The 244,597-nt window shown below is 42.6% G+C and overlaps 1 protein-coding gene across 3 annotated transcripts; it reads right to left on the reverse strand.

Moving 5' to 3' along the window:
* Positions 1-9,323: 9,323 nt before the first annotated feature.
* On the reverse strand, positions 9,324-208,927 carry LOC119646583 (ras-like protein). Of its 3 annotated transcripts, none has more exons than XM_038047076.1 (9): positions 208,372-208,927; positions 159,702-159,721; positions 140,964-140,994; positions 66,886-67,355; positions 37,666-37,802; positions 37,392-37,550; positions 23,212-23,364; positions 22,960-23,140; positions 9,324-10,530 (listed from the first exon to the last, which is right to left on the reverse strand). In XM_038047076.1, exons 4-9 carry the CDS (start codon positions 67,088-67,090, stop codon positions 10,289-10,291), a joined length of 1,077 nt encoding a protein of 358 aa, XP_037903004.1. In that variant the 5' UTR covers positions 67,091-67,355; positions 140,964-140,994; positions 159,702-159,721; positions 208,372-208,927; the 3' UTR covers positions 9,324-10,288. The 3 variants fall into 3 exon arrangements, with proteins under 3 accessions (XP_037903004.1, XP_037903003.1, XP_037903005.1); XM_038047075.1 differs by having other exon boundaries at positions 159,698-159,721; XM_038047077.1 differs by lacking the exon at positions 159,702-159,721.
* Between the last annotated feature and the right edge of the window lie 35,670 nt (positions 208,928-244,597).

The following is a 244,597-nucleotide window of genomic DNA, read 5'->3' on the forward strand; positions in this document are numbered from 1 at the left end:
CAGGGAAGATCTAAACTCCGCGCGCTGTTCCAAACTGATCCGTAGGGCGTTGACGTGGTCAAAGCAGGAGGATCCGGAACGGCAACTGAAGCGATCAAGTTTTCGAAATGTTATTGAATGCTTTCCAGGGTTATTTTAGCTATTACCTTTGCAACGATAACGAGCACGCAGACGCCCCTCGAATTGTCACAATCAAGACGAGTGCCGTTTTTTGGAATCTTAACGATCATCTCCTTCTTCCACTCTCTGGGAAAGATCTTTATACAGAGGAGCGAAATTTCCTATGTTTGAAAATGTTTTATTGTTTCCCCACCTCAATAAACTAAATTCCACTTGTGAAGGCTATCTTTTGAGAATCTAGACATGATTTCATCTACATAGACAGTTAATCTGCGCGTCTGCAAAATGTTTCGCACTGTCACAGCGGGCATTTAACTTAACCTAGTTGCACGCTCAAAATTGTTGGAGCTGAATAAAAGACTGGTACAAGTCAGTGTTCTCAAAACAAATTGTTAGTGAAGAGCTTTTGAGCACAATTTGAATTTGCTGGGAGCTTTCCCAATTATAATTATAGCAAACGCTTTTGAAAATGAAGAGAGCTTAATAGACTTTTATTGACTGAAATTGAAACTTGCATACGGCGATGAAGAAAAATACTTTTCGCTTTTCCTCATCATACTGATGGCTTAACAGAAGACATTTAAATTAATAATGAATTGTGAGATTGGCTTCACATTGTGTTTGTTCGCCTTCTCATCTGCCGGCCTGTCGTAGCCGAAGGTTGCGGTTCAATTCTCACTGGTGGCAAGTGTTAGACTAGAGTCCTATAGTATCGATCGCTTCGCCTGAGTACAACTCAGCATCTTCGAGATGCTTTGCGGCCACAATTAGTGCTATACCGTCGGCTTAACCCACCACCGTGGTTTACAATGGGTCGCAGGAAGAAGAAAAAAGCCTAAGGAAAAGTGGAACATCCCAGCCCCAACAGTGTCACAGGCGACCCACCTCATCGCTATTATCGATAGCTACTTGCAAGAGCGGACGCTCTAATATAATACCGATGATGGACTCAAGGAGTGCATTATCTCCGCGGGTGTCCGGCTCTGTATTGGGCCCAATACTGTGGAACATCATGTATAATGATGTACTTAACCTTCTGGTTCCGGAGGAGGCCACGGTGGTGGGTTACGCCGATGACATGATTGTGGTCACAAAACATCTCGAGGATGTTGAGTTGTACTCAAGCGAAGCAATCAGTGCTGTTACGGCTTGGTTAGAGAGTGCTGGACTGGCACTCGCGGAGAGTAAGACGGGAGCGGTCCTCATCACTAAGCGCCGGAAGAGAAATTACCCCTGCATTAGAATCAAGAATCGTATCATCACTTCCAAGTCGGCCATCAAATACTTGGGGGCGATGATAGACAAAACATTCAATATTAAGCAGCACATGGAGCATACTTCCGAAAAAACATCCACTACCAGTATGGCTCGGCCAAGGATGATGCCGAACGTAGGAGGACCGCGGCATACTTGCAGGCTTCTCATGGCCAGGGTGGTGGGTTATATTTTATTGTATGCAGTCCCAGTTTGAGGAAAGCGCTGCATGTTTTAGGCAATGTACATAAACTGAGTGTGGTCTATAGAAGAACAGCCTTAAGGGTGTGTTCTGCCTTCAGGACCGTCTCAGATGATGCAGCGTTCGTCATCTGGGGAATGATGCCGATTGATGTCCTAGCAACCGAGATGATGAACATTTATAACACCAGGTCCATTTCTCCCTTATCGCTGATGAAAAAAGTCAAAAGGGAGAGATCCATAAGCAGATGGCGACAGCAATGGGACTAGTCAGAAAAGGGTCGTTGGATTTACAGGTTGATCCCTTCCATCGGGGAGTGGCTGGAGAGAAAGCAGGGGAGATCAATTATAATCTCACCCAGTTTTTCACAGGCCATGGAAGATACCGTCAATGCCTGCACAGGTTTAAATTGGAGAATACTAACTTGCGAGGAGGAGTGAGATGCGTTCAATTCCATGATCGCAATAATCCAGGATAAACTGCGAAAAGTAGAAGAAGTGAGGAAGGCGCGGTTACGAACACCGCGGGGGGTTCTAGTGGCTAAAAATCCCACATTCTGGCGTGACCAGGCCGGAGGTTTTTGAAGATTTCCACTTCCTTATAAAAAAAAGAAAGCAGACAGACAGACAGTAAACCGATTTTAATAAAGTTTTGTTTTATAGAAAACCTTAAAAAGGCAGACAGGTTGACGGAAAGACAGACATCGGCCCGATTCTAATACGGTTTACAAAAAAACACCTTAAAAGGGAGACAAACTACCTATAACAAATACAGACACATGTTATTGTTGTACACGTCCTGCAAAATCGTGACAGAAATCATGCGAGCTAAGTTAGAGCCATAGACAGACATATTAACTGGTCAATACCAATGTGGCTTTTAAAGAGGATCCACGATGGACCAAATTTTCACGGTCAAACACCTACTGCTATGAGTTTGATGTGCATCAGCTCTTCGTCATGCGCTGGTTCCGCCTACCAGGAAAACTGGTACGAATGACCGAACTGACGATGACTAAATCTGAATTCCTTGTAAAGGTGGTGGAGAGGCTAACGCAGTGCTTCGAAATGAACCGTGGATTGAAGTAAGGAAAATATGTTGTCCGCAAACTTGAGTTAGGTAGCACGGGAACTGCTCTATAAATCTTCGCAAATAGTGCGACTCGCTGACGACATAAACATCGTGGTTCCTTTAATTCTAGACGCCAAGCTTGAATTCCTACAACTATATGACGCAGCCCAAGGAAGGAGTCGGTCTAAGAATTAATGGAGAGAGGAGTCGGTCTAAGAATTAATGGAGAGAATTCATGATTCAGTCAAGAAGACTAGCGCCAAAGGGTAGAACAGGGGGTGGTCAAAGGGTAGTGTAAGTCCCAGGGCGAAACATGGATTGGTATCCACGATGGAGCATAAAACCTGGCAAACGCCTGCTGAACCATCACCAATAGCTTTACTACCAAACCCTATCTCTACCTCCAAGTGGTGACCGCTGGGAGCTTTTTCTTACCGAGCTACAGCTTCTCAGAGTCTTCCGCGCCTAAAAACGGGACAAATTGTACAAACTGGTCCTTCAGGTTGGAGGTTGGGTAGGGCTGACACGGCATACACGGAAAACCAAAGTTACGAACCCGCAACAGGAACCTCGGACTGGAAGGATAACACAACGACGAACCCGTCAACGACAACGGAATAACGATTTGGGCATTTTCTCATGGAACGTGCGTTCCCTGTGCCCAGATGGAGCTGCCAAGCAGCTAGCCGATACCTAGTCCCAATATAGGGCTGATGTAACAGCGTTACAGGAGATGCGTTGGACAGAGACCGGTTTCCTGGAGAAGAGCCGTTACACCATACATTATAGCGGCCATTCAGTAAACCATGCACTCGGAGTAGGTTTCTTAGTCGGCAAAAAAATGAAACCTGCTATTACAGGCTTTGAAAACATAACGAGAGTGCATAGCCACTCTCCGCTTGCGAGGCAAATTTAGAAACATAAACCTCATTAACGTTTACGCCCCTACAGAGGAGACTGCAAAGTTGGAGAAGGATACCTTCTACGAGGTAGTAGAACCCTCAAAGACTGTCGTATATATGATACCGAAATCATACTTGGGGATTTTAACAGCCAAGTAGGGACGGAACTCTTATTCAGGCGATACGTTGGCTCCCATAGCTTAGATCCAAATAGAAATGATAACGGATTGCGGATTATTCAATCAGCATTTCACACGAAATGGCGGTTGGAAGTACCTGGTTTGCGCGGAACGCGGTCCACAAACATACGTGGACCTCTCCAGACGGGACCACTTTCAACCAAATTGACCACGTTCGAACGCCGCCACCTCTCAGCCTTGATGAATGCTAGAACATATAAGGGGGGCAATATTGACTCAGATCACCACCTTGTTGGTATGACAATCTGAGAGACAATCAGGTGAGAGTTAACACTGAAGCCATCCGCAACACAGCCCTCCGCGACACCTATAAGAGGGAAATGGATGCCGGAGTAGCTGCAGTCAACGGAGAACCTGGAGATGAAGCATCCACAAATGATCTTCACAATCACCTGAAGAACGTTATCATAAATACAGTCACAAACATACTTCGCCCCAGTCACAAAAAGAGTCGAAACGGCTGGTTTGACAATGAATGTAAGCTAGCAACGGAAGGGAAGAATGCCGCATAGCCGAGTAATGTTGTATTCTTAAAGGACACGGCTTTTCACGAACTCCGTCGAGCAGAGAAGCGATTTCACAGATGGAAAAAGGAAGCGTGGGAGAACCAACTAGAAAAGTACAAGGAGCAACCGCACCAGACGCGGAAGTTTCACCAACAAGTCAGCAGGATGAAGCCTTACACACTTCGATGTTCATCCTGGCGAGACAAAGAGGGATATCTGATTTTCGATAGAATGGGCATATTGGAGCAATGGATTGATTATTTTGATGAACTACTGAACAATCAGAACATCGGCGAGTTGGAGGTCCCGCCAACTGAAGACGACGGACAGCGAATCAATGCCTGACGACTGACAAAGAGGCTCTTACATCAAAAGGGAGATATCACGGAGTCCAGCGATTATAGAGGTATCACGTAGCTGAGTACCATTTATAAGATATTCTCTACTATCTCGCTAGGTCGGATAGCCCCATACGCTCAGAACATCATTGGGCTATACCAAAGAGGCTTCACTCCAGCCAACCAGGCAAATCAGCAACAGATCAGATTTTCTCTGTGCGGCAAGCAATGGAAAAACTGTTGGAATACGAATATCAGCTGCACGATCTTTTCATTGACTTTAAGACCGTCTATGATAGCATAATAATCGTTGGCGCAACAATCCATATTGGATCACGAGCTTGAAGTGTGTTAGAGCACTTCATTCAAGACCGTCACGGTACACTACAGGATTACATTACCCTATAGGAGGCAATGTGATTAGCATTGCACTTGCCCGAGATTATTACCCTGATTTGACCCATTTACAGCTCGACTGGTATCCGACGTCAAGCCATGACACAAATTCCACTGTCGCCAGTGAGATCTGAACAGCGACCTTCCGTACGACAGTCTAGTGTTCTAACCACTGAGCTATGATAGCATAGCCAGGGTAAAACTGTACACGGCCATGAGAGAATTCGGTATCCCGACGAAATTGATGAGACTGACTAGGCTGACCCTGATCAATGTGCGACGCCAGATAAAAGCAGCAGGATCACTTTCAAGACCATTCGACATCAACAACGGTCTGCGACAAAGGGATGCGCTATCATGTGTCCTCTTTATCCTGGCTCTGGAGAAAGTGATCCGTGATGCTGAGGTAAATACGAAAGGTATGATCCTCTTTGAGTCCACCCAACACAACTACAAATTTGAGACCGTTGAAAATTTCTCCTATCTAGGGTCGAAAATCACAACCGATAACAGGTACGATGATGAAATCCGCGCACGGTTGTTAGCCAACAGAGCCTATTTGAGCTTACAAAAACTGGTTCGCTCGAAACGTCTCACCATAGGGTCAAAGCTCTTGCTGTAAAAGACTATGATCTTGCCAGTCCTCATGTACTCCTCAGAGACTTGGGTTCTTAGCAAAAGAAGTTGCAAACCCCTGGCTGCGTTTGAGAGAAAAATCCTCCGAAGAATTTTTCGTCCCCTACATGAGGATGGACGACGAAATCTATGAGCGATATCATGACCGTCCGGTTGTGGATAAAATCCGGCTCAATAGGTCGCGGACGATCCAGCCCGGAAAGTCTATGAGGGCAATATCTATAGTAGAAAAAGAAGACGAGGCAGACTCTGCCTGAAATGGAGCGATGGCGTAGGTCAGGACGCCAGACAGCTTCTGGGGATATCGAATTGGTGGACCTGGGCGCAAAACCGGGATGTCTGGAGTTCCTTATTAAGGCTGGCCTAGACCGAATACCGGCTGTTGCGCCATAGATGATGATGAATGATGGCCAATAAATCATACTACTAAGTCCTACGGATAATGAAAAGTAAAAGGATGTACAGACCATAATACAACATGTGCTACTGTACGGCTGTGAAGCGTCGACTCTAACTAGGCAGGTGAGAGATTCATCGACACTTTCGAACGTAAAGTTCTACGTCGAATACTTGGCCCTGTAAAAAATGGAACTGACTACCGAATTGAGTCCATGAGTTGTTCCAGCACCATGACGATGTAGCAGCATCGGTGATGGTAAAACTACGAAAATTACCGTGGGTGTGTTACATAGAACCGATGGACGATAAGAGGATATCAAACAGGGTATTCAAAGGCACACCTGAAGGAAGCCGCCCAATGGAGAAAACCACGGAGGATTCAGGGGACGAGGCCAGTAAAAACTGCTGAAATTTTCCAATTGAAGGACGCGATCGAATGGTCTATATGGCTGGAGGAAATCTATTCTGGAGGCCAAGTGCTGATTTGACCCATTGCGCTATTGAAGAAGAAGAATCCTGCCGCTTGATTTGGGATTTCCTGGAGTGTAACTTCAGTTTACATTTTTGAATCGACGCCTGCCAATTTTTCAAATATCAAGTTTTAAATTACGGGTTACTTGCATACTGGACGTGTTAACAAATACTGGAATACAAGTCCAGGGTTACGCGGACGACATTGTTTAAATCTGTAGGGGCAAATATGAAGATACCCTATGTGATAGAATCCAAACTGGACTAAGGGTTACTAGTGCCTGGTGCAGGAAGATGGGACTATGGATCAGCCCAGCCAAAACCACCAGAGACCAACAGAGGTCAAATATTTGGGAATTTCGCTAGACCAAAAATTACTCTGGAAGACACATGTCGGAAAAACTTGTCGGAAAGCCACGAGGGCTCTGATGACTTGTGGATCCATAACAGGAAAGAAATGGCGTTGCAGCCTGAAGACACTACTTTGAATATACACAGCAATCGTAAGACCAATGATTACCTATGGAGCGGCAATCTGGGCAGAAAGAACCGAACTCAGCACACAATCCAGGGAATTACATAAGCTCCAAATGCTGGCTTGCGTGTGTATCAGTGGGGCAATGAGGACATGCCCAACGGCATCCCTGGAGGTCCTTCTGGGATTAACCCCTCTCCATCTGCACATACAAATGCAGGCAAGGAGATCAATATTCAGGATGGCCGGTAGTATGAGTGAGGCGGGGAGCTACCTAATTCGAAGGAAGATTGATATTCTTTCTAGGTGGTATCCCGAATTACTGATACCAAGGGATAACATGACAACGAGGTTTCACTTCGATAAGAAGTTTGAAACACGTTGGAGTGACAAGGCAAACTGGGAGAGTGTGGCTGTGACATACGGCTTAAACCAGCAACTGATTGATTGGTACACTGATCCCTCTCAGCAGCGGGTACCGGTGTCATTGCCCCAAGGAAAATATACTTTGAGCTAATGGGCAGGTACACTAGCATATTCCAGCCGGAAATATACGCCATAGACAAATGTGCCTCCTTTAATCTGCAAAGGAACTATAGGGGGCAGAACTTAGCTATTCTCACCGATAGCCAAGCAACGATCAAGGCACTTAGGTTTAACCAGGTGAACTCTATACTGGTATGGGAATGCCTTGAGAGACTGAATACACTCAGCTCGTCCAACAAGGTTTGGATACTTTGGGTTCCAGGCCATGCTGGGTTGGAAGGCAACGAGGCAGCGGATGAACTAGCCAAGAAGGGATCAGGGACGCCTTCACATGGGCCAGAACCCTTCCGTGGAATCGAAAACGGTTTGTTGGCTATGAATTTAAGACATGAAGAGGAACAGTTGAGGGAACTATACTGGGCGGGCCTACCAGGGATGGAGCAGTCCAGGGTACTTATTGGGGGATACGAACCCATACGCACAAGGGATTGCTTAAACCTCACCAAAAAGAACCTCCGAATCATAGTGGGAATTCTCACTGGTCATTGTCGGCTGAACTATCACCTAGGGAAGCTAGGGATATCTACGGACACTGCCTGCAGGTTTTGTGAGGAGGAGGACGAAACCTCTATACACATCCTGGGACAGTGTTCGGCACTTGTGCAAAGTAGGTCGAGGCATCTGGGAGAACACTTAATACTATATGCAAAGCTGAAAGATCGGGAATTAGGGAACTTACTAAAGTTCCTAACGGTTATAGGTCTGCTTGAGATACTATCAATAGGTACACTGTAACCAGTAAAAGAGGCGCAATAGTTCTTCAAGGACTCGGTGCGACTTTCCCTTAACAGAATAATAATAATAATACTTGCATACTGAATTACTTTACTTGTTTGTATTTGCTCCTTTTAAAAATTTTCAGGGACTTCTGGGGACAACTTTTCAAATTTTAAACTCATCTTTCTTCCATTTATTCATAATTTAAAGTTCAAATCTCAAGCTTCAAGTGTCAAAGATATTTGGCCAGTACATGAATAATAAACTCTTTTAGCTATCAAATATAATTTTTCTCGATTTACACTTCTCCTTATTATAGATGTGATTACCAGCTTCACGCTTTGTTTACTTTTTGAACATTACCTGGGATCTAAAGTATTTTTATCGGGTCCGGAATATAGCTGCAAACATTTTGTTAGCATTTAAAAAGTACACACCCTAAATTCCTGATCTTCCGCCTTCAGATACACAAGTCGAAATGAAAAACTATTCGTAATGCGTGATACATAAAAATGTCTAGGTCATTATAACGCAGATAAACTTTGTCCAAGGACGATAACATTTTATAGATGTATACAAAGATATTTTCGCCTTTTAGAAGCAAATGGAAGATTATATCGGATTGACATCTTTGTTGGTAGAACTTTTTATGCTTTCTGAGAACGAAAAATGAAGAATTATGTTATGTGTGAGCTTATGGAGCTGTAATCCTTACTTAACTTCCTTCAATTTCTTTAGATTTTTCATGTGAAGAATTTGACTTCACTTCCGTAATCTTCGATTTCAACCAGAAGTAGCTGACAAAGAGCCTGACAGCCGAATCCCTCGAATTTTCTTCCAATCACCGACATGAAGAGAGGATATCTAAATCGGGTTGACGTTAATCGAGTTCTTATCTGAAGGTAACTTTTCGAAGATACTTTTCTTTCCTTCACTGATATAAGGTGGGAAGTCAAGGATAGATTCGAAGAATTCAGTGAAAACGCCATCCGTGTTTATTTGAATGCTATCTATATTTTCATACACTTTAACGTCAATTTGTTATTATGTTTCATATTCTCCAGAATATTTACATCTTCTTATGTCCTTAGATTTTACTTAATCGTAGCAGTAGAATATATAAGCGATTTCTTTTCCCTTGAATAAATATTTTTTATTTTTGAAGATTTCCACTTATCGAATTGATAAATTTTTCTTATTGAATATACATTTATTCCGAATATGATAAATTATGGAAGTATTATAGTAAAATACTACGATACATTTAAACGAGACTCCGAATTATGATATACTACATTGTAATTTGCCTAACGTAAATAAATTTTCAACTTCTATTACCACAATTTGTAAACAAATATAAATTGATATCACATCATTTTTTTTAAAAAAGATTTTAATGAACACCAGAGTTGCTTTTATATGATCTTTTTGAATTTTTTTTGCCTATGCTAGGGATCCAATTTTTTTTTCGATAAAACACAAACTAGGCGAAATCCAAACCAACGGAGGAAGTGTGATTCTATGAAAACAGGACGAAAGTCCAGTCAACGCTTATGAGACTTTGAGAAAACCAAGCTGAAATTCTGGGAATCCATGAAGTCTTGTGATTATCCCCATTTTGAAAAGGATGAAAGGCTACTTACCTGTTGAATAACTATAGTATATGGATGGAAAAATAAAGTAAAATAATAGAATATGATATAAATTTTATTCGAAGACATGAAAAAAATCAAAGTTCACAGTCTAACTAAATAAGAGCTTTGGATTATATATTTCCAAAGCCCATATTATAAATTTACGTACTAAAAATTTCGATTCGACTTGTACAACGTCCTCTTATATAATATTATCATGAAACCGTCATATGTGAGATCATCATTTTTATACAAATATTTACTTCTTATAATTTTTCGCTTTCATTCTAGATACTCTCTCAAATCGCCAATTTATTATCTGGTTCGCAAACATATAAATAATTTATATTATCGTTTTTTATCACAATCTTTTTTCTTTCTAAAACTCCCATTCAGATACCTAAGCAATTCCTAATTTCAGTCAGTAGCTGGCATTGCTGCCTCTGGTCGAAATACTCATTCGTCGCTCTACCCTATTTGAATGTGTAACCGCACAGCCGGGCGGAGGGTAGCGCCATCGTCTAGGTCTGGAGAGTAGGGTACCATCCGTTGAGGCTCGGTTCCGGAAAGGATGCTCTATATCGTCCTTCGAATCAGATGTATGGTTCGGGCCGGTGATATCGCCTGACTCGGTGTTTGAATCCTCCTCACGCCATGAGTGTCCTATGGAGTAAGAAATACAAATTAGTTGAAAATCTCAGATTGATAAAATGGTTTTCAAAAAAAAAAAGGGAAAAATGAAGAAAATTCGGAAGAAAATAAATTAACTATAAAAAGGAATGCTAGAAGCGAAGGTTATTGTGAACAATTGTCGGAACTTCACATACACAGATATACATACATTTGATTTGGAATGTTCGAAATTCTTCTGCTGAACAGTCCTGGTCCTGAATATATTAATAATCCTGTAAACGTCAGTGAATTTCTCCAATATGCCCAGATGGAAACCTGAATTATAATAAATAGGCTTGACTCCCCGATGGGGAAGAAGTCAAATTTATCTACACTTTACTCCGGTCTTGCGTTAGGCTAAGTTAAGAATTTGAAATGGTGCTCTTCTTTTTCATCAGCCTAGCCACTGCATTTTTATCAGCACCAATAACATGTTCATATCATCGAAGACGTCTCTTTTGCAATTTTTTCGCGATCGGTTTTATTATGGTATGTTATTAGTCCAATATAACATCTGTTTCTCCTTTCCCGCGAGGCGCCGTTCATTGCCGCTGATAGTCGGCTAGCACTGAGAAGCGTAGAGATCGATAAGGCTGATGGAACTGGGATTTTTTACCCTAAAACTGTAGACTATCGTAGAGTATTGCTGTTGAACTATTTCGGCATTGCATCTCTTCTGCTATTATTGACACTGTTTCTTTTAATGTTCATTGAACTATCAATTCCCGTACATAGCCTTGAACATATAATCTCCAATTCTCAAAGTAAAACCGATTCTAAGCTAGGCATCCGGAAAGTTCTGTACATGTAGTCGGACATTGATTCAATTTTTCACATCTCACACCATGAAATTTCATCCCTTTCCTAACGAATTTAGGTCCATTAAATAACCAATAACATCACCCAGTTGAACTTTTGGCGCACCATTTTTAAATCCATAAAATCATATATTGTGATCCCCTACATATCAGCTCCATATGGTGAGTATCTTTGTATGGTTTTTATTGAAAATCCGATATAAGAAGACGACCAATCCATCAATCATCAATTTCTATTATTCAACAGGATTATTGTAAACCATTCCTAAAGTGTTATAATAGCTTTGCACATACCGTTGACTCTGCTAAATATGACGTTACTAGGTAACGTGATATTATACCATTTTTTTTTAAAAAAAGTAGTTTAACAATGTGATAACGCAAACATTACCTTTCATAACCCTAACCGAACAAATAATGTTATATCACGAACATCACATATTACAATCGGTTTCCAGTCTAGGCCTGATTGAATAAGGAACTCCAGACGCCCCGAGTTTGCACCGAGGTCCACCAATTCGATATAGCTATAAGCTATCTGGCGTCCTGACCAACGCCATCGCTCCATTTCAGGCAGGGTTTACATGGTCTTCTTTTTCTACCATAGATATTGCCTTTATACACTTTTGGGCGTGGATCATCCTCATCCATACGGATTAAGTGACCCGCACACCCGTAACCTATTGAGCCGGATTTTATCCACCACCTGACGGTATATAGTTTCGTCGTTATGTAGACTACGGAGTCGTCTATCCTCATGTAGGTTGCCAAAAATTCTTCGGAGGATTCTTCTCTCGAACGCGGCCAAGAGTTCGCAAATTTTTTTTGCTAAGAACCCAAGCCTCCGAGAAATACGTGAGGACTGGCAAGATCATTGTATTGTACAGTAAGAGCTTTTAGCGCTCCGCTTCGAGCGGAACAGTTTTGTCAGCTGAAATAGGCTCTGTTGGCCACTAACGACCGTGCGCGGATTTCATTGTTAAAGCTGTTATCGGTTATAATTTTCGACCCTAGATAGGAGAAATTTTCAATGCTCTCAGAGTTGTATTCGTCTTGCCTTCATTGATGTGCAGCCCAACATCTCGCGTCCATTGCCGCCTGTTCGATCTGGATGAAGGTTGACTGTATATCCCGGGTTGTTCTTCCCATGATGTCGATATCGTCAGCATAGCCCAGTGGTTGGGTGGATTTGAAGTGGATGGTGCCTCTCGCATTCACATCTGTATTACGAATCACTTTCTCCAGGACCAGGTTGTCCTAGACCATTGCTAATGTTGTATGGCCTCGAGAGTGATACCGTCGGTTTTATCTAGCGTCGCACATTGGTCAGGCTTATCGATTTTGTCAGGATATCGAATTCTCTCATGGCTGTATGCAGTTTACCCTGGCTATGCTCCCATAGGCGGCTTTAAGGTCGATGAAAAGATGATGCAACCGAAGTCCCAACAGTTCCAACAGTTTTTCCAGCGCTTGCCCCAGAGAGAAAATCTGATTTGTTGCTGATTTGCCTGGAGTGAAGCCTGTTTGATATTGGCCGATAATGTTTTGAGCATATGGAGGCTATTCGGCCTAGCAAGATAGCGGAGAATATCTTATAGATGGTACTCAGCTACGTGACACCTCCATAATTGGTGCACTGCGTGGTATCCCCCTTTTTATATATGGAACAGACAATACCCCGTTGCCAGTCGTCATACATTGATTTACTATCCCACACCTTGAGCATCAGTTGATGAACCGCTTGGTGAAGTTGGTCGCCTCCTCGACTGTAATTCCATCGGCTCCTGGCGACTTGTGGTTTTTAAGCCGGTGAATTACACGGATTGTTTCTCCTGTATTTGGTGGTGGCAGTATTTGTCCGTCGTTTTCAGTTGGTGGGACCTCCAACTCGCCCATATTTTGATTGTTGAGCAGTTCATCAAAATATTCAACCCATTGCTCGTCGGAACCCAGATTTTCCTCTTTGTCCCGGCAGGATGAAAATCGAGGTATATAAGGCTTCATCCTGCTGACTTGTTGGTAAAACTTCCGCACCTGGTGCGGTTGCTCCCTGTATTTTTCGAGTTCGCGGATCTGTTGTTTCTACCAGGCTTCCTTTTTCCATCTGTGAAGTCGCTTCTTCGCTCGTTGGAGTTCGTCATAAGTCTGCGCGCGGGCTCGCTTTTTTTGAGAATGCAACATTACGCGGTATGCATCATTCTTCTTTTCCGTTGATAGCTTACATTCATCGTCAAACCAGCCGTTCCGACTTTTCTTGCGACTGGGGCCAAGTAAGTTTGTGGCCGTTTCAATGATAACGCTCTTCAGGTGGTGGTGCCTCATCTGCAGGTGATCTATTCATCATCACTATCAAGGGCCAATAACCGGTATCCGGTCTAGGCCTGCCTTAATAAACAACTCCAGACACCCCGGTTTTGCGCCGAGGTCCACCAATTCGATATCCCTAAAAGCTGTCTGGTGTCCTGACCTACGCCATCGCTCCATCTTAGGCAGGGTCTGCCTTCTAGACTTTCCGGGCTGGATCATGCTCATCCATACGGATTAAGTGACCCGCCCACCGTAACCTATTGAGGTGATCTATTAGCTGCGATTATTGCGGCATCCATTCCCCCTTATAGGTGATACGGAGTTCTGTGTTGTGAATGGCTTCAGTATTCACTCTCACTTGATTGTCAGAGGGGATTGTAGGTGGGTGTTGTAACGAGATAGTGATCCAAATCTATATTGGACTATATATGGTATGGGTCAGTGATGTTCTGGGCGTTTGGGGCTATATGACCTAGCAAGATAGCGGAGAATATCTTATAGATAGTACTCAGCAACGTGATACCTCTATAATTGCTGCACTGCGTGATATCTCTCTTTTTATGTATGGGACAGGTAATCGTCAGGTCAGGTCTATTACATGCGTAGTGTTAAACGTACAATAGCGTCAGATATGTTATGGATGAAGAACTATAACTTTCTTGCAAGAGAAAGAGTTTCATACACGGTTGTAAGATGTTTTCACATTGCAGAAACAAGCAAAGAATTCCCAGTAACCAAGTGGTGTGAAAATGTTTGTGTTCGTGATACAAAATTCCTAACTGCCTGCGAACAGTGCTAGAACAAACCGTAAGCGACATAGCTACCGTGCAAATTGGTAATTACGACGCAAATAAACAGTTGGTAGCAATGCAAGCTAAGCTCCTGAAATCCATCCAAAAGGGGCGTTAAGTGTAATCCGAGGAAGATCTGTATTACAGATCTAAACGCACCGTACCAGCCGCAAGCAGAACTATTCGCCAACTCTGTACTTTGTCGGATTCGAGGACTGGAAGAACTTGATAGGCCACAATACGCGCCACATCGTCCAAATAACCTTTACCTTGACGTTACGAAGCTTTGTTGGAGTTGAAGGCAAACTGACGAGGATCCATTTCACCGCTTGCATCGGCCTCTCCACAACATCAACTCAACTTTACAGCAGGTATCCGTGAGGACTAAATGAACTTGAAGTTGCCACTTCCCCCGAATCGAAGCCCAGCTGACCCAAAGTGACGAAATATTCAGGGTGTCCACCAATAGGACGCCGCAATCGTCGGAAGAAGAAAGGTCTGGAGACCATTGGATTAGTTGCGAATGTGTCAGAGGACGGGTCCTACCACAGGCAACTCAAGCGCCTTATAAGCGGGCTGTCAATGAGTGAGGAAGCGAACCAGCCAGCTGCTTCGAGAAATAAGGCAGCTTAATGGGGATAAGTTCAGCTCAGAGCTTTTGAAAACGCTCTGGTTGCAGCCGTACCCAGGGAGAACCCACGCCATCTTGGCCTGCGCGGACTTGGGGTTGCTGGATGCATTGTCCGCCACGGCCATCGACCACGACGATTTCAATGCAACAAAAAACTTTGCTCGCTATGTGCCTCGGCGACGGCTACTCAAAGCGGAGTACCACGTCGCCTTACAATATTCGACCCTCTGAGCAGGTCGGTTTTCCCCGTATCGCGTTCAAACACGTTCATATCGCAGAACTTGCGACTGGCTACTGCGAACTCTCCCCCCCCCCCCCCCCCCCTATTTCTCTCCGTATTTACGGCTACAGGCAGGTAGATGTGAATCTCGGACTGAGACGAGCGTTTTCGTAGCGATTCGTTTTGGCGGATATTAGCACCCCCATTTTAGGTGCAGACTCCTGTGTGACTATGATAGACCCCGAAACCTCTTTAAAGTCGTCAGGAAAAATTTCCAACTGCGCAAACGACACTTTTTCTATTGTTTTCGAGGACATTGCCGACCATCATATTCGCGCACTCCTCCGAAAATAAGGGAACATCACTACTGAAAGCAGTTTCTTCTAGTCGGTTAAGCACATGAGGTGTAACACCAAATCAGCATTACCGGTTCCCCATCTTCTCAAAGATGCGCTTTCTATCACCCCGAAAGCTACCTGTTGCATGGAAAGTTTGACGATGTCATGAAACATGGTATTTGCAGACCTTCCAGTAGCTGTTGTCATCTCTACTCCATTTGGTGATGACTGGTGTGTGAAAGCTCAGACAATTCCCGACCGATACCATATTCTACTCATCAATGACTTTATGCTTTCATTGACAAACTGCCTTGTTTTGACGACCTTGGATCTGGCCAAGACGTATCACCAAATCCCTGTTGCTCCAGAAAACATACCGAAAACTGCTATATGCAAACTTTTCGGACCCTTCGTGTTCACCAGGATGATATTTGGCCTATGCAACGCTGGGCAAACATTCCAGAAATTCATGGGTTAGGGCCTTGAAGTGTGCTAGACTACTCGTACTTCATTCAAGACTGCAACGGCACATTACAGGATAGCTTTGTACTGATGAAGGGCGTAAGTTGCTCCCGAAATATATATATACACTATAAAATAAAATTGCAGTTTGGAGTAAGTTACTGGTCTGTCAATTTTAGACTTAACTACAAATAGAAGACAATATCTAATCTCGTACAGGATAGCCTATAGGAGGCAATGTGGTCAGGATTGCGCACGCCCGAGATTATTACCCTGATTTGACTCAGGTATTCATTCACGGCTGAGTCGACTGGTATCCGACGTCAAATCACGATACAAATCCCATTGCCACCAGTGAGATTTGAACCGCGATCTTCCTTCCGACAGCTTTGTGCTCTAACCACTCAGCTATCCGGGCGCACTCTGTCCTACGAAACTTAAACTTCTGTTTCGTTTACATGGATGATGTTTTGGTCGCCTCTTCTTTCGAATCTGAGCATTTGGACCATATCGAATGCGTTTTGCAATGTCTCCTTGAGGCCGGGCTCATTCTAAACGTTGAAAAATGCAAATTTCTACAGAAGCAGGTGAAATTTCTGGGCCATATGATCACTCCTGACGGAATTACACCAGACCCAGCCAAGGTTGAAGAGATAAAAAACTTTGCGCTGCCAACTACGGTGAAGGATCTGCGAAGGTTTTTGGGCATTTTAAGCTTTCTGCCCGAGGCCGCTCATCGCCAAGCGATCCTGAACGCTTACTTGTCTGGGCCCAAAACGAAAGACCCCCGCGAGGTTGCCTGGTCTACAGAGGTCTTCCAGGCATTTGAAACCATTAAACAATATCTTGTTGATGCTACACTACTGGTATTTTCTCGGCCAGATGCACCCCTAGGCGTGTTTGTCAATGCCTCAGACATATCGGTACGCGCAGTTTAATTCACCCGTTGATGAAGGGGTGAAACTTCTTTTCCAAACAACTCAACCCAGCTTAACATAATTACTGCGCTTACGATCGTGTGCTACTCGCCGCGTACCTCTCCATTAAATACTTCCTTTGAGGGCAGTCCCCGCCGCGGTCGATTATGCGGCAATCAACCGCTTCAGAGCCTGAGGGCAAACGCCGGATATAAATTCAAGGAGTTTCCTATTTTCGACTTCTACTTATTCTGGGAGACCCCAGACTAGGGACCTGGACCATTTATTGCGGCAAATTTTGGCAAGGTGGTATTTCACCCAGTACGATTTTGCGCATCCAGGCTTCAGGACGACGAACTGGATAGAAACTGGAAAATATTTCCCTACTACTACGTCCATGAACAAGGACGTAAACTGTTGAACCAGAGAGTGCATCGCGTGCCAGACGTGTAAGATCGACAAGCAGTAAAACAAGTCGGCATACCGGAAGCTATGCGCTTCGGGTAAAAGGTTTTGTATTTATATATGTGAAGAATTCCCTATGCATGGTTTTCTATTCGACCACACATGAGTATCCTATTGGACACTACCCGCAAACTTAACTAGCACACATATACATACACATATCTGCCTCAAGTAATTGATACTGATGTACAAATAAGTAAAAAAAGCTAAAAAAGGAAAACTACAATGTCCCCATGGACCGCGCCGTTCATACAACTTCACTTTATACACCTCTAAGAGTGCAATAAATTTTCCTGAAATGTAAAAGTTTCAAGGCCAATAACTTTGTTAAGAATAGTTGGATTTCACTCAAACTTCCCAAAGTAGTTTCTTATATTATTCCTTATGTCCATGCCATCTTGTACTTCTAGGATCAACTTAAGGGGGTTTTCCGGTAAATTTATAAAATATAGTTAAATGTTATTATTAAGTTGATTTGAACAGATATCGGAATGAGATGTATTTTGTATTTTGCAGATTTTTCGCTTGGATAGGTTCTGAGAACGAGACCTGTTTCACTTTTTTGGGCATACATTTGGAGCCCTCACTCCCCTATATTTCACCCGATATCAGAAATAAGATCAGTTTCGAAAAGCACTAATCGCCATTTCATCTGATATCCTACATGACCATATTCTGTGAAAAGTCCCCTTTCAAACACAGCGTAAAATGGGGCGACTCGCTGCATGTAAAGGGGCATACAGACTATATGTTCTGACCAAACTTTGTGACAATCGGTTCCGGAATTTCCGAGTAAATCGGGTGTAACAGATAGACAGACGGACAAATGGACAGATGGAAGCCATAAAGGATATGGCTAAAGCTATTAGAGTCCTCTATAATAGATCGCAGATGGAGGAAAAGAATAATAAGGATACGCCGAACCCTGCTGTGCCAACAGTGTCACAAGCGACCCAAGTGACCCCTAAACGTACTACCATCGAATCACGGCGAAATAAACGAGTACGTGAAAAAGAGAGGGGATCATCTAAACAATCAGCAGGCGCCTAAGAGAAAAAAGGCGGACAGGACATTCTGAAAACCAGCACCGACAGCTCAGAAGGAGGAAGGCGTACAGCGAATCTATAATAGAAAACTCGATCAGCGTTGCGAAGCCCAAGACGAACGAAAACGATGGGTGGACTAAAGTTACCAACAAAACAATTAAAGGAAAAGCAAAAGTGCCAGATGCGATTGTTAATTCCAGTAAGGGCAATCTCCCCTACGCGGAGATACTCAAAAAGGTCAAAGCTGATCCCGACCTAAAAGATCTGAGCGGAAATGTGCACAGAATCCAAAGAACCCAGAACCCTTCATGTTCGACCTAGAAAGATCCATCGTGGGCAAAACTGATGACTTTCGCACTCAGGCGAAAAACTCACTTGGGGAGAATGCCGCAATGCGTGCCCAAAAACATGAGATCTATATAGAATGTAAGGATCTCGATGAAGTGACATCGAAAGGAGAAAGTTGTACTGCTCTGAAGGAGCAATTCAAGTCCGGAATCTAGGAAGGCGCTCACTGCAATGAGAAAATGAGGTTTATTCAAATAAACCTGAATCATTGCAGGGTCACTCAGGATTTACTTAAGCAGACCACGTTCGAATCTAAGACGGAAATCGCCATTATAAGTGAGCCGTACAGAAACCGTCGCGGTGGCATATGGGTCACAGATTCGACTGGTGGAGCGGCCATATGGGCTTGTGGTCGACAGGCCATACAATTTACTGCAAGTCAGGCAGCCAGTGGGTTTGTGTGGGCGAAAATAAGTGGTGTATATGTATTCGGCTGCTATGACCCATCAAGTTTGACACTGTCTGAATTCGAGGAAATGCTTGATAATTTTATTCTCGACGCAAGGGGACGAAGTCCAAAGGTAATTGCTGGTGATTTCAACGCTTTGGCCCTTGAGTGGGGTAGCAGAGAATCAAATGCCAGGGGGCGCATTTTATTAGAAGCTTTTGCGCAGATGGACATAGTTTTGGCTAACGAAGGTGCTGTGAAAACCTTTCAGAAAGGGGCGTCCGGACCTTTGTCAGTTCTGTGCTGGTGCGTGGCATATTCTGGTGCGTCGGCGAACGCTACATCCACAGCGATCACCAGGCAATCTTCTTTGAGGTATGTGTCGAGCCACAGGGCAAAGAGCTATCATGCCCGAAACCGAAAAAGATTTCAGGCTGGTCTGCAACAGCTTCGAATGAGATGTGGTTAGATCAACCTGATAAAGCAGGCGCCTCTACGAAAAGAGCCGTCCATATGGGACAATGTATCGCCAAACCATCTAACGCGTCCATACCTAGGAGGTCTTTATTCCCCAGTAGAAGACCAAACTACTGGTGGAATGATGAACTGGCCAGTCTTTGATCAGCCTGCCACCGAATCAGAAGAGCGGTTCAGAGGGCGGTAGGTAGAACCGATCAGAGGTAAAAAGAGTGCGCCTATAAGGCTGGCCGCAAGAACCTCAAGTTCGTCATCCAGCGAAGTAAGGGGGAATATTTTAATGAGCTCTGCTCAGAAGCGGACATAAACCCGTGGGGAATTTCCAATAGAATCGAGATGTGACTATTCAGAGGCCGTTCATCTTCGCAGATTACGTACCCTACCCTCTTGCTGAAAATCATCCAGGGTTTCTACCCCCAGCGAGAGGAAAGCATCGGCACATTCCAACCACCGACCGTCAGAATGTGACGGCAATTCACCCAGTCACTAGAGACGAGTTGCTAGAGATCTGCGGTAGAATAGAAGATAATAAAGCGCCGGGCTTGGATGCAATACCGAATAAAGCCCTTGGGCTTATCGTGAAATTCAGCCCGGAAATGTTTATTGAGTTGCTTCAAGCGTGCATGTCCGAGGCAATATTTCCAGCGGCATGCAAGCGGCAGAAGTTGGTACTTCTGCTTAAGCCTGGTAAACCTCCAGGTGAACCATCCTCATACTGACCCATATGTCTTTTGGACACTGTGGGGAAAATGTTAGAGCGGGTAATCTATAATAGATTACTCCGGTTGATGAGAGCCAAGGCGGCCTTTCAGACCAGCAGTATGGGTTTCGTAAAGCCAGATCAACCATTGATGCCATCAAATCATACTGGCTTGGCCGAAGATGCAATTCACGGAAAGGGTAGTACCAGCAAATATTTCGTGGTAGTAACCCTGGACGTGAAAAATGCATTCAATTCGGTCAATTGGAATCTAATATACAAATCCTTAGCGAAGATTGGTATTCCAGTCCCCCCGCCCGGCAGTAAGGGTTCCGTTCCGGATTAACCATTAATGCCATCAAAATGTTTACTGACTTGGCCGAAGATGCAATCCACGGAAAGGGTCGTACTAGCAAATATTGCATAGTAGTGACCCTGAATGTGAGAAATGCATTCAATTCGGCCAATTGGAACCTAATACGGGAATCTCTGGCGAACATTGGTATTGCCGCTTATCTTGGAGCTATTGTCAACGGCTATTTACAAGAACGGAGGCTTTAGTGTGACACCGATCACGGATCCCAGGAGTATGTTGTCTCCGCGGGTGTTCCACAGGGCTCCGTACTGGGGCCGCTGCTGTGGAACGTTATGTACAACGATGTACTTAATCTTCTCCTTCCGGAGGAAGCCACGGTCGTGTGCTACGCCGACGATATAGCGCTGGTTGTGGGCGCAAAGTACCTCGAAGATGCAGAGTTATACTCTTGCGAAGCGATCAATGCTGTTAAGAGTTGGCTAGAGAGTTCTGGTCTGACACTTGCAGAGGAAAAAATGGAAGCAGTTCTCATAACCAAGCGCCGTAAAAGCAATTTTGCCCGTATTCAAATTGGGGATCATATTATCCCTTCTAAGCCTACTTGGGAGTGATGATAGACGGGAAACTTAGCTATAAGCAACAAGTGCGGTATGTTTATGACAAAGCATACACTGCAAGTGTGACCCTGGCAAGGATGATGTCGAATGTGGGGGGGGGGCATGGCACGCTTCCAGGTTGCTTATAGCTAGGGTAGTGAGTTCAACGCTGCTCAATGCAGCTACAGTTTGGGAAAAGGCATTGCAGGTTGCAATTAACGCTAACAAACTGAGTTCAGTATACAGAAGAACAGCCCTAAGGATGTGCTCGGCATTCAGGACTGTCTCAGAGGATGCAGCATTCGTCATTTCTGGAATGATGCCCATTGACATCTTGGCAGATGAGATGACGAATATATAATATATAATCCGAAGTCTATCTTTCCTTTATCGCAGACGAAGAACGCCGAAAGGGAGAGATCTCTAAATAGATGGCAAGAGCGTTGGGAACGCTCGGGGAAGGGTCGGTGGACACACAGGCTCATCCCTGCCATCAAAGAGTGGTTGGAGAGACGGCACGCTGAGATTAATTATAATCTTACTCAGTTTCTCACGGGGCATGGAGGATATCGCCAGTATCTGTTCAGGTTTAAACTAGATACCTCACCCGATTGTCCAATTGCAATGCAAAGGAAGAAATTAGAGAAGACTCTAGGGCAGGTGCTAGTATCAGAGAATCTGCTGCGAAGAATGTTAACATGTCAGGAAGACTGGGATGCGATCAACTCCATGGTCGTATCTATCCAGAGCAAACTGCGAAAGGCAAACGAGACTAGTAAAGCGCGGTTATGTACGCCGCGTAAAGATGAAAGGAGACCAAGCTAAAATGAGCTGACTCCGCCCCGTGATGCAATACCGTACCCCGTTCCGGGGAGTCCGGAGTGGTTTTAGTGGGTAAGAATCCCACACGCTGGCGTGTCCAGGCCAGTGTCTTTTAAAGATTTCCACCTCCTAAAAAAAAAGACGGACAGAGGACAGACAACTTAAGAGATCGAGAAGATATGCATGTATGTTGTTCCGACCTACAGTTTTCTAACGCTTTTCTTTCGAGTTAACTCACCATTAATGGCTGCCATAATTTTCAGTACAAAGGTTTGGATCACCAAATCTATAAAACCTGTCATAATTAACTTTTTCTAATTATTTTAAGTGTACCATAAAATAACTACATCGCTACCCTCCTATCGATTTATTAATCTCTAACAAATTGCTGTCATGCTAGCTTCAATATTTCCAGCACTTTAAAAACTCACGAAAAAGGCCTACTTTTGGTATAGTCACGGAGAAGTTGATTTAATATCAGGGTACCAAAGAATAAAAATCAATGTTAGCAAGAAAAAACAAAACCTCAAAACATTATTTGAAAGGCTCATTGGAAGGAATATTATATAAAAATAAGGAACAAGCTCTGATAGGAAAAGCTTTGTAAAATCAATAAAAACTGTAGCAGATTTTCAGACCAGATACAGGAAAAATTAGAAGTTTGGACCACACTTTAAAAAAAAAAAATAACGCCAATAAAAAATCATAATAAAAAATAATAAATTTTTATTACAGTACAAAAGTTTTCATTCTTCATAACGTTCGGAAGGCATCTTACCAATAATTAAAAATGATCTCCGAGTCTCACTTTCTGGAGTAGGTTCATAATAGGAGCATGTTGAATCTGGACTCAAGGCAAAGTCACTTCCATTTTGTACATCACTCGTAGACCGTTTTAATTTTGGAAATTTATTAAATACCCGCCAAAATCTGCATACATCTCTAAATACACTCCACACCTGAGATGAATAAATTAAATTAGTGATGGTTTAAAATTTCACCTTATCTTAGGCATTCCAATCTTTCCTACCTGTTCAACACTCTCGCGAACTGAAATTTCATGGAAGCAGGCACAAGATATCTCCCGAAATCGACGTTGTCCCTCCTCGGTCGTTACCATCCTGTCACCCCATTGATCTGTTTTGTTGCCCACCAGAATGACTGGGACGTCTGACATGCCGTCCTGGAAAACGTCAAAATTAAATTAACATGCACTAAAATAGCCTTAAAGACTGAATAAATGAATTTGTGATTGAATGAAATCGAATAAAAACTTGAAGAAGATACTTCCTTTGAAGGTGTGGTTAGCACGTGTTCAGTTTCTTTTTCCCCATCAGATAAGATACGAAATGTTTAGCAAAATTGTTGTCTGTCACGACTGTGGGTCATGGGAGTAAGGCTGAAATCTGAGAAGAATCTTCAAGCTACCATTCTTTGCGATAGGCATTGTCTATTTCTGTTGGCCACGATAAAAATTTATCTTTCTTCCGCATTGAAAGCATGAAATGGATCCTAATTGACAATAGAAATGTAGAAAGCTTCTGAAAATATGTTTTATTTTTACCATTTCTAGTCGAAAATGTATAGGAATTTACAGAGGACATGATAATGAGAGGTAGCGAAATCTTTCTAAGAAAGATATGGTTCTAAACAACTAAGATAACGTACCCGTTTCCACGAGTTACGTTACATGCTCTTTCTAGACTTTAGCCGGAAAATTATATCAAATGATGACAAAACTTTGAGGGTTTCGATTGCTTTATTGACATTTTGTTGTCAATCTCCAAGTGAATGCAAATGAACAGTGAATTGCATGCGAAACGAAGCCTTTCAACCTCCCTTGACGGGTACATGTCGTTTTTCAATGGTGACAATTGCAACCTACCCTGGAAAAGTGGATAAGTTCGAAGGTCTTCCTGAAAATCAACTTTTTCGAAGAACACAGAGTTGAAGACCCCGTCAAGTAACAATCGAAAGTCAGCAGGCCGCTGGGCGGAGGGGTGCTTCCGAGTGACCCGATTTTGGGACTAACCTATATATCAGGTGAAGATATATAACATTTTATTGGAAACAGAAGGGTGCCTGCGACGAAAATGGCAGGGTCGCAGCTTTCAAATCTGATCTGATAGTCAAACAGTGTTATCAGCACCGGATGTCCTTAAAAAATGAAAATGAAAGTTATGGATTTGCATTCTCCAAGTGAAAAGAAGTCATAGACCTCGAAACCACCCGCGATAATGACCAATAATGTCGAGGCTGAGGCGCGGATTTCGGAGGCCTCACCAAATTTACGTCTCCCTACCAAGAAATTTGTAGAAGGCTTGCTTTCCAACTCAATGCAAAGCTTGCATTAATGTAGTGCCTACGCGCAGCCAGCTAGAAAAGAAAGTGCGCTAACTCTCACTTTGGGAGAAACTGGAAATCCGACTACGGCCGCAACGTCGGCCATACTACTGCTTAAATCTTCCCGCAAACGGAAAAGGAAAGTTCGGCACAAGGAAATTTCAGCCACCAAGGGAGGGAAGGGAGAACTGAAGACTGAATCCTGTCTGTGAAAAGCTTCCTTTACTCTTACTAAGAAAAGTGAAAGAAAGGGAAGCTGGTGATGTGGACGTTACTGGTTTAATGTTGGTCTGTCAAAAATGGAGCCAAGCGGCCCAAACACCGTGAACTTGGGAAGAATTCAAGCCGATGGCAGAGGAAGACACTACCGAAGAAGGTGAATGAGGATATGCGCGTAACTGCACTAGGAGTGATGATATTCAGAGAAATCGGACGTAAGCAAACGGAAATTTCTGCGGAAGGCGGGGACAAATCGGTACCACATAGTAAACTCTTCTTTTAACGGTAATCTGCGGAGGGAGCGTAAGAGCAGCAGATCTGTGGTGTGATCCGCACTAAAGACTACATCTATGCTTCGGCGACTGAGACTGGTGTGCCGGAAGGTAATTAAATCAGTGTTTCAAATCCTCTAAGGATAGCAATGTATATCTGATACATAATTCGCCATCCCCGGGGGAGTTTGTGGGAAAGAATACTAGAGCCTTGAACGAAGTCAAGATTTAACAATCAAGGTTTTCGCGATAGGCTTCTCCATTTCGAGAGAACTGATGAGGCTGCCTTAAAGTGGCTCTAGCAGTTAATTTCGGGTTTGAGTTCTGGTGGTTGACCCAAGTTCATTGTTGTGAACTGAGAGAAAGGAAGGCAGGTGACATCATCTACATGTCAGGCGAAAAGAACCCCGGCATGGACTTCAGACACTGGAGGGTAAAGTTCATGAATGGAAGGAAAGCCCAATCTACAAACGTGGCGGGTTTCAGTTTGGTATTGGAACTGGACCAAAAGAGTCTGAAGGTGCTTATGGATTGTCACCATATGGAGCTCGAATTTTTTCTCAATGGATTGAAATTCAATCATATCAGGGAACTGTAGAGCATCATCTCCATTTTGAGAGCGAAGAAGAATGATGGTCTTGGATTCACATAAGAGTAAATTACAGCATTTTTCGAAGCCCTTCTCCACAATGGAACTGCGGCATTTCCGAAGGGACTACAGAGTCAATCCTACCTGCCAATAACTTCTACAACGGCATTTACCGAATAGACGAAGGAGGGGGAATCAGAGACGTGAACGTTACAAATCGTACGGCACATTGGAGGCAAGCACCACCGACTGCATTGCCGGCAGTGAGATTACCTCCACCAGACGCAATCAACTGCCGCCGACCTGGCATGAGGCTGGCGCATGCGTTTTCGCCTTCTTCTTTCCCTGACTTTCGGAGTGTACGGACGCCGGCCACTTTTGTCAAAACACAAAAAAATTATATTTGGAAATTTATCAGTGAATTAAATAACTCCTAAAACAAAACCAAGTCAAAATATATAATATAATAATAATCGTTGGTGTAACAATCTATATTAGATCAGGGCCTTGAGGTGTGTTAGAGTACTTCATTCAAGACCGTGACGGTATACTACAGTACACTGTAGGAGACAATGTGGTCAGCATTGGGCTCGCCCGGGATTATTACCCTGATTCGACTCAGGTACTCATTCACAGCTGAGTCGACTGGTATCCGACATCCAGTAACGATAATAAATCTCGCTGGCACCGATAAGGTTTGAACCGCGACCTTCTGCTACGATAGTCCAATGTTCTAACCACTTAAGCCATCCAAACACATAAACGAAAATATATAAGAAAAATAAACTTTCATAATAAAAGTGACAAACAATTTGCCAGTGAATTAAATAACTCCTAAATAGGCGACCCCGGGAGAAATAAATTATACGCGCCGTCACTAACACACAAAATGCATTCCACACTCGGGGCAAAGACGCCACTCCAAACTGACTTGGGAATGCTGTTTGTGCGTAGTTTTTCGTTTCCTCGACGGGGAGACCATTGGATTAGTCGTGGATGTGTTAGAGGACAGCTCCTACGGCAGGCTAAAGGAGCTGCTTATATGCCGGCTAAATCACTTCCTGGACTAGTTGACGCTGGGCGACCGTAACGCCAACCAGCTGCTTCTTGAAATGAGGCAGCTGCGTGGAGATAAGGTTGGCTCAGAGCTTTTGAAAACGCTCTGGTTGCAGCGGCTGCCGGATAGTACCCACGCTATCTTGGTCTGCGCGGATTCGGGGTCACTGGAGGCGCTGTCCGCCTCGGGCAACAAAGTACACCAGGTGTACGCACGCCCCGTGGTCGCGGAAATCTCTAGAGACACTCGTTTGGAAGTTGGGGATCTGAAGCAAATGGTGACGACACTTGCGGACGCTGTTTACAAACTTTCGGCGATGGGGATAGGGGGGATGGGAGGGAGATTTCGATTGCAGTCACGGTCTGCTTCCCGAAAAGGGCGTACGAGTAGTCTCACGCCGGGATCCTCATCGGCTGGTACCACCATTTGGAGCATAAGCGACTAAATGTACCATCGAATGCAATTTCAGTACACTAAAAAAGGTAGGCTCGCTGGGAGCCACGGCGGCGGCTATCTAAAGCGAAGTACCACGTCGTCTCATAATTTTATGATTACAATTCCACTTATCCATGATTTCGTATATTCACTGACAAACTACCGTGTTTTGACAACCTTGGATCTGGCCAAGACGTATCACCAAATCCCTTTTGCTCCCTTTAAATGGTTACCTACACACCTTTCGGACTCTTCGAATTCACCAAAATGACATTTGGCTTGTGCAATGCTGCGCAGACATTTCAGAGATTCATCTACTCTGTCCTACGAAACTTCAACTTTTGTTTTGTCTACATGGATGATGGTTTGGCCGCCTCTTCTTCCTAATCTGAGAATTTGAACCATCTCGAATCCATTTTTTAACGTGTCCTTGGCCGGGGTCGTTCTAAACGTTGACAAATGCAAATTCTTACAGATGCAAGTGAAATTTCTCGGCCACATGATCACCGCTGACGGAATTCAGACGCAGACAAGACTGGAGCGATCAAAAACTTTTCGCTGTCACCACGGTTAAGGGCATGGTCAACTTCTATCGCCGTTTCCTGCCTAATGCCGATCATCACCAAGCGATCCTCAATGCTTACTTGTCTGGGCTCAAAATTAAAGACTCCTGCGAGCTTGCTTGGTATACTGAGGCCGTCCGGCCGTTTGAAACTGCCAAACAACAGTTTGTTGATGCCACACTGCTGACATTTCCTGGACCAGATACACCCCTAGCCGTGTTTGTCGATGCCTCAGACACAGCAGTAGGCGCCGCTCTTCATCAACTGGTGGACCAAACCTGGCAACTGTTGAGCTTCTTTTCGAAACAACTCAACATAATTCAACGTAACTACAGCGCCTACGATCGTGAGCTACTCGCGTCATAACTCTCCATTAAATACTTCCGCTTCTCCTTTTAGAGCACGCCTTTCACCGTGCTTACGGCCCACAAGCCCCTTACTCTCGCGCTTAAATGAAAGCCCGACAAAGCATCCCCTCGCCAACTAAGCTTCATCAGCCTTCGCAACTAAGCTTCATCAGCCAGTTTACTTCCAACACGTGTTTGGAAAAGACATCGGCGTTGCGCACGCTTCGTCACTAATCGTGGAGGTCACAGTCTCCGCGGTGGTGGATTATACTGCCGATGGCGCAGAAAGACGACGTAAAGCTTCAGAGCCTGAGAGCAAACTCCAAATACAAGCTCGAGGAGTTTCCCATCTACGGTTCATATTCCTACTTACTCTGCGACGCCTCAGACGAGGAACCCAAACTATTTATTCCGGTTACGCGGATTTTCGCAAGAAAGTATTCCACTCAGTACACTATCTTGCGCACTGAACCGCTTAGTCACTGGAAAATATTTCTGGCCGTCCATGAACAAGGACGTAAACTCTTGGGCCAAACAATGCATCGCGTACTAGAAGTGTGAGGTCAACAAGTACGTAAAAAAGGAAGTAGGCATCTTCTGTCGGTCGACCAAGCGCTTCCACACTATCCGCCTCGACATAATTGGCCCTTTGCGATACTCGCATGGATACAAGTATTGCCACACAATCATCGATAGGTTTATGGGGTGGCCAGAAGCAATAGCTCTGACTGAAATTATGGTGCAATCATGTGCCCCCAGGGACTTTGAGACATGTTCGCAGGTTCTCATTAGGGATTCCTCAGACCCCGCTCCACACGAAGGCCTCTTTAAAGTCCTGGAGCGACGGGAGCACTCCTTCAAACTCGACATTTGGGGCGGGCTCAAATGGGTCTCCTCTTCGATGCTGAAAACTGAAACGGGGACACTCCAAACAAGCGCCCGCGAGGCGTCAGGTTCGCCCGGTAACCCAATTGGCGAAATTACGTCCCGGGTTCTTCCGCTGAACATGCGCGGTCTTAACTTTACGTGGAAAACTAGCGGTGTAAATACTGCCCCATTTGTTAGTTTATATTGTGCTAGTCGTAACGATCCTATTATCGGCTATAATTAAGGATGAATGAATTTGTATGAATACATGAAACGCAGAAAAAGCTACTTATCTTAAGGACTGTCATAGTCGACTGCTATTAAATTCGTAAAATAAATCGATAGCATAATCTATGAAAGTAAAGTCTACAACCTCTAGTGAGGCAATTAAGCTTTTTGTAATATTTATGTATCTACGTAATTTCAGCCTAATAACATAAATTCCGCTTGTACGTTTTCTTTTATAATCAATATTTGAATCCATTATCTCGCAAATTCTCATTTATCCGTATTGATCCTATTATTGTGAACCTATCAACATTTTAAAGAGAGAATTTTAATTTCACCCTCATTCATCATTGAGTACAATTTTGCTAGGGACTAAGCGGAAATACAAACTCTTAGGAAGATACATACTTCCAGACGCATAAAAGATTTAACCAATTTCGCTGAATGAGTTTCAATTAAGCTGTACATCGATAATTTGGTGAATAAAGTACGAGCACATTCAAATCTTCTTAAATGGGTTCACGGATAAAAAATTACGACTTACAATATCTACGTACACTAATGGTTGACTCTATGCGTAATATTTGTATCTATGCACGTATAAAAGTGAAATCATATCCATGGGATTACAACAAATGTACCCCCAAATCGATTTTTAACATATTTTTCAGGACTTTTCCATAACCCTCCAGAATGGTATCCTAGGCTCCTCCTAATAATTGAGTATTTGCCCTTCATTATGTTATGGGAAAAATCTGATATCTGATCCAAGATTATATTTATGTGCGTAGTACAAGTTTTAGATAAACTTAATGGGGTTTTCAGTACGTGATTTTTAAACTGTAATCCTCGTTTCATGGGAATCCGTTGGCTTTTGTGACTTGTATGTTATACTATTATATATAAGCCCTACTTGGGGTTCTTATACTTTCAGTAGCTTTCAGATGATTAAAAAAGGTATCAAGTAGCATTTTTTAGAATTATCACAAAAAGCTTTCTTTGGAATTTGGGGAGCACATCAACTGAGTGAGAATATTTTCCAGTAAATACCAACTTTCAATACTTCCTTCCTATCTCAATTATCACCCGTTGCTGAAATCTTTTTGAATGTGCAGATGAAATTCGCAATTCCTTGTACGTATTATGTTATTTTCGTGTATACGCGATTAGGGTATTTATGTACGTCGGCATTCACTCATTTTGAAAATAGGAAATTGTATCGTCCCGACAGCGGTCACGATTGGACGTGGCAAGCAGCAAGGAAATGATTCTTCAATATCTGGAACATCTTGAACCGACTTCGGTCGGCAGGCAGCTGAGACGGACGAGCAGAACAAAAAATTTTCTTTTCAAGATCTATTTTGCCGACCGACGTTAGTCGAGCGGAAAGCATAAATTTTTATATTGTTTTCTTTTCTCCACAGGTGGAAATTACACCCCCAGCCAAGAGGACTGTAGGTAACAGCAGCAGAGGAAAGCAAGGAGATGTCCGCCAAGAGGAGGAAGATCGGGGGCCCCTGACGAAGAGGGGGGCCCGAGCCCCGGAGACGAGACTCGAGCAGACTTGCTCGAAATCATCAATATGTTGAAGGAGGAGATTACGGAACTCCGTGCGGAGTTCCGTGCGGAAAGACAAAAACGGCCGGAAAAGGAAAACCTGCAACAAAAAACCGGACAACCGATTGAAGTGGAGGACATCGTGGGATGTGCATCTGCTTTCGCCGAAGCCTTATTAGTAGAAACAACAACATCGGGGGACGAGGACCAGTTCAACTTTGTCACCAGGTGAAAACCAAGAAAAACTAAGGCTAGTGCAAAAAGTATTAAGGATACTGGAAGCACTCCCCAGGCCAATATCACCCCAATCCCCGCCCAGAAACCCAAAAAACCGAAAATAGCCGTAATTACTGGATACTCATTAAACGTCCCTTTGTTGGTAAGGTCATTTAAGGCAAAAGGGGTAAAAACAACGCTAAAGAATACGAGGGTGGATAAGACCCTCATTTTCACCGACTCCATCGAGGATCACGGCAAAATCTTTGCGCTTATCAAAAAGCAAGGCTTCAGCGCCACAACTAGTACCTCTCTATCCCTGAGAACGCAGTCTCTTATTATTCGAGGACTACATCAGGAAACCGATGCTGCGGAAATTCTTGCTGAGCTCAAGTCACAACAGAGCTCCGGAGCTAAAAATCCGATCAGTGGCTAACTTCCTGACAGAACAGGACAAAGCTATCCATAAGGAGAATCCTACACTCAGAATTAAGTCTCAATCGGGACTTTTCATAGTGGCCTTCGAGCCCTCTTGGTGAAATACATACTGTACCAGAAGGTTACCTTAGAAAAAATAAAGCCATTGGAACAGATACAATGTTTCAACTGTCAGAATTTAGGGCACGTAGCTCAAAATTGTACAATTGTACACCGGTGCGTAAGGTAGACGACCAACTTGCTGGGTTCCGTGAATTGGTTGGAGTTCTTGCTTCAGCCACCATGAACGAGCAACGGCAATTCGCCGCCATCAAACTCATCCTTAGTCTATGGAGTCAAATATCGTTACTTTTAACTCCGCGCCCCTTGTATCACACGTCCGAAGTGTCAGACATTTATTGTGTTTTGGAGACTCATCTTAAAAGCAGGCATAACTTCACCGGATATAATACCATCCGGGACGAGAACAGCATCGGCTAATAATCAAAAAAGATTATGAATTCGAGGAAGTTGTCTATGCTAACTTGTTCCGCTGCGGCGGCGTTCATTAAAACGGCAGATAGTAAACGCATTCTTATAGTCTCCTCATTAGGTGCCAATCTAAAAATAAGGAACTGGGCCATGACTTAAAAGTCTTCAGCGATCTCCAGTTGAAACCTAATTACCTTGTCTTTGGAGGCGACTTCAACTCCAGGCACACTCACTGGGGCGACACGGCCATTAACTGTAATGGGAAAATCCTGCTAAAATGGATCCACGACCCTTTCTCGCCAACCAATCTCGTAATGGTCTTGCCGAATTCTCCGCCAAGGTCCGGTAGTCAATCTATAATAGACTACTTTCTTCTGTCTATCGAAATGAAGCAAAGCTTTCAAGTAATATCATACGCAGGTATGGTATCACACAACAGGTATGCCTGACTATTTCGCGGCCAATCTCAAACTGTCCTGACTATTTTCTCTGAAAAAGAGAGTAATGACGACAATTAGGTCTTTCGCCCACACTGACTGCGATAAATTCAGGGCTGAGTTAGCACCAAAACTCAACTTGAAAAAGCTCACAAATAATCGCAATTTGTCGGACAAAGACATCGACGAGGCTATTTACTTGGCGTCTGACGCTATTGACACTGCTACACGCAGGAACTCTCAGTTGATAAAAGTCGATGAGTTTGAGTTCAATTCTCTTCCACATGAGATAATGCTCCACTTGAAAGTTAGGCAGATTTGGAGGCGCAATCTCAAGCGCAAATTTCACGAACACGGGAAACAAAATCAATTCAGAATATAAAGCATTACTCTCCCGGATTAACTGTCTCAGTACGCTAAACTGTGGTATGGTGGCGACTTTCCGTAGCAAGAAATTGACCCCCAAACTTGCAGACATTAAACCTAGCGCTGATATGTTCCAAAATATCAACAGGTTAACGTACGAGTCTGCAGTGATGCTGGTAAAGCAAAATCATTTACAGAATTATTTGAGTGGCAGCTCAACGCAACACCCTCCTAGCAACAGAACGGCTCTCACTGAAACTGTTGACTTAGTAGTCAGAGAATTCACTTCCAGGAACTGCTATAGAATTACGTGTTTTTCTACCAAGAACCCTTCCCACAAGCCTACTGATTCGAGCGAATTTCTGAGTTTATCACAACTCACAGCTATTATCCATAAGCTTAACGGTAAGAAGTCAGCAGGTCCAGACGGAATTATGAATTTCGTCTTAAAAAACCTTCCGGTAGCCTCCATTGAGTTCATAGTTGCGGTTTTTAATAACTGCATTAATAATGGCTATTTCCCATCCACCTGGAAAATAGCCGAAATTATAGCCATTCGGAAAAGAGGTGCCTCCTGCGGACCCGTTTCATTTTTATCTAACTTTAGGAAACTTTTTGAAAGAGCATGGATCGTTGGGCTAGTCCAACACTGCAATCTCAATAAGATTATTCCAGACCATCAGTTCGGTTTCCGTGCTAAACACGGAACACAGCACACCCTGAGCTACCTCCACGATACTGTGGGTAGCGAACTTAACGTCAAAAATAAACCTACGGTAGCTTGCGCTCTAGTCTTAGAAAAGGCCTTTGATTCCGTGTGGGTAAACGGTTCAATCTACAAACTAATCAATCCCAATCCCGACGATCAGACCTGGAAGATAGACATTTTTACTTCAGCGTTGGAAATGAGATTTCCGATCTCTTGCCGGTAACTTCTGGAATGCCGCGGGGATCCATTTCTGGTCCCACTTTGTACAACATTTTCACTGCTGATGTCCCCTCCCCTGAGGTTGGTACAGAACTTTTGCAATATGCAGACGACACACTCGTCAGCTCCTCCAATTTTCGATCAGACAAGGCAGTTAGCGATATAGAGGATTACTAGGTTGACCTCTGCTACTACTACCATAGCTGGGGTATTAAAATTAATTCAGCCAAGACACAAGTTTGCGTTTTTAGGAGGAAATCTAGATACTTGGGATCTAGATCCATCCACAGGAAGGCTAAACGCCTGAAACTGGAAATCGGGAATACTATAGTAAGAGGGTCGAAATCGATCAAATATCTAGGAATCAATTTCAATGAATTCCTAGGATATAACAATCATGTGAAACTCACTATTCATCATTATCAACGGCGCAACCACCGGTATCCCGTCTAGGCCTGCCTTAATAAGGAACTCCAAACATCCCGGTTTTGAGCCGAGGTCCACCACTTCGATATCTCTAAAAGCTGTATGGCGTCCTGACCTACCCCATCGCTCCATTTCAGGCAGAGTCTGCCTCGTCTTCTTTTCCCTTTGTCCTTATAAACTTTCCGGGCTGGATCATCCTCATCCATACGAATTAAGTGACCCGCCCACCGTAACCTATTGAGCCGAATTTTATCCACAACCAGACGGTCGTGGTATTGCTCATAGGTTTGGTCGTTATGTAAGCTACGGAATCGTCCACCTTCATGTAGAGGGCCAAAAGCTCCTCAGAGGATTCTTCTCTCGAACGCGACCAAGACTTCGCAATTTTTCTTCCTAAGAATCCAAGTCTCCGAGGAATACATGAGGACTGGCAAGATCATTGTCTTGTACAGCAAGAGCTTTGACCCTATGGTGAGATGTTTCGAGCAAAACAGTTCTTGTCAGCTGAAATAGGCTCTGTTGGCTGACAATAACCGTGCGCGGATTTCATCATCGTAGCTGTCATTGGTTCTAATTTTCGACCCTAGATAGGAGATATTATCAACGGTCTCAAAGTTGTAGTCTCCTGCCTTTATTTTTCCCGTTTGACCAGCGTGGTTTGATGTTGCTGGTTGGTTGGTTTTTTTGTCCTGACGTTGCCACCATATATTTTGTCTTCCCTTCATTGATGGCCAGCCCAAGATTTCGCGCCCATTGCCGCCTGCTCGATCTGGATGAAGGCAGTTTGTACGTCTCGGGTGGTTCTTCCCATGATGTCGATATCGTCAGCATAAGCCAGTAGTTGGGTGCACTTAAAGAGGATCGTACCTCTTGCATTTACCTTAGCATCACGAATGACTTTCTCAAGGGCCAGGTTAAAGAGGACGCATGATAGGGCATCCCCTGGTTGTAGACCGTTATTGATGTCGAATGGTCTTAAGAGAGATCCTGCTGCTTTTATCTGGCCTCGCACATTGGTCAGGGTTAGCCTAGTCAGTCTTATCAATTTCGTTGGGATACCGAATTTTCTCATGACCGTGTACAGTTTTACCCTGACTTTGCTACCATAGGCGGCCTTAAAGTGGATGAATAGATGGTGTAACTATTGTCCATATTCCAACAGTTTTTCCATCGCTTGCCGCAGAGAGAAAATCTGATCTGTTACTGATTTTCCTGGAGTGAAGCCTCTTTGGTATGGGCCAATGATGTTCAGGGCGTATGGGGCTATCCGCCGTAGCAAGATAGTGGAAAATATCTTATGGATGGTACTCATATAATTGCTGTACGGTGTGATATCTCCCTTTTTTGGTATGTGACAGATAATGCCTCTTTGCCAGTCGTCAGGCATTGTCCCACACCTTGAGCACAAGTTGATAAACCACTTGGTGTAATTGGTCACCTTCATATTTAACCAATTCGGCTGTGATTCCATCGGGTCCTGGTGACTTATGATTTTTGAACCGATGAATTGCACGGATTGTTTCTTCTATACTTGGTGGTGGCAGTATTTGTCCGTCGTTTTCAGTTGGCGGGACCTCCAACTAGCCGATATTCTGGTTGTTCAGTAGTTCATCAAAGTACTCAATCCATCGCTCCAATATGTCCATTTTGTCGGAAATCAGATTTCCCTCTTTGTCTCGGCAGGATGAACATTGAGGTGTATAAGCATTCATCCTGCTGACTTGTTGGTTAAATTTTCGCACTCGGTGCTGTTGCTCCCCGTACTTTTCGAGTTCACAGACCTGTTGGTTCTCCCAGGCTTCCTTTTTCCGCCTGTGAAGTCGCTGCTCCGCTCGACGGAGTTCGTGATAAGTCTCTGCAACGCCACATTACTCGATATGCGGTATTCTTCCGTTCCGTTGCTAGCTTACATTCATCGTCAAACCAGCCGTTCCGACTCTTTGCGCGGCTGGGGCCACGTATCTTTATGGCCATATTTATGATAACGTTCTTCAGTGATTATGAAGATCGTTTGTTGATGCTTCATCTCCAGGATCTCTGTTGACTGCGGTTATTGCGGCATCCATTTCCCTCTTATAGGTATTGCGGAGGGCTGTGTTGTTGATGGCTTCAGTGTTAACTCTTAGCTGACTGTGAGAGGGGATTCTGGGTGGTGTTGTTATTCGAGTTCGGAGCACCATGCCAACGAGATAGTGATCCGAGTCTATATTGGCCACCCTATATGTTCTGACATTCATCAAGTCTGAGAGGTGGCGACGTTGCATCAGCACGTGGTCAATTTGGTTGAAAGTGGTCCCATCTATTATTTGTATTTTGATGTAAGCTAAAGGAGCCAACGTATAGCCTGAATACGGACTCCATCCCTACTTGACTGTTGAAATCTCCAAGTATGATTTTGATATCATATCTAGGATGGGCTTCGAGGGTTTGTTCTACTGCCTGATAGAAAATATCCTTCCCCGACTATGCAGTCTACGCCGGATGGCTGCTATAATATATGGTGTAACGACTTTTCTCGAGGAAACGGGTCCCTGTCCAACGCATCTCCTTTAACGATTTACATCAACCCTATATGTGGGCGGCGTATCGGATAGCTCCTTGGCAGCTCGATCTCTGTACACGTTCCTTTAGGAAATGCGCAAATCGTTATTCCTTTTTCGTTGCCCGGTTCGTCGTTGTAATATCCATGCAGGACGAGGCTCCTGTTGTGGCTTCGTAACTTCGGTTTTCCGTGTGTCAGCTCTACCCAACCACCAACCTGGGAGGACCAGTTGGTACAATTTGTCCCGTTTTTAGGCGCGGGAGACTCGCCATCATCCTTCTCCGTCTGCAGCTTTTCTTTAAGAAAGAGCTCCCAGCGTTCACCATATGGAGGTGGAGATAGGGTTTGGTAGTAGAGCTGTGGGTGTTGGTTCAGCAGGCGTTTCCCAGGTTTTACGCTCCATCGTGAGTACCAACCCACGTTTCGCCCTTTGACCATGTTTTATAAAAATAAAAAAGACAAGGATCGATGAAAAATTATAGATTTTTTTTACATAATAAAGTTACATATAGGGAAGTCTGGTAGGCCAAAGAATGTATAGCCACTCATTGTGATAACTCTAAGCTGGCTAAGCTAATTCTAAGCAACTTGTAAGTAAAATTAGAAGTAAGACACTATTTTTTGAAAATAAATGAAATGAAAAATGAGAAAATGGAAACTGTACCAGTAATCTCGTGCTATCCACAAACTTCAGTGCAATAAATAACAGTTGATTTACTTATCTAATCGCGTCATGAAAGCCTTCGATCTCTTAGGGAAAATGTGTTTGCTGTTAGTTACCAGTTTCTATCGCCTTGAAAAGCAACCCCTAATAGACGAAAACATCTCGTTCTTCGCAATTTCAAAGAATCGACGACGTAAAATTTTACTCAAAATGAAATGATTACTATATTAGCTCCTACGTCTTACCTTACTATTCGAACCCAATTTACGTCGTCGTTTATTGTAGTTAATTAAAAACTTCAAACGGTTACATTCATCAAAGCTACATTTGTCCGTGACGGAGTACATCAGGATGAAAGCGTCGGCCCAACGAATATTCGCTTCAAGTCCAATGTTTTCGCTCTCCTGGATTTCACGTTGTGAATGCCAATAAAGACAACAAATATACAAAGGGAATATTTTGTTAGGAAATTCTCAAGGATTTAGGGCTTTAAAGTGGGAAGAGCAAGGAAGCACTTACGTTCGGTTGCCCGGCAGCATCCAGGATTTCGAAGGGCACAAGTTCGTTGTCGATGACGGTGTTGAAAGTGTAGACTTTTTCTAGATTCGGGTCGTATTCACCAATAAAACGTCGCGTAATAAATCGGACCACCATCGCTGGAACCAATAAAGGGAAGAAATTTAATTTTGTTGTTAGATACAAACTATAGATACATATGATTTTATTTCAAGAGATAAGGGCTCTTTACCCTGTCAGTAGGAACAGACGTATGTACTTCAACCATCAGAACTAATAAATATCGACTCTGACGAATTAACCTAAAAAATCGAATCATTGGCCATTTTCATGTTAATATCTGCAAATCCATATCCGCAAATATGTATAATATTTATGCCTAAAAGTCATTCATATGTTAAACGAAGGGATCAGGAGTTCCACATGCCATGGCCGTTGGGCCTTTGACTTTCCCTCTTTTGAAGTCACACTCAAATAACCTCTAGTTGCTTTGCTGGGTGGTACATAGGAATAGGATGTATCCTTGGAAATTAAAACTAATCCTATTACATCATATTTGAGTTTACGGACATCTGGATTCGCAAAGAATGAATAGATATTAACAATGAAAGGTAAAAAGTTATGATGTCGTTGCTTTATGGGTTCAACGTACTTCTTGATACCTTCAAAAGGATCTTTAAGCTTTACCTTCATATGTATGTACATATAACTAAATTCATGTGCTACTGAGGAAGCCAAGTTTATCCGAGGAAGACCACTTTGGGTACGTTTCTATTTAGGGATAAATTATGTGAAGATGAGAAATTATTTGATGGAATATTTTGCAAAGCAAGTTGATAGATACATTACTAGGAAGGTGAAGAGAGAGAGCTTACTGCAAAAATTTACACAAAATTGATAATAAGCGATAACGTAAATATGAGGATCATGAAATAAGTCCTTATGTTATAATCAAAATAATAAATCGAAATGGGGCACGTTAGGCGCAACAGACGTGGTGGGCTGTGGGTTCCGTGGGAACTTTACGTTCCACACGTTCGCTCCACACAGGTGACTGTTGACAATAAACAAATAATGAAGGAATATCTCGGCCAAAATCTGAATCTTGATGTCGGCAAAAATAATGTATTTAAGGATGATTTGACGTCGGATACCAGTCGACTCAACTGTGAATGAGTACCTGAGTCAAATCATCATCATCATCATCAACGGCGCAACAACCGGTATCCGGTCTAGGCCTGCCTTAATAAGGAACTCCAAACATCCCGGTTTTGCGCCGAGGTCCACCAATTCGATATCCCTAAAAGCTGTCTGGCGTCCTGACCTACGCCATCGATCCATCTTAAGCAGGGTCTGCCTCGTCTTCTTTTTCTACCATAGGTATTGCCCTTATAGACTTTCCGGGTGGGATCATCCTCATCCATACGGATTAAGTGACCCGCCCACCGTAACCTATTGAGCCGGATTTAGTCCACAACTGGAGGGTTATGGTATCGCTCATAGGTTTCGTCATTGTGTAGGCTACGGAATCGTCCATCCTCATGAGGGTGCCAAAAATTCTTCGGAGGATTCTTCTCTCGAAGACGGCCAAGAGTTCGTAATTTTTCTTGCTAAGAACCCAAGTTTCCAAGGAATACATGGGGACTGGCAAGATCATAGTCTTGTACAGTAAGAGCTTTGACCCTATGGTCAAACAGTCTTTTTAAGCTGAAATAGGCTCTGTTGGCTGACAACAACCGTGCGCGGATTTAATCATCGTAGCTGTTATCAGTTGCGATTTTCAACCCGAGATAGGAGAAATTGTCAACGGTCTCAAAGTTGTATTCTCCTATCCTTATTCTTCTTCGCGTTTGACCAGTGCGGTTTGATGTTGTTGGTTGGCTCGTCTTCAGTGCTGACGTTGCCACCATATATTTTGTCTGGCCTTCATTGATGTGCAGCCTAAGATCTCGCGCCGATTACCACCTGCTCGCTCTGGATGAAGACAGTTTGTACATCTCGGGTGGTTCTTCCCATGATGTCGATATTGTCAGCATAGGCCAGTAGTTGGGTGGACTTGAAGAGGATTCTGCCTCTTGCATTTACCTCAGCATTACGGATCACTTTCTCGAGGGCCAGGTTAAAGAGGACGCATGATAGCGCATCCCCTTGTCGTGGACCGTTGTTGATGTCGGATGGTCTTGAGAGTGATCCTGCTGCTTTTATCTGGCCTCGCACATTGGTCAGGGTCAGCCTAGTCAGTCTTATTAATTTCGTCGGGATACCGAATTCTCTCATGGCCGTGTACAGTTTAACCCTGGCTATGCTATCATAGGCCGCTTTAAAGTCAATGAGGAGATGGTGCAACTGTTGTCCATATTCCAACAGTTTTTCCATCGCTTGCCGCACAGAGAAAATCTGATCTGTTGCTGATTTGCCTGGAGTGAAGCCTCTTTGGTATGGGCCAATGATGTTCTGAGCGTATGGGGCTATCCGGCCTAGCAAGATAATGGAGAATATCTTATAGATGGTACTCAGCAACGTGATACCTCTATAATTGCTGCACTGTGTGATATCTCCCTTTTTATGTATGAGACAGATAATGCCTCGTTGCCAATCGTCAGGCATTGATTCGTTGTCCCATACCTTGAGCACAAGTTGATGAACCACTTGGTGTAACTGGTCGCCTCCATATTTAACCAATTCGGCTGTAATTCCATCGGCTCCTGGCGACTTATGATTTTTTAGCCGATGAATTGCACGGACAGTTTCTCCTAAACTTGGTGGTGGCATTATTTGTCCGTCGTCTTCAGTTGGCGGGACCTCCAACTCGCCGATATTCTCGTTGTTCAGTAGCTCATCAAAGTACTCAACTCATCGCTCTAATATGCCCATTCTGTCGGAAATCAGATTTCCCTTTTTGTCTCGGCAGGATGAGCATCGAGGTGTATAAGGCTTCATCCTGCTGACTTGTTGGTAAAACTTGCGCGCCTATTGCGGTTGCTCCCTGTACTTTTCTAGTTCGCACACTTGTTGGTTCTCCCAGGCTTCCTTTTTCCGTCTGTGGAGTCGCTTCTCCGCTCGACGGAGTTCGTGATAAGTCCCTGCGCGTGCCCGCGTTCTTTGAGAATGCAACATTACTCGGTTTGCGGCATTCTTCCGTTCCGTTGCTAGCTTACATTCATCGTCAAACCAGCCGTTCCGACTCCTTTTGCGGCTGGGGTCAAGTATGTTTGTGGCCGTATCCATGATAACGTTCTTCAGGTGATTGTGAAGATCATTTGTTGATGCTTCATCTCCAGGTCCTCTGTTGACTGCGGTTATTGCAGCATCCATTTCCCTCTTAAAGGTGTCGCGGAGGGTTGTGTTGTGGATGGCTTCAGTGTTCACTCTCACCTGATTGTCAGAGGGGATTCTAGGTGGTATTGTCATTCGAGCTCGGAGCACCATGCCAACGAGATAGTGATCCGAGACTATATTGGCCCCCCTATATGTTCTGACATTCATCAAGGCTGAGAGGTGGCGGCGTTCGATCAACACGTGGTCAATTTGGTTGAAAGTGTCCCTGTCTGGAGAGGCCCACGTATGTTTGTGGACCGCTTTCCGTGCAAACCAGGTACTTCCAACAACCACTTTGTGTGACCCTGCTAATTGAATAATCCGCAGTCCGTTATCATTTGTTTTTTCGTGTAAGCTATGGGAGCCAACGTATCGCCTGAATACGGGCTCCTTCCCTACTTGGCTGATAAAATCCCCAAGTATGATTTTGATATCATATCTGGGACAGGCTTCGGGGGTTCGTTCTACTGCCTCGTAGAAGGTATCCTTCGCCGACTCTGCAGTCTCCTCTGTAGGGGCGTGAACGTTTATGAGGCTTATATTTCTAAACTTGCCTCGCAAGCGCAGAGTGCATAGCCGTTCGCTTATGCTTTCAAAGCCGATAACGGCAGGTTTCATTTTTTGGCTGACTAAGAAACCTACTCCGAGCACATGGTTTACTGGATGACCGCTATAATATATGGTGTAGTGGCTCTTCTCCAGGAAACCGGTCCCTGTCCATCGCATCTCTTGCAACGCTGTTACATCAGCCCTATATTGGGACAGGGTATCGGCTAGCTGCTCATCAGCTTCATCTCTGTAAAGGGAGCGCACATTCCATGAGAAAATGCGCAAATCGTTGATCCGTTGTCGTTGCCGGGTCCGTCGTTTTAAAGTCCGTCCTATCCGAGGCTCCTGTTGTGGTTTCGTAACAAGCTGTTTTCCGTATAGGGTTGTCAGCCCTGCCCAACCCCCAACCTGGAGGACCAGTTGGTACAATTTTTCCCGTTTTTAGGCGCGATGAGTCAAATCATAATATAATAATAATCTCGGGCGTGCGCAATGCTGACCACATTGCCCCCTATTGGGTACTGTAATCCCGTAGTGTACCGTTACGGTCTTGGATGAAGTGCTGTAACACACTTTAAGGCATTGATCCAATTGGATTGTTGCGCCAACGATTATACTTTATGTTTGTCGATCTGCCTCTTGCTTTTTATTTTAGTCGTTGCCATCACTTTGCTTCCTCCTTGCTGGGCGTTTCTTGGATAACAGTGGTGAAGTCTCCATAGTATAAGCTTAATTTTAATTATAAATTAATTAAATTTTGCTTTTCTAGCTTATGAATAAAAGCTATTCCATTTGAAAGATGCAATTTTGATTTTATTTCTCCTCTTATCAAGATGTTTATAACAAAGGTTATTTACCTTAGATAGGAATCGAATTGGCTGGGATCAGTCCCGGGCTATAGAAGCTATAATCAAGCTATAATCTCTCTGTGCTTAAAGGCATTCACATACCAAAGAAATAATCCCCCCTATGGTTTCCCAGAGGGGCCTTAGAAGCCTTTCCGGCTTCCGGGTGCACAGACGGTACGAAAACATCATGCGCTTAGTTGTCGCGGGATGAGTTGAAGGAAGCAGTGGATCAAACCCAGCAAACACCAGCCAGAGAGTAGTCACTCTTAAGCAGTACCAGGACTTTTTCTAAGCATGACCCTTAGCAGCGGAGGTATGTACTACGTACGCTCCCACGACGATCAAGAAAAGAACGGAAAGTTACGAGGCGACTGCAACGGTAGGTACTCTCTCTGGTTCAGGAGAGTGCCTACCGAGAGTGCTTCTTGCCAGTAGCGAGAAGCCCTGGCGGCAGGCGGAAATCGATTTGAAGCATTGAAGGAGTAGCAGAGGGCCAAGGAATCGGAGTACCGGCGTCGAAAAAAGGAAGGAACTGGAAGACTCTTCTTTCATTTCTTCTCCCACAGTTCAACTGCTACTATTTATGAAAATGTTGATGTTGAGTAATCCTCACTATAGCTAGACATCGATATTTGGTTTGGCCCAGGCAAGGAAAACCAAATATTTTAAGTTTTTTTGTTTCTATTTTCTGGAAGGTTCTCAAAATAAGCATTTGGTTTGGTGATGATAACATCGTCATTATCCTTGAACGACTCTTTAAGTTTGAAAATAAAAAAAGTCACTAGAAGTCAAATTGATACGTTTGATTATTGACGCTACACAGCTGTGACCTTATGCATTGTTTTAATGTCAGAGGATTATTTCTCCTTTCAAATAAGAGGCTTTATTTTTTAGATAACTGCTGCAATAGTGACGCATATTATTGTCCAATTATTGTTTTACTGTTTTCCAAGTAATCGAAAATTAAATCTTCTCGCTTGGAATCCGAGAAGGAAGGGACGACCTTTCTTTCGTTTCTTTTTAGGTTTTATGATAGCTCTCCCTTCTTGGCCACCTTCGGTCACTTAGGATGGCCGTTTCATCATAAAAATCACATTTTTGTCATTACAAAATGCCGCGATAAAACTAGCTGTCCTTTGACATAAATAGGTGCTTTGTTCTGTTCTTCTTTCTACGGTTCATTTTTAAGGCAGCTTTCAATTTTTTAGACGCCAGGGTCGACCCGGCCTCTTCTAGCCAGATATTTACCGCTTTCACTGCCTTGGTCGAGTAGATCTCCACATTCTCAGGGTGTTTTGCAGGCAGGTTTTGGGTAAAGCCGACAATCGTGGTTTTCTTTGGGATGGGAAGATCAATCACTCCATTATATATGAGATTCCGCATCAGGGAACCTAGTATCGAGGCCTGTGATACCCCTCCTGTGACGATGTATTCTTTTTAACCCTCATCTATCTCGTACCAGAGAGTTCAGGAAGTTGATTCCGTTTCTGACATCCAGCGCGGACACACCACAGCAGCTACTAGAACTCAGCATGTCTTCCGCCAGTTTCACCGCCGTGCTTATTGCAATCATCGTAGAGCGGGCATGGTGAAATAGATCCTGGCGTTTCGACGGGCCGTTGCCATTTTGAACGATGGGTCTTCCCCATTATTCGATATCCAACCGGCAACCGGGTTGGATTCGATATCCAACCTTTTACTTTTGCAAATAGCCTCTTTTAAGTCGCCTCGCAATTACCTGGGCGTCTATTCTCGTTGTCGCTACCTGGCTTTCCCCTAAGCCTCTGGTAAAGCCTCTTCCCTGGAAATATTCGAGAGAGAGTTACGATTTCGCTGTTCCACCAGGTTGGGTTACTTACTGAGAGGCAGTCACTTTCTGGGTATATGAGAATCGCATTCTTCCGTTACCCATATTTTGTTTTGAGTAATTTTTTCTCTGGCCGTACCATATAGGGATATGTCGGGCTGAAGCTGGTCAATTTACCCGGCATTCTGCGAAGGCTCTTTTTCGACTTCGTTCTCCATTCATATTACCTCGTAGTCACTATGAATATAGCTCTCATTGACTTGCCAAGCAACCTTTTTTGGTAAAGTAGCACTCACGTATGCATAACCCACTGTAGAACCCAAACCTCTTCCCCTGAAACGGTATGAGTTCCCGACATCTGCCCGTAGCATGTCTAGTTTCGCGGATCTTTCGAATAAAACACGTTTTGTCACATTTGTTGTCCGGTTGCCTCGCTCAAAACGTGCCATACGTGAAAGTGCCTTGATTTTCAGCCGATGCCCTCTCGCACCCAGAACCGGAGCACTCATATTCGGGAAGTGGAGTGCTAGCTGGAGGATAACAGCTACATGTATATATTCCTTCCACTTTGGCTCGGGCGAATCCATCCCCTAATACTCCTTTATTATTTTCCGGAAGCCAATGCCCCGCTCGAACTGTTTCGTTCTTTACCCAAATTCTACCAGCATAATTTCGATATGGCTCATTAATTAAGGTGACTTTCTCGAGAACCTTTCCTCACCATGTTCACCGCTGAATTTTCTAGTTGAATAGTTCGAATCTTCTCCTTCATAGTGATCTTATGTATATTCTTGCGGACTAATCTCCATCCTGTTAGCCTTTTGCCGGTTTTCTGTCCTAAGGACTTTCCGATTTGTTTCAAGAATTTGTCTGCGATTAAACCCTTGGATTTCTTGATCTGCAAAATAAGCTCTCTTTTCTAGGACTGTCTAATGCGGCTAACATTATCTTCCAAATTGGTGTATTCGGGGACAGCCTTTTCTTTGTGTGTAGCACGAAATTGCAGCAGTTGTAATATAGGTAGCTTCTGGGAAAGTAGTAAGACGAAACACTGTCCAAATGGGGAAGCGGACAGCAAATAACAGCTCTGGGCGTCAGAAAGAAGGCCGCGACACCTGTCTCCCATACAGGAAGACTGAATACAGGAGAAGGAAATCAAGTGTCTAGTGGGCATGGAATGGCTTTTGTGGTTAATGTATTGGTATGCCGATGGTGCGGAGATGATTTTCTTGTATGTTTCCCTATCCCACGTGACAAGCCATAAACACAGAGCGCTCTGAATTCTCGAAGCGAATAAAGGTCAGCGGAAGCTTGTCGAGCCCTGCTAAGCAAACAATATAAAGAAGTATCTCTTCTGGACAGTGGCACCGATAATAGTTGGACATTGTTTCGCCCAACAAGGTAATTAAAAAAAGGAATCAATTGAAGAAAAAACTACTTTACAACTTCAGATCGGCGTCCAACACCAGGTACGGGCTTCGGGAGAGGATGTCCGTCAAGAGGTGTAAGATGATACTCCCGGGGGAGTTATCATCAGACGAAGAAGAAAACACAAACCCATCGAAACAAAAGGGCATCAGCGCGAGCCTCCTCGAAAGATTCGAGAAATTAAAGCTTGAAAGGACGGCCATGGCTAAGCAATTGGATTGCCAACAGGGAATTATTGAATTGAAACAGCGCTTGGCATTTCTCGAAAGGAGAATGCCGGTAATAATAACGAAGCAGCAGCTGAAGTAGCTCGGAATACTCTTCCTAGAGCTGCAGCCCCTCAAGTTCCACAAGGCAACAAACTGGCCTTCAAAAGCTTGATCGAAACGCTTCTTCCGGCTCAAACTAACGAATAGCCACAATTCGCTGCTGTCCAACTTATAATGAGTCTATGCAATTTAAATTGTCACATTTAACTTCGCGTCCTTGATCTCATACGCCTAACGTGCCACCGCACAAGAGTTGGCAGATTCTCTGAAAGCGGACTTCTACTGTCTTTCAGAGACAGGATTAAAAAGGAGGCACAGTGCCAATTTTACTGAATATAATATTATCCGGAACGACATCAATTGCGGTAGCCATATGTTAGTCAGCAAATTAATATCTGCAGTCCACATCAAATGCAACTCACCACCCTGGGCCAAGACGTACCTAATTTTTGGCGGCAACTTCAACTCTAAGCACACTTCCTGGGGCGATTTGGCAAAAAACGAAATAAGGTTACTCTCGAAAAATGGATCCCCAACCAACTCTTTTGAAACCAGCTTGAAATTATTCTCCCCAAGTGAATTCTTAACTTGAGTTCGGGAGTCATCAAGCTGGATTTTTTCAGCTCAAACATGAGGTCACCCCTCTGGGTCCTTCGAATCTTGCTGACATTTCGGCCTAGATCTTTTAGGTCGGGGTCAGCTTTGACCTTTTTTAGTATCTCTGCGTAAGACAGACTTACATTGCTGGGGCGAATTCGCACTTTTGCCTTTTTCTTCGCCGTTTTCACTTTCCTTGAATTTTGCCGATTCGATTCCCGAAGCTTGCACTTGGGGGAGCTGCTTTCTCTCTTCATTGCATTTAGTTCCGTTTTTTTGGAATTATTTGTATGGTCTTTTTCCTCTTAAACCCCTGCTGATTTCCCAGAGGATTCACATCTTTTTCCCGCACTCTCTTGTTTGGTGGCAGATTGATTGCAATACGATTAGGTATCACGTGGGTCGCCTGTGATACCGTTGGGGCAGCAGATTTCGACTTGCCCTTGAAATTTCGTTCCATCTGCTGCGATTTGTTGTAGAGCATTCTAATAGCTCTCACCATATTTTTTATGGCTTGGTGTACGCAGTGCTTGTCCTTGATAAATTCAGACAGCTCAACTATTTTTGCACCCAGCTTTATAAAGGGTAATTCCACATCAGGGCTTTGTTCTCCATGAGTACTAAGCGGATTACTACCTTTAAATAGTCCTCCACATTTGGTATTCATTCACCTTCACTTTGTTTTATCTTTTTTGATGTTTGGCATTGGTGGAGACTCAAAGTTGACGAACTTCTTCTGAATGGGTTCTTTTCCTGGACCTGGAGTGCCTCCTGCTGTTGCTCCTTTTGTCGTCCAGTGATCTGCTTTCAATTTATACTTCTTCGATTTTGTTACTGGTGTTCTATTTGGCTTGAACACCTCCTCTTCCAAATCTAAAACACTTGTAGTATTAGATGCCACAGTGGTCAAGTTGTCCACCACCGAGGCACTGCGGTTGAGGTATATCGACGACCGGGAGGCCTTTTGATCACTCCCAAAAGCCGCCGGTACTGGGATTCCGAGCCCCTGCACCGTAAGTATCCTCCTTCTCATGTCTTCCATTGTGGTTTTATGTTCTGAGTTTTTTTCCCATTGCCATTTTCGTTCGAGCACCAGAGATGAGCAAACAGTAGCCCATGCACTGTCAGAAAGGAAAAGTGCATGAGCACATAAATAGGTGTGCCTCAATCGCACCTGATGGGAGATCGGGCCATTCCTCACAGGTCTGTCTGTCTGTCGGTCAAGCCCGATTTATTCGCATCTGGACCGATTGCCACGAAAAGGTGATATTTCGGGGCTAATGAAGGGAACAATATTTTTATTATTTCAAATAAGTAATCGCTGGAAACACCGCACAGTTACACGCAGATTGTGATAGGAAGTTCTACACCCAGATAGATATATCATAGTTACTTCACTTAAATAGATGCAATTCTAGCTATAATATTAGGGGTAAGATACAAAAGTAGTGCAACGATATTACGTATTTATATCGAGGGTGGGCAAATTTTAAATATTTAAATTTGTTCAGCCTTTTAGGGCAGAAACCAACTTCAAAAGAGTCCATTTATTCTCTATCGATACTGTTCATTAAAGCAAACAATTTGAATAACTCATTTGCTTTATAATCATAATAAAGATACATAATTTCCCCCATAAGCAGCCACTGTGAGGAAAACGTTCCAAAACTTTACCACATGGAATCCTAATAGCTACATTTAATTGGTCTAACTTCGCGTCGACCTTGAAGTACATACTTGCTAGGGACTTTGGGAAGAAGATTAATTCTAAAGTTTCCTTACAAAGTTTCGGGGAATTCCCGGATTAAATTCAAACCCAGATTTACGATATACATACACCGTACTTATCAAAAGCTTCTCTAGCTTGAATTTCGTATGCAAACACTTATTATATTTATGGAAACTAAAGCCTGCATCACTTTCAGATAAAAGATTTAATTGTGTTTTAAGTGTTTATATGGATGTAAAGTTTAATTTATGGATGAATTTTGTTGAATTAGGGTTAATTTCTTGGAGATATATTTAGAAATCTAACTGAATATCTCATGGTAATGTAAATTTTCCGGCCAGTGGACAGCTTATGGACATACCAATAAGGATTAATGTTGCGGTATCTACTTGCAAACTCAGTTCAGTCTGAGAATTTCCAGGCACCTTGTGGTGGAGCAAACAATTTAATCATTTTGGCTCTGAATAATTGATTACTTGCGTCTAACAGTTCCTGGAAATCTTTTGCTTGATAACTCTTATAAATTCTTATAAAACTTCTTTCCATTCTGTTCGATATCAACAAATCAATATTACGTTCACACCCCAACAAGCGTCTAAACTTCTAACTGAAACTTCATTATAAATAGACCAAGTCAATATTTATTATAAAAATATTTCGAAGTTGCCGTCGAAACTCTGGCCGTCATCATTTATTCATAAGAATTCATTCTTCCGAATACATCTTAGATTCCCCATTTGTCTGGTTGGTATGGTATCCTTACAAGATGTGATCCTTTCGTTTCCGGCTTAGAAGGTGGTAGAAAAATCGCATCTGAGAAGGGTTAGATACTGAAACAGATTTGCGAGGGATTAATCCGGTATTATTAAAAAAGGGGGATTTCATTAAATTCCATTTCGAAATGATAAGGTAATTAGAGGGTTTTTTAAGTAGGCGTTAAGCTTCTTGGTATGAATAATTCATAAAGTTTAGGAAGCAGAGCAAGTGGGTTGTAAAAACGATAAGCGTCATTACTATATTAATTTAAAGTTCATTTCTGGGGGTTCCGCAACAGTAATTATATTTCGTCACTTTGATTATTCCACAAACTTTTGGAAAATTGAATACTTACGGAAGCATGGCGAATTCAAGCAGCTGGATCTAATTATTATTAATTTGGTGACGAGTTGGTGGAATGTTTGGATTTGTTAGAATGGGAATTTCGATAAATGTCAATCTTACTCAAAGGATGGCCTATTTTTGCATTTCGATTATTTAGCCTGGATTTAGGATTCCATGGCAACGATATACGCATAAATCCGCATTAAACAAAGAAGTTTTCTCTAAAGAAAATTACCACTATTACCATACCCACACTACACTGTTTCAGCTGTGGAGGGCATGCATTGGAATTGATATATAGAGGCTGCACACTTGGATTATACCTCCCAAAAGCACACCTAAGTATGACGACAAACAAAGATTTCATCTCGGTTAAATAGAATTGTGTTCGCGGATGTCACTTCATCTCATACTGTCACTTAGTTTCTCTAGCACGAACGCCTATTTCCTGCATCATCATCATCATCATTAACGGCGCAACAACCGGTATCCTGTCTAGGCCTGCCTTAATAAGGAACTCCACACATCCCGGCTTTGCGCCGAGGTCCACCAATTCGATATCCCTAAAAGCTGTCTGGTGTCCTGACCCACGCCATCGCTCCATCTTAGGCAGGGTCTTCTTCGTCTTCTTTTTCTACCCTAGATACTGCCTTTATAGACTTTCCGGGCTGGATCATCCTCATCCATTCGGATTAAGTGACACCCACCGCAATCTATTGAGCCGGATTTTATCCACAACTTGACGGTCATGCTATCGCTCATAGAATTGGTCGTTATGTAGGCTATGGAATCGTCCATTCTCGTGTAGGGGCCAAAAATTCTTCGGAGGATTCTTCTCTCGAACGCGGCCAAGAGTTCGCCATTTTTCTTGCTAAGAACCCAAGTTTCCGAGGAATACATGAGGACTGGCAAGATCATTGTCTTGTACAGTAAGAACTTTGACCCTATGGTCAGACGTTTCGAGCGGAACAGTTTTTTAAGGCGAAATAGGCTCTGTTGGCTGCCAACAACTGTGCGCGGATTTCATCATCGTAGCTGCTGTCGGTTGCGATTTTCGAATTATCAACGGTCTTAAAGTTGTAGTCTCTTATCTTTATTCTTTCTGTTTGACCAGTGCGGTTTGATGTTGTTGGTTGGTTGGTTTTTGGTGCTGACGTTGCCACCATATACTTCGTCTTGCCTTCATTGATGTGCAGCCCAAGATCTCGCGCCAATTGCCGCCTGCTCGATCTGGATGAAGGCAGTTTGTACGTCTCCGATGGTTCTTCCCATGATGTCGATATCGTCAACATAGGCCAGTAGTTGGGTGGACTTGAAGAGGATCGTACCTCTTGCATTTACTTCAGCATCATGGATCACTTTCTCGAGGGCCAGGTGAAAGAGGACGCATGGTAGTGCATTCGCTTGTCATAGACCGTTGTTGATGTTGAATGGTCTTGAGAGTGATCCTGCTGCTTTTATTTGGCCTCGCACATTGGTCAGGGTCAGCTTAGTCAGTGTTATCAATTTCGTCGGGAATTCTCTCACGGCCGTGTACAGTTTTACCCTGGCTATGCTATCTGTAGGGTGCGGGATATAATTTGCGGTTACTTACTCTCGGTTACTACTCTCGGAGTTGACATCGCGACTCCAACATCGGAGGTAAATATGACCTCCGATGTGTCTTTCGTCAATATTGACAGCTTCACTAAAAGTTCGCCGATGGCTAATAACGAAGTACCATTCAAAAGCAGTATGAATATAGTAAGATCACCACCAAGAACCACTAGAGAATCAAACCAAAGAAATAGCTCCACTTCCAGCATAGCAAATGTCACAGAAGAACTAACAGGAGAAACCGACAGCAGAAAAAAGGAAATAACCCTGCCAAAGTGCGACAACATAACTATCACTAGCGCGAACTCAACCAAAATGAATGAGTTCATTAGGCTGGTTCTACTAATTATAGAGTTGATCGATTACATCAGCCCAAGGAACAATGTACACCACGCCATTAAAAAATCCGGTGCGGGCCATACGGACTTCTTATAACGATGCCCGTGAGGAACTCGGTAACGGTTGCCTATCACTGTCTAAGGAGACGATGGCAGATTGAGCAACAAAAGAGCAACACAAACATCTCCAGCGATGCTGCTCTACAGAAACGATCTGGTCGAAGCCCAGCTTCGAAAAATTGTTTCACAGCCTAGACACGAAACAGAAAAGCATGTCAAGGAACCTGTTGACGTCTCAACGATACACAAACAGGTACAAAAGAAGAAAAGGGAGGAGCACCCGGCAAAATACCGGATAATGCTGGAGTAAAAGGAGCCAATAGCCAAAGGAACCCGAGCCCAAGTTGGACTTTGATTAAATCAAGCAAGGGGCGGTTTGAATCAAGGAAAATGATTACAAAACGAAACCGTCAAGAAGCGCTGGTAATAACAGCAAAAGAAGGTATGTCCTATGCTGATATTTTACGAAGTTAACCCTTCTTAAAATATCAGCATGGCTGATCCTACGCTGAGGGAACTTAGCGTTAGTTTAACACGAATTAGGTGAACGCAAACTGCTGTTTGCTGTTTCAACTATCGAAGGAAGAGAAGGATCACGTTGTCCTACAAAGGAATACAGAAGCTCCCTTGGCGAGCAAGCGACCGTCCGCGTAAAGATCTTGATGAGGTCACTACAAAGGAGGAAATTTGTGCAGCGCTCAAACACCAATTGAAAATGGAGGACGTGCAGGAAACAGACATCAAGAGCCTAAGGACAGCGTACGGTGGAACGCAGACGGCGACCCTAACTATGTCAATGACCTTAGCTACAAAAGCATTGTCTGCGGGTAAAATCCGCATCGGTTTGGTCGTGTGCAGGCTACGCAAGTGAAGCACTGCACTAGCACCCCTGATAGATCTAAATTGTGTCGAAGATGTGGAGAGAAAAATCATTGGCGAAGGACTGCACTAAAAGCCCTCGCTGCCTTCTAGCATGGGACTAGGAGGAGAATCGCCGGTGGACACACAGGCTTATCCCAGGCATAAGTATGTTGACTATGCGGAACCACGGTGAAATGAGTTACGATCTGAGTCAGTTCTTAACCGGACACGGTGGATACAGGAATTACCTCTATGGGTTCGATCTAGATGAATCGCCCATAGAAGGGAAGTTACTGCAATTAACGCCACGCAAAGCTGTAGCAGCTCGTTTAGAGCTAAGAACTCAACAGCTCCGCAAAGCAATACCAGAACAGTGGTCCCGTGGGGAGAGTGTGGAGAAAACATGGGAGGTTTTAGTCGGTAAGAGTCCGGCGTACGTGGCCAAGATTCTAGATACGTATCCATGATGAATTTCTCCCAGCAAAAAAAAGGAAGACAGGCAGACAGACATAGTTCTACACAATAGTTTAAAAATGGCTGTGGTGAAAATTTTAAAATTGAGGAATGAAGTTGGGATATTAAAACGGTCGGATAACCGAAATTGGGTCAGAGTACCTTTCAATACAGGTAGCTTCCTAACGTTGTGACCATGATAAGTAATCCAAACGTAAAGTTGGTCTCTGATTCGACTGGCGTCGCTAGTGGGAAAGCTTTCTTGTTGCGCAAACCACGTAAATTGTAAGCAAGGTGTCCAGTAAAATTGATGCGCATTAGACTATCATCAAAAGCGCCTTTATCTCTCCGACAGTTAAAGAGGCCGGCCATGTTCCAAAAGGACGCTACAAGACCTGAACCAATGCGAAGATGTAGAAGCGAATCGATGAGCGTAAGGAATTGAATGCTTTCATAATCGGTACAATCAATTACCATGGCAAACAAAGTGCCAGAAGAGTAAGTAAGTAAGTAAGTAAGTAAGAGTAAGTGTAAGTTGAGACAAGAAGAGCTCGGTAGGCTTTCGATAGTTTTGTGAGGCGTGTTAATTAGAAGTTTTTCATCCAGGTTTCATCTCCTCCCTACCAAAACATGCAGAAGCGAATTGTTTCTTCAAACAGAAGCCAAACTATTTTTAGCAATAACTCTCAAAACAACAAAATACTCAACCGGAATAAAGCTGACTGCTTTGACGGGCTCCCTGCGGAATTTGCAGTCCTTGCACAATTCTTTCACTCATTCCCAAATCCCAGGAATTTAAGATATCTCACAATGAGAGGAAGAAGAGGATGATCGTCAAGATTCCGAAAAGGAACTCCAGTTTTGACGCGCGACACCTGGAGAGGTTCGGGTGCGTGCAATACTGGAATCCATTCCAGAAAACATCCAAAAATTGTCTGAAAGGAGGATGGTTTCCTTTCTGAGCCCTCTTGCACTGACCACATCAAGACCAGAATAATGTGCGAGATTTTGGTTCCCGTCCCACCTCAGCATGGTCAGCAGTATATATATATATATGTTCTACGTACTGGGAAAATTAATAACTGTCATCATAGTGGTATTTGACAATAGAAAGTGTTCCTTCCTGCATTGAGGTTGACTCTCCGAGTAATTTGAAGTCTTCCGTTCGTTATCGATGACGTTCCTCATACTGCTTTGGCTCAAACACCGCAATTCTTTTAGCACTCTGTTGCAATTCTAAGTCCCCTTATTCTTAGAAAATATTTGTATTATTTGTAAACATAGTCTGGCTGACGGCTGACAGTAAATGCTTGAAGTAGCGAGGCTGTCAGGTATCTTAACCATAAAGATTGAACATCGAAAAAGAACGTCTACATCAGATGGGCATATAAGCTGGGATTCAACCTCCTGAATTGCCTCGTTTGTAAGAATCTCAGTCTATTTGATATGACCTGTTACGATAGTCAATCCAATGTGATCGGTAAAATAAATGATGGTCACACTTTTCGGTAGTTTACACATTATTATTATTAAATTGAGGATCGACCTTTGTGATGTGCGATACGTTTGGGTAGATCGTTTGAGCCGTAGATGAATAGCCTCTCAAAGGAGAATTATATAACAATAAACTTCAGGTATTTGGGATCTTCTAATTGGGCTAAAATTTCAATAAATGTTTGGTCGAACCAAGTTCGTGCTGTCTTGGCAGCCAATTATATAGCTTCATTCCGGATGCAGCATAAGGCTTTTCAGCCTTTAGCACTTCCTCCGTAGTTATATCAGGAATTTCATTTGGGTTTGAGTCTGAATCTGAACAGTGGGTAGGGTTTGCCTTACTCGGAACCAATGGGCAGAGATTGCTAATACTATCCTACAACGGCGGTGACTCTTAATTGATCACATAACCGCCTTTTATGCATCACCGTCCTCATTGGGTCACAGGTCTTGAATAATCCCTTGAAGTGTCTATTCTTACTTGTGCATTTCACTCTCAACTTCCTTGAATATTGCTATGTAATTTGGTCTCCCTTCCGTAACTGTGAATTTGCTCTTAGAGCTGTACAACGCTAGTTCACCGGACCCTTCCGCTTTAAAAAGAAATTTCCCCGTCTGCCCTATCTTCATCTCGGCTCGCAATCTTCCTTTTCTGCAACAACACCAAATGGTCCTTAATGTATGTAACGTTTTCAAGCTCTGTAATTGCCTGATGATCCTCGGATATTATCGGCGGAGGACACTTAAGAAGTTTCCTTTGCGCAGTTCCTCTCTACTTTTACGCATGTGTATTGCTGTGGTCAAAGGGTAGTATAGGTCCCAGGGCGAAACGTGGATTGGTACCCATGATGGAGTATAAAACCTGGGAAATGCCTGATGAACCAACACCAACAGCTCTGCTACCAAGCCCTATCTCCACCTTCACATGGTGACCGCTGGGCGCTCTTTCGTAACGAAAAGCTGCAGACGGAGAAGGATGAAGGCGAGTCAATAAATGTGCCTAAAAACGTACCAACTGGTCCTCCAGGTTGGGGGTTGGGTAGGGCTGACAACCCTACACGGAAAACCGATGTTACGGAGCCACGAAAGGAGCCTCGGACAGGATGGACTTTAAAACGACGGACCCGGCAACGACAAAGGATCAACGATTTTTTCATGGAACGTGCGCTCCCTGTACAGAGATGAAGCTGATGAGCAGCTAGCCGACACCCTGTCCCAATATAAGGCTGATGTAACAGCGTTACAGGAGATGCATTGGACAGGGACCGGTTTCCTGGAGAAGAGCTGCTACACCATATATTATAGTGGTCATCCAGTAAACCATGTGCTCGGAGTAGGTTTCTTAGTAAGCCAAAAAATGAAACCTGCTGTTATCGGATTTGAAAACATAAGCGAACGGCTATGCACTATGCGCTTGCGAGGCAAATTTAGGAATACAAGCCTCATTAACGTTCACGCCCCTACAGAGAAGACTGCAGAGTCGGAGAAGGATACCTTCTACGAGGCAGTAGAACGAACCCTCGAAGCCTGTCCCAGATATGATATCAAAATCATACTTGGGGATTTTAGCAGCCAAGTAGGGAAGGAGCCCGTATTCAGGCGATACATTGGCTCCCATAGCTTACACGAAAAAACAAATGATAGCGGACTGCGGATTATTCAATTAGCAGGGTCACACGAAATGGTTGTTGGAAGTACCGGGTTTGCGCGGAAAGCGGTCCACAAACATACCTGGGCCTCTCCAGACAGGGCTACTTTGAACCAAATTGACCACGTGCTGATCGAACGCCGCCACCTCTCAGCCTTGATGAATATCAGAACATATAGGGGGCCAATATAGACTCGGATCACTATCTCGTTGGCATGGTGCTCCGAGCTCGAAAAACAATACCACCTAGAATCCCCTCTGACAATCAGGTGAACACTGAAGCCATCCACAACACAACCCTCCGCGACACCTTTAAGAGGGAAATGGATGCCGCAATAACCGCAGTCAACAGAGTACCTGGAGATGAAGCATCAACAAATGATCTTCACAATCACCTGAAGAACGTTATCATGGATATGGCCACAAACATACTTGGCCCCAGTCGCAAAAAGAGTCGGAACGGCTGGTTAGACGATGAATGTAAGCTAGCAACGGAACGGAAGAATCCCGCATACCGAGTAATGTTGCATTCTCAAAGAACGCAGGCACGCGCGGAGACTTATCACGAACTCCGTCGAGCGGAGAAGCGACTTCACAGCCGGAAAAAGGAAGCCTGGGAGAACCAACAAGTCTGTGAACTAGAAAATTACAGGCAGCAGTCAGCAGGATGAAGCCTTATACACCTCGATGCTCATCTTGCCGAGACAAAGAGGGAAAATTGATTTCCGACAGAATGGGCATATTAGAGCGATGGGTTGAGTGCTTTGATGAGCTACTGAACAACCAGAACATCGGCCAGTTGGAGGTCCCTCCAACTGAAGACGACGGACAAATACTGCCACCACCAAGTTTAGGAGAAACAGTCCGTGCCATTCATCGGCTAAAAAATCATAAGTCGGCAGGAGCCGACGGAATTACAACCGAATTGGTTAAATATGGAGGCGACCAGTTACACCAAGTGGTTCATCAACTTGTGCTCAAGGTATGGGACAGCGAATCAATACCTGACGATTGGCAACGAGGCATTATCTGGCTAATACATAAAAAGGGAGATATCACACAGTGCAGCAATTATAGAGGTATCTCGTTGCTGAGTACCATCTATAAGATATTCTCCACTATCTTGCTAGGCCGGATAGCCCCATACGCTTAGAACATCATTGGCCCATACCAAAGAGGCTTCACTCCAGGCAAATCAGCAACAGATCAGATTTTCTCTCTGCGGCAAGCAATGAAAAAGCTGTTGGAATATGGACAACAGTTGCACCATCTGTTCATCGACTTTAAAGCCACCTATGATAGCATAGCCAGGGTAAAACTGTACACGGCCATGAGAGAATTCGGTATCCCGACGAAATTAATAAGACTGACTAGGCTGACCCTGACCAATGTGCGAGGCCAAGTTAAAGGCAGCAGGGTCACTCTCAAGACCATTCGACATCAACAACGGTCTACGACAAGGGGATGCACTATCATGCGTCCTCTTTAACCTGGTCCTCGAGAAAGTGACCCGTGATGCTGAAGTAAACGCAAGAGGTACGATCCTCTTCAAGTCCACCCAACTACCGGCCTATGCTGACGATATCGACATCATGGGAAGAGCCACCCGAGACGTACAAACTGTCTTCATCCAGAGCGAGCAGGTGGTAATCGGCGCGAGATCTTGGGCTGCATATCAATGAAGGCAAGACAAAATATATGGTGGCAACGTCAGCACTGAAGACGAATCAACCAACAACATCCAACCGCACTGGTCAAACGCGAAGAAGAATAAGGATAGGAGAATACAACTTTGAGACCGTTGACAATTTCTCCTACCTAGGGTCGAAAATCACAACCGATAACAGCTACGATGATTAAATCCGCGCACGGTTGTTGTCAGCCAAGAGAGCCTATTTCGTCTTACAAAGACTGTTCCGCTCGAAACGTCTCACCATAGGGTCAAAGCTCTTACTGTGCAAGACTATGATCTTGCCAGTCCTCATGTATTCCTCCGAGACTTGGGTTCTTAGCAAGAAAAATAGCGAACTCTTGGCCGCGTGCGAGAGAAGAATCCTTCGAAGAATTTTTGGCCCCCTACATGTGGATGGACGTTTCCGTGGCCTACACGATGACGAAATCTATGAGCGATACCATGATCGTCCGGTTGTGGATAAAATCCGGCTCAACAGGTTACGGTGGGTGGGTCACTTAATCCGTATGGATGAGGATGATCCCACCTGCAAAGTGTGTAAGGGCAATATCTACTCTATCTATCTACTCTATCTAGACGAGGCAGACCCTATCTAAGATGGAGCGATGGCGTAGGTCAGGACGCCAGACAGCTTTTGGGGATATCGAATTGTTGGACCACGGCGCAAAACCGGGATGTCTGGAGTTCCTTATTAAGGCAGGCCTAGACCGGATACCGGTTGTCGCGCCGTTGATGATGATGATTGCTGTTTATATAAATGAATAAATAAGTAAATAAGTCAAGCGCTTTGATGAGTACTTTCTGCCAACGGTTGCAGTTTTAAGATAGGTTGGAAGGTACGGAATTGCAGGAATCAACCAAAAAGTCTAGGCCTTAAAATACAACCCATCAAGATATCTGATCAAGTAAAATCACAAATAATATATTTCTATGTTTTGAATATTTAGTGGAAAATTCCTACGCTGACAGCATAAAATGCATACATGCGAGCCATAGTAAAATATTGAGAGGTTTCATGCAAATCTTATTATAATTAATAAAGTTATAATAGGTTAAAGCCCTTCCTTTAAAACATCAAATATGTATGTTTGTGGGCATAACCAATATTCATTTCATGTACACAAAACATAATCATTATATTGCGCAGAATTTCCAGGTTGGTACGTTTTTAGGAAGCCACTGACTCTACTAAAGATGGGTTTCAGGATCAAAGGCAACGTTAAATCTCAAGTATTTAACCTTGAGAGATTACGTGACCTGGAAAACCATCACCCAATTCTTTCAAATTGGGCCAAGTGGATTTCAGGATATCCCTTTCATATCGTTGATTGAAATAATCGGTTGAAGATTTTCTGTTAAGTACCATCCTTTTTCAATTCAACATTATTTTTCACATTAAAGGAGAAGGAATCATCTAAAAGTAGGTCATAAGATATTAAATTCAGGATACCTCCCAGCGAAATAGAGTATCTCAAATTGCTGTGTAGGTTACGTTAATATTTCACTGATCCACATTATCATTATCTCCGCAAGTGATGAAAACTTATCACTGTGTTTTCCTGACACGTTCTGATACGTATAAGCAAATTAAATATCTAATATTCATGCTAGAACTCGACACCCTCAATATACAGCCTGGTAAATGTTACGTGTACGTTCAGCGAAAGGTATATTAGCTTGGGCACGTGTGGCCGTTAATTACCTTCTAAGGTAATTAATGAATGCAACTTTTACTTCCTCAGACGATTTCAGGCAAAATCGTCAGAAATTTCCGGTAAGTGTAATGGGTTGAGGCCACGCGTTCATCGAAGACGTATGTACTTAACAAATGTAATTGGGAAATTGATGGAATCAATCTATCTGGCAAATGATTTATTAAGTGCTTCCGTAAAATTCGATTTTCTAAAATAACGATAAAAATGCCGAAACTCGTTCCAATGTGCATCAGTTACTTTGTTGATATTCTGAGCATCTGGGTTATATTTCAAGGATATGTTTTATCTATGTATTGTAGAGGTATGATTACTTTATAGTGAAAGTTTCTTGCTCATAGAATGAAATATCGAAAAAACACCGTATATATCTCCCCAAACACGGACCTAAGTCGCTGATAAGCTGTGCAATCTATCTGCATCCTGAGTATATGTTGTCGTTCTTATCGAGCAACCACCTCCTTTGAGTCTTTTCCTTTGCACTTGTAAATAGTTTAACGTTCCTTGGGAAGGAAAGTGACAAGAGTCGCTACCGATTTTGAGACAGAGTGGTAGGCAAATACCGTCCCCGTTTAATATTGCGGTGTTTCTAGCGATTACATTATTTGAAATACCACGTCACGTTCCCGAAATACACACGTTTGAAGGATTGATGAAGGGAACAAGTAGTTCCCGAAATATCAGTATACGCGAATGAAGAAAATAATACTAGCGAAAAAAGCAAAAACTGTCTAATCATTTCAAATCAGCCCCATAGCACCCCATCACTGTACTTGCACAAGGCCATTGCGATACACCTTCTTGCCAAGTGCTTCAGCTCAAACCTGCACGCCATGGAACAAAATCGACTGCTTTGCATTCATGATAATGGTATTGGCATCAGTCGATTTAAGGCGGAAACTCCTGTGGCTTTGTTCGCTACTGTTTTGATTTACTCGAAAAAGCTAATCTTTAAGTCAAAGATCATTCCAAGGTGCTCAACCGTTGATTTTGACTCTATAATAGTCTTATTGATAGATACAGGACGCAGGCTTGGGATTTTATTTTAATCAAGATGACTACTTCGATTTTTTCCAGCGCAAGGCTCAAACCATCAGCCTAGGCTCGGACAATCTGCTACTTCCTACATGATTTTAAACCTCCTTTGGCCCTCCAGAGTCTCAGAGAAAGAGCGATCTCAGGTAACTCCTCAATATGTGCAAAAGGTAGCCCGTCATGTGATATAAATTTTCTAGTATGCCTAGCATATCCGTAATCTTATGGAATTGAAAGCATTTCTGACGTCAAGCGTTATGAGGGGTCGATTTCAACGGCAGTGCGCCTCAGCTCGATGAATAGCATCCACAGTATACATGACAGTATCCACGGTGGATTTCCTATCTGGGACTTAGTCCTCGGCAGCACATATCGCTTCGGTGTCTCTATGTGATTGATTGATTCGCGTATAGTGTCCGTATAGGCACACAAGGTTCCACAAGGACTTTGTCTTCTTTTTCTTCGGTTTCTATTCCAATCGGAAGTGGGGTTGGCTTTTCAAAATTCAGTTTGCCTCTTTTATCGGTCAGCTTGGTACGTGAAAGCCACGCAAATCACCAGCTAGCTATAGTTGTTTCGGTTGGCCTTTCGGTCAGTTCCCATCGACTACGTTGATTGAGCTAATTATATCTAGCGAATTTTCGTCAGCAAGAATTACATGGTGTCCGGTCTGAGTGGTCCGAGCGCTGGGCTGTCGCACCGGATGGTTGCTTTACCAATCTCACTGGTGACAGAGGGATTAGGTATCGTAAGAGGATATCGGTACTAGTCGACTCAGCTGTGAATGAGTACCTGAGTCAAATCAGAGTAATAATCTCGAGCGAGCGCAATGCTGACGACATTATCTCCTACAGTATACCACCGTCAGACTAAGAACGTTGGTTTTGTTGGGGTTTATCTTCAGTTCAAGATGACCAGATGCAACCCTAGCGGAATCCGTTTTCCATCTTAAAATCAAGATTTTACCTCGGCGTAGCACGTAACATTTTGTATCATCATATGTCGACCCGATAATAGCTATTAGTTTCTCCGGAATGCCCCTCCTACGTAGACCACTCCAGATATACTCTCTGTTCACGCTATCGAAAGGTTTCTGGAAATCGATGAAGGGCAGGTGCAGTGAAGATCTGAATTCCTCCCACAGCTCCAAAATGATCCTAGGGTGTTGATGTGGTCAATGCGGAAGCGGAAACCAGCCTGCATTCCAGGATTATTTTATCTATTATCTTTGCAACGGCATGGAGTTCGCAGATACTCCTCCGTCACAATCAAAACGTGTGCCATTTTTTCGAATCTTGACAATCATCCCCTCCTTCCCCTTTCTGGGAAAGGTTCTGGAGTCCCAAGATTTCCGCGGGGAGACAGTGACGGCCAGCTGACTAACTCCGTTTGAGTGCATTGATGGTGGCAAATCTAAAATTTATCGCAATATCGTCCACCCTGTCGCTGTGGTGGTGTTGGCCGACTATAAAAGACAATTAATGGCGTCTTGCGGTAATGGAAATGAAGATGTTGCGTTGATTGCGATGGTGTAACACGTTTTCATCACATGCGAACTGAGGATATCCGTGATCAATATGGGGTTGCACCGATTGTGGAAAAGTTGCGAGACAGGTGTTTTCGACGGTGTGGTCACATAATTTGCGCTAACGAAAATTCACTTGCCAAGATTGGTCGAAGTCGATGGTAAACAACCAAAAAGCCAACCGAAACAACGGTGTCTCGATACATTAGACGGGGATTTGAAAGCCTTGCGATTGCATCCAGTTCAGGCTTTTGATAAAACGAAACATCGAAACAGATCACGATGAACAGACCTCGCTTGTGAACGGAAGAAAGGCTAAAGAAAAAGTGCATTGATGGTCGAAATGATTCTCTTTTATTTGAAGGAACAGTTCCTATTGCCCATATTACATTTCATCCATTCATCATGGATGAGAAGTCGACCGTCGACGTGCTTAACACGACCATTGATTTGCGAGCACTTGAAAATTTTTCATGATGCGGTATACATTCCTGCAATCATTGCGATCTGCAGAATTTTCCGCTTCGGTGACCAACACAATAGCAAATTCTCTAGCCAACTTTTAACAGCACTGATTGCCTCGCTTGAGTATAACTCAGCATCTTCGAGATGCTTTGCGACAATAACTAGCGCTATGTCGTCAGCGTAAACCACCACTGTGGCTTCCTCCGGGAGGCGAAGATTATGTACACCGTTGTACATGATGTTCCACAGTAGTGAACCCAATACGGAGCCCTGCGGGACACTCGCGGAAACAACGTACTCCTGGGGTCCGTCATCAGTGTCATACCAAAGCCTCCTTTCAGTTAAATAACTATCGACGATAGCAGCGAGATAAGCGGGAATACTAACCTTCGCTAGCGATTTGTGTCTTAAATTCCAATTGGTCAAATCAAATGCATTTTTGATCTCCAGGGTTACTACCACGCAATATTTGCTGGTACTACCCTTTTCGTGAATTCCATCTTCGGCCAAGCCAGTAACCAATTTGATGGCATCAACGGTTACGGAACCCATACTGCTGGTCTGAAAGACCGGCTTGGCTCTCAACAACAGGGATTAATCTATTATAGATTACCCGCTCTAACATTTTCCCAACAGTGTCCAAAGTCAGTATGAAGATGGTTCACCTGGAGGTTTACCAGGCTTAGGTAGAAGTACCAACTTCCGCCGCTTCCATGCCGCTGGAAATATTCCCTCGGATATGCACGCTTCGAACAACTCAGAATACATGTCCGGCCTGGATTTCACGGCAAGCTTAAGGACCTTATTTGGTAATCCGTCCAGGCTCGGCGCTTCATTGTCTCCTATTATACCGCAGATCTCCAGCAGCTTGTCTCTGGTGACTGGCGAAATTGCGCCACATTCCGAGGTGATTGGAATGTGTCGGTACTTTTCTCTTGCTGAGGGAACAACCCCTGGAAGATTTTCAGCAAGAGGGTGGGACACGTAATCCGCGAAGATAAACGACCTCTGAATCGTCCCATCACGATTCTATAAGCACTCCCCCAAGGGTTTACGTCCGTTTTTGAGCAGAGCTCCTTAAAGTATTTCTTCTTGCTTCGCTGGATAGCCAGTTTGAGGGTTTTGCGGGCTGCCTTAAAGGGGCACTCTTTCTGCCCCGGATCGACTCTAGCTACCGCCCTCTGAGCCGCTCTTCTACCTCGGTGGCGGGCTGATCGAAGGCCGGTAAGTTCATCATTCCACCAGCAGTTTGGTCTTTTACTGGGAAATGAACACCTCCTAGGCATGGACGCGTCACATGCTTTGGGGTTGCATTGGGCGAGATGGACGGCTTGTAGTACAGGCGCCTGCAATATCAGGTTGATCTAACCACACCTTTTTCAAAGTCTGCTCCTTCAAAGATTTTGCAGATCAGCCTGAAATCTTTTTCGGTTTCGGGCATGATAGCTCTTTGCCCTATGGCTTGACACATGTCTGAAAGAATGTTGGTAATCGCTGTGGGTGTAGCGTTCACTGACGAACCAGGACATATCACGCGCCAGAGCAGGGCTGACAAAGGTCAGGTCTACAACTGAGCCTGACCCCCCTTTCTGAAAAGTATTTACAGTACCTTCGTTAGCCGAAACTATTTCAATCTGCGCAAAAGCTTCCGATATACTTCGCTCCTTAGCATTTGATTCTCTGCTACCCCGCTCTAGGGCCCAAGCATTGAAATCACCAGCATTCACCTTTCGACTTCGTCTCCTTGCGTCGAGAACAAGTTTTTCAAACATTTCCTCGAATTCAGACAGTGTCAATCTTGTTGGGGCGTTGCAGCTGTATACATATACACCACTTATTTTCGCCCACACAAAGGCACAGGCTACCTGACTTGCAGCACATTGTATGGCCTGGTGACCACAAGCTCATAATGCCTCTCCACCAGTCAAACCTATGACCCATATGCCACCGTGACGGTGTCCATACGGTTCACTTATGATGGCAATTTCCATCTCAGATTCGAACGTGGTAAGTCAAGTCAAGTAAATCCTGAGCGACTCTGCAATGATTCAGGTTTATTTAAATAAACCTCATTTTCTCATTGCAGTGAGCGCCTTCCTAAATTCCGGACATTTACCACTCCCGGCAATATGCCGGTTATCCTGTCCCTCTTTTACTTCGCACAATAGGCATTTGGGGTCCCTATTGCACTCTCTGGCAATATGGCTTTTCTCTCCATACCTTCCGCATCGATCGGATCGATCAATGCTGCTGGTGAATGCCTTCGCGAAATGCCCAAACATGAGGCATTTAAAGCACCTTTTTAGTGAAGTTCGTTCTCTTAAACGACGGACAACCCATCCAATCCGAACCTTTCCGGCAGCTAACAATATCTGCGCTGCCTCCGCTGGTACTCGAATTGTGGCCATTTGAGTTCCCCCAATAGGCTTTTCATAAGTCCACAACAGACTCCTCGATATATTTTTTCAACTTGAATGTCTGTCTGTCTGTCCATCTGTCTGCCTGTCTGTCCGTCACACGCATTTTTCTCGGAGGCGGTTATAGCGATTGACACCAAATTTGGCAGAAATGTGGGAACTGTGAACGTTCACGCATGCAGTGAGTTACATCCTTTTACGTCGAATTTAAAGAGGGTCCTTATACATGCAAGAGGGGGTACATTTTTTTCATCAAATATAGTCATGGGGAATGCCAAAGGTCTCAGTTAGTACTTTCCGATGTCGGTCTTAGTTTTGTCATTTTTCAGAAAGGTTGGGAGTTGGGGGGGTTGAAAGTGATCATTTCTTTAAAGGGGCCATTCTCAGAAACTATCTAACCGAAAAATCTGAAAAAAAACCAGGAAGCGAAATACCACCCATACCGATATCTGTTCAAATAAAGTTAATAATGGTATATTGCTGTAATTTTTAGTAATTAGCTGCAAAACTCCCCTTATGTTCATCCTGGCACCACGGCAGTGGTGTATTCTGTTATAAAGAGCATGATATTACTAAGTTTGGTGGAAAACGCACTATTACTAACAAAGTTATAATTGTTGCTTTTTTTGCAAATTCAAGACTATGAATGTCAATATTATCCGAAAGTGGATACTCTCACATAATACATATATGCATATATTACGTGCTACGTACTAAGATTTTCTGTTTTCTGTTCTGTTTTCTCTCCGGGTAGCCGATATCATGCATTCTTTGAATTGACCCATCGCATGTCTTCCGCCTTTTAGGTGGTGAGGAAACAGCGTGGCAACAATTTCTTTCGTAAGTCTTACCATTCTATGAACTCACTCCAAAGGTCTATTTAGGCATCTGTTTCAAGCAATTTCTTTGGCTCCTTCGATTGACTCATTTAAAGCGCCCCTGCGAGTGCGTGTATACTTCCTCTCAACCGTCGTAACTGGGTTTTCCTCTAACCCTTTGATAAAGTTTTTTTCCCCGACCCAGAGGAAAGCCAGTTTTCTCTGGCTTCGCCGTTCAAGAATATATTCCGCTCAAGGACTACGGAAAACGTGCCACCCTCAAAGCTTTCACCGCTCTTCTGAGCAACTCATACACAATTTCCCAAGAGATCCCTTTGGGGCCGATTCGTTACTATCCTCCATGTAGATTGTTTGATAGTCACTAAGAGTGTAGTACTCCCTAACATTTCGAGCGTGGCGTCACATACCTAATACGTGGGGCTCACTATAGATCCCGGTCCTCATCCGCTGAAAGCGTATGAGGTTCCAATATTTGCAAGTTGCACATTCGGCTGCGCTTGATATAAGCTAACCTGGGAACCTTAAACTGTAAGCCTCTATCCAAGAGAAGAGAAAATTGATGATGCCGTAAGATTATGGCCAAAAAAAAAACAGCTAAAATATCAAAGTGCCAATGTTATAAATATTATCAAAAAGGAAAATGCTATTACGAAAATGGGGCTATATTTTTCTTACTACTTCTCCAATCGCTCTCCGAGCATTAGTGCTCAAATGCAATCCTAATTTTGGAGAATTAAAGATAATCAAGGATTGTATCTGCGTATTACAGGTGTCTACCTGCTGAAATGAGAATCCGTCGACACTACAGAAAGTTGAAAGCTTGCTAGATCATAAAATCTATTTTAGTTTTTCCAGGCCTACCAGAAAGTAATTAGTTCAACAATTCACGATTTTGTGTATGCCTTAACTGAATTCAATTCCTCCAGTGAAATATTCTCCATTCAAAGAATATGAATCTTGAAAGTAAAACGCAGGTGAGAGTTTGGCTTTTAACCTATTGCGTATACGATTTGTGGGTAACTCATACTAAAAAATCCAACACAAAAAAAATAATTCCGAAAGTATTGTTCCTTTTGGCATAAAATATTCATGTATTAATGGAAAGTACATATAAGCTGTATAATCCAATAAATCTTTGTTTCCATGAAACGTCTTGTCACGTATGGGGAAAGGACACATTTCTACCGAGAATATCTCCAAAGATATGCAAATCTATTTCTGCATATTAGGAAAGGCGTAATATATGCCATCATCGATTTTACATAGTATTTGCAGACGAATATACAATTACATCGCAAAACAATAATTCTATTTTGGGCCTGTGAGTTGGGATCCACCTAATCTGGTGCAAATAATTTATGTTATTTGCATAGAGAGTATCTAGACTGGCCTTCCCATCTAAATGTATAATTAAAAACTATTTTTTAAAAATACGACTCACCTGTCTTTCCAACGCCACTCTGTCCCAAAACCATCACTTTCAGGGGCTTCTGTTTTGAATGTAGACCTAATTTGGCAAGTGACGATTTTGGGGACGTAGTGTTCATTGCTCCTTTACGCGAGAAAACTCCCGAAAATAAATCTGTTGTCGGCGTTGGCAGTGACAGCGTCGACGGTAATGTCAAGGGCGACGCAACAAGTTTCATATATGCACACAATCAATGACAAGCGTAAGTAATCCTTGAAGAATTTTTCTGTGAGTTTCAGGAGCCGCTCTAGGAGCACGGCTCGTTTTCGACATTACTAAAACAGTTCTTTGTATTATTGTAGTATTCTGCGCCTATTATGATGTTTTGGTATTCACAGAATGTTCTTGCTCCTGGACTTGCGAAATTAGGCCAAAAGGACGAGAAGATTTATTTTTCTGCTGTTTTGCAGTTCAGGGCTCTTTTAGCGTATTGTTAGGACTGTCTGTAAAAAAAAGAAAAAAATGCGTTAATGGAGTTAGTTTGTTTGTATGAGATATTTGGAGAAAGATAAGATCGTAGGTAATTCAATACGGTAGTAGAGGAATATGTAAGATGTTTCTTTTCAAAAATTTATTCAATGGCCTTCAGAAAAGACTGACATTAAATGCAAATTCGTTCTCATAAATTAACTTTCACACTTCGTCTAGAATTTTTTAGGGGAGGACAATCTTATTAAAATCGAATCAATGTCCTCTTTTCTGTCTACCTGTCTATCATTGCCAATTTATACTGAAACAGTTGAATTAAACGTCATGAAAATGGAACATGGGAGGATATGGTATTACTTCCCACCGAAGGAGTAGATTCTGACACATATGTAGCGGAATCTTTTCTGAATATCACTTGGGACATCAAATGTCAAATGTCAAATCAATATAAACTGCAAAACTGGAAAGTTTGGTGCCAGTTACACTATTATTAGCGAAGTAGCCGCACATCAAACTTTTTTCTTCCAAAATGTACTGCAATATCATACTCGAAATTAGAGGGCACCTTCGTTATGCGATTGTCGGTAAGTGAGTCAGAAAAACTCAATCACTTACTGACGGAGCTTACCTTAGGGGACACCTCCCCGAGACAACAACTGCGTAAGATGGAGCAGTTGCACGGGATAAGGTCGGGGTTGTGCTTCTGAAGTCATTGTGGTTGTAGCCACTTCCGGAAAGCACCCAGGCCATCTTGGGCTATGCGGACTCCGGATCTTCAGAGGTGTTAGCAAATGCTGCTGACAAAATCCATGGGGCGCATGCGCAATTTGTTATTAACACCACATCTTTGCTTACAAAGCAAAGAAATGTATCAGCCCGTGCACGTTCATGCTTTCAAAAAAACTTAACTCTGCCGGTGGCTACTCAGAACGCAGCTCCATCCTGCCTAACAATATATGATCCCTTCAGAAAGCACCACTACTTGTTCGACACATGCGCAGCGTTCTCAGTTCACCTGGCATCGCGGAATCAATTTCTCACCCATACACACTTACGGCTACAGGCAAGTAGACTGTCTGTTGAAACGGACATCAGCAGTCCATATTAGGCGTATACTTTCTAGACCACCATGGATTGCTAGTGGATCTGCAGAATAGGTCCCTTATTCAGGAAAACTTGCCACCTACTCTACTGTAAGTTTTTCAGTCATTTTTGAGGAAGTATCTTACATTCGCGAGCTCCTTCAAAAATACAGCAACTTAACTATCGAAAGTAGTTTCTCGCCGCTAGCTAAGCATGATGTATAGCATCACATCCGCACTACTGGGTCTCATCTTCTTGAAGGTGCGTCCATTACCACCTCAGAAGCTCGCTATTGCTAAGAAGGAATTCGTCACACTTTTAAAGCAGAGTGTTTGCAGACCACCAAATAGCTGGTGGTCTTCTCCACTACATGTAGTACCAAAGCCCAACGGTGAATGGACACCATATGGCGAATACAGATGTTTGAATGCTCAGACCATTCCAAACCATTATCCCATACCCGTCCATGACTTTGCGCACAACCTCGCTAACTGACATGTTTCCACGACTTTCGACTTAACCAAGCCGTACCATTAAATATCTGTAGCTTTAGAAGGTATTCTGAAAACGGCAACATGCACATCCTTCGGGCTCTTAGAGTTCCAACAGATGCCTGTGCGCCTAAGGCGCAAACTTTTCATAGATAAATCCACTCTTTCCTGGGAAACCTTAACTTTTGTTTCGTGTACTAGGATGATGTTTTGGGCGCCTCTTTTTAAGAGTTTGAGCATTTGGAACATCTCCAATGCATTTTTCAACGTTTGCTTCAGGCCGGTCTTGTACTTAATGTTGAAAAATGCAAATTCCTTCAACAACAGATGAAGAAGGTTTTTGGGTTTGTTAATTTCTATCATTGTTTCTTGCCTAAAGCCACACAACATCAAGCGATCCTTAGCGCCTGTTTGTCTTGCCCCAAAACCAAAGACTCACGCGTGATTGCGTGATCCACAGAGCCCGGCATTTGAGCTAACCAAACGACAGCTGGCACACTTCTGGCATTGCCTCAATCAGGTGCACCCCTAGCCGTATTCGTCGATGCCTCGGACATCGCAGTAGGTGCAACCCTCCAAAAGGTGAACCAAATCTGGCAGTTGTTGAACTTCCTTTCCAAGAAATTGAATTCAGCTCAACAGAACTACAGCACCTAGGATCGCGAGCTATTAGTCGCGTATATGGCAATAAGATACTTCCGGTACTCTTTAGAAGCCAGTCCGTTCACAGCGTTCAGGGACCGTAGGCCTCTTACTTTCCCGACAAAACGTCCCCTCACCAACTTCGGCACCTAAACTTCATAAGCCAACTTACTTCGGATATACAGCACGAGTCCGACAAAGACAATGTAGTTGCGGACGCTTTGTTACTCGTATCAGGAATTAAAATCCCTGCCACGGTCGGTTTTTTTGCAATTGTCGAGGCACAGAAGGATGACTCAGTGCTTTCGAGTGTCAAGGACAACTTCAAATATAAACTTCGGGAGTTTCCCTTTTTTGGCTCAACCTCCGAAATACTCTGCGAGACTGATAAAAGGGATATAGGCCAAAAATTCCGGCTACTTTTCGCAAGGAGGTATTCCATTCAGTGCACGATTTTGTGCACACGGGAATTCGGAGAACGAATCGACTTGTCACTAACAAATATTTCTGGCATTAACTTCTGGGCCAGACAGTGCATCGCGTGCTAAAAGTGTAAAGTCACCAAGTACGTATAGAAAGCAGTAAGCCGGTTCCCTCGGTCTACAAAGCGTTTTCACACGATCCATATTGACATCATTGGCTCCTTGCGAGATTCGCATGGCTTCAAGTGTTACTTCACAAACGTCGATGGGTTCACGCGGTAGTCTGAAGCAATATCTCAGACCGACAGCCCTTTTGTCAGAAATGGATCCCATGTCTTGGGGTCATTACTGACCAGAGAATGCAGTTCGAGTCTACCCTGTTCTCAGAGCTAGGCAAACTCCTGGGCTTCAGACGCCATCGGACGACTGCATACCACCCGCAATCCATGGGATGCTGGAACGCTGGCATAGGAAACTGAAGACCGCTATAAGGGCACACGATGGCTTTTCGTGGACGCAATTCCTGCCTCCAGCGATCTGTTGTTCGATGTCAAGTTAGTCCTTTCCACTACTGGGCTTTTCCGTTTGCTCAGGTACACCGTCGCCATCCCGTCATTGTTCGAAAAAGGCTTACACCTCAAAGAACTTGAACGTCAGCATACACATCTTGGTTCACGTGGATGCTTCCCGGAAGTCCTTACAACTACCATATGGGGGCCCATATGAAGTATTGGAAAGAGAGAAGCACTTCTTTAGGATTGACGTCGATGGCAGACCCAAAAACCTCTCCGTGTCCAGATTAAAGCCTTTTGTCCTGAGGCTGAAATCTCAGGGAACGGCGTGTGAGATTCGAACTGAGGCGAGACAGGAGTCGGGTTCTGTCGCTGAAATCTGTTATCAACTGGGGGTGGGGTAGTGTGCAGTCGATTAGCGGGGATTCGTCGGAACTTCATGCCAAAGTAGCGCAACTCACCACGAATCGAAACTCACCTACCTGAGTGGCTCGCCTACCTGTTGGCAACATGTTGACAGCCACGAGGCCGGCGAAGCAACCAGGCAAAGAGAAGTAAAAAAATAGAAGCGACGAAATTCATTCTTTTGAACTTTAATGTTTTGTAAATTCAACCTAAAGCGACCTCTTCAGTGGAAATTTGTCATCGCACAAATAGAGCGTCTCATCATAGCAGCCGAATCTTTGACTATTCAGGGTTTTCCAATAGATTTACAATGACGACAACTGATCTGTAGCAGAACGGGCTTCACTACCAAAGGAAGAGCAATCTACCAGTTTTTTCGACGACGGTCTCAGAAGGCAACCGTTTCCACCATCTCCTCATCCAATCTCCTGGACTGACAAGACCTGCGTGGCCTATGGAACGATCAAAGCACGCTGTGAAACACATCATAGAAACTACAAACCAGACCGTGGCCGCTTAGGCTGGAGGACTTCTCCCTGCAAAATATCAAGCGGCGAAACAAGAATTCCAGTGAATCATGGATCAGGGAATCTCCCGACCATCCAACAGCCCTTGGTCGAGTCTTCTGCATATCGTGGAAAAGGCGAATAGGCTATTCGCCCCTGCGGCGACAAGCGCCGGCTCAATGCACACACTGTACCTGACGGGTACGGTGTCCCAACATAGCGAACTTCAACGTGGGACTACAAGGCAAGCATATTTTCTTCAAGCTCGACCTGGGATGAGCATACTTCTAGATTCCAATAGCAACTGCTAATATACCCAAAACAGCAATTAACATCACAGCGCGTGTTACCACTACCTAGCAAGGTACAGGAAATTCAGGACTGAACACACCTAGAAACCGTAATGCAGCTACAAAGATTCCTCGGGATACTGAACGTCGATCGAAGATACCTTCCACATGCAGCCACTATATAGAAGCCGCTAAACGCATTTGTGCACATGTTAAAGAAGAACGAAAAGTCTCCGGTCCTCTGGACCTTTGCAGTAGCCGCGTTCGAAAAATACAACGCAGAAGGCGACATTACTAAAACTATGATGCCTCAAATCACGGTACGCGAGCTATAAATCACCAATGGGTCAACGGAACTTGGTAACTGTTTGGGTTCTACTCAAAGGTAATCAACGAGGGTCAGGGCAGGTACTCTACGAGATTTAGATAGCGAAAACCTCGTCATATGTCAGTTTCAACAAAAAAAGTTGGTGTTCGCCTTCAATCAGAAGGTAACTACCGAACCAAAGAGGACCGGGCAACACATCTACATTAGCTAGTTATCCTCCGACATAAGGCACCTGAACGGAATGGACAACATAGCCGACGATGGACTCTCGAGGGTGGAAGAAATAATTCTACCTAAAAATGCAACTAAACTAGTGAGCACACAGAGAGACGATTCATCCCTACGGGAGTTACGAGCTAATCCGAAACTTCGAGTCCAATGAATGGACATCCCTGGAATGGAAACAACTATTCTGGGTGAAGCAACCTCAAAACCACGGCCCAACCCACTAACCGACTTCAGAAGAACCAGCCTTGCTGGGATCAGCCACCCCGCCACCCGAACTACTTGAGAGCTTGTTTCTGAACGCAACTTCTGCCAAAACATGAATCGCGATATTGGAGAATGGTCGCGAGCTTGCATAGCTTGCCAACGATCGAGGATCCACAAGTACACCTTCACACCCAGAGGAGTTTTCCCATCTGCGAGTCCTTTCGACACTATATGACCTTTACCTGCATCCGAGGGCAAAAGGCTCTGCCTGATCATAATTGACAGATGCACACGTGGGGCAAAAGTTATTTTTGTCGAGGGAACTTCTGAGGAAACTATCGCCAGGGCATTCTGCGACCACTCGATACCTAGATTCGGTGTACCTCACCGTATCATATCGGACCAAGGACGTTAATTCAACAGTCTCGCCCAATTCGTAGGCATCGACCGTATTCGGACCACGCCCTACCATCCACAGACAAACGGCTGTGTCGACCGTTGGCACTGATCTCTGAAAAGCGCTACCATGGTCCTCCCAGGGTAGGGTCTCAAATCAAGCTGAACCCAGTGCTGCCCCATGCGAGGGTTCTCATCTGGCCAACTTGGCATTGGCTCAGCTCCTTACAATCTTTGCGCACCTTTCAAATATGACAATGGATAACCAGAGCTTATACTACCCCTAACGAGGATTATCAAGCGTATTCAGCATATCCATTTTAGGCATGATGATGAATATTATTTTTCAACATGTAGTATTTCATATTTATAGAAGACTGTGGAATATGTTGCCTTTAATCGCCTCCATCTTTCTGATAAAGAAGGAATATAAACAATTTAAGTGGCTTTTAATTTCAACTTTCCAGATTTCAACATATCAATTACAGGGATATTATTTGTCTGGGGAAATTCAACTTAATTTAGCTGTCTCTTCCCATAAATTCAGAAGACTTTCAAACCCTCATTGCGACTACTTTGCGACTAAAAACAAAGGAACCTCCTACAATCATTAATAACCTCGCGGCATGACCAGTATTCTGTTTCATAATAATTAACAGAAATATTCTTTGCCTAAAATTAGTTTTTCAGGATATCACTTGCAAATTTAGCTCAGGTAGGCGGCTCAGTTCCACTCCTCCTTCACGCAATTTGCTTGACTGGCAAGTGACAATGAAAAACACGTCACCACTCAGAATGATTGCAGCTCATGTCGTTAGGGTGGTACTTTGATTTCACCCTAACAAGGCGAAGAAAGTGTGATTTATTGTCTCCACAGACAATATTGTCTCATGTCCTTTTTCACGTAAACGCCAGAAGTAGGGATAATAAGCGAAGACAGTGAAAAATGCCGATCCTTACTGTCCATTTGTCTCTCCGGTGTCGAGGTGATATTCCATGGAGACGGCGTTCTTGACTTGACATCTTACGAATTATATAACAAGAAGTAGGCATGACAGGATAATGGGAAATGGAGACATTATAAGGGAAGGGTTGCTGAAATTGGCTGCGGGATGTAGTACGATGAAATTCGGGGAGGTTTCTGGATTGGATGCTAGATTGAGAGCTACTATCTTCGTATGGAATTTAAATGTTTGCAGTTTATTCGTTCGTTATCCTTTTGTTTCAAAATCAAAGTAATCAACCGTAATGTTTGCCATTTACTCTAGGTTCAATTACATTTTTGTTTGTAAATTTTTATAAATTGGAAATCTCAATTTCGAAATAGATAAATCGTAACACTGTAGCGTCTAAATAAAATCGCCTTTTTGAAAGCAAAAAAATCGAATTAGAGGTAGAAATTTAATGAATATTAAATGCTGACACGAATGTAATGTCCTTCCATAGAATTTTCGTTTATACTAAGCGTAGAGTGCCCAGGAGCAATAGCTAAGCAAGTCGGGAAACCGGATGCTGGGCGCTTCAGTTATCAAAGGTTTTGTTTGCTTCTTCTGCCAGTATATTTGAGTGTAGAACCATCCCATTTATATGTAGCCCGTTATGTATATGCATGCGTGTCAGAATTAGTACTTCGGGTTGTAAATTTACACTGTAAAGGCAACTTTGAGCTACTGTAACTTTGTTACTAATGGTATGATTTTGATCAAACTTAGGGATAATGTGCTTCATATTATATTTTATAATACTACCAAGTTGTATAACTCTGGGATAAACCTAAGGTGGGTTTTACTCAATTTTCGCACAAATATGGTAATAGACTATTATTCACTTAATTTTAACAGATATCGATATGGAGAGTATTTTGAGGCCTGGGCACCATATAGAGGCAGCTTGACGATTTTTTTTTCAGATTTTGCGGTTGAATAGTTTCTAAGAATGGGTCCTTTAAAGAAATCATCACTTTCCACCTCTCCCACTCCCGGCCTTTCTAACAAATCTCAAAACTAAGACCGGCTTCGAAAAGTACTAACCAAGACCTTTCATTTGATACCCCACATGACTACATTCGGCAAAAAAAATTTTACACCCCCCTAGAAGGATATCACTCACTGCATGTCTGGGGGTTCCCACTTTCTCACCGAATTTCGTGTCAATCGGTATAGCCGTTTGACAGACAGACAGACAAACAGGCAGTGGTAGAAGAGGAAATTTTTAATGCAGCAAGGAAATCCGCTGAAAATATGACCTCAGGGCCAGATGGAATCCCGAATATCGCCCTGAAAGTAACAGCCAGGTCAGCACCAGGTATTTCTGTCAAAGTTTTTACGCCTTAGAGAAGGAGAATTCCCCGAGCAATGGAAGCTGCAAAAGTTGATACTTATTCCGACGCCAGGTAAACCATTGGGAGACCGATATGTTTGGTCCATACCATTGGTAAACTGTTTGAACGAGTATAACACAACAGGCTGCTCGCTGTTGCGGAAAAGTAAGGAGGCCTATCCGACAAGCGATTCGGGTTTCGTAAGGGGAGATCAACCGTCGATGCAATCAACATGGTGACTGGCCTGGCTCGCACTGCAGTACAAGATGACAAATGCTGCGTAGTGGTGACACTCGATGTAAAAAATGCATTCAACACTGCAAAGTGGACGAAAATCGTAGAGGCTCTAACCAAACTACAGGCTCCTAAGTACATTGTACGCATCGTTGTTGCATTTCTTCTTGGAAGAAGATTATATTGCGACAGAAATTATTCCAAATGATGTGCGGCGTACCACTAGGGTCTGTCTTAGGTTCCTTACTATGGTTAATTATGTACAATGGAGTGCTGGTTGAAAAAGTCCGGTCTATCACTTGCTGAACATAAAACGGAACTATCACTAATCAGCAAAAGAAAGGAAACACAAACGTGAAAATTAAAGTTGGTGAAAAAACAATTTACTCCCAAGAGTCGCTTAAATATTTGGGAGTAATGATTGACAAAAGACTCAACTTTAAAAAACACATTGAGTGCGCTGCAACTAAAGCATCTTCCATTGCTGTTATGATCTCGAGGATTCTACCGAACATTGGTGGACCAAGACAAAGTCGACGTCGTCTTATTTCAAGGGTAGTTAGTTCCGTGCTACTCTACGCAGCTCCAGTTTGGGCAACCGTTCTGGAAAACAAAGAAAACTGCGGAAAACTAGGAATGGCGTATCGACTTAGTGCACTCCGCGCATGCAGTGCTTATCGAACAATATCAAGAGAAGCAGGCAGGGACAGTCACCATAGACATGAAGGTCGGCGTCTCTACGACAAAATGTATGTAATCGGAGAGTCTATTGTACTTCGACGGCAACTAGCACGGCGGGAATCTATCGCAAAATGGCAAAAGAGATGGAACGAGGCACAAACTGGCCGTTGGACCTACCGTATCATTCCACACATTCGAAGATGGATGGAATGGAATCACGGGGAACTAAGCTACGACCTAACACAGTTTTTCAGTGGACATGGAGGTTATCGGGCTTGTCTACATCGATTTGGCCACCACGAGCCACTATGCTGCCCAAGATGTGGTGACGTGGCTAAGAATGCGAAGCATATTTTGTTTGAGTGCCCAAGGTTTACAGCACACCGAACTAGGCTGGAGGCGACAGGTGCTTAACACCTGGAAATATAGTGGAGTTTAAGTCGGAATCAACGGAGGTTTGGAATCAAGTGGCAATTGACCTGAAAATGATTTTTCAACAACTAAGGCATGAAGAACTGCGAAGAAAGCAAGAAAGGGAGCGAACAATAATGCGCCGCAGTTTAGAACTAATCCAGCTCCGCGATGCAATGCTTATAGCAGTCCCGTGGAGAGAGTGGAAGAAGAAGGAGGTGGTTTTAGTGAGTAGGAGTCTCATATAACTGTATGGCAGGAGCCAGCAATAGGTTTTGAACTTTTCCACCTTCCAACGATGAAAAAAAAGACAGACAGACAGACGGATAGATAGACAGGAAAGGGTCGTGATGTAGTACCTAAAGGGGGTTCACGGGGTAGAGGGGGAGTCGGGGGTGGTTTTACTGGGTAAAAATCAAACAAAGCCTTAAAAAATCTGGAAGGGCGTTGTCGCGTATCACATCAAATAGCTTGAAATCAGTACGTATTTCCATCTGATACTCTAAGGACATAATTTGCTTACCATTTTCAAGTGGTCAGCACTTTAAAACGTCTAAAATGTGTGGGATTTCTATTCAACATTAATATATTCATCTATTCCATTATCGAAAAAACTTTACGATTTTCGGTACTGGCAGGATAGGACTATAAATTCCACAATTGCAAAATATCTTCATGACGGATGAATAGATGTTAAGAAACAACAACAGAAGTAAATTAGAATTGTTTCATTGTTTGTTCGCCACACACATCCCACGCAGGAAGAGCCTATCGTCCTAGTCCATGATAATGAGATGTGGGAATATGGAAGCTGTGGAGGACATGCAAAGCGTACAATAATTTTGTATTGTATTCAAGGGGAAAATCTACTCATTTATGCAAAAGATTATTTTTCTTCTCTGGATATAATTTTATAGTAGGAGGAGAAGGATGTTGATATATGACTGGAGGGATAAATACGATTTATCATGCTGCTTCCACACGTTTCGTGGAAACTAAGCAGATAAGTTCCTGGTGATCGATATTTCCATCCACGGAAGATAAACTGTAGATCCCAACCAATGTAATAAGTAATTTGGCGAAGAAGAAATCGACAATTGTCCATGGGAGTAGAAATTTTAAGAAATGGCACAATATCTTGATCTAGATCCGCCTAGGAAGGCGTTTAACATCTCACAGTGTTATTTATCAAATTGTCAAAAAACCGAGGTAACAGGCGGGCTTACTGAATTGAAATAAGAAATAGGCACGATGTCCAGCAGCACGAACAGGGAAAAGGAAGGTTGGAGTAACAAATGGCCAGAGCGGCCATTAGACTTTCGTGAACCACGAAGGTAAAGCTATCCGAAAGCAAAAGCTCCACCAGCAGCTGGACTGACGTGTCTCATTAGTTTTTGTTCTGGCTAGGTTTGGGAGTGTGGGGGGGAGGGCCATTTTGGTCCCTTTAGTCCTTTTCACATCATGCACAAAACTTGACATGTCTTATATATGATGCGTTGGGATCGCATCAGGATTTGAAATATCAAATTGGAAAAATCACAAGAATTCATGGCAAATATACATGAAGCTAAATTGAAAACGTGAGAGTAATGTACTAATGGAATGGGAGCTAGGGCGAAACACCTTTTTCGTTCAAATTAGAAGAGCGTGGGTCTACTTACCAAATTAGGTGCGTTAGTATCTGTGGCTTCATAGCGGATGCGTCATTACGTCCGCCTTTGTTCTGCGACGAACTGATGAGAAGATTCATTTTCTCATAGGCAGCATTTTTCCTTTTTCTGTTTAGCATCCTTAACATCCACATCTCCCATCCCGACATAACCCCTTAGCATAAAATAAACATTTTCATTATTCTCTTTTAAAATTTTCAATCTTTCCGATTGATGACTATTTCTCCTATTAAATTTCCCGACTCTCTAAAAACAATTTCAATTTTAATAAAGAACTTTTCGAATATTAAAAAATAATCATTAACACGTTTTTATTGTTGTTTTCTTCACTCATTGTGTGGGTCAGCCATGTAGCTGCCATGAGTATTAGCAAATGCATTTTTAGCGTTCGTCTCGATCTACTACACAACGAGTTCATGTATGTAAATACCGCTCCAACCAATGGGAAGCTGCTTTTATCGCATTGAGTGGAAGGATCATAAAACTTAAAGAATTCATCAAGAGTCATAATAAGAAGCATTCGGTTAACGTACGGGAAGGTCCAAGATGGAAGAGGAGGGAAGACGTCTAGTGAAAAAGTGGGCCAGGCGACACAAGTACGGTCTGTTCAAAACATGAGACAGGAGAAACCGGGGAAGACGTTGCATGAATGATTGAACGAATCAATAAACCAACTCCGAAAAGAGAAAAGGGCTCCCAAAAAAAGTGTAGCAAGTTCGGAGGACTACTAAGGCTGTTCTCAAAAAGGATCTGGAAGCCTATAGAAAAGGCACGATCGGAAGAAGATAAAAGTGCGCGCCTACTGGGAACGGCACGGTAGATATTGCATATGCAAATGTTACCGACTAGCTCAGACAGCAAATAGCCAAATGTCTGTGCCTGCTTTATACATTAGACACACAAATGCCTTTTTTCAGACTGTATCTATTTCTGTATCAGACAAATGTCTCAGCCGTCAGGCAGGCATTAGTGAGACAAACGTCGGAGTCTGCCTCAGGTATCAGATAGGTACATGTCAGGCAAATGTCTGTCTCAGCTGAGTGTCACGGGGGTGGTGAGCACAATGGGCCAACACGGTCTGAGTGCTCAGAAGCTGTAGCTTCTCCCCCACCATACACACACAACTGAGTGTCTGTTTCGCACAAAGCGTTTTTTTTTTTTTTCATTTCATTTCATTTTTATTTTTAAGAAATAGGTAACAATAGTATATAGATTGGAAAAATGAACAATAAAAAACAATGTTTTAAAATAACAAAAATAACTTAAATCTAATGGCCACTGTGGGCTCTCAAAATTTTTGAATAACGATTTACAGACAGTGAAGAGAAACAGTAAGAAATGAAAATCTAATTTTACAATAAGTTGTCGGGAAATGGTCAAAAACCCGACAGAATTCACTTGGCCTTAGTGGCAAATAAAGAAATATAAAAAGTAATAATAAATATTTGATCGCTTCAAAAGACACTTTTAACTTAAATTATTGTTCTTAAAACTATCATAATTATAGATTTTATATTACACATTTTTTCTTTTTTTTTTAAAATAACATCCATACAAAAAAACAAAGAATAATAACGTATGTATTTATAAGTTACAACTGGAGACAAAATCAGCACCCGTTCAATGTATACATATTTACAAAGCCCCACCAAGAAACAAATGGCAGGACTGAGCACGGCCACCGCTAACCGGCATCCCGCAGCCACCAATACCAAGATTTCTCTTTTTCATCCCGCTTAATGTCAATTGCTCTCGCTCTGGAGTATCTCCAGTCGAATCCCGGAGTCCCCACTGTCAAATTCGGGGGGTATTCTATCCTTTTGTCCGTGGCCCGCCTATGTATATGATACATAACCGGATCACCGGCAGAATCAAGAATTAGACCATTCCTGTCAAGATACACGAACGCTTCGGGAGGAATGAAGCCTGTCGTGAGAGTTTTCTCGAAATACCCATCATTTGGGTAGAACGGCTGCGAAACCCAAGGGTTCTCACCATGCGAAGCAGATCGCACTATATGATTCCGAATCAATCTGACGATAACTGTATCGATTCTTGGCACAGCAGCAGCTGCATACATCACTTCATTAGTTACATAGTGCTCATAGTTTGACGAAGCAGTCCTATTAAGCCCCGTGCAAGCACGCAGACATTTCCTTTCAAAGATCCTTATTTTCTCCATTTGGCTAGCACTCAAATTAAACCAGATAGCACACCCGTAGGTAAGCACCGGTCTAACCAAAGTAAGATAGCAAATAATCTTAACCTTCCGGCTAAGATGTGGAGCATAAAAGAGTCTTCGAAGAGACATGAATGCCTTGCGAGCGCTTTCTAGCGCGACTTTAACGTGCTCGTTAAATTGGAGACGCTCGTCAAGACGCACACCCAGGTATCTAACGCACTTCTTATGAGGAATGCGCTCTGAACTATCCTCGTTCGCGACAATGTGGAAATCTCTCCAATTCCTTTTCAAGTTCCTACTGGCATACGCCAAGGAATTTCGAAACAGAATCGTTTCACACTTTTGCGCATTGATTTTCATCCGCCAACTGTTCGTGAAGAACTTAATATCATTGAACATCTTCTGAAGTTCAACTTGCACCTCAGTTACCTTCTTGTGCGCCGTGTAGGCTATCAGATCGTCAGCAAAGGCAACCAACGACCTTTTAGGAGATTTATTAAAATCGAAAGAATTGAGCAATTCGCCGGCAAATACCGCAAAAAGTGTAGGCGCAGTCACTGTCCCTTGCTGTAATCCATTCAGAACATGAAATTCTCTGTTAGTAGTGAGATTTCCGTCCGTAATAACAAAGCACTTGCCATACAGCATACTACACATCATCGCTACGAGGTGACTGGGAAACTCATTTTTCAAGAGCCTGAAAATCAGTCCATCCAACCAGACGGTATCAAAGGCTTTCTCCATGTCTATAAGGCAAGCGTCTACGCACTCACCATTGTTAATCCGCCAGCAAATATCAGACGTTACCTTCGTTATTGCATGTATTGTCGAATGTCCAGATCGAAATCCGAATTGGGCGTTCGGCAATAATTCCTTCTTCTTGATATGCCCGTTCAAGGCTTTCAATACCAAAACCTCAAACACCTTGCTGATGTTAGGCAGCAAACTGACTGGGCGGTAGCTTTGAGGGCTGGATGAATCCTTCCCTCTCTTTAAAATCGGGAATACTCGGGCTTTCTTCCATTGTCCTGGAAAGAAGGAATTGTTCAATAAATTATTGAACAAAATGCAATAATTACGAATGGCAATGCCTGGTAAATGCCTGAGGACCACGTTGGGAATGCCATCCATACCGGATGATCTCTTATTGTTTACTCTTCTGAATATGGAAGTTAACTCAACACATGAGACAAAGTAATCAAGCAGATTATCACTCGGTATGAGATCAGCCTGCAACGCAGAGCTAAATTGGAGAACTGTGGTGCCGTTCAGGCTATATTTGAAATTGTGGACATCTCGTTCTACAATTTCCGAAAGTCGCGTTGGCTCTAAGTCCGTTCTGGGCCGATGCACCGATTCAAAGTGCTTCCCTATAAGTTCGAGTTTCAGAGCATCATCCATCACGATGTAATTGCCTTGCGCATCAGCAGTTACACTATTCGTGTCTATACCTGAGTCAATAAGGTGTTGTATCTCGCTGCCACCGACTTTAATTCTCGGCACAGTTATTCGTGACTTCTTCCGGAATAACGTATTTATCTTAGTAAACATGGAATCTGGATCGCTTGGTGAAATACCCTTTAACTTCTCCCGCCACTGGGAGTTCACTTCATTTATGTAATGTTGACGGATAAGATCCCGCGCGATCTTTAGAAGTGATTTGAACTCAACCAATATGGGATGATGATAGTCCCCATATCTCCGATAGATTTTGTTGACGCGAGTGAGCAGAAGGCTTTTCACTTTTTTCAACCGTTTTATGGCTGCAGTTTCATATCCTTCCATATTATTGCGAGGTTTAATTTTAGGGACGACTTGTTCAATTGTTTCCAGCGTCAAATTCTCCAGCTTGAGAAGATACTGAAGTATTTCCTCGTTGCTCAAGTTCCTGTCACCTGGTGCAATTGTACTATCGTTTTCCCCATCAAGAGGTGGGCATTCCTCTCGATATCCCTGAATAAACCTCTCTTGGAATTTCTTCCAATTTGTTTGTTTAAAGTTCAGCCTGTGGACGCCACTGTCCATCGGCAGAAGGCGAACTCTTCGTCCATCAAACAGAACTTCAATAAGAATAGCGTTATGATCGCTATCGTAAGGAAGAGTCTGTAGTTTCCGTTGAGGATTCCTAAAATTAAAGTTCAAGCGCGCGTCAGCAATGCACAAATCCAGATAGGAATTTGCCCTGGGCCAGGTTGGACTCTCTGACCCATATAATTCGCATTTATACTCTATCTGGTATTGCTCTATCCAAGATTTGAGGAATACCCCTCTGGGATTGTTTGTGGCGTTTAGCCACGAGGTATGCTTAGCATTCAAGTCGCCAGCTATAATATAGTAATTATGCAGCCTATTCAGTTCGAGTATCGTAAACAGAGAATGGAATTCCTCCCTGAACTTGGCTCGGTTGTTTCCCACTGCATAGACTGACAGAATGTATAAATTCCCTCCTCTAGGCAGTGAAAAAAGAATACATGAGACTTCGATACACTCAAAGGTTTCAAATTCAGGCCTATTAATATGCCTGAAACGATAATGGCGACCCACAAGTATTCCGGTACCACCTCCCCCATCACAATTTCGTCTATCGTTCCTCAAGAATTCAAAATCCTTGAATGTTATCGAATGCCTCGGATTGAGGTGGGTTTCTGAAATCAAGACTATGTCAGGCTGTTGTCTGGCAGCGAAATCAAGGAGCTCCGCTCTTCGATGGATTCCTACGATGGAATTCACATTAATCGCGATGATCCGGAGACCATCCAGTGGTACCGCTGTGACTGCAGACCTAGCTGCGGGCATGCTGTTTGTGTAAATATTCTGTTATGCTATTTACTTTTGTATTGTGTACGTGTAGCGTATGCTGCATGTTTTCACACATGGTTAGTATTTTATTGAGGATAGTGTTCATCCCGCCACTTGCATCTTGTTGGGGCTTCTTAGCTCCCCCTTGTCGAACTACTTCTGCAAATGGGATCCCCGAGACGATCGGTGCCGAAGGGATGGTACCATCCAACGCCCTTGTGACCTTAACATTGCGGTATGCAGGACATCCACGGTACGAAGCCGGATGCCCTCCGCTTCCGCAGTTAACACAGAAAGTTTTTTCCTTGCCATCTGCTTCAGTCAGCGAACATTCAGCTGCGGTATGGTCTTTCCCGCACTTTACACATCGTAAGGTCATTTGACAGTTCACTGCCGAGTGACCATAGCGCTGGCATCTTCGACACTGGACTATTTCGCCCCTTAGCAGGCGCTCAAAACGAATGGCCTGGTAATTAAGCGACCTGATGCCGATCAGATCGCTTCCCCGGCTCTCCGGGCTTATCTGCACGAGGAAGTGCGGCAGGATTTGTTTTTCCAAAACGGACCTCCTCGTACTAAACCGTGACACTGAGAGGAACTTAACCTCAGTTCCCGTCTCCCGGAGCATTTTGAGCACCTCATCGGGCTCTTCCTCCGCATCCAAGCCTTTCAGAAGGAAGGTTTGCACCTTCTCTTCCTTTGGAGTGTAGGTGAAGTGAGGAGCCTTCACTCGCTCGAGGACCTCCCGTGCTTTTTTGTAATCTGCAATTTTATTGCATTTGACTTGGGCTCTCTCGGCCCCCGTCTTTTTAATAACAAAATTTGAGAGCCCCGCGCTCCTATTAAGTAGAGTGGCTAAATCTCTACCACCTAATTTATAAACATTAATGGGGGGCACCCTTTCCCCCTTTTCTTTATTTCGGGTGCTAATTGTATCCACAGTCGGACCATTTTTTAAATTTTCACCCGTACTTGCATTATTTTTAACATTATTTAATATTTTTTCTTGAGTTTTGTTTTTTTTCTTTAATTTTTTGGAAACATAGACCAAAAACTCACCCAATTTTCCATCTTCACTATTGCAACTTGCCTGGTTAGCATCCTCTTCTGGAACATTTCCATCGCCACCGTTGTCGCCGACTCTCGTATCGTCTGCTTTACTGCTCTCTATGTCCTCCATACGGACAGATTCGCTGTCGAGAACTTGTTCGCCCTCAAGGCAGCCCGGTTCCTCCATGATTGCAAAAGTAGTCGAAGATAGCTTAACCTTTTTTCTGGCTACCTTTGGAGACGGCGGGCCCGCCTCCCCAGCCATTAGCTGCTCTGTCAGCTTTTCATTTTTTTTTATCAATGTTGTCATTTGCTTTTTGAAATCTTCGAGTGTCTTCGCCAGCTCGCCATTTCTCCTTTCAAGATTGGCTATCCTCACTTTGGCTATTTTCAAGTCTGGATCCTCCTCGTTGCGGACTCCACGACCGATCCGAGTGCCCCTAGGCCTTATGGTGGGGGGCCGGTCTGGTCCGCCACACGCCGGCGGTTCGCCGCTCATTCCCGCCAAGCCAAAAAAAACGAATTTTTTCTCAAAACTTTTTAAGGAAAAGTAACTTAGATAATAACTCAAAAGTAAATTAGTTTCAATTAAGTTTTAAATTATATATTATTAATTAAGTAATATAAATATCTTTTTATATTCTTGATAAAAGTTAATTTAATTTCAATTTTAAATTATTTTTATTAATAATCTCGCACAAAGCGTGGTTCCGTCTGAATTGGACAATTGACTCAAACGTCCATGAAAACAATGGCAACTTAAGAAATACGCTTGAACAAATATATAAATTTCTGCATTGGGAATAGTTCAGCTCCCTGTACACAGGAATATGTATTTGTGCGCATCTCCATGAGCCATTTTGGGCTGCAACTGCTGCACGATGCAGATTGTTTGATATCTGAGACAGACGTAGACTCTTGTCTGATCCAGATTTTGTCTGGTTCAGATACAGACTTACACAGAAATAGACATTTGTCCGTCTGATGTCCGACACAGGTACAGGCATTTGGCAGACACAAGTACAAATGTTTGTCAGACCAGAGTCAGTTATTTATCCAAGCCAAAAATCTACCACAGACGTAAACATTTGTCTTTTTTGTGTTTGAAACAAGGGCATATATTTGTCTGTTGCGTGAGGTAGCCGGAGACATTTGCCTACGACAAATATACGTTAATAATCGTGTTTTCAATATGTATACCATACAGACTAGGCAATATTCTGTCGTGTTGTTCCCAGTGCGTGTTAGTTAATCTGCGGTGTCGTGTCGTTCCCAGTGGGTGTGGGCAAAACTTTTGTGTCAAATTGTTCCTAGTGGGCCAGCTCCTTAAGACCGGAGGTTATCATCTTCTTCAAACAAGGTAGATGATTCCACGGTGACATTGCCAGGAGAGTGAAGGCAGACCCTGAATACACCAATTTGGGGGAAATTTTACCCGCATTAGATGGCACCAAAAAGGAGACCTTATGTTGGAGGTCAACAAATCTAATGCGGACAAATTCTTGAGCCAAATGGGGAAGTCGTTAGGTTAGGGAGCCGACATAAGAGCTAGCTGGTAGGATATCATTATAGTCTGCAAGTATATACATTACGTGTCGGCTTTTCAAGCAGTGTTTTTGATGCCTTGGTTTCGTTCACACTGCGAAAACATGCGGCAGTCCAAATGATAAACAGCGCTGTGGGCTTGGGAAGCGCCTTTTAGGTATTAACTGGGCGCCCGGGGATGGATAAGTTAAAGCATAAGTGAAAGTAGCTCGATAAAGAGCTAACATAGAATTGGGAAGGGAAGGAGACCTTTTCCGCGTCGCTCAAGCTCAATATATACTCGTACTTGGATGGTACGGCCAGAGATATAGTCACCCAAATCACACGATGGGTGACGAAAGCATGCGATGCTACTTTGCGCAGAAGGTGACTGTTTTTCAGCAGGCAGCCTTACTACTGGTGAAACAAAAGAAAAAAAAAGAAAATCTGCGAGCCATACGTTTCCTGCCAATGAGGCTTCATCAGAGGCGATTGATAGCAGCGATCGAGCGGAGATACACAGACAACTGCGTGACCGCAAATGCCATTTGGAACAATATGGAACAGGAAGAATTACTTCAAATAGTTGTGCGACCGTGGCAATATAAATCCTTGCGTGGCGTCTCATATGACCAGTCGTTGTCTCCTTAAAGAAATTATTGTCCTTCTGTTCCCTCACAACAAAAAGAGCGGAAGCCAAGCGGTGATCCAACTCAACGAGTGTATAATACCTCCAGTAACTGGGAAGCAGTCGCAGGAAATATATGGCAAGATCGACGATAACAAAGTCCCCTACCGGAGCTTTTTGCTGACACCTTCCAGGCCTGCCTAGAAGAAGCAATATTCCCTGCTCAGTGTAAAAAGTAGTACTAAGTGCTGCTTTTCAAACTCAATAAGTCACGTGGAGGTCCAGTATTATATCATCTGTTGAATACCATGGGGTAGATGATGGAGGGAATCATCTACAATAGACTGCTACTAATCGTCGAATGCAGCAAAGGCTTGTCGGAGCGCCAGTATGGTCTTCGGCGCGCCTACTCTACGGCGGATGCAATAAACATAGTTGTGAATCGGCCTCAAAGGATTCAGTTCGGTCGACTGGAACCGCATTGAAAGGACGTTAGCTGACAGAAGTATTCTCGCATATTGAGTGAGATCCCGCCGGTCGTCCTTGCAGAGAGTACTCTCTGGTACCAGATAGATGAGAACCTTGAAGAGGACATCGTCACAGCTCGGTACTGGTCCCCTGCAGAATGGGAGTAAGGTTAGAGTCGAATTGCCTCTTGCAAACATAGATCGGACAAATCTACGAAAGGTTGCTGGATGCACAGGTTTACTCCCAACATTTGGGTGTGTCTTAAGCGTAAAAGTAGAAAAACCAACTATCACATTACCCAGTTTCTCAGGGGATACGGTGGTTTCCTTTCCCTTCTTATAATTTTAATGCAATCCGAAACACTAAAAATAGATAAAGTACGTAATCTGACATGTTAGAGGCATATAGCTATATACATTACATTACAAATATACCTACACAAGAAATATACAAAACCTTTCAGACATAGGGCGGAGAGCTTCCTGTTTTCAATTTGTTTGAATTATCTGGTATTGAATGAATCCAGATAAGTCCAAGATGGCATTATATTCCTTGTGCTAATGTAAACAATGAGATTGTAGGTTATAAGTATATCGGATTGATTGTGCTGGCAATTTTCGGTATATCCACGGTTAAACGAGACAAAGAGTTTGCGAAGAGCACTGAGCCTCGTGGAATTTCAGCTGGGTCGATGTAAGGAGAGGACTTTTGCTGCTGATTTCTCATTCCGATTTTTAGGAAACTAAAGTTTTTAGCAACGTCAGCGCCAAAAACCAAAGACTGTTGAAAATTACTACCGATATAACAGCTATGACGATGAAATCCGCGCACGGTTGTTATCAGCCAACAGAGCCTATTTCAGCTTACAAAAACTGTTCCACTGGAAACGTCCCACCATAGGGTCAAAGCTTACTATACAAGACAATGATCTTGCCAGTCCCTATGTATTCCTCGAAGACCTGGGTTCTTAGCAAGAAGAATTGCGAACTCTTGGCCATGTTCGAGAGAAGAATCCTCTTCTATAACGACGAAATCTATGAGCGATATCACGACCGTCTGGCTGTGGACAAAATCCGGCTCAACAGGTTACAGTGGGCGGGACACTTAATCCATATGGATGAAAATGATGCAGCCCGGAAAGTCTATAAGGGCAAAATCTATGGTAGAAAAAGAAGACGAGGCAGACCCTGCCTGTGATGGAATGATGGCGTAGGTCAGGACGCTAGCCAGCATTTAGTGATATCGAATTGGTGGACCTCGGCGCAAAACCAAGATGTCTGAAGTTCCTTATTAAGCCAGACCTAGATCGGATACCGGTTGTTGGGTCATTGATGATGATGATGAAATAATGTTGACAAAAAGGAACCGGTGTACACAGGAATCTTGTTAAAGTTTTTCGTAGGGATTTTGTCCGATCGACTTTTTGTTCTTACTCGGTTTGATTAACACTGCAGACATTTTGGGTTATACAAAGTTGATTGGTGGATCAGCGCGTTGGCTGGAATGATGTAGTTTGGAGTTATTTTCAATAAGGCAATGGTAACCTCCAGTGATTTAAAGTCATTGGAATTATAGAAGAACAACGAGCTTGTTAGAGCCTTTTGGGTTTGACCGGAGTAGTGTATGTCCATAAGCAGAAGGTGGAAGTTTCAAAAAGTGGTTTGAAATTTGGTTTCAGCCAAGAGCATTATTTAAGGTTCGAGCTTATGCTTACAAGCTGGAATGAATTGGTTAGAAGACGGTTTTCAGCCTGGAGGTCGGCGAAAGACAAGGATGGTCGATTAATTAATGGGACCAAATTGGTCCAGGATGGAAGGCATCGTTTTTGAGCCTTCTATCGCAAAATTTATTGTGCAGAAATTAGCATGCTAGTACGACTGAGATAGGATCTATTCAACGTAAATTAAGAGAGGAGATGGACACCAGGAATACGCACATGAAATCTGCGAAATAGAAGGAAGGAGATCTGTCTAAAGGACCATATATGGACTTTGCAAAATTTTTGTCAACATTTAGTTAGAGCAAGTTGGGTAATTACGTCAATATATGCCATGAAAAGTATCAACCTTTTATCTATATTATGTGTTGGGAGCCTAATTTGAGTATATTTCGTTTGCAAATTGACTTTTTGAAATTCCCCAAGGAGCCTGCTAAATACTGAATATTTTCATCGTTTCCGCAATTCTTGGGAGAATGTCTGAATCAAATAAAACTAGCAAACTAATCGGTGTTTTATTTGTAATTCTAATTTTACAACGTTCATGTAAGAATGAATTCTCCATCATTTGTTTGCTACAGAATCTGTGTTTCGTGATAAACTAAAGTAAAATATCAATTCAAAATGTACTCCTGCACTACCTCATAAATCACGTACAAGGACCATTTATTTATAGTGCTATTTGCACTTCAGAACTTTAACCGAGAAAAGATCTTTTCTGTCTGTTTCAATATTTGAATGTGACTTAACTGCTATAGAATAACAAAGATTTTATCATTTGATAGTGCATTTCTATGTTGACATACCCGTTTCACTGAAATTTTGCTTCGTAATTTTGTGCTTTCTTTGTTATTCTTTAGAAAGCAAATGAACTCTTTTATTTGCTCACTGTCTAATTCAACAAACAGCGGTAAACCACTACACTTCCTTGACAAATGGCAAAATCATGATTCTCACAATTAAATTCCATTGTCTAACGATTTGTTCTATCGTAAAGAAATGCCCTTTTAATTGAAGAGCTATAAAATCTAATGAAAATGGAAAACGCGTGACTCTCTCCAAGTAATGAAACTGATAAAAGTGTCATTGTTTTCGGGCTATAAAATCGCACATAACCCAGGTGTTCACTCAGATAATTACAGATATTTTATGTCTCAAAGTTCAAAAATTCCTGATTCTATCTTCAAGGACGAACAAAACTCAAAACAAGATGCGTAGATTAGCTCGAGCCATGCAGAAAGAAAGAGAAGAAGGTCGTTTGAGGGTGAGACTTCTCCAGAAATGATTTATATTTTGCTATTAGTGTCATATTCATGCCACGTACTGTGAAGGACATGGCTGGTTATCCTTAACAGAAAACAAAATGAAAATTGAGGCTTATCATTGGCAAAGAAGATGTTAAGCTGTGTCAGCGTAAGTAGCAGAGGGGGAAGTAAAATGACGGGAATGCAAGATTAGCTAACAGTATCATCAGAACTTGAATGCGCCAGACAACCCGCTAAGAAGAGAAATAGCCCATTAACTTGAGGATTATAGAAAGCATTATTCTTGTCGTGAAAGTCAGATAAAATATAGTTAGATACGAATTTGTCAGTCATTATAGTTTCGTAGATACAAATACTTTAGGATACTCTCGTCAGAGAATCCTTATGCACATTGTGAATCGAAGTGGGTTAGCCAGTTGAGCCTGGACTCGCTCATGCGGCGGTGGAGTTTTGAATTATTGTAAGTTGTCACGAAGAAAAGACGAATTCAGCGTTGAAATTATAGAGGCATCGAGTATGAGATTTAACTAAGCAATTCTGGTCTAGATTAAGGAGTATTACAATTTGTACAACTTGTACACGAACTGCGGATTGAATATAGAAATCGAGAAGCAAGTTGCTTTGCGTAAACCAATTCAATGTGAGAAATAGGTACTAAGATTGTCAAAAATGCGTTCAAATGTGTTTCAATGCTTTGTTTTAATACGTGATGAAAAGTCATGGTTTCGAAATTCATATCAGCAGTTTAATTGGAGGATGAGCAACTGGTCGCATTTTTTGGGAGGTGCCAATGAGTATATAAAATCGAAACCAGGAAAATACGCCATCAACATTTGCAAAGCAACACGTCCTTCATGAAAACACACTAGACCGAAACTCGGGGTACCACCTTTCGAGCGACCTAAACTAAACAATATTTGTATATAGAAAAGATTTGATTAAAGAAGTTTTTTCCTCTTCTTCCTTGACAGAAACATTGAGAGCAAAAGAGAAATTTTTAAGAAAATATTCTCGTGCTTGATGTAAAGGTGGCCTTTGGGAATCATCGTGAGCATACTTCTTATTAAAGGATTGAATACATCTACAATTTGGATGTTGAAAAATAAAGATTGCCACAAGAAAAATATTAGATTGACTCCTGGCAGAGTTAGATTGATTTCTGGCAGAGGTACTGTCAAACTCAACATTCTGTAAGAAGCGAAAAATCCAATTGGTCTCCCTTTTCCTTTTACCGGAGCAATGATAGTTGGAGCCTACGTAACGACGAAATCTTTGAGCGATACCATGACCGTCAGGTTGTGGATAAAATCTGGCTTAATATGTTGCGGTGGGCGGGTCACTTAATCCGTATGGATGAGGATGATCCAGCCCGGAAAGTCTATAAGGGCAATATCTATGGTAGAAAAAGAAGACGAGGCAGACCCTGCCTAAGATGGAGCGATGGCGTAGGCCAGGACGCCAGACAGCTTTTAGGGATATCGAATTGGAGGACCTCGGCGCAAAACTGGGATGTCTAGAGTTCCCTATCAAGGCAGGCCTAGACCGGGTATCGGTTGTTGCGCCGTTGACACCAGAGCAGGTCAAAGCACTCCATCAACATTACTGCAGCAGCTGCAGTCAATCGAGATGAGAGGAAAGTGATCATATTGCTTTGAAACCGGCCGTGACCGAATCCCTATCGACACAACTAAAGAGTGGACAACGTTTTCTTGCAATGTTATTAGTAATATAATTATGAACAAGAAGTGTAGTGGTCAGACCTGAAATTCAAGTTTTTATTTGTAACTTTTCTATATATTTTACTGCCAGTATAGAAAATTAGTTTTGGCGCTGGAGGACACCTTCCAAGTAGTAACGGCAAAGAAACACAGTGAAAGCAGTGTTAAGCCGGTTGCTGAAGAAATGAAGTTCGAATACGCGGACGCGTCATTGATGGACCTAGGTCATTGCCATGGACGAAGAGTTTGATACAAACCACGACTCTGACCGTATAGCTAAAGGCGAGCAAGCAGGCGTCAACAATAAAATGGCTTCCCTTAGGAAGCGAAAAAGGGCCCATTAGGTAAGCTAGAGGAGATCTCAAATAAGAATACATCCCTGGAGGTTGATAGACCAGTAGCTTCCTACAAACTACAATTTTTATTTTTCAATGTAGATATACATTTCGGGACCAAATTACCCCTCTCATTAGTAGAAAGCTACTGAAAACAAGTACGTAAAAAGGAACCGTATAATCGCAATTATTTTTAGTAGCTTTCAAGCTACTTGTCTATCAATTTTAGGCTAGACTACAAATAGCAGACAATATCTAATCTCTTATCCCTCGAGGGTTTAATAATTGGAATGCTTTCAAAGGTTGCCTTACTTGGGGCAAAATTTAAATCGACGTACGGTAGCGCTTGGTGGTCCATGCGTTACCGAACTGTCATCTATAGGATGGCTGCGTTAAATGTAATGATACACACAAGTCAGGTGAACGTCCCAAGACGCCGCACGAAAGTGCCAAATGCTTAAACTGTGACCACCAAGACAACTATCTTAATTGCCCTAAACTTGTCAAAGTGATGGTAAAAGAAACGCTCGAAAACTGGCCCTGCACCATAGATCAACCCGAACACATCCACTAGACCTCAGGTGATTTCTAAGTTTTGTTCCGTGTCGTTCGCCCAAGCACTATGCAATCGCCACATACATCTTCTTCTGCAGGGATTATCCGCAGTACTTTTGCCTAAAAAACGAGATCCATGATATCGATACCTTAAATCGAAAAAGGATCTTCACCCTTCATACTAACCATAAACTATATAATCGCCTATCCAATATCGAGTTAAGTTCAAACTCAAACAAGGAGTTCCGGCAAACTTCCTTGACAAAGCATAAACCCTCCTGAAAAAACAAACATCCTTGCTAATCATGTCATGAAAACCCACCACTCCACGGTCTTCATGCTTGAACAAAGCTCCTCACTGTCCTATTCTTAAACAGCTAGTCAGACTACACCTTTTCATTAGTCTCTCTTTTCAAGCAGGTCGTCGCAATGTGAATCAAATAGATCAAGAGCAGACAGGGCGATTTGGCTTCACAAAATCTCTTCCATAATCGTTAAAAAGTGCTTCGTATTCATTAGTCCCTTTCTGCGACAGACAAGACTCTATCCCGGACTTCCAGTCCGCCAACTGAAAGGCCATTCGGTTGAGCATGACCTTCTTGTCCTGGGAGCCGACGTCTTACTCGGAATTAATCGGAAGATACCTTCAATAGGCTGCGTCCTTCACATAAGGCAAACGTTAGACTCCGAATGGCAATACGTACTCGTTTATAAGCTAAACAACATTCTGCATTTCCATCTCCAGCTTTGCAAATTCTTCTTTAGCTTTCCTGAAAGATGACAATCTCAAGTAAAAGTTCAGCAGCAACTATCCTCTCTTTACAAGAGTCCAGCTGGAACCCCACAGGTCTCAGTCCGCGGCGATGATCATATTTAGATGAGCTTCACAGACACTGTACTAAACAGAAACTATTCCTTAACTCGCGGAAATGCCAAACAATCGTCCTTAATGGAAAAATGAAAATGACATCAAGAATTGTTTCCGATATGAAAAATCTGTCCACCCACGACAGTACCTTGGCGTCACCATGAACTCAATCCTATCTTACATTTCTCATATGAATAAGGTTCTGATAATAAGCCCACTCTATCAAAAGTCAGGATTTTCGGCTACAAACAGTTAATACTATAATACCTCTAACCATTTTCAGCTACATCTTCTGGACCGACACCTCTCCTTATCAGATAGGGAGGTTGCATCTCAATGAAAAGTAAATCATCCGACAATGTATCGTCATATTTCAAAACACCATGCATCGATGAAGTTACATTAGAGCCCTCTGTCATAAAGCTCCGTCATATTATTTATATAGCATGCTGGTCCCAAAACCCATATAAAAGAGGGAGTGTGGGAAAACACACTTTGTACTATCTTCAGTTAAACAAAAATAAAATGCTGAGATCAGGGAAAAATATAAAGAAAGTATAGTTGGAGTTACTCCATTATGATAACTCTTACCTGATCTCTCTTGGGGATAGATCCCTCGATAGGCCGACTAAGGAAACGTATTAAATGTTCAAAACCAAAAATTGGCGAAGGACTTGCAGCACTGATGAAGGGAACAAGTGGTTCCCCAGTATATGCTAATATAAAAAATAACATTAGCGGAAAAGCAAAAGCAGTCTAACTATTTTGAAAATAATTTAGTCCTCCTTCTGTATTTCAATATCGACGGCTTTGTTATCGAATCCTAATCCTCCTTCTCCGCGCCGTGAACAGTTTTGCCATCAAAAGAGCAGATGGAGGAAGGTGAAGGCGAGCTTTCCGCACCTTAAAACGGAACAAACTATCCAGACTGGCCCTACTGCTAGGGGGTTGAGCAAAGTGCTGATAACAGGTAAAATGGACCACTCTGTTGGATTTTGGAATGGGCGACTCAGACATTTCTTGGCTAGAGGATGATATAGCTAAAAACAGCCACAGCCATAGAAGCTGGAGTCCTAAAATCAACGTGGAAAAGTTAAAAGACGACACGGTAAATTACATGTCCACAATTAAAGCATATTTCGGCGCATTACCTCATGCTGGTCCTGAAGAAAGTAGTGACGAAATGTGGCGAAAGTGCAGCTAGAAATGATTCAATGAGCTCTGCCTGGGAGCGATTAACAAGAAAAATGAAGCCTATCGAATACTAATCTAAAGACGAACTAAAACTAGAGAAGACATGTATCACCAACCAAGATCTGTGAAACAGAACAACGAAAGTTCGATAACAACCGAATTTTAACACTTGACGACAGCTTGAAGAAGAACGACGTACGAATACCATTTACCACAGTGAAACAGATGAGGATAGGTTTTAAACCGCTAACCACCCTCTGTATGGATCGGAAAGGTAATATCTTTAGCGAGGCGACTCAAATAAAAGCAAGACGGGTTTAGTATTTTAAAGACCTGTTGAAACCATCGACTAAACATTTCGTCCCTTTTGTCATCCCGGATGCCCCTAACGGAGAACAAGTGACCACATCCCCGACTTCGTACAATAGTGTAAATTTTATTGCTTTGTTCAGTATAATGGTCGAGGTAAAAATCCCACCGAAGCTACATAGTCCGGCTAGTGAAAACCACAATGATTAACAACGAGGATCACGTAAAAATCCAAAATGAACTAACACAAAACTTTCTTTTAGTGTCATGAGGTGATGGTCTCATACCCACCATCTTTACCTTGGTACTCGAATACGACGTCAGCAAGGTGGCCTCAGTTAATAACCGAGCCACGTTACTGGTAAAATCCGCGCAGCTGCTGTCATGCGCAGACAATGTGAATATTCTTGCCGAGATCAATGTTTCGTGCGAAGGGAGTGGTCGAAGTTGGGCTCAGGATTAATGATTCCAAAACGGAATACATGACCCAAACTCGAAAAGCAATTACTAGCATGGAGGACATTGCAATGGACGAGTATAATTTCGAGCAGGTGGATCAATTCGTCTACCTAGGAACCTTACTCTCGAAGGACGGAAACGAAAAACACGAAATCCAAAGGCGGATTGGCCACATCAAACGAATGCAGGCAGCAAGGATTTCGAAATGAGTGCTGAAGGGCAGAGTCGATGGTAGAAGAGCAAAAGGGCAGCCAAGTAAACGTTGGAACAATTCAGTAGACGCAGATTGCTGATTGCTAGAGGACGTGGTCTTTCAGTCAAGATAATTAGAACCGATGCATCCAGGAAGTCAAGGCTCGATTTGGGTTGTAGCGCAATTGAAGAAGAAAACATTATTTTTGAAGGTCGATGCACATAAAAGTGGTAATGACCTACCCAGAGCTGTGCGATTTAAATATTTCGGATTATTGCTATCAGTCAATGGTGAATTGCGTTATAAAATTTCTTGACGCAGCCGACTTGAAATTGAGAGCTGCGAGAAAAACCTCCTCCGCACGAGCTAATTCCCACATATCCTTCTTTCATATAAAAGTGATAACCGTCTTTAAGGCAAGAAAGGTAGGGTAGTCCTCTACGTAGATCTTCACTTCCGCGCCCAATACGTCCCACCATCCGAACAAAACGGCTAACACTGTTCATAAATCGACATCCTTGCATATACCCTTCCAATCAATTTTGCTAAGCATCAATTTTTATGTTGGTCTACATGGAAGAAAAAAGTTTAAAACTTTTATACATAACTCTCATTATTTATTTCCCTTGTTATGGTGAAGTTTCCTCAGTTTCCCTTGATTAAAATTAGAAAGGTCTTTTGTGAAGGAAAAGGCAATTTGAATCTCTTAGTTTCTTATGTTACTTCTTAACAGGTCTATGTTCAGTTGAAATTTCAATCAGAAAATACTACAAAGTGTAAGATACTGAAAAGGGATCTTGGTCCTCCAAATTATTTTGAAGAAAACTCGAACTATTACGCAGTTACCACTACATCCTTGCTGTCTAACAAAATCCCAAGAAAACCACCAAACTTACAAACCTCTAGCGACTGCAGTGTCCAGCAAATACCCCAGCTCATGGGAATGAGTTATGATTGTACGTTTAATGAACTTTAGTCTATCCTCCATCCTTCGTCCTTGCGGTCAAAAGCCTTTCATCAACCGTCTGAATTCAAAAATAGAACGTAATTAAACGTCGCGCATAACAAAAATAGAAACAACTGATTTACCTACGGGCATTATCCTTTTCTCTAACTGACTAATGAAAGTTCATTTCAGTGATAGCGTTCCGTCCCGAAGGATATTACTTTGAAGAATTGGCTTCCTAATGAACCATTAAGCGGACAATGAAAGGTGGCAACATCGATAGGTCTTTATTTAGTTAATTGCTTTGATGTCCACTCCCTGAAATTCAATAAATGACATTCGACTTTATTAATGTCAATATTTGCCCGTAAACAGGCCAGATGGATCCTAAATAAAGTCATCAAACAAATGTGTCGATGTCCTTTCCACGTCCTGCTGTTGGAATTAATTTAATTTTTTGGATGTTTGTAAATAGAATGGTTTCGTCAAACGTCAGTCAAGTGGAATAATGACCGAAGGGTGGGGGAATTGAAAGGTGAAATGTCCTGGGGATTGGACATTTTAAAAACATTCTACGATGAACTGTGTAGTATGTTTCCGACGTAACTGTTTGATATTTGGTGCGGAATGTTTTCTTGGTTGATCCATAATTCACTTGATATTTTCTCAAGAACGTTGAAATAACTTTACTGAAATTCCCAAATCAAAGGAAAAGTGAAAATTAGGTTTGCTTCGGTGTAAAGAAAATATTTCTGTGGAAAAATATATATGTATGTAGAAGTACATAATGGCTGGGATGTTTACTTCATACTCGTAGATTGGTGATCATAGGAAATTATGAGGTATTTGGAATTTCAGTCAGGATACATTAAGTTAGTTTAGATTTAATTTTCCCACGGTACGTGGAAAAGTTTGGAACATGTAACTGTCAACGGCTAGAATGAATTTATTGAAACTTATTGAAAATCGTTTTACTAAGGTTATCCCAATGAGCGCCACAATAAGTGGAAGTCGGAAACTGCAGTCCAGTACCCAAAGCTTCTCTGCCCCGCTCCTGTACTTTATAACTAAAACCTACTCATATCTAGAAAATACTAGTCGCGGCTATATGTATCTATGAAATTACATTTTTGCACCCTCCCTTGACGTATAAGTAGAATAGGTGTATAGTTAACCGATTTACGTAACAAAGGTTTACAAACATCCGTACTGATCTACGTTTCCGCCGCTAGTAAAGTTTTTTATTTCACAAGTAGTTCTGGAAAAATTTGTTTCCTTTCTGCCAGAGATAGTATCTGCAAAATAAGAAACTTTACTAGCGGCGGAAACGTAGATCAGTTTGGTGGGAGGAAAACGCCTATACATAGACAAAAATGGTTAAGGGAAGGTCACCCAAAATATCAAACCAATGGGGCAAAGAGAGAAGATGTAAACTTACAGTGCCTGAACCTTAGTACCGAGAACATTAAAGAGCTGGCAATCTATTTATCGATATACTTCGACTGAAACGCCCCTGTGATCAGCATAGATATCTTAAAGCCAATAAGTCGTCCCTAGGATCAGCCAGTATAAAAGCGCAGAAGAATGCGCTCAGAGGAGAGCCATATGCATAAGCTGTGATGTTACCAACCACACTAGATCGTAGGGGATCCCAGCAGGCTCCTCAGTATTAAGGGCTGGAGGGCATGCTCAGCTACTAGGAGATTCTTTCAATATAAAAAGTGGTAGGAGACGTAGGACAAAACAGCTCCATAAGCATCCCAAAATGTGGAGAAGTAGGAGTAAAGCCCACTTTGATAGTCAACCAAATACTCGCAAACGTACGGATAAACGAAAGGTACGAGAAGTAACTTCCAGCCAAAGAACAACAAAAAAGGCGTGTTGTTCACTTTGAACTTTCCTCAAGCATCGGTAGGAGGAAAAATAGTGCATAAAACGTTAGCGTCAGAAAACAGAGCTGACGAAATACATGAGAGTTGTCGAAGCGGTCATCAACAGTTTCTGCTGAAATATGGAACTTAAACTGCTGGAGGCTTCTTTGTTGGATTCAGAAAGTCATGTCGTGACACACAGACGGCGACCATATTAGATTGATGATCTGTCTTTTTAGGGAGCAAAATACTCTAAAGCGATTCCTTCTCCTGTACGGACATCTAGCGAGGGCATGCACAAGTATTATTAATTGATTTGAACCATGAAGACTATGCAGGGAAAGGGTTCTCATATCCAAGACCTAGGGACCCCAAGTGAACAGCAGGCACACTATCGAAAGTGACTCCGAAAGCAACCATTCAACAACCCAATAGTAGTTGAGATTCGTTCGAATCAACCCCTTTTACCTCCACAGTTACTGAGATAAAAAAGTGTTAGTCGTGGTGAAAACTGAAATTAGTAAGTGTAAGTTCATTCCAGACTTGCTGGAAAGCCTTCTATTGAACCATCCTCTTGGAAACCTAATATAAGAAGGTTTCCGGTGACAATTAATACACCCACGCGCTATCGATAGCTATCTAACACGAAGAACCCTTTGGTACAACACGGAAAATGCACCCAAATAGTACATTGTCTTTGCGGGCGTTCCAGAAGGCTCTTTCCCGGGGCTAATATCGCCCCAGTTTCTTGGGATCGTAGTTATAAAACATCTCGCGCTTATTAAGTTGTATTCATCGAAGCAACATGCTTGTGTGGAAACGCTGTAGTGTGGAGCCGTTTAGCGGAGATTTGTCCGAGCTCCACACCAGGTTCCAGCGATAAAACCCGAAGGGTGGCCCGCCAATTTTTGGGGCGCAGATCAAATCTCATGCACCGTGCACCTTCCTTCTCCGAGACCTTAACCCCGCGAACAAAAGGCTTTAGCCTGGACGCGGAGACGTTCTTTGGCCTGCCGACGACGTCCACTCTGTTCTTCAACACTTCATAAGGGCTTTCTTATAGTGGTTGCAAGGACCTTCGGGAAGCATTCAGACAAACAAAGACGAGTGTGCAGACGTCCAGGTCATTGGGGGTGTTAGCCTTCATGGCAGAACCACGGGATGGCGGAGATGATTTTAGTTCGGCCACGGCATCCCGGAGCAAAGGCAAAAGCCCAGTGGTGAAAAGGGCTGACCTGGTATCGAACACAGGGTCGCTGGGAAATCTCAAATTCTTCCCGTATACAAACTTCGCGGAACTAGCGGCAAACTCCTCCCGATGGGCTGTACGTAGCCCAAGTAAAACGAAAAGTAGGACTGACGACCGCGAAGAGTCATCATGAGCCTCATAGCGGCTTTCAGAATCCTATGCTAGCGTTTCAGCATCTCATTGAATTGCGGGTGGTACAAAATTTTCCGATGGCGTTTGAAGCCTAGGAGTTTGCTCAATTCCGAGAACAAGGTAGACTCGAACTGCATTCCTTAGTCAGTACTGAGTTCGGCCAGAACTCCAAAGTTTGGAATCCAATCCCGACAAAGGACCTCGGCGCAAGATTTTGCGGAAATGTCGACCAGAGGTATGCCACCGCGTGAACCTATCCCGCCCAGGAGTTAACATCCTTATTCACTGAAGGACTACGTCATCTTTCTGTGCCTCGGCGATTGCCACAAAGCAACGGTGGCAAGATTTTTAACTTCTGAAACACATGATAAAGCATCTGTAACTACATTGTCTTTGCTGGGCACGCGTTGGATATCTGAAGTAAGCTGGCTAATGAACTTTAAGTGCCGGGATTGGCGAGGGGACGCTTTATCGGACTTCTGCTTAAAAGCGAAGTTAAGAAGCTTGCTGTTCGTGAACACTGTTAACGGCCTGCCTTCTAGGGAGTATCGGAAGTATTTTATTGCCATGTACGCAGCTAATAGCTCTCTCTGTTGAACTGAATTCAATTTCTTGGAGAAAAAACTTTTGGGGAAGGGCAGCATCTACCGCGATGTCTGAGGTATCGACGAATACGGCTAGGAGTTCATTTGAATGAGGGAATGCCAAAAGTATAGCGTCCGGCAGCTGTCGTTTGGCTAGTTCAAATGCCTGGACAGCCTCTGTAGACCACGCAATCACGCGTGAGCTTTTGGTCTTGGGTCCAGACAAGTAGAAATTGAGGATCGCTTGATGCTGAGTGGTTTTGGGCAAGAAACGACAATATAAGCTTAACATGATCAAAAACCTTCGTAGATCCTTGACCGTTTTAGATTGTGGAAAGTCAATAATCGCCTGAACCTTGTCTGGATCTGACTGGATTCCCTGAAGGAAAATCATATGGCCTTAAAATTGCACCCGCTGTTGAGGGAATTTGTGCGTTTCAACGCTAATCGCAAGACCGGCCCCAACGAGACGTTTAAAACTGCATTCGAGATGTTCCAAATGTCTGAAGACTTTGAAGGAGAGGCGACCGAAACATCAACCAAATACACAAAGCAAAAGTTAAGGTTTCGCAGGACAGAGTGGATGAAACTCTGAAAAGTTTGCGCCCCATTGCACAGACCAAAAGTTATCCTAGAGAAATCGAAGGGTCTGAAGGATGTGGCATATGGCCGTTTTCGGCATGTCCTCGGCAACTGCAGGGACTTGATAGTACGCCTTGGCTAAGTCGAAGGTCGAGAAAATACGGCAGTTTATGATAGATTGCGCGAAATTATGAATGAGTTAGATGGGGTAACAGTCTGGAATCTGGGGTGGTAATGGACGCACCCTAGAGGAAAATCGGGAACCAATAGTATTGATGTGGTCCTGAACAGGAGGCTCCGAGAGACTGCGCTCAGTAGTGACGTTGCGATATTTTTGAAAAAGTACCCGAAAAAGTGTTCAAAAACGATGGAAAGAGTGTTTGGTGAGCAGGATGAGATTTTTCCTGATGACCTAAGGGAAGTTGTGGGGTCAATGAGGGACCTATTATGGACATCCCCCGCAAACCATGGTGGGACAGGAAATCCGCGCCTAAGATGAATATATTGGTGTGCCGGCAATTGTAATCACCGACCAGGGAATGGAAACCTAGTGTGGGTGTCGGACGAATCTCCGCTAAGCGGCTCCACGCCGCTATAGCGCCTCCACACTTACATTAAGGTCTCTAATGTCAGTATTGCCTTGGCATCTGTTGGAAAATTATAATTAAAGTAGCTCTATGGTGCCTTATTTCGCAACAGTTTGAGGACTCCACTGCTCAAAAATGAGTATGGTTTATAGGAAAGCCGCCTTAAAAGCGTGCGTTTGAAACGATGCGAATAGCGAAAGATGGGGCTGCAGATGATTCGCAATATCCAGGTCAGGAGGCGTCACGCACTTTCTTACGGGACATGACATATGTATATTGCAAATACCTGTTGTCAGCCAACAGAGCCTATTTCAGCTTATAAAAGCTGTTCCGCTCGAAACGTCTCACCATAAGGTCAAAGCTCTTACTGTACAAGACAATGATTTTGCCAGTCCTCATATATTCCTCGGAGACTTGGGTTCTTAGCAAGAAAAATTGCGAACTCTTGGCCGCGTTCGAGGGAAGAATCCTCCGAAAAATGATGATCCAGCCCGGAAAATCTATAAAGGCAGTATCTATGGTAGAAAAAGAAGACGAGGCAGACCCTGCCTAAGATGGAGCGATGGCGTAGGCCAGGACGCCAGACAGCTTTTGGGGATATCGAATTGGTGAACCTCGGCGCAAAACCGGGATGTCTGGAGTTCCTTATTAAGGCAGGCCTAGACCGGATACCGGTTGTTGCTGATGATGATGGTGATGAAATACCTATATAGGCTTCACCTGAGTGTCCAAACTGCAACAGTATCCCGAAGAACCCCGACATGTTTTTTTCCATTGCCGGAGAGGTATGGAGAAAAGGACGAATCTGGAGAGATATTGAGAAAAACGGCAACATCGAAAAGGCTAACTGCGTGCATCTGAGGGCGGATTCAATGTAGACTTGATTGCGCCGTTGCGAATGCAATCGATGGGCGAAGGGGGACACAACAATATAATGTAATATTTTGCTGTGGTTTCGCGAGAAAAAAGACGGAAGTTGGGGTAGTTTCAGGCTTCCTGCCTATCAAGGTATTGTAATACAGAGTGACGACTGTCATGTGGCTGTGGTCTATGAAGGCGAGCTTGTGCATCAATTTGACGAGAGCATGACGACCCGAATCACAATTGGAGGATGGAGAACATATTGACCCTGCTTTGTTCGATTACCAGATCTGTCCACAACAATAGTTTATTCAGATAAACGTCAACCATTTACAGACCGAATAAAAAAGTCCAATAGTTTTAAGTGGATGTCACATCCATTAAGGTGCCAGCAGAAGGAAAAATAGTGAATAGTGCATGAAAGCTCTCATTTTGGATAGCTGGGAGATACTCTTATGCGAATATATTCGAAATAGATGGTGATGGATTCATAAAAACCAAAGCAGGTGGGGTCATAATATCCAAAATGAACTGAACTAGATAAAAGTTAGTGAACCGCCAAATATCTTCCGGTGAACGAGGTCATTTTTACCAGGACAAAGTTAGGAGCCAGCCAACACCCGGGCTGAACGAAATACCCAACTGATGCACCTAGTTAACAATAGATGCCATGAAAGTAGTAGTCAGTTTAGCCAAAGAAGTAGCTGAAGCATGTGGAGGCAGGTATGAAAAAGATGTGTATTGTGCTACAGTCACACTCGAAGTGGGGAATGCTTTCAACTCTTTGCAATGAAAGCATATTATATGATCCTGAAACTACCGAGGGGTGCCTTTCAAGCTTTATATCATTAACATAGGATCAGTTCAATATTTGGAAATCGGTGGAGTTCCTGAAAGATAGACAAACAATTATTATTGCATTAGGTCTGGGCCTTGAAGCGTGTTACAGCACTTCATTCAAGACCCTAACCGTGCACTATCCGTAGTCGGATAGAAGGCAATGTAGTCAAATTTGCGCTCTTCCGACATTATTACCCTGATTTGACTCTGGTACACAGTTATTCATCCAGCTACGATACAAATCCCTCTGTTATCAGTGAAATTTGAACCGTGATCTTCTGCTGAGGTACTCTAGTGGTCTAACTACTAAGCTATCCAGAAGGAGGGCTTATTATTGTGGAATGTATCACCGGGTGCTGCGGTCAGGCGAATCATGGCCGGAACTGGGAGAACACAAGACATAGTTTCTACTAGTTAGTAGCCGTAAGTCAGAAGAGCATGTGTTATGTTTGATCTGTGAAGAAAGTCGTAAAAGCGCTGTCAACACACTCAACACACTCACCGAGGAGGTTACTGCTAGCGCAAGTGTATACATCCATTCTGGTATCCGCAGGTATTTGACAAAGGTTCTTGGGGTAAACGCTTACAAGGAGAAACAACCAGGCTCATAGTTGCTACCATATTTTGAGCAACGTCAGACAGAGTAACATTCAAGATTTTGGGGATGATAATCACTCATATTTTGGCTGAGGACATGCGAAGAATATACGATTGCAACTATAATAATGGCGGGGTTAGGTGAGAGCCCATAATGCTGAGGAGTGGCGATAGTAGGGAAGAGAACGCACAACCAATGTGTTGCAAGAACATTGGGATAATGCTCACGAAGTGAGGCGAACAAAGAGGTAAACCCTATTTATCTAGTTTTGGAGGATGTGCAATGGGATGTCCATTACCACTTAACGCAGTCTCCGACCAGATACTGTGCATTTATATTTTTCGTGATGATTTCTCCTTTGGTCCTGCATCTGCATGCTTAGTTGAATTGGAAAACAAGTACTCTTCGTGTCTTTAAAATTTACCTGCTAGAAAGCAGGAGGAATCTCAAAAAGTACATAATGCTGTTTAGGAGGCGTTTTGAAGGATAGAGTATCTACGAACAGACAGCAGGCAGTAAACTAATAGGACCGTCACCTGCCCCACGATCTAATGTCTTTAAATATATCCATGGATGAGGGAAGTTAAACCATAACCGAATTATAATTTACTATATATTAGAAGTAACATACTTCTGGTAATATTGAATTCATGATAATTTGATATCAAAATCCAAATGCGTCAGCACTGTAATAGTTATTGATCTGTTGATCGCCAGTTCGAATAGTCGCGTTAGCAATAAAATTGAAATTCATCAAACGAACTATCAGTATTTTATTACATCTTCCGGTGGACCACCACAGATCTTAATGTATCGGTTGTATTATGGATAAAAGCCATGCACATGGTGAATTTCCATACAAAATTTCATGGAGATCAAAGCTGCCATTTCTGCCGAAGTACGGAGATCTGCGAAATGAATTTCATTTCATTTTCATTTACCAAGGGTAACAAGTGTTCCTTTTTCCGATACCTCGGCTAAAGGAAAAGGGAAAGGGTAATTTTCTACCGTGGCATTCTCAAGATTCTAAAGAATGAAATTAAAATAAAAGGGAATGAGCTTGAACCACCATCAATTGCAGACCTCCCTTACGCAATTTTTATTGGTTTTAGTTCATTTTCAGTGAAAACTATCGATCGATCTAGACTCAGTTCTCCACTTACTCAAATGGGAACCAATCTAATTGGGACCCAGTTGTTAACGGACGAGCAGAAGCAGACCCCTTCTGTCAGCACTCCTGACCCCAGGCTCCAATCGACGCCACCTGTTGAGGCAAAAGTCTTGCCCATGGGTAGGCACCTGTTCGCGGACAGCAAACAGCTTTCGGGCAAACCGCCTCCGGGCAAGCCGCCTTGGGGCAAATCACAATCCATGGGTTATGCCAAGGTCGAGGGGAAAGGATCGTTCGGAGCATCTGCGGCCAAGGGGAAGCCGACACTGTAGCGGTCTCCGGATTATCCCAACTCTCGACACAAAAGGCAGCAAAGGCAGCTCGGCCGGCAATGGCTAGGCCTTCATTTGTAGCTAAGGCTTTCGAAACCGATGGATGAGTCTTATATGATGACTCTGATCCATCTGGTTACGACACTGAGGAAGAAACTGCACCTAGCTGTAAGGACTGCATCCTCACAAGAGATTAAGCTTTGCTTTGAGTCAGTAGGCATATACGGCGGAATGTCACGTCTAAACTTTGCCGACGAGGACAGGATCGAGTGGCTCAGGCAGTACTGCTCCTCCATCAAAGATTTGTGGGATGGTACGCGACTAACCTTGAAAAGGGTCTCTGAGCTGCCATCGTTCAAAATATGACAACTCAAGTATTTAGGAGTAGATTTCGACTCCAAGTTAATGTGGAAGCGCCATATCCAGGAACAATATCAGAAATCCTGCAAATTTCTCTGGTACTGTAGGAATGCGGTAGGTAAAACCCGGGGACTTTCACCAAAACGGATTCATTGGATCCATAATAAAACCCATTTTAATGAATGCATGCATCATCTGGTGGCCGAGACTGAGCTTTGATTATAGCAGGAAACTGCTGGCGCAGATTCAGAGGCTTGCCGACTGCGGCACTTGAAACTATCCTAAATTTATCCGCCATTCACTTGGAGGTGAAACGGGAAGCAGCTAACGACGTATATAGACCCGATACGATTGGAGCGTGGAAAGGCGGCCAATCATACGGTCATGTGTTTATCTCGAAAGTCCTTAACTAACATCCGGAAGCTATGATGTCGTTCGATCAAATGGTTCCCAGATTCGCTTTTGAAAAGAAATACACTCTCGTAATAACCAAAAGAGAAGAATGGTCGATAAATAGCTGTGAGTTTTTTCAGGTTACAGACTTGATAATTTTCACCGACGGGTCAGTCATAAAGGGCGGATCGGGCGCAAGGGTGTTCTCGGGGAGTCCGATTATGGAACTGGCCCGACCCCTCGGAAAAATGACGACCATATTCCAGGCGGAGATATAAGCCATTTCATTGACAGCAGAACAATGTCTGTGACAAAAATGAAGGGCTCGCACCATTCGAATCTGTTTCGACAGTCGGGCAGCATTATCAGCATTAAATAGCAACAACATATCAAGGCAGTTGGTGTGGAGTTATCATCAGGTGCTGCTGAAACTTGGCCGACTGAACGAAACATTCCTGATGTGGGTGCCAGGGTACTCAAACATCACTGGTAATGGGGAGGCTGACAGACTGGCTCGCCAAGGGTCCTTATACATCATAGTGGGGTCAGAACCAGCCTTTGGAATCCGACCATCCACTGTCAAGTCTACTCTAAAGAGTCAAATTGCAGATTCGCTAAAGCCTGCGAACGCCGTAGGCCGGACACCATTTAATAGGCGATTTATGGGGATAGTACAATGGGCCCAGCAATGGCCTGAGCACTCGGAGCTGCGGCTCCCCCCAGTAAACTAAACTAACCAGTATCATATAATCGAGCTTAAAACATTTGATTCGGAAATTAAAATATGCGCTAATTATATTTTCGTCACCTTTTCTTGCTCAGACATATACATATCTATTCCTGTATTTCCAATTCTCATCAAATTGACGCCGCTTCACACTTTCTAAACGATAAACACAGAAGAATCGATTTACATAAACAAATCAGTACTCGATAAATTGTCACATACGCTCAAGGATATTCTCGATAAAAAGTTAAAAGATTCAATGTCAATACAAGTGTCTGACATGAAGATAACATAACAACATGTGTGTCCTTCGCGGCAAGCTAATATCGCTGGGGTTGTTTTTCTCCTTCTGATTTCTACCTCCTCGATGGTATTCTACGTTATTTTAACGCACGCATATATGTATGTCTGTACAAATCTAAAAACTCTTCCTGCGATTTACGTTCATGCAAAGGTAACCTAACACCATTACGTGACTGATTTCTCAGTGAATTGATCTCTCACGATGGTTGTTAGATTATATGTTGTGAAGTTGTACTTCTAAATCCATTTGTACATTTTCACACCCAAGAATATCTTTTCTAATTTATACATATATCAAAAGCATCAAAAGGAGGTAAGATGAGGCGAGCAGACGCAGGTGTTAATATTGATTATTTCGCTTCCTTAGGAATTTACAATTGTTGAAAATTCATACTTTCTCCTGAGCGCATTCGGATATTTTCAATAGGGATCACAGAAAATGGTGAATAATAGAAACACCTGGGTTTGTGAGTACATATACGATTCAAAGTGAGGAATCATTGCAAATAACTCAAGAGGGTGAAATAAGTCACAGGAAAAGTTATTGAGTATATTTTTAGTTGATAAAATCTTTCCAATCTCGCTCTGGAATCCACTATCTAGAGCAAGGCATCGCCAGATATGAACTTGTTGCTCTTTCTTAATACAACACCACCAACATGAGTTGATGAAAGCTTGGAGCTATCGACCAACAGTGACGATCACTGTCCATGTGCTGCTCTAATATAGTAGCAATTTGTTGAGCAGAGCTGTCTTAGGGCTGCTTGCAGGGTGAGATTCTCTCTCAGTTCCTAGTAATGGATACCTTGCTATAGCCTTTCGTGGACACAACAGCCTTTGCGTAACTATTTCTGGACTACCGGCCGGACTATCAGCCGATTTTCAACCCTACAGATAATCCGCACACAATGCCTCCGGAACGGGCACACAGTAAACGCTTCCTAGGCTAGTTATATTTACTAAGAAGGGGGGAGGGGAAGGTTTTTATATGCTACTTTCCTTATCCTTAAAGATATGAGGTAGTCTTCAGTCCACCATCCACTTGATGGCGAACCGGACCAAATGGAAAGGAACTTTCTTTTTCCGTTTCTGATCCACCGACCCCTCTGTTCTGGGCTAGAATCCAAATTTAAAAAATAGACGTCTTACAGTTTCGTCCAGGGCAGCGAAAGAGTATCTGTGAAAAATCTTATATCAACCCGGTTGGGGAGGAACTGCCTACAGCTGTTGCTGAAACTTGACTGACTGATCGTAGCATTTCAGATGTAAATGCCGTAGCACTCGAACACAGCTCGATGATGACACAATGGCTCGCTAACCAACCATAGTGGGACAAGGGTCAGCATTTGGCAAGAAGCGACCTATCGCCAATGTACTCTGAAAGGTGAATTTTTAAGAGTTCAGAGAGCAGTACGGCGAAATATGAATTGTTTGAATTTTTGACGGCAGGCGAAATTCTCTTCAAAGGAGTTCGAAGCTTCCAGAGGGGGGAATAAATAAATGAATGAACCTGCTGCCTAAAGTACTGCATGGAAATCATTGATAATCTTAGCTACACGCAGCCAATTTGTGGATGGTGGGAATGGGAATTCCATTTGACGCTGCCCACATCTTAAACGAAGCCATCCCAGAAGGAGTTTCCTCAGCGACGAATCTGTACGCTATTTGTTTTCAAAAGACGTTCTCAGATTCAAAAAAGTAGTAGGGAGGCCGCTAAATAGGCGATTCTAGGGGACAGTACAATGGGCCTAGTTAATGGTCTGAGTATTGGGACTGTGGCCCTACCTATTTCTCAGCCTAAACCTATCCCCGGAGTATGCCCAGTCGTTAATACACTGAATCAATTCAGCAAGTATGCGATGATCTGACCCGTTCGTTCAATTACCAGAATCTGGTCTCCACTTCCAATGATATCCTGGAGGATATCAAACATAAGAAAACCTCCTATTGTGAAGACTATTTAGAAGCAAGTAGTCTCCGGTCCTCAGATAGGTGAATCCGCGCACCTCTAACACTGAATTTATGCCCGTCACATATAAGGGGCTCAGAAAAACATGTCCCCATCCTTCCTTAAAACATTTCTCGGCAAAAAAACGAACACCCTTGCAGACCCCTCCCTCCAAGTACACCGATGTACCCTCCATCACCAGTGTTTTGAAACCTCCAACCTCTTCCCAAGCCTATTCTTCCCACCGCGACAAGTCCGCACGAGCCCTTCTCGTAACCACTCGTTGACCCCGAACTCTGGAAAAACATCCATTTCCTCAGTCCAAACACCGTAGCAATTTTAATAACCGCATTAAAAAATAAAACATCAGTTGTAGTCGTCCAAATACGAGTACTTTCCATCATCGTCAAGAAATGCGTTACAAACATTTCCGTCGTATCCTCAATTATCAACTACTGCCTCAACACGCCCACTTTCCCGCCGTTACAGGCCTATCTCGATCCTACCTTCCTATGTTGAAATTTTTGAGCGGAATATAAAATCCCACATAGTTTCGCACAATTCAATTCCCAAATCGGACATTCTTCAGGGTTTAAACGGGAAAACCCCGACAATCTTCTCGATTTCAGGTAGGCTTTTGGCTCTATATCGTATTATGCGTTGAAGCTTTCTGAAATCCTAAACTTCCATCTGCAACTTAGCATTCTAATCCTTGGCTTCTAGATGAGTAGATGAGATAAAATCCCAAGTTAGGTCACGCCTCATGTCCTGCGGGCAACCCACAAGATTCAGTCCTTTCTGCCGCGTCTCCTTGTTCATCGCTGACCTTCTTAAATCACCACTACGTCCAAATCACATCCGGCTCCTTCAGTACGTGTACGTCCTAATCCGTTATACTTTCACCAGAAGCATCCCGGTCGGCGAACCGCGTCTGAGTTCTTATTTAAACGAGGTTCACAAATTCATCTTCAAGTCGAAATTATTCCTAAATGTCAAAAAATGCGAAATCATTCTCTTCCACAGAAACACCCACAAGACGTCAAAAATGTGGAAGGACATCTCTATCCTGTTTCTCAAAAGCCACTACACTCTCATTCAAACCATCAAAGAAGTAAGGCAAGTTCTTTCAGATCCCTATACCCTATCATCAAATATAATATCTCAATGCCCCAGAAGGTTAAGCTGCTTTGCTACCAACTGCTTATCCGACCCCTCATTATTTTGGGCTTCACTTTTAGATCCGATGTTTTCCATCCTAAATGGAACGACTCCGGCGCTAAAAGCGCAAACTCCTCTGCCACTGCTCCAACATCTTTTAAAACGAAGACCGTTCCAAATACATCTCAAATCAGGTCCTGTACGACTCCCGTAGAACCCCCGAATCGACGTTGTCTCAATCTATCATGCTCTCAACTGCTTCACCAAGGGCCAATCCCATCTCAATCCACTCACTGCCCCAACACGCTCACGATGCAGATCGAGATCATTGAAGACAATTGTCTCCGAACTCATCTATTTCCTAAATTGGTCCACTCCAACCCCAAATCGCCTCTTAGACCCTCAAGGTAGAGTAGCACTCTGCTTACTACCAATCCGAATTTTACAATCCCTTCCATCACTAAGGGGGGGAGGGGTCCTCCTTACAATCAAAAAGGGGGGTGTAAAACTTTGTTTCGCCGAACATAATCATATGGGGTATCAAATGAAAAGTCTCAGTTAGTACTTTCCGAAACGAGTCTTAGTTTTGACATTTGTGGAGAGGAGGGGAGTGTGGGGGTAGAAAGTGAGCCGGACCCATTCTCAAAAATCACCCAACCGAAAAATCTGAAATAGTCATAAAGCTGCCTCTACACAGCGTCGGCTCAAAATACTCTCCATATCGATATCTGCACAAATTAGCTTAATAATAGTATATTACTATGTTTTTGGGGAAATAGATTAGAAACCGCCTTTAAGTTTATTCTAGAGTCATTAAAATTTGCAGTAATATAGACTCTCATCAAGCATGGTATCCCCAAGTTACAGTAGCTCAAAATTATCGTTTCCGTACAAGTTTACCGGAACCCAAAATACCAAACATCAATATCACCCTAAAGTGAGTAGTTTGACATGCTAAATATACATATACATTACGAGCTACGTACAAATGGGAAAATGTTTCTGCACTCAAATATACTTACATGTGAAGCTCCCATCTTTTTAACTCGTCCAAATAGTACTCGGCGTCTTTCTCTGCAAAATAATTGTCTACTAAGGTGAAAGGCTCCTCATTTGACGAAAATTTTTGTCTTCCGAGCAAAATTTTTAGATTAGTTAACAAAAGGAAGTCGCTAAATCTGGTGAATAAGGAGGGTGGCCAAACAGTTCAAACCGTAATTCGTGGATTTTCGCCACCGCAACCGCAGAGGTGGGAGAGCATTGTCTTGGTAAAACAGAATTTTTTTTTTCTTCAAATGTGGCCGTTTTTGCGCAATTTCCTCCACCTTTTTGGTCTAACGTAAGCAAACGCGGCACCTTTTTCATGCCTAAATCTTCATTTAATGTGTGACAAACATGTTCTTTTGACATATTCATAGCCTTCGCGATCTCTCCCACTTTAATTGAACGATCACTTAGTACCATGTTTTGGTCAGTGGTTTCAGTTTTTGAACGTCCCGTACATTCCTTGTCTTCCAAGCTTGTACGGCCATGTTTGAATTCAACTGCCCGAAATTTAATTGTGGTAAATGATGGTGCAGACCCCTTTCCCCGTACACAACGTGCAACCCATCTTTGATTTGCGTAGGCGTATGGCCTGACCCCTTTCGGACCCCTCCATATCAGTTTCGGAAAAAAAAATAATCGAGGCCTTTCATTTGATACCCCGCACAACTATACACGGTGAAAAAAAAATTATATCCCTCCCCCTTAAATGTTGCGTGGACGTATGCTACCTACTGCATGCTATGGGATTCACCGACCTTTCTGCGAAATTTAGTACCAATATAAGTGACCGTCTCTGAGATGAGGTGTGACAAATAGACAGAGAATCAAATCAAGAGAAGAACTCTACTTCCAGTGTAGCTGTGCAACAGGAAAACCAACAAGAGAAACCGAGGCCAGGAAAAAAAAATAACCTGGCCAATATGCGATAACCACCACCAACGCGAATTCAAACAAAATAAATGCGTTCACCAGACTGGATTTGCTAATTTTACAGAGCCCAAGAAATAATGTACACTATATTGTCAAAAATCAGGTGCGAGCCATATAAGCTTCTTATAACAAAACCCGTAGTGAACTTGAAAGGATCTGGTCGAGACCCGAATTCGGAAGATCGCTTCACAGCTAAGGCACGGAACACAAAAGCGTATTAGAGAACCCGTTGACGATTTAACCGTACACCAACAGGTACAAAAGCTAAAGAAGAGGGATCCTCCACCTAAGAAATTGGTCAATGTTGGGGTAAAAGCAGCCCGCGCCCAAAGGTATCCAAGTCCAAGTTGAACTCTGGTTAAATCAAGGAATAAGGGAGACAAAGCAGTGAGAATGATTACGAAACGAAACTGCCAAGACGCGCTGATATTTTATGAAAGGTTAAGGCAGATCCTACATCCTACAATTAAGCGAATACGCGAGCGAATACGAAAAGGCGAACTGTAGTTCGTACTATCGAAGGAAAAAAGAATCACGACGACCTACAAAGGAACATTGAGGCTTCAGTTGGCAAGCAAGCGTCTGCGTAAGTGGGCCAATGACTACGATACAGTAGAAAGATCTTGACGAGGTCACCACCAACACCGAAATTTGTGCAGCGCTCAAACACCAATTGAAACTGGGGGTCATGCAGGAAATGGACATGAAGAGCTTAAGGAGAGCGTAAGACTGCGCTAAGAACCCTCACTGTCTTCTATGTGGAGAAATTAAAGATCGCAATTGCAACCATATGACGGGTAGCAACAGGTGTCCAGCTGACAGGGCCACTTTAATTAATAATAATAATCATCCTTGGCGCAACAATCCATATTGGATCAGGGCCGTGAAGTGTGTTAGAGCACTTCATTCAAGACCGTAACGGTATACTAGGAGGCAATGTGGTTAGCATTGCGCTCGCCCGAGATTATTACCCCGATTTGACTCAGGTACTCATTCACAGCTGAGTCGACTGGTATCCGACGTCAAATCACGATACAAATTCCACTGCCACCAGTGAGATTTGAACCGCGACCTTACGTACGACAGCCTTGTGCTCTAACCACTCAGCTATCCGGACACTTTAATTACGCTACATAAATCAGGGTCATCCAGCTGAATCTTAGTCACTGCCAGACCGCCCAGGAGCTGCTAGCACAGAAAGTGTATAAAGAAAAAATCGATGTTGCTATTGTCTGCGCACAATACAAAAGCCTCCATCAAAGCGTTTGGAAAATAGAAGCGAGTGGGAAGACTGCCCTGTAGGCTTGCGGTAGCCGAACTCAGCAGCAAGCAATGAAGCATCGCGAGTACAACTTTGTGCGGGTTAAGATCGATGACCGCCACATTTACAACTGTTATGCCGCCCCAAATATGTCAACACCATTGCAACATGCTTGACAGACGAGCGGGAGACCTCAGACCGCAACCCCAAAATTATTGCTGGCGACTTCAACGCTTGGGCAATACAGTGGAGAAGCCGGAAAACAAATGAAGAGAAAGGAATCCCACTCGAGGTGTTCCCCTGCCTAAATGTCACCCTGGCCAATATCGGAAACGTAAACACTTCTAGGCGTGGAGAACTGGGCTCCGACATGGATCTTACTTTTGTAAGTGACTTGCTGATCAAGCGTTTACACTGGCAAGTTAGTGACCCAGAACAATAACTCCTCACCTGAAGAAATCAGGAATAGGTTGATCATCAAGGTCACTTCATGAGGATACATTTCTAGAGGTATGGCAGTGGGATATCACGTTTGCTGGAACGGCCGTAGAAAAAGCGTCTGTCCCAATATATATATCGAACATGTAATCCTTCAATGTCAAGATGTGCACACTCTAAAGGCGCAACCCTAACTCCTGGTGGAACGCCGAAATAGCGAAGTGCTCTACGGAATGCCTGAAGGCTATAAATCGAAGTCTGTAGTGGCGACTACAGAGTTCTACATGCTCAAACGTTTCCAGAAATACTCCATCCCACTCATCCACGATTTTGTGCACTCTATCGCCAACTGCCGTATTTTCTCGACCTTGGACTTAGTCAAGCATACCATCAAGTCCTTTTAGCTCCCGGAGACATTCCGAAAACGTCAATATGCGTACCTTTTAGGCACTTCGAGTTCACTAGGATGACTTTTGGACTGTGCAACGCCGCGCAAACCTTTCAGAGATTAATTTACTCTATGCTGCTAAACCTCCACTCATGTTTCGTGTATTTGGATGATGTTCTGATCGCATCTTCATCTGACTTCGGGTATTTAGACATCCTCGAGTGCATTTTTCAACATCCCCTTGAGGCCGATCTAGTATTTAATGCAGAAAAGTGTAAATTTCTACAATCGTAGGTGAGGTTCCTTGGCCACTTGATTACCCCTGAAGGCAACCAACAGGACACAATCAAACGCAGATGATTTCGTGCTTTCCGCTACTAAAAACTGTTAAGAATCGGAGAAGGTTCTTAGGCATGTTAAACTTCTATCGTCGTTTCTTGCCCAGGGCGCCCACTACCAATTGATCCTTAACACTTTCTTGCCTGGGTCGAAAACCAAATTGTCCTGTCTGATTGCGTGGTTCCCAGAGGTTGTGTTTGAGACCACCAAGCAACAGCTGATTAATGCTGCACTTCTAGCATTCTCTCAGCAAGATGCACCCATAGCCGTATTCGTGGATACCTCAAGCATTATCGTAGGTGCTGCTCTTCACCAAAAAGTGAACCAAATCTGGCGGCCTCTGGCCTTCTTCTCCAAACAATTGAATCCCGATCAACGGCACTACGGCACCTACGGCCACGTAACTGGCAATTAAATACTCCCGGTATTCCCTTGAAGGCAGGTCGTTCACATTGTTCACGGACTACTAGCCAATCATTTTTGCTTTGAAGCAAAAGCCAGAGAAAGCGTCCCCTCGCCAACTCCCGCACTTGAGTTTTATCAGCCAATTCACTTTCGACATTTAACACATATCTGGAAAAGTTAAAGTGGATGCTGACGCCTTGTCACGAGTTGCAGGTGAAGACACTCGCCACCGTCGATTTTCCGGTAATCGCCGAGGCGCAGAAACACCAACTCCAAGTACACATTTAGGGAGTTTCCTATCTTCGGCTCAACATCCAGTATAAACTGCGAAACCTCAGACCAAGGCCATATATTCCGGCCGATTTCTGAAAGGAAGTATTTCATGGCGTTCATGATTTGACGCATCCAGGCATTCGGACAACGAATCGATTAGTCACCGCAAAGTGTTTCTGGCCGTCCTTGAACAAGGACATTAATGTTTAGGCCAGACAGTGCGTCACATGCTAGAAGTGCAATACTACAAAGCATGTGAGAAAAGAGGTAGGAATGTTCCCCCCACCAAGCGTTTCCATATAATCCACCTCGACATCATTGGTTGGTTCAAAACAAATATTTAATGACAGCTCGATACTCGATTTTTTCCATTTTCACAAAAACACTTACATCGACCCACTCAAACGATTGCCAAACAACAACTGCGCATCCAAATGATGGGTATCTGTCAAAAGATGCGCAACTACATTCCCTAACTTTTATTGACGAGTGCTGCCATCTTCACGTTGAGGTCAGAAACTTTTCAGACCACCCTCGTAAGATACAAACAAAACCATTCATACCTGTAGCGCCGAGCTTCCGATTTCCCGACTTGTTTCTCTTTGCTAGAATTTGTTTTTGATATTGGTTCGCTTTATTTACTTATGTAAGGAAGAGATTAAGTGGCCAACCGCTAATATCTATTAACGAAGCTCGCCTATTTCTGGGAATATTATCTCATAAAATGATGGTTATGGATTTTGGTATTACCATATTTTATTCTATCCAAACTTCACACCACAATTGCTGTGTATTTATCTACAATCTCACTTTTCTGAATAAATTCATTTCCAGTTGAAAGTGAAAGTGTCCTACCAAGCAAAATATGTATTTTGAGTTCAGATAAATACGAACAGCTAGGGAGCTAATTTATGGTTTCTATGGGTATTCCTAGGAAAGATATATGTACTTCTCTCAATTATTAATTCCCAATAAGTCATTACAAATATAATATTTCTTTTGTAGACATTCTAATAATGTATTTATCTTATTGAATTTTTGGTTTGTTGGTTTTTTTTCTGCTTTATCATCAACTAGCTCCCTCGTAAATGGTGCAAAGCAATCATGACTTCTCGAAATTTTCCTTTGAAAGTTGTTCTATTTGCTCTAGAAGCTGTTGTTCATCCAGGACACCGCTTTGATAATATACCTTTTTTGTATTGAGCTTATGGTTGCCTGGCAATCTATGATCTTCCAAGTTGAAATTTATGAGAATTGTTTTCGTGCAGAAGTAGATTGCGGAGACAAATATGAGAAATCTGCTTTAATGTAATTTATGGGCTTTAATTTGTGAGAGTATGCCCTTGAACGATGGTTACTGATATCACTGTTTTGAAAAAGTTGCGGTTTTGGAATTTTTGAATTTTTATCGATTCTTCAAAAGATATTCATCTGATAATGCTAGAATTGGGATATCTCCATCATTTCCCTTTTGGACGATTTTTGCCTGGGATAGCTTACTCAACAAAAGTCGATCTTTGCTTATTGACCAATGGCGGATATATTGACTTTCTCATTGTTTATTGCACTTTTCTTCGATTTTCTGGAATCAATTCATCATTACAGTCACCAGTATGCATCCGAACCTTATCGAGATAGATATCTCTTGATGATACTCCAAGCACATTAGCTAATGAGCAATAGTAACATCTATCATACTTCATACATATGTATACAAGCATATGATTCTCCTACTACGGCACAAAAACGCTTTTGGTGTGAAGTTGAACTTGATACAGATGCTAATGGCTGTGGAGGAATACTCCCTTAAAGCGCAATGTTCATGGTAGACAACGTGTAGAAACCCATCTCAATGTTCGATATCTTATCTGGAAATGAAGTTACGAGGAGTGCTACAGTAAAAGTTTAAGTTTCACTGCTTTCTATCACTCATGTCAAATTCAGATATAATTGAGAAGAATCGATGATGATAAAAAAACTCCCTTCAAGTTTGAGTTTCGTCAGTTTTACCGCAATGTACTATATATTCAGCTATTGGCAGACAATTGGACAAGCAATTAGCGTTTGGATTTCTAGTCCGTCCGTCCTCATTGTCTGGAGGAGAGTAATTAGAAAGTACCGAGTGGCATAAGGACACTATATTTGTTAAGCACATCTAAGCATATGATGAGTGATACATATAATTGACCTTCTAATATGCATATTTGTACACATGTGAAAATCTATGTATACTTTATTTATTTTCTGATTTAAGGATATTTCCACGACATTTTCATTGCTTCTTTCGCTGATATCCTATTCCCGGAACCATCTGCTTCCTTCTTTAGTGCGAATTTTCGAGACGACTCAAGAAAATACCCACTCAAAAAACAACTTTATTGGGTTTTCTTTGGATGTATCTAAGATGAAACCTTATTAAAATCGATTCAGTGTCCGTCTGCTCGTCTTTTTATTATTTGGTATAGGCAATTTATCAAGCTTTTGACACGAAATTTGTTAGGATGGTGATGATTGTGAAATCCCATAAAAGCAGTTTTAGTATATATATCGTTTTAACTCAATTTTTCACCCCTTACACACAGCGTTTTCTTACCTTACAACATTTTTTTCTCATGAGACTTAAGCTGTGTAAGTGATAAGTTTAGTGCAGCGAGATAATCACAAAGCCGAACACAAAAACCATCATCATTAGAAGTGAATAGAAATAGACAGGCAAAATACAAAACCTTAAAGAAACATTGGGCAAAAAGCATTTCACAATTGCAATTAATAAAAGTGATATTGTTGCTTATAATCTACTTCTCCTTTTTTAGCCTTTGTCCCGTTCACAGCAGGGTCGGCTCGTTGTGATCGGTTGCGCCTTTTTGCTCTACCAAAAACCTGATCTGGATGCTGTCGCGATCGTTTCATCTCCCCATTCAATGTACCAAGCCACCATTGTTTCCGGTGTCGTTTTGGTGTTTTGGGCAATCACTATCGACTTAAATGTTCAGACTAACCTTGGTGAGTGAATTCCATTCGATGGTGCGAAGATGACTTCCAAGCAATTTTTCCACGATCGGTGCAACCCCACATCGATTACAGATATTGTCATTTTGGGTGTAATAAAGCCATGTTATGTCACTGATACAAAGCAATATCTTCGTCTCCATTATCGCGAAGCGCCATTCATTGTCCTTTATAGTCAGCCAACACTCAGACCAATGGAAGGCGATAGGGCGGACAACACTACGGTAAATTTTTAATTTAGATGTTCTATCGCAAGGAATGCTAGTTATGGAAGGCTACTTCATCCAGGTTGCGCTAATGCAGTACGCAATTTCGTAACGTAGTTCACAGTTTGCTGATAGCATTGCCGTTTCTAATATACGCAAATATATTGTTCGCGACTTTCACCTGCATTATTTATTTCATGGGTCTATAGATAAATATGTTTCCTGATTCCCCGGAAAGCGAACTAGCTCAGTGCCAACACAAGGTCTTTGAATGCATTGCTCGATCTCTACCTTTAATGCAATGAGTTCTAGTCTGGAATACAGAAGTGGAAAGGGGGTTTCTAGCCGGTGGAAAATGTAGTTGCATCACTTTAGTGCCGTAGTCGCAAGGCCAGACTATTTTTAGGATATCGGAATATAAAAACTCGACGGTGGAATGTTTTCCATAATAATATGCAAACAGTGTCATCTGATCTCATTTTACAAAGCCGGATTCGGATTTAGTATTTTCGCAATTCTGAGAGAAGTTTGTAATGAACCTAAAGGAAATAGGATGATCAAACGATCATTTGAGCACTTTGATTATCCACGTGGTATTAGTACAAAATTAACGTGTCTAAACCGATGCGTGGTCCGCACCGGGTTTAAAAATAGACCACAAACAAAAAAATTGGCCACGGTCTAAGGAAAACCAGAACGCGACTAAAACTGGAAAATAATAAAAAAAAAAAACAGATCGACCACGCGTGTGGAGCCGTAAGTCTCTGGACCCGGGTGCCGTAATCGAGAGGGAAGATCCACGACGGATCACAGCCCCGATCATTGTTTATTCTGCCTCAGATAGTTATTGAGGCGCCGCCTCTGAGATTCTCTCTCTTCCTTGACATCCTCAGGCCATTATTTAGAGGTTCCCTAATAGGATTTTGCGGGGTGAAGGAGGAAGAGAGAGGGAGAGGAAGTCCTCAAATAAAAAAAAAATTATCTCAAATTCATAACATGAATGAACCTTCATGCAATCAAAAAAATATATAAAAGTAAAATGAAATCAAAACACCAAAAATATATAAAAGAAAAAAAAATGAAATTAAATCAAAATTAAAATTCCTCCTTGACCCCGCAAAACCTTATTAGGGACATCGTCTAAATAATGGCATGAGGATGTCAAGAATGGGAGGGAATCAATAATTATCTGAGACAGAATAAACAAAGATCGGGACTGTGAGCCGTCATAAATCTTCCCTCTCGATCGCGGCACTCGGATCCGGAGACTTCTGGCTCCACGCACGCGGTTGAATCCTTTTTAAGGTTTTGTGTAAACACAAAACCTTATTAAAATCGGTTTACTGTCTGTCTGTCTGTCTGTCACACACATTTTTCTCGGAGACGGTTATAGCGATTGGCACCAAATTTGGTAGAAAGGTGGGAATTATGAACGCTCACGCATATAGTGAGTTACATCCTTTTACGTCGAATTTAAGGGGGGGGGGGGGTCCCCATACCTGCAAAAGGGGGGTGTAAATTTTTTTTTTATCAAATATAGTCATGTGGGGTATCAAATTAAAGATCTCAGTTAGTACTTTTCGAAGCCGGTCTTAGTTTTGACATTCGTTGAAAAGGTAGGGAGTGCGGGGGGTTGAGAGTGGTCATTTTTTTAACTCCGAAATACCCTCCATGCCGATACCTGTTCAAATAAAGTTAATAATAGTAAATAATTAGAATTTTTAGTAATTAACAGAAAAACTCCCCTTAAGTTCACTCTAGAATCACAAAAGCAATGTAGGCTACAGCATAGAGCATGATCCTGCCAAATTTTGTAAAAATCACACTATTACTAACAAAGTTATACTAGGTCAAAACTGTCGCTTTTCTGCAAATTCAAGACTATGAATGTAAATATTACTTGAAAGTGGAAATTTTCACATAATATATGCATATTTTACGTGGTATATGCTAATGAGACAAATGCGCACTCAAATCTCTTTATAAAGGAAATACACAAAACCTTTCATACCTGAAGCGCTGAGCTTCCGGTTTCCCGACTTGTTTTATTATTTTCCAGTTTTAGCTCGCATTCTGGTTTTTATCGTTCGGTCGTCGCGCTCAAAGGACCCACATTCCCGAGCCTGGCTAGCAGAGAGGCTTTGAAGAACGTAATCGTTAAGCCCCATTGGATGTTAAGCGTGATAGGAATTAGATGAATTCTAAACTACCTTAATTTCGATGATAATATTCCGATTGTCCTCAAAACTGAAATGCTCGTATTTTTCATAGGACGTAGCTTTTTCCTGTCTTTAAAATTGACGCTCTCTACTTCTTTCGCAATCGGCAGTGTCGCAGATGAAAGGGTTTAGTTTTCTCTGCTCTATCCTTCCATTAATTTTGGGTTGATAAATGCGGATAGCTCGTAAACTTTCACCCGCATTTTAAGTAGCTGAATTTCCTGTTTTCTTTGAGAGATTCGCGCTCAACCAGCACAGCCATTGCAGCTAGCATAAGACTACCCTGCACTAAATTGTCAGTCGTTACTTAAGAAAAAATAGTAGAAAAAGAAGACGAAGCAGACCCTGCCTAAGATGGAGCGATGGCGTAGGTCAGGACGCCAGGCAGCTTTTAGGGATATCGAATTGGTGGACCTCGGCGCAAAACTGGGATGTCTGGAGTTGCTTATTAAGGCAGGCCTAGACCGGATACCGGTTGTTGCGCCGTTAATGATGATGAGTAGAACAAAACAGGACTTTTCATTATAAATATGTTCATAGGAATATGGCTTATTGATTTCAAAATTTTTTATACCAGATTTCCCCTCCGTTTTCATTTCTACTAGTATAATAAGAATGAATTCCTGACTTCCATTATAACCAGTGAAAAGTATACGGAAATTGTGCGATTTTTTTCGGATGTAAGTACATCAACCTCTCTGAAAAGTTGAGAGGCAAAGGCACTACATCTATTTTTTGAAATTTTTGAGAATTTCGGTGAGAATGTTAGAAAGCTTATGACCCCTTGAGTTTATTATTATATCATTTCATAAAGATTGTTTTACTCCCTTTTTTCGTTAAAAAGGGAAAGAAATGCTTGTTCGTTGGTTTGCGAGATCAATTCTCCACTCCCCATCGACTATAGTAGCGGCAAAAACACAACGGAACAACAAACGAAATGAAAAGCAACTATTTGTTCTGAGTGAAATTATGCGGTGTTTCCGACGATTAATTAATTGAAATAATAAAAATTAATTAATTGAAATAATTATTTCAACTATTTGTTGTTAAAACCTCAACTTTTTGAATTAACTTTTAAATATAAATCTTGAAGTGATAGACGGAGTCAGGTACAGTAGTCAGTCAAGGGACTGACGATTTGGTACTGAATATGGGGATTTCCAATTTTCGGGAGTCCAAATGAAGAAAATTAACTTTGGGAACCGGCAAATTTGTAGGAATTAGCCGGAAATACGAATAATCGATGTATGAATTATCTTCATAGTTATTGAAGTATGCGATAGAGGGAGCACTGCTCATCGGTTTCTTAAAAAATGGCATGTAAGGCTTTCAGTCCAGTTCTCGCCCCTTTAACGAAGACATTCGAATGAAGAAAACCGAAACAAAAGCAAAAAAAATCGTTTCCTTGGACCTAACACATGGGATGGCCCCCTTAAGTGACACACTTTAACCTACAGATATGCTATGGCATAACCAGTAAAGAGGTACAATAGTTCTTTTAGGACGCAGCGTGACGTCCCTTAACAATGTTTTTATTAATGTTACTTCAGTTAAAATTTGTTTTCAGATCGCCGGATTGGCACTTAGGCAAGGTTAAACGAATGCGGTCAGAATTGGGAATGGCGTTGCTCCTTTCAAACCAGCTGTTGAACACTTGAAACTGATAGTAGATGCAAAGCGCAATTTTAACTTGTACATATATACTTGCGACAAGGCGTCAAGTACAAGCTTGGCTCTGGTAAGGATGATATCGAATGAAGAAAAACCTACAAAATGCTTATAATCAGTGTGTACAACTTTTCAACTTTGTTCCCGGCAAGGCCCCAAGTGAATTAACGGTTGGCCGTTCTTGACACTCTGTATTCAATTATTTCTCTGAATGTTAGCAAGAAAGAAGGGTGAAAAATAAAACGTTGTAAATGGAAGTACATAACAAAACGATAACTTTTAATGGGGTTTATCATATCACATTTTTTCAACCAAAAACAGGTCGACCGGATGCCGAGAAAGATGCTTTCTGACAACTTCTCCATACAAAAACCTGAAACGTGCTGGACACTCACCCCTTTTTTTTGAAAGATGCTAAGTCAAAACATGGTATTCCAACCGATTATCTCATCTTCCTACATTTTATTGTGGTACAAGTAGGGGGGCCAATATAGACTCGGATCACTATCTCGTTGGCATGGTGCTTAGAGCTCGAATAACAACAAATGCAAGGGGTATGATCCTCTTTAAGTCAACGCAACTACTGGCCTATGCTGACGATATTGACATCATGGGAAGAACGACCCAAGACGTATAAACTGCCTTCATCCAGATCGAGCAGGCGGAAATCGGCGCGAGATCTTGGGATGCACATCAATGAAAGCAAGACAAAGTATATGGTGGCAACGTCAGCATCGGAAACCAACCAACCAACGACATCAAACCGCACTGGTCAAACGGGAAAGATAAAGATAGGAGACTACAACTTTGAGACCGTTGACAATTTTTCCTATCTAAGATCGAAAATTACACCCGAAAACAGCAACGACGATGAAATCCGCGCACGGTTGTTGGCAGCCTACAAAGCCCATTTCAACTTGCAAAAATTGTTCCGCTCGAAACGTCTCACCATAGCGTCAAAGGTCTTACTGTAAAAGGCAATAATCTTGCCAGTGCTTATGTATTTCTCGGAGACTCCGAAGAATGTTTGGCCCTCTACATGAGAATGGACGATTCCGTTGCCTACATAATGATGAAATTATGAGCGATACCATGACCGTCCGGTTGTTGATAAAATCCAGCTCAATAGGTTATGGTGGGCGGGACACTTAATCTGTATGGAGGAGGATGATCCCACCCGAAAAGTCTATAAGGGTAATATCTAAGGTAGAAGAAGAAGACCCTGCCTGAACTGGAACGATGGCGTAGGCCAGGACGCCAGACAGCTTTTAGGGATATCGAATTGCTGGACCTCGGCGCAAAACCGGGATGTCTGGAGTTCCTTATTAAGGCCGGCCTAGATCGGATACCAGTTATTGCGCCGTTGATGATTATGAATATTAGGGGGTCTAGTAAAGGACCTTGAAGAACTTCAGAAGAGTGGAGAGAAGGAACAGGGCAGAGTTTGCAGGATCGACTAAAAATGTGAACCGTGTAATAACGGCACATGCCAATGTGCCAGTAGATCGATGTTTCACAAACACAGGTTGCTCTTTGGTTATAAGGTGAGCGAATTGCTTCATCAACCATTCATTACGTATCTCTCGAGGATTTTGGAACAAAAGGAAAAGGGTGAAATAGGGGGTAGTCCAGTGTAATAGTGGAGTTGGCAAAATTTGTGGAAATGGGGAAAGATTGAATGGAACTGCTGGAATTGTGAGGGTGGTAAGTCGTTTTATTAAAAATCAACGCGTTGTAAGGTGGCCTCGATACTTTTCAAGTGTCACTTAAGCGCTCTTTTAATCGCTGATTTCATTTCCGAAACCCCTTACGTAGTGCGTGCTCCAGGTGAATGATTCTATGGAATTTTGTAGTGAACCAAGCTGGATAAGAGCGTTGACATATAAGAAAAGGAGAGGGTTTAAAGGCGAATGAAACTAGAGCTTAGTTGACAACATTGAAGTTGTCTTTGCGATGGGGGTGGCAAGCGGGGGGGACATGTAAGGCAGCACAATCATACGTGGAGCTAGAGGAAGACAAGATTAGTTTGGCGCGGAGTGGATGTTTAATTGCTATTAGGACTCAAGCGCTAGTGGTACCTGTTACAGTGAAGTAGCTTTCGGGGAACTTGACTGCTTTGTGTGCAATAACGACTGCGACCATTTTCACACAGTTTAACAGTGTACCCACTTTGTTTGTCAGAATCACGAAGTTTCTAACAGAGGAAGTTCTCGCGGTTACAAAAGTGACACGTTTTTTGACACCGAATATGTTCTTCCTTTCTTCTATTTCAAATGTATCTAGTATTATTGGAAACTTACGTGCCCATATACGACATTTTGAAGGCGACACCAGAGACAAATACAGAAGCAATCAATTCATAAAGCCACTTAGCCACTTTGTTTCCTAGAATTGCGCCCAACCGCATCTAATAATTAATTTATCTGAATCGCAAATTATTATCGATGCAACCTACTATTGGAGTAATGCAATTACAGGCATATTCATTTTCATTTCGAATTGTGGTTTTCAAGTTCCTGTTTATACGGTATGAGTTCATATTTCATAGGGGTTGATTTTCTTAAAGAGCTTACATTAATCAAAAGAGATCTAAGGCTGGCTAATTTGTTATCAATTGTTAATTATCCTCCCATTCAGTAGTCTTGATGTTGTCTTTAATTTAGTTCCAGATGGTGTTATTATGGTCAAAGTTCATGAAACAGGTAAAAAGATGAGAACCCCGACGCTCCACATGTATTAGCAAATGTTTTGGAGCTAATACTATGGCAACGTCTCTAGTCTAGCCTACGCGTATGAGTTTCTCTTCACATCAAAGAAAAGCATTTGGGTATTTATATGTTCATGTAAGTACAACAGGTGCGCTCGTGTCATCAGTAAGATATAATGTCAACACGAGCATCCATAGCTTCCTTCCGGGTAGGAACCTTATCTTTATCAGTGGAAATTCAGTAATTTTCAATTGAATTGCTCCCTTTCTTTGATGTTGATGTAATCGGAGAAAGAGGCATCGTTCAAAGCTTAATGTTTACCAGAAATTATCTTTCATTCGTGAAAAGTATCTTAAGATTGCATATTGATGCGGCAAAGAGGTACGGAATTTTCCATAAAAAAATAAGCCTCAAGGTCGCCAACAGTCACTCGCTAAATTGTACTTTATTACATGGAGCAAAATCAATTGAAATTTTTATGTACGTTTGTCGGATTTTTGCCGAGCAACAGAAAATTTACTGAAAGACGGAATTTCCTAGATAAATAAATTCTGTGAATTTCCGAAAGTTTCACGACTTTATGAATTCGAAAAGAGGCAGAATGAAGGTCACACCCACCCATCCAGCTCTGTACGTACATTATTCGCGGGCGCTGTCTGTCTTCAATTTATAAAGCATTATTTGCTAATTTCCCTCAGGCACAGACTAGATGATTATCCTTATTAGGGCAATAATTCCAAAAATTTTTCAGTGAATTCAATTTTCGAAGAAACTTTTCGTGGGGATAGAGGTGTAATTAAGCATCCTATATTCGATTACAGTCTCATCCAAGGACGTATATATGTATCTAGATGTTCATGCCCAATTTCTAAAACGCAACTTACAGGATATACGTACGACTCTCCTTTAAATTAACTGCTTTTTTTTAGGAGGTAAATAAACCATGAAATTTGTTAAAATCCATTATTATTTCAGCAGGAGCAACATGACCCATAAACGAATGAAATTTGTAACCAACAGGTAGTGAAGTGCCCAACCGTAAAGGGGAATTATTGCGTGGCAACTTGGTTTTCCTTATTTTTCAGGATATTTACGTTGTTAAAATTTATAGGGCCGAAAGGAAAGCGTAATGACTGTAACATGAGAGGCAGGAATTGTTTTGCCCTTGTAAGAAGGAAGTAATTCAGTGTGCATGTCGGTATGTACGAATATAAAGGCGACGTGGAGCTGTTTACTTTCCACTCTACTTTTGTTTAATGAGGCAAATTTATAGCCATTATAAAGCGTATAACTGCTTGATAATATGCTTTTTTGATTTATGTGCGTTTGATATACACTGAATGGTATCTTAATGATGGTCTCCATAAATTGCTTTTGGTAAAAAAGTAATGCGGACTTGGACAATGGCATGCAATCCGTAATGAATGGGAACAATGTTGAGTTTTCCAACAATTAAAAGGTATTTCAGTATCAAGGCAATCCTCTAGGAAACGAGAGGTGACACCTGAAGCCAAGCGGTAATCCAAACCGCAAGCCAAGGTATGACTAACGTGCGGAAGGCTGCATGGTCACCTGGGCTAAGATGTGGCCATAAACGGTGAACTCTGGGTACCAGCCGACCCCAAGTTTCAACTAACCTTCTCTCGGCAAAAAGGGGCTCTGCCGATATCGACCTACTTCCCCCGATAAAACTGAGGCCATGGCAGCCAATTATGAGAAACCAAAAAGCCTATTAAAAAACTAAAATCTCGATCGTGACAATCAAACCTCGAGTTAAAGGGCAACACCAAGCTCATCCATAGAGAACCTGAGTGTAGACTTAGGTTGGCAACGGCTAGGGCTTCATTTGCAGAAAAGGCTATCGAAGCCGATGGATGGGTCTTGTATGACGACAATAATCCATCCGGTTACGATAGCGAGCAGTGCGAACAGCTTAAAAGGAAACTGGTCCTAGCTATAAGGACTGGATTCTCACAAGGTATTAAACTTCGCTTCGAGTCGGTAGGTGTAAACCGTAAAATGTAATGACTAAACTTTGCCGACGAAAACTGTTCAACGATGTGTGGGACGATGCGCGACTAACCCTGAAAAGGGTCTCTGAGCTGCGATAGTTCAGAAAGTGCTTCCTCTGGCTTCCAGAAGAAGAGCGCAATGGTGCTGAGGTTCTGGAAAAACTTGGTGTCCAGAATAACCTCAACTACTCCACCTCGATGCAGCTAGGAAGCAAAACAGCAGAGAGATAGGCCGATAAGCAGGGAACTTTCCTCACTATCGGCGTTCCCGAACCCAATGTTAATATAGTTCGGGAAAAATCGGGCTGTTGGCTCTAGTAGGGGCTGGGGACCGTCACGTTACAACTGTCGGTTCCTAAAACCATCGAAAGGGACGTGCAGCCATCGGCATCTTCATCTGAAGCGTAGATGATGTGCCATATTTCCCAAATAAATTTGCAGCATTGTAAAGCGGTGAATACACTTATAAGTCGCCGGATCAATTGCTGCAAGACATTTATATACCTCATATAAGAACCATGGGTTGTTGGTGGGGTAGTCAGGGGCATAAACTTCCAACATGCTGATCTGTTGTATGCCAATGGAAATGATCGACCCTGCTCCTGCATGGTAGTCTCAAAAGACTTCTAAGCTAATTTGCTTAACGACCTATGTGATGGCGACACCACATTGGCTAAACTAACCGTAAAAAGTCAGCAAGGAGATTTCGAGATACTATGGTGCAATGCATATTTTCCCCTATGATGCAGAAGAAGTTCCCGGTGGAACATTGATCAGAGCTATCCAACATGCGAAAAGTAAAGGGCATGGGGGTAATTGCTGGATGTGATATCAACGGCAAGTTTGCGGACACAGTATATGATAGCTTGAATGCAACTCTGCATGAAATTCACGGTTGGTGCCTCCGCAATGGACTTACGGTGAACGCTAGGAAAACTGACCTAGTTATATTCACTAGAAACGTCAGTTGGGACAACTACACATTACCCACCTTAGCAGGGTTGGAAATCCAGCTGGCACAAACAGTTAAGTGTTTAGGAATATATCTCAATTTCAAGTTAACGTGGAAGCACCATATCCAGGAACAATATCAGGAATTCTGCAGATTACTCTGGTGCTGTAGGACTGCGATAGGTAAGACCTGAGGACTTTCACCAAAGGGGGATCCGTTGGATGTCTGTTCTTAGATTGTTAAAGCCTGCGAACACCGTAGGCAGGAAGCTATTGAATAGGTGATTTACGGGGATAGTACAATGGGCCTCGCTCGGGGCTGCGGGACCCATGACGACTGGGATTCGCACCCAGAGCAGCGAAATTTGGAGGCTGACGTTCTGCCGCCCCAACTATCGCGCCGTTAAGTTTACTGGTATAATTTAAGATCAGGATGACTCAAGTGATTAGACCGTTGGGCAGACGAAGCGAAAAGACGCGGTTCAAATTTCGCTGGTGTCAGAGGGTTTGTTACTGTCTCTTGATATCGAATACCAGTCAACTCAGCTGTGATTTAGTATCTGAGTCAAATCAGAGTACATATCCCGGGCGAGCGCAATGCTGACAACATTGCCTTCTACAGTGTACGGTAGTGTACCGTTGTGGTCTTGAGTGAAGTGCTTTAACACATTTGAATTATTATTATTTATTATTATTTTTTTTTTTGAGTTGTCACAATCTCGCCAGATGCCCAATTTTACCTAATACTAGCACTATGTGCCAAGCATTTAGGCTCGGACGACCCTACTTAAAACCTACCTAAAAGATAAAGAGTCGCTGGTGCTGGCCGGCGGTAGGCAGATGAGGGAATCCGTAGAGAACCCCTCGCTACATCGAGCATGTGCGCAGAATGGTATATTTCTGCATAGTTCGAACGAGACTGTGTGAGAGTCCCAGAACATCAAGGGAAGCCGTGGGGGATTTAGGTACAAAACCCGTAGCCCCCCAAAATTTATTTGATTTCCCGAGCCAGTGGCTCCTTGATCGCCTTCTTCTCCACGTACTTTCGTTCAGTATTGCTATTATGGGAGATAGCAACATCAATAATATTCGTGGAGCAACCCGTCTTGTCAACTAACAGTACGTCAGGCTTGTTTTGTGGAGTATGGCGATCAGTCAGAACTTGCCGGTCCCCATATATGCTGTAAGCAGAACTATACTGTTTGCGGCTCTTATCGGTAAGCCGGACATGTTCCCGTGATCAGCCCGTACTTATCCATCAAAACCTTGCATACAGCATTATGCCTGGTGGTGTATTGCACCAGTACCAATCCAATGCAGCCGGAAATGAGATACACCAACGTCTCTAACGCCGAACCACATATTCCGTACTGGTCGTTATCCACCGTACTTTCATTATGAGCCACGTTCCAACCCCCGATGTTACGAGGCAGGTTCATCTGCTTCACGGCTGAGTTTGGAAAATGCATTTAGAATTTGGACATAGTAGTCCGTATCCGCCGCTGGACGTTTTCCAGATCGATTTTCGTTTACGGCAATATTTCGAGTGCATAAACCAGTGAAGGGATAGCGAATACATTCAATGCTCTTGTTTTATTTTTTCCCGAGAAATGCGATTTCAGCAGCTTTACAGGTCGCAGGAATTCGACTAGAGCATGGGCTCTTTGCAGAATTCCTAGGTACTTGTAGAAGTCTGTCTCGGCCATAGCTTCAATACGGAGGTCACCAATGCTATGTCCGACATGCGGCTCGTGATGACCTTTGCGGATGGCTTGACTTCGACACCACACTCCATCCGCATATCACGGCTGAACATGTTAACTATTCGCAACAGACTTCCAAGGTGATCGTCAGTACCAGCATACAACTAGATGTCATCTAAATACATCAAGTGTGTCAGCTCGCACTTTCCGGGTAAGTCATATTTTATTGCAAAACTATGGCCCTCCAAGCGTCATTCAGTAACCACGAAAGGGAGTTCAGTGCCGTGCAAAACTTAAGGGGACTCAACAAATCCCCCTGGAAGATGACTCTCCGTGTATGGATAGACTCTGAGGTCTAGTACCTGAGAGTCTACCCTAAGATGAACGCACTGATAACGTGGTATGCCACCCTTCTATGACTTTCGCCAAGAACTTTATTAGCCTGTGGTCAATGCGATATGGATATAGGACATCGCTATTGGAAGCCTTGGCATAATCGATATAGCAACTAAAGAGGTTTCTTTGGCCTCGAGTTGCTTGTCCTACAACTACCGAGTCGATAATGAGTTGCTCGTTGCAACCCCTCGACCCAACTCAGCAACCCTTTTGCTCCTCGGACAGAATGTTGTTGGTCTTGAGGTGCGCATTGTCTCTTCCACTAATAATGGGCTTTATGAATTTGGAGCCGGTTGGTAAGGAGGTAATCGGCCTTCCGACAATTCGACAATTCTATACACGCGTTTTGGAATTCGTCCTGAACCTCAGCGGAAACTTCAACTGGACGGTGGAGAAGAGTGTTTCGTCGAATACTGAAACTGTTGCCTGCAGTGTGGCGTGGTGTTGTTGATGCCGCAGTGTCTCTCCCCATCGACTCTTGGCCACCTGTTTCCGCGATGTCCTCAAGCCAAACAGGCTAACTTAAGATGGCCGGGATAATGTCGCTGCGATTAATAAGTACTGGTCTGCAATTCGTTGCTTAGTCACTTGTGTGAATTGTGGGAAACGTTCGACAAATCTCTGGTGCAATATCGGGCGACAAGATGTTTCACGGCACTGGGGTCCGGCGATTTACGGCTCCACGTACGCCATCGAGCCGTCTTTTTTTTTAAATTTTTACTTCCAAATTTAGCTCGCTTGTGGGTACATCGTTAGGTGCACGCGAATTGTTTCCCTTTTTTTTAGGATCCGGTGCGGACCCGCGCACGAGAAATGACCCGTGAATTTTTGTAGAATTACACGTGAGAGATCGAAATTGTCGAAGATTCATCTCATTCTCGAGCCTCGCTAGCACAGAGCTTATGATCACCAGCTAATTGTTAATCTGAATACCAAGTAAAAACTTTAGAATTAACTGCCTTATTGGGCTCTTGGGGTGCTCCGATCATCCAGTTTAGTGGACATAATAACTATTTCTCCATTATTCCTGCTCATTCTGTCCGAGCTGATGATATCAATGAAAAGGAACAGTTAGAAGACTGCTGAAGGTCAAGAAATCTTCCTCTCTTCTCCTTTTACCCCAACTTGGCGCTGAGGCTCAATTCCAAAGCAAGGCAATACATATCTCACTCTCTAGTTGGAAGGCCCCACGAAATGTTGGGCTATTTAAAAATATATAAACTATGACAACTTGCGAAGTGCGGCACAAAATGGATTGTTTTGTTTTAGTGATGCATCAAAGTATTTTCAGTCCTGTAAACGTCCTATTTTGACAAAAAAGTTTACTTATTTTATATTTTATATTTAGGAAGTAAAACTTTGGGAGAGTGCACAAAGTGATATAGGATTCGATAGATCACATCCTTGAAACAGTAGATGGCAGGCTTGCAAAGAGAAAATCAGTGCTCGGGGGAAAAATTATGTGAATAATCCGAGCTGGAAAATATGCACTCACCCTGCCCCCACCCAGTCCATGATCCTTTTCTTTCATTTCAATTTCTATTCTGGGCGCCCGAAACAGGTTCGAGTACGGAGGAATTACCCCCTTTCTCCATCTCTTCCCAGGGTTGCTAAAGGCAGCTGAGTTGTTTAGTTGTTCGCTGAAGGATTAATCCTGAATATTTCGCGATTATCGAAAATGGTAAGCATCGCATTACATTCAATTAGCAGAAACTATAGCGGAAACTGTGCCTTTTATCAATAGTTTAATGAAGTCGAATGGTAACTACCAAATATTTTAATCCGTACTCAAAATCGATTTTTTAGTGTGTATGGATACAATTCATATAAATACTCGTAGTCCAAGAGCAAATAATATTGAACCTATAAATTCCAAAAAAAGCACATGCTTTCTCTATAAAGATTCAAGACCAGCGGCATCATAATTAATTGCATTTTTTATTGGAATCTCTATTCGAGCAATTACTTAACCATTAAAACTGCTTAGCTTGCATGTAGAATGAGTATCTATATGCTAAGTATCTACGCACCTACATATATTATATCTTTTTAGTGTGGGAAGATAATTTTATTTAAAATCATATACCAAGTTCACGGCGTACTTACATAGTATAGATGTATACATGCATAACCTGTAAGCTACCCATTCATTAGTAAACAAACATGGAACCAGCTATTTTAACAAGGTGAGATTATCTTCGACTCGAAGGACCAAGTGATGAGAGATTTACAACAGAATTTTTTTGAAAAAGTGCGAATCATCCGGATTGTCGCGGTGGTTCATATTGAGCCAGAACAAACAATTTAATCAACAGAAGCTAAATCAAATATATTTGTTTTTATTTGGCTCTAAATCAATAATAATTATAAATATACTTAAGTATTGTTTTTGAAAGACATTGCGTATAAAATCTGCCTCATAAATTCTTTAGAATAAATTCTCTCTCCTAAATATAAAAATAGACGGATTATGATGTTTACAATTGCGTTACGTTCTGGTGGCCATGCAGGCACATAATATTTTAGAGTTTTCTCTTTCGATAGGGTTGTTTACAGGATATATGTACGAGTACATATGCGAGTATGAACTCGTGTAAGCCAGTTCTTCAGAAGTTGGTTAGTAAATAAATTTTTAATTTTGTACTGTTTAGTCCAGGTGAAAAAAAAAGATTTGTTTATTAAGGGAGTCAAAAAATAATTTGAGTATGAAGGGATTGAATAACATTTGCTGGCTATCATTTTGGAATATGGAATATATTTGTTGGGCATTCCTTAAACGTGGATCAATATAAACAATTCCTCTTTTTGGCAAAAAAACTTTCTATTGCGTATTCGTGAATTCAGTATTTCAGGAACAATTTGCATTCATGTATCTTCTTTCTTTATTGCGAGATCTTTTATTTTTTAGGAAAGCAAAATTTTTGTTTTGGCAATTTGAATACACTTTACAATTTATTAGCTATTTGCATCTTAAAGTAAAGCACAAATAAGCAGAAAATATTCAAGGAAGCGATAATTTAAATTAAATAGAATAAATATTTATTCTAAATAAAATTCGGAGAATGAGCATCAATCAATATGTAAGTGATTTTAAATTTTTTATGAGGAACAATGCATTTTCTTTACATAGAATTTCGTAGCGCTTTAAAGTGAATTTTTATTTTTAACAAGATATAGGTAGCAATGTATGCTTTACATATTTGAATGTTCTATTCTCTCAAACAATTTTATGATGTGTTGTGCCCCTTTTACTGTTTATGGTGTACCTATTACCATAGTACGTCAAGCAAGCTTATAACCGTCAGGAACTTCAGTACATTTCCTACTTCCAGATCTTTCAACTTTGCATCTGGTATTAAGTGTTCTCCCAGATGCCTCGACCTACTTTGCACAAGTGCCGGACACTGTACCAGGACGTGTATGGAGGTTTCATCATCCTCCTCACAAAACAAACAATGTCGTCCGCGTAACCCTGGACCTGTGTTCCAGTATTTGTTAGCACGTCAAGCAGTTCGTCCGCTACCATACTCCACATAAGCGGGGATAGTACCCCGCTCTGTGGACAACCTTGAGTAGTTTTCATGAAGAATTTGTACTTGTTGGCACTTCTATTTGTCTGCTTTCTCGCATATCCAGAATGTCAGGATGTTTCCCACTCCCTTGTGGCTCAGGGCATCTTGTATCTCTGTGTGCGATGTGTTGTCGAATGTAATGTAATAGGTACATGGAATGTTTGTGTATGGTTGCTATTCACCACAATCTTGATGTCTCTCTTTTTCGTTCCGGTTATTTTCTTTTACGAGCTTAAGAGTGCCTGTACTTCACTCTTATTGGTTTTACAAGGATGATTTATAAGTCATCTGACTAATTTCTTAATTTTTTTTGCAGTTTTTGGTTCTACCAGGGAATCGCTTTAGCGCGTTTTTCTCGCATAATAGGATAAGTCTCTTCAAAGCACTCAAGAATTGTGCGATTCGGAGTTTACGATTGAGCTTTTACCACTAAAGAAACCTGCACTTTATTGCCAAGAAGCCCATTGAATTTTTCCAATCCGTGTTTCTAGGATTTCGTTTTTGTATGATAGTCACACTAAGTTCTAAGCAAAATGTTTATAATAAACTCATTTTCTAATGTTCTAAGGTTAATTACTACACTGCTCCTTGGCCCGGGGTACATCCCACATTCGCAGTCATGAGGCCAGATGAAGTAATAAGATCAAACAGCTCATCCAATTCTACATTTTCTACTTATCCAATAAATATATTGAGCGATCGCATCACAACCCATCAAGAGTACAAAACCACTTAACTCTGCACTCTCCACCTTAGTTTTTGCGTCGGTGGAGGACATAGGGAAACATGGGGTAGGTATACAGAGCAACTATGACGCTTTTCTTCTTACCATTAACCTGGTAGCGGTTAGAAGGTAAAATAGATCTCAGGGCGAAACGTGGATTGGTACCAACGATGGAGCATAAAACCTGGCAAATGCATGCTGAACCAACACCAACATCTCTATTACCAAAGCCTATCTCCGCCTTCACGTGGTAATCGCTGGGAGTTCTTTCTTAATGAAAAACTGAAGACGAAGAAGGATGAAAGCGAGCCTCCCGCATCTAAAAACGGGACAAATTGTACCAGCTGGTCTTTCAGATTGGGAGTTGAGTAGGGCTGATGTTACCGATGGTACGAAGCATGAAAGGATCCTCGGACAGGATGGAATTTACAGCGATGAAACCGAAAACGAAACCGAAATAAAGATTTGCGCATTTTCCATTTTATAAGGCAGTTGAACGGACCCTCGAAGCTTGTCCCAAGTATAACATCCAATTCATACTTGGGGATTTTAATAGCCAAGGGGAGCTAGGGCCGAAGCTCGTTATGCGGATTATGCAGTTTGCAGAAACACGCGAAATGGTTGTTGGAAGTACCTAATTTGCGCGGAAAACATTTCACAAACATATATGGGCCTCTCATCCGCTTCCAACCAAATCGACCACGTTTTGATGAATGATGAATGATGAATGGTAAAACATATAAAGGGGTCAGTATTGACTCGGATCACTATTTCGTTGGCATAGTACTCCGGGCCCGAATTACAACACCGCCTTCAATCCCCTTTGACAATCAGATGAGAGTGAATACTGAAGTCATCCACAACACAGCCTTCCGTAACAACTATAAGGGGGAAATGGATGTCGCAATAACGTGGTCCCGGACATGAAGCGTCAACAAATGATCTTCAAAACCACCTGAAGAGCGTTGTCATTGATACAGCCACAAACATACTTGGCTCCAGCCACAAAACAAGTCGCAACGGCTGGTTTGACGATGAATGTAAGCTAGCAAAGGAACGAAAAAAATGCTGCATATCGAGTAACGTTGCATTCCCAAAGAAGGCGGGCACGCACACAGGCCTATTACGAACTCCGTCGAGTAGAGAAGTGATTTTGCAGACATAAAAAGGAAGCCTGGGAGAACCAACAAGTCTATGAACTGAAAGTATAGGGAGCAACCGCACCAGGCGCGGAAGTTTTACCAACAAGCCAGCCGAGACAAACAGAGAAATCTGATTTTCGAGAGAATGGGAATATTGGAACGATAGGCTGAGTATTTGGATGAAATGCTCAACAACCAAAATATTGCCGAGTTGGAGGTTCCACCAACTGGAACCGAAGTAGTAATGCTGCGACCACCAAACATAGAAGAAACAGTTCGTGCAATTCATCGGCTTGAAAACCATAAGTCGCCAGGAGCCGATGGGATTACAGACGAAGTGGTTGAATGTGGAAGCGATCAACTACACCAAACGGTTCACCAACCTGTGCTCAAGGTGTCTTTAAGTCCACCCAACTACTGGCCTATGCTGACGATATTGACATTATGGAAAGGACAACCCGAGATCGACAGTCTGCCTTCATCTAGATCGAGTAGATGGCGCGAGATCTCGGGCTGCACATTAATAAGGGCAAGACGAAATACATGGTGGCAACATAAGCGCCAAAAACCAAAGATCGAACAACATCGAATCGCATTGGTCAAACGAGCGCAATAAAAATAGGAGACTACAACTTTGAAACCATTGAATATTTTTCCTATCTAGGGTGGAAAATCACAACCGCGCACGGTTGTTGGCACCCAGCGAAACCTCTCACCATAGGATCAAAGCTCTTACTGTGCAAGACTATAATCTTGCCAGTCCTTATGTATTCATCGGAGGCATGCATTCTTAGCAAAAAAACAAGAAGAATTTTTGGCCCCCTAGCCTCTACAACGATGAAACCTACATACCTATACCACGACCGTGAGGTTGTGGATAAAATCCGACTCAATAGGTTACGGTGGGCAAGTGATCTAATCCGAATGGGTGAAGATGATCCAGCCTGAAAAGTCTATAAGGGCAACTTCCATGGTAGAAAAAGGAGACGAGGCAGACCCTGCCTGAGATAAAGCGATGGCGTAGGTTATGATGCCAGCCAGCATTTAGGGTTATCGAATTGGTGGACCTCGGTGCAAAACCGGGGTGCATAGAGGTTCTTGCCAAGGCAGGCTTATACCGGATGCCGGTTGTTGCGCCGTTGATGAGATAATTAACCTGAATGAGTTTCAACTTACAAAACTAGCTTAGATACATCTAAAATACTATCCGTCGCGCGAATATATCACGCTAGAGATTTCTGAAACTAAGTGAGTATTGACACCTCTATGCTGTAAGCATATTTTATTTAAGTGCCTAGTAGTGACCATCATATCTTTCCCTGAACGGGACACCCGAAGATATAAGTATTATTTCGACATTTCAGAATAGCCAAATAGTGACGGCTGCCATCTAGGAATATTAACTCCTCAAGAAAGGAGGCTAGCGAATGATAAGGCAAATCAAGTCCTCTTTGACGTGAGAAGAGAAACATCCTTTATGAGTAAGGATTGCTGTGCCAATTCTCCTGGCAGAAAAATATTCCACTAGTCCGGAAAAAGCACGAACGGTTCGTTGCCCGCAGGGTAATGTCATAAGGAAAATCATCGCTAACTCTAATTCCTCTATCTATAATACCCTAAAATAGTGAGACTAAGAGTGTAAAGATTATGTTCTATCAATAAGAAGTACAGGATTGAAAACTTCCAAGTGGTTATAGAAGGACATTACATCACTTTTAGAGGAAGATATTTTAAGACTACTTTGGGGGTACCCAGATTAATGTGCGAGACTTTCATGTCACCAATATAGCGATAAGCAAAAGAAAATTTTTACTGGAAATATGGCTAAAATGTTGGTATTTAGAAGACATCCTAACAATTGTCTCCATGGTAAATACGATTAATACAAAAGTTCACCCAAGAGGTAGAGGGAAATTGTGAATTGTTGCTTTTAGGTATAGCCAATAAGGTCAAAAGTGATCACATCTTTCACGAACCCAATCTCAGAAACTACCCAACCGAAAAATCTAAAACAAATCAAGGTGCTGCTACTATATGATGCCTAGGCGCTCTTAGTATTATCCTAGAATCACCAAGTTATATTAAAATTTAAAGTTACCGTTTTTGAGCAAATTCAAGGCTATGAATGTCAGTCTCACGCGAAAATGGATATTCTCACATAATTATATTACATATATTTCGTGCAAGCTACTAATGGGATAAATGCCCACTCAAATGTTTCCTAAAAGAAATATATAAAACCTTTCATACTTGGAGCGTCCAGCTTCCGGTTTCCCGACTTGTTTGTTGGTACTTTAACTAGCCCCGTATTGTTGAATGCTCATAGACGCATCGGTTTACCTGGGCTAGAATGCTTATGCATGTATTTAGCCCTGCAAAAATGTGAATTGGGTTTTCGTGTCCCTAAGCCGACCTGAATTTGAAGTTCCAGTGGAATCGAAAATAAGCGGAACTGGGACCGGCTGATCGGGGAAGCAACTGATGAGCGGGAGATGGGATGAAGAGATCGTTTTTGTTTGAGGAAGGAAACGGTTGCGAAAAGGTCTGCTGCGTTGTCTTTTGGTAGCTTGGGAAAATCAGAAATTGTTGAGTTTGAATGGTGTGTTTAATTTTGGTTTGAAAATTAAGGAAAGCGTGGAGGGTTACGTCTCTTGGATAACTTTCATGAAAATTTCTGGGGCACAAGGTTTAATTTTTGTTGTGCGTTTCGCCCCTTATAAAATGAAAGTGAAAGTAACGAAACATTAGTGAAATTTTCCAAGTGAGCAAGAAGAAAGTAAAGGGCATAAGAAGGGAAGATTTGAACTTGAAGCTTAAGGAATTTGTGCCCCGAGTAGTATTTGAATTCTATAGCGGATAGCTAATGTGCACCGCCTCCCGCATCAGTTACAGTCACGATAGTTTTTGACTCGGCAATGTGTCCGATTGCAAAAGAGTGGAGTGCGAGAAACTGGAGAGATCGGAAACACCAATTCAAAAAAAAAAGAATAAATATCTAGTTATGGCTGTTCTTTTAAGGAACATTTATAAGTTGAATTCAAAAAGCGTTGATTTCTTAATTAACAGAACAAAATAACATATTTCGGTGTGAAGTGATCTGAGCTCTCAAAGGGAAGGGGGCTTTGATTTTTTGTTACGAATTAGACTTTTTTTCTTATTCTTTTACTTTTATATATTTTTTTTTAATATTATTAGTCTAAATTATTCTTATTCACATTTTCTTTATTCCTTTATTTTATTCCGTAGTTTATTTTTTTAATGTTTCTTGAAAATCTCAGTATTTATCTTTTTCTTTAATGGTTTGGTTATATTGATTCTTTGCGATTTCATATGGTATATAAAAAAAATTGAAACGGACTGGAGATAGATCCCTTTTAATTTAGTGACCTCTTTTTCCCTACTTTTCCGTAGTCCTCCAAAACGGTTACAGATAAGGAACATCCTCAAAATAATGGCCTGAGGATGTCAAGGAAGGGTGGGAACCTTAGATGCCGCGCCTCACTAAACATCTGAGGTCAGGAATCGAGGCTGTGATCTGTCGTGGATCTTCCTTCTCGATCGCAGCACTCGGGTCCGGAAATTTAAGGCTCCACACATGTGGTCGAGTTGTCTTTTTTAAGGTTTTGTGTGAAACAAAACCTTATTAGAATCGAGACGGTGTCTGTCTGTCCGTCTGTCCGTCTGTCTGTCTGTCTGTCTGTCTGTCTGTCTGTCTGTCTGTCTGTCTGTCACACCCGATTTATTCGGAAGCGGCTGGACCGATTGTCACGAAAATTGGTGAGAGTATGTAATCTGGTGATCCCTTTACATGCAGTAAGTGACGCCATCTTGTGTCAAGTTTAAGGAGGGGCTCCCCGTACATGTGAATGGAGGGTGCAAATTTTTTTTTCTCAGAATGTAGCCATGTGGGGTATCAAATGAAAGGTCTCAACTAGTACTTTTTGAAACTAGTTCAATATTTGATATTGGGTGAAATATGGAGGAGTGAGCGCTCAAAATATGACCCCCAAAAAGTGTAACAGGTCTCGTTCTCAGAACCTATCCAACCGAAAAATCTGAAAAAAATCACAGTGGTGCATCTCTACGAAATCTAGGCCTCAAAATATATCCGGTTCCGACATCTACACAAATAAAGTTAATAATAGTATATTTCCACATTTTAGAAATTTACCCGGCACCCCCCTTATGTTCATCCCAGAAGTACAAAATTTGGCATGCGTGTAATGAATAACATAATGCACAATTTGGTCAAGTGTGAAGAAAATCCAATTATTATTAACAAAGTTATAGGGGGTGAAACTTCACAATTTTTTGTGAATTTCGGGCACTCTACAACCTGAATGACGTCATCATCATATATCAATTCGTCAATACCACAACGAAATGAGTTCTTATGAATTGGATGGAAAAGGATTATTTTGTTTTAGTTTTTTTAGTTATTTGCCAGCCAGACATGTGTGCATGTAGGTATATAATATATGCGTGCTAATGAACTTTGCGGGTAGTGCCTAATTCAAATAGATATAAGAAGTAAATCGGAAATATGGGTACGATCCATTTATATACGTGCATATATGTGTACAGTATTCGGAAATAGACAGTTTATTTGTTTAGGGTGAGCGTAATATCTATGGCTGCAATATATACGTATGTCTCGTAGTTTGGCAAAATATGAAGGATTATGTTGGATTTGTAGCTATATACGGATAGAAAAATGTGCGTTGAAATTTCTTACATAAGATGAACACAAAACCTTTATATCCGAAGCGCGAGCTTCCGGTATTCCGACTTGTTTTATTTTCAATCCCCGCCTTTGTATTTTTCAGAATTCGATCACGTGAGGGAGCGAAGTGTTCGAAGAACTTCTCCCCCCTACATTCCCAAGTTTGGCAGGACACTTTGATGGAGCTTGAAGATTTGCGAGCGGACCTTCATGGTCAATTTCGTCAATTTTTGTTTTTTGTTTTTGGGATAGCTAGGTCGTCTCCAGTCACTCAGGTTGGTCTTTTGACCATCGACAAATCCATTAAGTCATTACATTCTTAAAATGAAGACAATTCGAATTCCGTGAAACCAACGAATACTGCAAACACATTACTAAGAACAGGCAGCAGGCGATGTCGCAGTTAACTGTCCTTGCTTGTGACAGGGACAAAAGCTAAAGAAAAAGATAAAGGATGATTTACAGATAATATTATACAAATTACAGTAAACCACTGAGATCTACAACTTAACAGTCTCAACAGAAAAGACCAAGTCAATGGTCTTCAGGAGTGAGATTCGCAGATACAGTATTGTCCAGTACCAGTATTTAATTGAACACTTCAGGTATTTATTATCGCCAGGTTTGTAAACTTCTGCAATACTCTGGAAACATAAATGCTTCATATTATCTAAGACATTTATAAAATCAGCGAATATTTTCCTAAAAGGTAGATATCCTGTTTTCTGCTAATAACGATTCTCTATAGCTAACTAAACGTGGGAGAAATTTAACTTGAAACATTTAAAGAAATGTTCAGTCAAAAGCCTTCACCTTTTTAGAAAAAATAAACAACTTACATTTTGCTAATGAACTCCTACAACTTCCCACCTGAAATTATCCAAAGAAAGAGATTAACGAATGAATAAATGAGATACTTTTGATATGAGTTACTGTTAAGTGTGTGTTTCAAAAAATATACAATTATTCTCTAAAAATAGATATAATTACTTTTATATTAAGAAATCTTTGCAGATTATTCAGACTATATCATTTGCTAAGAAGATTTGTACGATTAAAGGTGTTCACCCACGATACGATGATAGGAAACTTTGTTGTTTATTAAAGTCATTGAGTTCATAATATGCATGTATCCATTAAGCTTCAGCGTGAGATAATAGATATTTATCTAATATTTTTAAATTTCTATGAAAAGGCTTGGGTGTTCCTCAAGAGAGAGCTATTTATAATGCGAAGAAAGAATTGGAATCATTGTAGGCGATCCTTCGATTATAAGATTAGTCATTCCATGACGCAATATTTATAGGTACTATAATATTTTGTTGCTCAATAGGTTGTTTTGTTGAGCGAAACATTTCAGGCCATCACTGCCCGAAAGCAGAATCAAGCTGTACTAGAACACCTCAATACCTCTGCATATGGTTGACTTCAACAAAGCTATCGGACTCCGCCAGGAAGAAATAAATGACTCCTGCTCTAAGGTTGCTGGAATAGTTCTTGTGACAGAGGTGAGGACGTATTAGGAAACCGTGCTTGGGGCTGATATAACACATGACCGAGCTCTTTTCTATGATGGGTAAAGCTGCTGTGGGCTGCTGATTTAGTGAAAATTCTTAGCCAAAGGAACTCACACTCACTCTTGGTGAATAGTCTTTCAAGCATTCTGGCACGTAGCGATGGAGAGTCTCGAGCGAAATATCGCTACGAAAGATAATTTTAATCATTCAAATTGAGTGATGATCGGTCGGCTGAAACCAGATTTTCGTTCAACATTTTGCCTAACTCTAACTCCATAGTGATAATAAAAAGCATGTAAGTACTGTTGATTGTCGATAAAGCACCGCATCCGATATCTGAAAGATGGTCAAATGGATCTTTTGCACATGAAATCCCTCAGACTACTTTGCCTGACATCATTTATACCGAAAATATTGCAGAAGGCATGGCCCAGATCAAGAATGGTCCAGACTAGTAGATCTGTGTGCATTTTGGTAAACCCAACAATCCCTCGACAACGTATCGCATCCGAGAATATAGAAGGTTTGCCCCCATCAGGAGAACCGCGCTCTTCAGGATAGACACAATGCTGGAAAATGGAATTTTCAATTTTTCCCATGTCAACCAGGCCCCACCACCGTTGATTTTACGTAATATCACGCGTCTCTAGCATCATACTGTGAAATTTCTAATATCTCCTGAATCTAAGCCGTCTCCCCGTTCGAAAAACCTATTGCCCCCAGTAAGCCGATGATTTTGCATTTCGTGGTTGTGGAAATTTCCAATTTTTCTCGATTTTTCGCAATATCTTGCGTTTCTAGCGTCGTACTGCGAAAATTCTTGCATTTCCAAAATCTGAGCCACTTTCCTCTTCGAAGGAAGTATGACCCGCAGCAATCCAACGATTATGCGTTTTGCCCATTTTTCCAAATTTGATTTTTGCAGTATCTCGTGTTTCCAGCGTCACACCGCGAAAATTCTTGCATTTCTCCTTTATCTGGGCCGCCCCCCGGCTCGATCGAGGTATCGCCCGACGCAAACCGACGATTTAGCATTTTTGGCGATTTTTCAAAATTTGTACGACCCGTGAGTTGTCGGTCGTGGAAATTTTCAATTTTCCCCCATCTCAGCCAGGCCGTCCGCCCGTCGATTTTCCACAATATCTTACATTTCAAGCAATGTACTGTGGAAATTCTGACATTTCCTGAATCTAAGCCGGCTCTCCGTTCGAACGAGGCATCATCCGCAGCATTCCGACGATTTTGCATTTTTGCCCATTTTTCAAAATTTTTACAACCCTGGGGTCGTGGAAATTTTCAATTTTCCTCCATCTCAGCCAGGCCATCCGGCCGTCGTTTTTCCACAATATCTCTCGTTTCTAGCGTCGTACCGAGAAAATTCTTGCATTTCCCGAATCTGGGCCGCCTCCCCATTCGAACAAGGCATCCCCCACAGCAATACGACGATTTTGCATTTTTGCCTATTTTTCGAAATTTTTACGACCCGGAGTCGTGGAAATTTTCAATTTTCCTCAATCTAAGCCAGGCCCTCCGGCCGCCGATTTTCCGTAATATCTCGCCTTTCCAGTGTCGTACTGTAAAAAATTGCTGCATTTCATTAATCTGGGACGCCTCCCCTTTCGAACCAGGAATTGCCCGCAGCAGAATTTTTGCCCCCTTTTCAAATTTCTACGACCCGAAGGTCGTGGAAATTTTCAACTTTTTTCGATGTCAGCCAGGCCGTCCAGCCGTCGATTTTCGGCAATATCTCGTGTTTCCAGCGTCATAGTGCGAAAATTCTTGCATTTCCTGAATCTGGACCGCCTCCCCGTTCGAAGAAGGCGTCGCCCGCAGCAATCCGATGATTTGCCATTTTTGCACATTTTTCAAAATTTTTACGACCCGGAGGTCGTGGAAATTTTCGCATTTACTCGATTTTGGGCATTACCTCTGAGGAGCTGAAGCGAGCCTCAGTACTTAGCGCACCTACATTTGAGTTTCGCAATTGTAGACTGTATAAACCAGGATAAGTGGCGGGTAAGCAGCCGTCCGACCAGTCAAGTGGAAAAATAAACCTTCGACCAAGAAGGGTGACTCAGAAGCATTGAAATTAGATTGGTGTAAATTTTTAAGCTAGAAAGAATACGGCGCATGAGACGCCGCTGGACTCTTGTCCCCTTTTTTTTCTACCTCCGATTGCTTCTTTTGTGTTTCGATTGCCCTTGTGCGTGACATCCCTTCCTCTTAGGATGTCCGCAGAGAGAATGGTGGCAGGCCTCTCAATAACTGCCATGGCAGTTCGGGAGTCATCATTTTGCCGTGGGATCCCCTCAGCCTGATTCTGCAAGCCCTTAGCGTGATTCGCATTAGCCGTCATAACAATGGATGCCGTATGATTTAATCACACGCTTCTTGGGCTGGAGGAGGAGGCAACTAAGCTTGTCTCCGATATGCTCAAAGAGTGTCCCAAAAAGAGGCTAAAGCAACAATTCATTAAGCGCCTGTCAGCTAGCGAGGCGACTAAATTTAATCATTTACCGACGGAGCTGACGCTTGGTGTCCATGCGGAAGGCAAGCTGTTGCGCGAAATGGCGGACTTGGGTGGTGGCAAGTCAGTACAGTGGCTGCGAATAATTCCGAGAAATCACAGGCCATCCTGGCAGGGGGTCTCTGGACTCGTTCACGACCACCGCAGACAAAAGCCTCAGCTTCCACCAGCGATTCGTGTAGCTAAATGTCTCGTGACATGTCAAAGAGGTCTCGTAACACGTAAGATGGCTCAGCTACAGCACGCAGTGGTAGCACAAAAAGCCACCGTTTCTAAGTTGGTGGAGGCAGTCTCTGCTTTGCGTTCGAAAAGTCGGACTAGATTGCGGTTTAAATCAGCGTCCCGAAAAGGAGGATTGGGTTCTAAATCGTAACGACTCTTGGCAAGCACCGGGGCTTGTTGGTACTAGCATAGGTTCGCTGAAAATGCTTCAAAATTTAAAAGTCCCTTGACTCTCTTTTCGGGAAATTAGACTTGTCGGAAACTCTGACGACGACTACCAGAAATGCAGCACCCATTTAAAACCCCCTGTATCTTGCAATTATAATTTCACACCGTAATTTATAGATGGTACCAGAATATATTTAGATATTATTAATATAAACAAGAAAATAAAAAGGACCAAATTTTGCTTTCATAGAGGAAAATCCAAGTTCGGCACCAAAATTCAGGTGTTACTTATAGGTCATTACATTCCTCTATCCAAATGGATGCCAAGTGAATTCTATATAGCACTTTCCGACTTTTAGAAAGTTCTCGTTAATAAAAGGTTGCCTATCTGCACGCTGATAAGGTGGGTCATGTCCTCAAATTTGACGACATCTCATCCCGCCGACTCTGGGCCTTTTCAAAGGCTTTGGTTTCCAAAGAACCAATTTGAGTGCTGGCGATACTTTCTGTTTTCTTTCCTTTGTTAGATACTTTCGCCATTGTGGAGGTATGTGTACCGAAATAACATCAATTGGATTCATTTAAAATCAGAAGCCCACTCACTCACATATGTGCATGCAAACAAACAATTTACTTGGAATTTCCACTGAATTACCTGGAATGAGTTGAACCAAAAGAAAATTGTTAAAAATAGCTAAATAATGCAAAATAATAATAAATCTTGTATTTTTCCATTTCTTGATAAATCGACACGTTCCAGGTTCAGTGAAAGCGTCAATCAAGGTGAAAGCACTCCAAAGACTTCCCTCAACATATGAATTCAATGAACATCGTTTTATTGCCATTCACACCTTGGCGGATCAACCTTCGCGGCTCATGCTTCGCCTGGGTGTTACGTTTATTTACCGCCGGAAGCATATTCTTATCTGCATATCTATGTACGAGTGTTTATGCCTCTAATGAGACAGAGCCGCGTTGTTAGATAACACCGTCTAAAATTAATATAATTGCAATCCCAAAAATAGATAACTGCCGTCGCGCGAAAGATGAAATCTGTGAGAAAAACGCATGTGCTCATTATATTGGATACACAATAATATACTATGTAGTCTGTACGTAGGCATATATGATATTTCATGGCCTTGACATGAAATCCCTCTGAAAGATAAACCGCACAACGAACGCAGAACAATCTGAATGTGCTCGCAAATATTAGCGTTCTCGCTTGTCTATTATAAAATATTTGAGATTGTTCCAATGTTCGGCTTGATATTTATAGTATAATCAGCATCGCGGATAAATGGGATTTAGGCCGCTGACCACCATGACTTTCGCACAAGTCTGCGGATTATTCAAGGGGATTTAGGCGGGGCACGGTTTATCTAAAGGCTTCATTACAAATAAGGGTCCCATGATCTTATTTATTTCTCAAGAGATGTATCTCTGCTAATCGTTGAAAGTCCTTCGGATAGGAAAATAAACAACAAATCCTGAAGTAAGCTCATAGAAAAAATTATTCCTTTACCGAATAAAAACACAACGACATCCCATAATCACTCAGAACTGCCTGTCCTCAAATAGTTACTGTGAGGCTGAAAGGAACTACTCCATACCCAAAGTAGCGTAATCCTCGGTGATGTATTGCATATATCAAACACGTAATAATTTTCTTCAACCAGCAGCAGTCATCTGCAAGAATACGCTTTCTCGTGTAAGGACTTTTACTGAAAGTTGTATTCAACATGAAGGTCCTTTCATGGAGTGAGACGACTTGTATGCGAATGATGTGATATCAATTTATCATTATTCTGTGACAATGTTCGGCTTTTCAGGGGATCATTTTAAGGATATTTGAGTGTTTCTGACAAAATTAGATTGGAATTATTTGTAATTCATCATTTCATTTAATTAATTAATTTGCGCTTCGAAAAGGATCAAGTATCTGAAAGGAAAAATCTTTTCTGTAATAGTTTTCGCATTTGTTTTGTGGAAACGAGACTGCGAAGAAATTATTCATGAATTAATCAAGATTGTTTTCTTTTCCTTCGTAGGGTGATATAATTTTGATTAGTTTGTTTCACATTTATTCATTTCTGTGATAAGAGCTTCATAATTCGTTAGAATTTTTGCAGGACATCAGAAATTTTGTTTCTGAATAATTTCATTTTCAACTTAATGCATCGGTCTCCCCCTCGGACACCACCTTGTCGTGGCGGAGCTTGTGGTAATTTACTACTACACTAAGAGTGTCCAAAAACACATGAAGATAGCAACAAAGGATTGTAACTCTCCAAGTGGTAAGAAGTCACAGACTTCGAATCCATCCTCTGAGAAATCAGGTCGTGGCTGAAGCACGGATTTTGGAGGTCTCACTTAATTCATGTTCCAGCACGGAGAAATCTGTGGAAAACAGGCTCTCCACTTCAGTGGAAAACCTGTATCCACTGTCGACGGCGCGGTCAGTCAAAAAGGATAGTATAGCAACTCCCTTAATGAGAGGAACTGGAAATCTGACTACGGCCAGCCTGTCGGTGATACTGCTGCCTAACTCTTCTAAAATACGGGGGAGGAAGGCTCGGCAGAAGGAAAATTTAGCCACGCACTGACGTATAAATGATACCAGAGTAAATTGTTTTACAAACGAAGCCCCTGTGATACTAAGCGACTCTCTAGGACTACACCACACTTTGCATGTCTATCGAGATCACTGACCACGCGGAAAACCAACTGCCAATCCATAAAAATAAATTAGGCATAATCCCACGATCCTCTTCGGATACGGATTGATTCTAGGACCACAATCAGAGCCCCGCCATGCAAGTACAGTGGTCCTGGTTTATACTGAGTGCAAGCTTAGCATTCATACCAGTGGATGCGAGGTCTATCTAGCACCTCTGTCGCAACTAAAGGGTACGGCACCCGAGTTATACAGCGCAACTCCATGCTTGAGCTCTGAGGAGCTCTGCCCGCGATATAGGCATAACCACAACCACCATGAAACTCCCACTAAGGGGCTAACCGCAAATAACCCGGCCGAGAACACATTCTCCAGGAATTCTCCTGGAGTATATGCTCTCAGAGGGCCACCCCGGTTCCCATGGTAGCAGATAACCTCCGGTGAGGCTTCGTAGCAGAGCTACTTCAGATGAGTCCCTTGCAGACTCGGGTCTGATCGCCCTCCTCGAGTACGTGGGGAATCAACATGGACAGATAGACTTAGGGCCAAGTTAATCTCCGAGCGCTGAGTCTAAAAAACACCCATAAATAATATAGGACCGGACCTCAACTCGCGCCAACTTGACAGAATAGTGGTACAAACCAATTCGTGAATGCACGCCTGTCCAAAATAAGGAAACTAACCAAGAGAATATTGGGCGATGACGGCTTTACGGTTTCTTACCAGGGCAGGAGCAAATCGTCAGACGCTGCTTCACCTCTGCCCTGGGAGTAGCGTGACCGAAGCGGCTCGCAGATGTTAAGTGCTCCTTTATATATATAATTCGCAGAACACAATATGACTACGAATTATATTGAGCGGAAATCCGCCCATACTATTGACCAAAACTTGGTCAGAGCTGAAAATATTCTTTTGAGAATTGCGGGATCCAAAGTCCGCATCAATCTGATGCTCCTATAAGGAACTTGAGGGGGTTTTCGGGTAAATTTCGAAAATATGGTAATATACAATTATTAATTTTATTTAAGCAGATACTGGATTGGGATTTTTTTTTAGGCCTAGATTTCGTATGGATGCATCATTGTGATTTTTTTCAGATTTTTCGGTTGGATAGGTTCTGAGAATGAGACGTGTTACACCTTTTGGGCTCACATTTTGAGCCCTCACTCCCCTATGTTTTGCCCAGTATGAAAAATATCATTAGTTTTGAGAAGTACTAACTGAGCTCATTCAATACTCCACACGACTATATTCGGTAAAAAAAAATTGCACTTCCCTTTCACATGTATAAGGAGCCCCCCTTAAACTCAACACAAAATGGCGCTACAGACGCGCACAGACCACACGTTCTCACCAAATTTCGTGACAATTGGTTTAGCCGTTCCTGAGTATCCTCGGATGTGACAGACAGACAGACAGACGGACAACCAGAGATCAAATCGATGCTAATAAGGTTTTGTTCTATACAAAACCTTAAAAAGAAAGCAGTGTATTCAAATTACCGTCTAATCGGATTGGTTGACGTTGTTTTTCTCAGTTGCCTAAAGCCGGTGAACTTTCTGGTGAACCATCGTCGTACAGACCCATAGGCCTTTTTCATACTATGGAGGAAACATTTTAGTGAGTGAGGTTGTTCCTTTGCTGAGAGTCCGCCCTTATGAGACCGACAATTCACACTCGCAGCGCCAGTGGTCTAAAAAAAAGTTCAACATTCGAATGACTAAGCATCGGACAAATAAGAGGTGTAGCTTATTTCTCCGTTCTTATAATACACGTAGTAATCTGGTCATGCGGCTTTGTGATTTGATACTATGGGGGTACGCCGTTTTTGATCAGTTGATAATTCAGAAGTCTCTTCAGTGGCTGAAATCTGCTAATTTTCGTCCCCTGACGGGGTATTTTTGCATTTTTGGTAGCGTAAACTAAAACGATTAAAACTCATTTTGATTTCCTTTCAAAATGTATATCAGCTTGTTGATTTAATGGAAATATGTAGCGACGTTGATGAAAAAGGAGGGTTGTTCTCAAGAAGCAGTTTGGTGACAAAGTAGTGAACATAAGACATGCAAATAAGTTAAGTCTTCCATGACTTTATTTGAATGCCCATTGCCTGGCTCTCCCTGGGGCTATGGGGTGCGCAAGGGTTTCTCCCTGTTCTCAACAGCTGCAATAGTATGTGTTGTGAGGAATGTAAATGTATTTTTAATGCATTTTTCCCAATAAGCTAAAGTCTGATGTAGCACAGGTGGTTTAACGCGCGCCTGGCGTCTACCAAGTATATATTCTACTCTCTATGGAATTTAGGGAGGTTGTGCACAACGTTACGCTACACCACGCTAAACGCTATCTGATAAACTCTGCAGTAATCACATTTCCGAATATTTTCCCGTGACCGAGAACGTAGATAATGCAAACTTTGAATAAATCAATATACTCTTTAGTTTAGGAGAACCCACCGCTTTCGAATCCAGCTCCGTAAGCTTTGCAAATTTGCCAAATCCCGATGATGGGTTACATACGTGTTTCAGGCAATGGATTCCAAACAGAATTCCACCTCCAACCAGGCCATATATTTTGGATTCATCGATACAGGCCACAATGTGACCGTTTTAACAAGGCTAACGCCTCTTGTAGTTCAGTTAATTAGTAGTGTCACCACAGTTCTCTATATTGTGTTCAGTTTCGCTGTATTATAGTAGCTCCTCCACACAGGTCACCACATAATAATAATAATAATCGTTGGCGCAACAATCCATATTGGATCAGGGCCTTGAAGTGTGTTAGAGCACTTCATTCAAGACCGAAACGGTACACTATAGTACACTGTAGGAGACAATGTGGCCAGCATCGCGCTCGCCCAGGATTATTACCCTGATTTGACTCAGGTACTCATTCACAGCTGAGTTGACTGGTATCCGACGTCTAATCACGATACAAATCCCACTGCCACCAGTGAGATTTGAACCGCGACCTTCCGTACGATAGCCTTGTGCTTGGTTAGAGCACATCCAGACTATCCGGACATCACATAACTGACTCGAAAATGAGGGTGGAAGGTCCATGGCTGTGTACACCTGGACATGTAACTTTTTTCTGTTGAACTTGCCATTCACGGTCAGGCAGGCCTGTCAGTCAGGTCTGCAGTCTATTCAGTCAAAGTGTTGACACAGACTCTTGAGATAGGCTCAAAGAAACACCTACGGCGACCCTCGTTTCTTTTGGGAGAAAAGAATTTATCTGCCAAGACCAAAAATCCCGTTTCGAACAGCCGCCGCTCATAATTAACAACATCAACTTGACTGTCCTTCTTAATTTGTGGAACTTGGGTCAAAAAGGCAAACCTTATAAGCTTTGAGTTTTTCGAAACAAGCATTAAGGGACCGGTTGGATACAAGCATTGAGGAAGGGGACACCGAAATTTTTGTGGAGATTTTGGGGTATTACAGATGCGAAGGGGGGATGATGATGCTTCTAAGTTGCGGTTACTACTTGATTTGCACTAGTTAAGAGCAGAAGTGGCTGAATTATCCCCTTTATGGGTAACAGACTTCGCTACCCATCTAGGACACTGTTCACTCACTACGACTTAGCAATCAAATTGAACATTACCTAAAAATGACTGGCAAAAAACTTAAAAATATGGCGTCTCTTAGAAGAGTCATCCTCGGAGTGAAATCTGCTCGTTTTTCACCCCGGCGAGTAAGGGAAAGCAAAAAATCAAACTGGAAAACAAGCACATACCGCAAGCAAAATTACCACCCGCACAATAAAGATCGGAATCTCTCTCTCTGAATGTTCATAGCGCGAAACGAATCCCAAGAGATGGTGGCACTGATCCTACGAATACTGTTTGGAAAGATACAAGATTCCACGAGAGTAGAATCATTTCACCTGAATCCTGCTCATTACTTTGTATTTGTTTTTTGCTCTAACTAGAAGCATTGGGCATTCATCATTTGGTGAGCTTCTTATCGAAAGTTACTTTTCAACATTTCGATAAAATACTTGACCTTTGTTTAGCGATTCTTCCATAGCCCAAGCAAGTATTCCCTATTAATTTGAATGCCAAGGAAAAGGAAGTGATTAGTATTAGGTTCTTAGAACTTTGGGCCGGGAAAGTATCGAATTTCATTCAGGAATGACGCCTTCTCTTCCGAAAGAGTCAGTAAAAACTTTAGGTTTTAGTTTTCTATTGTTAGACGAAATTCCTTCATTATTTTCGTTCTCCTTAGATTTCATGGAAGTTTTCTGCAATTTGCCCTAGAGAGTTACGGTTCAATGAGCTCTCTTTGCTTTACGTTACTAGGCATGGTGAATATTCGCGTGGTTGTAATAGATGTGTAATTCATTAATGATATTTTCTGCAATAAACCAAACCTAGGGGGCAATGTCTTTTTCTGCATGAATCAATTCTAATATTGTACGGCAAAGTTTTTGAAGCAACATATTTTTGTACTCGCACAGAACATTAACTATTTGCACAAAACCAAGTACTTCTTATGAAGACCGACAAGGGGACTACGAAGACGATCTCAATAAGGATTATTGACATAGCACAAGGGTGAAATTTCAGTTGGATATGCAAGCGATAAAGTAGAGCCTCATAAGAAACATTAAAAATAATGCTTTCAATCTTTAATTTATTGTGAACGAGGTACGAGTAACTTTATATATATATGTATACCTTTTCGGTTCAAAGCTGAACTGACTCTAGGATAAACTTAGGGGGGGGGGGGGGGTGTAGTCCATTTTCCAAAAAAGTAGCACAGCAATTATTAACATAATGTGAGTAGATATCGCTATAGAGGGTATTTTGAGGCTTGGACAGCGTATTTGTTGGAAATCATCAATTTTGTTGCGAAGGCATTAACACAAGAAACGACGTCCATACAATCTATGCTAACTTGTGCAAAGCTTTCGATTCCATTGACCGGTCCTTGTTTTTCAATAAACTTGATCGTATGGATTTCCGACGAGTATTCTCTCCTGGTTAAGATCTTACTTAGATGGTAGAATAAATCGTGTCTTCTTCAATGGTTGTATCTCGTCTCTATTTTCTCCCTCATTGAGCATACCCCAAGGGTCCATCCTCGGTCCATTTCTGTTTTCATTTTTCGTAAATGATCTTCCTTCCTTGTTTGCCTGTCTTAGCCTTTTATAAGTAGATAATCGAAAATTGTTTTCTGTTGTCGATCCGCCTAGTGATCAGTGCAGCTTTCAGTCTAACCTTGACACATTATCTCAGTGGTGTGTTCGTAACAAGTTGCCACTAAATGTGAATAAATGCTACCCTTTATGCTATTCACTAAAAACTTCTCCCCCGACACCTGTTTATTATCTTGTTGATGGACCTAGGTGTGGCCTTTGACAGCTAACTCCGATTTAATTTTCATTATTCATGGATATCCATTTTTCGGTCATCCTTTCTAAACCCTTAATCCGTAATATTCTTGAATATGTTTCGGTAGATCTTTCACTGACGCATGTATCCTTTTCAAACTTTGAGTTATTGACAAGTTGAAATTTTTTATTTTTCTTTTATTTTCTATATGCACTTACATGCAATCAGTAATTGGAGTACTCTCCGTTTATTGTTAATCACATAAATATATAAATAATAATAAATGGAAGCAACTTAATGATTTTTTCAGATTTTTATTTTTCCCGCCCCTGCACAACCCGTCCTCCCAACAAATGTCATGACTAAGACCGGCTTCTGAAAGTTCCAATCGGGATCTTCCAGTTGATACCCCCCCCCCCCACCTTCTACCTTGAAAGATGTGCCTCACTGCATATGTAGGCACTCACAGCTTCCACCATCCCACAAAATTTCGTGTCAATCGATGTAGACGTTTCTAAGAAAAGTGCGTACAACAATAACAATAATAACAAGTCGGAATACCGGAAGCTCGCGCTTCGGGTATAAAGGTTTTGTGTTCATCTTATGTAAGAGACGCACATTTCTCTGTCCGTATATAGCTACAAATCCAACATAATCCTTCATATTTTTCCAAACTACGAGACATACGTACATATTAGAGCCATAGATATCACGCTCACCCTAAACAAACAAACTGCCTATTACCTACTGTACACATATATGCACGTATCTAAATTTATCGTACCCATATTTCCGATTTACGTCTTATATCTATCTGAATTAGGCACTAGCCGCAAAGTTCATTAGCACGCATATATTATATACCTACATATACACATGTCTGGTTGACAAATAACTAAAAAACTAAAACAAAATAATTGTCTGGGACCCAATTCATAAGAATTCATTTCGTTGTGGAATTGACGAATTGATATGTGATGATGACGTCATGCGGGTTGTAAAGTGCACGAAATTCACAAAAAATTGTAAAGTTTCACCCCCAATAACTTTGTTAATAATAGTTGGATTTTCTTCAAGCTTAACCAAACTGTGCATTATACTCTTCGTTACACTCATACCAAATTTTGTATTTCTGGGATGAACATAAGGGGGGGTGCCGGGTAAATTTCTAAAATGTGGAAATATACTATTATTAACTTTATTTGTGCAGATATCGGAACCGGATATATTTTGAGGCCTAGATTTCGTAGAGATGCACCACTGTGATTTTTTCCAGATTTTTCGGTTGGATAGGTTCTGAGAACGAGACCTGTTACACTTTTTGTGGGTCATATTTTCAACCCTTACTCCCCTATGTTTCATCTAATATCAAATATTGAACCAGATTCGAAAAGTACTAGTTGAGACCTTTCATTTGATACCCTACTTGGCTACATTCTGAGAAAAAAAAATTTGCACCCTCCATTCACATGTACGGAGAGCCCCCCTTAAACTTAACGTAAGATGGCGCCACTTACTGCATGTAAAGGGATCACCAGATTACATACTCTCACCAATTTTCGTGACAATCGGTCCAGCCGTTTCCGAATAAATCGGGTGTGACAGACAGACAGACAGACAGACAGACAGACAGACAGACAGACGGACAGACGGACAGACAGACACCGTCACCATTCTAATAAGGTTTTGTTTCACACAAAACCTTAAAAATGGTTATGGGGGAGGGGGGAAGGACACCCAGAACATGAAACCAATACGGAGGAAGAAAGGACAGTCAAGGTTATGATGCAAAGGCGCAGAATCCGCAGCTTTGGGGAGTGGCAAGCAGGCTCTCGGTCGTGGAGATCCCTCGACTGCAGCGCCTCGGTAGTGACATTTTTGGCCACCGTTCGATCTAACACTACAAGTATTATAGTTTGGGAAAAGAAGCGTTTACAAGAAGTAGTCCCGAGAAAGTGTGTTCAAAATTCCCGGAAAGATGCTTCACATTCAGGGATTCATCGGCTCATAATGAGGTGATACAGGAACTAGTGCTGGTCCATTTAGGAGAAGCTCGACGATCCAACGATCTCCCCCGAAGTCAATATCGCTGAAGGATGGACATCGAAGAAGCTCTCGGGAAGCAGATTAATGCAAAAGTGCAGAGGGGGACAACCCCACAGAGAAAGAGTGAAGTCGAGCCGAAGAAAAATGATAGAGTTGTCCGAATTCATGAGGGACAAACACAATGTATAACAGGCCATCAAAAACACGATAAGAGCCATACGTGTGGTCAACAACATTACCAGAATCCAAAGGATCACAAACTAGAATATAAGAGCAGAGAAAGCGATATTGGTTCCACACATGACGCAAAAAGGCAAAAGGGCTTCTCATCAGAAAATGGAATGGCCAACAAAGTTACCCAAATCGTGGAAACAGCGGGGCCGGCTTCAATGATCCGAAACAAACCGGGAAAGCAGGGACCAAGGTTGACGGAAAGAAGAACACAACACGCAAAAGAAGATTGCGGGCCGAACTAATCGTCAACTCTAAAAAAGGAAAAATGGCATACGCCGATATTCTCAAGAAGGTCAAATCCCAATGGACAATAACGGATTTTCTAGAAAGCGTCAGCTGAGTCAGATATGCCCAAAACGGGGATTTGATGCTGGAGCTGAAGGAGTCTCTGAGTAAGACGTTGAAGATTTCCTCGGCAAAGTGGAAAGGTCTTTAGAAGAGAAGACACAATACAAGCTAAAAAGTAACAGATTTTGAAGTCACTACCAAGGAGGACATCCGTGAAGCCTTAAAAAACGATTCGGACCACCCAATTTGCTGGACTTCGTAATCAGAGGACTCAGAAGGATATGTGAAGACATCCAAACGGCAACATAAGCTTACCCGCCGAAACAGCGCTAAAACTGCTAGCGGCTACTAAAGTAAAAATAGGTTGGGTCGTTTATCAACTCAGGGAGCAGGTGTTAATACTTACCAGCGTCAAACATTGTTAGGCAGCGCAAGAGCTACTCTCATAGTAAACCTATCAATCAATCAGTCACCCTTATCGCAACAATAAGAGTGGTATCTAGGCTACAGATGTAACTGGCAAGACGGCAATATGGGCAATCAAGCTCTCCAAGAAATAACAGAGTTTCCAGAAGTTGAATACGTCAAGACAAAGATAGCTGGCATCTAAATATATGGTTGCTATGCTCCACCAAGCGCAATGATAGCGAAAGAATTCAAGGAAATGCTTGGAGGAAATGCTTGTCTTGGATGCAAGAAGTCGAAATCCGAAAATAATAGCGGGTAATTTCAATGCCTTGATTGTGGATTCGGAATCAAAATCAGGAACATCACCTCGAGAGTTTTACGGAGCTAGACTTGGTACTTACCAACACCAACAATGTAGGCACTTTTCGAGAGACAGGCTCGGGCTCGATAGTCGATTTGATATACGTGAGTATCATATTGGGGAGGAGAATGGATTCGGTTCGTCAATGAGCATAGCGAACACAAAGCAATTTTCCACCAGATTGCAAATGGGCCACGTAACGAGGTGCGTTCCCGCAGAGCTAGAAATTAGGGTTGATCCGCGAAAACCTTTGACCCCACATTGGAAAGCCATGATGCCGATGAATCGGCTTCAGGAAAGGTAGCGTAGATGATGAGGCACATAACATGCATTCACAGAGGTGCAATTTGGACGCCATGATCCTGATGGAACAACTTCAGAAAAGATAACGAAGATGATGAAGTGCACAAAGACAAATCATTTCCATAAGGCCGCCAAACTATTGGTGGAACAAAGAATTCGTGTGGTTGCGGGCTGCATGGTTTCAATCAAGAAAGATCTGCCAACGATCTAAAGAAAGACAACACGGGAAGTATTCTCGTACTTTCCTGGTAGGCTTAAGTAGGCTATACAGACCAGCAAGGAAAGGAAAGGAAAGCTTGAAGGAATTTTACGCGGAGGCAGACCAACACACCTGGAAAAGAGCGTATAGGGTTGTTATTAAGAAAATAAGACGGCGAATACCATAGCGATGGCGCTCTTACCTCCACGTAAAGACGAGTCCAAAAGATATAGACAAGCGGTGGATGTTTTCACCGTAAATGCGATTTTAAAGCAGAAATTTGCGGAAATTTGTCGAGGATTGGTGATAATAAAACTCTTGGTTAGGATGCTATTCACAGCAGAGCTTTTAACTCGCTATTAACACCAGACCCGACTGGTTTATTAGCAGGTTTGATCGGTGGAAGTAGCAAAAACTAGTTTTGCTCCCGAAGCCCAATAAGTATCCTGGACATCCATCATTATACCGTCCAATTTGCCTTGTCGACACAGTAGGAAAAATGCTCGAAAGGGTCATCTACAATATACTTTTCCCTATCACAGAATATAGGAGTAGCATATCTGAGCAACAGTTTGGTTTTCATCAAGCTTATTCAACGAAGCTAGCTGGAGACGTGGTGTCCATTAATAAATGTTGCGCCGTGAATACATTGGTCATCAAAAATGTGTCAGTGAGATGGGACTGGATAAGAAGCTCACTGGTTCACCCTTATTATTTGACTAAACCCCTCGAAAATTACCCTTTGGAAAGGAAACTATGGTACAATACGGATGAGGGACCTAAGCAGTACACTGTGACAGCCGGAGTAAAACAGCGTTCAGTGTTGGGTTTCTCTCCTGTAGAGCCTGATGCACAATGGAGTCTTTGTCCTTTCCGTGCCAAAGAAGGATAATCGGTTTTGTAGATGATCTAGCTGTGGTTGTCGTCACGAAACAACCTGAAGATGAAACAGAACCATTAGCGCCATAAAAGTGTGACTGCAGATGGTTCAGCTTGATCATGCCGAACAAAAGACGGAGGTGATCTTTAATCTCAAGAGTAGTAAAAGGAATTCGATTAGTATTCATGTTGTTGGTAACATAATCTCTTTAAATCCGGTTATCAAATACCTGAGGATGATGATTGACGCGAAGATCAATTTCAAGGGGCACTTGGACTATGCATGTGAGAAAGCGGCAAGTACCAACGTGTCGTTAGCATGGATGATGCCTAACCTCGATGGTCCAAGATACAACAGCAAAATACTTGTGCCAAAGTGGTCCGCTCTAACCTGTTATACGCAGTACCGGTCTTGCAGGAAGCACTAGTGTGTGAGAACAATCGGGGGTAGTAACCATGATTTACCGCTTAGTGGCGTTAAGATTACGCAGCGCCTTCAAGACAATCTCAGACGAGGCACCGTGTATCATGGCGGGAATGATACCCATGGATATTCAGACAAGGGAGAGACGCTGTCTGTACCAGAAAAGGAGAACGAATCTACCTGAAAAGGATAGATTAAACGGAAATGCCGAAAAGCGGGAATCGCTGGACATGGATGTCAGGGCGTGGTGGTTACAAGAACCCTGAATGTGGTTGAACACCTGAGGTTCCCGAGTTTGTCATGTTCTACTGCCCATGATTTTGCTCAGAAGGGAAGAGCCTAGAAGACTTTCCTAAAATCAGCGCAAACCCTCAGAACATCGTTACGGGAATACTGAATTCGGAGGTAAACTGGTGCGCGGTGAATTCTGCAATGAAAAGGATAGAGGCCAAACTTGGAGAAACGGAGCGCATAAAAAAGGCGCGAAGAGCGGAACATTGGCTCGCTTAAACCGCAGCTTTCCTTGCGAAGTAGTGGTTTGCGGCGGTCTCATGGGGAAGGAAGAAGGAAAAAGTGAGGGTGGTTTTAATAGGTGAAAATCCCTCACATTGCTGCAGCCTGGCGGGACGGTGTCTTGGTAGGGTTTCTACCTCCATCCATTGAAAACAAGACAGACGTTTTTGTTTTATACGAAACCTTAAGAAGGATCAGGGTATGAACTGTAAAAACGGCCTAGTATGAATTGCAAGACTGAGCCTGGGTCCTAGTGGGTAGAAAGCCCCGCATGTTCAAGGACTGCTGCTCCCACAATCCTTCCAAATGTCTCATTTTCTAAAAGAGATAAGTTAGGGAAAATCCTCCTCGTTTGCATGTATTACAATGAAAGAATGAACGCACGTAGAAAGAAAAAGTCTGACAAATGCCAAGGTTAAAATTGGCAGTTTCCAGACATACAACAGCCTTCAAAGACTAATGTTATTATTTTTATTTAATTTGTTTGCATATATTCTAACATACATATTGTGCATACATAATCAGGTACGAATGTTAGCGCGCAAATCATTTTCCAGCCGTTTAGAATATACGTAAATATCAGTAAACAAGAGATCAGAATGAACATTTTTATTTTCTGCAGAGATGATAGTACATTTTTCCGTTGCTTGTCATATTGGATTACAAATATGGCGAAATCATGTCCTTCGTGGAGTACACTGTACTCGTGCAGAGGTCGTATGGAAGTTTCTCTAGCTGCAAAGCGTACAAATAACCATATTCGTATATTGTTTTGAAGCAATCTCTGTAACATTCGCATTCTTACTATGCGGAAAACGTGCCAACTATTGTACATAAAGCTCGTTGACTTTCCCAACAAGGCTTTTCACTCACAATTCAGGTAAACAGAGAAAGCGTCTTGTTTGTGACCTCTTTAGAATCTCTTATCTAATTTGTGCATACGAGTGTGTACTGTATGTTTTACTTCGACTTGGAAGACACAAATATCCCTTGTCAGGTAGTACGGACCGTAAAGTAATGTATCTATGGTGATTTGATTCGAGATGTATGATACAAAACGTAACTGACAGGATCTTTTATTGATACATGATGCAATTGGGTCGAATATGTACATATATTTCCTCGTATGGTATGGTCTCGATTTGATATATGATTGAAAGCAATCAATCGAAATGGAACCTATGATGAAAGTCTAAAGATCAAAGCGCTGATGGGATGGAGAATATCTTAATGTTTCATGGATGACTTTATTTAGGCTTGAGGTTCACTTCAGAAATTTAAGTTGAAGAAAGATACCCAATTTCTCGATTCATAGACTACTCACAAAAAGACTTTCGACTCTTAATATCTTAATCTTAATTTTAATATCTTAATAAATAAAATTGATATACATTCTAGGGGCCAGGATGCAGAAAATTATATATATGTTAAGCTTCAGGTAACTATCAAACGTATAAAGTAATTACCTACTGATGGTGTAGCGGAAGAATCTGCAAATAAAAATAAACACAAATTAATTTTTGGAAAGTTTTTTATTTATATATTCAAATGAACAGTACACAAAAAAATTCTAATAAAATAATGTATGAACAAGTTGGAAAACGAAAGCTCAACGTGTGAAAGGTTTCATGAAGTTTTATATGTGTTATAAGAACATTTGGGTGAACGATGGACTCCAAAGCTCATAGTTTATAGCCATGTGAGCTGGTGCTTAAGAATAGACTCAAGAAGCGACTAAAAAGGATATAAATTGGTGGACAAATTTTCAAACTTTATTGACACTGAAACGTCAGTAACGTTTGGGATAGGGACGGACCTCACGGCTACGAACTTTTGGCTATCCAAAACCGACTATGATTGGTGTCTCAAATGTACGCACGCTATTCGACCAGGGTAGCGAGGGTCCTCAGAATGTCCGCTTTCTCTCACTTGAGCGGGAATTCCAACGCTATAAGCTGGACATTCAGGCCCTAAGTGAAGTAAGATAGTGGGACTCTGGAGACTGCCCTCTTATGCCAATGTGCTTTTGTATTCTGGGAAGTCAAGTCGTATCAAACGCGAGTCTGGTATTGGGATGCTTCTGGCGGCTTCCGCAAGGCTAGCCCTCTTGACCTAGGAACCCGTTGACAGACTTCTAACTGCAAGTTTCCGATCCAACGGAGACTTCCGATATAGTGGATGCTTTCTACGAGCTTCCTAAAGATGATATTATGATCGTGATGGGCGATCTGACAAAATCTTACTCGATGGGGTGATGGGGAAGCAAGGTGTTGGCGACCGTAACGGTAATGGTGGGAGGCTCATGGATGTTTGCAAGTTCCGCCGCCTCGCATTTGTCACACATTGCATAGAGCACAGAGCCTGCCATAAATTTAGTTGGGTTTCAACTGACCCTCAAGAAAGAAGTTGTCTTCTAAATGGGCCTAACAAGAGGGACGCTGACATCAGCCTCCTGAGGGATCACCATTTGATGGTCTTTACGTTCGTTTGCGTGTTCTGTACGCCACTTCTGGCAGGGTTGGGGAACTGCGACGTGCTAAGTTCAACAACGGCCGCTTGTATGACCCAGCCGCCGCTTGACAGTGGGAGAGTTATCGTGCTGATCAAATGGCAGATACACTACTAATAAGTAACCCGCCCGAGAATATCGATGAACATTGGTCCGTGATCAAAAATGCTCTTTTCTCAGGTCCTACAGAGATCTTCAGAAACACCCCGAAGAGGCGTGATAAGATCTTAATGACTGCGGAACCGTGCAAGCGGATCGATGAACGGAAAGGATTGAATGCTCTGCTGATTGCTGTGAGTGATGGCGGGGGTGACGCGCTCGAACTCCAATACCGAGCGAAACGTCGATAACTTTAGTGTAGCGTAGAAAATAGAAAAAATCCGCAGATCGAGATAATTTCAGAAATGTATATCGCATCACGAAAGAGTTTACGTGTGGTCGTAAACCCTTTGATGTTCCTGTGCAGAACACCATTGGGCGACTTCTTATCCATGATGAGGAAAACTGAAGAGGTGGAAAGAACAATTCACCACGGTTTTCTCCTCTTATGGATGAACTTGCTAGCCACCGTAACATACGGATACGGACTGTTCCTCAAGCAGAAAAGAAATTATTTCGGCCATCAATGCACTCAAACAGAGTAAAGCCGCTGGGCTTGACGGTCTCCCAGCAGAGATTATCGCTGCACCTGCTGCTACTGCAGTTCTGCTGCTTCCATTCGTACGGAAATCTCGGGAATCCGAAAGCTTTACCAGAGAGTGGAAGGAGGTGAGGATCGTTAAAATTCCAAAAAAGGGAACAATTGTAGAGTTAACTGGGTGCTCCCTACCGTCGCAAAGACATTAGCTAAAATAATCCTGGAACACATCAAATAACATCTCAAAAGCTCGATCGACAGAGGGCGGGGTGGTTTCCGCTCCGGATCCTTCTACAATGACCACATTAATACCCTACGGATCACTTTGGAACAATGTGCGGATCGCGGGCACGGCCATAACATCGAAAAACACTTTTTGACAGCCAAAATGGTTTCTCTGTGTCAGTGCTCGATAGAGAGTACAGAATGAAGGACGTGTTGTAGTTAATAATTAAGTCAAGAAAGACATGTCATTGTGCTAGCTAGTAATTGATTCATAATAAAGTTATTGTTTTACTAGTACCACACACACAGTGAACTCCACAATTACTGAACAACTTCAAGCCTTCGTCAATATCTCTCTGCGTTGTGTCATCGGAGTATTCTGGTCTGGCACTATCTCAAACGCAGAATTTGATCGGCGGTCAAGCTTGGCACTCGTACGGACTATGATCGGAAGACGGAAGTGGCAGTGAATAGGTCTAACATTAAGGAGGGGCGACAATTGCATTACGAACTACGCAATGCAGTGGAATCAATTCTCCTAAGATGACCGACGAGTGGATCGCCCCAAGGGCGCTTGGCGCATAGCAATAGACAACGAGTGCGGGCGTCTCGGGAAGTCGTGGGGGGAGTTGAGGGACATTTCAGGTAATCGTGAGCGATGGCACGAAAGTATGGTTGATGTACTATACTCCGCGAAGGGGTGAAAGGCAACCATATATATCATAGTTTACATGCGTTAAGTAAGTTAGACTATGCACATGGACTTACAGTAAGTTAATTAATAACGGTAAGACTTCCACCAAACTTTTTAGTATAATGATTCATATTATGATCTCTGTATATTTCTGCAAAATTTTGTAAGGTTAGCAAGAATTAAAGGGCAGCAACCAGTAGATTTTCAAAAGACGTTTCTTTTTAAGGTGTAAAACAAACCTTATTAAAATCAGTTTACTGTCGGTCTGTCCGTTTGTCACATGAACTTTTCTCAGAAACAGTTGTATCGATTGACACCAAGTTTGGTGAAGGCCAACGCATGTAGCGATTTACATCCTTCTATGTGAAACTTAAGGAAGAGGGATTTCCGGACATGCCAAGGAGGCAGCGTCAGTGTCATTTGTTATTACGCATGGCTATACTCAGTAGAAAAGAATTTGACAAGCATAGGGGCCTAGCTTAGATTGGTGTCTTCGCTGTATATATCTGATAGTCAGATAGAACTGGATGGAACACTGGATGCCAATTAAAGAATGGATCAACAATCATAACTAAAGTGCTTAGTAAATTCATGTAGGGAATTATGAATAACTAGAGACCAGTGACGTCTCTGACGGGAAATTCATTTGCATAACAATTTTCCCATTGTTTTTTTTTTCTTACTAAGCCGGTTATTTACGCTGCGTTCGGCCTATATACTGGCGGCTGCTGACTTACTATATTAAAGAAGCCTACACAGGAAAGGAATCCCATAATGCCAAGGGACGACGTGGAAATTGTTCTGCTCGTGGACCTTGGCCCAATTCATTTTTGTATGCAGAAACTTTTCTTTCTATTTCAATAAATAATTTAAATTTTCAATTAAGCCAACAATGAGTGGCTTTTAAGCTTATTATTGAGTTTGGTTAGGTAGCAGTGTAAAGGGAGCGGAATATCTACCTAAATTCTATCTCTGAAAGAATACAATAGGGAGGCATCCCACAGTGAACGTGAGCCGCCTCACAATACGAGTTCCAAGGTTTTGCAAAAAAATATCACCTTTTGGAGCATTCCGTAATCTTGTTTATCCGACAAAGAAGATCCCGGGCTAGGGTTCGAGCGTTGATTGATTAATTGAATTGCCACCTCAAGTGGGAGCTACGATTACAGCAATTAATACGAATCGGGCGAGATAACAGTCCTATTAGTGAATGTGTCCGGATATTTGAGCGGATCACATCTTGTTCCGTTCATTGAGATTTACAGGGAAGAAAGGAGAGCTTCGCTTGGCATTAAGCAGCACATTCAGTTAAGAAACTCTAATGCGGAGAAGGAATAGGTTTGCAGTCAATAAGGTCACGATGTTGCGATGGCAAGGATGATTGAGGTGTCAGTTTCACGATCTCGGCGTCCTGTCCCGGGTTCGAATCCCGGTTGTAGTCATGAATGTATTGTGATTGTCTAAAAGGATTAGTACAAATGGCCTACTAAAGGCCTGAGTGCTGGAACTATGGTTCTCCCCATTTAAAAAAAAAAAGAATAATGTCACCAGTTCCATTCATAGTGCGTGTTCCGCAGAGAAATAAAAAGTGCAGATAGTCTTGCATTGCATGCATTGCAGGAACCACCGAATGCCCAGTATTCAGAAAGCTGATACTAAATAAGTTCAAACCCATTTTATGCTCCTATATCTGAATCACTGATAGGCTGTCCTGCTGCTTTCCCAGAGCATGTACCCAATGTGGATACAGCTATCGTTCGCGAGCATCTACAGCTCATTTTAGAAGAATTCGTGTTGCTGCTGGAGGTATTCTGCGCAGCATGTTGCAACTACTCTAAATTACCAGCCGATGATTTTCACCCATGGGCTACCTGAGAAACTTTTACAAGAGGACGGATTTTACTGGATTACAATCGGTTGCGGCCTTACTTTCAAGGACTTACCATGGCGTGTCAGCGAGAATTACACACACAGCGACTATCAGCCGATAATTTCCCAAACTTCGCATTGAAATAATATGAAGTCAACAAATACAATGCTCTCTCACTCACTCAGCCCAATGTGTTGTTAATTTTTCGGTCCAGACAATGAACACAGAACTTATCTTTAGCTGGGATAACAACAAAAACCACGTCGATTTTTCTTTATACTTTGCATCGAATCAGCCCCGTTCTAATAACAATATCTCTGCAACTGCATTTCCATTTCACCTTAACCTGAAACAAACCCTAGAAGAGCATTTAATAATATGCAGCATTTTAAAATAAGTGAATGCCGGGATGGGATTCAGGGGCTTGACAGGGGATGGGGTTCAGGAGCTTCACAAGTGATGGGTGCCTAATAGTGAAAAGGGGAAAATACTGCATATTTGCACAGGGCAAATCGAAAGAAAAAATGCACCTGCTGCAAACCGGCGGACACTGCAGTGCGTTGCCATGGTTAGGAATATGGAGCCTGTTTTATTTCATTGCCCGAGAATTACTGCATACCGAGACAGATTGGAGGCTATAGCAGAAAAGTACTCGGCTGTAAATATTTACAATGGAGGTATCGAACCAGGTCGAAGAGATAAAGCAAGAAGAGTTTAGAAGAAAACAAGAAAGTAAAGCTGTACGAGTGAAGCTCGCTGAAAAGCTGTGTATGGTCAACGGAAACAAAAGGTTTAGAGAAGTCGATGCTACACCTTCTCGATGAAATGACCGAAAAGAAACGAAGACAGTTTTTTACATTGACGAGAATTTCGCACATAAAGCAAACGCGTGATATGGGCTTGCAGCTGGCAGCCAATTAACTATTCACAGATGAAAAAAGGCTGGCTCAACTGAGAGAACATCGGACAACAATTGACATGGAAAATACTCGCATAAAATAACGAATGGGATGCCGTTCAACAGTGAAATGTAAAACGGTTGGGAGCATAGGATTACACTTCATTATTCATTGTCACCGAACGAGTGAGATCTATGTCAGGTGATACCAGGAATAGCGATCCCTGGCACTAAGAAGTGGTAACAGAAATAGCACAGAGCGATCAATATTAATCTGATAACGACAATATATCTACAGATTTAAGGTAGATACTTTATACAATTAGCGAAGCTACGATGGAGTCCCAGATAACATGGAGAAGAAACTAGGAAGGTTAATTGTAGTGTGATACAATGATATTGTAATACCTTATTGTGATCCCTTCTGATGGGGAGTAGAAGTAGATTTAAACGATTTTGGAAGATTTACAACTTCCAACTGCAAAGCTTTGTACTGATGTGCCCCCTTCATCAAGTTGCTCCCGAAATATATATCTACCCTGTTAAATAAAAATTCTAGTTTGAAGTAAGCTACTGGTCTATCAATTCCTCGACTTCAGTTGCGCTGGCAAGAAAGTCCTGGGGGTTTAACGTGATTACCTGCCGTGTAGGTATAATCCCATGGCCCTCTTCGGACATTGATTTGGAGACCACAATCAGAGGCCCCGCCGTGACTGGTACAGCGGTACTGGTTTGCACTGAGCGCAGGCTCAGCATTCATGCAAGCTTGTCTAACACCTCTGCCGTAACTAAGGGGTACGGTACCCGAGTTGTACAGCCCAACTCCACGCTTGAGCTCCGAGGAGCTCTGAACGCGATGCAGGCATAAGGGGCAGAGGGTCATCCCGGTTCCCATGGTACCAGACAACCTCCGGTGAGGCTTCGTGGCAAGGGCCACTTCAGATGAGTCCCTTGCAGACTCGGGTCTGATCGCCCTCCTCGAGTACGTGGGGACGGCACAGGTGCGCTGACAGTTAAGTATATGGTGTTTAACGTAGGTACCTGTCGTGGAGACTTAATCCTAAGATGCCCTTCAGACACGGATTGAGTTTGTGACCACAATCAGAGCCCCGCTGAGACAAGTAACAACGGTACCAGTCGATACCAAGTGCATGGCTTAGCATTCGTACTGGTGGATGCAAGAATTACCTAAATCTCTACCAAACTATGGAGTACGGCACCCGTGTTTAAACGCAACACCACGCCGAGGCCCGAAGGTCCCTTCTTGCTTTAGCACAACCACAACCACCATGAAACTCCCACTAGGGGGGCCAACCGCAAATAACCGAGCAATCCTCACATACAACAGGAGTTCACCCGAAGTATGAGAGTCCAGGGGCTATCCCGGTTTCCATGGTACCAGTATACCCCTGGTAAGGTTTCGTGACCAATTTGCCACTTCAGATGAGTCCCCGTGCAGATTCGGGTCTGATCGCCCTACTTAGGCCTTTGGAGCATTCGCCTACTACATCACGGCCGGCAAACCAAAGTGAGTATAGCGTCTCCCAGAGGTTCTCCTCGGCCACTTGGTTTTGGTTTGGCCGACATGATTGCAGCCCCGTCTTCCTCACCGCCACCTCTGAGCACCAGTTGCGCTGACTGGTGGAACTGCTCCTAATATCGGCAATGATTGTAGAAGTGCAAGATGAAGTTGAAATTTCTTCGAAATATTCTCGCCATCTATCCGTCGTGGCTCGACGGTTGGTAAGTAAAATGTCATACTTGTCATTAACGCAAGAGAAGTATTCGATATCCCGTGTGTGTTGGTGTGTGTGCTGTTTATAATAAAGATTTTTATAATGGACCGCTCGGGTGACAGCGATTGCTTTCTTTGCTTCCCGGTTGGCATTCTTATAAATTTGCTAATTGGCGAGCGTTTTATCGTCGAGAAATTTGTGGTATTGGCGTTTCTTTTCACGGACCTTCATTTCAACGCCGCCATTCCAAAGCCAAGTATCTCGGTTGATGAACCGCTTCCCTGGCTTGGTGCCCTCGAGGATAGCAGAGGCCGCTTTATGGATCGTGCCTTTTATTTGGTTCCACGATTCTTCCACATTCGTAATGCTTGATAATGGCGCAAGTGCGATCATTTCTTCTTTCTTCTCACGAAACCACCAAAATTTAATGCGCGGCGACCCAGTGCGTTCCTCGTGCTGTTTCATCAGGTGCTTGATTCGCAGGACGCCAATCATCGGTCGATGTTCATGTGCGATGATCTCATAGAGAACGACTTTACTATCAGTGACTGTGGTAAAATGCCAGCGTCTTATGAGAATATAGTCGACTTGTTTTTGCTATTCCCAGTATAAAATGTAGGAAGATGAGACAATCTTTTGGCAAACCATGTATTCATAAGAATAAGGTCATGGGTGTCCGCAAAATCGTTTATACGCTATCCTTGATTGCGCGCTCCAAAACCTTTTCCCCCATGGCACCTGTGGCTATCTGCCTTTTCCCCCACATGATTACTAAGGTCACCGGCAATGATGATATAGTTCTCAGCAGGCACGTTACAGGTCCTTGCATCGAGATTTTGCCAAAAGGCATCTTTCTCGGCATCAGGTCGACCTGTCTGTGATACATACGTGGTGAAAAAGTGAATAATGCGATCAGCTGATATAATGGTGAGCTTCATCAGCCGATCATCAAATCGTTCGACTTCTTTGATGGCGTTACGGAAACCCTCTGAGATGACAATACCAACACCATATTGAATGTGTGGGCTACCAAAATAGAGAAGTTCGTAGCCATTTTTAATGCGTTCGCGTTCGACTTACTTACGTCCTGACGTTGTCCATGCGTCAAGAATCCTTGCCCATTTCTTGACAGGACCGGGGCCCGTCCTACTGCGTCGACTTACGTGGATGCATGCATTGGCAGGCCTTAAGACGTAAGGAGAAAATGACATATTGGTCAAGGACAACACTTTGAGGGTAGCATCAGTGTTACGAATGAAATTTTCTCGAGTTTTTGTCCCGAAAGTAACACTTCTTGATGTCACTAGGACGCGCCAGAAGAGGCGTTCCCAATTGACTGATTTCCGCCGCAGAAATATCAATAACCCCCTTGACGACAGCGAAATTAGCAGACTGCTAATGTAATAGTGGTTTGGGATTATAGAACCTGAGAATATATTATATTTGATACGGTAATGCTTGCATGCCAGGAATGTTGGGACGCCATCAACTCCATGATCGGATTCATCCAATATAAATTGTGAAATGCGTGGGAAAACGGAACGGCGGAGTAGCGGGTGTTATGATAGATAGGCGAAACGGGGACCTAGCTAGCGCAAACTATATAATTCCACTAGTTTTTGTAATACCTCTTTGTGGTTCCCCAAGATTTCCAACCTTTTTCAAACAAGGCAGTCAATGAAGTGATTCGAATAAGTCTTCTTTTACACAAGGTCCTAAAAAACCTCATTAATATGAAAATTATGGCTAATCCAATCCAAATGTAATAGAAAGATTCATAGGACAAAAATTTAACACTTAGTTCCTCCAATATTGTACTCATCCTATATTGCATCACCTCTGTTAGGCATGATTTCGAAATAACTAACCCAATTTTATCCACTCGCATATTCCTTACTTGATCCCTTAAAGCCACTCACATCCTTTTGGACCGTCTCCTTTCCAAAGGCCTTACGTTCTCATCGATTTCTATTATTATATTCCGAAAATACTTGATCCATTGAACAAATCGGATTGCATATTTCTCTTTTCGGCTCCACCATCACATGGCAGGGTCATCTGACATGTAGAACATAAATTTTTCTGACATGCAAGCAGATTAAATCGCACGAAAAGCATCAACATTGCCGATGCGTAGAGCGTTTTAGATATTGTTCAAATCCGTGACAGGAAAGATAATAAATAACGTGTGGAAAATTTTTTTTTTGTTTCAAAAATTGAAAATAGGAGATTTTCACGCGAGAAGAATTTTCATTCATATTTTCTATTTATTACAAAATTTTTGGGGTGGACGTTTCGACTTTATTTTTTAATTGGGTGACACAGAAGATGATCTAATTTCTGCTTCAGAAACCGTTCTTGGAAAGCTTGTTTTACGCACGATATTCGGATAATTCTCCGGAAAAATCTATGAGCAAATGGGCGGAAATAAATCAAGTTCCTTTGCCTAAAATGCATTTTTATTGTCGAAAAGCAAAACGGTTAGCGAAAAGTGTTTGGAAATGGGAAATTGTTAAAACAGGAAAATATAAGGTTCGTTGATCCAGTTAAGATATGATTTATATTTTCCCTGCTTTTTCTCAGAACCATAAATTTGTATAAATTTTCATTTTATTCGGCTCAAACACGGAACAGCTGGAAATGCTTTAGATCGAAGTCCGTTGCCTTTTTTTCTCGTTCTAAATAAATTAGTAGGTACCGGATAAGGATCCTTTTTCGCAACATCATAGTATACGCTTTTACCCTTATGCGTGTTTACTGCCATGGTTAGACTGGTTTCCATGCATAATTTAGAGTTGTAAATAGAACCATAAAAATATCTGAGAACCAAAAAGCAGTTACGAAATTGCCTGTTTAATATAAAGCACATACAACTTACGAAAGTTATTACTTTGTCCTTACCCTAATCTTCTGGAAATTATCACTCTTCCAAATGCTTTACATAAGTAAAGAGGGACGTTACGTTACGTTACGTTATCATTTCTTTTTTTTATGTGATCAAATTAGTTTCTGAATGAATGGCATTATAAAAAGCTCCTGAGCAAATATGTAGTAGTTAACTAGGTTCATTGACTCGGATAAAAACTGGGGATCATGGAGAAGAATTCCCTAAGGTTGAAAGTTGAGTATTTAAACCAGCGCAGCTGCGACTACTAAGAATAAAAGGTTTAACCTTTTTTATATAAAAAATGTGAAAGCTTTTATATTTTTTAATATCTCCACAACTTTGCTATCCAAATTCATCAGCTGAATGGTGAAAAGAGGGCAAACTAAACATCAAGTCTTCTTAGTTGTGTTTCAAATTTCACATAACAGTAACTTTTTGATGATTATTTTGCGATTTCTAGTATTTCAGGACCACTACAAGTAGTGCATGCGTTCTGGGCCACTTATAATTATTCTCAACTGTGGTGGCAGAAGCTAACTCTGCAATGATCTTTTGATAACCTTCGATATCTCTTACATAGAATCATTATGCCATAATTACGGAAAGATTTCGGTAGGTGAATGTATTTACGCACAGAGTGTTAAACTCCCGGTTCGGTATGTCGTCGGACTATCAACTAAACACCTCCCTATCGTCAGAGAGCTAGCCTAGAACCTTTTGTCACATTACTTCGAGCTAATCCCCGAAATCTCCCGCCTTCGGTCTCTCCTCCACCGGTCGAACTCTATCTCCTTAGCAACGAGAAGGACCCGAAGTTAATGGGCAACACGGCTCTACGTGTTAGCACTCGTTAGCATCTCCTCGACAATGTTGTCTAGAGAGAGTTCCCCTGTGTTTAAATAGATCTGCTGGTGAATCCCATTCCAACTTCCACAAAAAAAAGTGTGATGGGCGTCGTCCTCAACTTCCGTTGCAGAACACATAATACGGAGATGGTGCCTTTCTAATCTTGTGCCGGTAAGACTGGAAACCTCCATGACCACTTAAGAACTGGATAAGGAAATAGTCAGTCTCACCATGCTTCCGATTCAGCCACGAACCTAAGTTGCCGATGAGCCGCGCAGTCCATCCAAGGTTGAAATCATGAATAGCCATCCATTCGCTTACCCGTCACATCAATATGCCAAGTCTGCTTTGTGCCTGTTCGACAGTGCGTCCAGCAACAAATGCCGTGACATCATCTGCAAAACCGACCAGGCGCGACTCTTCTGCAATGTCGACTTTAAGTAGACTATCATAGGTTGTGCTCCAGAGGTCCGACCTCCTCTGACCCTCTAGTGGTTCCTTAGATCCGTGAGAGATGTAAGAGATGGTTCGGCCGGTGGAAAGTATTGTCTAGTGTGCCTAGAATGTCTCTCACGAAATTAAAGGCGTTTCTGACGTCAAGCGTTACGAGGAGCAAAACCCGACGAATTCGGCGGCTAGGTACCTCCGTTCGTCGAATGGCATCCACGACTTGCATTACAACATCAACTATGGATCTTCCAGCTCTAAAACTGAACTGCCGTGGAGATAAATCTCCAGCAGCGCGTGTCACTTCAGAGAGTCTACTTCTGATGAGCTTTTCGAGCACTTTTCCAGCAGTGTCAAGCATACATAATGGGCGGTATGAAGACGGCAACTCGGGACCGCCTTTTCCTTTGCTGATCAGAGCAAGCCTGACCACCTTCCAACGAGCAGGAAAAATACCCGCTTTCAAGCAAGCCTTGAATGCGCGGAGCAGTAGGTCTGTGTCCGAATAGCTGAGTGGCTAGAGCACAAGGCTATCGTACGGAAGGTGGAATTTGTATCGTGATTTGCCATCGGATGTCAGTCGACTCAGCTGTAAATGAGTATCTGAGTCAAATCAGGGTAATAATCTCGATCGAGCGCAATGCTGACCACATTGCCTCCTACAGGCTATTCTGTAGTGTACCGTCACGGCCTTGGATGAAGTGCTCTCTGGTTACCTCCTGACATTCGCGTTTGATGGCCTCTTTTAACTCGTTCTTTCTGTGAGGCAGACAAGGTCTCAGATTTTCAGAGAACAGGCTTGAAACCAGCTATTGCTGATATTATGCAGTCAGGATCAGTTTGCTGCGGAATCTTCATGGATTTCGAGAAAGCTTTCGATAGCATGCACAGGGAGTGTATCCGGAGTGCCTGGAGCACTCAACTAACAGCTATTATCAGAGTGACATACGATGGTGCCAAATGTCACGTGCCGCACCGAGGTAAAATCCCGGGGGATTTTGAAGTCCGTTAGGGTTGCATTCTGTCACCAAGTATGCCGGTTTGAGCCTGTCCACTGAAATTGTTATCCCCCTGTCGGGCAGGTGGATGGTGTAGTGCTTCTATAAACGTTTCAGAAGTCATGAGGTGATTTCAGATGTCTCTTGGCGCCTACTTGCAAAAAGAAATGTATACAGGAGCAGAGATATATGGACCAGTAAACCCGTCCTGGTTGATGATGGTCGAAGTTGACCAATGTCATCTTCTTCAGAGTCGTTTTCAGTTTTTCCACTATTGGTTGATCGTCTGTGTTGAACGCTGTTGGGGAAAAGAATTCACATGGAACCCGTAAGCCAGTGCCGTAAACCAATTCGGCGGTGCTGTGTCTAGTATCTTCTCTCGGGGTGTCGAGTACGCTGTGAATCATCGGACTGAGCCACGATAGCACTTTTCAGTGATCAGTGCCAGCGTTCGGGATGGTAAGGCGTGGTTTAGATCCGGTCGATGCCTAGGAACTGGGCGACGCTGTTGAATAAGTTCGACTCGAATGCGCTGAGGTACACTGAATCTTGCTATCCAGTGGTCAAAGAATGCCGTGACAATAGTTTTCGTTGGAGTTTCTTCGACTGGAATACCAAACCATGGTCAGGCAGAACGTTTTTCCCTCAGACGTAGGTAAAGGGCCTATGGTGTCGAGGTGGACGTTCTCGAAACGACCCGCTAACCCAAAAGCTCTTCTGGGTGTGAAGGTGTGCTTGTAGACCTTCGATCGTTGGCAAGATGTGCAATTCTTCAATACCGTGATTCATGTCTGGCCAGAAGAAGCGTTGTGAAACAAGCTTTCGAGTAGCTCGAATGCCGGGGTTGTTGAATCGATGAAGGGTGTCGAAAATGCTTCTTCTGAAGTCGGCTGGCAGGTAGGGCCGTGCTTTTGAGATTGTTTGACACAGAATAAAGGTTCCCGTTCCGGGGATGTCGATCCATTGGAGTCAAAGGTTCAGATAAGGTTGTAAGTCCCGTAAGGATGAATCATCTCTATGTGCTCGGGCTAATCTAGTTGCCTCTCTAGGTAGACTTATTTCTTCTAGAGAGTGCGTTGGCAGCTGTGTTATTGGTTCCGCTCAGATGCTTGTGTGGATGGGCAACTGGCTAATCTAGATAAGTTGTCTCCTTGGTTCTGTATTTGTCTTCTGTTTGAAGGCGAATACCAAAGGTCAGTATGGATAGTAAATTGCCTGCCTTCAAGTAATTACTGAAAATGACGTACGGCACTGTAGATAACCAGAAGTTCTCTATCATACGTAGAGTACTTGCCCTGAACCTCGTTGAATATCTTTGAATAGCAGTTGCCAAGTTCGGTTCACACAACAAGCAAATTTTCCAGGTACGCGCAGACGACGGGTAGATCTCTGAAAATAGAATCAATGAATCGTTGGAAGGTTTGTGCTGCATTCCGGAGACTAAAACACTTTCGAGTGAATTCGAACAGTCCAAATGGCATTAAGGGCATGTACGTTTTGGGCATGGTAGCAGCTGGTATTGGATTCTGGAAGTAAGCTCGTTCCAAATCGAGCTTAGAGAAAATATGTTTGCCGTGTAGTTCCACTTTGAAGTCTGCTGTGTTGGCCACGCCGTACCTGACAGGTACAGTGTGTGCGTTGAGCCGGCGGTAGTCACCGCAGGATTGGATAGTGTCCTTCGCCATTTCCACGGCTTCAGTCATCTTTTTGGATTAAAGTCCATTCGGGTGTAAACTCAGGTACCATGATTAAAATGCTTGACTTTCCTGAATAACGTGGAAAGGTTGAACTGACTAACAAAGTGACAAACGAACGCATTTCGTTGGGTCTTTTTGGTAGAACTGAACCTAGATATGCATATATATGGTTGCCATTCGCCCTTTGGTGGGTAATAGCTCGTCGGTCAGACCTACGTGCCATCGCTCACGATTACCTGGAATGTCTTTCAGCTCCTCACATGGTTTCCTGAGATCCCTGCATTCCTTTATCGTGCTGCGCCACGTGCTCTTGGGGCGACTGGATTCCTCTGCACGCATAGCCAACATTATAATTCTCTCCCTTAATGTATGATCTATCCACTGCAACTTCTGCCTACAGATCACAGTGCGTACGACTGCCAGGCCTGTCCACCTACCAAGTTCTTCGTTTGAGATAGTGTCAGGCCAGCGTACTCCGATGATATGACGCTAACAGGTCTTGACAAAGGCTTGTGGCCTTTGATAAACTTGTTCTTAGTATTGACACAACTGCATTTCCAGATTTTAACCAAGGAACGAAAGCAGATTTAGCGTTGTTAATGTGCCGGGAAACATCAAGTCCGGTCCCATCACAGAAAAAACGCTTCCTAGATATACAAATGAATAGAAGTCTTCGATACTCTTCCCACTAATGCAGGCAAGGAGAGTGCGATAACCCGTCAAACCGAGAAACTTGCTGTCGTTGGTGTTTATCCTCAGCCCAATCCTACTTGCCTCGCTTTCCAAATCCTAAGCCATTTGACTAAGATCCATGATTGGTGGGAGAGCAACTAGATGTAATAGACGTAGCCGAGGCGTCTGAAGTGAGATGTCATATTTCATTGAACTCTTCCACGTTCTCCGGACAAGGCAGCATGAAAAATGTCACGGATAACAAGAAGAAATACAATCGGTAACAAAATGCAACCCTAGTAAACCCCGCGTTGATCCAAAATAATCCGTAAAGTGTTGATATGGTTAATGCAAGAGGAGCGAAAATTAGCCTGCTTTCTGTCGATAAATCTTTCGAAATGTTTTTTAATACGTTTCGAAATTATTTTAGCCATTATCTTTGAGACGGCAGCATGCAAATATCCGTTCATTTACCACACCCTTCTTTGGAATCTTAGCAATCATCCCCTTCTTCCGCTCTCTGGAAAAGGTCTCCCAAGATTTCTGTACGAGTAGAAGTAGCAGATCTGCGGTAACTGCAGTTGAAGCCGTAAATAACTCTGTGGGGAGTGTCCAGCGACATTATTCCGTTTGAGTGCATTGATGCCCGAAATGATTTCAATTCTGCTTGGAGAAACATCTGTATCATCCACAAGATGAGGAATCTCACCGGGTATGATACGATTAAGAACCGTTTCGTTTGCTCGTTATCCTGGATGAGGAATCGATCGTTAACGTTCTTCGCAGAACCGTCGAAAAATTTGCGACCACTTACAAGTCCTTTCGTGACGACATGGTGAAAACTCCTGCAGGCATTGCATTGTGCGGCATTTTCCGCTTCTCTGACCAGCGCAATAACAAATTCTCTTTAGTTACGACGCATACTATGTTAAACTGCGATCAATAGATCCATCAATCCCTTCCGTTGATCGATCCGCTTCCACAACTCTACAGTCAGTTAGATCTTATGACACCCCTTCGAGACGTGGCCGACGATGTGCGTAAAACCCGAGAAAAGAGCCATTTTAGTGACGGGCCAATGCTCATCAACATTCTCAGGCGGGTTACTCAGTGTATCCGCCGTACGATTAGCAAGATAGCTCTCCCACTGTCGCACAACAGTTGAATCATACAAGAAGCAGTAGATGTTGAACTTGGGGAGTCGGAGGTTTCTAACCCTGCTAGTAATGTCGGGTAATTTTATTGCTTCTTTGTTGGTTATATTATATCCCTGAAAAAAACTGTTAAACTGGATTCTAATGGGTTCGCCTTCGTCCTTCCGCTGGTATTTTCTGGCTATCTCGACATCCGTTGGAGCAAAAAGTCTCTCACAGTGTGCCTTAAAGCTATAGTAACCGTAAAGTATTTGCATGTATGTCCTCAAAGAATGGTTTACCTAGTGCCCGTAGCTTGGGTCTAGCTAGAGCTGGGCAATCGCAAAGCACCTGGGTTGAATTGTGGGACATGCCGAGTTTGGGATCATAGTCTCCTATAGGTTAGTGCCTCGTAGTCACCGCCATAATGTTATGTGCATTTGTACGCGTTTGGCACAACAGCTCTTGCGATCGGGTCTTTTTATAGACGGCCAAATCCTGCATGACTTGTTGCTGATGAGGAACCTTTGCCATCTTAGGTCCGCGGCTGCTAAGTAGTGCAAATAGACTCCACCCTTAATAGTCGCTGGTGGGACTATCTCTCTGGAGGAGAAAATTCGCCAGTGTTTATTGCACGTAGATATACATCAGGTGCAATCCAAGTTGAACCTTGCTGACTGTGTTTCTAAAGGAATCGACCCGAAGAAATGCATAGAATAAGCCATTAGCCCGCTTATTTCTATGCCGGGAACCCAGAGGAGGATGACCTTGAGGAAGATTTGGAGGTTCTTATGAGCTGCGTTAAAATGTAAATATTTAAGTTGTGGAGCCGGCCCATTGGTAACTGACGGACTTGTTAACACAAAAACGAGGGTTCCTTTTCCTGTCCTATTAAAATGAATCACTTGTTTCACTGATTTGTCAAACACAAACCAAATTGATTGATCTTAATCAATGCTGCTCATCATTAACCTTTGAACCGAAATCTCAGCATGATGTAGAGCTATAAATTAACTCAGCATTTAAATTTAAAAGTGCTCTATAATAAAATTAGAAAAGACATAAAAGAAAATCTAAGAAAAATATCCTGCCTTCACTCATTGAGCTGTTCTAATGTAATTAATCTACTCTCGATTATTGTAAACTCAATAAATTTCTACTTGTTTCCGCACATAAGCAATTCAAACTTGAATAATAAGATACTTGGATGTTCATCTTACACAGCAGCTCACCCCATGAGGGTTGGGGTTATGAATAAGTGATGATAGCCATTGTTAGGGGGACAGGAAAGAAATGAGGAAAAGGTGATGTGACTACTTATGTCAGTCCTCTATATAGAAATGAAAAACTCTTGAAATTCTACCATAGAGTAATGTGTAAAATGTAATTACGTCCTAACTATATCAAGAAAGATGTGCATATCAGATCAACTGGAAAACTCCACTCATAAAACACCAAAATTTAATGAGCCGGAAAACGTGCGTAGATTCACGTCTTCATACAGTTGATAAACTCAGTCCAGATGTCTTTAGCTTAAAAGAACACTTCTTCGATATAATTCGAAAAAGACGTTTTGCATTGGAAACTTTTTGTGTTGTTTGTTATTTGCAAGCAAATCACTACCAAATGATTGTTTAATTGAATATATCGTAATTTGGTATGTACACTATGCCCATCTTAACCAGTCTAAATATCAAAGTGCTAACATTCCATAACTTAACCAAATATTCTACGAATTTATTACCAGAAGGCATTTCTTGGCTAAACAAACACTCATCTAGGATTTTAGCTAAACAGAGGAAAAGCACTGCTGGCTTTGAAGTTGCAATATATTCAAGGAACATAACAAAGTCGGATCTCACATCAGATTTGATTGCAACCTCCTGAAAAAATGTATCTTTAAATACCCCAGCCAGATATTCTATATATGTAATGGTACATGCTCAATTAACTACCAAATGTTCATTTTCGCTATCTCTGATAGGAAGGTGTACGTAGGCCATAAGGATGTAATCCCTACTATATCCTTATGACCTTTACAAATGAGTCATAAACCTTTGGCAAGTATTTTTATAACGGAAGTTCCAGTTTTGTTATCTAATCTCATCCAAAAGGTTTCCCAATCCGTTAGTTTGGGAGCAAATCAAAAGCCCATAAGTTTGGTAATGAATTTCCCATTAGTAAATGTCGTTACTCTTAATCGAACTAGTTTTGATTATGCCTCAATCCTGTCTCCCCCTCGACCTCTGAATAAAACAGCAGTCCAAGTTCCCCACTAAACTGTAATCAAAGGACAAGATTTCTCTCTAATAATCTTTTATTACAGACTCATTCTATCTTTTTGTCTTTAAGAGCATCTTAATCGTAGGACATTTTTAGTCAATTTCACATACATATGCACATTCCTAGGACTACTGATTGCTCCTACTCACTAACTACCCACATTCAATCTTCTGACTTTTGCACAGTTTCCTTACATAATTTTTCACAGTCTCGACATTTATTTGTTTTAGTGGTAATTTATTAAGTGGTTTATGGTCAATTATTTCAGATGGTTGTTCCAGAGAACGCAAAAGATGAACTACTTACAAAATGTCCTAAATTAACACCCTAATAAATTATCGTGTTCATGATTGGCGTAATTTGTCGGAAACATTTCATAAGATACAAAAGGAATGCAGAAAATTTTTCGGGGAGATTATGATTTCAGTGAAGAATACTTAATTCAGTGGAAAAGATATATTTGAATTGTTTCTTAGATTGAAGGATTAGTTATTATTCGTATTCTTGCCATATAAATTGGCTTGGTATTAATGATTCATCTGGAAAGGATTTATTGTGTTTTTGTATTATATCTTTTCCCGAGAAAGTGCTGTCTTTCAATTTAACTTTTATCAGATCTAATACTTGTATCTTTTATTTCCTAGAATCCTTGTTCAATTCAAGAAACGTAAAATAAAATGGAAGGATGCAGCTGAGATTTTTAGTTACTGACTTTTCTGGCGAATTCCATCTTCTACAAATCTTTCTTGGAAAATCTATAAATATAATCACACATTCTAGGAACATTGATATGCTAATACTTTATGAGAAGCAAATGAAGCAAATGAAGATCTGGAATCCACTATTAAGTGGTCAAGTCAATTCAACATGATAAAATCATAGACGCATATGCCCAGCTCCTGTTAACCAAAAATACTTTCAACCATTCAATCATTATTAGACAAGCTCTTAGGTTTCCTTTTTTTTTTTTCAAAAGTTTGGCAGAGAAAAATTTAAGGGCTTTTCCCTACTTCCCTTATTAATTCGTCTTATTCAAATCTATAAAAATATTTCCTACAATGAAAGAGCAGCGATGAACACTTCCGCGGGGAAACCATCAAGCTGACATTACCACTGATGAGATGATCTACTTGAAGGAACAATTCGTATCCGTATGTTGCAGTAACTAACCATTTCATCTACGTGAGGTGGAACTTCCCTACCTCTTACACGGTGGAGAACCGTGGTGAGGTGCTGCTTCAATCCCTTTAATTGCTCATCATTGTGAAAAAGCTCTTTCGTTCTACGACTCTAAAATCGTTATTATTTACCGCAGCTTCTGTTTCTTTCAACCCCGCAATAATAAATTTCCTTTCATCACGCGGCTCACTACGATGAACTTCCCGTTGATTCCGCTCGGAAGCTGCCACCCCTCGCACCAGTCAATAGAGCCTTCAATTCATTTCATTCATGGATCCGCCTTACACAGTCAGTTAGATCTTATAACGTCCGTTTTGTACGTGAACGATGACCTGAGTAGCATCTGAGAAAAAAGCATTTTGAGTGGGGCCCAATGTTCCTCAATACCCTCGAGCGGACTTTTCTGCATTGCGATGATCAAGTTCGGTCGTTAATGAAAGACTGCTGTATCATAAGAGCGGTCGGTGTCGAATTTGGGGGTCGACGCTCTCCAGCCCTTGGAGAAGCAGCGGATACCCTGTGCAAATGAAGACAACCGCCCATTCAACAATGATTCCTTTTCAGGCCGATGTCTTCGTCTCTTTTGTTTCTCACATCCAGAAAAGAGTTTCTAATATATTGTGGATCACAATGCGGCCAATCCGTGTGTCAGTCAGTTGACTTTGCAATGTCTCGTAATGACCCTTCTCCATCTTCCCTTCTGCTTTCTTCTGTTATGAATACCAGTTCTGCCCTGCATTCCAATACCACTAAAATCTTATCGAGCCACATTCTCCATGTTTATTTGTAAACTCCTGTACGTCAAAATCGACGCTCACCATCTAGCCTTTGAATTTGAAGCGAAGCTCCGCCGGTCTATCTCTAGGCTAACATACGCATATTAGATAACTTAACGTGTGATCAAGCGTTAGTACTCTTCACGACATCCTATTCGATCTGCTCCTTCGTTGCGTCGTGGCTCACTACGGAAATTCATAAAAACATTCGCCTGCAATATGCACAATGCGGAAGAAGTTTCCGTCTTCCAAAAGTGTCACTGACTTCCTCAAATTAAGGCTATGCACTACCTCACGGTGATTTCAAGCCGTGTTGGTCCCTCAATTGAAATTTATACAACTCCTTGTTTCCTCATTGCTATCAATTTTCTGGTTTCACAGCCAATTCTTTACAACAGTTCGTGGATTAATATTGTTCTTACTTTTTTCCAAATTTACCTTCTAGTTTCCTATATTTCTATGCCTCTTCTATATGTAGATCGTTGTGAGTCGCTCGTCGTTCCTCACCCTAATCCTTCCTTGGTCGACGAAAACGGCTTACGGTTTCATTCTGGGCAGTAGTTCATCAGACGCTGGATCATCCTGCCCTGAGAGTAGCGTGATCTAAGCGGTTCGCAGATGTTGAATACTCCTTCATGCATATTTATAAATACAGGCCTAAGTTTGGCCGAAGCTAGGTTTCTTTGTTTGAGGATCGAAGAATCTTAATTTGAGTTTCTTCTTCCTTGGACGAAACATTGAGTTCGTCTTCTTTTAAAACTTCGATTCGAAGCGCAAAAAGAGGGGTGGTCCCTACACCCACAGCCCCAACGGAATCAAACTGCTGTCCAATTGGTCCGGCCCGACATGAAGTGGTCGCAGCCTTAGTATCACCCAATCCTCAAGCAGAGAAGTTGCTTCGTTGAATTTCTCATTGATAAGCTTGACAACGATATCGGACCTGGTCCCGAAGGGCTTGCTAACCTATTCCTAAGTAATTGTAAGCAATACATCACACTTCTTTGAACATAATTTTCAACAAAAGTCACAAAGAATACTATTTTCCCATGTTCAAAAGGAGAGCCGTATTATCCCTATTCTGAAAAGCGGCGATCCTAGCTCTGAAATAATGCTCCATTTAAGCTTCTCACCTTATTCCAAAGTCCTCGAGAGAAACCTCAACGACTGGATGGCCCCACACTTTAGACATCCCATAGCAAGAGAGTAATATGGCTTTTTGAAACATCGATCTACTGCTTCTAACCTTCTCAACTTTCACAAATTCGTTGCTTAATGTCTTCACTGGCGGCAAGGCGTACCCATTATTTATAGCGAATTCTTTAAACCTTTGACTCCGTGAACCACAATCTACTCCTCAACAAACCCTCATTACTAAACTCCCCTTCCCCGTCCCATTATGACATGGATCGCTTCCTACCTTTCTAACTGCTCCAGCAGGGTCTTCTTTTCATGCTTACTAATCCTATTCCTTCTCTCCTTCGTCTGAAGTTCCTCGAAGGTGTATAGTAGGCCCCTTACTGCATTTTTTAATATCAACCACTCACCTGCTTGTGCTTACTTTATGCAGACGACTTTGATTTATTTATATCTGTTTCACCCCGCTAGACTGTGCTCTCTTGTAATCCATCTTTTCTGTGTTGGCGCTCGATCAATAAGTTGACACTAAATATCGGCGGATGCTACTCACTGTATTACCCGCTTAACTCCTCCCATGCATGCAAAAGGACGGGGTGTCCATTTTTTTGTAACGAAATATAGGCGGATATGAAATGAAAGGCCTCGGTTAGTACTCTTCGAAGCCGGTGTTAGTTTTGACTATTGTTGGAAGGGTGGGGAGTGCTAGGGTTCGAAAGAGATTATTTCCTTGGCTTCATTCTCAGAAACTACTTAACCGAAAAATCTGAAAAAAATCAAAAGGCTGCCACTATATGACACCTAGGCTCCGAAGTACCCTCCATATAAATATCTGTTCAAATAAAGTTAATAATAGTATATTGCTATATTTTTTAGTAATTGGCTCTAAAACCCCCCATCCAAGAACCACATAGCAATATAGGTTATAACATAGAGCATGATCCTACTAAATTTGGTGAAAATAGCACTTTTACTAATGAAGTTATAATAGATCAATAGGTCAATCAATATCAATATCACGCGAAAGCGGATATTCTCAAATAATATATACTATATTATGTACTAGCTACTAATGGGACTAATGCACATTCAAATGTGTCCAGCTTCTGGTTTCACGACTTGTTTATGTGTTGTGCTTTAAATTAAATCCAAAAAATTTAATAATATTCATTATCCTTACAGTCACCAAGAGGACGTTTCTTAACCACAAAAGATGTGATCAGCAAGATTTGTAAGCAAGATGTGATCAGAGTCAATCCCGACATTCAGACCTCTCCTCTCAATCGAAATGTCACCTTTAGGTAGCTTCCCCGGTATCGGAAGTCTACCTTGGTGTGTAATACTGTAATGTTGAGATCTTCCCTGTTCTGAACCGGAAGGATGCAGCCAATATTTTGCTTAATAACGGTTTCCAAGTCATAAGGGTGCACATTCAGTTGCCGTCAACATCAGTCCACTCCCAGAATCGCGTTCATTTCCAGGTCAATTTGCCTGTAGCCTAAAGCACAACCCTGCAAATCGCGATAGTTGAAATTGTTCAAAGTAGCCTGATAGACGCCGATTTTTAAAGTATGAACACCTAACGATGCCAACTAACAATCTTTCTCAGAACGGTTGACTTTCCTATTGGGCGAAATGTAATAACTATGGTGGCTAGAGTCGGGCTAACCGCAATGGAGAGAGCTATACCTTGCTTTTGAAAATTCGGCGATTAGTAGCAGATCAGGCCCGTTCACATATGAGTCCCCATCAACACGAGCTGGTCAGCTATGAGAGCTTCTTCATCTAATTTTATGGCTCCACAGATGAATGTCCATATTTGGCCTCTCGAAGTCTCCACATCCATTCTTCTTGGTCCAACCACCGCGTCCTCCAGTTTCTGAAACCGAGGACCTGGTGCTTGGTTATTTTCTACTTTCACTTTCAGTGGGTGCCTGGGCATTTTTCTGTCATCCGTATGCTCTGCATAGTCGCCCGACTGGATAGAGGATATAGTTGTAATAATAATAGTTGTATCTTATTCGCTATTTAGACCGCCGGAAAGCTGATACCGTTTCAGATACTGTCTGACAAACCTGGACGAGATCCTCTCGCTGGCCAGCAACGATTCCGATTCGTGATCAAGCAGCCGAAACAGTCGCTCGTGGAGAAGGTGTCCCGCTATGGAGCACCGTTGCTCATTACTGCTCATCAAGGCACGCAATTCAAGGCATTAAGCAAACTATTCGAATGCCAGCGAACATGCGCGACACTATACTGTCCAGCTTTCAGTGATTCTTTTGAAAGCTGGGACGCACTTTGAACTAGGCAATCATGTGCCATGAGAACAACGTTTATGTGGTCGATATTTTTCCCACTGTCCTTTTGGTGATACAATGCAGTTTCAAGGAGGATCACGATGTCCCACCTACCGGATTAGTTTTTGGAGCGCCGTTGGGATTGCCGGTTCGCGAGGGTTAACACCAGCGAATATGATCCTCACACTTTCCTGGAGAGGATTACACGACGTATGAGAGAACTTCGCCTAACCATCAGGAGTACATCGTTCGAAAAGGACAGCGTTTTTCCATAAGGATCTTTGTTCTTGTTCTCACGTGTTCATTAGAGTTGACTCTGCAAAAAAGTGCTAACACAACCGGATACGAATCCACAGTACTTGTTCATCCCTCAATCGAGTTCAACGTTGTTGCAACGGAACACTTCAAAATAAGTCTTTTGGGCACCTTAGTTAAAATAGTCGCCCAAGACATTTCCAGCAACGCCATCGGGTATACAACGGCCAGTTACTTCATCAGGCAGACGGAAAGTTATAAGGAAAAGGGGGAGGAAGGAAAATCATGAAATAGTTTCATCCTTGTATTAGGTTGGGGAAAAAGTAATATTGTATTTTGTCAATAGATGGCGATACTTAAACATATCTTGCGCTGTAATTTTCGCATCGGGTCATACTATACGGAGATTTGTAGACAACAATCTGGGCTACAGGTGTCTCTTTGACAGTTTTATGATCGTACATTTCAGTCTCAAGTTGTAGCGCGTCAAAGATGGAGTCTACCAAGCAAGAAATTCGTCATATTTCACGTTTTTACTACCTGAGAGGTAAAAATGCAACGAAGGCGGCCAAAAAAATTTATGAAGTTTATGGATCAGATACTGTAACGATTCGCACAGCACAGCGTTGGTACGATCGATTTCGTTCTGGTGTCGAAGGTACACCCCGTACTGGTAGGCCAATCGTCGTAGAAACCGATAAAATCGTCGAAATCATCCAAGTAGACCGCATGTGAGCATTCACTCGATTGGCCAGGAACTAGGTAAAACCGTATGGAACCATTTGCAGAAGATTGGATTCCAAAAAAAGCTGGATGTTTGGGTGCCACACGAGTTGACGGAAACAAAATCTCTTGGACTGAATCAACGCCTGCGATGCACTGCTGAAACGGAACGAATTCGACCCATTTTTCAAGCGGATGGTGACTGGTGATAAAAAGTGGATCACGCACGAAAATCTCAAGCGAAAAAGATCGTGGTCGAAGCGCGGCGAGCTGGCCCAAACCATCACCAAGCCCGGATTGACGGCCAGGAAGGTTTTGCTGTGTGTATGGTGGGATTGGAGGGGAGTCATCTACTATGAGCTGCTCAACTATGGCCAGACCCTCAATTCGGTCCTCTACTGTGAGCCGACCGACCGTTTGGAGCAGGCTATTGACCAGAAGCGGCCAGGGTTGGTCAATAGGAATAGTGTTCTGTTTCACCAGGACAACGCTCGGCCCCACACTTCTTTGATGACTCGCCAGAAGCTACGGGAGCTCGGATGGGATGTCCTATCGCACCCACCGTATAGTCCGGACCTGGCACCAAATGATTACCATCTCTTCCGGTCCATGCAAAACGCTCTTGGTGCTACTAAGTTTGCCTAAAAAGAAGCTTGCGAAAACTGGCTGCCTGATTTTTTTTGCAAATAAGGAGGGGGGAGGGGGTTTTATAAGCGGGGGATAATGGAGTCGCCTTCTAAATGGCAACAATTTTGCGAACAAAACAGCGCATATCTGACTTGAATCGGATAATTCTAAGTATGTTAAATAAAGTGGTAAAAATTTCCCCAACCCAATATTATGACTTAACGTATTCTCGAACATTTGAACCCCTCTAAAAGCTTCCAAGGGCGTATAAGTGAAATTACGTTGGAATCATAATGGTATGAAACCTTCAACCTTTATGATGTCGTCAAACCACAACAACGGCTTAGAGATACACATTATGAACTGAGACTGATAACACAAGTATTATTTAATTAAATTAGGAAGTCGCGGTTGCAATTAAAACTGGATGTACTCCCTCACTATCATTTCAGCGTCGATAACAATTACTGATTCCAGCTAACTTTCAATTAATTGCATTAAAGTAAATGAAGCTTGAGATACTTAACACACAAATTTCAGTTTCGATTAACCTATTTTCCTTGAGATTTATTACTTAACGAACCTTCCAGAAATATTACAAGGTATTCTCTCTTCCTAAAATCGCGCTTTACTAAATGGTGTTCATTAGTATCTTTCTCTTTCCTTTAGATATTTCATAGGTTTCATATAATGAGAAAGGTTTTCCAAAGAACCAAAGAAAAATCAAATGAAATATAGCAACAAATGAGGACCTACAGGTAATAAAGAAGCCATAGACATCGTCCTGATTTCCAGACAAAGTGAGGAAATTTTATTGAAGTTGATGTATGATAACTTTTAATGAGGATGATAAGTAGTACAAAGATTAAATGAAGTTAAGATGAAGGCTACGAAATTCAAAAGAAAAGATGTATGTATATGGGCCCGAAAGAATGATTAATGAGTTATTCAGTTAAAATTTGTATCTTAAGCTCATTATTATCATCATTTTTATGTCCATTTAAGTGGCAATATTTGCGCCATAAACGTTCAAGAACAAATTTGAAAGGGATATTCTCTGAAGGACTACATTTTGTGGCACAGTTAATTGTTTTTCTGAGAATTTATATATTGTATTTCTCATTAACACTAAAGACTGACTCCTGCCAAAATTGTGCCTATTATTACATTTTTAATTACAGAAGATTGTTGATCTAAAGCAAAAATCAGCTCCTTAAAATACTGTTAGCTTTTTTCAATTTAACTACTGGCAGTTGGAGGTAGTCAACGCATATTAGAGATTACATACCCAGACTAATCCAAGGAGGTAACCTCTTCTTTCGGAATGCATAATAGGAATATTCTAGGTGTCAATGCTCTTAGACGTTAGTGTCAGTTCGCAAAATTTTCCATGAAGGTATTGGGTTTTTACGAACGCTGAAAGATAAGTATCCCAAAAAACAACAGTTTTCCCTCCAATTATTGGACAGCATTTATATCTATGCATAAATAACTTGTTCTGCTGAAATTTTGGAACTTGGCCTGTTTGTTTCCAGGTTTCAAAAATACCAGTCTGTCATCTGTCATCAGTAATTGAACACAGTTTGGAATGAGCAGAAGGCTATAAGATGGAGCGACAGCAAAGGAACTGGTGGACGAGACTGTTAAGGTTGGGCCGTATTTCCCTTTTGCTTTTAGGGATATTGAATTGGTGGACCTCGGGGCAAAACCGGGATGCCTAGAGTTCCTTATTAAGGCAGGCCTAGACCGGACACCGGTTGTTGCGCCGTTGATGATGATGATGAGTCTTTACGATGTCTTACGATGTAGAATTTGGGAGACGACTTTAAGGAGACTAATTCCCGATTAAAGCATCAAAAACTTTTTTTATATTTAATTATTAAATCGCAGTCAATTTCGGATTAAATTATGTAATAAATTGGCACCGTGATAGACAAAAGTGTATTCTTTCTTCACAGGTCGCTTACCCTCTCTTATTAAAATGGATCCAGTGTTTGTTTGTCCATCTGTCTGTCACTCCCGACTCACAGCTAAACTGTGGTAAGAACGTGTGATCTGTGAGCCATTTTACTTGTAGCGAGGAGGATGACTTCATGTTGAGTTTATGGGAGGCTCCCCATGCAAACTTTTTTGTAGCCGAATATGGTCTTGTGGTATCAAATGAAAGGGCTCAGTTAGTACTTTCCAGAACTAGGCTAACTTTTCATATCAGCTCGAAAGTGAGGGCAAAAAGACCCAAAATGTAGGAACTATAAAGTGCAGAAGGTCTCGTTAGCAGAACCTATCCAACCGAAAAATCTAAAAGTAATCATAAAGACGCATATATATATAAAATCCAGGCAAAAAATACATCCCGTTCCGATATCTGCTCAACTGCTATTATTTAAAAAATTATTAAAAGGCACCTTAAATTTTTTCAAGAAGAGCGTTGACAAGAACATGAAGAATAATATAGGGCATAATTATGGAAAGTTTCAAGGAAATCCTAAAATTATTAACAAACTTATTATAAATCCAAGTTTTCAATTTAGTATAAATTTACTGCGCAGAATATTTATTTATGATGATCATATTGTTTTCAATATAGAAATAAATCCAAACATGCAGGGGAAGAAAAAGTTACTGTTACTATGCAGGGTTTCCAAAACCTAGTACCGTCGGGTTTTGGGAGTGGGCAAAAGGACTTCCTACCGTCGACATCCAACGACAACAGTGCGTCAATAGCGGCAACCTCGGCTACTGTGTCATCGAATTTCACAAGCGCAATGGAGCGAGCAGAACTGGATCTATTGGTGAACCGGTCCAGAAGAAGCTCTCTTCTTAAAGGTACAAGCCATCGCGAATGAAAATGCTTCTCCCAAGGGTAAGAGTGTTTCGGAATATGGGAAAAAGCAAATAGTGTCACCTACCTATGCGATATAAGCTGTACCAACCAATCAGGAGCTGCTTTTATCACACTAGGTAACAAAATCTTGAAGCTTTGCGAATTCATCAAGGAGTGACGGGGTATCCATTAAAATAGAGGCCTCAGGTTGGTGTACGGCAAGGCTCAGGATGAAAGAGAAGTGAAGAAATCAGGCAGAAAACTAAGCCAAGCAACACAATAACGCCCACTATAAACTCGAGAGAGGAGAAATCGGTGAAGAGGCTGCACGAATGGTTGAACGAGTGAGGCCAGCAAAGCCCGGAAAGAGAAAATAGCTCGACTCTCAAAAAAGTGGAGCAGGTAAGGAACACGCCTCAAACTGCTGACAAAACTCATGAACCCGCAATTCCGAGGAGAGGATGTAGAATCCCCAAAGAGGACGTGGAAGCCTGGAAGAAGATGACACCTCGGAAAAAGAGATGAGGAGGGTACGATCAGAGGTTAGTATCATCTCTAGATGAGCTGAAAGGTCATACGTTGACATTCCCAAAAGAGTGAAGGCAGACCTAAAACTTACCAATTTGGGTCAAATCTCCCAAATTGGTAAGTTCTAGGTCATTTAGACCGTCTCAGAAAGGTAACCTTATATTGGAGCTCAACAAGTCCAGGGATATAACAACAGATAAATTCTTAAATCAATTTGGATACTCCCTGGAAAAGAAAGCCAAAATTAGGGCTAACAGGACGGAGAGCTCTGTAGTCTGCAAGGATATAGATGAGGTCACCACGAAGCAACAAGTTCATGAGGCTTTGAAAAAGGAGTTGAATTTTATTGGACTTCAAGAGTTTATGGAAAGCCTACGGTGGGGCACTAACCGCCATCGTCGGTTCACGAATGGAGGCTATTAGCAGCAGGGAGAGTGGGAATAGGTTGGATTATATGTCGTCTTAGAGAACAGGTGTCGCTGAAGCGCTGCGTCTTGGCTTTGGTTACATCACGAAGGCATGTTCCAGTACTGATGACAGGTCGAAGCAATGCGGAAGATGCGGAATGGGGGACTACATCAGCAAGAACTGTGGGACAGCTCAATTTGCCTACTGTTCAAACTGAAGGAGGGGTTGGACTATCAGCACAACTCAGGTAGCAATAGGTGGCCGGAATTTATGAGAGCTCTAAGGGCAAGTCGAAGATGAGGTTGATACAAATCAACCTCAACCACTCTCAGACGGCGCAGGATTTACTCTCACAAACTTTCACCGAGAAAAATATCGATGTAGCCACAATTAATGAGCCATATCGAAATCACGGTGGTGGAATTTGGATTAATCATCAAACGAGCCCTTGCGGAGAACAAGTCTTCCAAGAAATAAAGGAATACCTGGAGGAAGTCTCCGTCAGCGCTTCATTTGATGAGTATAAGCAAATGCTGAGCGTTTTGATTTTGGATGCAAGAGGACATTGACCAATAATGAAAGCAAGCGATTTTAATGCGTGAGCTCTCGAATGGAACAGGACAGGACATGAAGGCTCTTCCAGAGGCTTAGGAGAAAACCCGACGATCGAGAGGAGACACATAGAAAACTGCGAAGCCGTTTAAAGAAGACAACTCGCCAAAGTAAAATTGCTGCAAAAAAGCTGTGCGAAGATGACGATATAAACCCTTGGACTAGAGCCTACAGTTTGATAATGAAAAGGCGAAGATCTCCCAGCGCCTTCTGAAAGTAATTGTTACCATTCTTTTTTCTCCCCACGAAAATAGCGGGAAACAAGCGGTGGTCCTGGTCAATGAGTGCGTGATGACACCAGTTATCGAAGAGGAGCTATGATTAGCAGATTAGGATGGCATTCCTCACAGAGCTTTGAAGCATTGGATACAATGGGGAAGATTATGAGGAGAGTATATATGACGACTCCTACCCATCACCGAAAGCGGCAATGAGCTGTGGTCGGGCTAGTAGGGATTTCTATTCGCGCACTGTACGGTGGATGCAATAAGTATAGCGGTGCCCCTGGCAAAAGGCGCACTGAATTGTGATGGTTGATGTCCCATGTAGATACTGGATATAAAAATTGAAAGCACATTAGCTGGCATAGATGTCCCTAAATGTTTAGCCATTTCCTTTCTATGAAATTGAAACTACATAAGTTTCGACGACAGCTTCAGCCGTTCTCTTCACTAGCGCCACTTTTTTAGGACCTTTTTTCGTAGGGGTTTGCTGCTTGTTTGGCCAACCGTTCATGCAGGCTCTACCTCAATTTTTTCTCACTCGTGATTTTAATGGGCACCTGATTCAGTTTTCCGCCCGATGCGTTCACCATTCTTTCATCCTGGGCCTTTCCGTCACGGTTGCATGATCTTGCACCTAGTGCAAGGGAGTTCCACACTGATAGCTGCTTCTTATTTCACTCGGGTAGTTAATGTGGTCTAAGAAAGTGACACAGCTTTCTAGAAGACCTATTGCTCGAGTAGTTAGGCGCAGCACCTTCTTTTTTTCTGAATCATCCCGCTACACTCTTCCCCGCAGGGTAGCACTTTCAGTCGTAGGGACTTCTGTCCACAAGGGTGAAGGTCTACGAAAAATCGATTTCCTACTGAATGGGTCCATTTAGAAGCTAGTCCCATTGCTGAGAGACTGCGGTCTTTAGATATCGCTTTCCGGGGACCGGCTTGACTACTGCCAAAAACAGCCAGGTTCTGAGGCAGTGCACCGGGACCTTATCTTTCCTTCTATCCTGCATGTTCGGTTTTAGGGGCCCATCCAATAGCCAATTTTTATTTGCAGACGGGATTTTGCTCCCCTCTTCTCAGTGTGCTCATGAGTATGCATGAATATGTATACCCATAACACATCCGTTGAGTGATCCCTTATCTGCACTAAGGGACGCGTCTGATTGCAGGCTCGACAACTCCGCATAGGGCTCGTTCGCTTTTGAAAGATTCTATTTTGACTATTCCTTCATTTCTGGAATATAATAGTGTACTCACGATTTATCGAAAGTAATATATCGACGCAGAAACTCATCAGAATTGCCAAGGTAAAATGTCAAAGCAGCCTCAGATTCGCTAATACAATTGGGTTTATTTTTTGAGGGGCATCCATCTTACCGATATTTAGTATCTGGTTATTATAGCGTGGAAGGAAATTACGTCTCAGAAGTCTTACAAAAAAGGATTCAATCTCTCCCATCCCAGGGCTGCAACCAAGAGTAGAGGTGACAAATTCTGCAATCAAACACTGGGGGCAAACATCCCGTAAGGACAAGTTGTGTCATCGAGGCACTACGGTCCATTTCGGGCTTGGGCTTCAGGATGTTTTTTCACCAAATATTTCGATTCAAGGATCGCGTCCTCCGTTTTCCTGAATGGAATCTACTCAGCAGAGTGAATTTTCTGGTGCATAGCTGGGATAACGATACCAAAAAGTACATCGTCACAGCGGAGGTACCACAGGGCTCGGTACTGCGTCCCTTGGAATGTCATGTATAATGAAGTGCTTATGCTTCCCGTCCGAGAGAGGTGTACGATTGTAGGCTTCTTCGGTAATCTGACGGTAGTTGTTGCAGAAAAATGTGATGTGGAGGTTTACGCATCGGAGACGATGAGAACAGTAAAGACCTGGTTAGAAATAGCCAGACAATCCGGCTTTTTCTAACCAGGTCTTTACTGGCGGATGAAAAACGGACATGATCTTAATAACGAACGCTAAAAAAACACCGTAAAAGCCGAAGTCATGGATATATTGTCGTCCCTTAACCGGCTATCAGGTACCTAGGGGTAATAAGTGACGCTAAACTTAGCTTTAGGGGGGGGCCTAGAGTATTCATACCAAAAGACAGCTAGCACCGCCACGGCAATTGTAAGAATGTTGCCGAATGTCGGTTGGCCGAAACACTGTAAACAACAGCTTTTAGCCGGAGTGGTATTGATCGCACCACCGCACTGTTCTGTTATTCTCAAAGGTGAAAGCAAGTGAATTCGGTTTACTGGCTGGTGGCTTTGAAAATTTGTAATAATGCTGAAACAGTGTTGGTGGAGGCAGGTATGTTCCCAGTCGATATTCTGGTGTATGACATGGGGTTCTTATACCATGCATGACATATGGAGGGGCATACAAGCAGCAATGATCATCATCATCATCATCAACGGCGCAACAACCGGTATCCGGTCTAGGCCTGCCTTAATAAGGAACTCCAGACATCCCGGTTTTGCGCCGAGGTCCACCAATTCGATATCCCTAAAAGCTGTCTGGCGTCCTGACCCACGCCATCGCTCCATCTTAGGCAGGGTCTGCCTCGTCTTCTTTTCCTACCATAGATATTGCTCTTATAGACTTTCCGGGTGGGATCTTCTTCATCCATACGGATTAAGTGACCCGCCCATCGTAACCTATTGAGCCGGATTTTATCCACAACCGGACGGTCATGGTATCGCTCATAGATATCGTCATTGTGTAGACTACGGAATCGTCCATCCTCATGTAGGGGGCCAAAAATTCTTCGGAGGATTCTTCTCTCGAACGCGGCCAAGAGTTCGCAATTTTTATTGCTAAGAACCCAAGTTTCCGAGGAATACATGAGGACTGGCAAGATCATAGTCTTGTACAGTAAGAGCTTTGACCCTATGGTGAGACGTTTCGAGCGGAACAGTCTTTGTAAGCTGAAATAGGCTCTGTTGGCTGTCAACAACCGTGCGCGGATTTCATCATCGTAGTTGTTATCGGTTGTGATTTTTGACCCTAGATAGGAGAAATTGTCAACGGTCTCAAAGTTGTATTCTCCTATCCTTATTCTTCTTCGTGTTTGTGTTTGACCAGTGCGGTTTGATGTTGTTGGTTGATTCGTCTTCGGTGCTGACGTTGCCACCATATATTTTGTCTTGCCTTCATTAATGTGCAGCCCAAGATCTCGCGCCGCCTGCTCGATCTGGATGAAGGCAGTTTGTACATCTCGGGTCGTTCTTCCCATGATGTCGATATCGTCAGCATAGGCCAGTAGTTGGGTGGACTTGAAGAGGATCGTACCTCTTGCATTTACCTCGGCATCACGGATCACTTTCTCGAGGGCCAGGTTAAAGAGGACGCATGATAGCGCATCCCCTTGTCGTAGACCGTTGTTGATGTCGAATGGTCTTGAGAGTGATCCTGCTGCTTTTATCTGGCCTCGCACATTGGTCAGGGTCAGCCTAGTCAGTCTTATTAATTTCGTCGGGATACCGAATTCTCCCATGGCCGTGTACAGTTTTACCCTGGCTAAGCTGTCATCAATGGCTTTAAAGTCGATGAACAGATGGTGCAACTGTTGTCCATATTCCAACAGTTTTTCTATCGCTTGCCGCAATGATGCAAGGTCAAATTCGCATGATCGCTAGTAACCCAGATGGGACGAGTTTTCGAAGGGCCGGTGGACGCACAGGCGTGCTTATGAAAAAGCTCCATGGAGAAGCGTGGAAGGCAAGATTCAAAGGCCAGACAGCTCCAGAAATTCCATGTGCCTATTTCCTTTTGAACATTATTTCCGGTTTATTTCTTCAGGGGGGCAGACGCGGCTACAGCCGGTAGGCACCAAAAAAGCTCTTAAGTTGACTGTTATCATTGTCCAACGTTGTTAAATCTGCTCAGAGACCATTTTCGGACAAACCTATGGGAAAAATGTAGAAGCAAGTAACATGTAATAGATTGGTCCTGACTGTAGAAAGTCTAGGAGGCTTATATTACCGACAATTCGAACTTTCTGCAATCAGACCGACCATGAACGCTATAAAGCTGGTTACAGACCTGGTTGAAAATGCAGCGCACAGAAAAGGTAGTAGTAACAAGTTTGCGCAGTGGTTATCCTTGAAATGTAAAATGTATTCACATCTGTCGATTAGAACCTAATAACGAGGTTTACGATGAGAGCTGCTATTCTCGCTAAGAAGGTTTTTGACCAAACGGACGCGGAACGAATGGAAATACATTGTTCCCACAAATGGTTCACATTGTTCACAAATGGTTGGTGTTGGGATTAATAGTGTGAAAAATCATGCATCATAATGTCCTATATGTTCTAGTTGCTTGAGAGTCCCTATAGTCTGTTGCGTAGTTAAACATGTGGTGAGGCAGATTCAATACAGACTGAATGAGATATAAAGTTGGAGGAGGAACGTAGGATAAAATCAGGCATTTTGGAAGCTCTATTGATGATGTCAACGAAGTGGGAATTGAAACGAAGTTTGTCGTCGAATACTACACCCAGGCCTTGGAAGGAGGTCAGCAGTGAAAGGGGTTGCCCACTAAGAGAATAGGAAAAGGATGTTGGGCAGGGGTTTAAGCGAATAACACATCCAGTAGCTTTTACTGATATTCAGTGTTAGCTCGTTGACCGAACGAAGAGAGCACAGTCCAGCGGAGACGAAGCAGAGGCGAATAATTTAAGGTGGTCTGCGTAAAACAAACACGGGCAGGTGAGGTTGGAGGCGAGGTTATTGATAAAAACAGGAAGGGTAGGAAGCCAAGTATGGAGGCTTTGGGAACGTCGGAGGAAGGGGAGAAGGAACGAGAGGAGTAACCATGGAAAGAAACTTTGCAGGAATGGCATGAGAGATAGGAGGAAAGCCTGAAGATGACTTAGGGAGGAAAGTTGAGTAATGAGAGTTTAGAGAGGAGAATATTATGATCATCGGTATCAAAGGCATGTACTCCCTGTCGTGAATTAAACATTTAGCAACGGAATTGGTAAATACCAGAAGGTTTGAAGCCGTAGGTCTATGTTTCACGAAACCATGCTGTTTTTTGCAATTTGGTGACCGAAGTGCGCGGACAACCAGTCGTTGACGTATCTTTCCAGGATTTTGGAACAACAGGAGGGAAGGGAAATGGGGCGGTAGTTCACAACAAGAGAAGGGTCTCCGCTGTTGAGGATAGGGATGACAAGCCTCTATTTCCAGAGATGGGGAAAGTAGTATTCTTCTAGACTTTTATTGTAGATTATGCTCAGGGGGAGGGAAATGTGTTTTCTACAGTTAAAATGGAAGAGATTAGGAAGCCCATCGGGGCCAGGTCCGACATTGAGGTCAAGATTACCAATAAGGAACTCAACCAAGGAAGGCGTAAGGAGAGGAATGGCCAGAGATTCGGAACAGTCAGCAGTTAGAAGAGGCGTAGGGGGTGGAGGGGAAGTAGGTGCAGAGAAGGTCTCAGGATTGTTGTGGGGAGTCGGCAGTGGATTCAGCAAGACTGATAAAAGAAGGGAGAGATTGAGTGGGATCACAAGAATTGCGAACTTACCGCGAGCAAGGGCGGCTTCGACGCTCAATAAGTACTTTTTATACGCTTTGAGTTAGGGAACATTTATTGTCGGTAAATATCTAACAAATCGGCAAAATAAGTTCCAGTGCCCTCGAGGATTTCTATCTTCGGAAAAAAAAGTAGACAAACAGACAGATAGTAAGGCGACTTTAATAAGACTTTGTTTTACACATGACCCTCCATTTACTGGCATATTACTCCTTAAGTATACATACAAGTCTTGATCTCGTTTCTTCTGTTCGAGTTCGGGCTACGTCATGAATGTGTATGTTCAAATTTTTCCTTATTCCCTTGATGTTTGCTGGCACATATTATTGGAAGTAAAATGGGGGAAAATCAAAAAGCTATGCGGATTCCCTATGCTTCACAAAGAAGCGAGTAGGATGTATATTTTAGTTATACTTGTAGAAGAATTTCAAGCGTGGATAATACTATAGACAGATGCAATATAAACAAGCATTTCACGAATATTCCCGGAACAGGATTAAAATTGAAGCTGCTCTAAGTTAGTATTATGTCACCCTAATTGAAATACCTTCATCAGTTCACATTCCAAATTTGTTTCTCCCTCTTATACTCCTACGCACTCAAAAATTTTCCTCTGCATTCTGGCTCCCACTAGAAATTTATCTCATTGCCATGAAAATAGTAAAAACTCAGTTGGGGTAGTACCATTCCAATAAATTGAAATAAGTGGGGCCAGGCACGTGATATTAATATACATACTTCTGTCCTTTAAATCAACAAACTTCCATTTTAAGTGGGAGAAAAAAAATAAATTGGAATACTTTTGGGAATCCAAAGGAGCAACATTAATTTTTCTGGTGCTTAGTTTTCAAAAATGCCAAATTGTTTCGTTTTAATTACCAAATCCAAAAGAATTTTCTGTCAATATATTTCTGAGCCCGGCAATAGAGTCGATTGTTGGTCTTGAAAATTTGACGCTGCTGTGTCCTTTGTCGACTGCCTTCTAACATTTAAATTAATCAACTTTGTAATTAGCCGAACTTGAAAAGGTCACAATGACATGCTTCCCATTTTCATAGTAACGCCAGAATAATAAACGATGCTCGTTCAATGGGGAAATGATCCTGGCATCGTTTGTATCTCGGCAACATAATATTGTGCTCCAAACAAAGCGTTATTTGAGTTTCTTATGAGTGTTGGTTTTAGTTACAAATGCCCTTAATGCGCGAAAGCTCCGTGTTACAGAACGTAAACAATGGAGTCGAAGTTCAAGGAGGCTACAGCCAAGGAGATTACCCTGGTGTGGTAGTGTAGTATTTGCTCAGCCAAATAACAAAATCAAATACTGTCTTGATTAAAGAGTGTCTAGCTCATTTCTAAGAAGTAAATTGTATTCGTACTGATTTAAATGAATTTTACAAGGGATGTAGATACAAATATATTTCCCTACCTATATAGCCATATTGATATCTATGGAGGTGTGTGGAAAACACAAAACTTTTTACATTAGGGGGTGTCAATGTATGGGGTCAATCAATTTCCCTTCTTCAGTGCTTCCAATATGCAAACATCGCACTGTCAAGCTGTCAATAAAAAAGAGACTAATTTTTAAATGTTGGGGAAAGAAAACCTTTTCAGAATTGACCTTTAGAAGTTGCTCCATAGGAAGTAACTGAATTCTTTATGAAGAAATTAAGTGGAAGTACGGAGCTGTGAAATCCTGTTAAGTGATCAAATACCGTGAATCAAAATTGGCTATGCGAAGGACACCCACAAACTAAACTGAACATGAGCCTCACTAGGGATGTCTTGGTTATTGCGGCGTTCAATGGTACAAGCGCATGTGAGAAAGTGGAACTGGTTCCATCGATGGACCTGTTCAAAAGTAGGCGAGACGCTGGACAAGAAACGAGTAAACGCCTACACAAAGGATGAGTCAGAGGTAACACAAGTGACCCCGGGGTCAAGCAGTGCACTGCAGAATAAATTGACGCGGAATATAAATGATGTGTGTATCTCTTCTAGGGTGATATGTGGCTTTCCAAGGGCCAAGCCTCTCGTCTACCAAGACCTTTAGTGAGTGGCGATAGCGGCACTCTGTACGAAGTGACCCTACTATAAGCAAAATGCTACAGATTTAGACTAGGGAATCGAAAAAAGTCCCAAATCCAGGGTGTCATGCAAACCATGCCCATTGAATAGTTCGCAGTTGGGGGTAACTGACTATATTCGAACGGAGCCTCACTCTATACTGCGAGGGCAACAACTAACAAAGACCACTGCTCGAAAACCAGGGACAAGCAAAAGCATGTATGATAACAATATATCAGGCCTCAGGAAGGAGACAGGTCTCAAGTGGTGCAGATGCTAAATGGTACCTGCGTTATCTGAACGAAAGCCTGGAATCGGAAGACACCCTTAAAAAGGCTCAAGACAAATCTGAGCCATCTTTATCGGAGCCAAAAAAACGGGGAGCAGCGGAGATTCCCCCACATGAGGTGAATGCTCCTAAAAATTCCAAACCTGAACCCAAGAGGGGAGAAAACCCGAGTAGGTCAGGGTTGAAAGCGCGAATCAGGAAGCCCGGCATTAGCTATGTTAGTGCGGTCAAGGGCATTCGACTAACCATCTTACTCACTCGTGAGAGGCACGAAACTATCGAAGACCTTGTCGTCAGGCAAATGTGCAAGAGATGAACTGCAAAGCTTGTGCTCACCGGGATATGCTTTCGATCAGATCACATACTGGTGGGCTACATGACTGAGAACATTGCAGAGTGGATTATAGTTACTAAATGCAGGTTCGGAAGGAGCAGAACAGTCGACATGTGCTTGGGATGATATACCTGGAGCACACGAGGTGACAGTGTTTCTTCCTTAAACCTAAAGAAGACCTCATGGGCCTCCTAATCGCTCAGAATGAGGATATCCATACACGATTATGGAGAGTCTTCAGAAGCAAGGTGGAGGGCGAGGTAAGACTTCTCACGATCAAGGTGGATGGCTGTTCCCTGAAGGCAATCAAACGTCCCAGTTGTCATATTAACCATAGATTTGACGACATACTTGTGCACGTGCACTGGAAAAAGCCGAGGAGACATTGGGTGGAAAACTTACCGAGGTCCCCGTAGGAATTTCGGAGGCCATAAAGGCAGAAAGGGCTGGATTAATGAGGGAAGTAGACCTGCAACCCAGTCAAGAACAGAAGCCGGATGAAGTAGACGTAGATTTTTTCTAGGGTGGACAGCGACGTACAAGAAAACGCTATGTCGGAGGAGGAGGAGATACTTCGACAATAGAGAATAGCTCCAAAAACAACGGTGCCAATGACCAGCACTAAGATAGCCCAGATAAGCCTCCACTATACAAAAGCTGCATCTACCGTGATTGCAAGGGCAAGTTTCAAGAAGAACAGTGGAAAAGTACTGGCTCAGGATCCCCGGGTATACCGGGGGCAAATTCGTTGTGTAGAAGGAGGAAGCATGCAGATAATTTGGGACTCCAGCTGCGAAAAACGAAGAGATTGCATCATTCTTAAACGTAATTTGAAATACCTGTTTCTTTCAAATTTCCTGACTGGGGACCTTGTGGTTAACCAAGTCTCACAAGAAGCCGGGGAGAGCACTTGAGAGATGACATCCGGATCCCACCGGAGCTAATCGCTAAACTGGTGAATTTCTGCCACAGAAGAGCGCTACTACTTTTTCTTGCCCGCGATGTCAACGCCCATCACGAAGTCTGAAGAAACAGCGACACCAATCAAAGAGGTGGGTACCTTCTTGAACATATTCTTAGGAATAAGTTAGAGATACATAAAAAAGGGAGCACTCTAACATTCGTGACCACCACTAGATAAGAGGTACTAGACATAACTCTAAGGGACACTCTGATGAGCGAGCTGGTCGGGAATTGGAGAATGTCGGATGGGCCCTCTATGCCGGATCGCAGAATAATCATATTCAACATTGAGGACAACTCTGAAATAAAAAGAACAATAAGGAATTCCAGGAGAACAGATTGGGATCCATATGCAACGAACCTGAGTAATAACATGGCTCACCTTCAAAGGGATGATGATATCAGGTACGAATTGGAACCAAAAACAATAGTGGAAAACTTCAATATTCATTGACGCATATGAGGCCAACTGTCCGGCTAAAACGGTTAAGTCATCAAATAATGTACCCTGGTGGAATAGCATGAATAGTATGAAAGCTCTTCAACCGGGCAAAACAAACCGGGAACTGGCCGAGGTACAAAAATGGAACAGCTTCAGGAAATTCTGTGAAGGGATCGAACAATATACAGAATCAACCAGTTTTCTTGTATCGCCGTACGTCCACCCAAAGTTAGAATTCAAGTTCATCTTGTACCTTCCCATCACCTTTTCTGGTACCGTAGATCTTTACTTCCGACAATACAAGTTGTGAGCCATTCCAATCTACTCTGACGAATATCATTTTGCTGCCTGAGCGAAGCGTGGTTTTGCCCCATTTTGGGCATTCCAAATTTGCTCACTGTCTCTAGCTGAATTTCTCCTTCATGATGACATTCAATAATGTAGATGGGCCAGAATAATCTTCTAGAGCATGTTCGGTCCGCGTTTAGTTGGACGTCAAAGTGTCCAATTCCTGAACCTGATTAAATAACGCTAATGTGAACTGTAGGAGAAAAATTAACATGCAACAAATGGCAAAGACAGAAAATTCAGGTGCGACTTTCAGGCAGTACCAATGAGCCTATAGGATCCCAGCAAGCGGCCAAGAAGAAAGAAATCTGTTCACCGAAGAAAACTGTGCTAGTCAAAGTTGGTAACTTCTCGGTTATCAACTCATCACCGGCAAAAGTGGAAAAATCAACTAATAGAAAGGTGATCAACAAAAGGAAAAAACCAACTGAAAGAAGCTCCATCCGGAACTAATAATCACCTCTAAAGAACCAAATATGTCCATATAGATCCAGCGAATAGTCAGTGGATAGTTTTGCGACAAGATAGAAAAGGTGTTGGAAGAAAAAGCGAAGATTAAAGTCGAAAAGCAACCTCCATGTGACGGTACCGAGAAACGCTGTACTCACTATGGTTTGCTGGCCATGATGCAGTAGGAGAATGCTCCAAGACTGAATCAGGGTGATTAGACCCGAGCCTGTACAGGGACGCATCTGAAGGAGAAGCAGGACACGAAACCCTACCAGGGGTATACCAGTATACCATGGAAACTAGGATAGCCTCTGAATTCACATGCCTCAGGAGAATTCCTGTCTCATGTACGTTCAGCTCTATTATAGTGATTGGCCTCCTAGTGAGAGTTTCATGGGGGTTGTGGTAATACCTAAGCGAACAGAACAGCGGGCCTCAAACGTGGTGACCTTACTTTCAAGTTCCGTAGAGATTTAGCAAAATTTTGCATCCATCAGTATGAATTAACTGGGTCATGCACTCAATATAGATTAGTACCGTTGTGCTTATCTCAGTGGGTTTCTGATTGTGGTCAAAAAATCAATCCGTATCTTAAGCAGACCGTAAGATTAAGTCAATTTGACAGGTACTCACGTTGAATCACCCGGACGTAACTTTCTACGCTCTTCCAATAGATATAATATAATGCAATAATTAGAACAGTATTCGTAGATGTTAGACAATTTGGTGTTGAACCCTAGAGACCACAAGCACAAACTAATTACTGCCCCTTTCCATGATTGGGTCTTACATTGGAAAGCCTAGCAATGAATACCTTGGAATTACTCTAAACTTTTGCAGTATTAGATACTCGTTCAAGCACCTGATATACTTTGTTATCCCTTGGAGATAGTCTTCCGGATGAGCCGGGATGACACTGCCAACAGGCCATTGGAAGCGGAAGCGTTCCGCTGCTTTACAACTAATGTCAAAGTTAAACCCCCCCTCGAACATACCCTTATACATGTATGAGAACCCCCCTTAAGCTAAACATAAAACGATGTTATTTACTGTATTCGTCCCAGTAGGTATCATTCTTTCTTAGACAAGTGCGTGTAGCAGATAGGTAGACGAACAAACGGACAAACAGACAGACAGCTTTTCCACGAAACCTTGGAAACATGGGAGACATTTTTTTCGCCCTTCACCATAACTTAATCATCACAGAATTTAGTCATTAACTGACTTAACATTAACTATTGATTGACATATCTATATAAAATGAATTTCAATTCAGATAAATTTGACCCGGAAATCCCAAGTGAGGCAACGGAGCAACTAAGTGGCATTTCTTTACTGATGATAGTATAGTCCTTTTCTGTCAAGAAAATCGTCTCCAGGCTCCAAGAAATTGATAGTTCTTCCGAAGTAGATAAAGCTGTTTAGAACGAAAAAATCTCATTTCCAGATATTGACTTTCTCTAGATGAAATGAACGAAAAACTACAAAAATGTAGGTGACCCACTAATACATATTCTTGGAATTGTGTCTGCTTCGGACTGACCATCAGATACTTGAAGAAACGTATCGTGCCCACTTAAACCCTCATCAAGATTTGACAAATTGGAAACAACGCCATGATTGGTTCCACATTATGTGTTTAATCATTTCACCTTGTGAGGGCTTTTTTTTACACAGGAATTCCAACTGTCCTTGCTTGGTTTTCGCCAGGGTAGCGCGTGTGTTTGACATTTTTATTCAAAGGCCATCTCGAGCTCGTTAGAAATAATAAGTAACAGAATAAGTCTAGTGGTACAGTAATACGGTAATATGTATTCCAACAGCTAATGTCGGCTACTGGATTTAAATTATCTTCGCATAAAATCAACAGAAATTAGTAACTAAAGTACTTGTTGTGCTTTAGGCTTGTTGGAATTGATGCTGTTTTACGTGCTTTGGGTAATCAGTTCTAACCGCAGTGCGGCGTCGATATTAATTTCATCGTGGAAAAACATGTGCATTAAAAACAGTAGCTTGTCTTCAAAGTCAAGTTGCATAGGGGTATGTGCAAGACCAAAGCGGATTTAACCGAACAAACCATTTCATTGATAACTTGGATAGTTCTGGCATTTCTGATAGCCACGCCATGTCTGCAGAATTAATTGCAGAAAAGTCGTGAAACTACGGGAAACCGACTAAGAAGCGGAAGTCTCCTAGGATTAAATTTGTGGTGAACCTATCCTATTTTCATATCGAAATTATGAATTAATTTATTTTTACCTGCTCTGATTTTCACTCTTCCAAAATTCAAACTCTCTTCCAATATCAAACGTTCATACCAATTTGTACTCTCATAAATAAAATTTTCAATTCCTCTTCACAGAATCGTGCTTCCAATTGCCTTTTCTACCATGGCTTCATGGGGAAGTCCTTTGGACTGAGATTTGTTTATCTGAGAGTGGTTGCAGTGATAGCATGCCGATTGATCATATCATGAAAGTTTGGAACTGTATGTATGTCATACAAGGGACAATAAGTGGTTGCCGTGGAGCCCCATGTGGAAAACCCTAAAGCTGAATTGATTTGTGTTGCAGTGCGAATAACGTTCAGCATGGGTGACTACCATGAAAAAGCGAGTGGTTCATATAGCGCAAGTTTTCTTCTGTATTACATGATAGCACTTTTTCATTTGAAATTAATTAATCCTCAACTTAAATTTACTTATCAAGAAAATTGAAGTATTAACAGACGTCGGCAATTGCGACCGTTTAGGGAGATGTACGCAGATTATATTGAGTATCAAGGAAGCTACATTTAAACCGATATAGATTATGAAGGTAAAATCCTGGCGAACTCAGTTGGTGGTCAAAGGGTAGTATAGGCCCCAGAGCGAAGCGTGGATTGGTACCCACGACGGAGCATAAAACCTGAGAAACGCCTGCCCAACCAACTTCAACTTCTCTACTACCAAACCCTATCTCCACCCCCACGTGGTGACCACTGGGAGATCTTTCTCAACGAAAAGCCGCAAACGGAGATGGATGAAGGCGAGCCTCCCGCGCCTAAAAACGGGACAAATTGTACCAACTGGTTCTCTAGGTTGGGAGTTGGGTAGGGCTGACAACCCAACAAGGAAAACAACTTGTTACGAAACCACAACAGGAGCCTCGGACTGGATGGATTTTACAACGACGAACCCGGCAGCGAAAATGGAATAACGATTGGCGCATTTTCTCATTGAACGCGCGCTCCCGGTACAGAGGTGAAGTTGCCAAGCAACTAGCCGATACCCTGTCCCAATTTATGGCTGACAGGCAAGACAAACGTTGGACACTCTGCGTTATGGGCAGGTACACTAGCATTTTCCAGGCGGAAATATACGCCATAGACAAATGTGCCTCCTTTAATCTGCAAAGGAACTACAGGGGGCAGAACTTAGCTATTCTCACCGATAGCCAAGCAGCGATCAAGGCACTTAGGTCCAACCAGGTGAACTCTAAACTGGTATGGGAATGCCTTGAGAGACTGAATACACTCGGCTCATCCAACAAGGTCTGGATACTTTGGGTTCCAGGCCATGCTGGATTGGAAGGCAACGAGGCAGCGGACGAACTAGCCAAGAAGGGAGCAGGGACGCCTTTACACGGGCCAGAATCCTTCTGTGGAATCGGAAACGGTTTCATGGCTATGAATCTAAGAAATGAAGAGAAACGGTTGAGTGAACTATATTGGGCGGGCCTACCAGGGATGGAGCAGTCCAGGGTGCTTATTGGGCGATACGAATCCATGCGCACAAAGGACTGCTTAAACCTCACCAAAAAGACCCTCCGAATCATAGTGGCAATTCTCACTGGTCACTGTCGGCTGAATTATCACCTAGGGAAGCTAGGGATATCTACGGACACTGCCTGTATGTTTTGTGGGTTTTGTGTATGACGAAACCTCTATACACGTCCTGGGACAGTGTCCGGTACTTGTGCAAAGTAGGTCGAGACATCTGGGAGAACACTTAATACCAGATGCAAAGCTGAAACATCTGGAAGTAGGGAACATACTAAAGTTCCTAACGGTTATAGGCCTGCTTGAGATACTATGGTCAACAGGTACACTATAACCAGTAAAAGGGGCACAATAGTTCTTCAAGAACGCGGTGCGACTTTCCCTTAACAGAATAACAATAATCCACTCTGCGTTTGCGAGGAAAATTTAGAAATATAAGCCTCATTAACGTTCATGCCCCCCCAGCGGGCACTGCAGAGTCGGAGAAGGATACCTTCTACCAGGCAGTAGAACGAACCCTCGAAGTCTGCCCCAGATATGACATCAAAATCATACTTGGGGATTTTAACAGCCAAATTGGGAACGAGCCCCTATTCAGGCGATACATTGGCCGCTTTTTTAATTAGCAGTGTCACACGAAATAGTTGTTGGAAGTACCTGGTGTGTGTGGAAAGCCGTCCATAAACATACATGGGCCTCTCCAGACGGGGCCACTTTCAACCAAATTGCTGATCGAACGCCACCACCTCTTAGCCTTGATGAATATCAGAACATATTTGGGGGCCAATATAGACTCGGAACACTGTCTCGTTGGCATGGTGCTCCGGGCTCCAATAACAACACCACCCGGAATTCCCCGTGACAATCAGGTGAGAATTAACATAGCCCTCAGTAACACCTATAAGAGGGAAATGGATGCCGCAATAACCGCAGTCAACAGAGATCCTGAAGATGAAGCATCAACAAATGATCTTCACATGCACCTGAAGAACGTTATCATTGATAAGGCCAGAAAGATACTTGGCCCAAGCGCAAAAAGAGTCGGAACGGCTGGTTTGATGATGAATGTAAGCTAGCTACGGAACGGAAAAATACCGCATACCGAATAATGTTGCATTCTCAAAGAACGCGGGCACCCCTAGAGATTTATCACGAACTCCGACGAGCGAAGAAGCGACTTCACAGACGAAAAAGGAAGCCTGCCAGAACCAAAAAGTCTGTGAACTCGAAAAGTACAGGGAGCAACCGCACCAGGCGCACAAATTTTACCAACAACTCTGCAGAATGAAGCTTTACACACCTCGATGTTCATCCTGCTGAGACGAAGAGGGAAATCTGATTTCCGACAGAATGGGCATATTGGAGCGATGGGTTGAGTACTTTGATGAACTAGTGAACAACCAAAACAGACGACGGACAAATATTGCCACCACGAAGTATGGAAGAAACGGTTTGTGCAATTCATCGGCTTAAAAATCATAAGTCGCCAGGATCCGATGGAATTAAAGTGAATTGGTTAAATATGGAGGCGACCAATTATACCAAGTGGTTCATCAACTTGTGTTCAAGGTGTGGGGCAGTGAATCAATGCCTAACGACTGGCAAAGAGGCGTTGTCTGTCTCAGAAATAAAAAGGGAAATATCACACAGTGCAGCAATTACAGAGGTATCACGCCGCTGAGTACCATATATAAGATATTCTCCGCTATCTTGCTAAGTCGTATAGCACCATACGCTCAGAACATCATTGGCTCATACCAAAGAGGCTTCACTCCAGGCAAATCAGCAATAGATCAGATTTTCTCTATGTGGCAAGCGATGGAAAAACTGTTGGAATATGGCCATCAGTTGCATCATCTTTTCATCGACTTTAAAGCCGCCTATGACAGCATAGCCAGGGTAAAAGTGTACACGGCCATGAGAGAATTCGGTATCCCAACAAAATTGATAAGACTGACTAGGCTGACCCTGGCCAATGTGCGAGGCTAGATAAAAGCAACAAGATCACTCTCAACATCATTCAACATCAACAACGGTGTACGACAAGGAGATGCCCTATCATGCGTCCTCTTTAACCTGGCCCTGGAGAAAGTGATTCGCGATGGCGATGTAAATGCGAGAAGCACCATCCTCTTCAAGTCCACTCAACTACTGACCTACGCTGACTATATTGACATCATGGGAAGAACAATCCGATATGTACAGTCTACCTTCATTCAGATCGAGCAAACGGCGCTTGGGCTACACATTAATGAAAACAAGACCGAAGTACATGGTGGCAACGTCGCCGTCGGTCGGCGCCAAAAACCAAAACCGAAAGAACGAACAACACCGAATTGTACTGGTCAAACGAAAACAATGAAGATAGGAGACTACAACTTTGAGACCGTTGAAAATTTCTCCTATCTAAGGTCGAAAATCACACATGATAACAGCTATGACAATGAAATCCGCGCACGGTTGTTGGCTGCCAACAGAGCCTATTTTAGCATACAAAAACTGTCTCGCTTGAAACGTCTCACCATAGGGTCAAAGCTCTTACTGTACAAGACTATGATCTGCCCGGTCTTTATGTATTCCTCGGAAACATGGGTTCTTAGCAAGAAAAATTACGAACTATTGGCCGCGTTCGCGAGAAGAATCCTCCGAAAAATTTTTAGTCCCCTACACGAGGATGGACGAGCCTTAGCCTACATAACGACGAAATATATGAGCGAAACCATGACCGTCAGCTTGTAGATAAAATCCGGCAAAATAGATTACGGTGGGCGGGTCACTTTATCCGTATCGATGAGGATGAACCAGCCCGAAAAGTCTATAAGGTAGACCCTGCCTGAGATGAAACGATGGCATAGGCCAAGACGCCAAACAGCTGTTAGGGATATCGAATTGAAGGATGTCGGTGCACAATCGTTATGTCTGGAGTTCCTTATTAAGACAAGCCTAGATCGGATACTACTTTTTGCGCCGTTGAGGCAGTTCGGCGAACGTAAAGAATTCAGAACTCTTTTGATAACTGGGAGCAGGTTCGTCATTACCGCAACCTTGTCTTGTTTACGTTTATATAAAAAGGAGCGTTTTCCATATGTTGCCACTTTCGGTCAAGTTGCTCCCAGAGCAGAGGTGAGGCAGCATCTGATGAGATGCTTCTGCCCTGAACGAAGCCATTAGTCGTCTTTCTTTTGTATAACTGGATGATATGCTCGAAACGAGAAGTCCGCGGACCATAAAAAGCGAGAGCCAGTTGCTATCCGTTTGATCTGGTCCAACATCAAGTGGATGTGGACTTCGGATCCTTCAGATATCAAACAAAAATCTTGCTCTTTAACTTAATTTGAATTCAGCAAAAAATGTACAAAACAATAATTAATTTTAAAGTATGAAATTCCCAGCGTTGGTCGGTAAAGTTCCAGGACTTGGTAAATGTATTCCACCCAACAGCTCCTCCTGATATTCCATTCAGGACTAATATCCTTTCCCAGAAATTTGAAGTGCATTTCCTTCTCCCATTCTACGAATTTTGCACAGTACAGAGCAAATTCACACAGATTTCAGCCTGTTGGCTGAATCTCAAAAAGTAAAACATCGGATATAATTCCACTTCCAGAAGATCTTACAAGAAGGGAAAAATGGTTCCCGAAATACTGAATATGTTATAATTCAATAAAAAAGATTTAGTCAAGAAGGGAAACTTCTATTAGTTTGCATTTCATAAAAAGATGAAATTCATGTTCGTATCATTACAAAGGATGATATTTTACTGTGAAAGATTCAATTTAAAAATTTTACTCTGACTAAAAATGGTTGTTTTAATCTTTCGGAAACAAGTACGTTTATCTCTCTGTTCTTTGAATAATTTGCAACAGCTTCATCTAGAACGGCAATTGCTAGCGTGTCCCTTTGTTTTACCCAACCTGTGAACGGAAGGACTTACTGCATTTTATAGGATTTCGTCACAGATCCCCAAAACTGCATAGTATCTTTCGACAAAAGACATAAATGAAGATAAAGTCTGAAGTTAATTGAATTACTTCCAGTTACTAAAAATCAGTTGACAAACACCAAAATATTCATAACATTCTTCATTTAAATCGCTCATTCATCTCAGTAGAAATACGAAAAGTAAATAATCTCTTCACGTTTTGCGAAACGTGAAATTTGAGCCGTTTATCAGAGTAACCTTCGCTTACATCATGGAAGCTCTCATTTCTTTTATAAACAAAAATAATTACCATAATAACCATGCGTTTCATTTATTTGTTTTAATTTAAAACATTTCAAATTGTTGACATGCGTGGATTTCTTTCCTTGACGTAAACATCTGAATTTGAAACTACATGAACTTGATTGTGCGTTATTCCCGCTTTAAATCGAGAATGAAGTCATTTGCAACAAGTTGAAATATAGTATGAGAATGCAAGAATCATCTTCATCATCGTGAAATTCAGGATTAACACTTGGTTGTTCATGGTTAAATTTAAAGCTGAACGCATCTGATAGCTATAAGATACATTGAGATGTTCTAGCTTTCAATGAGCCGTCAAAGATATTTTAAAGGAAATATGGGAAATAGACAGAGGTCTTGTTGCACACTTTCCAGAAACTTCCTTAGTTTAGTTAGTTTTTTAGCAGAAATCAAACGAATCCTTGGTGAATGGAGAAAAGTTCCACTTCCCAATTCTATTTCTAATATAATTTGATCGGAAATTCGAGTAGAAATACTTCTTCCCTGACATAGTTTATTTCATTATAAATCCTTATTAGCTTCTGAGACGATTTAATCAAAACGAACAGAACTCCTTAATCCATCCAATTACTCACCAGATTAAAAATCCTGCTCTCCAACAAATCCCAAACTTCACCACTGTCACCAACTGCACTTTCCAATAATGCTTCGTTATCACAAAATCACTTAACTGGATAAACGCGCTGATCACATTCACACAAACCGAAAAATAATACTTAAATCCTTAGAGCCACCGAAATTTATCGAACTAGCCAATTACGAGCGCAACACGCCGTTGGAAATCCTTTTATTTTTGAATGCTCCACAACCAACTGTTGATCGTCGTGTGACAATAACTTACACTCGACTCCTAATTTTATACGTGAGTATCACAAAACGTAAACAGCTCCTTCCACTTATTATCCTTCCTCAGGAACACACTCAACCCCCAACTGGTGTCGGACACCTTTCGAATGTCCTCAAGAAGCTCTTGTCCTTTTCCGTTGTTAGACGCTTGAAGCGTGTAAAGACCGTTACGTTCAAGATTGTCCCGGGGAGAGATAGCGTACACGAAAATGTTTTTCCTACAGAAAAGCGAAATCTTTTCGATAAACAGTCGCGAGTGGAAATGACTCGTACCCAAACGGGTATGTTTTCCATTTCATCGTAATCATCATCTGGTGGAAGCGGGAAAAGCTTTTTGCTTGCTGAATCGGTTTGAATACACTCGGTGTTGTAAGAATGGCAAAGAAGGGGCGAAGAAAAGCGTTCATTTGAATGAATAGAATCATTTCAGATACAATTGTTAGAATGACTATTAAAGGTTTTTCTTTTCCTACACTGGTGGTACTTGAAAAATATTTCACAATTTTTCTGCATACACCAAAAGTCTTCACAATTTGTCGCAAACCAGCTGGATAGACTCAAGACGAACGCAATCTCCATGATCAAAGAAGAATTGCAGAAAGTGAAAACCCAAGTACCATAATCCACATCCTGCCAGCAAGTATGCTTGGGAGTGCAACTGATAGGGCAAATGTTGCAAGAAAAAAGTATTGACTTGTTGTTCCTCAGCGAGCAGTACCGAGATAGGCGCTGCTGTCATGTGAGCAGCAGATACGGCCCGGCCCGGCCCGAGGCCCTGATCGAGGAATGAGTCGGAAGCGACCTTATCTCACACCGAGCGAATCCATGTCCGCTTTTCGGAATAGGTCCCGCCTTGGAGGACGAGATTCGAACCCTTGAAGGAAGGATTCTAGTCGGAGGAGACTTTAATTTCGGAGCCCTCGAATGGGGCATGCCCAAACTACACACCCGAAGTATACAAATTTTGAAGATGACCACCTGGACAGGACTTATTTTCCTAAATATCGGTAGTACATTCCAACGTCCTAATTTCGGGGCACTTTCCCTGATGTAACTTTTGCTACGGGAGCCTTTGTGTCAGTGGTGCAATGATGGAGGGTACTTTAAGATTTCACGGCCAACGATCATCAGTACATTTCCTTTGAAGGGACAAACGGCTACCGCCAATGCTCTGACGTCCGGCAAACATGCACCGGGTGAAACATCGAGAGAATCGATTTTGGAAAATTTGTCGAAACTCTCTCAGAAGTAAATTAGCGACAAGATCCAAGCGCGGGCAGAAGAACTGGACATTCAACAATGTGCCTTATCACCACAGATTGCATTACATCGGCGCCGAAAAGGAGAGTCTGTCACCGGATTTTAACTCTGCATTGGTGGACAGCTGTGCAAGTTAACGAAAGAACTGCTTTAGACTTCTGCGGATTGCTCAGCGTGCGAGAGGTCACAATGAGCTAACCTTCAGATCCACAAAATATAGGAGAGCGAAAACTGAACTCCGCAAAGAAATCGGCAGAAAAGACGCTGCTGACAGAAGCTAACCAGCGACGGTAATAGGGAACCATGAGGCATATAAACTGAATATTGAAAAACTCGGTACCCATCGATCAACCTGGTCTACGGAAGCAGTGAAGATGGGAAAAAGCCGTGTAGGCACTTTTTCCTCCCTATCCAAGCTGACGCTGCCGATGAGAGGTGGAGTACTGAGGAATGCGCAAACCTCTTTGTAAATGAACTAGAGGAAGCGGTCCTGTCGATTAAGAACAAAACCTCAAAACAAGGATCGGATGGTATTCCCAGAAAAATGTTGAAAATTATATTCAAATAGAGTGGAATCTCGTTAATTCATACATCAGTTATTCGTATTTCCGGCTTACATTTATAAATTTGCTGGTCCCCAGAGATAATTTTCTTGATTTTATCATCATCAACGGCACAACAACCGATACCCGATCTTGGCTTGCCTTAATAAGAAACTCCAGACATTCCGGTTTTGCACCGAGGCCCACCAATTCGATATCTCTAAAAGCTGCCTGGCGTCCTGGCCTACGCCATCGCTCCATTTCAGGTAGGCTCTGCCTCCTCTTCCTTTTCTACCAAGGATATTGAACTTACAGACTTTTCGGGTGGGATCATTCTCATCCATGCGTATTAAGTGACCCGCCCACCGTAACCTATTGAGCCGGATTTTATCCACAACCAGACCGTCATGGTATCGCTCATAAATTTCGTCGTTATGTAGGCAACGGAATCGTCCATCCTCATGCAGGGGGCTAAAAATTCTTCGGAGGATTCTTCTCTCGAACGCGGCCAAGAGTTCGAAATTCTTCTTGCTAAGAACCCAATAGTTTTTGTAAGCTGAAATAGGCTCTGTTGGCTCCCAACAACCGTGGTTGCATTTCATCATCGTGGCTGTTATCGGTTGTAATTTTCGACCCTAGATAGGAGAAATTATCAACGGTCTCAAAGTTGTATTCTCCTATCTTTATTCTTCCCGTTTGACCAGTGCGGTTTGATGTTGTTGGTTGGTTGGTTTTCGGTGCTGACGTTGCCACCATATACTTTGTCATGCCTTCTTTGATTTACAGCCAAAGATCTCGCTCCGATCGCCGCCTGCTCGATCTGGATGAAGGCAGTTTGTACGTCCCGAGTCGTTCTTCTCATGATGTCGATATCGTCAGCATAGGCCAGTAGTTGGGTGGACTTCAAGAGGATCGTACCTGGAAGAAAGCTTTTGATGTGCTGCTTCACAGGTTTTTCACATTGTTTTGTCCCTGGAGACAAAAAATGGATTTAATACGATAACCGCATCCATAGTGGTTCACAGCTGGTGTCTGGATAAACATCAATATCAACAACCAAACCAGGCCAATTTTTATCTACTATAACTTCGTTAATAATAGTAGGATTTCCCCCAAACTTTCTAGTATAATGCTTCATATTAAAACCTATATTAATGCATCGATTAATGCATATTTACGAATCTAGGACAAATGTAAGGGGGTTCGCAGTAAATTTACAAAATATAATAATATTGTATAATTAACTTTATTTAAACAGATATTTTAGATCTTTCGATAGTTTCTGAGAGCTGGTCCCTGAAGTAATTGATGTGTGTGTATGTGCTTGAGGTGGGGGAGAGGCAAAGCCTCTGAGCACTCAGACCCTAGTGGTCCATTGTACTCGATTCCCCCGTCTAACGGAATATCCCGGATTCGTTTATGTATCGTAGGATTTCCGTTAGTGGATGTAATGCTACCCGCTGCAGTTGGAGCACATCAGCACAAAAAATCTGATGTCTGATGTTCTGTGATCCCTCTTTACAGGATGGAGACGTATCATCTTGGATAATTCCTACTCTGAACATAAGCCCAGCTAGTGAATTATGGCCAGTCAGAAAGCCCACAATACTTTTGTAAGTCTTCCTGCTTTTCGACAGGATAGACTTTACAGTATGCTTGTTACATTCCTGAAGGATTTTTGAAGTGATCAAAGCGCTACTCAAAGCCCTCAATGCAACTTGACTTACAAATTGCGATGCGCCTGCCCTTCTACCTCTCGTCAATCATCCAGGTTGTCGCCCTTAGGATCGGATATCACATCGCGTTGTATATTGTCCCTAAGGAAAAGTCCACTTCCTGTTTATTCGAGAGGTAGACTCCTGGTCCAGAACCAGTTTCTGTCTTTGAGCCATCGGTGTAGAAGAGGTCAGTATATCCTGACACGCATTCTTCTGGTTCGTCCCATTTTTCTCCACGCAACATATATGCACATTACTACCTGAGGCCTAAGTTCCCAATGCGAGGCAAAGGTCCGCCTACACAACCCATAAGCTGTGAGAGCACGTTTCATCTTTATCTCTACATGTTTGTTCCGAAGAAGATTCTTGCCAAGAATGACTCCCAGATATTTCACTTCTTTGGAGAGTTGAAGGGTTGTACCCCTCATCTCTGGAAGGCAAAGACCATTCAGTTTCCTCCTTTTTGTAAATAATATCATTATGATTTTATTTGGATTTACTGAAAGTCCATGCCTCGGACATCAACTGTCATTTAAACCAAAGGCGCGTTGTGTATTTCTGCACAACATTCCGAGATTTTGCAGTTTGCATAGTAGTGAGTTGATCAGCATACTCCACAGAAGTGACGATAGCACCCCTTCTTGAGGGCAGCCTTTCGTCGTTTCCGTTGCTAAGTAGCGATCAACATCCACTTTAGCACACAACAATCTCTGCACTAGCGTAGATCCACTTTATTAGAGTTTCGGCAACACCATGCTCTCTGGCTGCATCACAGAGCTTTTGGAATGGCGCACAGTAAAATGACCCTTCAATGTACACGAACACCCCCATCGCTTACTCACCCTTCAGAGTTGCATCTTCTATCTTTGAAACCAAAGCATGAAGAGAGACTCGCAGGACTTTCCACGTTGGTAAGCATGTTGGCTTTCATTTAGGGGGTGCGAGCTTAGCGCCTTCTTGCGAATGTGACGCTCAACCAGTCTCTCCAGACATTTCAGCGAAAACGATGTTAGACTGATTTAGCTGAAGTTCTTTGGATTTGAATAGTCATCTTTCCCAGCCTTTGGTATGAAGACTACCTTCATGTTCTGTCAAAAGGAAGGCCCAGAGCAAGACATCCTCGAAAAATATTTCTTAGAGGTCGCTCTAAGTGCTCTATACCCTCCTTTAGCATCGCTGGGTAGATGCCATCCATGCCAGGTGCTTTGAAGTTTTCAAATGATAGTATATCAATTCGCGCTTTTTCGTTGGTAAAAATCACCTTCGTGTTGAAGGGTTTGGAGAAATCGCCAATTGACTTCTTCCCACTTCTAAGACCTGTTCTCCCAGGTGGTGTACTCCCAAGAGAGTCTGTATAGACTCAACTCTGGAGTTCGTAAAAGTACCATCCGGTTTTCTAAGGCCAAAGTTTCTTGGCCAACTCATCCTTATTAAGGACTCTGCATAATCTGGAAGTCTTCCTTCCATCTTCCAGAAGATTTAGAAGTCGTCTGGTTGGTTTCGTGGTACCACATTGGCCTCGGGAAATAGGACAAGACTCTTCAAAGCACTCTAAAAGTATGCGATTCAAAGTATCCAGTTGATCGCCTATTATCAAAGGAGTCCATAGTCGCCTGGTGAGCTCAACTTTGTTGCCAAGAAGCTCATTGAAATTCGTCCAATCCGTTTTCCTAGGATTCCGTCTATGTATTATAGGCTGTTCGCCTGCAATAGTTAGACTAAATTCTAAGTAACCGTGACCTGAGAGTGAGACTTCATCAAGCACTCGCCAGTTTCTAATCAACTCTAACAACTTTGAAGTGCAGATTGTTAGGTCACTTCTTCTTGGCCACACGAACATTAGGAGGCACCCTACTGTCACGGTCATCAAACCAGCTGAAGGGATAAAATCGAACAGTTTCTCTCTTCTAGGATTACATTTGCTACTGCCCCAACAAATATGCTGAGCGTTCGTATCAGAACCTATTAAAAGTTCAAGGCCACTTGATTCTGCATACACTACCAGAGCCATTAGTTCTTGCTTCGGTGGAGGACACATAGACCATAGGTTAAGTAAGCAGAGGCAACTATGACATTTCTCCTCTTACCATTATCCAAGTATTGTAAGTTGACCGCAACAAAGTCCTGTGAACAGAATTGTTTCAGCATGGTTGCCTCTAACAATTTTGACATCAAAACGCAGACCCTCGATTTCGAGGATCTTTCATCGGAGAAGATCCTAGTCCCCTCGACTGATCCAATACCACAGATTCTGTTAAAACGAACCGATCGCTCTTGAACTGGAAATATATAATTACAGTCCTGCAACTTTGCCAGCTTTGCCGCCAGTAGATAGGCAGAAGCTTTGGCATGCTGCAGGTTGACTTGACTAATTGTTATGTTTGTAGCCACAAGTGCAGTCTAATATGAAGACCGCAGAGAACTGAAAAGTCGGCTGCGTTCAGTGTGTATCTCACCGGGGTTACCAGCGTGTCCTTACCTTCCGCCGAAAGCTCTGCTTTCTCCGATTTCTCTGGATATCGCCAAACTTGGTGATGTAGCAACGTCATGTCCTCATTCCCAAGAAACTTCGCCTTCTTTTGCAGCGCCTTCCGTTGTCGTCGGCTGGAAGCCCTCCCAGGTTCATAGAGTCCCTTCTCCTTTGCAGCTGAAGTGTCCTTCTGTCGAACCTTCCTCCCCCGTATTTTAGAAGAGTTAGGCAACAGTGTCATCGACAGGCCGGCCGTAGTTAGATTTCCAGTTGCTCTCATTAAGGGAGTTGCTGTACAATTCTTTTTGGCTGATCGCGCCCTAGACACCGGGTATAGGTTTTTCACTGAAGTGGAGAGTCTGTCTTCCACAGATTTCTCCGCGCTGAAACATGAATTAGGTGTCTGGGCCGCGACCTAATTTCTCAGAGTCGCGAGAGGATTCGAAGTCTGTGACTTCTTATCACTTTGAGAGTTACAATCCTTTGTTTCCATCTTTCATGTGTTTTTGGACACCCTTAGTGTAGTAGTAGCCGACCACAAGCTCCCCCACCACTAGAAAGTGGCGTCCGCGGGGGACGATTTGCCACGTACTATAAGCGATAATTTCCATAGTTTGTTTTATGAACAAAAAGGTGCAATTCCTTATCGCCTAGGCAAGATCTAAAATGCGACCAGGTGACAATAAAAGATATTTATTGATGAATTTTAAATACCATATTTTTTTTAGTTAAATTTGACTATTTGAGGCGGCTCGTTGCCTTAGTTCAGTCGTGAAGCTGCATGATTGTAAATTGTAACTGGGTGTCGATTGCTCCTTTTTATCAATCAACAACTCCAACATTCATGCGGATTCTAACCATCGGCTCCATTTGGTTTGAACCTGGATTGACTCAAATTGCAGTCATCTTATCTTTACGGATTAGTCAAAATTAAGAATGAACGATCCATTTATGGTCACATGCCTGCAAAGATACTGCTTCAGCGTTTGACAAACTATCCTCAGAAAAACCATAGTCATTTTCATCCTGAAGAACGAAAAGTCCGTGGTCCAAAACTGAAGGAAATGTGAAACTTCCAATCCAATAGTCCATGTGGACATCATCGAAAATATCGAGCTCTCGAGAAAAATAATTTTTATTAATTTTTCTTTAATTATGATGAAAAATAAAAATTAATAGTGTTAATTTTAAAAGTCAGATTCAGCAGAAATTGTAGAGCTTTGTTAGAAACTCCAGAATACGTAGATAGGTCGAATATCCAGATCTGACTAAAAATTGATGAAAAATCGAAATTCTTCAAGTTTCTCCTTGGGGGTCCCATTTGCCAATATCTTTGTTTATAAGCTAATTTAGTCATGATAATTTTCATGAATCTAACAGGGGGAAGCTAAAAAGTAGACGGTAAAAGCCTTGACTGAAGTAGGCAAAAAGATAAAAATATGAGTTTTGTGTGGGATAATAAATGATATTATAAGTGCTGGTATTTTACTTAGCAGATTTCGATGATAAAGAGTTTTAAGAGAATTACAAATAGAATTACCGGAAAAGTAGTGTATACAGAAAAAAGGAAAACGTATGAGAGTACACTCACAATATCTCCCAAGACTTTAAGTACGAACAGCTGTGTTAATAAAATGAACATAACATAAGGGTTCACAGAATCACCAAAAATTCGGTTAACATTCAAGCTTCCAAAATAGTGAAAAGTTTTATATATTTTTCTGGTCAAAATTACCGGTTTTTGCCATCTAAAATTTGTTAAAACCTTGTGGAAAAAATCTGAGACGAACTGAAGTCCTTGTGAAAAATGGACATGCAAGCAATGCAATATTCAAATCAATTGAATACCAAATCTTCAACAACGCAACACAAACTGTAACGAACTCAGATTAGAAGAAGTTTCTGCGCATCCGCGAGCTTTCGAATCTTATGCTTTCCTCAGAGTAAGAAAATCTTTACGAATGTAAACAGTCTTCAAACATCAATCCAATGCTTTGAATCACGAATTTACTTTCCGGAAAAACATTTTTTATTAGCCAAGCGTTTACACGCAATTTGGCGTAATCTAGGACTACAAACAGACGTACTTTCATACATACATATGTGGATTCGAAAATAAACTTGGAGATTCCATAGCTCATAATTGTTGAGCAGATACAACTAAAAGCTGGAACTTATGTGGTGTCGTATTACTAATTAAGTTGCCGTTTGGCATGGTTTGTTTTCTTCATTTGTGAGGGGAATTGGGAGGGCCGGTATCAAGGCTGGTACCTTTATGCCTAGGTGTGCATGTGCTGTTTTACTACCTCCGGGAACGTGGCATATATGCCGCACGTCATGTTTAGGTATAGTGCCAGAAAGTGATATCATACACATTCCAAGGAATAAATTCGTGATAAATCTTATCGAATTTCCTATGCTTCCGCTCTCTTAGAATCGTTGCTACAGTAGTATGCTAAGTACTTCCTTAGTTGGAAATTAAGGATTGATTTTGTAACGTAACTCAGAAATAACGAAGGTGATACCTTCAATTAAATGTCAATATTTGATACTTTAAGATCTGTGGCAAATAAGCTTGGAGGCAATTGCTTTTACTGTTTATGTTCTTCCTAGAAGCTGTGAGTATTGCTATTTTACAAGGACTTTGTCCACTTGAGCCCATTATTCTCCAGTGGGCACCTCGTGATTCTGTAGAGCTTTATCTGAATAAAATATTCATGACATTCAGTGGAAAAATGGGAAACTGCAGATTTGAATTAATTTTTTAAGGTTTTGTGTAAAAAAAAACCTTATTAAAATCGATTCAATGTCTGTCTGTCTGTCACACGCACTTTCCTCCAAAACGGCTAAACCGATCCGAACGAAATTTGGTGGACAGATGGGAGCTATCTCACGCATACAGCGAGTGGCATAAATTTAGGTGGAGTTTAAAGGGGGCTCCCCGTACACGCAAAGGGGGGATTCAAAAATTGTTTCCACCGGATATAGTTGTGTAGAGTATCAAATGAAAGGCCCCGATTTGTACTTTCCGAAACTGACATTAGTTTTGGCATAAATTGCAAAGTGCATGAGTAAGGAGTCAAAATATACACACTTGAAGTGAGACAGGACTAATTTTCGGAAACTACCCAACCTAAAAATCCGAAAAAAATCAGGGTGGTGCGCCTAGATGAAATCTAGGCCTCAAAATATGTCCCATTCTGGTATCTGCTCAAATAAATTTACTAATAGTATATTACTACTTTTTAGTAATATGCTGAAAACCCCCCCTTAAATTCATCCTAGGACTTCCGAATTTTGTATCAGCATAGGGGACAATATTTCCTATATATTTGCTAAATTTCATGGAAATCAGGCAATTAACGCCAAAGTTATAGCAGTTCGAACTTAGCGATTTCGCGCGAGTTTACTGCTTCCAAAGCCATTCAAATCAGATGCTGACGTCATAATTACCGGGAATAATTGACATTCGCTTGAAATATTAAATTCGCATTTATGAAGAATCTATTTATCTGCAGCCCTTTTTAAGGTTTTGTGTAAAACGCTTATGCAAAATCTAATCTTCGAGAGATATCCCATTACGGTATCTGCTCAAATAAATTTACTAATAGTATATTATCAACTTTTAGAAATTGACTAAAAAAATTCCCTTAAGTTTATCCTAAATGTACTAAATCTTGCACCGCCATAGAGGACAGCCTCGTGCATACACATGCCAAGTTTCATGAAAATCCAACTGTTAGTATCAAAGTTATAGCAGTTCAAACTTATCAATTTCGTGCTAATTAACAGCATCCTAAGCCATACAAATAAGATGCTGACGTCATAATTAACGAGGATAATTGAAATTCGAGTGAAATATTAAAATTCCATTCAAGAAGAATCTAATTCTCCCTAGCCCTTTTTTATATTTGATGTTGGTTAAATTGTTGGCATTTGCTAATAATATTAAACTCAGAGTGTGAAGCGTATGAGGTTGATTATTTCAATACAGGGCTTTCCATCAAATGATTTATTTAAATTACTTTGTAAAAAATAGATGCCCATAGAATTTTTAACTATGTGACACGGAACTGTCAGGCTCACCGCTCCTCACATCTTCTTCTTTTTCCTCAGCCTTCAGTTCACAAGCGGGGTCGGCTCGTCGTGGTCGGTTTCGTCATTTTATTTTATCAAATGCCTGATCAGGATGTAATCGCGAGACCTTCAAATCCCCATCCAGTGTATCATGCGACCATTGTTTTGGCCGGCTTTTTGGTTGCTTACCATTGACTTCAATGTTCTCACCAATACTTGTTGTTGAATTCTCGTTAGCGTGAATTACGTGACCACACCATCGGAAACGCCTCTCTTGCAGTTTTCCCACGATCGGTGAAAACCCATATCGATCGCGGATATTCTCATTTCAGACGTGATCAATACGTGTCACGCCACCAGTGCAATGCAACATCTTCGTCCCCATTACCGCAAGACGCCGTTCATTGTCCTCTATAGTCAACACTCAAACTATAGAGAGCGACAGACGGACGACATTGCAGTAAATTTTAGATTTGGGACGTGCGCTGATACGTCGATCACAAAGAACACCAGTTGCGAAATGTCACTTCATCCAGGTGGCGTTAATGCTTGAAACATTGCATTACGCAGTTCTCCATTGCCTGGTAGCATTGACTCGAAATATTTAAATCGCTCAGTTCTTTCAATGGCAGTAATCTGCCCCTCCAGATATTTAAATCGCTGAGTTCTGGCAATGGTGGTAACCTGCCCAGAACTGAGCGATTTAAATATCTCGAGTCAATGCTATAAGCCAATGGAGAACTACGTTATGCTCCTCACATAGGGAAACACAAAACCTTTTATACCTGAAGCGTCAAGCTTCCGGTTTCCCGACTTGTTTATATTTGATGTTGGTTAAATTGTTGGCATTTGCTAATAATATTAAACTCAGGGTGTGAGGCGTATGAGGTTGACCATTATCAACACAGGGCTTTCCATCAAATGATTTATTTAAATCGCTTTCTAGAAAATAAAGGGCAATGGAATTTTTAGCTATATTACACGGAGCTGTCGTGCACTCGTCGCTCCTCACATCTTTTTCTTTTTGTTCAGCCATCAGTTCACAAGCGGGGTCGGCCTGTGGTGATCGGTTTCGTCATTTTATTTTATCAAATGCCTGATCAGGATGTAATCTTGAGACCGGCATATCAAGCCACCATTATTTTGGCCGGCTTTTTGGTTGCTTACCATTGCTTTCGATGTTCTGACCAATACTGGTTGTTGAATTCTCGTTAGCGTGAATTACGTGACCACACCATCGAAAACGTCTCTCTTGCAGTTTTTCCACGATCGGTGCAAACCCGTTCGATCGCGGATATTCTCATTTCAGACGTAATCAAAACGTGTCACGCCACCAGTGCAATGCAACATCTTCGTTCCCATTACCGCAAGACGCCGTTCATTGACCTTTATAGTCGGCCAATACTCAGAACTATAGAGAGCGGCAGACGGACGACATTGCAGTAAATTTTAGATTTGGGACGTGCGCTGATACGTCGATCACAAAGAACACCAGTTGGGGAATGCCACTTCATCCAGGTTGCGTTAATGTGTGAAATAATTTCATTACGCAGTTCTGCACTGGCAGATAGCATTGACTCGAGATATTTAAATCGCTGAGTTCTGGCAATGGCAGTAACCTGCTCCTCGAGGTATTTAAATCGCTGAGTTTTGGCAATGTCGGTAACCTGCCCTTCGAGATATTTAAATCGCTCAGTTCTGGCAATGGCAGTAACCTGCCTAGAACTGAACGATTTCAATATCCCGGGTCAATGCTATAAGCCAATGGAGAACTACGTTATGCTCCTCACATAGGGAAACACAAAGCGTTTTATACCTGAAGCGTCAAGCTTCCGGTTTCCCGACTTGTTTCTATTTTCATGTCATTCCACTGGAGCGAGATTTATAGCAGACAGCGTCGGATATTTACGTTTTGTGTCAGTTGCATTTGTAAAATGCTCAAAAAGATGGGTTACTATTTGAGAACTGCTCATAGTAAACCTTTCATTTCAAGCGAAACAGACAAAAACGTTTAGTATTCGCCAGAAAGTATCTGTATATGAAGAAGGGTTCAGGAATAACGGCCATTCACCGAATTATCTACATTCAGTGCTTTGGGTACTGAAGGAGGTATTTGATTGCACCGGGAAAACATGATGAAGAAAGTATGCTCATGTCGGCAGTTTCGAAGCTAGTGGTATCGGAAATTTATATTTGATCGACGGAAATGGCTACATCGAGAAAGTGGGACTACAAGGGATATTCCGAATGCATAAGGACAACAATCCTATACATACTGCTCTCCGCACTCAATTATAGCTGTTTTATAATTGTCGCACAATCGGCGGATTTAATCTGGAGTGGCGGAAGAATGGGCAGCAATCAAATGTCCGAGGAGAACCTCCAAATGGATGCACCGGGAAACGCTGTACTCGCTTTGACTTGTTGGTCGGTTGATCAAACCCGGCCATGAAACCTCATCAGAAGTTATCTGGTACCGGGATAATCTTTTGAGTTCATATATCTCTTGGGATATGTGTTCTCAGCCCATTTATTTTCCTAGTGGGAGTGTCATGGAGGTTGTGGTTGCATCCAAGTGGAAACGAGTTCTTCGGGCCACAAGCGTGGAGTTGCACTTATGTCTCTATTCCAGCGCCTTAAAGGGGATATGGCAAGTCGCTATCGATAAGTTGCATAATTCTTTGGATATGTTGTAAGTTATATAGAAATGTCGAAGCGACTCTCATTCACATTACTTACCAGGTGTACAAGCTTAAATCCACTGTTTGCTTACAGATGGCGTCAGTGAGCGTATCAAGTTGCCATAATTTTTTTTTTTTTTAGTTCAACATTTGTCAACAATTGTCAGTGCATATCATCAGCAATTTCATGCAAAAACATATGTTTTCTCTTCAATAATCATGTTCAGTTTTGTTCCCGGAAAGAAGCATTTGCGGGAGGCTCTGCTTTTTTATTTCAATTTGAAGAAATCAGCAGCTGAATTACATCGAATGCTTGTGGAGACCTACGGCGACAACGCTCTATCGGAAACAATGTGGCGAGACTGGTTTCATCGATTCAAAGATGGCGATTTCGATCTGAGCGATAAGGAGCGTGCAAATCGGCCCGAGAAAGTTAAGAACCACGAATTAGAGATACTTTTAGACGAGGACGATACTCAAATGCAGAAAATGCTCGCCAAGCAATTAGGTGGCTCTTAATAAGCCGTTTCCATGCACCTAGGTGCAATGGTTAAAGTCCAAAATATCTGAAAATGGGTGGGGGGAATTGAACGATAGGCAGACGGAGCGGCGCCAAAGCAGATGCGAAATCTTGCTTGCCAGACACAGAAAAAAAATGTTTTTGCACCGGATTGTTACTGGCGACAAAAAAAAATGGATTTATTTTGAGAATCCTAAACGACATCTTCTGCAAGACCAAATCGCTTCGGACGGAAGACGATTCTGTGCGTTTGGTGGGGTCAGCGGCGTATTATTTATTATGAACTGTTGGAACCTGGTGAAACTGTCCATGCCTACCGTTATCGCCAACAACTCATCAAACTGCATCGTGCTCAAAATAAAAAACGGCCGGAATATCAACAAAGACATGAAAAGCCGATTTTCCTCCATGATAATGCTCCGTCGCACAACTATATTCTTAAGAATAGTTTTCAAGTTATTCAGAGTAACACCGTTGACAGATTTAATAAAACACGGATATGAATTCGCTGAACTGAGTTTTTAATTTCCCACTCCTCTGTAGCTCCCATGGAGTTCACACTGAAAAAAAACCTCTATTACTATGGCCAGAAGATGTCATGGCTGCTGTTGTACATTTAAGGTAGAAGAGACATCGACTCAGGATATGATCCACCGTTGATCTAGGTACAATATCTGTAGCTGACAATATTATGGGAACTACAATCACCCGCTCGAGACGCCAAATTTCTTTGATTTGCTGAGCCAGTGGCTCATAGTTTAGAACTTGAGGGTCCCAATACATGCTGTAAGCAGAACTATTCAGTAGTGTCTTTGGCTCATATCGGTAAACTGGACATGTTCCCGTGATCAGCCGATGCTTGTATGCAAGGTTTTGGTGAACCATACAGCACATACAGCAATATGCCTGTTTGTGTATTGTACCGGTGCCATTACAGGGCAACCAGAAATGAGATGTTCCAATGTCTCTAACGTCAAATCACACATTCTGCACTGGTTGCTCCCCATCTGTCCTTTCATTTTAAGCTTTCTATAAGCTCGGGTGGCGACCACGCCATCCTGAATGGCACACATGAATCCTTCCATCTCAGCAACGAACTTAGCAGCACACAGCCATCTGTTCGACAAATGCAAATCGACAAATGGCTGCCAAATGCAATTCACGTGTTTACCGTGCATTGCCTTCGACTTCCATTCATCGATCCGCTCTTGATCTGACTTCATCCCCCTTAGAGGATTGAAAGATCGATACTTTAAGTTAGGTGGAGTCAGGCTGCAATCCGCCTTACAAACAGCTACTTACAAGGGACTCGCCTCCTCTTTGCTGTAAAAATCAGCGAATCCCGCTCGAAGATGCCTATCTGTATGCGGATAGGCTCTGAGATATTTGCACCCTCTGATGAATACACTGACATGGTGGTATGCCACCCTACCATGGCTGTCGCCAAGTTTGGGATCAATTTGATATAGATAGGGACGGTATCGAAAACCTTTGAATAATCGATATACATAGCAACAGAAGAGGTTCTTTTGGCCTCTAGTTACTTGTGTGCAACTACCGAGTCGATAATGAGATGCTCTTTGCAAAACCTTGACCCGACTCGGCAGCCCTTATGCTCCTCGGACAGACTGTTGTTGGTTTCGAGGTGTGCACTGACCCTTTCATGGACGTTATAAATTTGTAGTAGTAGCGTAGTTTGAGTTCGTAAGCAAGTAATCGGTCTTGTGTCTGTGGGCTCCTGCACTGTGTCCTTTTTAGGAAGGAGAGATGAGTAAGAAAGGATGTAAATTCCTCCGACCGACTAACGACCTAATTTATGCTATGCGCCAACCGGCTGTGTATACTGGTAAATTTTTTATACCAGAAATTCTGCAACCCATCCAGGCCAGGGCCCTCCAGTTTTCTTTGCTAACATCGGCAAAATTCATGCCACGTCTAAGTGGCTTTCGCAGTACCGTCGCAACCAACTACATATGGCGGAAAGTTTCTGCTTTAGTGTGTCCAGAATTTCAACTATGGGTGTTTCGCTGGGAATGTAATAGTTCCGATAAATCGTCTGCATTTTATTTTTTATGTCTGCTAACATTGCCAGTACTGATTTCATTCATTGATGATTCATTGTTGTGAAGCTGTACTGGCCTGCGACTCCCTGCACAGTTACGTGTCAGCCGCCTGTCCTGTAACTGTCCAGTGTGAATTTCAGCACCGAAAAAATCTGTGCTATCTTTATCTCTTCCCTTTATTGTTTCATATTATTTTCTATGCATCTTTGGTGGAAATACTTTTCAGTGGCTGGATCCGATTTTTCAATTGTAGAATAAGTCAGTAAGTCCAACATATCTGTAAGTTGAAACAAATTTTGGTCAACTATTTAATATAGGAGAAGGTGCGAGGAAAATATATACACAGTTCTGTGGATAATTCAATGGTCTCTAAAAATGTATCCCGCTTTCATGGAGACAAAAACGATAATTTTGTATAAATATTTGAATTTGGTAGTTGTGTGTTCATTCAGAGTCCCCCGCGATACCTAGGAAACCCAGTAGGTATTGAATAGGATAAACAATAAACGAATATTTTCATTCGGTCTAAGCTGAACTTATTATCTTTGCTTACCTTTTTTATGTCCACATGTCCTTGAATGCGCTGGGAAATCCTCAAGTACGTAATACAAGGGTGAATGTCCGACCGAAACCCGCAGAATATTAGCAAATGCGTCGAAGGAAAAAGATATTCAGGGTATCTTGACCCAGATACATATCCTCAAAAGCGCTCTAAGGAAGTATCTCTGCCCATATAATCGTCAATAGAAAAAATGTAAATATTCAGCTTTTACGAACTATAAAATTCAATTTAAGAACAAAGTGTCAGACAACGTTTTTCATTATTTACAATTTGTGGGCGAAATGTTCACTGAACTCGGCATTGAATTGCATTGGAATAGATATCACGTCCATGTGGGTTGCTTACTCGTAACATACTAAACAATTCAAGGGGAGAGCAGAGATAAAAGATTAGAATTAACTTTGACGTAGTTTCCCAGTGCTTTATGAACGGAAATTTAATGAAATAAAATAAATAACCATGCCCATTGGATAGTTTTCAGTCGAGGGTAACTGACCGTATTCAAACGGAGCCTCAATGATACCTGGTCGCCTCAGTGAGTAAGTCAAACCTTACCATGCTACGGGGGTTATGGCACAGCCGACCTTCTAACCCCCATACTCGTGGCAACCAAATGAGTACCCGTATTAAAATAAAAAAAAACTACAGCCAATAAAGCGAGACCCCGTACCGCACACAAACTGGTTAACCAGTCGAGACACATTTCCGAAATACTGAGATCCAGGTGATTACACCCAAGAGGAGAGAAGTTGGGACGTCAAGCAGTGGATTCAAGGTCAACATTGATATACTGCAAGGACAACAACCAACAAACACCACTGCTCAAAAAGCAGGGACTAGCTAAAACACGTCTGAGATAAATATATCAGACGTCAGGAAGGGACAGGTCTCAGTGGCGCAGGTGCTAAATGGTACCTGCGCTACATGAGGGAAGGCCTGAAATTAGAAGAGGCCCTTAAGAAGGTTCAGGATAGACCTGAGACATCTTTATCGAAGCCAAGAAACCGGAGAGTAGTAAAAATTAGCCCGCATGAAGGGAATGCTCTCAAGAAACTCAAACCTGAACCCAAAGGGGGAGAAAACTCGGCAGGAAGCAAGGTGGAGGGAAAGGGTAGACTCCTCACGATCGGGATAGATGACCGATCTCTGGAGGCAATCAAACGTCAGAATTGCATTTCAACTATTGATTTTGTAACATGCCCGCGCACGTGGACAAGGAAAAGCCGAGGAAAGATACCTCGGAGGAGGCACCGGGTGTAAAGAATACCGAGCTCCCCGAGGAAGTCTCAGAAGCTATAGAGGCAGAAAGGGGTGGATCAGCCAGAGTTAACCTGCTACCCAGTGAAGAGCAGAAACTGAACGACCTAGACCTAGAAGTTCTGAGGCTCAGGGTGGACAGCGGCGCTCATGCCAGAGGAGGAGGGCGATACTCCGGCAGTGGAGAAGATCTCCAAACAATAACGAAGCCTGCACAAAGCGAAAGCTGCATCTGCGATAATTGCAAGGGCAAGTTCCAAGGAGAACATTGACATAGTGCTGGCTCAGGAGCCCTGGGTGTATCGGTCGCAGGTTCGCGGTCTACAAGGAGGAAGTATGCAGGTAATTTGGAACTCCTCTTGTGAAAAACCAAGAGCTTGCTTAATTCTTAAATGTAATTTAAAATATGTATGTTTTTCAGAGTTCCTGACCGGGGACATTGTGGTTATCCAAGGCTCATTGGAAGCCGAAAGGAGCACTCGAAGGGCAGTCGTGGCATCGGGATACTTCCCAGGAGACAACTTCCAGGTTCCACCGGAACATGTTGCCAAACGGATGAAGCACTGTGAGAGGAGGGCGCTAGCATTTCTCCTCGACTGCGATGCCAACGAGTCTGGGGAAGCAGCGACACCAATCGAAGAGATAGATACCTAACAGAATTAATTCTTAGCAGTAAGTTAGAAATATATAACTTAGCGAACACTTCAATATTTGTGACCAGCACTAGACAGGAGGGTGTCGGATGAGCCCTCTATGTCTGATCACAGGCTAATCAGATTCGACATTGAGGGTAGCTCCGAAATAAAAAGAATAATAAAGAATCCCAGGAGAACGGATTGGGAATCCTATGTAACGTGCCTGAGCAACAACATAGTCTACCTTCAAGGGAGCGGTGGCATTAGGAGTGAAATGGAGTTAGAAACAGCGGTCGAAAACCTCAACACAATCGTCATTGACGCATATGAGCTAGCCGGCTAAGACAGTTAAGTCATCAAGAGGTGTCCTCTGGAACAGGAACCTGGCCAGAATGAGAACAAAGGTATTAAAACTCTTCAATCAGACAAAACAAACCAGGGAATGGCAAAGGTATACAAATGCACTGACTGCCTATAGCAACACGTTCAGGGTAGCAAAGCGGAACAGCTTCAGGGAATTCTGTGGAGGGATCGAACAGATTACAGAAGCAACCAGGCTTTACAAGGTTGTAGCCAAAGACGGGGCAATATCCTCTGTCCGTTTGAAAAAGGAAGATGAGACATTTACCGAGAATGAGGGGAACAGAGTACACCTGCTTTTCAGAACTATTTTTCCGGGGTCCTGCCAACCACGAATAAAAGGGAAAGAAAGGGAACTGGAAACTAACAAAAGAGGTATGCTCGGAAGCTTATGTAAGGGGGGGAACCTTTAAACCACTGAAATCACCCTGAGTAGATGGCATTTTCCCAGCATTTATCCAGAGAGACCTAGGAATCATCTTAGAGTCTCGTCTGAGGATGGTGAGCGGCAACATAGTCTTAGGTTATATACCAAGGGCATGGAGGGCAAAAGTGGTCTTTATTCCGAGAACGGGCAAAAAAGGTCCTTTTCCCACCAAATCTTTCCGACCAATTTGCTTAACATCGTTCGTATTCAAAACGGTGGAAAAGGTGATATTAGAACTAACGTTATAAAGCGTAATCCCTACATCAGTGCCAACACGCTTACCGGGCAGGACGGTCAACTGAAAGTGTATCAGCTAACGGATGTACTACGGGATGCCATAGAAACAAAAGAAATAGCAGTGCGTTTTAGATATCGAAGGAACATTCGACAACAAATTCGCACACAGAGATACAAGATGCTCTGAGCCGCAAAGAAGTGGCAAACACCCTGGCATTCTGGACGGGCAAAATGCTAGAAAACAGGCAAATAGAAGTACCGACAGGTGCAAATTCTATTGTCATGAATACTAGTCAAGGTTGTCCAAAGGGCGGGGTACTATCGCCGCTTATGTGGAGTATGGTAGTGAACTGGACGTGCTAACGAATACTGGAATACAAAGCCAGGGTTACGTGGATGACATCGTTTTAATCTGTAAGGGCCAAATATGAGGATACCCTATGTGATAAAATCCAAATTGGATTAAGGGTTACTAGTGTCTGGTGCACAAAGGAGGGACTGCGATTCAATTCAGTCAAAATCACCATAGTACCATTTACTTGGAGAGGTAATCTTGGTCATCTGAGAGCCATAAGGTTATATGACATGGAGGTGAAACAAGAAATGGGGGTCAAATATTTGGGAATTACACTATACCAAAAATTACTCTGGAAGACACATGTCGGAAACACTTGTCGGAAAGCTACGAGAACTCAGATGACTTGTAGATCTATAACAGGAAAAAAAGGGGGTTGGAGCCCGAAGATACTACTTTGGATATACACTGCAATAGTAAGGCTAATGATAACCAATGGCGCGGTAATCTGGGCAGAAAGAACTGAACTCAGCACACAAGCCAGTTACATAAACTCCATAGACTGCCATGCGTGTGTATCAGTGGGGCACTAACCACATGCCCAACGGCATCCCTGGAAGTCCTTCTGGGATTAACCCCTCTCTATGTGCACATACAGATGCAGGCAAGGAAGGCAATATTTAGTATGGCCGGGAGTATGAGTGAGGCGGTGAGCTGCCTAAACCGAAGGAAGATTAATATTCTTTCTAGGCGGTATCCCCAATTTTTGATACGAGAAATAACGTGGCAACGAGATTTCATTTCAATACGAAATTTGAAACATGTTAGAGTAACAAGGTAAATTTGGAGAGGGTGGCTGTGACATACGGCTTAAACCAACAAATGGTTAGTTGGTACACGGACGGATCCCTCACAACAGAGGGATCGGGTGCCGGTGTCATTGGCCCAAGGAAAATGTACTTGGAGCCAATGGGTAGGGACACTAGCACATTCTAGGCAGAAATATACGCCATAGACTGATGTGCCTCCCTTAATCTCTTCTCCTCTTGTAGGCAGAAGATTGCTATTCTCACAGCCAAGCAGCGATCCAGGCAGTTAGGTGCAACCAGATGAACTCTAAACTGGTATGGGAATGCCCTCACTGGTGCAATCCAGGAAGCTTATTGGGGGATACGGACCGAAGCGCACAAAGGAGTGCTTAAACCTCACCAAAAAGAACCTCCGAATCATAGTGGTCACTGTCGGCTAAACTGCCACCTAGGGAAGCTAGTGATATCTACGGACACTGCCTGCAGGTTTTGTGAGGAGTATGACGAAACCTCTATACACGTTCTGGGACAGTGTCCGGATCTGCAAAGTAGGCCGAGGCATCTGGGAGAACATTTTACATCAGATGGAAAGTTGAAAGATCTGGAAGTAGGGAATATATTAAAATTTCTAACGATTATAGGCTTGCTTGAGATACTGTGATTAATAGGTACACTATAACCATCACAATAGTTCTTCAAAGACGCAGTGCGACTTTCCCTTGACAGAATAATAATAATACTTAAATGATCCTGGCTAGGCTAGTATACCAAGCCTACCGGATGATGTGGGAAACCCAGTTTTTGATCGGCATGTGAGACGACAGCAACGATGGAAATGACCAGAAAAGGTCCAGATTCAGGGAAACCGGGGAAAGATTCATTGCACCGCAGATACATGCATAAGTTTCAATTAGATATTTGCGACTGTATTCCAGAAAATCTGAATAAGGTTTACTTTTGATCCTTGCAGATCTTCAGAAAAATGACAGAGTCTGGAGGAGACATTTGAAACGATGATAGCAACTGAAAATCTAGTCGGAGTTTCGTGACAGGAAAACTGGAATGTACTCATTCACGAGCTCCTCTCCTGGATATGTTGTAATATGCAGCGTGCAAACCCAGAAATTGTACTAATTAAGCTATGCTTGCAAATTATCTATATGTTCTCATTATGTGACTGAATACCCCAACCACAAATTCGAAGAATTATTGCTGGTATCTCTTAGAAGGATCAATTTCTGAAACCTTCTACTTTTCCAAATCACTTTCTTGTTATCTTGTCCATTTAATTTGTATTCTTCCCGCTCACCTAGATTTAGTATCTCATAAAGCGTCATGGTGCTAGGCCGCTACGCAAAAGGGAATTCTATAATGTTAAGATACTTTTCCTTGTAAAATATTTGTCAACCACAAAAAGGGTATCTGATTTTATTTCAGTACCCAAACAGCGCACATCCTATCTACATTCCACGCGGAAGAATATAAAATTCACCCCGTCTGATCCGAGTAAAACCGTAAAGAGATGAATGGATTCTGAAGGACATGTTACATAATAAAACCTCGGAATCAATGCACGAGTTATGCGAGGAAGGCTGTTACCGACTATCAGTTCAGCGGGGTCGTGTTAATGCTGGGTTTCAATATTCGCAATGCAATCAATGTTGGGAATTTTTTAGTGGAACAGCGTAGATGAGGTTGTACGTAGGGAGGATACATATCAGGGGAGCTTACTCGTATGACACGTCGTGTCGAATGACTGCTTTCTTCCTGAAAGCCGATAAAAGCGACGTAGCTTTTATAATGCGGAAGTTAAGGTCGAAGAAATTGCTATCTGGAAAATCTCATGGAGAGAATTTTAGGCTGTTGCTTGTGCAAACGAGGATTAGAAATGATAAATGGAAAATTTGATTTTTTTCATATTATTTCCGCGCGTGTAAAATCCAGGTCAATAGACCTCGTTGCGGATTGATAAATCTGTATCTTGTTTGACATGATTTTGGTAGTAATCAACGTTTACTTTTTTCTCTAAAATCATGCTGTGGACTGGATTTATGAATATTTCTTCTTCATTTACGGTCTATTATCTGTGTCACAGTTGCAAGTTCATTGCTTCTGTCCTTGCTTTTAGGAAATGAAGACATAAAAGACATGACATGAAGAATCGCATGTATACTGACATACATATTGTTAAGATACCCTCTCTATCCTAATGGAAGTAATTGAAAAATCAATTTAGATTTAGATAGACGGCAGAGTACAGACACATTGGGGATTAGCTAGGACTATAAGGGAACAATATTTTAGTAAGTAGTTTCCTACCACTTATCCAACAAAATAGATACGATGTGACGTATGAATTTGTAAAGGGCAACTCTGAAATGAATAGTCAGGTTGGACTTTCCTTTCGAATACGAGAAGCTGGGAAATTCACTAAAGGTTAGCCTTAATCCATCTCTTACATTGGGAAGTGTAATATTCACTTCAACGATAAAACATGCCATCCATGAGTTCAGAAAGCCATGACCTACAATTCGGGGAGGTTAATAAAGGCACGAGGAATCAAACATTACATTTGGTGTCGGATTGAATCTTTTGCATGGGGGAAATAATCCATTCCTGAAATTCTGCAACATTTGATATGTTTCCGATGATTCTGATTGGAAATATATGTCGCCGTCAATTATTCAAAACCCTGTATATATTGCAATGGCCAAAATATCCCATCGATTCCCTTCCAAAACTCTTCCATAAAAGATTAATTTACTTAACTATTAGTAGCTTATCACCTTTTATTATGTTATGGGCAATATTATCATTTAAAGCAACTTCCAACCTTCTCCTCTCCAAGTCATAGCTACGATAAAAGAACATGACATGACCTCGATTTTTAGGTACACTTTCATAATCAGACAAAAAGAAAAAGTCATTCAACCTGAATAGGAATAGATACTTCCTGTAGGTGGTAGTTCATTTAGTAATGTTATCACCGAACCCTAAATAGGAGATTTTGTAGCTTCCAAAGTTGTTGCCGCTTTTCCTTTGCGGAAAGAGTAATTCTCGATCAGTTTAATCAAATAACCAGTGACACTACTCTTGCCGTGGAGCTTTTGATCCAACCCCACTTCGTCAAATTAACTACCCTTTTGGGGCCCAACATAACCACGACAAATACTTGCTGGGGGTCATTAGCAATCAAACTAATTTGTAATTGTCAAAAGACTAAACTGAGTGGCCGGCGACGACCAAGAGGGGAGAGCTATCCTGGAGACCTAAAAAGATGGCAAAATTGACCTACAAATATTGATGCTCTATCCAAGTTTTCGATCGATATGTGTTAGTAAGTCTCTGGTCTAGTCAGACTCAGGGATATGGAAAGTCCTTCAAACACTTCAATCCCTCACGTGTCATTTGTAATGAAAATTTGAGATTGCGATGATCAAACGACCTAGAGGGAAAAGCTATTCCAAAACCTAAAAAAAATTGGCTAAATGACCGTGAAGGTCTGCCCGCAAATACTGAAGCTCCATCAAAGCTTTCGGTTCAAACGTTCTTTCACACCTCTGTGCTAGTCAGGCTGGGGAATGTGAGGGAGTCCTTTGAGCACTTCGATCCGTCACGTGTCATTTTTACAAAATCAACGTGTCTATCAATGCTTGTGTCCACACCGGATCCAAAAATAACCAAACGAGCAATGGAATTCGCGCGGTCTAACGAGATAAACCAGAACGCGAACTAAACCTGGAAAATAAAAAAACGGTTCGACCCCGCGCGTGGATCCATGAGTCTTCGGACACAACTGCAGCGATTGAGGTTGGGAGGGGGTGGGGGAATTCACGACGGATCACAGCCTCAATGGTTGTTTCCTCTGCCTCAGATTTTCAATGAGACGCGGCCCCTCAAGTTCCTTCCCTTCCTCGACATCCCCAGGCCACTATTTGCAGGATGTCCCATATATGTTACAGTTCTGCGGGCGGGGAAGAAAAGAAGAAGGTCCTCAAATTGGCTAAAGAGATAATTCATTATATTCATCCGTGAGAAAATATGAGAAGTACAATCATGCAGAAAATAATATAAAGTAGAAATACTTAAATAGCCAACATTAAAAAAAAGGAATAAAAGAAAGTAGATGAAATTAAATAAATAAATAAAATAAAAATAGAAAGGATAGAAAGGATCACATTCCGCCGTAGTCGGTCCCAAGCCCGGTTGCGAAAGGAGGAGGGATGGATAGCTTCAGTCTGAATGGCTGCACGCCACCACAGCGTCTCAGGGGGTAGGTGAGGAAAATGCAGGAACTTTGCAGTCTTGCAAATTACTCACTGAGGCAGCTATCTCAACACCTGGCAGTGAGGCATAGTATGCAAATCCATTTATGAGAAGAAGAAGAAATTCGAGGTCCGGTGCAAATAACCGGCGGGAGTCATCTGACTTGGTGACTGGGTCGGGCTCCCGTAATGGACAGCGTGGCGTCGAAACAGCTAGTCGTGGGGCGGTTCGACATCTAGGCGCCACGTAAACCAGGAGCGTTGCTCCGCCTGCTGCAGCTGTTTCGCCACAATCTATGGGGACCACTTCAGCAGCTTCGCGTAGGCATCGGATGAAGTGGACTGAGGAAATGAACCTCTTTATCATCCGCTCCTATTACGAAATAACGGCGGGATGGGGGACAACATCTTACCGTCGCTCTGATAGAATCAGAGCGTTTCCCGCAATTCGCATACGCTCCATTTCTCGCAGCGACACAGTCCCGGCCATCATCAGGGAGGGTGTTCGACTTGAATCATCGCGGAGAATTTTGACCGAGAGTCGATGCGGGCAGAGGCGGCGGCATCAACAACACCACGCCGCACTGCAGGCAACAGTTTCAGTACTTGCTGAAGCACTCTTCTCCACTTTCCGCTGAGGTTCGGCACGAATTCTCGGAAATGGATCTTCTGCATAGACCAGGTATTCCTAGGCTCTATGCATCCCCAGCAATTCCGAGAATTCTATTTCAAATCAATGATGAGGTTGTATCTCAACTATGTGCTGATATGTCGCTGCTGCAACTACAATCACTAGTGTATTGCGGTGCAGTTATGGCTATCAGATTTCACGGTCAGAACATTCGCTCTCGCGTTATTAGTTTGAGTGACCGAAGAGATCCACCATGGAAAATTCTTCTGGAACTTCGGCGGGACTCACTAAGGCTGAACATTGCTGGACTAATTCAGATCAGCACTGGCAATGCCAGCAGACGGATGAGCAATAAAGTGCAGAGGGTTTACCGAAACTATGTCATCCCCAGTCAAACACTTGTAGTTGAAATTCTGGGCACACTAAAGCAGAATACTGGGGTGAACTTTGTGGGTTCTCGCCCAGCATGATGAGTGGACCACCGCCGAAGGCACCCCCCCATGCTATTACGCCTGGCATGAATTTTGTGGATGTTACCGAAGAGGAAGTTCGATAAGCCATAAACAGCTCAAAGAATTGGAGGGGCCAAGGTCTGGATCGGGTGCAAAACTTCTGGTACAAAAAGTTCACCAGTATATATGGTCGGTTGGCACACATCATAAATCAACTCATCAGTCAGCCGGAGGAATTGCCACACTTCCTCACTGCGGGAATTACCAACTTTATCCTTAAAAAGGACGTGGTGTAGGACCCCGTAGACACAAGACACTTACCAATCCTCTACAAATTCATAAGGTTCATTATTAGTGGAAGGCTCAATGCGCACCTGGAGACCAACAACATTCTGTCCGAGGAGCAGAAAGTCTGCCGAATCGGGTCAAAGGGTTGTAAAGAGCAACTCGTTATCGACTCGGTAGTTGTAGGACAAACAACTAGAAGGCAAAGAAACCTCTTTAATTGCTATATCGATTATGCCAAGGCTTTCGACAGCGTCCTGCATACCTGACTAATCGATGTCCTATATTTGTATCGCATTGATCATAAACTAATAAAGTTTTTGGCGATAATCATGGAACGGTGGCACACCACCTAATCAGTGCGTACATCTGAGGATACTAATACCTCAGAGCCCATCCGTATATATAGGGGCATCTTCTTGGGCGATTCGTTGAGTCCCCTTTGGTTTTGTATCACTAGACCCCCTTTCATGGCTACTGAATAAAGCTAGAGGGCATGGTTTTGGAATAAAGTATGGCCTACGTGCTAAGTGCAAACTGACACACTTGATGTACTTAGATGACATCAAGTTGTATGTTGGTACTGACGACCACCTTAAAACCTGTTGCGAATAGTAGACGTGTTCAGCCGTGATATTTGGATGGAATTTGGATTAGACAAGTGTCGAATCTAAGCCATCCGAAATGGTCATCATGAGCCGCATACCGGACATAATATTGGTGACGAAGCTATGACCGAGTCAGACTTCTACAAGTACCTAGGAATTCTGCAAGGAACCCATGCTCGAGTTGGTGATCTGAAGGATGCTCCGAATTACTGCGTGAAGCTGATGCTTAAATCGCATCTCACTGGCATATGCATTTGCAATATTGCCGTGGACGTTACAGCAAACCGTCCCCTTAGCAGCTTCGGCACAAAAACTTCATAAGTCAGTTTACTTTGGACATCCAACATGTATCCAGCAAGGACAATGTAGTGTCAGACGTTTTGTGATGCATTTCAGGGGTTAGAATCCCTGCCACGGTAGATTTTTTAGCAATCGCCAAGGCACAGAAGGATGACGCGGTGCTTCAGAGCCTCAGGAACAACTCCAAATACAAATTTCGGGAGTTTCCTCCTTTCGGCTCAACCTCCGAAATACTTTGCGAGACCTCTGAAAAGCGACTTAGGCCATATATTCGGGCTACTTTTCGCAAGGAAGTATTCCATGCAGTACACGATCTTACGTATTCGTTCAATGAATCGGCTAGTCAAGCAAATATTTCTGGCCACAAATGAATAAGGACGTAAACTATAGTAGTAAATGTAAAGTAACCAAATACGTACAAAAAGAAGTAGGCTCATTCCCTCGGTCTACAAAGCATTTTCACAAAATGAACGTCGACATCATTGTTCCATTGCGAGATTCGCATAGCTTCAAGTATTGTAGTGAAGCAACACCTCTGGTCGACATTTTCGCACAATCATGCGCCGAAGCCCTTTGTCAGGAATGGATCTAGTTCGAGACTACTCTGTTTTCGGAGTTAGGCAAACTCCTGGTTTTCACAGGCCACAGGAGGACTTCGTACCACTCGCAATCCAATGGGATGCTGGAACAGTAGCATCGGACACTGAAGGCCGCTATAATGGCAAAAGATGACTCTTCGTGGTCGCAAGTGCTGCCTTTCGTTCTTCTTGGCTTACGTACAGCACATCGTGAAGAGTTTGCCGCCAGTTCCACCGAGCAACTATACGGGGAAAATTGAAGACTCCCTAGCGATCCTGTGTTCGGTACCAGGTCAGCCCTTTTCACAACTGAGCTTTTGCGTTTGCTCCGCGGAGCCGTGACTAAATGAAAATCGCCCCGGCCATCCCGTCATTGTTCGAGGAAGGCTAATACTCAAGGGCCTGGAGGTCTACATAAACATCTTAGTTCGCGTGGATACTTCCCTGGAGTCCTTGTAACCACCATATGAGGGCTCATATGAGGTACTGAAAAGAAGACAGCACTTCTTTAGGCTTGACGTCGACAGCAGCCTAGGCTAAAGCCTTTTGTTCCCGGGGCTGTGGTCTCGCGGACGAAAGGTACACGGTGCGTGAGATTTAATCTACGCTCCTAAAATTGGCGGGTGAAGGGTCGGGTTTTGTTGTTGAAAACCAGTATCAGTTGGGGGAAGGTAGTGTGGAGCTGCTTAGCGGAGATACATCCGAACTTCACACCAAAGTAGCGCAACTCATTACGACTCGAAACTCACCCGCCTGAGTGGCTCGCCTACCCGTTGACAGCCACGAGTACGGCGGAGCAATCAGACAGAACAGTCAGTAGAGCGTCTTAAAAAAGTTAAGATCTTCTCGCATAATATCAATCTAATTTGGATTTATAAAACGTAGTCTTATTGATTAGAAATCAATAATTAAAATAAAAAATAGAAATGTTTTAACATAATTAAAAATAAAGGAATAAACTAGAATAATATTGTTTTCAGGCAGAGGTATAATAACATGCTAAAATATGTTTGCTCTGATAGTTATGGATTAAAAACCATTGCATCACTCCAAACCAGATATAAATTTGGGGGAGTGCCCGTAAAACTTCATAGGGGCACCTCCATTCTTCTGTTTTCTGCATTAGTCTGCGCTTTCCTTTTGCCCTTAGAAGTTACCTTGACATTTCCTTCTGATTCGACATTTTTCCGGGATTGCGGTGAGTTTTCCATTTACGTTGAATCGTAACTTCCCTCCCCAAAAGATATCGCTTCCAACTAATTTTACTCTACTTGAGATTATCCTTTAAGAAAACTTCCATTAATTGTTAGGCTTCCTTTTTTCACATTGGTCCTGATATTTTCCGTTCGATTTGAACTCAAAAAGTGAATCCCTTCGTACTGTTCTTCGAATTTGAAAAAGCCTCTCCTTCTGCCAGAATCACAAAAAAATCCTTTGCCCTCGAAGAAAGCTGCGTACTTCAAAGATTTCTGAATTCTGGGAAGGAGATGTAGACCATTTTCAATTTAGTGACGATTTGGGGTGAAATATCTCCCAACCTTGGTTAACAATTAAGGTTAACAATTGGTACAGCTGCAACTATAAATAAACCACTGTCTGTGCCGAAACCCGCAAAGCCCCAACGACTTGGAAGCACCACACAGTTGTACTATGTCCTTTGAAAACGGCTCGTGATATTTCGACATACAATGAATTTTTAATTCTATATTTTCAGTTTTCAAACAAATTACATGAACACTTGTTACGCTTCAACTTACGTCACTTGTAACTTGGGAGGCCTTTTCTTGGAACCATCAGTTTCCTGAGCGATGTATTCCTGTAGTAGGCGCTCCACTTTGACCATTATATTTAGCTATGATTTCCTAAAACAATTAACTGATTCCTAGACCCTTTGACACACGCGTTGCTCTAAAAAGGATTCATTTTTTTCTAATATTAATTTCACTGAACCACAGGACAAAAGGACTTCGCCTTGGTTCACATAATTTATATTATATCGTAGGTTACTGAACGGTTCAAACATCTGACCTACTTCCATATCCCTCAAAGGGTTGAAATAAATAAATATCAACAAGAACTTCGTCCATGGGAAGGTCCTTTCCAATTATTTTCTTAATTCTCTATCTTAACCAGAAACTGGAAGTCAAAAAGGAAGAATGAAGTATATTACGCCGGAAGAAAACGTTCATCCCATGGTTTTTGAAACGATTTAGGTAGCCAAAAATATCGCAAGGAAATCCTTGCAAATGCTAATCTTTAATCGGGAAAATTTCCCCACAAGTAAGTTTTAAGTTTCGTAACTGAAGAACCTAAAGGAAGGGTACTTATAACAAGGCAAACATCTTTCAACACAGTTTTCTTTCAGGGAAGATTATTTTCGATATGCCAATACCTTCTAAGATGATTAGAATTGTAAGATGGGGATACAAACAGAAACATCTAAAGCGTTACATTCACTTCCGTAACTGAGTACACCGCATCTTTAAGACTTTAAGATTCCTGGAAGTGTACTCAATCCTATACTAATTGGACAACGCAACATATTAAACCACGACCAAGGCAGGCAACAATTATCCATTCTGACATACTGTCAATAATATTAACATCATTTTGCAGCACCAACATCCCTTCTCTGTTTACTGAAAACCTCTATGTAAAGTGTGCCTCCAGGGAGGTGATAGTTCTGAAAGGATTACTTCCGCATGACTTGCACAAACAACGATAATTTAGTAAAGGTGAAAATTGTAACTAGGCAAACTTCCCGCTTGTTTGTTGTTTAGTGGAACAAGGATATACAGATGAAATACGCACTATATTCGACAGCAAAGCAATTTATGTCCCTAACTCACCAGAGGATGATTGACAGTGCTGTAGAGACTATAAGGCCATACGATAATTGCCCACTGATTAGCGAAAGTACGTCGCCGCTGTCAAAAGGATATTTTGATTCAAACGTACACATGCAAGTATATTCCGCCTGAGAACTGCGAAATAAGCATATCGCGAAAGATTGGATAACTTGATTAAGTCCTTATGAACTGTAATGAACACATCGTATATTGGGAATTTGGTGATGGCACCTGTAATAAGCATAGGAACATCCACGTCATCATATCCTGAACTTTAGCTAATTTAGTGCAATCCTTGACTACTTCACCTGCGCTTCACTTTCAGCGCTCTGAAGAAATGGTGTTTTTGATGGGCCAGATAGTGAGTGAGATTCAGTACTGGAGAGATTTGAAGACGAAATGAAAAAGGATCCAATGTACTCCGCAATTTAAGAAGAGGAAGCTTGATAGTGTGAAAATAATAGGTGTGGGGGGTGGACGTGTTAGCATCGAAATTTCAAGCGTTTGAAAAGGACACGACTAACATATCGAAAGCAAGTTCAGCTTTAGCTCGCATATAACAAACTCCTCAAAGGATTCCTACTTCGGCAGGACAATGTGACAATTTATCCAAGCGGAAATGTAAAAGCCTCGCTTAAAGCTTAATATATTACGCTATTGGGTGGGGTAGCATATTTGCCAATCAAGGCTCCAACGCAAATTTTGGGAAGACACTCGTGCGGAAAGTATATTCCCAAAATAGGGTTGGAAGAGTGAGTTAACAACGGTATGTGCGATTTTAGTTGAGTGGGACAAAAATATTGGGTATTGAAGTGGCAACGGGTAGAGGACTACTTTAGTTTCTCTGTTGAAAAGGCGGTTATTGCTATCATGAGGGATGAAAATTTGTGAAGATTAGTTTGCATGGAAGTATTATAACTCTTCCTGCTAACCTAAATCCCCCGGTTCTTGGCAACTAACCGGCTGCAATGAGATCGGCACATCTAACTGAAAAAGCGAAGATGTGCGGTGTTGGAACATTTTGTACAGGTTCTTATTGGAAATGTTTCACACTTTATGATGATGGTATAAGAGGTCGATCCTCCATTAAAACACAATCTCTCTACATGGTATCGAGGTGTATCTATCCAGCAGATTATTCCAAAAGTATTATAGTTACAGCTGCAATTAACTACTTCTTCCAGAAAATTTTAGTCAATATCCATTTTCGTTTCTCTAACCCGTGTAACCCAATCGATGGACCAACTCGAAATCGAATGCTGAGGTGATATTATTTTCATTTAGTAACGGGGAGGGGAGGTTTCTCACAAGATTAATCTGTGCGCTTCTTTCTTTAAGTGTCCGAGTAGCTGAGTGGTTAGAGTATAACACTGGTGACGATGGGATTTGTATCGTGATTTGGCGTCGGATACCAGTCGACTTAGCTGTGAATGAATATCTGAGTCAAATTAGGGTAATAATCTCGAACGAGATCCTGCAGTGTTCTGTAGTGTACCGTTACGGTCTTGAATAAGGTGCTCTAACACCCTTCTTATTTCCGAGTTAGGACGATCCTACCTACTGAAATTATAAAGGAGCGCTGGCAGTAGTGGCCGGTGGTAAGTCAACGGGAGAATCCGTCGAGATCTCCCCGCAACATCGAGCACGTACGCAGAATGGTATATTTCTGAATTACGTGAACCAGATTTTGCGAAAGTCCCAGGACATCAAGGGAAGCCGTGAGGGATTTAGGTACAATACCTGTAGCTGACAATATTATGGGAACTACAACCACCCGCTCTAGATGCCAAATTTCTTTGATTTCCCGAGACAAAGGCCCCCGTTCACCTTTTTTCTCCACATATTTCTGTTCAATGTTGCTATTATGGGGGATAGCAGAATCAATAATATACGCGGAGCGACCCGTCTCGTCAACTAACAGTACGTCAGGCTTGTTATGTGCAGTATGGCGATCAGTCAGAACTAGCCAGTCCCAATACATGCTGTAAGCAGAACTATCAAGTACTGCTTCCAGCTCATTTCGGTAAACCGAATATGTTCTCGTGATCAGCCCATGCTAGTATGCAAAGCTGGATTACATGCAGCATTATGCCTGGTGACGTATTACACCGATGCCATAACCGTACAACCAGAAATGAGATGGTTCATTCACACTTAGCACGTAGGCCATATTGCAAACCCATGCCCTCTAGCTTCATTCAGTAGCCATGAAAGGGGGCCACGAAAGCAAATCCTCTGACCGTGCAATCTGATAGCCGCAACTGCACCACAATACAGAAGTGATTGTAGTTGCAGCACCCGGACGGTGGAGAAGAGTACTTTGGCGATTACTGAAACTGTTGCCTGCAGTGCGGCGTGGTATTGTTGATGCCGCCACCTCCGCCCCATCGACTCTCGATCTCCACTTTCCCTGATGACCTCAAGACGAACACGCTCCCTGATGGTGGCCGGGATTGTGTCGCTGAGAGTAATAAAGCGGTACTGGTCTGCGACTCGCTGCACAGTCACGTGTGGGAATTGCGGAAAACGCTCGACGAATCTCTGATGCAACCAGCGGCGGTAAGATATTGTACCCCCCTCACCGTCATTTCGTAGTAGGAGCGGATGATGAAGAGATTTATTTCTTCAGTCCACTTCATCCCCTGTCTTCGCGAACCTGCTGAAGTGGTGGCCGCAGATTGTGTCGAAACAGCTGAAGTAGGCGGAGCAATGCTCCTGGTCGTCGTGGCGCCTAGATATCGAACCGCCCACGACTAGCGCTTTGGACGCCTTGTTGTTCATTACGAGAGCCCGACCCAGTCACCAAGTCAGACGACTGCTGCCGGTTATCCTACCGGACTTCAAATTTCTCCTTCTTCTCATAGATGGATTTGCATTTTATACCTAAATGTCAGGTGTGGGGTAACTTCCTCAGTGAGTAATCTGAAAGACTGCAAAGTTCCTGCACATTCCTCACCTACCCCCTGCGCTGCGGTGACTTACAGCCATTCAGACGGAACCTATCCACCCCTCCTCCTTTCACAAACGGGCCCAGGACTGCTTCGGTGGGGTTATTATTATTATTATAAAGGACTAGTTTGTATTTGGTGAAATATCGGTAGAGATCACCTGAAAATAAATTCAATGACGTGCGCTACTGCGTACTTTGTCAAGGTGTCTTGCAATAAATGCCAAGCAGGACGTTGTCTCTTAAAACTAGGAAAGCATGCCTAACCGCATGACCCGTTCGTTTAACTAACTGGAAGTTTGGGATTAAGTTATTTCCGTCGTAGTGCTTGGAGATTTTAGCAGTCAAGTAGGGAAAGCACCCGTAGTCAGGCGATACGTTGGCTCCCATAACTTATATAGGGATACCAACGATGACAGACGCGCATTATCCAGTTAGCAGTCTCGCACCAAATGGTTGTTGGAAGTGCCTGGTTTGCGCGGAAAGTGGTTCACAAACATAGGTAGGTCTCTTCAGACGGGACCACTTTCAACCAAATTGACCACGTGCTGATTGAACGCCGCCACCTCTTAGCCTTGATGAATGTCAGAATATCTAGGGGGGCCCATATTGACTCGGATCACTATCTCGTTGGCATGGTGCTCTGAGCTCGAATTACGACACCACCTACAACCCCCTCTGACAATCAGGTGAGAGTTAACACTGAAGCCATCAACAACATAACCCTCCTGCAACACCTTTAAGAGGGCAATGGATGCCGCAATAACCGCAGTCAATAGAGATCCTGGAGATGAAGCATCAACAAATGATCTTCACAATCACCTGAAGAACGTTATCATAAATAAGGCCACAAAAATACTTGGTCCCAGCGGCAAAAATTGTCGGAACGGGTGGTTTGACAATGAATGTAAGCTAGCAACGGAACGGAAGAATACTGCAAACCGAGTAATGTTGCATTCTTAAAAGACGCGAGCACGCGCGGAGACTTATTACGAACTCCAGGGAGCGGAGAAGCGACTTCAAAGATGGAAAAGCATGGGAGAACCAACAAGTCTGTAAACTCGAAGAGTACAGGGTGCAACCGCACCAGGCGCGCAAGTTTTACCAGCAAGTCAGCGGAATGAAGCCGCATACTCCTCGATGATCATCCTGCCGAAACAAAGAGGGAAATCTGATTTCCGGCAGAATGGGCACATTAGAGCGATGGGTTGAGTACTTTGATGAGCTACTGGACAACCAGAATACCGGCGAGTTGGTGGTCCCGCCAACTGAAGACGACCGATAAATACTGCCATCATCAAATAGAGGAGAAACAGTCCGTGAAATTCATCCGCTTAAAACACATAAGTCGCCAGGAGCCAATGGAATTACTGCCGAATTGGTTAAATATGGAGGCGACCAGTTACACCAAGTGGTTCATCAACTTGTGCCGATGGAATTACAGCCGAATTGGTTAAATATGAAGGCAACCAATTGCAACAAGTGGCTCATCAACTTGTACTCTGAAGGTGTGGGACAGCCAATCGATGCCTGACGACTAGCAAAGAGGCATTGTCTGTCTCATACATAAAAAAGGAGATATCACGCAGTGCAACAATTATAGAGGTATCACGTTGCTAAGTGCCATCTATAAGATATTCGCCGCTATCTTGCTAGGCCGAATAGCCCCATACGCTGAGAACATCATTGGCCAATACCAAAGAGGATTCACCCCAGGCAAATCAGCAACAGATCAGATTTACCCTGTGTGGCAAGTGATGGAAAAACTGTTGGAATATGGACATCAGTTGCACCATCTCTTCATCGAATTTAAAGCCGCCCATGATAGCATAGCGACCGTTGATAATTTCTCCTATCTAGGGTCGAAAATCACTACCGATAACAGCTACGATGAGGAAATCCGCGCACGGATGTTGGCAGCCAACAGAGCCTATTTCAGTTTGTTTACAAAAACTGTTCCGCTCGAAACTTCTCACCATAGGGTCAAAGGTACTGTACAAAACAATGATCTTGCCAGTCCTCATATATTCCTCGGAGACTTGGGTTCTTAGCAAGAAAAATTGCGAACCCTTGGTCAGGTTCGAGAGAAGAATCCTCCGAAGAATTTTTGGCCCCCTATATGAGGATTGACGATTTCGAAATCTATGAGCGTTACCATGACCGTCAGGTTGTGGATAAAATCCGGCTCAATAGGTTACGGTGGGCGGGTCACTTAATCGGTATGGATGAGGATGATCCAGCCCGGAAGTTTATAAGAGTCATATCTATGGTAGAAAAAGACGACGAGGCAGGCCCTGCCTGAGATGGAGCGTTGGCGTAGGTAAAGACGCCAAACAGCTTTTAGGAATATCGAATCGGTAGACCTCGGCGCAAAACCGGGATGTCTGAAGTTCCTTATAAAGGCAAGCCTAGACCGGATACCGGTTGTTGTGCCGTTGATGATGATGAAAATCTACGAAGCTAAAGGTCATTTTGATTGAAGTGGCGTTACCATCCAATAGAGGTTCAAGGGTAATGACAGGAGAAAGGTGCCTCCCCCAAGGTATGAGAGGTTTGATTAGCTTGCAACCTAATTTCACAAAGGAGCCCTATTTTCAGATTGTATTAGCTGCAGGCCCGCCCCCCTATAGAATTAATATTCAACTGATCCTAACAACCATAGCTGCATGCTATAAAGTTGACCATCATGAATAACCAGGTTTGCAAATTCGTAGAATTCAGAGGGCTTTCAACATTCCACTAATTTAAGTGAATTGGTCGGCTCGTTTCTGTGAACTACTTAGGGAACGGGAACAATGAACGCTTTTTGAAGTTTCGATCTTTAAAGTTGGAAGATTCGAAAAAAATAAAGGAGAAGGGTAAAACCAGGACTGGTTACAGAAGAGTCTCGGCCATAACATCCATGCAGGAACAACTCTGGTTGAAGGTCTAAGCATGTTAATTTTTTTATGAATTCTTTCCCGAGTTTACAATATCCATTTCTTTAATATTAAATTCATTTAAGGTCAACAGCAAACGTCAACAAAAGACAAGCGAATTACTTCAATACACGCCACATCTCCCAAATTGCGTTTAGTAGAATAAATCGAAGCTAGACGAAAAGACAGACCACGATGTATTTTTTCTT

Source organism: Hermetia illucens, chromosome 1 (assembly GCF_905115235.1).
Source record: "Hermetia illucens chromosome 1, iHerIll2.2.curated.20191125, whole genome shotgun sequence".
Classification (NCBI taxonomy): domain Eukaryota; kingdom Metazoa; phylum Arthropoda; class Insecta; order Diptera; family Stratiomyidae; genus Hermetia; species Hermetia illucens.

What these genes read in the sequence shown, in the direction of transcription:
- LOC119646583 (XM_038047077.1), bottom strand. Translation starts at nt 67,090, where the DNA reads ATGAAACTTGTTGCGTCGCCCTTGACATTACCGTCGACGCTGTCACTG. An exon ending in ATGCTGCCGGGCAACCGAAC is followed by an intron (nt 37,551 to 37,665) that starts GTAAGTGCTTCC and finishes CGTGAAATCCAG; the next exon opens with GAGAGCGAAAACATTGGACT. An exon ending in AATTGGGTTCGAATAGTAAG is followed by an intron (nt 23,365 to 37,391) that starts GTAAGACGTAGG and finishes GACGTTTTCCAG; the next exon opens with GACGGCATGTCAGACGTCCC.